Consider the following 219671-nt stretch of genomic DNA (forward strand, 5'->3'; position numbering starts at 1 on the left):
ATCACTGCAACTGTCTTGGTCAGATGGTCGAGGAGCTTATAATAGCACACAAAACAAAATAGTAAGGACAGGTATGGGACAAGGACAGTATTCTCTTGAAATAAGCTCCTGAGTTTGTTTTATTATGGTCTTTGGCCTCAAAACTTCTGAAAGAAACAAGGTTTAAATTGTGTTTTTACCAATTCAAGCAGCAATACCTCATATTTTTATTGTCTTTACTCCCAAAATTAAAAAATGGTTTAATGTTATTTATTTCACTAATTCTCACATTAAGATGGGATAGGAGCTTAAAATTAGAAACTACTCATTAAATTAACACTCTGGAAAATTAAATGTCAAAATTTCCTGAAGTTTCACTTTTAGACAGAGGAGAGAAAATGTGCTTCTTAGCACAATTTTTTTTTTCAGACGGAGTCTTACTCTGTCACTCAGGCTGGAGTGCAGTGGTGTGATCTCGGCTCATTGCAAGCTCCGCCTCCCGGGTTCACGCCATTCTCCTGCCTCAGCCTCCCAAGTAGCTGGGACTACAGGCGCCCACCACCACGCCCAGCTAATTTTTTTGTATTTTTAGTACACGGTGTTTCACGGTGTTAGCCAGGATGGTCTTGATCTCCTGACCTCGTGGTCTGCCCACCTTGGCCTCCCAAAGTGCTGGGATTACAGGTGTGAGCCAACGAGCTCGGGCAATCACTGGTTTTTGACAGTGACAAAAGTACACATGGTCTCCAGAAGCACAGGGTTTATGGTCAAGCAAGGGGTTTCCATTGATCTAAAATTGTAGTTAGCTACTTTATTACTAACATCAGTGGGACACAAGCAATTTGACCATTAACTTATTAAGTTGTGATTTGATGGCAGCAATGGATGACTCTGCTGTCTCATTGCAGGATAGTGTTGCTAACTATCAGTGCTTTAAACAGAAAAAACAATCCCCCACAACTTCCTGTGCCTAGGAAGCCATCTGAGGGTTCATATGTGTTGCAGAGAAACAGAGGACGTGTGCATGAGATAAACCCAGACTTGTTGCCAGGATTGATTGCTGGAGTCAAGGACTTTCACCAGATAGCCTTTGGTTCTGTAAACAAGAATTCCCAGGATGGTAAGATTTTTTTCCCCCTTATTTCTATTTTTTCCTTTTTAGTTGACCTGCCCTTTCATTTTTTACTTTTTATGATGAAAAATTTCAAATATATATACAAAAGTATAAAGAACAATAATGAACACCCAGCTATAATAATTACTAACATTCTATCAATCTCATTTCATTTACATACCAGTATGCATTTCTAACACATGGTCTTTTTTTTTACATAATCATGATGCTTTTATTACAACTATGAAAATTAGTAATAATTCCTTAACTCATATCCAATCCATATTTAAATTGCTCCAATAGTTCCAAATATTCCTTTTATTGGCTGGATTGAGTCAGGATTCAAACAAGATTTATATATTGCATTTTGATTGTCACTTAAATTTATTTTTGTCGGCTGGGCGCAGTGGCTCACACCTGTAATCCCAGCACTTTGGGAGGCCAAGGTGGGTGGATCATCTGAGGTCAGGAGTTTGAGACCAGCCCGGCCAACATGGTGAAACCCCATCTCTACTGAAAATGCAAAACTAGCCAAGTGTGATGGTGCACATCTGTAATCCCAGCTTCTTGGGAGGCTGAGACAGGAAAATCACTTGAACCTGGGAGGTAGAGTTTGCAGTGAGCCGAGATTGTGCCACTGGACTCCAGCCTGGGCAACAGAGGGAGACTCTGTTTCAAAAAAAAAAAAAGTATATATATATATATACATTTTTTTTTCCATAATGGTCTTCCCCCCTTCCTTCCATTTGTTGAAGAAACCCCATCATTTGTCCTACAGAATGTTCCACGTTTTGGGTTTGGTGAATTGCTTTTTTGTGGTGTCTTATAGTCTCTCCTCTCCCATATTTAATGTTAATGCTTGTTCATATGTTATAATTTTTCTAAATTATGTGCTATTAGAATTTAAAAACAAAAATACTCTGGTGACATTAAGAGAATTTAATGTGCAGAAGGCAATGCTAGAAATAGACCAGTTAGGAGGAGGATAAATCAGTCTAGGATACATCTGAGCTAGAGTAACAATTTGAGAGCTACCAACATATAAATGGTAACTGAAATAGGGGAGGGGGGTGAGATCACACCCATGGAAAATGGGGTCCAAGATGGAACCTTGGGGAAGCCTAATATCAAAGATGTGGGCAGAGGAATAGGACGCTGTAAAGGAGACCAAAAAGTAGTCACAGATTTACGAAAGGAAACCCAAGGGTGGAGTCACAGGAGCTGAAGTTCAAGGAGGAGGGGTTGCTCAGTGCATGATCCATTTATAAAATATTAACATTTATCAAATAAGTATTTTTTTTTTTGAGACAGGGTCTCACTCTATCACCCAGGGTGGAGTGCAGTGGCGCGATCTCAGCTCACTGCAGTCTCTGCCTGCGGGGTTCAAACGATTCTCCTGCCTCAGCCACCCGAGTAGCTGGGATTACAGGTGTGCACCACCATGCCCGGCTAATTTTTGTATTTTTAGTAGAGATGGGGTTTTGCCATGTTGTCCAGGCTGGTCTTGAACTCCTGAACTCAAGCTATCCACCCACCCTGGCATCCCAAAGTGCTGGGATTACAGGCAAAGTAGGTAATCTTATATTCAGTAGGATTCATTAAAAATAACTTACACATTTATCCTAAGGAAATATCACAAGCGCACCATGGGAAATAAGGAGTTTGGACGCATTTGGGAGAGCAACAAACAAATGTTGGCAGTGATAAAACTGAATTAAAACTCTGAAGAGTTTCAGTGAAACTGAGCTCTAAAATCTAAGAAGTCCCATTTTTCTGTGAAATCTTTCCAGATAGATTTAAAAAGTCAACCTGTTGGTATTTGTTTTTGAAAGCATCTACCATGTGCTTACCACTGCACCCTGACAAGCAGGATACCACATTAGTGTTAACATCACCTCTGGTTACATCTTTTCTACTCACCAGTCACCATGCTCAGCAGTCCTCCAGCCACTTAGTCTGGTACTTGACCACAGGATGCATTGAGGAGTTGTGATGTAGACGCCATCTCTGTGCCTCAGTTCCTTTCTCTTTAAAGTGATGGTTAGACTAGATCAAGGGTTCTCATCAGAATCACCAGGAGGGCTTGTTGAACACTTGGCTCCACTCCTAGTTTCTGATCCAAAGGGGACCGGAGAACTTGCATTTCTAACAGCTCCAGGAGATGACATGCTGCTGCTCTGGGGACCATGTTCTGAGAACCCTTCTACTTTTTCCACCTCTAAAGTCTATGCTTCCTCAGCAAAACTGCATTACTTACACTCAGTAATAGATTTGACACTATCATTATTTGCCTCTAATCCACTATGCTTTTTTTTCTCTATTGTAAAATATACATAAAATCTGTCATTTTAACCACTTAAGTGTACAGTTCAGTGGCATTAGGTACATTCACATCGTTGGGCAACCATCACCACCACCCACCTCCAGAACTTTGTCATCTTCCCAAACTGAAACTCTGTATGCATAAAACAATAACTTCCCATTTTTCCCTCCCTCATTCCTGGCAGCCACTATTTTACTTTGTATTTCTATGAATTTGACGAATCATGTAAGTGGAATCATACAGTAATTGTCCTTTTGCGACTAGCTTGATTCATTTAGCATGTGTCTTCAAGGCTCATCCTTGTTCTGGCATGTGACCGAATTCCATTCTTGTATGGCTGAATAATAATCGGTTGTGTGCACACACCGTGTTTTGTTTATCCATTCATTTGTTGGCGGACACTCAGGTTACTCCTACCTTTTGGCTATGGTGAATAACGCTGCTACGAACATGTGTGTACACGTCTGTTTGTCCCTACTTTCAATTCTTTTGGACATATGCCCAGAAGTGGAATTGCTGGATCATATGGTAATTGTTTCACTTTCTAAGGAGCCACCATAGGAACCATTTTTCACAGGAGATGAACCATTTTACATTCCCACCAGGAGTACCAAGGGTTGGTTCCAATTTCTCACCACCGTTTTATTTTCTGCTTTTTCTGATAATAGCCATTCTAATGGGTGTGAAGTGGTATTTCATGGTAGTTTTACCTTTCCTAAATTATTAGTGATGTTGAGCATCTTTTCATGTTTATCGGCCATTTATATATCTTCTTGGAGAACTGTCCAACTTCTTTGCCCATTTTTAAATCAGGTTTCCTTTGCTGTTGTTAGGTTCACTATACTTTAAGCTTGTCCTACCCATGGTTCGCAGGCCACATGCAGCCCAACACAAATTCGTAAACTTTCTTAAAACATTGAGGTTTTGTTGTGTTTTATCATCAGCTATCATTAGTGTTGGTGTATTTTATGTGTGGCCCAAGACAATTCTTCTTCTTCCAGTATGGTGCAGGGAAGCCAAAAGATTGGATACTCCTGCTTTAAACTTCAAATTGTAAGCTCCTTAAAGGCAGGAATCATGTTTTCATTTTCCTTAAAAAACCTAACCAAAACAAACACAACCCTGCAATGCTTAACAGAATGTGTGAAGTATGTAGATACCATTTGTTGAATGCAAAAAACGATTTAATATTTTCAACCTTGTAAGAGTTGAAGAAAGAAGAAACACGAGAAGTGGCTCAATAGTCAAAGACAGGTTTATTTTGGAGAATATTCTGGCTGATTTCGATCAGGAGCATCGGGTTTAGCGAGGGAGAGCTTATCGCAGGCTTGGAGTGTTTCTGGGTGGAGGAGAATTTTATTGCAAGGGTGGAGTGTCTGTTCGGAGGGGAGGTTATCTCGGGGCTGGGATGTCTCTGGTCAGAGGGGGCTTTATCTCAGGGTTGGAAAGTTTCTGATCTAAGGTGTCATTTATGGTTTATGGTCATGCTGACATTAGCCATTAGGCTGATGTTTTTTGGGCTGGATTTAGGCGGTTTTTAATTGGGAGAACTTAAAATGGCAGTGCTTGTCCAAGATGGCGATGCTCCTGCTCTGTCAAACCTTACCTTCTTACACCTTACATGGGGGTGAGGGTTGTCTGCATTAGGCTGCTGTAAGCTGCCAGAAGGCAGAACCACAGCTACAGAGGCTCTTTGAATAGCACCTCATATTGCACTCCAGCAACCAGATATTTAATACAAGTTTTTAAATATGCCTGTGGTGATCTTGGCAGCACGTGATATTTCCTGTTTGGCTACCACTGTAAATTTGATACAAACTCTGAAAATAATGAATACTTAATTTTGGTGCATCTTTGAACAATTTTCTTGAGTCCAGGAGCCCAGATCACTGGGCAATCCAGGTGATCTGATACCACCGAGATTTTTCCTGTCAATCAGGAGATGAGGATTCAGGCTCACTGAGACTGCGGTTGTAGAGGTCACTCAACCTGTTGGTGGCTCTGGAAAATTCGGAAAATACTGATTATCTTAGGTTCAGGAAGAATTAGTGAAATGCCTATTTTTGAAATATAGGCTTAAGGAAGCGAGCTTAATTTGATAATGATATTTTTATAAAAATGAATTTTAGAAGTAAAAAACTTCCAACCTAGAATCACAGGAAATGTAGTTTTTCTGGTTTTGTTTTAAAGAATGAGATACTATTGTTCAAAAATTGAATAAGTATTTATTGTTCCAGAAGGTACATTGCTTTTTATACATATTTCATAAATGATACAGGATTTTACACATGTTCAATAGTTTGCTATTTGTTTAAAGAACTTTTCTCCATGTCCTCCCTCCCTTGCTTCCCACACACCCCGAAAAGATTTGCTCATTGCACTCTGCTGTTTCTTCTTAAAAACCCTATGCATAAACAGGATAAATGGTTTAAAAATAATTCACACAACTTAACAAAAATAAATGAGGGAAGGAGCTGACGACTGAGGGTGGTGGAGGGAGAAGGAAGTGGGCGGAGGGTCAGGAAGTGGAGACATGCATCCTTTCATTCCATCATGCCAATGAAAGGGGTGGTGGCAGGAGTAGCAGCAGCAGCAATCCTGGCTGGCCTTCAACCTTTGCAAGGCACCTGGAGTCTGGGTTTGTCATTTAAAGTTTTTCTTTTCATACACAATGATCCCAAAGGAGGAAGAAAAAGAGAAAAAGTCCTTGCCACAATGAGGAAGGATGAATCACGTGAAAGAAAAGGCCAATCAGTGGTGTGGCAGCCCCCATCATCCTTTCCATCCTGCCCCTACAGCAGTTAAAAACAGGATATTAGACACAGATTCCTTTGACTCTTCAAGCGCAGATGTCATCTGGAAATATGGTAGAAAATGTTTTGACAAAGTGTAAGATTAATTCTCTTTCTCTCAATTTAAGATAAGAAAAAATAGGGTGAAGAGAGTGGGCTGAAGGAAGCCCTAGAAATGTATTCCTATATAAAGATAAATTGCACCCTTTGAGATCCACACACTGGATTTACAACTGAAGTTGTGGAGGTGGGAGGGCTCACAAACAGTGTGGAAGTGTGTGTCCTTCGAGATGAACAAAGCCTCCAGACAAGGCAGTGCCATCTGGCTGGCCTGGAATGCTGTCACACAAAGCAGATTAGCAATAAAATTATTCTGGTTGAAATGGCTACAGAGCCATGATTTTTAGCCAATTTGTAAACCTTACATCTTCCTGATTTGGTAGTACAGCTGAACACCCCCCTTCCCTCTGATTTGTGTTGTGGAGGGAGAGGGGATTATCAATAGATAAGTATATAAAGGAGGGCAATTTTTCCTCCTATGAAAGACTAATTAATAAAACAAAACAAAACAAAACCAACAACCTCATGCAGCGTTGCCAATGATTTTTAGACACTGATCCAGAGCACTGGGATATATAGACATTTAAGAAGGTATTAAGAGATAATCTAAAGTATCAATTATTAAACAGTTGTAAGTTGGTTCCAATTATCAAATGGAAAAAATGAGTGTAGCCAAGAGGTACAGGTAGGTGGTCAGTAAAGGGATGCAGGAGGGAGAGATTCCTGGTAACTCTGCAGAGACTGGGTCCAATTTAAAATAAATGCTAATGATATTTTAGCATATCATGAGAATTTGCTTTTCTGGTATATTTATTTACTCCTATGTCAAAAATAGGGACAGTTAAATTAAAAACAAATAGAGTCGAGTGGGGTGCTGGTGTGTTACTCTTTTGCTGACTCTGCAAAGAAGATGCAAGAAACGAACACCCCCAGCATTGTTTTCTCTTTATGAATCTCTCAACTATATAACTGCATCATTTTCATCCAGAAACTGAGATACTTGGTTAAGACAATATTCACTAAGCCCTTTGAGCTTATATTCCACAATGCCTGATCCTCAGTTTTTAACATTCCCTTCTTCCCTCAGATCCTTTCTGTTTTTGTTTTATAATTAAACCCCCCACATGGCTCCCAGCTTCCACCTGCAATGCTTTAATTAAAAAGGCAAACAGGTGTTCCTTCTGCCAGGATTCAGAGGCTTTTTGCAGATCAATCTTTTTCACCAATTTGTCGGAGAGGCAGATGTACTTGTAATGGGTCTCTCAGTCTCTTAAGGTCCATTTCTGCCTAAAATAGAAAGAAAAGGTGAGAAAACTGGCTAGTGAAGCTTTCAATGATATTACTGTCTACCAAGAAAATGAAACTGTTCTCCATTACTATAAGTCAGAGAGATCATCTCAATAACTCTCAAAATAAGAGTGCCTTGAAACACAAAGCATTTTAACTCACGGCATAGGACAACAAAGGGTGAATCCAAAATGTGTGCTGTCCTTGGCAGTTTCAGCCCTCAACAAAGCCTCCAGAAAAAGCAGTGCTATCAACAGGGTAGGACTCAGAGGCTAAGAATGTAAGGAGCATCTGAGACATACATCTTGATGGTGTTTCTCCATTGAGAAGCCCTTTCACAAGGGCTAACAGCCAGAACTTTATGCTACTCAAGATTTTAGTTATTTATCCAGTATCTGTTTAAGTTTTTACTTAGCCAGTGAATTTTAGAACAGTGTGTGTAGTCAACTGTAGTACTTTCAAAACTCACACATGCTTGGACTTCACCCAGGAGGAGTTGGACTAACGAGCAAGCCTAGGGTGAGACTGAAGCATCTGTACTTTCAACAGCTCCAAGCATGATTCTGATGTATTCCTTCCAGTTTAGAATCACCGTACATAGCAAAGGAAGACAGAACTCCACTTAGGCCAAAGCAGGAAGATGGATTAAGCCTATTCAAAGCACAACCCTATCATCAAGAAGAGACAGGAAAGGCAGAGAAGAGCAACTAAACATTAAAGAGGATGGAAAAGCTTCTAGAGATTGCTGAAAAATCTCTAAAGTCACAAAGACTACACAGAAAAGGAATGAGGGTTTATTCACCAAAATCAAAGATAACAGAGTGAGGGAGGCACATAAGAGGTAGCTTTTATGAAAAATAAAATATATCAATCTTTTCCAAGCATCTTCTAGTTTAATAATCTCTAACCTGTCCCTGGCAAAGATCTCTAGCAGTCTTTCCCTCTTACCTGGGTTTTACTTTTCCCCACTGCTACCACACATTTATGTGAAAAATCTTAGATCAATTATTATAGAAATAATCAAAAAACAGAGGGAAAAGTAGAAACAGACAACTACAAAGAAATAAAATGAAAAAAAAAAAAAAGTAAAAGTAGGCCTAAAAATGTCAATGTGCTGGTGTTAACAGGATGGAGCGGACACACCATCTTCTCACTTGCTTTTTATAAAACTTTCTAGAGAAATGTCCATGCCTAAAATAGTTACTGTAATCAACTGAGGAATAATTTATACAGGAAGAAGAGGGTTGGAACATTCTTCCAGTTTACTCATTTGAAGAACCGTGGCTGTGGATAATAATAATAACCATGCAAGATGGGGCTGGGATTTATTTTAATTTTTGTAAAACTTACCTGAGCAATTGCATCCTTGAGTTGATTGTATTTCTCTAGGTCAAAACGTGACTTTTTGGCTCCTTTATGGAAAAATAATAAGTATTGTCTGTCTCTGGCTTCTGGATAAACATACTCCTAAAAAAATGAAGAAATGGAATTATCAGTCCTTAGCATACTATCTTTACAAAATATTTACTAACTGCTGCTTAGATTAATACATATGTATGCGTGTGTGCTGACATGTGCTGTGTTAAGTATTTAATTACCACCTGAACATTTTTACTGTGAAACATACAGAACAGTACACACAAAATGTACATCACAGTGAATCATCACACAATGAACATGCTACTCATCACCAGGTTTTATAAAAATAGAACTCTGCCAACAATCCAGAAACTCCCTCTTGCCCCTTCCCAATTACTCATATCTCTTTTCCCCAAAGTAATCACTCTCTTGACTTTTATGGTAATTGTTTTCTTGCTTTCTTTATAACTTACCTCCTTAAGCATGTATTCCTAAGTTCCACAACTTAGTTTTACCTGTTTTATGAATTTTATGAAGATGGAGTCATACAGTATATATTTATATGGCTACCTTCACTCAATATTAGGTTTGTGAAATTCACCTTTTGTGTGTAGCTATAGTCTATTCATTTCCATTATACTATATTGTATGGCTTCATCATAGTTTATTTAACCATTCTACTATTGATAAGCTTTTGGGTTGTTTCGGTTCTTACTAATAATGCTGCCAAAAACATTTCTGGATTTATCTCTTCTGCTGGAGATATACCTAGGAGTGGAAATCTTAGATCACAGGGTATCCATGTGTTCAAATGTAAGCAGTGATGATAAACAGTTTCCAAAATGGTTGTACCAATTATACGTCTATAAGCAGGATTATGAGGTACCACCATTTCACATCCTTGCCAATACTTGATATTGCCAGTTTAAAAGACGTTAGCCATTCTGCTGTGTATGCAATACTGTCTTATTTAAAAAAAGCTTTATTGAGATATAATTCACATACCATACAATTCACTCAAAGTATAATGCTCAATGGTTTATAATATAGTCACAGAGTTGTACAATCATTACTACAATTTTAGAAAATTTTCATCACCCCAAAAAAGAACTCCATACCTTGTGACAGTCAAGTCTCCTCTCCCCTCAAACCCCCAGTTCTAGGCAGCTACTAATCTTTCTTCTGCCTCTGTAATTTGTCTATTCTGGACATTTCATATAAGTGGAATCATACAATATGTGGCCTTTTGTGTCTGGCTTCTTTCACTTAGCATAACATTTTCAAGGTTCATCCATTTGTGGCAATGTATCAGTATTTCATTTCTTTTTATTGCCAAATAACATTCCATTAATAGTTATCGGGGAACCTGCCCCGATAGTCACGTGGGTTCTTTTCTATTTTTCCTAAGCGTTGGCCGGTTTGAGAAATAAAGGGACAGAGTACAGAAGAGAGAAATTTTAAAGCTGGGTGTCCGGGGGAGACATCACATGTCAGTAGGTTCTGTGATGCCCCACAAGCCGCAAAACCAGCAAGTTTTTACTAGGGACTTTCAAAAGGGGAGGGAGTGTACGAATAGGTTGTGGGTCACACAGATCACGTGCTTCACAAGGTAATAGAATATCACAAGGCAAATGGAGGCAGGGTGAGATCACAGGACCACAGGACCGGGGCGAAATTAAAATTGCTAATGAAGTTTCAGGCACTAATGTCATTGATAACATCTTATCAGGAGACAGGGTTTGAGAGCAACTGGTCTGACCAAAATTTATTAGGTGGGAATTTCCTCTTCCTAATAAGCTTGGGAGTGCTATGGGAGACTGGGGTTTATTTCATCCCTACAGTTTCGACCACAGAAGACGGCCACACCCAAGGGTGCCATTTTAGAGACCCATCCTCAGGGGTGCATTCTCTTTCTCAGGGATGTTCCTTGCTGAGAAAAAGAAATTCAGCGATATTTCTCCCATTTGCTTTTGAAAGAAGAGAAATATGGCTCTGTTCCACCCGGCTCACCGGCGGTCAGAGTTTAAGGTTATCTCTCTTATTCCCTGAACAATTGCTGTTATCCTGTTCTTTTTTCAAGGTGCCCAGATTTCATATTGTTCAAACACACATGCTCTACAATTTGTGCAGTTAATGCAATTATCACAGGGTCCTAAGGTGACATACATCCTCCTCAGCTGACAGGATTAAGAGACTAAAGTAAAGACAGGCAGAGGAAATCACAAGGGTATTGATTGGGGAAGTGATAAGTGTCCATGAAATCTTCACAATTTGTGTTTAGAGACCGCAGTAAAGACAGGCATAAGAAATTATAAAAGTATTAATTTGGGGAAATAATAAATGTCCATGAAATCTTCATAATCCAAGTTCTTCTGCCATGGCTTCAGCCGGTCCCTCCGTTTGGGGTCCCTGACTTCCCACAACAATAGTTATGCCACATTTTATTTATCCATTCCTCAGTTGATAGCATTTGGGTTGTTTCCACGTTGGGGATATTATGTACAATCCTGCTGTGAACACTTGTGTACAAGTTTTTGTGTGGATGTACGTTTTCATTTCTCTTGGAGATCCACAGCATTTTCCTGATCACTAAGAGGCTGAGGCCTTTCCATTTAATCTATTATTGGCCATTTGCATATCTTCTATTAGAAGTGCCTGTTCAGATCTCTTGCCATTTTTTCTAGTGGATTCTGTCACTTTCTTACTGATTTGTAGAATTTGTTTATATATTCTGGATATAGATCCTTTGTAGGGTATACATACTGCAAGTATCTCCTTCCAGCTTATTTACCCTCTTCATGGTGTTCTTTAATAAACAGATATTAATTTAATGTAGTCTAATTTATCATTCTCTTTTGTGAGATGGGATCTTGCTATGCTGGCTGGCCTCAAACTCCTGGGTTCAAGTGATCCTCCCATTTCAGCCTCCCAAGTAGCTGTGATTACAGGCATACACCACAGTGCCTGGCTTACTTTATCACTCTTATCCTGTCTGGTTAGTGCTTTTCATTCCGTGTAAGAAATCATTCTTTATTCTATAGTCATTAAGATATTCTCTTATAGGAGCTTTATTACATTACCTATCACATTTAGATCTACAATCCACCTGGAATTTATTTTTGTTTATACTATAAAATGGGGTTATTTCATTTTTTAATATAGGTATTTAATTGTCCTAGCACCACTTATTGAAAAAGACTCTCCTTTCTTTGTAGGGCCATCTTTTTTGTTTATTTATTTTTGAGTCTCACTCTGCGATCATAGCTCAATGCAGCCTCAAACTCCTGGGCTCAAGCAATCCTCCTACCCTGGCCTCCTGAGTAGCTGGTACCTACAGGTGCATGACACCACACTCAACTAATTAAAAAATTTTTTTTTAGCTATTGGGTCTCACTATGTTGTCCAGGCTGGTCGTGAACTCCTGGCCTCAAGTGATTCTCCCACCTTGGCCTCCCAAAGCGCTGGGATTACAGGCATGACCCATCACGCCTGGCCTGCCATCTTCTTAAAATCAAAAGTTCATTTATACTGGGTCTGTTTCTATACTCTTCTATTCTATAGGTCTGTCCTTGTGCCACTGTTATTGAAGTGTTATAACTAAAGCTGTAGTCTTCATATCTAATAGAGGATTTGCTCTTACCCAGTTTTTCTTCAAGAGTTTATTAGCTTTTCTTAGTCTTTTACATTTTCATATCGTTTTAGAAGCAGTCTATTCAAATCTCTTCCCCAATCCCGAAATCTGCTGGGTTTTTGACTAACTGGGATTGCACTGAATCTAATGGATCAGTTGGGTAGAACTGACATTTTTGGATAGAGTCTTATACATTTTTTATACATATATTTCTAGGGTTTTCCCCCCTGCTTTGCCTTCTACGTGTGGTCTATGTATTTTTAAAAGTAATTTTAAGGTGCAGCTTTAAATATTTTCATTTTCTAACCATTTGTTGCTAGCATATAGATACGCAATTGATTTACATACATTGATCTTGTATCCAATAACCTTATGAAACTCACTTATGGATCCTAACCAATTATCTGTACATTTCTTCTGTATTTTTTCATGTACAAAATCTGTGTCAGTTTTCTTTCTTTCCAATCTTTATATCTTTCATATTCTGTTCTTGCCTTCTGCACTGGCTAGGGCCTCCTCTTCAAAGGTGAATAGGAGCGGTACTTCTACCTTATTCCCAGACAATGAAGGAATATTAGAACATTTTAAGTCTATTTACCTGCTCCAGACATATATGTCATTGTTGTTGCACATTTAATTTTATTTATTTATTTATTTTTGAGACAGAGTCTCACTCTGTCACCCAGGCTGGAGTGCAGTGGCGTGATCTCGGTTCATTGCAACCTCCATCTCCTGGGTTCAAGCGATTCTCATGCCTCAACCTCCCCAGTAGTTGGAATTACAGGTGTGTGCCACCATGCCCAGCTGATTTTTTTGTATTTTTAATAAAGACAGGGTTTTGCCATGTTGGCCAGGCTGGTCTCAAACTCCTGACCTCAAATGATCTGCCCGCCTCAGCCTCCCAAAGTGCTGGGATTACAGGCAGGAACTACTTATGCCCGGCTTGTTATTGCATATTTTAATTCTCTCTATATTTTAAATTTCATAAGAGTTTATTATAATTGTTTATACATTTAATATTAGTTTAGACTCATCACTCACAGGTTTACCATTTTTGTTGCTCTTTATTCCTTTCTGCTTTTCTGACTTTTCATGTGTGATAATCTTTCTTCTGCCCAAAGAACATCTTTCAGTATCTCCTTTAGTGCAGATCTGATGGTGACACATTCTCTGTCTGAAAATGTCTTTATTTTGGAAAGATATCTTTTGCTGAATATAGAAGTCTAAGATGACAGTTATTTTCTTTCTAGAAATTGAAGATACTATCCCATTGTCTTTGGCTTTCATTGCTGCTATTGAGAAGTCAGCATTCAGTCTAACATGGACTCCTTTGAAGGCAAACTTTTTTCTCTCTTTGGCTGCTTTTAAGATTTTTCCACTTGGTTTTGGCTTTTGAAGTTTTACTACCAGTATATCTCAATGGAAATTTCCTTTTTTATTTTTATTTTATTTTTTTGATACAGAGTCTCGCTCTATTACCCAGGCTGGAGTGCAGTGGTGTGATCTCAGTTCACTGCAACCTCCGTCTCTCAGGTTCAAGCGATCCTCATGCCTCAGCCTCCCGAGTAGCTGGGATTACAGATGTGTGCCACCATGCCCAGCTAATTTTTGTATTTTTAGTAGAGAAGAGGTTTCGCCATGTTGGCCAGGCTGGTCTCAAACCCTTGGCTTCAAGTGATCCACCCACCTCGGGCTCCCAAAGTGCTGGGATTACAGGTGTGAGCCACCGTGCCCAGTCAGATTTCCTTTTTTATATTGGCTGGTACTGGTTGGGATTCTTAAATCTGTAAATGGATGTCTTTCATCATTTTGGAAAATTCTCAGCCATTAACTCTTTATTTAAATATTGTTTCTTCCCATCCTCTTTCTCTTCTCCTTCTGAGACTCCAATAAAATTAAATACATATTAGCCCTTTCCACTGTATACTGTGTCTCTTACCCTTTCCTATATTTTACACTTACTGTATCTGCACACTTCATTTTGAATAGTTTCTTGTGCCTTACTCAAGGTCACTATTTCTGTCTTTTGTTATGTCTAATCTGCTATTAAACCCATCCATTATATTTCATTTCTAAAATTTTTCAATGGGTTCTTTAAAAAAAAAAAATCAAGTTATCTGCCAATATTCTCAACCTTGTTGTTTATCTCCCTGAATATAGTAAGTATAATTATTTTAAAGGCTATGTCTGATAATACCAATATCTGGAGTCCTTGTGTCTGTTTGTAATGTCTATTGTTTCTGTAGGTATTGTGTATCTGCTTATTTTTATTGTATGTCTAATTTAATATTTGCAAAACTGGCCAGGCATGGTGGCTCATGCCTGTAATCCAGCACTTTGGGAGGCCGAGGCAGGCAGATTGCTTGAGCCCAGGAGTTTGAGACCAGTCAAGAGTGACATGGAGAAACCACAGCTCTACAAAAAATGCCAAAAAAACCTAGCTGGGCATGGCGGCATGTGCTTGTAGTCCCAGCTACTCAGGAAGCTAAGAGGGAGGGCTGCTTGAGCCTGGGAGTATGAGGCTGCACTGAGCCTTGATTGTGCCACTGTACTCCAACTTGGGCAACAGTGTGGGACTCTGTCTCAAAAAAAAAAAAGCAAAATTATTTGTAGAAATAATTTAAGGTTTAGAATGTTATCTCCTCCCAGGGATGATTTATGTTTGCTTCTGCATGAAACCTGTGAGCATCAGCACTCGGGGATTACCAGTATTCCAGGACTACCTCAATCTAATTTACAGGATTGAGATCAATGAAAGATGAGCTACAGTACCTGAAAGAGCCTATAATAGGTTAATCCTTATTCTACAATGGTAGCCTTTACAGGTTCCAAATCAAAGCAAGATGGTTTCTGTTTCACCTACTTTAGTGATCATTAGACACCAATCTCTAAGGCTTTGGTTCCTCTAGGCTAACAAGTGTGGCTCAGCTTCTTGGCCTCTCCACTATACCCTCCTCAATTAGCATAAATCCCCAGAGGAAAAAGCACACCTAAATACTAGTCTCATCTTCCTGGAACTCCTCTTATTTAGACCCTTACCTAGCAATTTTTGCTATTTTGTTAGTTCTCTAGTATCTTTAAACAGATGTGTATTATGTTTTGTCTAACAATTCTAACTTTTCTTAGTGGAAGGACTGGTTGATTGCCTAGTATGCCACAACTAGAACCAGAGTAAATATTTAGTTATTGATGATGATAGATAATAGATATTGGATGACTGATAGCTAAAGGGTTTGTGGAAGCCTTTTTAAAATGAATAAAACAGAGGTCTGAATCAACTGAAGGGATAATTAGTGGATTAAGAACTTGAGGGAAAGCCCTCTACATTCATTTAACATGCTGCTACTAGGCTATTCACCTATGTTTGCTTAGGATGTAAATATACACACTAAGTTTATTCAAATCTATTCTGTGCTTCCTCTTTTGGGCAACAATCATTTACTGAGCAACTATGTGCTAGACTCTACTCTAAAATTTCTGTGATTTGGGCTAAGTGCAGTGGCTCATGCCTGTAATCCTAGTATTTTGAGAGGCTGAGGCGAAGGATCACTGGAGCTCAGGAGTTTGAGACCAGCCTGGGCAATGTAGGGAAACCCTGTCTACAAAATATTTAAAAAATTAGCTGGGCATGGTGGCACATGCCTATGGTCTCAGGTACTCATGAGGCTGAAGTGGGAGAATTGCTTGGATCTTGGAGGTAGATGCTTCAGTGAGCTGTGATTATGCCACTGCATTCTAGCCTAGGAGACAGAGTAAAACCCTGTCTCAAAAAAAAAAATTATGATTTGATATTAAGTGAGAAAAGATGCAGACAGTTTCGTTAGGAAAGAAAGTCAGAGAGGGAGAGGTTAAAAACACAGGGAACACAAAAAAGAAACTGGAATAAGATACTAGGAGGAAGGAATGGGACTAAGAACATGTGGAGGGGCTAGCCCTAAATAGGAAAATGCCACCTCTTCTTGGAATTTGATGGAAATAGTGTAAAATTCAGTACAGATATAGTTGCATTTACAGTTTTAAGAATTAGAAAGCTTCTAACTGTTAACTTCAATTTTCTAGGAGAAGGTTAAGGGTGGGATGGGGATCTTGATGTGAAGTCTTAGAATAACTACTACGGGAATATGAGGGAAGAAAATATGATTAAAAACACAAGCAGTGGCCCATTCTACACTATGACATGATTTTTCTCTAGTAATATTTAATAGCCTAGATATAGATAGGATAAAGGGCTAGATTAATCCAATATTAGGAGTTTATAGAGTACATACTGTAAAAGACAAAAGGGCAGGGATGGTAGGATACTAAGAAGAGAATGGCAACACGGTTTAAATTGGATAGAAAAGGAAGTGATACAGGAGGAAGGTGATAGTAAAAAGTTAAGGGAAAGATGCCAGTAGCTTAAAGGTCTGGATGAGGTCAAAGGAGTGAGTGAGTGAATAAAAGGTCTAGAAAGAAAATAAATTATCAGAAATTAACATACTAATTTATATTATAAGTGGGACAGTTCTAGGAAAGAAGGCCCTGAACAGCCATTGAAGTGGTTTGCTGGAGTACAATATAAATGACGGTTATTGGAATTGAGGAGGTAAAGGGTATTAAAGGCTAGGTCATTATTTATCAACACTTTTTTCATTATTGCCCCCCTAAGTAGCTTTTTAAGGCATTTTTTCCTGATTACTCCTCCTTCCCACAGGAGGTTTAATATACTGTTTATCTGTTTATGCATTATAATATGTAATACATTTTTACTCCCCAAGAATCAACGCTCACTCCCACGAGGCAACATCATCCCTTTCATTGAAAAGGCATGGGCCAGATGGTGGGATGGCTGGTCCACCTGCACGCTGACACAGCTCCCACAGGCAAGTCTGACTGCCCAGCTCCTTTTCCACATAGTAGAAATCAGTACTCAGGTTCTACTGAAATATTAATCAGCAAAACTCAATATTCCATTTGATTTTATGATTTCAAGGAGCTTGCCATCTTAAAAAGATTCTTTGGAACTTAACATACTATTGGGATATATTTAGACTGTTAACAAGTACAGCAACTCATAGTAACAGCAGTTTAGAAGAGTTTAAATGCCATTGAACAGGCATTTGCTTCAGAGGTATTAAGATGGATATGTTAGTAAAAATATTTAATATGAAAACTATTTACATTTTATTTGGTCACTGTTTTCCTATTCATAAGTGAATAGTGACTAAATTATTTACTACTGCTATTTTGCAACTTGTCACTTGGGGGCAGCAAGACTATTTTGGGAATCACAGAATGGAGCATTTAACTAGTAGGACAGGTAGGGCATTAAAGATTCTACAGCATAATAAGAAGGGAGAAAGTGGTAACACTGTATTCAAGTCTAATACAGAAAACATGTACAAAACAGCTTTTTGTAAGAATTATTTCCCCAATATATTTTTATTTCTATTCTATATCTATTGTAATTATAGTTTTCAAAAGTTACTCCTCATAAATGAAGTCAACAGAAGGCAGCATAATTGAGTGGAAAGTGAGCAGCCTACAGAGCCACACAAATCTGGATTCAATTCCTCGTCCTACAGTGTACTAGATATAATGTTTGGGCAGATTACTTATCCTCTTGGAGACTCAGTTTCCTCATCTATGGAATGGGGATATATTAATACTTATAGGGTTGAGGTTAAACATATGAATAGATGTACTTATGTTACTAGATGTAAAATGCTTGACATATAATTAGGCTTAGCAAAACGTACTTAATAGTAATGACCAAGCAAAAGGTATGGGTATCTCACAGTGGAAAGAATGCTTCACCTCTTCAGTAATCAAGGAAATGCAAAGTCCACAAGGAAATACCACTATTTTGTACCCAATTAATCGGCAAGAGATATATCAAGGGCGATCTTTAGATTCAAGGTATAACTAGAAAAATATTAGTGTTTGGCTGAAAACATGGCTGTTATCCATGCCCAGAGCTGTGATCAGATAAGAATGATGTGACTGTTCAGTTCTGTTCACAGTGACTAGTATGAGCCAGACATGCTATTAGGTGCTAAAAAGTCTGGGCAAGCAATTGTAGGACATAAAACAGTTTACTTTCTTCTCTATTAGACACATTTGGGAGGCCAAGAAAAGTTAAATAACATTCTTGTGCTATCATTTCCCCAAACACAAATAGGCTGTGACCACTAATCTAACAACAGAAAGAAAATGCATATGTTCAATAGCAGCCATATTAAATATGAGATACAACTCTCAGCTTTCTTCTGATAACTAAGAAAACAGAAAAAGTTTTTCCTATGTCTCAGGTATTTCAAATATTTGATATTAAAGGGAGTGCTAGGTTGGATCTACGATGGTGTATTATAATAGTAACTGAAAGTAATGATAAATCTTCATACTTCCTAGAGTGACACTGGAATTCCAAGATATTCAAAACGGCACTGACAATAAAAATTAGTTCTAGATACTGGTATTCAATAAAGGAGCCTCAGTTGATAAAGAATAAATCAATGCTACCCTGAACCACGTACACACTTGATGCATTCCCTATCAAAATACCAATTATACTCTTCACAGAAATAGGAAAAAAATTCTAAAAATTATGCAGAACCAGAAAAAACCTTGAATAGCCAGAGCAATCCTGAGCAAAAAGAACAAAGCTAGAGGCATCATACTGATGTCAAAATTTACTACAAAGCTACAGTAAGCAAAATAGCATGGTACTGGCATAAAAACAGACACATAGACCAATGAAACAGAATAGAGAATCCAGATATCAATCCAAGTTTATAGCCAATCATCTTTGACAAAGGCACCACGAACCCACAATGGGGAAAAAGCAATCTTTTAAATAAATGGTGCTGGGAAAACTAGATAACCATATGCCAAAGAATGAAAGTAGATCCCCCCCTCTCTCCATACAAAAAACCAAATCAAAGTGTATTAAAGACTTCAATCTAAGACCTGAACTATGAAACTACTAGAAGAAAACATTGGGGAAACCTTCCAGACATTGGTCTGGGCAAAGATTTTTTGGTAAGACCTCAAAAAGCACAGGCAACACAAGTCAAAATAGACAGATGGGATCATATCAAACTAAAAAGCTCTTGTACGGCAAAGGAAACGATCAGCAGAGTGAGGAGACAACCTACAGAACTGAGAGAAAACATTTGCAAAAGCTATTCATATGACACAGGATTTATATCAAAATATACAAGGAACTCAAACAACTCAATAGCAAAACAATAAACTATCCAATTAAAATAAGGACAAAAGATCTGAATAGACATTTCTCAAAAGAAGACATACAAATGACTAATAGGTATATGAGGAAATGCTCAGAATCACTAATCATCAGGGAATACAAATCAAAACCACAATGAAGGTGGGGCGCAGTCGTTCACGCCTGTAATCCCAGCACTTTGGGAGGCTGAGGCGGGTGGATCACGAGGTCAGGAGACCATCCTGGCTAACACGGTGACACCCCGTCTCTACTAAAATTACAAAAAATTAGCCAGGCGTGGTGGCGGGCGTCTGTAGTCCCAGCTATTCAGGAGGCTGAGGCAGGAGAATGGTGTGAATCCAGGAGGCGGAGCTTGCAGTGAGCCAAGATCACGCCACTGCACTCCAGCCTGGGCAATAGAGCAAGACGCCATCTCAAAAAAAAAAAAAAACCCCAAAAACAAAAAAACAAAAACAAACAAATAAAAAAACCCACAATGAAATATCATCTCATTCCAGTTAAAATGGCTATAATAAAAAAGAAAAAGAATATCAAATGCTGGTGAGGATGTGGAGAAATGCTGGGAATGTAAATTAGTATAGCCATTATGGAAAACAGTAGGGAGCCTCCTCAAAAAAAGTAAAAATAGAAATATCATACAATCAATCTGGCAATCTCACTAGTGGGCATATATCCAAAGGAAAGGAAATCAGTATGTTAAAGCGATATCTGCACTCCCATGTTTACTGCAGCACTATTCACAATAGCTAAGATACAGAATCAACCTAAGTGCCCATCCAGGGATGAATGGATAAAGAAAATGTGGTATATATACACAATGGAATACTACTTAGCCACAAAATGTATGATATCCTGTCCTTTGCAGCAACATGGATAAGGCTGGAGGACATTATGTTTAATGAAATAGGCCAGGGACAGAAAGACAAGTACCACATGTTCTCACTCATATGTGGGAGCTAAAAAAGCTGATCCCATAGAAGTTGAACCCACAGAAGTAGAGAGGAGAATAATGCTTACCAGAGGCTGGGAAGGGTAGAGGAAAGAAGGGGATAGGGAAAAGTTAGTTAATGGTACAAAATTACAGTTAGATAGGAGGAATAAGCTCTAGTGTTCAATAGTTAACAATAATTTATTGGATATTTCAAAATAGCTAGAAGAAAGGATTTGGAATGTCCCCAATAAAAAAAAAAAATAATACATGTTTGAGGTAGATACGCCATTTACTCTGATTTGCTCATTACACATGTATATGTTGTATACATGCACAGACACCTTCAAAATATGTACAATTATTATGTATCAATAAAAAAAGAATAGACTTGAGTATTAAGTATCTAATTCTCAGCTCTCTTCCATAATGGAAACAACACCACCACCACCTTTCCTTTCAACATACTTAGGAGGATTTCTGAGTTTAGTTTAAGTATTTGATTAGTTATCACCAATTCTCCATTCCAAAAACTCAATAAACATAAAAAGCATGGGACTTTTCCCACAGTAGATAAAAAGCCAAGCAACACAGCTGAACAGGTTATCCTACAGCTGACCACTCTGCTCCTTTGTCCACTTATTCTATACCTTACTGTAGTATATTTTTCTGAATTTAATGGTTTACATGGCTCTCTTAACAGTTTGTGAGCTCCATGAGGGTGGAAGTCATGTCTTATATCTACCTTTCCATCTACAGCACTTGCTTAGAATATTGCCTAATACACAAGTGGCACACGTGTGTGTATGTGTAAAGGATGAGTACTTAAAGAAAACTGGCCTTAGAAGATGAGAAAAAAGAACTCTTTTGACAATCAAAACTTTATTACTATCTCATAAAAAGTTACTTGAAGAGAATTCTTACCTGGCGTGTCATTACAAAATATGCATACATTGCCATGGCACTTCCATAAGTGATGAAGTATGTTACTGGCTCCATGATGTCCCAGGAATATTCCCACCAGGTAAGCCGGGCCAAAATGCCAAACTGTGTGGCCATGTAGGCAAGGCCACCCCATAGCACCAAAGTGGTCCTCTTCTCAGCTTTTCTGCTAATCTCAATTCGTACCTATTGGGCACACATAATCATAAAGCATTTTGAGATAAAACCAATTTAAAAAGGCTTAAACTGTTCTATGTTCACTAAAGAAACAGGGCTCATAATCAAGACACAAGTCTCGATTCTAGTAAATATAGCTTGTCTTCCTAAATATTATCTGCAGTTTTCACTGAATAAAATATCTTAGGCCAGGTGCAGTGGCTCACATCTGTAATCTCAGCATTTTGGTAGGCCAAGGCGGGCAGCTTGCTTGAGCCCAGGAGTTCAAGACCAGCCTAGGCAACATGGTGAAATCCTATCTCTACAAAAAATACAAAAATTAGCAGGGCATGGTGGCACATCCCTGTAGTCCCAGCTATCGGGAGGCTGGGGTGGGTGAATTGCTTGAGCCCAGGAACTGGAGGATGCAGTGAGCAAAGATCACACCACTGCACTCCAGCCTGGGTAACAGAATGAAACCCCCTTGAAAAAAATATATATACATACAACTACTATTCAGGGCATTTGTATTTTATGTTTCACCCTAGAAGTGGGTGAAAATATGGGCATGAATAACTCAGTTTCAAGAGGTCTTCATCCAATCACAAGATTATCTTCTTTGAAACAGGGAAATGCACACCTACCTATATTCTTTCACTGTTGCATACACGATTTAATCTATTCTCAGTTTTAACTCCAGTGGTATACTAGGGGCAGAAAATGGACTCTGGATTTAAAGCAGCTCAATTCAGAGTGTTGATCTGCAAGTCACCATTAACTTCATTAAAGAGTTGTTCCAAAAATTAAATAAGAAAATATAGGTAAAGCCGAGCGCAGTGGCTCACGTCTGTAATCCCAGCACTTTGGGAGGCCGAGGCAGGTGGATCACGAGGTCAGGAGATCTCAACCATCCTGGCTAACATGGTGAAATCCTGTCTCTACTAAAAAAAAAATACAAAAAATTAGCCGGGCGTGGTGGCAGGCGCCTGTAGTCCCAGCCACTCAGGAAGCTGAGGCAGGAGAATGGCGTGAACCCGGGAGGCGGAGCCTGCAGTGAGCCAAGATCGTGCCACTGCACTCCAGCCTGGGCAACAGAGCAAGACTCCGTCTCAAAAAAAAGAAAAGAAAATATAGGTAAAATACTAGCACAATTCATGAAACACAGTAAATATTCTATCTATAAATGATGAAAATTATTTTTCAGGAATCAGAAAATGCAAAATACTAAGAATATTTGTTCCCTTCCTTACTCCTTATAATCTGATTTCTTAAAATTGAAATATCATAGAAAAAAATAAAGGTAACATATGCTCATTGTAAACATTCAGAAAAGTGTAAAGAAAAATCAGTCATAACCCGACTACTGTACTAGCATTTTGGAATGTATTCCTTCTGATTTCTTTCTCTGTGTATGTATATATATAAATGCATATAGGTATATATATAACACATTTAAAAATTGGATCATAGTATGCACACTATTTTATAATTTGGTTTCTATGGCAAATTAAATCTATATAGTCCCTTTAATAGTTGTATAATATTCTATATACAGTTGTCCCTAGGTATCTGTGGTGAATTGGTTCCAGGATACTCCCCAAACCAAGATATCAAAATACATAGATGTTAAAGTCCCTTATATAAAATGGGATAGTATCTCCATATAACCTATGCTCACCCTCCCATATGCTTTAAATCATCTCTAGATTACTTATAATACAATGTAAATGCTATATAGTCATTATATTGATTTTTAAAATTTGTATTTTTTTGTTGTTGTATTGTTATTTTGTTGTTGTTGTTTTTTTGTTTGTTTGTTTTTGAGACAGTCTCGCTCTGTTGTCCAGGCTGGAGTACAGTGGCGCAATTTGGGCTCACTGCAACCTCTGCCCCCCGGGTTCAAGTGATTCTCGTGCCTCAGCCTCCCAAGTAGCTGGGACTATAGGCACATGATACCACAATGCCCGGTTAATTTTTATATTTTTAGGAGAGATGGGGTTTTGCCATGTCGGCCAGGCTGGTCTCAAATTCCTCACCTCAGGTGATCTGCCTGCCTTGGCCTCCCAAAGTGTTGGGATTACAGGCGTGAGCCACCACGCCCAGTCTTGTTATGTTTTATTGTTTTTTTCCCTCCACAAATATCTTCTCTCTGAGGTTGGTTAAATCTGCGAATGTAGAACCTACAGATAACAGAGGGCCAACTGTAATATTCATTCTTTTTTTTTTTTTTTAGGGTTTTTTTTTTTTATTATACTTTAAGTTTTAGGGTACATGTGCACAATGTGCAGGTAAGTTACATATGTATACATGTGCCATGCCGGTGCGCTGCACCCAACAACTCGTCATCTAGCATTAGGTATATCTCCCAATGCTATAACTCCCCGCCTCTCCCAACCCCACAACAGTCCCCAGAGTGTGATATTCCCCTTCCTGTGTCCATGTGTTCTCATTTTTCAATTCCCATCTATGAGTGAGAATATGCGGTGTTTGGTTTTTTGTTCTTGCGATAGTTTACTGAGAATGATGATTTCCAATTTCATCCATGTCCCTACAAAGGACATGAATTCATTATTTTTTATGGCTGCATAGTATTCCATGGTGTATACATGCCACATTTTCTTAATCCAGTCTATCATTGTTGGACATTTGGGTTGGTTCCAAGTCTTTGCTATTGTGAATAACGCCGCAATAAACATACGTGTACATGTGTCTTTATAGCAGCATGATTTATAGTCCTTTGGGTATATACCCAGTAATGGGCTGGCTGGGTCAAATGGTATTTCTAGTTCTAGATCCCTGAGGAATCGCCACACTGACTTCCACAATGGTTGAACTAGTTTACAGTCCCACCAACAGTGTAAAAGTGTTCCTATTTCTCCACATCCTCTCCAGCACCTGTTGTTTCCTGACTGTTTAATGACTGCCATTCTAACTGGTGTGAGATGGTATCTCATTGTGGGTTTGATTTGCATTTCTCTGATGGCCAGTGATGGTGAGCATTTTTTCATGTGTTTTTTGGCTGCATAAATGTCTTCTTTTGAGAAGTGTCTGTTCATGTCCTTCGCCCACTTTTTGATGGGGTTGTTTGTTTTTTTCTTGTAAATTTGTTTGAGTTCATTGTAGATTCTGGATATTAGCCCTTTGTCAGATGAGTAGGTTGCGAAAATTTTCTCCCATTTTGTAGGTTGCCTGTTCACTCTGATGGTAGTTTCTTTTGCTGTGCAGAAGCTCTTGAGTTTAATTAGATCCCATTTGTCAATTTTGGCTTTGGTTGCCATTGCTTTTGGTGTTTTAGACATGAAGTCCTCACCCATGCCTATGTCCTGAATGGTAATGCCTAGGTTTTCTTCTAGGGTTTTTATGGTTTTAGGTCTAACGTTTAAGTCTTTAATCCATCTTGAATTGATTTTTGTATAAGGTGTAAGGAAGGGATCCAGTTTCAGCTTTCTACATATGGCTAGCCAGTTTTCCCAGCACCATTTATTAAATAGGGAATCCTTTCCCCATTGCTTGTTTTTCTCAGGTTTGTCAAAGATCAGAGAGTTGTAGATATGCAGCGTTATTTCTGAGGGCTCTGTTCCGTTCATTGATCTATATCTCTGTTTTGGTAGCAGTACCATGCTGTTTTGGTTACTGTAGCCTTGTAGTATAGTTTGAAGTCAGGTAGCGTGATGCCTCCAGCTTTGTTCTTTTGGCTTAGGATTGACTTGGCTATGCGGGCTCTTTTTTGGTTCCATATGAACTTGAAAGTAGTTTTTTCCAATTCTGTGAAGAAAGTCATTGGTAGCTTGATGGGGATGGCATTGAATCTGTAAATTGCCTTGGGCAGTATGGCCATTTTCACGATATTGATTCTTCCTACCCATGAGCATGGAATATTCTTCCATTTGTTTGTATCCTCTTTTATTTCATTGAGCAGTGGTTTGTAGTTCTCTTGAAGAGGTCCTTCACATCCCTTGTAAGTTGGATTCCTAGGTATTTTATTCTCTTTAATATTCATTCTTAACTTGGCTAAAATCATTATCCACTATACTCAAGAGCCTTTCCTGATCAGCAGTTATTCTGATCTTAATTTTAAAGGTGGTAAATCTGGTTAAGGGCAGTGCATCTAGAACTGAAAGCTCTAAGTCCATCATCAAGGCTCCAAATGATTCCTTTTTAAGCCCGTTTTTAGCTTTGACTTAAACTTTTTTATGGTTCAGTCCCATAAACTAAAGAACTAACTTGATTGATATGACTCAACTGCATAAAACTTACAAGAAAAAACAGAAACATATATGCTCTGGAAAAAATACAGGTAAGGTGAAAAACCTGAGATTTGAAGTTTTACCTTTTCCAGGGGAGCCAGCTGCTCTTTGAGATCCTCTAGTCTTTCAATAAGCTCCCTTTCCTTGTTTAACTGGTGCTGCTCAATGCACAGTGTGGTGTATAGCTGCTGGACCAATGTCTTTACATCATTCAGCGTTGCTGCATTTTCGTGACTTAACAGGTCTGAAACAAAGGAATTACATTTTTTTAAAAATGTATGCCTTAAATGATTGCTATTCCTGGGACTATCAGATGAGGCAGATTCATCCATCATAGGTATCTCACCTTCAGTGTTAAACTGAAGGAAAGTAATAGTTACGTTTTTTTTTTTTTTTTTTTTGAGACAAAGTCTTACTCTATCACCCAGGCTGGAGTGCGGTGGTATGATCTTGGCTCACTGCAGCCCCTACCTCCAGGGCTCAAGTAATCCTCTGACGTTAACTTCCTGAGTAGCTGAGACTACAGGTGTGCACTGGCCACAAGCCTAGCTAATTTTTGTACAGACAGCTAATTTTTGTATTTTTTGTACAGACAAGTTTTCACCGTGTTGCCCAGGCTGGTCTCAAACTCCCAGGCTCAAGTGATCTGCCTGCCTTGGCCTCCCAAAGTGCTGGTATTACAGGCGTTAGCCACCATGCCCAGCCAATAGTTTTTGTTAAAACAAAAAAGTTGTCCACAAATGTAAAAAGTAAATTCATATTTGCGCAACTCAAAAAATTTGAAACAAATATCTACCGTTATATTCTTGGAAGTCTAAATGCTACAAATGAGGACATGATTAACATTAAGAAAAATAATACAAATAATAATGATCTTCATTAGATAAAGACAAAATTAAAGCAAATGTTAAAAACTAGTAGAGAGGTTTAGAATCAATCTGATTATTATGCTTATTAAAATGGTGACTATAATTTATCTGTAGTCCTGCCATTTTAATTCATTTTTTTCCCCTTAGTAAGTGCTAAGGGAAAAATGTACAGTATTTCAAATTTGCAAATATAAAGGCATAAATAAAAATGCCATCATCCTAATAATCTTTTTTTTTTTTTTTTTTTTTTTTTTGAGACAAAGTCTTGCTCTGTTACCCAGGCTGGAGTGCAGTGGCACAATCTCGGCTCACTGCAAGCTCCACCTCCTGGGTTCACGCCATTCTCCTGCCTCAGCCTCCCAAGTAGCTGGGACTACAGGCGCCCGCCACCATGCCCGGCTAATTTGTTTGTATTTTTTAGTAGAGACGGGGTTTCATCGTGTTAGCCAGGATGGTCTTGATCTCCTGACCTCGTGATCCACCTGCCTCGACCTCCTAAAATTCTGGGATTACAGGCGTGAGCCACTGCACCCGGCCCATTCTAATAATCTTAACCCTCATTCTTCTTCTCCCTAGTATACCAACTTTTATTCATTCCTGTTGATGAAAGACAGAGAATAGCTGTATGGGCCTCAGTATCATGGTCTAAAGGGTATGAAGTTATGAGAACGACTGAAAGGGTGAAAGATTAAATTCTTTCATTCAATATCCTCTATTGTGAGTAGAATGTATTTCTAGAAATCTAAAAATTATGTTTTCAGAATCAAATAAAAACTCTGCTGATTAAAGCTGTCAATTTTTTTTAAGCACAATTTTTTTTAGATTATTAACTTTAAATGTTAAGTACTGCATAGGGGTAGCACTCTTCTAAAACAAAACAAGCCACAGTCAGAATTAACCATATATTTCAAACATTCTTTAAGGATGTCCTTTAGTACAGTTATTATAGAAGTTTAATCAATGAAAAAATTCAGATGAGGTAGCAAATTGGATTAGAGAAGAGCTGATATAGTAAAATGGGATACAACACCTAGCTGGGTATCTTGTACGCCTCAGTAAATGTGTGCTGAATTAATGGGAACATAAAAGCAAGAGCACTTTGAGTTCCAAAAGTCATCTATGTCAACAGTGTCTTCTTTGTACCAAAGCTGCTACTCACATTTGCATATAGCTTTAAACTGTCCAAAGTTACCAGAAGAAGAAACTGCACTCTAGGAGGCTGAAGTAACTTGTTCAGAACGTCACAGTAAGGGGTAGAGTCCAGGTCTCCTGATTTCTAGGCCTGGAGCTACATTACAGTGCTTCCACTATACCCATATTAAATCTCTCCTGCAAGCTCAGTCCCCTTTCATGAACTATTTTATTAGATAAAGCAAATTTGTTCCATCTTCCCCATGTATATATAAAACCCTAGTACTGGCCAGGCGCGGCCTGTAATCCCAGCACTTTGGGAGGGAAAGGTGGACGAATCACGAGGTCAGGAGTTCGAGACCAGCCCGGCCAACATGATGAAACCCTATCTCTACTAAAAATACAAAAATTAGCCAGGCATGGTGGCGCATGCCTGTAATCCCAGACTGGGGAGGCTGAGGCTGGAGACTCGCTTGAACCCAGAGGCGGAGGTTGCAGTAAGCCGAGATTGTGCCACTGTACTCCAGCCTCAAAACAAAAACAAAAAACAAACAAAAAAACACACAAAAAAACCTAGTATTATTCCTCTTAAACATCCTGAAGCTAGTGCCTTCTATTTCTTTCCTCCATTTAGCCCTTTCGCTAAAGCGTTGCAACACAGGGCAGAGGAATGGAACATGCTTATTTAATGAATGGCATCCCTCTTAAATACAGAATTTCAAACCACTCTCTTACTGCAGTCAGCTGAAAAAGAGTGGTGGTACCTTGGACGCCAGCAATACCTTCCTCAACCAGGGACAGAAAGACACAAGGTAGAAACAAAATTTGAGCCTATTTTGCATTTTATCAAAAGAAGAAAAAAAGATTTTCTTTACTATGTTTAAAAACCAGGGGAAGCCGGACGTGGTGACTCACACCTGTAATCCCAGCACTTTGGGAGGCCAAGGAGGGTGGATCACGAGGTCAGGAGATCGAGACCATTCTGGCTAACACGGTGAAACCCCGTCTCTACTAAAAATACAAAAAAATTAGCCGGGCATGGTGGCAGGCGCCTGTAGTCCCAGCTACTCGGGAGGCTGAGACAGGAGAATGGCGTGAACCCAGGAGGCAGAGCTTGCAGTGAGCCAACATTGCACCACTGCACTCCAGCTTGGGCAACAGAGCGAGACTCCATCTCAAAAAAAAAAAAAAAACAAAAAAAAAAAACACACACACAGCCTGGGCAACGTAGGGAAACCTCATCTCTACAAAAAATAAAAAATTTGCCAGGCGTGTGGCATGTGCCTATAGTCCTAGCTACTTGGGATGCTGAGGTGGGAGGATCTGCTTGAGCCTAGGAGGTCAAGGCTCCAATGAGCTGTGATCCCACCACTGCACTCCAGCCTGGGTGACAGAGTGAGACCCTGTCTCAAAAAAATAATTAAATTGAAATTCAAGGAAAACAAAGTGTTTATGGATTTAAAATCATATTGAGGTTCTGTGAGAGATGGTATCTGATGGCATAATCTCTCACTAGCAAATAGCAGAACTAAGACAGCTATGATGTGTGCATCTAAACATTAAAAAGGTCTTTTGAAATTCTACACCAATGCTGCTATTGAGTTACTAAAGTTCACACTTCAATTTATGATTATTTCCATGAATTACAGATTTTTGACCCTTGCAAGCTTTATACCCTAATTTACTTCTAGAGAAGCAAGGTAGATGTTCCAGACTTTCTGGATACAGATAAAGCAACGGGTTGTTTTAGGCTGCCAAATCACCAGGGAATCAAATACAATCCCCTGTTTTTTCAATTTCTACCTTTTCTTATTTAATTTGAGAAAAGCTTTATTTAAAAAACTAAACATTCATTTCTGTTTAAAAAATACAGTTATTACAGAAATGGTTGGTATTTATTAATTGATTAAAATACCTTTAGTTTTTGACAACATAATACATGGAAACTCACATCTTAACTTTCCTGATGATTATACTTTATATAGGAATATATTAGTGAACTTTCAGAATGTTACCAATAGAAAATCTAAACAGATGAACTCTCTAAGTAATTTACACAAAAACACACCTCTGTAAAATAGGACCTGTACTTCTGTTACTTTAAAGAGAACGTCTAGACTGAGAATCAGGGAATAAAGAAGAAAAACACATTAGCATAGCTGATAAATGGCTAACTGTCCCTGATCTACATGTTTAATTATTCCAACTTCAAAAAATCTGATTTGATAATGTCTTACTACAGTTGACCCTTGAACAATGTGGTGGGGGGGTTGGGGCACCACCCCCCTACAACTTTTGAAACCTCAAAAACTTAACTACTAATAGCCTACCTGGACTAGAAGCCTTACCAATAACATAATTAACGAATGTTTTGTATATGTATTATATACTGTATTCTTACAGTAAAGTAAGCTAGAGAAAATAAAACATTAAAATCATAAAGAAAGGAAAATAAATTTATAGTGCTGTACTGTATTTATCTACATTGTAAGTTTACATTGTCTGTTTACAAGATAAATCATCTGTCTAAAATGATGGGCAACCGTAGCTGCAGACCTCAGTCTATGGTACATATCAAGCAATCCAACTTTTTCTTGCCATGTCATATCACTTTTCTCTGCTTCTTGGGAGCACTTCCAGCATCACTGGTAGCACTTTGTATGGGTCCCATGGTGTTATTCAAGGTGGACTAAACACAAAAAAATTTCGAGAACTGCAAGAGATCAATTTTTATTGCAATAGACAATTTACTGGAAAGAAGAACTACCCATGAGGAGATAATTAGCACCACACAGCATTTTAAAACTGTGTGGTATGTGATATTAAAAACACTTGAGTTTACCGCAATAGCAACAAGAGGCGGCTATGACTAGAGTAGTACACACTATGTACTAGAGTCAATTTTATGCAGATATTATTTAATACTGCATCTTTACATTTGTTTACACTTCTCTCAACTGCAAATGGCATCATGCATGGTCTGTGTGTACATAAGTTTTGATAATTTTTAACTTTTTATAATAGATATGTATATATTTTATGGTAGTAAACGATAGAAAATAGGAAGGGCATGGTGGTTCATGCCTGTAATCCCAGCACTTTGGGAGGCCGAGGTGGGTGGATCACCTAAGGTCAGGAGTTCAAGACCTGCCTGGCCAACATGGTGAAACCCCATCTCTACCAAAAATACAAAAATTAGCCAGGCATGGTGGCACGTGCCTGTAATCTCAGTTACAGGGAGGCTGAAGGAGGAGAATAATTTGAACCCGGGAGGCAGAGGTTGCAGTGAGCTGAGATTGAACCACTGCACTCCAGCCTGGGGGACAGAGAGAGACTCCGTCTCAAAAATAACATAACATAACATAACATAACATAACATAACATAACATAACATAACATAACATATATAACATAACATAACATATAACATAACATAACATAACATAAGAGACTTGTATCTACATATATTTCATGCATTCATGACATACTTAACTTTTCTTAATTTTTTGGATATTTCTAGGTTATGTGGTTTGTCTGCAAGTTTTTTCAAACCTGCTTTGTTCAACAGTCAACTGTATTTAAAGAATATCTTTCCGTTCTTACTATTTAAGGATACTTTTCTATACTTTCTCCCAGCTAGCTCCCTCTCATTTAGCTTAAAGAAAGTGAATATGGCCTCTGCACAATCAAAATGCTACCCAGCGAACACATTTAATTCACTCAATATAGAAGGAATCAATGGGGAATACAAAATCACAGTGCCTTCCCTCACAGCATCAAAGAAAAGGACGAAGCAAAATTCAGAGAAGAGATTAATCATTTTTGGTTGGTCAGGGGTCAGAGACGGAAAGAGTATGATCATTAAAGGCTTACTGGAAGAGTCAATATTGACAATTTTGACTTGAGAAAACAGGGGTTAGGAAGAAAGGCATCTTAGGCAGAGGAAAATGAGCAAACAGTGAGATGGAAAAGAACGGCGCATAGTTCAGGAAACCATGAAGGAATACACAGTGGAGAAAAAGTAGGCAACATGCAGGAGGGAAAGAAAACATTTTAAAAGGTAGATGTGGACCAGATTATAGAGGAATTCAATAACAGGGTTTCACTCAGAACTTTTCTATGTTAGACCCAATTCTTTCTTTATCTTTTTCTTTTTTTTTAAAAGATGTGTTGCCCAGGCTGGTTGCCACTGTGTTGCCAGGCTGGTCCCAAATTCCTGGTCTTAAGCAATCCTCCTGCCTCGGCTTCCTAAAGTGCTGGGATTACAGGTGTGAGCCACCTTACCAGGCCTAAACCAAATTCTTAAAAGCAGGATTGAAAAGAAGGAATGTCCTACAGCAGCGGTCCCCCACCCCTGGGGTACGAACCAGTACTGGTCAGTGGCCTGTTAGGAACCAGGCTGCACAGGAGCCTGTGCAGTGAGCTCCACTGCACAGTGGAGGTCACTGTGAGTGAGCATTACTGCCTGAGCTCCACCTCCTATCAGATCAGCAGCAGCATTAGATCTCATAGAGCACAAACCCTATTGTAAATTGTGCATGTGAGGGATCTAGGTTGTGCGCTTCTTATGAGAATCTAACTGATGCCTGAGGATCTGAGGTGAAACAGTTTCATTCCAAAACCACTGCCTCTGCCCCCGCCCCCACTGTCAGTGGAAAAATTATCTTTAACAAAACTGGTCCCTGGTGCCAAAAAGGTTGGGAACTGCTGTCCTATGGGGCTGGTGGAAGGAGTGGTGGAAGGGGCATTAACAACAGCAGTGAGTTACAATGAATGTCAAGGGTAAATAGAGAAACAGGACCAAAAAAGACACAACTTGGCCGGGCGCGGTGGCTCACGCCTGTAATCCCAGCACTTTGGGAGGCCAAGGCGGGAGGATCACAAGGTCAGGAGATCGAGACCATCCTGGCTAACATGGTGAAACCCCGTCTCTACTAAAAATACAAAAAATTAGCTGGGCGTGGTGGCGGGCGCCTGTAGTCCCAGCTACTCGGGAGGTTGAGGCAGAAGAATGGCGTGAATCCAGGAGGCGGAGCTTGCAGTGAGCCGAGATTGTGCCACTGCACTCCAGCCTGGGCAACACAGCAAGACTCAGTCTCAAAAAAGAAAGACACAACTTAAAACGCTATTTTAGACTTAGCATTGTACTGTGCAGAGCCATAGTAGAGGCCAGGATGAAAAGAAATATTAGTAACACTGACTCTGTCTTTATTTAAAATTTTGTTCATCATGCATTTTTTGCATTAACTCTGGTTTTTTAAAATAGTACATAAAAATACTATTTATCTTGCTGGGTGCGGTGACTCATGGCTATAATCTCAGCACTTTGGGAGGCTGAGGCAGGTGGATAACTTGAGGTCAGGAGTTCAAGACCATTCTGGCCAACATGGCAAAACCCCATCTCTACTAAAAAAAAAAAAAAAAAAAAAAAAAAAAAAAAAAAATTTAGCCTGGCGGCCGGGCATAGTGGTTCATGCCTGTAATCACAGCACTTTGTGAGGCCAAGGCAGATGGATCACCTGAGGTCAAGAGTTTGAGACCGGCCTGACCAATATGGTGAAACCCGTATCTGGCTTGAACCTGGGAAGTGGAGGCTACAGTAAGCCAGTGTCATGCCACTGTGCTCCAGCCTGGGCGACAGAGTGAGACTCTTAAAAAAAAAACCCAAACAAAAAAAAACAACAATTCTTTATCTTGATTACTGAGTTTTTTGGTGCCCTCTTACAATTTGTATCTGAGGAGAGCACCTTTCCTTTTCCCATAAAAGCATATACAGGCTGGGAACAGTGGTTCATGCCTGTAATCGCAACACTCTGGGAGGACAGAGAGGGAGGAGTGCTTGAGCCCAGAAGTTCAAGACCAGCCTGGGCAACATAGTAAGACTTCATCTCTACAAAAAGAAAAAAAATTATCCAGGCATGGTGGCACATGCCTGTAGTCCAAGCTACTCCAGCTGCTTGAGAGGATGAGGCGGGAGGATAACTTGAGGTCGAGGCTGCAGTGAGCTGTGATTATGTCACTGCACTCCATCCTGGGTGACAGGGTAAGACCTTGTCTCAAAAAAACAAAAAACAACAACAAAAAAAAACCATGCACCATGTCAGAAGTTCCTAAGAACTATTATTATTGTACAATAATTGACTTTCAGATTGCTGACCTTGAGCCATAAAAAAAGCTCAATACTTATTACAATGCTTAAGAGAACAGAGAAGCCTATAGCTTATTTTAAAAAGATATCCCCTGTAATGTTATTAAAGTAGTATGACTTTTGGCCTTTATGAAGGGAAGGGGCTTCAGTTATGTAGGACATTCATTTACGTGAAACAGAGTGACAATGTCAGATAATAAAGCATTCTGGAATCTAGGCAGAATTGAAGTGATTTTTGTCGATGTACTAGCCAAGTGCCAAGTACTCAATGAGCTCTTCAACTGAAATAGTGTCTATCTGTATGTAAAACTTGCAGTGTTCTTTGAATACTGTCTGTTTCTCAAAGTTACCCAAGGAAAAAAAATAAAGTTATTTCCAAAAGCCCTTCCCACATTTCTGTGACCTTACCAAGGTCACTATTTTACCTCTTTTTGGTGGTCGTACGTGGTATGTTAAGTCATTAATGACCAGCTTAAAGTCATCAAGGAGGAGGAGGTCTATTCCTGTTGAAGCAGCAACGCGAACACCATCTGTGAAAATTTCAAATGAAACTTGTCATACATCCACAATTATTCAAGAATAATCAGGAAAATTCAATCTTCAAAATCGTTTTCAAAAATTACCTCTTCCTTTTAAAATTTCAGTTAACTTTTTGCCTCATTTCCTATGCAAACAAAGTTTAGGTTGAAGCTCTGTTTTTAGGACTCAAGTTTGTGAAGATTTAACAACAGCTTTTCCTGTGAACTATATGAGCAAGTGAAATAATTAATGGTCATAGTTCTATAGGTGTACATTGGAAATCTAGGGTCACTGGGAGAGCTGTATGGACTTAACATTGTCTATAATGGAAGCCGGTTGAGTAAAAAAAAAAAATTTTCTGACATATGGTACTTTTCAGTATAGTCACTGATTAGTTGCCAATAATTCAGTAGAGACAGATGCTGGGGTTAGCAAAGTATTATACATCCACCAGCTGGTCTACTAATTATATTGCCAGATGAGTAGAAATGTGGTAATTGTTAACTGGTGAATCCAGGTGAAGGGTAAATGGGCATTTATTGTACTAACCTTTCAAGTTTTCTGTAGGTGTGAAAAATTTTAAAGTAAAAATGGGGAAAACACAATGGGAAAAAAACTTAAAAATGGGAAAAAAACTTAAAAAGATTAAAAAATAAATAAATGAAATACATAAAATGGTAATTTTTAGTGCCTTAGTTTATATTATTTTCAAATCATATACTTCTTTATTTTGGCAAACTTTTCTTTCCAGAGATGAGGGTTTAACTACTGGAAGTATTTATTCTGCACCTAAAGTAATGATAAAAAGTCTCAATAATATAAAATGTGATTGATTGTTCACCCTTGCTCATGGCATTATATGTGAGCTGCTTTTGAATGAGATTCCCTGTGCATACACATTTGCTAAAACCAATCAATTATACTCCGAGTACCACTGGGAGAGAAATCACTTTCTCTCCTGGTAAGTGCTAAGCAAAAGAAAAAAGTTTTCTGAAGTTAACAGTATAGGGTTCTTTTGTAGCTATGTGTGTGGTGTATGTATATGTCTAGAAATGGTGTGGGGTGAAATGAGGGGTAGATGGTAATTAATAATGATGGTGACTATACCTGGTGAATAGATAGCAACTCTGTCAATTCCCCGATCCTCTTCTTGCAGTTGTCGTAAAAATACACCAACAGAGTCAGAGATAGGCTTGAGTGTGAACTGACAGCGTTCACGCCGGGATGGTAGCCTCACAGATATCACAGGTAACCCATTTTGATAAACCACTGTAACATCTGAATGAAAAAGACCCACAAACATATGATAATTGGATTTCAATGTAAGTTAAAGTCACATTATTACTATTCTTGCATGGGGGTCTATTATTAGTGTGATTTAAAATGTTTTCAAAGAAGGTTTAAGAACATGCCCTTTAGCTTTAGTTGAAGGTTATTCTGGGAACTGGCTTATAAAAGATCAAATGGATCACATAGCTCATTTTACAGATATGAAAAAACAGGCAAGGAACTGTCTTCTGAGTGGGTCAAGGAGAGGCTTTCCCAAGGATATCAGGTGAAGTTCTTGATATTGGTGAATACAAGCCCTGGTTCCATTTAGCAAGATTTTATTAAGCAGTCAGAGATTGCTGGGCCAGACTTCATAGCCTGTAGGATGTGCCTCTCGGGATCCAGAGCTTTCAAGAAGTACACTAATAAGTGAGACTCTTACTCCAAAACAGTCAAGTCATGTATATATAGTACAGTATTATATCCAAGCTGATAAGTGAGAAATAAAAGTGAAATCCTAAGCCCCTCAACTGACTGAATGGACTCCCTCTTGGCCAAAGGGACCCAGGGTAAACCTTTAAAGCTAAGTTCTCAGCCATGACAGGATGGGAGGTCAGACACAATTCATTATATCCCTTCCTTGCTAGCCACCATTAGGCATTCTTTCCTAAGGGCTTAAGACAAACTAGCCCTTTCAAAAGATTCCACCACTGATATCAACCAATTAACTGACCAACACTGCCCCTCTTTTTTGCCTGACAAGAGGCCACCGACCGTGGAGTGGTTCTGGCCAGTCTACGGAGAATGAGCAGTGAGGGTTTTCACACCCTCTGCTTCATCTTTTGATGCCAGAGAGCTGAAAACTCCACCCTCAGATCATGCTGACGTAGCCATTTTTTGTACACGGGACCCATGAAGGGGCATGAAGCTCAATTGTGCATACACACGTTTCTCCTTTCATAAATATGCATGGCCTCTCCTATAGCATACTGAGTATGTATATTTGGCCACCCTGCTCAGCATGCATCCTGTTCTTTTTGCCTCTTCCTCAAAGTGTCTGTTTTTGGCTTCTGAATGCAGGCTACACTTCCCAGCCTGTCAGAATGGCCGCCCTGCAGCCTGTAACCTTTATGAGAACTATAGGTCTCCTTTCCAAATTTATGAACCTCGCCATTCTTCAGTTGTCATAAGTTAGCATTCTATCAAAAACAATTCATGTTCTCTTGAACGTCTTCATGAGCTTGGCTAGACAGAACCAAAACTCAGATGTTTAAGATTTTATAACAAAATGTTATGAAGGGAAAATTTATTATGAACTATTAAATTGAAGGGATCTTCTACAAAAGTATAGCATAGAATGCCTATTTCCTTATTTTTTCCCTCAGTATTCTTGATTTGTAGGGTCCCAGTAGAACAACTATCAAAATAACCCTCTTTCAGAATAATTTTCAAATACATTTTATTAAAAATGCATTTTTAAAATAAAAAATTTTTACATAAGCAACTAAGCATTTAAAGATGATGTTAGCCCTGAGGAAAGAAAACAGGCTTTGGAGTCAAATATGGGACTGAATCTTGGCTCTGTAATTTTGGGCATATTATATAACTTCTCTGAGCCTCACTTTTTTCATATATAAAATGGGCTTTGGCCAGGCATGGTGGCTCATGCCTGTAATCCCAGCACTTTGGGAGGCCAAGGTGGGCAGATCATGAGGTCAAGAGATTGAGACCATCTTGGCCAATGTGGTGAAATCCTGTCTCTACTAAAAATAAAAAAATTAGCTGGGTGTGGTGGTGCACGCTTGTAGTCCCAGCTACTCGGGAGGCTGAGGCAGGAGAATAACTTCAACCCAGGAGGTGGAGGCTGCAGTGAGCCAAGATCACGACACTGCACTCCAGCCTGGCAACAGAGTGAGACTCTGTCTGAAAAAAAAAAAGGGGGGGTTTAATCCCTAACTCACAGAGCTGTTGTGAGAAATCAGTGAAATACATAAATAATTTAAAACACTTAGCATATTACACGATACATAAATGATAATGTTTCCTTACTAGCTTCTTTGAAGAATCAAAAGTTGACCAGATGTGGCAACATGTGTCTGTAGTCCCAGCTACTCAGGAGGCTGAGGCAGGAGGACTGCTTGAGCCCAGGAGTTTGAATCTACAGTGAGCTATGATTGTGCCACTGCACTCCAGCCTGAGCAACCGAGTGGGACCCCATGTCTAAACACTTTTTTTTTTTTTTTTTTGAGACATCTTGCTCTATTACCCAGGAGTGCAGCGGCATGATTACACTTCACTGCAGACTCGAGCTCCCAAGCTCAAGCGATTCTCCTGCCTCAGCCTCCCAAGTTGCTGGGACTACAGGCGTGCACCACCATGCCAGGCTATTTTTTCTTTTTTTTTTTGTAGAGACAGGGTTTCACCATGTTGCCCAGGCTGGTCTTGAACTCCTGAGCTTGAGCAGCGACCCGCCTTGGCCACCCAAAGTGCTGGGACTAAAGGCACGAGCCACTATGCCTGGCTTCTAAAAACAATTATTAAAAATAAAATAAGAGTCAAAAATTACATTCTATTATGCTTCTAAGGATTTATATCCCTACTAATTAAAGAGTTTATAGCGAATGTGTGTTAAGATTAATGTTTTGGAAATCCAAAATGCATCAGGCTTTCCATAGTTGTAGTTGTAGACATTTACATCTTATTTCCTTGTCTATTCTAGTAATTTATAAGGCCTACATTACATACAAAATCTTCACATTAAAATCTTTCATGATTTGAATTTTCAAGAAATAACCCTAATTGAGACATAGTTTATAAATAACAAAATACATTCTTACTTAAAATGGAAATCTGATGAGTTTTTACATAAGAATCAAAATAAAGAACATTTCTATGATTCCCCCAAATTCTCTGATCCCCATCCCAGTTAATCCCTGGGTAACCATTGATCTGATTTTTGTCACCACAGATTATATTAGGTTTTTATAGATTTTTTATATAAATAAAATCACGCTATGGACCCTTTTATATTTGGCTTCTTTCTCTTGGCATGATTATGAGATTCACCTATGTTGTTATTAGTAGTTCATTAATTAACTAGTTCATTAGTAGTCATTCATTTGTATTGCTGAGAAGGGTGTCATTGCATAGACACACCACAACTTGTTTATCCTGTTGATGAACATCTGGGTTGTTTCCAGGTTTTGGCTATTATGAATAAAGCTTTTATGATTATTTGCATACAAGTCTTTGTGTGACATGTTTTCATAGTATATCTTTCCCTATCCTTTTACCTTATCCATGTTTTATTTAAAGTGAGTTTCCTGTAGAAAGCTTATAGTTGGGTCTTGCTATTTTATCCAATCTAACTATCTCTGCCTTTTAATTAAAGTATGTATATTATTTGCATTTAATGTAATTTAAGTATGGCTGAGTATAAGTCTACCATCTTACTACTTATTTTCTATTTGACCCTACTGTTCTTTCTTCTACTTTTCCTCTATTCTTGCCATTTTTTAGATTTACTATCTTTTAATCTCTTTAAAAAGGATTTTTTCATTTAATCACTATTTATTATAATTTAATCTTTTTTTTTTCACTTTTATTTTTTAGAGACAGGGTCCTAATCTGTCTTCCAGCCTGCAGTACAGTGGTGTGATCACAGCTCACTGCAGCCTTGATTTCCTGGGCTCAAGTGATCCTCCTACCTCAGCTTCCTGAGTGGCTAGGACTATAGGCATATGTAACTATGCCTGGATAATTTTTTTTTCGGTGGGGGTAGAGACAGGGTCTCACTATGTTGCCCAGGCTGACCTTGAACTCCTGGACTCAAGCAATTCTCACACCTCAGCATCCCAAAGTGCTGGGATTACAGGATTGAGCCACAATGCCCAGGCTAATCTCTGCTATTGACTTATTAAATATACCTTATTTTATTTATTTATTTATTTATTTTTTGAGATAGGGTCTTGCTCTGTTGCCCAGGCTGGAGTGCAGTAGTGTGATCTTGGCTCACTGCAACCTCCACCTCCTGAGTTCAAGCCATTCTCCTGCCTCTACTTCCTGGGTAGCTGGGACTACAGGTACCCATCACCACAACCATACTAATTTTTCTTCAGTAGAGACAGGGTTTCACTATGTTGGCCAGGCTGGTCTCAAACTCCTGACCTCAAATGATCCGCCCGCCTTGGCCTCCCAAAGTGCTGGGATTACAGGCATGAGCCACCACGGCTGGCCCTTATTTTATTTTTTTAAGCATTACTCTAGAGCAAGTATTGCTAAACTTTTTTCTGTAAAGGCTGAGGTATTAAATATTTTAGACTCTGTGGGTCATAAGATCTCTGTTACAACTATAAACTCTGTTACTGTGGTGCAAAAGCAGCCACAGGCAATACGTAAACAAATAGGCACGGCTGTGTTCCAACAAACTTTATTTATAATAAGCAATAGGCTGGCTTTGGCCTGTAGGTCAGGGGGTCGCCAACCCCCAGGCCACAGACTGGTACCATCGGAAAAGTGTCTTACACGAAACTGGTCCCTGGTGCCAAAAAGGTTGAGGAGCACTGCCGAAGGTCACAGTTTGCTGAATTCTGCTCTATGTTATACATCTTTACCATATCACAGTCAGTCTTCAAATAATATAATATCACTTTAGGTATAGTTTAGAGGACCTTACAACAAATACTTCCATTTCCCCTTCTTTGCATTCTTCGTGGTATTATTCTCACACATTTTTTACATATATTATAAACTGCACATTATTTTTGTGTGGTTTACCTTTTGATTATCTTTTAAAGAAATTTTGTTTTGCATAGTATATGATAGGAGTTTGCGTATATTCTTATCTTTGTTCCTCTATGTCTTTTTTCCTCTGTCTGCCTTTTTAAAACTTTTACTTTTTAATAAAGACAGGGTCTCATTCCGTTGCCCAGGCTGGAGTTCAGTGGCACCATCATGGCTCACTCAGTCTCAAACTACCGGGCTCACTGGATACTCCCGCCTCAGCCTCCAAAGTAGCTAGGACTACAGGTATGTGCCACCATGCCCAGCTAATTTATTTTATTTTTGAGACAGAGTCTCGCTCTGTCACCCAGGCTGGAGTGCAGTGGTGTGATCTTGGCTCACTGTAGCCTTCACCACCTTCAAGCGATTCTCCTGCCTCAGCCTCCCCAATAGCTGGGATTACAGGTACACACCACCACACTCAGCAAATTTTTGTATTTTTAGTAGAGATAGGGTTTCACCACGTTGGCCAGGCTGGTCTCGAACTCCTGACCTCAGGGGATCCATCTGCCTCAGCCTCCCAAATTGCTGGGCCAGCTAATTTTTTTAATTTTAATTTTTAATTTTTATTTTTATAGAGACAGGTTCTCACTATGTTGCCCAGCCTGGTCTCAAGCAATCCTCCTGCCTTGGCTTCCCAAAATGCTGGGCTCACAGGTGTAAGCCACCATGCCCAGCCCTCTGCCTCCTTTTCAATATTTTCCTTTTATCACTGGTTTTCAACAATTTGACTGTGATGTGCTTTGCTTTCTTTATGAATGGTTGGGAGTTGTTATTTTTTAGATCTGGCTTTCCTCAAATTTGGAAAACTTTTGACCTTTATTCAACTATTATTTTTTTCTGTCTGCTACCCTTCTGGGATTCCAATTAAACTTATGTTAGGCCATGTGATATTGTCTCACAGGTCACTGAGGCTTTCTTCATACATTTCAGGGGCTTTTTTCCCCCTCTCAGTTTCATTTTGGATAGTTTTAATTGCAATATGCTTCAACATCATGGATTTTTTTCTTCTGCAGTGTCTAATTTACTGGTAATTCCATCTATATGGTGTTTTCATTTCAGACATATTGTTCACCTCTAGAAGTTGCATTTCTTTTTATATTTTCCATTTCTTTTCACATTATACTTACATTTTTCCTTTTCTCTATGAGCATAAGGATCATATTTATAATAGCTATTTTAACATTCTTGGCTGTTTATTCCATTATCTCTGACATTTCCAGGTCTGTTCATTGACTGAATTTTTGGAAGACTTATTTTTTTGCTTCTTCATATGCCTAGTAATTTTTGATTGGTGGTTAGAAATTTTTAATTTTACATTGTTGAGTGCTGGATCTTGTATAGTTAAATTACTTGCATGTTAGTTTGGCCCTTTCAAGACTTCAAAAAATTCTTTTAGGACAGATCTAGAGAATCCTTTATTCTAGGACCAATTTGTCCCTACTTCTAAGATATGGTTCTTCTGAGAATGTCTACCAAATGTTCATGTGTTCAAGTGTATCTCTCTACTGTGGCTAGAGGGAAGCAAAATTATTCATTTTATATTACTGGCAATAGTTATTTTCTAGGAAGTTGTTCTAGCCTGGTCTTATGGTTTAGAATTCAGCCAAAGCCTCACAGGATGCCTATGCAGATTTCCGAAATTCTTCTTTCTCTTCATAGCTCCTTCCTCTGTAAATCTCTGTCTCATAAAGTCTAGCTGCCTTGGGATTTACAAACTCTGATCTCTGTTTCTTCATTTTAACTAGATGGCCAAGCTCTGTTTCCCCTCTCTGTGATGCAGTTTAGAGGCTGCCTCAGGCTGTAAACTCAACCAATGCAGGTTTCAACTCATTTGTTCCTCTTATCTCAGGCATCACAGTCCTGTGTGCCTATTGTCCAGTGTCTGAAAACAGTTGTTTCAGATATTTTGTCTGGTGTTCTAGTTGTTTATAGCAGGACAGTAATTCCCATAGCAGTTAACACTTCATGGATGTATGATTTGAATTTTTACATAAAAACTAAAAGGCAAAAACAGAAATCCTTATTGCCTTTTTCCTTCCAGAGGAATAGTCTGTTTCCTAAGGAAGAAGAGGTCAAAATAGTAATTTGAATTGAATATATAGCATGTACTACCTAAAGTTTGCAATACCTAAAGATATTTTTAAAATTTGTCATATTCCTTCTTGTTCTAAAAGAATCCTTAACAATTAATCTACTGTTTCCTGAAGTCAGACCCACTAACATGAGAATATTTCTATCTTTTCTATAGGCAGTAATGATGATGAAGTCATTAAGATCAGTGATTAAATTATCCAATTATCCCCTTTCTGTATGTGAAAAAGAGTAACCACAGATCAAGAAGCAGAGAGAGTTGAATTTAAATATGAGATAGAATCTGTGAGTCTGAAATATATTTGGAGGACCTTGAAACTGTCTTTGCAAAAATTATAAAAGTGAGAAAATTATGACAGTGAAAGACACCTAATCTAACCAACCCCATATTTCTTTTAACCTCCAAACTGCCCTTGGTCATTCCTGGGCTTGGGCCTAGCTAGCTTTGGGAGAAATTTAGTTTTTAGTTTAAATAATATGCCTTCCCCCAAAATAAACTGCCTTCACAAAACTAACGAAACAGCAACAGGTTAGGAAGATGGGAGGAGGCTGAATTCTGCTAAGATTTAAGTGGAAGGGATTACCAAGCCATTATTCCAGAGGTCACAAGATTTGCAACTTCCCCACACCCACTCATGCAGATAACATCACTGTTGTAGAACCTAAGATTGGCCTTTTGAGATGTCCTTTCAGGCTCCTGTGGCCCCCACCCAGAAGAGGACTCAGCACATGAGGACCATTTTCCACACCCCTATGACTGCATCCACAACCAATCAGCAGCACTCATTCCCTTAGCCCCCTGCCCACCAAACTATCCTTGAAGAATCCTGGCCTCCAATTTGGGGAGACTAATTTGAGTAATAAAACTCCAGTCTCCTGTTCAGACAGCTCTGTGTGAATTAAACTCTTTCTCTATTGCAATTCTCCTCTCTTAACAAATTGGTTCTATCTAGGCAGTGGGCACAGAGAAGCTGTTGGGCAGTTACAAATGCACTAAAACATCAGTTTCACAGGTAAATGCTTAGGGGTGACTGTTTTAAAATAACTGAGACAAAGTCAACAGAGAATATGAAGGTCTTTCATACCCAATTTAACTTCTTCCTTTAAAGAGCATGATGCTTTTTTCAAGGGAATGAAATAAGAAAGCTTTTGAGAAACTCTACAAGGAATAATGCAATTCAGAGCTGACAAGCCTTTATTATACTGCTTTTGAAATCCCAAGGCCTGCTTCTTTCCTACACAGTACATTGTAATGTCAATGTTAGATTTCTTAGTTTGCAACTCAGGAATAACAATTGCCAAGGTTCCTCAAGTTTCACAATATAAACAATAAACAGCTGGCTGTAGTGAAGTCACAATGGGTATTCATAAGCTAATGACAGTTGTCAGCTACTATTATCTAGATAAAAAATATTCTTTTAAAGTATAAATTGCATCAAGTGGCTGTTTGGTTGGATTTTTTTATCTTTTGTTTTGATTTCCATGTGAATAAAATAAGAAATAATATAAGTATGTTCCAGAGCAGTGTGCTTCAAAAAAAGCCTAGAAATTATGGAGCATTCAACATGAATACTTAGAGCTAGAACATGATAACAGATTTAGGCATAAAAACAAAAAGCTGTGGAATTGTGCAGACTAAGAAGAGTAGTGCAGGAACTACAAACAATTGCATTTGAAGAAGGAATACATATTTTAAAAATGCCTTTGAGGCATCAGGAGTTGAAAAAATAGTCATAAAATACAAATGCTTATTATTTTGTAAAATATTTTTTAAATGCTTCTAAAAATATATAGTATGAAGTTTGGCTGGTGTTCAAAATAATGAGCAAAATCTCCACTAAAATATATCACCTGTATATATCTTGAGGGCTTATGATGAAATGGACTTGGTACACAAGGAAGCACATGCTGGGGTTTTTCTGCAAAGCTACTTGGAGTAGAACTATATATGATGGATGATTTCAGGGGCTTATGATCTTAACATTGTCGATTTCCTCCCCATTTTCTGTAATATTCTGCATCATAAGTGTGAGATATAATCATAGAATTTCAGTGTTGGAAGGCCAGAGAGATCATATAAACCAAAATCCTTCTTTTGCAGCTAAGAATAACAGAGTCTAGTAACGTTAGATAATATTCCTGGGCCAGGCGCGGTGGCTGATGCCTGTAATCCTAGCACTTTGGGAGGCTGAGGCGGGTGGATCACCTGAGGTCAGGAGTTCGAGACCAGTCTGGCCAACATGGTGAAACTCCATCTCTACTAAAAATACAAAAAATTAGCTGGGTGTGATGGCAGACACCTGTAATCCTAGCTACTCAGGCACCTGAGGCAGGAGAATTACTTGAACCTGGGAGGCGGAGGTTGCAGTGAGCTGAGATCGTGCCACTGCACTCCAGCCTGGGCAACAAGAGCAAAATTCTGTCTTAAAAAAAAAAAAGAAAAAAAGAAAAAGATAATACTGCTAAGGTCACAGAGTTCAGTCCAGTGCAATTTGGATCTCATCATTTGACTAAGAAATCCTCTTCTAGGTCACACATGACATTAGGTTGCTAAATTCAGTAGAAATTTTAGCTCTTAACTTGCTTGTTTTAGCAGCATCTAATGACGTTAACGACTCCCTCCCTTTGTAAAAAGTTTCCCCACTGGCTTCTATGATGCTTCTAGCTTTTCTTTCTGTCTAGACCTTCTAATTTCCCCTCATAAGCTATTCTTCCTCTATTCATCCCTTAAAAGTTTCTAAGTGCTTTGTCCTAGGCCTCTGTGCTTCTCAATTCACACACTCTCGAGGCAATCTCATGTCCTGCCAAAGTCTCATGTAAATGCTGATGATATCAATTGTCTGCTAGAAATTGGGTCTTCCACAGCCGTAACTGAAACTCAAAAGTCCTAAAAGTGAATCCATCTTCCCTAACCACCCATAATCTCAACCAATAACACCACCATTATTTTATTTTTGACCAAGCCAGAAAATTACCTGGCATCCTTGACTATTCGTAGAGCCAGAATCTGACATTCCTCATATCTTATCAGTCATCATGTGCTTTCATTCGATTTTTTTTTTTTTTTTTTTGGAGTCTTGCTCTATCATCCACGCTGGAGTGCAGTGGTGGAATCTCGGCTCACGGCAACCTCCACCTCCCAGGCTCAAGCGATTCTCCTGCCTCAGCCTCCCGAGTAGCTGGGATTACAGGTGCCTGCCACCATGCCCAGCTAATTTTTTGTATTTTTAGTAGAGATGTGGTTTCACTACATTGGCCAGGCTGGTCTCAAATGCCTGATCTCGTGATCCACCCATCTTGGCCTCCCAAAGTGCTGGGATTACAGGTGTGAGCCACCAACCCCCGGCCCTTTCTATTTTTAAACAGCTCTAAGCCCTCTGATACTCTCTACACTACCACCATTTTAGTCCGGGCCACCACCATCTCTTTCTTCTATCAGCTACATTGTAATTGGAGTCCTTAATTCCAGCCTTGCTCCTGTTCAATTTTCCACACTGAAGCAGGGTGATCTTTTTCCAAATGAAGCCACTATCCTGAAGTTGGTAGTTGGTGTTTACCATTTCCATCCATTTATACACACATACACGCACAGGCAGACACACACACACGCATGCACAAACATATATCTCAATACACAATATTTAGTATTGTGATAGCCAGCCTTCAAGAAGGCTCTCTATAATCCTTGACTGTAAGTATTTGCTATGGTTTGAATGTCTCCTCCAAAACTCACCTTGAAATTTAATTGCCACTGTAACAGTGTTGAGAGGCAGGACCTTTAAGAGGTGATTAGGTCATGAAGGCTCTGCCCCGTAACTGGATTTTTGCCATTATCATAGGAGTGGGTTAGTTACTGGGGGAGTGGATTCCTGATAAAACAAAAAAGGTGAGTTCAAGTCAATTTCCCCTCTCTGTCTCCTGTGCGCACTTCCTCACCATGTGATGCCTTCTGCCATGTTACAATGCAGCAAGAAGACCCTCACTAGATGGACTCCTCGATCTTGGACTTCCCAGAACTGTAAGACAAATCAATCTTTTCTTCATAAATTACTCAGTTTGCAATTGATATAGCAGCAAAGAAATGGACTAAGATAGTATAGATGCCTCTTATGATGAGATTACCTCTGCATAAACCCACTGTAAGTCAAAAAATGCATTTAATACCCCAACAAATCCATCATAAAGTCAAAAAACCATAAGTTGAACCATCAGAAGTCAGGGATTGTCTATATTCATGCCCTGTGTAGTGTCATCCACATCAAATCAGGGCTGGTCTGCAGAACCAATATGATACAGATGAAGTGATGATGTGTAACTTCCAAGACTATGTCATAATAGGCTTTACTTCTGCTTTGGTCTCTTGTATACTTGCTCTAGGGGAAGCCAGTCATCATATCATGAGGACAATCCTGCAGCCTATGGAGAAGCCCACATGGAGAAGTGGTACCTTCTTGACCAAAAGTAAACTTGTCAACCATGTTAGTGAGTCACCTTAGAATCACATCTTCCGGCCTCAGTCAAGCCAGATGATTAAGGCCCTGACTGACATGGGGCTGCACCTTCATAAGACTACACACTGCTCAGCCAAACTATTCCTAAATCCCTAATCCACAGAAACATGAGAGATAATAAAAGATTAGTTTATGCCCCTTTGTTGTAATTTGCTGTACAGTATTAAATAACCAAATATAGTATGACTTTGCATATATTTATATTTTATAGTAATATCCCCTATACATGGAGGATATGTTCTAAGACCCTCAGTGAATACCCAACTGCAGATAGTACAGAACCCTATATATAGTATTTTTTTTCCTATACATACATACCTATGATAAAGTTGAGGAACTACCTATTTCTGGCTTTTGACCGGAGGCTATGCTTCCCAGCCTGTTAGAATGGCCACCCTGAAGGTTGCAACCCTTTATGAGAAATGAAGTTCTCCTTTCCAAATTTATAAACCTTGGAATTCTTCAGTTGACATGACTGGCCTATGAGGATGGGATCTGTGGAGAACCCCAGGTTCCCCCAACATGATCAGAAATCATTATATAGGACAGGTGCAGTGGCTCATGCCTTAAATCCCAGCACTTTGGGAGGCCCAGTCGGGCAGATTACTTGAGGTCAGGAGTTCTAGATCACCCTGGCCAACATGGCAAAACTCTGTCTCTAGTGAAAAAGTGCAAAAAATTAGCTGGGCATGGTAGCATGTGCCTGTAGTCCCAGTTACTTGGAAGGCTGAGGCAGAAGAATCGCTTGAACCCGGCGGAGGTTGCAGTGAGCCGAGTTTGCACCACTGCACTTCAGCCCGGGCGACAGGGCGAGACTTCGTCTCAATAAAAAAGGAAATTGATACACTGACATCTAAAGCTCACCTGTCTCCCTGACCACACTGGGAGGAAGCTTCCCTGGATCTAAGATCTCTTACTTTTAGGTAGAAGATTTTGGAGGCTTTATTCCTCTCCATTTGGATTATTCCTTTCCACTCCTTCCCTTCATTGCTTCCTGGTCCCTTCCCAGTCCCTATCCTGGTTCCCTCCATCTGGACCCTAAAGGGAACAACTTTGTTAGCTCTGGCTTTGAGGGGTGGGAGGAGCCATCCCAGTTCAGTCAAACATTTTCATTTTCAAAAAAGAAGAAAAAAATTTTTTTTAAGTTTAATTTATAAATTAGGCACAATAAGAGATTATCAGAAAGAACTAAGAAAAAAATAGAACAATTAAAACAACATGCCAGCATCACTACTCTTGTACATGGGGGGTTAGTATTAAGTAAAATAAGGGTTACTTGACCACAAGTACTGCAGTACTACAACAGTCAGTCCGGTAACTGAAACAGCTACTAAGTGACTAATGCGCGAGTAGCATATAAAGCATGGATATGCGGAACAAAGGGATGATTCACATCCCAGGTGGGATCGAGCAGGATAGCACAAAATTTCATCACACTACTCAGAACAGCATACAATTTAAAACTTATTAATTGGGCCGCGCGCAGTGGCTCACACCTGTAATCCCAGCACTTTGGGAGGCTGATGCAGGCAGATTACTTGAGGTCAGGAGTTTGAGACCAGCCTGGCCAACATGGTAAAACCCTGTCTCTGCTGAAAATACAAATATTAGCTGGGTGTGGTGGCAGGCACCTGTAATCCCAGCTACTCGGGAGACTGAGGCAGGAGAATTGCTTGAACCTGGGAGGCAGAGGTTGCAGTGAGCTGATGTTGCACCACTGCACTCCAGCCTGTGACAGAGCAAGACTCTGTCTAAAAAAAAAAAAAAATTTGTTTATTTCTGGAATTTTCCATTTAATATTTTCAGACTGCGGTTGCCCGTGGGTAACTGAAACTATGGAAAGTGAAGCCATGGAAAAAGGGGTGGAGGAGAGACTCCTATATATAAAGGATCATGGTGTATACAACCCTCTAAAACTTGCCTTTTATGATAATCATTGCTTTCAGGTTTATCAAAGCTGAATCATATTTCTGGAAATACTTAAACTCCTATATATAAGGAAGTGGTAAATTTTAAAAAAAGAAAAAAAACTCCTATATAGAATTTCATTCTATGAATACATTGCTTAATGACAGGGATACATTCTGAGAAATGCATCATTAGGTGATTCTGTCACTGTGTGAACATCATAGATAATATTTACAAAACTTAGAAGGTATAGCCTACTACACACCTAGTAGGTATATAGGTATTGCTCTTAGGCTACAAACCCTGTATACCATGTTACTGTGCTGAATACTGTCAGCAACTGTAACACAGTGGTAAGTATTTGTATATCTAAACATTCCTGAACACAGAAAAGGTGCAGTAAAAATACAGTATTATACTCTTTTGGGACCAACATCATATATGTGGCTCAATGTTGACTGAAACATTGTTGTTATTCGGTACATGCATGACTGTATACCGTAATTTGTATATTGAAAAACCAGATTTTCCCCCTATTATAAATAAAAATAAGGCTAAGAGAAAGTAGCACTACTCAATGTTTTTAGCTTCTGATGTAAATTTTTACTTCCTTTCAGAGCCTTGTGTTTCACATTTTACTCCTTAATTCATCTGGAACTTATTTTTGTAATGTAGAGAAGTTGATTGTAATAGCACCATTTATTAAATAGTCTACCCTTTCTCCTTGGCTTTACCATGCTAATCAATCACATGTCAGATTTCTATATATGCAAGCTTCCTCTAATCTGATCCAACAATCTTTCCTGTACTAATACTTCATTGTTTTGATTATCATAGTTTTATAAATATGTCTTAATATGTGCTTAGGTACCACATGCCCCCTTGTTTTCCTATTCCAAATTTATCTTAGTTTTTTATATAGCTTTACTCTTTCATGTGAATTTTTAATTAAGTTGATCAGCTCCTACTGGGGTTTTGATTAGCATTGCATTGAGTTTATAAATTCATTCTTCATATCTATTAACATGGTATAACTCTGCATTTATTCCTATCTTAATGTCCTTCAATAAAGTTTATTATTCTCAATAAATGTCTTACATTTTATTTTTACTAGTTTCATGCCTAGATGCCCTCAAGTAATTTAACAATCACTTATATTCCTAAGGATTATTCCAAAAGTCTATATGCTTTTTTGTTAAATTATATGTTAGACAAAATATAAGATTGTCATTTTAATAGACTAAACTAAATATCTATCTACTTTGGTGACAATAAGGAGTTTCCTTATACATTATCACAAAAACATCCTCAGAATATCTATATATATATATTTTTTGAGACAGAGTCGCACTCTTGTCACCCAGGCTGGAGTGCAGTGGCACGATCAGGGCTCACTGCAGCCTTGACCTCCCAGGTTTAAGAGATCCTCCTGCCTCAGCCTCCTGAGTAGCTAGAACTACAGGTGTATGCCTCCATGCACAGCTAATATTTTGTATTTCTATTTTTTTACATTTTTTTTTAGATGGAGTCTTGCTCTGTTGCCCAGGCTGGAGTGCAGTGGCACAATCTTGGCTCACTGCAACCTCTGCCTCCCGGGTTCAAGCGATTCTTCTGCCTCAGTCTCCCGAGTAACTGGAATTACAGGTGCCCACCATCATGCCAAGCTAATTTTTATATTTTTAGTAGAGACGGTGTTTTGCCATGTTGGCCAGGCTGGTCTCGAACTCCTGACCTAAGGTGATCTGCCTGCCTTGGCCCCACAAAGTACTGAGATTGCAGGCATGAGCCACCACACCCAGCCTAATTTTTTGTATTTTTAGTAGAGACGGTTTTACCAAGTTGCCTAGGCTGGTCTCCATCTCCTGAACTCAGGTGATCAACCTGCCTTGGCCTCCCAAAGTGCTAGGATTACAGGCGTGAGCTGCTGCACCTGACAGAATATCTATAATTAATATGTGTAAACAAAATGTGTTTGCTTCACAATAATCTCAGAAAAATCTACTTAAATATGTAAAATAATTAAAATTTTCTTTAAATGTCAAGAGAAGAAAAATGACTGCTTCCACTGAGTTTAACAAGGGGAAAAGACTGTAAGTTAAACATCAAACGCTGGCAAGGATGTGAAGCAAGAGGAACTCTCATTCATTACTGTTCGGAATACAAAATAGTACAACCACTTTGGTAGACGGTTTGGTGTTTTCTTACAAAAATAAACATATTGCTACCAACCACGATTCTCTGTATTTACCCAAAGGAGCTAAAAAATGCCCATATAAAAACTCGCACACAGATGTTTATAGTAGCTTTATTCATAACTGCCAAAACTTGGAAGCTTTATTCATAACTGCCAAAAATCAAGATGTCCTTCAGTAGGCAGGTGGACAAATTGTGGTACACCCAGATAACAGACTATTATTCAGTGCTAAAAAGAAATGAGCTATCAAGCCATAAAAAGACATAGAGAAAACTTAAATGTATCTTACTAAGTGAAAGATGTCAATCAGAAAAGGCTACATGCTGTATGATTCCTACTATAACACATTCTGGAAAAGGCAAAACTATGGAGACAGTAAAAGATTAGTACCTGCCTTCCAGGAGTTAGGGAGAAGGGAGACATGAATAGGTAGAGTACAGAGGATTTTTAGGGCGGTGAAACTCCTCTGTGTGATACTATAATGGTGGATACATGTCATATATACATTTGCCCAAAACCCATAGGATGTAAAACACCAAGTGTGAACCCTAACGAAAATTATGGACTTGGGGTTGTAATGATGCATCAATGCAGGCTCATCAATTATAACAAATGTACCCCTCTCATGGGGAGATATTCATCCTGGGGGAGGCTATGCAAGGATTTGGGGGCAGGGAATATATAGGATATTTCTGTACCCTTCTCTCATTTGGGATGTGAACCTAAAACTGCTCTTAAAAAAGTCTGCTTTTTAGTATTTTTGGTTAATTAACCTCTTTGAGAATCTGATAAAGCTATGGATGAACTTCTTCCTCAACCCTATTTCCTGAAAAAATCCAAACAGTTTATACATAAAAATTTTAGATATAATTTATAAAATAATTTTATTTATAATTTTATAATTATATTTATTATTTATAAAATATTTTATTCCAGTGCAATTATTATTGCACTGGAAACTGATTTTCTTCGTATTGCCGTATTTTAAAAATAAATGTTTACAAAACCTGAAGGATTATTTCCCTCAGTTTTGAACCAAAATTAATGGCCATTTCCTGGTTTTTAAAAAGAAATAAAATATACAAATTAAACAGAAAATAAGTGTTAATTCAAGAGGAAAGAACATGTAAATTACAAGCTGCTATTGTTTAGCTTGACTAAAGAGTCACATACTGCCCTAGTTTTGGAACATGGTAAATTGAATATTATCTTTGATATCCAAAAGGTTGTGTACTTTCTGTTTTGATGAAAAGTGGTACTGAAAATTCTGAGAAAGGTACATGGTAACAAACAGAATCACAGCTCACTTGGCGAAATGATGCTAGGTTAGGCTTGTGCAAGGAAACTAAGAATTGTCTGAGAATTATTTCATATCACTACTCAATACAATATCAAAAGTGAAAAGATTATAAATCCAGGTTTCATTTGTGAGGTTTTCTGTGTGGAGGTAATCTTTAAGATCTCTGCGGTTTTTCTATATGCCTACAGAGAAACTGACAAAACTTTTCATTCATGACTGGCCTACAGAGATGCTTCAAGTAGTAGAAAATTCACATGGTTGTCCATTTCTACAGGACTATAGGACTACAGGTGTGTGCCACCACGCCCAGCTAATTTTTTGTATTTTTAGTAGAGACGGTTTCACCATGTTGCCTAGGCTGGTCTCAAACTCCTGGCTTTACCTTACTCAGAGCAATAGCTTGGCTAAGAGTTTATGATTTTTCTGCCAAATCCGTAACAACAACTATAAGGTCTTGAATTCGATTACTCATTCATAAAGCCCGAAATATCCCCAAGTAAATCAAGCCATGATTAAACTCCTCCTGTACTAATCTTTCTTTTCTCTTAAAAAGCAAAATTCCTGCCAAATTTAATCAAGCAAAGGAGAATTTTAAATTTTTATCCTTTTGTTTGATAAAAACCTGTTCTCATGAAACTGATTACTTCTGTGGTAGCAGGCAAAACTTTTAGGCTTAAGAGTCTTCAAAGCCAGGATGTGCCAGTGGAAGAAAAGCAATGCGTTATTACAATGGGTGGAGCTGCTTTCTCCTCTGAGGCAGTATAAGTATGCACATTGCTAAGTTTGGAAGATGCACCATCTGTGCAGAGTACTAAGATCTTCATTACAGTCAAAAATTTTTTTGGGGTCAGGTGTGGTGGCTCACGCCTGTAATCCCAGAACTTTGGGAGGCCGAGGGGTGGATCACTTGAGGTTAGGAGTTTTGAGAACAGCCTGGCCAGCATGGTGAAACCCCGTCTCTAATAAAAATACAAGAATTAGCCAGGCATGGTGGCGGGTGCCTGTAACCCCGGCTACTTGGGAGTCTGAGGCAGGAGAATCACTTGAACCTGGGAGAAGGAGGTTGCAGTGAGCTGAGTGCCATTGCACTTCAGCCTGGCGACAAGAGCAAAACTCCATCTCAAAAAAAAATTCTTTTTTCTGGTAGTTATTTTGGCAAAGAAATTTAACAGTCTGTCAGAGATGCCGGTAGCCATTAATATTAACAGCCTTTGTAATTTTCACAAGAGACCTGGATATTAGGAATTTTTCTTTAATTGTGTCAACATGCACGTTAACAGACAAAAACTAGGAACTAACTGCTTTGAACAGTATCAGTTATTTTCATCAAGCTGCATTCTGGAGGAAAATGAGTTAGTTTCCAATTCCCTCAAAATTCACTTCAAAATATTGGAAAAAATGATGACAATCCTGAAGTGGATCTGAAATCTGACATAAATTTGCTTCTGCTCCAAGCAAAGTAGTTCACTGTCAGCACATAAAGCTTAAAGGTCTTTCCAATTTAATGTGGCTTCTTTTCTTGGTAATATAAAAGTCAATCTTGAAGAATCCTTCAAGAAAAGAGTTCTGTGATGAAACAAGTTCAACCACATTTTGGTAAAGTTTCAAACTGTAATTACTACTTAAAAAAAAATCTGAACTGTTGGATATATTTTTAAAATAAAAAAAATAAGGTGCTTCTGTTTTCACAACTTCGTATTTAAGTTGGTGAGAACTCTGCCACATTAAAATACTTAGGCTCTGTGTGCCCTATAATTTTTGGTGATTAAGTAGCTTTAATGCTTCATTTCTTTTTTGTTGTCAAGTCTTTTTAAAGTTGGAATGAAAGATATATAGTGGTGGGGTATAGTGGTTGGGTATGTATGTGCCCTCAATACAACAATGACACAGAATTTCCAACTGTGTACAACAGTTACTAACACGACTTGACAAAAAAGTCATTAATAACATTTGTCCCCTTTCCCTCAAAACTATTTTAAAAACTCACAAGAAAAACTCTAGACTATATAAAGAACTCTTACAACTCAATAAGAATAAGATAAATAGTCAAATGTTTTTAAAAGGTCCTTTGAATAGACACTTTACTAAATAAAATATCTGAATGGTTAATAAACACATGAAAAGATGTTCAATATCATTAATTATCAGTGAAATCCAAATTAAAACCACAATGAAGTATTATTACACATCCATTAGAGTGTCTATAATCAAGATTGATTGTACCAAGGTTGGGGAGGATGTAGGGAGACTGTCACACTGATGTACTTGCTGGTGGGAATGTAAAATGGTACAGTCACTTTGGAAAACAGTTTTCGGTTTCTTAAAAAATTAAGCATATACCTACAATATAACCCAACCATTCCATTCATAAGTATCTACCCAAGAAGAATGAAAACATGTCCATACAAAGACTTACAGGCAAATGTCGGCAGCAGCATTTTTTTTTGAGCCGGCGTCTCGCTTTGTCACCCAGGCTGGAGTGCAGTGGCGTGATCTCAGCTCACAGCAAGCTCCGCCTCCTGGGTTCACGCCATTCCCCGGCCTCAGCCTCCCGAGTAGTTGGGACTACAGGCGCCTGCCACCACGCCCGGCTAATTTTTTTTTTTTGTATTTTTAGTAGAGACAGGGTTTTACCATGTTAGACAGGACGGTCTCGATCTCCTGACCTTGTGATCCGCCCGCCTCGGCCTCCCAAAGTGCTGGGATTACAGGTGTGAGCCACCGCGCCCGGCCAGCAGCATTATTTTTAATAGTTCAAAATGGAAAACAATCCTAATGTCCCTCATTTGGTGAATGAATAAACAAAATGTGATATTTCCATATACTGGAATACTACCCAGCAATAAAAATAAAGAACTACAAATACACACTACAACACGGATAAGCCTTGAAAGCATTGTGCTGTGTAAAAGAAGCTAGATGCAAAAGACTACATATTGTATGAGTACATTTATACGACATTTTTGGAAAAGGTTTAACTACAGAGACAGAAAGCAAATTAGTGGTTACCTGGGGTTGAGGGTGTGAGTGAAGATTAGAACCGGGGAACTTAAAAAAAAAATTTGCTATCCTATCAACTGACAAAAAAGCAAGTGGTCCAAAGATGGACTGTTGTGGCCAGCCACGGTGGCTCACCCCTGTAATCCCAGCACTTTGAGAGACTGAGGTGGGTGGATCACCTGAGGTCAGGAGTTCGAGACCAGCCTGGCCAACATGGTGAAACCCCCTCTCTACTAAAAATACAAAAATCAGTCGGGCGTGATGGTGCGCGCTTGTAATCCCAGCTGCTAGGAAGGCTGAGGCACGAGAATAGCTTGAACCCGGGAGGCAGAGGTTGCAGTGAGCCGAGACCGCACCACTGCACTCCAGCCTGGGTGATGGAGCGAGACTCCATCTCAAAAAAAAAAAAATAGATGATTTGTTGTGACAGATGTACAATGATGGGTAAATTTTATGGTATGTGAAATACAGTTCAGTAAAGCTTCTTTAAAAAGTAACAGGACAGAAAACAAACAAAAAAAGCTGGAGCATATATCTGGTTCCCAAAACCACGCACAGACCTTAGATTTAGAATTTATATATTATCTATTACTTGAGTTGACTAAACAGATGATTGTTTATTATTAAACAGGAATTTTCAGATACTTTCATTATTAAAATTATTTGCCTGCAAACAATTTTTGTAGGGAAATCTTGTATCTTTTGTTAAGTACAAGATAAACATAACAACGCTCTAGCAATTCCCTCTCACTCTTTTTTTTTTTTTTTTTTTTTGTGAGACAAGGTCTGACTCTGTCGTTCAGGAGGGAGCAGTGCGGTAGCAGGATCCTAGCTCACTGTCACCTTGACTTCCCACCTCATTGCAGCCTTGACCTCCTGGGCTCAAGCAATCCTCCCATCTCAGCCTCCCAAGTAGCTAGGACAACAGGCACATGCCACCACGCCCAGCTAATTTTTGTATTTTTTAGTAGAGATGAGGTCTATGTTGCCCAGGCTGGTCTTGGAACTCCTGAGCTCAAGAGATCCTCCTGCCTTGGCCTCCCAGAGTGCTGGGATTACAGGCATGAGCCACCATGCCTGGCCCTAGCAATTCTTAATACAAGACAAATTGAGTAGGATTACATTTCTGGATAAAGAAATAAAAGCAGCTAGATAAGGCTATTTTTCTTGCTCTTTCTCTAGTTCACCTTTCACACTTTCCCAATAGCTAGAGTGAAGATAGGTCCTGGTCTACACTATTACAAAGTATCCGGCAGCCAGGCACGGTGGCTCACACCTGTAATCCCAACACTTTGGTAGGCTGAGGCGGGTGGATCACAAGGTCAAGAGATCGAGATCATCCTGGCCAACACGGTGAAATCTCGTCTCTACTAAAAATACAAAAAAAAAAAAAAAAATTAGCCGGGCGTGGTGGTGGGCGCCTGTAGTCCCAGCTACTCGGGAGGCTGAGGCAGGAGAATCACTTGAACCCGGGAGGCGGAAGTTGCAGTGAGCCGAAATTGCGCCACTGCACTCCAGCCTGGCGACAGAGCAAGACTCGGTCTCAAAAAAAAAAAAAAAAAGTATCAGGCATCTCCTTTCACTCTCAAAAGTGTTCTGAGTTGGATAAATTATACAAACTGTCTACAGCAGAATTATCCACATCTTTAACTTCCACTAACATGAAGGGAAACGCCTGGAGGCTTTAAAGACTTCAAGTAGGTATAAACCATATAACCATAAAAATTTTACTATTAGTCATTTTACAGTTGAGGATCTGGGGCACAGAGAAATTAAAATGAGAAGTCTAAGACCACATGTTTTAGATTTGAGGTCTTTAACACTAACACAACCACTCCTTACAGAATAAGAACTGTTTCTACATTTTTCTGCTGGAGGTGTTAACTATTACTATCTACATTTCACAAATGAGGAAACAGGCTTTGACTTATTACTTACCGGGGGTTATAAGGAGGTTAAATGGTAGAACTGGGATACAAACCTAGGTCTGCTTGTCTCCAAAGCTTGTACTCTAAACCTTTAAGCAGATTGCCTCTCATAAAAGTGAACATGGGTGTGAGTATGAGTATGTGTTTGTTCCATGGTTTGGTCTAGGGGAATCTGTATCACTATAAAATCGTATGCAAAATTTCCTATGTTTACATAAATTCTTCTAGAGAAAAGCTCTAGAGCTTTCAATAGATTCTCATAAGTATTTACGATACCAAAAAAAAAAAAAATCTAGAACCTGTTAGATTGCTTTGTTAGAGAGGTAAGCATTTAAGATAATCTACATATTTTATTATCAGCTGTTACCATCATAACCAGATTTGTCAACTAACATAATTAACAAGCAATTACTGAAAAGCAGTATATATAGGTATATTTACTAAGTATATAATACCATAATTATAGGATATGCTATTTTAGACCTTGTACTTCTAAAAACTGAGGGTCAAGCCCTCATTTAATACTGAAGATGACCAACAGTCACAACAAAGAGCAGGGAGTGATGGTAGAAATTTCTGTTACTGGTGACCAAACTCTACTTATTGGAGTAGCTGTGGATTAAGCAGTTTTCTCACATGCTATACTGACCTAAGGTGAAATTAACTTAGAAGTACAAAATTAGAAAGATATATAATAAGGACATCAAGCTACATTAAATCAAATAATTTTGTGCTTTTATTTCTTGATAACTAATATGAATTAGTTTTCTTAAGAAGGATAGTGTTGGTAGGAATTTGGGGAGACACTCTTTTTTTTCTTAAGTTGGTATCCTTTTAGCTTTTGTAAAAATAATATTGCCTTCAAACCCTCATAATGGCAACCTATCAGCATTTATGTCCTCTGATAACATTTGGCCAGATACCTAAGTATAACTGTACCATTGTTAAATTACTGAAATATCTCCATATGGATAGAATATAGGTATATATAACACAGCCTATATACAGATATATATAACAGGATAATAGTAACGGTAATAAGTAGCAAAATTAGTATCAATTCCAATATGAATTCATTAGTTCAAGTTAATTGCCACTAAATATCATAACCACCAATGGGACTTGACCTTCCAGCTGTAGTATAACATGTGACTTGGTTGATATTCTTTATGAATATATATTGATATATGTGGATATTGAATATACGACAATTTCAAACAATATCATAAAGACTAGAAATTTTTGAAAATAGTTCAGCAAAACTGAGTGGATTCAGAAATATAAACTTTTTTTTTTTTAACAGTGAAATTCTTTTTATTCAAACTATCTAATGATGGCACCCTGCAGTGGTAATGGAATAAGTCAGAACCTGGGAGTGGTGCTGGCACAGATGTGGACAGTCACCACTTGGCTATTTAATGGACCAAGCAGTGTCAAGAGGAAGAGAGATACCCACCCACTGCATTGAAGGAGCTTAAGGAGGGAAAGGAATATGTAGCATAGCCAGGTGGCATTATGGTCCTCTGGCTCTTGGCCACGTAGAAAGTACTGTTATCTGGGTACATACTGACCCTTGACTGGGGGCAACACAGCTACCTTTCTGGCCACAACACAGTGCTAAGTGCTGCTTTTTAATTTATACATTAATTGGTACTAATTTTTAGTTTTTTGTCTTTAAGAGACTGGAAACAGAAAGCCAGCTAATATTTTCCTTATTTTGATTTTGGTCTATTTTCCCCTTTTTAACCTTTCCATATTACAAATGAGTAATCACAATGGAGTTTTCTTCCAAATTTAGAAGATCTGGCAAATATGAGCACACTGTCTATAAATTCACGTAACAGCTTTGGAAGGTGATTCTGATAACATTGCAAATATCATACCGACTAAATGTTGGGGATTCTAGTGTTCTCATGATTCATTTTCCGGGCTTCTTTAGTTTTAGGCACCCTTGTAGATTTGCAGGATGCTCTTTCAGTGGTTGTTATGCTTACGAATTAATGTTTCTAAGGTTGAAATCAGAGCTCTATCAAACTAAACTTTACACAGAGGAAACATATCTAACAGTCAACCCCTAAACTAAGCAACCTAAACTGTAAATGCACAATACCGGGTAAGAGAAATGACAATAAGAGTTGTAAACACATCTCCCTCCACTACCATAAAAACAAGAAAGGTTTGGATCCTGTCGCCAGTTTATAGCATCATAGACATTTACAAAGGATTGCATGTGCTCTCCAGGCATCTGTTTATCCCTTCCCACATCAAAGAAGAGTACTGCAGTCCGATGCCTAAGTAGGGAAAAAGATAAGCAAGAGCAGGAGGTCTCAGACTTTGAGTTCCTTCTGTCTAGGCTCTGATACAACAAGAGGCTGGAGTGTTTGATCATTACCCATAATGTGAAGACCCAATGGTTAGAAAACACCAAAGATGGTGCTTCTGTGATCTTCACATTAACTATGTCCCTAGTTTTAACAGACAAATGAGGCTGGGCACAGTGGCTCATGCCTATAATCCCAGCACTTTGGGAGGCCGAGGTGGGTGGATCACGTGGGTTCGAGACTAGTCTGGCCAACATGGTGAAACACTGTCTCTACAAAAAATACAAAAATTAGTTGGGCATGGTGGTGCTCGCCTGGTCCCAGCTGCTTGGGAGGCTGAGGCAGGAGAATTGCTTGAACCCAGGAGGCGGAGGCTGCACTAAGCTGAGATCGCGCCACTGCACTCTACCTGGGCGACAGACCAAGGCTCCATCTCAAAAATAAAAGATAAATGATCACTTAACCTATAAAGTCTTAATGGAACTTAGTGTTTCTTCTTGGTTTCTTCTCTAAACTCACTAGATCCTCATCCAAATTTTATTTTCCTTCTCCTCCTTTCTCTCTCTGACCCCTAAGCCCACCTTAAGTGAAAGAGTATGGTTTATAAATTTTTGTGTCAGAGAATAGGAAACACTGAGCTAAGAAAGAAATAATATTAGACATAAAAGGTGGATTTGCTGAAACTCACCATCAGAGGGCACAACAGTACTGCAATAAACAGCTCCCAAATTCTGCCAGGAAGCGATCCTCTGGTGTACCTAGAAAACACAAAAGATACATCTACTGTCAGAATGGAACAACAAACATATACTTATGTGTGTGTATATAATAAATATATAAATATGATTACTTAAGTAATATGTATGCTTTGTAGAAAACTTTAAAAATACAGATAAAAGAAAACAAAAGTCTTTCAAACTCCTATCATCCTGAAATAATAGTGGTGAACATTTTGGTATGTTTTCAAGATTTATGCAAACACATTTACATATACAAACACAAGTATACATGTTACCTTAAACAAAATTAGAATTATACAAATCATGTTTTATGTACTTTTAAAAACATTTAATATTGATTCTAGGTGCTATCAGGCCTCAAGTAAACTTTCTGGCTTTTTCTTCCTCCGGTTACCTTTCAGATCTGCGTCTCCTTCCTATCTCTTACCAGATGTAAGAGTTATTAAGTAGCTGTATCAAGAATTTACTATTATTGAGTAGGCATCTGGTCTTTATGTTCACTCTCCTTTTTAAAAAACTTGGAGAGGCAACCTCACTACTTGAGTCCTTAATCACGACCGCTTCAGAGTGTTAGAAAAAATCACTCACACTCACATCCACCTCTACTACTTCCTCGAAGAGCAGTCACTGTGGATGTGAATCTGGAACTCAGGTTCTCATAACTAAACCATGTTTCAGAATGAATACTGAATACATTTCTCACTTGCCAAATGCTTAATTTATTCCTTTGTATCTTTTACTTTCCCAACCCCAAAAAGTATCAAAGGAAGAGGAAGGGCTGGCATTAACTGAACAAAATCCAATATACCAGCTTCAGGCCTGACATATTCCATTCTATCAGTACAAAGAAAAATCATTTAGCATCTACTAAGCTGTATTAAGGTGTGCATTGTCACAGAGTCCTAAATGATTTTTCTTTGTGCTGATGGACTTTGTATGACTATCATTAATTTCCATCTCGTTTCAACTTAAAAGAGCATGCAGAAATGTGAGACTGACATTTATAAAAAACTTAAATAAATAATTTAAAAATTACTTGAGACTTGGCTCACAGCTAGTTTAGTTTTAAATCTTTGATTCATTAGGAATTACTTCTAGTTAAAGTTGGTAAGTAGAAATCTAACTAATTTCCCTCTAATAACACATAGCTGTCCCATACAATGAATAATACATCTTTTCCTCTCTTATTTGAAATGCTATCTTTATAATTTTCCAAATAATTACATGAATTTGGATCTATTTCTGAAATTCTATTCTGTTCATGCTCTAGTAGCCACATTGTTTTAACATTCTAGTCTTATTTCAGTATCTGGTAGGGCTAGTTTTCCCTTATTACTTTTCTTTAAGGAATCTCCCAGCTATCCTTGTTTATTTGTTTCTCCATATGAACTTTAGAGTCAGTTTATCTAGACACACACACACACACACACACACACACACAGAGCTATTGGTTTCAAAAAACAGTATCATGTAGTGGTTAAAAGCACAGAATCTGAAATAATCTTGCCTGAGTTCATTTTGTGGTTCAGTAACCTTAACTGCAACTCTTGGGCAAGTTATTACCTTCTTTGTGCCTTGGTTTCTTCACTGAAAAATGGGCAAAAAGTGATACTAACATCACCCATATAAAGTAGTTGTGAGGACTAAATGAGTAATACCTTAAGTCCTTAGAACATGCCTGGCATAGAGTAAATTCTCAATAAATATTAGCTATGTCTTGTTTTGAGATATTAACTTCACGGGTTAAAAAAAAGCATTTTGATTTTTTCCAAAGAATCTTGTTAAGTCTTTCCATTTAAGTCTCTGTATTTCTGAGAAGCACTTTAAAGTTGTTTTCATGCAGATCTTGTAGGCTCTTTTTCCTTGTGTAATGGTTTTTGGACTAAGTTTTGTCCAATATTAGGAATACGATCCCTGCATGTTTGAGTTTGCATATGCCTGTTATATCTTTGTGTGTTCTTTAATTTTGTTATCCTTTCTGAGTTTCTTTGCTTTCATTTTCTTAGTAATCTGATCTGGGAATGTTTTAATAGGAGAATTAGCCTATATACTTTAATTAATATAACATACATATGTAATCTCTTATCAGTTACGAAATTTTATGCTATGCTTTCTAAAGTAAAAATACTTTACTAGTGACTGGGCATGGCAGCTCACGCTGGTAATCACAGCACTTTGGGAGGCTGAGTGAGAGGACTGCTTGAGCCCAGGAGTTAGAAGAGGCTGCAGTGATCTATGATCGTGCCATCGCACTCCAGCCTGGGCAACAGAGTGAGACCTCATCTCTTAAAAAACATTAAAATAAAATTACTCAATGATTTGTGCTTGCTTTGTTTTAGTTATATACATATTCCTTAAGAAAGGTTTACTTTTTTGTTCTAGTAGTTACTTCAGAGTAAAAGTCAAAGTTCTTTTAACGGCCTTTGAAAGTCTAATATTCTCTGATATCCCATTATCTCTGACTTCATCGCTTACCACTCTCCCTCCTATATTACTGTGCTTTACCCCTTTAGACTCTTCCCTGTTTCTTGAACCCAGCTACGTTTTTGCTTCAGGGCCTTTGCAATAGCGATTACCTTTGCTTAGAATACTGTTTCTCTAGATAACTACGTGGCTCCCTCAGTTCCTTCAAATACTTGCTCTACTCATCCACTTCAAAAAAAGAAATCTCATCAATGGGTACTCCTAATCCTTTTATGCTGTATTTTTCCCCCCATATATTTAACACCTCTTAACAAATTATTTACTTATTATTGTTATTTTGTCTCCTCCAATCCACGAAGCAAAAATTTTCATCTGTTTTGGTCACTGACAGTGCTTGACAAATAACAAGTCCTCATCAAATACATGTTAGGCAAAAAAACAAAACAAAACAAAACAAAAAACCAACCCTATATTTTATAGTTTATGTTATAATTTTATATAAAATATACTGTAACATATAAAAACCCTATCTCTATTGTCAGCAATGATTAATACAGCTGTTTCTTTTTTCTTTCCCTCCACCATTAGGTTTCATTTATTAATTATTTCTCTTAGCATTTACCTTTCGCTCTAACCTACGTATCTATGTATCAACTACAGACTCCCCTCCACCCCAATCTTAAGATTTTACTAGATTTATTGATTTCAAATGACATCTTTTGACAGGTTGTTAACATCATTTATTTCCTCATCTTTCCGACTTTCATTACTGCACTGTCAAGGTTTTAACGATTCATATTCTGCTCTGTAAATCTAATTTCCACTTTTGTTTTAGTCTTAATGCTATAGATCAATGGACTCTATGTTCACTGCCAATACTTTAGCTGTAGTTTCTTCTTTCATTTCTTGGTTGGCTGCACTTCTTCCTGTAGAAGTAGGACTCATGAGAGCTAAATTTCCTGCAGCTTGGCATGTTAATTTCTAAATTAATCTTTCCTTGAGGATTTGGAAGGGAAAGTGTCAGTGTTGAATGCTGCTTTGGAGAAGTCTGAGGTCAGCAGCTTCCTTTGGAGAACTGTGCTTGGCTGGCTTTGTTGGGGATCTGCAACCATAGGTGTCATTCCTCAGGGTTTCCCCACACACCTCTGCTTGACCTTCACTGGATCTGGCAACCTTCCTTTACATAATTAGTGTTTTGGAATTGCAGAGATGTCCCTAGTTGTGCTGAAGATGGGGCCTGTATTTTTATCTTATTCTCCTTCCTATTCTAAGATGTGAGAAGAGAAGGGAGAAACTGCTGCCTTTACTGGGCCATTATTTGTTTATGTAGTAACTTTTAAATACTGATATCTTCAGACACATACAGTAGGAAGCACAGTGTGAAGAAATCTCATGAACCCATCATCTGCTTCTATATTTATCAACATTTTATCAAATTCAGTTCATCTATATCCACCCAGATTTTTCCCTTCCGTATCTCTTAAAAGGAAATCCCAACCATCATATCACTTCAATATACATACACTGGGCCGTTTTACAACAGAAATCCTCTGTCCTCTATGATTTCATAAAATATCCTTGACAATAATAAAAGATGTTTTTGTGGGGCAGTGAACCACATCAATACATGGCTGGTTATGAGTAATATTTGTTAGATGATATAGAACATGGGTTGGCAGGCTGGCTGCCTGTTTTTGTAAATAAATTTTATTAGAACATAACAAAGCTCATTCATTTACTTACTCTCTATACCCCACTCAACTACTTTCACATCACAACAGCAAAACTGAGTGGTTGGTATATAGCTGCAAGAGTTGAGTAGCTGCAACAGAGAGCACACGGCCCATAAAGTATCAAATATTTACCATCTGGCCGTTTAAGAAAATGTTTGTTGATCCTTGCTTATAGAACGGTTTCTGTAGTTTTGGGACAACTCACTTTCTCAAAGTCCTTCCTGCCTACTTCTATAATGACACTGGCAATTATAAAATACTACATATTAAGTATTTACAAACACACATGTAAGTCGTTTTATTTCTTTAAACCTTCCAGAAGCTTAGAATCTACTAAAGACAACAAAAACAAAAATTTTGCTCTTGCCTTTTTTCCTTGAAATATGGCAACAACAAACAAAAAACAAACAAAAAAAACCAAGGAAGCAATTATAAGAGCTCAAGATCAAAGAACCATTGCTATTCTAAACTCTTCCATAATTCCCCTAAATTGAAAATATTTCACGGTTTAAATTTTGTATTTTTAACATGTCACAAGAAAATAGTAAGTTTGTAAAAGCTTTTTTCCTTTACTGTTTAGGTTTTTTTTTTTTACCCTTTACTTTCCTTGGAAGCTTTTAATAAATATTTGACTGAGGCTGAAAGTTTGAAAAAATATATCAAGAAGTAAAAAGAAAGTCAGCAAAAACATTCAGACAAATGATATGTAATATTTACATATTTAAATTTCATAGGCAGATACCAAGATTAAAGTTAAGTTAATTAAGTTAAATTTTGGCAGATACAAAGATTAAAGTTAATTATTTAGAGAAATAATTAATTATTTCTCTAAATTATCAGAGAAAATTATCAGAGAAAGGGAAAATCTCTAGGAATTTTTTTTTTTTTTTTTTTGAGACAGTGTCTCTCTCTGTTGCCCAGGCTGGAGTTCAGTAGCACAATCTTGGCTCACTGCAATCTCTGCCTCCTGGGTTCAAGCAATTCTCCTGCCTCAGCCTCCCGAGTAGCTGGGGCTACAGGCGAGCACCAACCATACCCAGCTAATTTTTGTATTTTTTAGTAGAGACAGGGTTTCACAATGTTGGCCAGGCGGGTCTCGAACTCCTGAACTCAAGTGATCTGCACACCCTGGCATCCCAAAGTGCTGGGATCACAAGCATTAGCCAAGGCGCCCGGCCTCCCTAGAAATATTGGTGCCAAATGAATAAGGTGATTTGGTGCCCCCATAGTTCCTTGAAAAGAAACAGCAAGTTTATTCTTTTGGTACCAGTCCATATCTTTAATAAGTAACTTGAGAACTTTAAGGAAAATCGGGGACTTGAAACTAAAAGAAAGTATAACGTCTGCCACAGTATTATAATCATTTACCTTTGATCTTAATCCCTAGTGTTATCAATTTAGAGTCAGGCTACAAAACACTATAACTTTATTTCTTCAAAACACAAGATTTAAGCCAATAAAAATTAAACTTTAGAATGATAAAAAAGATACTTTATGCCCTCAGAAAATTATTAAATTCAAGTCAAAAGTTACTTTTAAATTCCTTACTATGATCATAAATTATTCAACTATACCTAATTCATCTTTCATAGTTCAAAAAAGCAAACTCAACAGTATACTCCTTCCAGAAACTTGGGAGGATAGTCAAATCTAAACAACCTGTCAATAGCCCCAAAATATTCACAGCCAATTAGACATCAGGCTAAAGGAAGGGGAATGGTGAGGGAGAGGAAGGGAGGGAGGGGCAGGGGGAGAGAGAGAGAGAAAGAGAAAGAGAGGGAAAGTTATTTCCTTATTAACCTAGTTCCCTTTAAGAAAATCTTGGGATCTAATTTCATTAAGAAACAAACACCTATTAACTATCTCAAACTAAACTATATTAACTATATCAAACAGCTTTAGATGGAATAACTGTATCTATATATTTGTCCATAGCTAAAATCTTATTATAAATAGCCTCACTCTGCCTTAAGTTTGAATATGACCACTTGTATCTCCCTGTTACATTTCCCTTAGCACAACATGGAATGCTTATAAAAATGAACCCCTTTCAATAATGTTCCAAACATTTCTTTTCTAAGACCAGAGTACCCATGTTTCAGCAACTGTGCCAAATCTGTCTCCAAAATTCAGTGCTTATACGGATACTCCAATTAGCAGTGTAAACTATTTCAGTTGGTCTAATGCAAGACACACCTATAACAGCTTCCACAACTTGGGATCAGTTTTTTTCTATATCCCTGATACAGTAAAGTTGTTGAAGCATCATATCAGCAACATTTACTACTTCTAATCTACCAATATACTAAATAAGGACTGTGGCTTTAAACCCTGGACATTGGATAGTGGGGGAAAACACTGGAGTGGGAAGACTTGGGCCCACTTCCACAACTCACTACCTTGAATTTCTACTTCTAAGTCTCTGTTTCTTCATCTGTTAAATTAAAAATAATGCAACAATGATAACAACAAAACTATTTCACAAGGCTGGTTTCACTTAAGGAAAGTGACAATATAAACATGATAACACTTGAATGACTAACATTCTACAGATATATAAACTCAAACCTTCAATATCCTTAAGAGATTGACTCAACATAAAAAATTTAATTACTATAATACATTTCAAAAACCACAACTATCTCTAAACAGAGATAATATGCAAAATAAACATCTTACGATGTTAAAGGTAGAAATACAAGGTTTTAAAAAAGTATCTCTTCAGAGATTTAAAAACGTAAAAAACATTTGAAGATTTGTTGTTTTACTGCTAAGCTACTCTGATAAATAAAAGTAATTATGATTTCCATTAGCATTTTTTGATACAGAATATAAATTTCTCCATATATATTAAAGGTCTGTTTTATTTTTGACTGATGTCGGTACAAATGCATTCCGTGTTGTATTGAGATGGTCATTGAATGTATTGTTATTACTTTTTAAAAACTAAAAACCCAAATGCAAAGATCTTTACTTAAAGGACTCACTGTCACATAAAACCTAGCATTTGTACCTTTTAACAATCATTTATGCAATTCAGAGCAGCATACAGATTTAGATGTAAGGGAATAAAGTCAGAATGTAAACTCCATGGGAACAGAAACTCTAAGTATTTCCCCGTTATCTGTGAGGGATATGTTCTGAGACTCTCAATGGATGCCTGAAGTCACGGACAGTACCAAACTATGTTTTTCATATAAACACATACCTATGGATAGAGTTTAATTTATAAATTAGGCACAGTAAGAGATTAACAATAATAAAATAGAATAATTACAACAATATATTGTAATAAAAGTTACACAAATGTGGTCTCTTAAAATATCTTATTGTACTGTACGTGGGATGATTTACGTCTTGGGTGGGACAGAGTGGGAGAGTGTAGGATGGTGTGAGATCTCACCATACTACTCAGGACAGTGCACCATTTAAAACTTAATTATTTCTAGAATTTTTCATTTAATATTTTCAGACTGCAGCTGACTGTGGGTAATGAAAACCACAAAAAGTGAAACAGCAGGTGAGGGGGAACCACTGTACTGTATCTGTTAAATGAATAAATGTAGTTGGCTTAAAGAGTTTTATTGAGAGTAAAAATAGAACTTCATTTGGCTGCCCTTTTTGATAGACAGTTCAGTTTGGCAATGGTTCTTTTCATCACCTGAATTCATATTTCTTACACAGTGCCATTAAAGCCTGTGGAATCTCAATGCCTTCGCTGACATAACAATATTGGGGAAAGAGTTGCATCTTTAACAACATATTGAGATAAAACTTCCTTCTTAAAGTGCCATAAAAGTTAGGAAAATACAAAGAACTTTTAAAAATATTTTATTTTGGTTTGGTGATGGATAAACAGGTGTTAGTTACATTTGTGTCTATTCCTTACAGAACTAAAGTAGCTTATATTTTTAAGTGTTTTTTTCTACTTTGATGATGCCTAGGGCCTGAGAAATCTGTGTTTGTTCTAGAAAATGGCTACTCAAAATGTAGTCAGTCCATGGATCTGGGGCATCAGCATCACCTGGGAGCTTGTTAGAATGTCGATTCTCAGGCCCCACCTCTGACCTACTGAATCAGAATCTGCATTTTAACAAGGTCACCAGAAAATTCACATGCACATTAAAGTTTGAGAAGCACTACCACAGTTCATGGAAATAAGTTCAAAGGGATGCATTAGTTAGCTAGCAACAGTATTGTCAGACCCTTCACCATTCTCATTCATCAAGACCCCAGCATAAGCAACCAAGGCTCATAGAGAGGAAACATGACATGGCAGAAACCAATGCATTGAGTTTCAAAGGCTAGATTCTAGTTTCATCTCTAGTTGCATGACCTTGAATCTTAGTTCTCATATATAAAATGCACGGGTTATACAACACATATTGTAAGGCCCTTCCAACTCTGAAAGTCTATTAATTCATGAAAATAAATACAAATACATTATTTCCTGACACACAAGACACATACTACAAAGTAGTTTAGAGAAACAGTTCAACCATATGTGATAGAATAAGAAATTGGGCCTACTTAATGCTATGGGGCCTTGTCTATCGATTACTTTGTATTTATTTGGTTTGAAAAATCAACCTATTTGTTTTCCCATTTGGCTTCTGGAAGATGCAGAGTGGTGAATAACTTAGGAAGTGGGTGGTTGCTATTAATAATTTCTCTCTCTGCTTCCTTTGTTCTTGAATACTGATAAAACACAGGTAATAGGATTCTGGAAAAATTAAAAACAAATTTTGTATTTTGTACAAGAGCAAGAGGATGTTATTGTTCTTAGAAAAAACATGGCTGAAATGTTTAGAGGTGAAAGATTATGATGCCTGACACTGTCAGATCAGGAAACAATAAATAATATGCTTATGTATGCATATACACATGTGTATGTACATAGGTAGAGAGAAATAAAGCAAATGTGGCAAAAGATGAATAACTGGTGAATCTAGGTAATGGGTATAAGACTGTACTTTGTAGTCTTTCTGCAATTTTTCTGTAGTTTGAACTTTTTCAAAATAAAAAATTAAGGGAGAAAAAGAATTATAAATATCTACTGACCCAATTGTGCCCTGTTGTATTCTTCTCTTTTTTAAGGTGAAATATAACAGATTTATTTAATTTTCTGTAACCTTTAAAAGGCATCAGAAAAGCTAGGATAGAATAAAAAACGATCAGTATAGAAAAAATTTCAGTAATGTACACTCCCATGTTGCTACTTTATTTTGACCTTGACTTACAGATTTAACTTTTTTCTCAGGTAAGCCTAAAATAAAAGGGGGGAAAGAAATGCTGGTGAGAAGTCATCCAAAATCTTCTTTGTATTAATGAAGTAAACAATTTCAAATCAAGAAGTATGCTTTGTGTGATTTTCATTTTTGCTCTAGCTTCCGTTAATAATAAAAAGAATGCAGTTACCACTCACAAATATAAATAACTATAGGCCTTTCTTATTCTCCTGCAATGAGAGGGATACAACAGCTGCTATAAAAATCACTCTCTACCCTCCCATGTGTTGTGTGAGTGTGAAACTCATACCATGAAAAGAAAAAAATACAAAAAGAGAAAGCTATAGCAAAGTAGCCGGTTTTGTTTTAGAATTCTTTTTCCATTTACTGTAAGTTATTTTACCTAATTACAAATAAAATAAATATGCTACCTACATTTCTAACATAATTGTCTCACTTAGTTAGAAACCTCAAAATTGGAAAAATAGACATCATAGGCCGGGCGCGGTGCCTCATGCCTGTAATCCCAACACTTTGGGAGGCTGAGGCAGGCGGATTACCTGAGGTCAGGAGTTCGAGACCAGCCTGACCAACATGGTGAAACCCATCTCTACAAAAAAAAAAAAAATACAAAAAATACAAAAAATTAGCCAGGCGTGGTGGCAGGCACCTGTAATCCCAGCTACTCGGGAGGCTGAGGCAAGAGAATCGCTTGAACCTGGGAGGTGGAGGTTGCAGTGAGCTGAGATCAAGCCACTGCACTCCAGCCTGGGCAACAAGAATGAAATTCCACCTCAAAAAAAAAAAAAAAAAGAAATCATATACCAGCTGACTAGTAAGATTCCTTCATTCCTTCCAAATTGTATCCAGTAGGAATACCATAAGAACAACAAATCATATTCCATTAATTGGAGATTTTAAAGCATTCATAAAGCCCTTTTTGGGGGGAGTAGGGGAGGACAGGGTCTCACTCTGCCATCAAGCCTGGAGTGCAGCAGTATGATCCTAGCTCATTGCATCCTTGACCTCCTGGGCTCAAGTGATCCTCCTGCCTCAGCCTCCTGAGTAGCTGGGATAAGCCACCGTGCTCGGCTAAGTTTTCTAATTTTTGTGGAGATGAGGTTTGGCTATGTTGCCAGGGCTGGTCTTGAACTCCTGACCTCAAGCAATCCTCCCAACTCGGCCTCCCAAAGTGCTGGGATTACAGCCGTGAGCCACTGTGCTGGCCCTAAGTCTGACTTGTCTTTAACTCTTTGGCTTCATACAAATGCACCCATTTTGATAGCCTCTATTCTCTTTCTCTACCTTTAGCTAAAGGGATTTATTTTTATTTGCTTGATTTTTGAAAATACCCTTACCAAAGCCATGCCAAGGTGTAACTTCATATAATGAACACATTAAGATTAATACCAAAGAATAATAGTCATTAAAAGTCTTAGTGCAGTATAAAGGGGAAGATCAAATAACAGAGTTAAGATGATTTTCACATATAATTCAAAACTGAAAACACTCAACCCAGAATGGTCCTCAGCCCACTCTGCCTATGACTCCAGCTGACCTCTCCTGTCTGTTTAGGGATCACATGGGGACCAGTCTCTTAGCAAGCAATTCTAAGTCACAACTTTACACAGGTGAGAGACCAGCAGATGCTTATTTGCATATAAAGAAAGAACTCCATTACTAACATCACTATCATCTTCTGTATTTTCTAAGCATGCACAGGGCCCAATTTGCGGTCTTTTTGTGACTGCCTTCTTTCACTTAGCATGATGTTTTCAAGGCTTATCTATGTTGTAGCACATATTGGTACTTAATTCTTTTTATTGCCAAATAATATTCCATTGTATGGATATATGACATTTTGTTTATCCACTCATCAGTCAATGACCATTTGGGTTGTTTCCACTTTTTAGCTATTATGAATAATGCTGCTATAGACATTCATGTACAAGTTTTTGTGTGAACGTATATTTTCCTTCTTCTTGGATAGCTATCTAGGAGTAGAATTGTGGGGTCCCATGGGAACTCTGATAACATTGTGAGGAATCGCCATACGAGTATTTATATAAAGTGGCTGCAATATTTTACCTTACATTTACATTTACAGTGAGGGTTCCAATTTCTCTATATCCTTACCAACACTTGATACTGTCTTTTTTTTTTTTTTTTTTTTTTTTTGAGACAGGGTCTCACTGTGTTGCCCAGGCTGAGTACGGTGGCACAGTGAAGACTCACTGCAGCTTTGACCTCCTGGGCTCCAAGCAATCCTCCGGCCTTGGCCTCTCAAAGTGCTGGGATTATAGGTGGGAGCCACTTCACACAGTCTCATCTGTCCTTTTGATTATACCTATCTTAGTGGATGTTAAATGGTATCTCATTGTGGCTTTGATTTCCATTTCTCTGATAAGTAATGATGTTGAGCATCTTCTCATATGCTTACTGACCACCTTTATGTCTTCATTGGAAAAATGCCTATCAGAACCTTTGCCCATTTTTACATTGGGTTGTCTTTTTATTATCAAGTTTAGTGTTGGTTTTTGGTAAGTCATGTTACTCTACGAATTTGTCCATTTTGTGTGAAATTTTAAATGTGTTGACATAAAGTTGTTTAGAATATCCTCATAACTTTTTAATGGCCATAGAATGTGTAGTGGCATTGCCTTTTTTTGTTGTTCCTGGTATTGGTAAATTATGACTACTTTTTCTTGATCTGTAGTCTTGGTTGTTATTTCCTTATTTATTTATTTAGAGAAGGAGTCTCGTTCTGCTGCCCATGCTGGAGTGCAGTGGTGCGATCTTGGCTCACTGTAACCTCCACCTTCCAGGTTCAAGCAATTCTCCTGCCTCAGCCTCCTAGTAGCTGGGATTGGTGTCTGTCACTACGCCCGGTTAATTTTTGTATTTTTAGTAGACATGGGGTTTCACCATGTTGGCCAGGCTGGTCTTGAACTCCTGACCTCAGGTGATCTGCCCACCTCGGCCTCCCAAAGTGCTGGGATTACAGGCGTGAGCCACCACATCCAGCCGTTATTTCTTCTTTGATGCACATTTCAAATACCAGAAGATTTTCCAGTGAAAATGTAATTTCTATCTTAATTCCACTGTGGTTAGAGAACATACTCTGTATGATTTAAATCCCTTGAAATGTATTAGGACTTGCTTTATGGCCTAACTGTGGTCAGTTGGAAAATGTTCCATGTGCACTTGAAAAAAGCAAGAACCCTATAATACCTTTTGTTGGATTTGATGTTGCCATAGGCTTTTAATACCAGCTGAGTTGAAGTTGACATTTTTGTGTGTGACAAAGGGCTTAACTTTGTTTCTTCACAATCTAGAGAGATATTCTATCCTTGTGAAGTTAAGATTTTCAAGAAACTGTTGTGAGGAACTTTCTAAATATAATATGCTGCCACCCTAAACATTGTGGAGTAAAAGTCAAGCAGAAAAGCATGCTTGTTTGTTTCCTTTTGATGAGGAGATCAATTTCATGTTAAGAACTCAGGCACGCATATCAATCTTATTGAGACTGGAAAGAAAGATTGGAATGGGTCATTTTCATTCTCCAGACTTACATAAACCAATTGGTTTTTAAACCAGTTTTCTAGAAGGAATACACATTATTCAAAAACTTTCTCACAAATAAATCATAATATTTAAACACCAGATGAAATTTAGAATTTGCTGATTACTTAATTACATTTTATATGAAGGGTGCATTTCATTAAGAAAATGTTGATCCTCCTACTTCATGCAGGCCTTGAAGACCAAAAGTTTTGGTTAAAAAAAAAAAAAGTCTTACAAACCTATTTGACTTTTGTCATGGATCTTCGTTCCCGTTCTAGTTTGTTTCCTACAATATAGGAACCCATCACTTCTCTTAAGACAGGAGTAATGATCACAAAGAAGTTACAAAGTTAACAAAAAATGGGACAATGCTTTAGAAATAAAGGAAAAATCAACTTCAGTTAGCAGAATGGGCACTGAATCTAGGAATAGAATTGTATGTACAACATTCAAGTTCTGGTCTCAATACTGAGCTGTTAAAGGGCAGATTATTCTCCGGAGTCTAGTACCATGTCACCACTTGGGGGAAAAAAAAACCCAACAACAGAAAGGGAACATGTATGGAAAGTGGTAGGGAATAACTACTGACCAAAAGTACTGTTAACTTCATTTTGTTATCCCATTAAAAAATACTAACCAGGCCGGGCGTGGTGGCTCACGCCTGTAATTCCAGCACTTTGGGAAGCCGAGGCGGGTGGATAACCTGAGGTCAGGAGTTCGAGACCAGCCTGACCAGCCTGGTGAAACCCCGTTCCTACTAAAAATACAAAAAATTAGCTGGGCGTTGTGGCGGGCACCTGTAATCCCAGCTACTCGAGAGGCTGAGGCAGGAGAATCGCTTTAACTTGGGAGGTGGAGGTTGCAGTGAGCCAAGATCGTACCACTGCACTCCAGCCTGAGCAACAAGCGAGACTCCGTTTCGAAAAAAAAAAAAAAAACTACTAATCAAACTGATGAAGAAGTCCAGAAGGACACCTGTGTTTCTCTTTCAAAGCAAAGTCAGAGCAATTTTGACAAATAATCACCTAAATGTTTACCCTACAGCAACTATGAGCATGAGGTCAAAAGTAAAACAGAAATACCAAAACTATCTATTTCCTTCCAACAATTAAGCTGGGAAGTTCATGAGTATAGCTTGTAGAATAGGAGAATGAGAAAAATTATTAAGAATCAAATCTAATAAATAGTTCCTATGGTACCTGGCACATACTACCTTATTTCTTACTGACAAAACTATCTAGAAATGTTTGCAAACGATAATGACAAAAACACAAGGCATGTAAATATATTCACATACACAGCACAAATGAAATATTCTTTGAGGGAGAAATGTAAACGGATATTTTGTGACACATTCCCATTGATGCAAGATCCTTACTTCTAGCATGATTATTTCTTCCTGCCCTATAACAGACATATACCACTCATGTTCACAGAATAAATCGTACACGCTTTCCCCTCAGACTTTTCTTCAATGGGTAAAATGTATTTTCCATTGAGGCAGGCAGAAAAAAAAAATTTTTCCGTGAGTTAAACACTATCTCACTATATTTTGGAATGGACTATAATTTAACTGTATAATACTATCAACTAAGATAAATTTATTGAGTATAAAAATTGTATTATTATGTAGAAGAATGTCCATAGGAGACACATTATGAACTTTTCATGAATGAAGTGTCGATGATGGCTCAAATGGCTCAGTGCAAAAAAAAAAAAAAAAAAAGACTGGGAAAATGTTAACAACTACTGAATCTAGGTAAAGGTAATTTAGATGTCTACGGCATTATTCTTTTCACTTCTATGTAGATTTGAAAATTTTCAAAATAAAAAATAAGGGTATTTATTAAAAATCCAAAAATGCTAAGGTTGATGAGTTATTACAGCCTAGGAAACTGAAAGTGATAAATACTTAGAATATTGTAAGCTCCTTGAATGTAAAAACTTTCCCCTTGCTTTATATTTAATAAGAATGCGCTATCCAAACTTACTGATAAAAAATAAACAAATAAACAAACTTATGGATGAGTATTTAGCATATTGGGGTAGAGGGAATGGTGGGAAACAGGAGTAGCAACAATTAATGAAAGGGCTAACAAGTTGTGTCTTGATTGTATGTGTGTAGCTGTCTGTTCTCCCCCTTCTTTCTCTTCTACTCTGCCTTCTCACAAAAATGTCAGACTTGCCACAAAAGCTACTTCCTCAAAGTAGCAAACTATGTACGGCCTGCAAGTCATAAGGCTGCCTGGCTCACTTGATTTGTCAAAATAAGGAAAATTGAACTAAATCCCTCTCTGCTACTGATTTTTAGAGATGTTGGTAAATTTCTAGACACCATTCTTCATGGACTTCTCCCTTGAAAATTTCAAATGTCATCTTACAAAATATCTTATCTATTGTTCTGTCTTGCCCATCAGAAGAAAACATAACAGAGATACAACAGAGTAAAAACTGGCATTTGTTTATATACTGAATTAATGTTTCTAAAAAAGGAGGATTAAGAGCATTAAGAGTTAGAAGTAACTTTTATTTCCAATGTGTAACACTAAATGTCAATATGTTTAATATCATTTAACAGCATTGATAAGACAATGTTGAGTCAGTAGTATTTTTTTTTTTTTTTTTAGACAGAGGTTTGCTCTTGTTGCCCAGGCTGCAGTGCAATGGTGCAATCTTGGCTCGCTACAACCTCCGCCTCCCAGGTTCACGCAATTCTCCTGCCTCAGCGTCCCGAGTAGCTGGGATTACATGTGTGCACCACCACACCCGGCTAATTTTTGTATTTTTAGTAGAGGCAGGGTTTTCACCACATTGGCCAGGCTGGCCTCGAACTCCTGACCTCAGGTGATCCACCCACCTCGGCCTCCCAAAGTGTTGGGATTATAGGCATGAACCACCACACCCGGTAGAGTCAGTACGACTTTTATGTCTTGACAACACAAGCTCTTTGATGGCTATCGTCTTCATCTTTATTTCATCTTTAGATTCAATGCTACTAAATAATTCACTAATTGATCTTCAGTAACAATGGCAATAAATAAAAACTGGTCAGTTCTACAATCAGGGTATGGTAAAGGAGTTCAAGTTTCCAAAATAGAAATCATAGAAGTCAAGAAGGCCAAAGAACATCTATGGCTTCTTAGAACAGTACTTCCTGCTTTATTTTCATAATGTGAGTTAGCAAAACACTGTGAAAATTATTAACCACAACAAAGCAATCATGGTTTGCTCACACTTAGCCTCTCTCTTCTCACTAATCCTAGCTTTGAAGCACATGAAAATCTGAAAAGTCACAGGTGACCTAGGTTAGAGAGGAACTTTTCATTTTAAATCAAATTTTTCAATCTAATATAGCCAGAAGAGTTGCTTAATTATCAACTGTTTAAGCCTTTTAAGTTTTATACTCTATGACTTTCCTATCAGCTAATTCTTTTACAAGTGGGAAATTTAACATTGTCAATTTTGCTTATTTTCAAGCAGCTATTTTCCATTTTACAAAATTCTAAAAGAACAGCGCAAGTCAAAATATTTTTCACATTTAGAGGTTAGAGTTAGTACTTGATTGGATTTTGTTAAAGTACTTAGTACATGCAAAGCCACTCAATAAATGTTAATTTCCATTGGGACAAAAATCTTAGCGCTCTCTGGGTCACTGAACTCCGTTAAAGGCTCTAGTATTGTCTACTTATTACTTTACTAATACAAAATTAGACACAGTTTTAATAACATTTAAAATACTTGTTGAATTAAACTGGGTGTGACAGCACACTCCTCTAGTCCCACCTACTCAGGAGGCTGAGGGGAGGAGAATTGCTTGTGCCTAAGAGTTCGAGTCCAGCCTGGGCAACACAGTGAGACTCCATCTCTTAAAAACAACAACAACAATAAAACAAAAACTTGTTGAACTGGACTGTAAGCCCTTTAAAAACAGGAGTAGTGCATTAATTAATGCTCATTTATAGTAACCACTTAATAACTGTCATCTTAAAGACAATAAAATTCTAATGCCCAAGGACAGTGGTCACGGCAAGCAAAGTCTAAAGAACAGATTCACATGTTTATTCAAAATAATATCAGGTTTTCTTATACAGTATAGCAAACTAGCCTACCTCAGGCTACTATTAAGAAGGAGGTAAGGTCAATAAAAGAAAATAAAGTAAAATTGGCACTCTGCAAGGAAATGACATGTGATGAGATGGAACTGATTAAAGGTTCCTATTACCGTATTGTGTCAATGGTGCCAGGTAGAAGGGTAAAAAACAAACATATCTGAGGAGAGTTTAGTCTCTTCTCCAAGGCGGAAGCTTGAAATTACTCTACTTGAAATGTACATAGATATAGGGTATTTGCTTTACAATATAGAGGTCTTATATTTGATGCCACAGAAATTCTGGACCAAGTAACAGAAGGTGGAAGGGAAACTACCAACCAAAAATGATTCTCCTGAATGCTTCTGGATTACACGAATTTTAAGGTGTCAGGGGAGGAATATGCAGGAAACTAGCCCAATACGTAATTATAAATCACTAGTAAAGAAATAGAAATACATTAGTAGTTAAGTTTGCTGTAGAACACTTTTTATTAGTCAATTAAGTTGTTAAATGCAACTATTTAAATAATGACAGTATGTTACCATTCCTCATCACATTTATATGAATTTGTTTGTTTGCCTGGCTGTCCAGAAGATTCTTTTGTAATGAAGGTTGGTAACCTCACCAGGTTATGTACTAGTTTTTGTTTGTTTTGTTCTGAGATAACGTCTCCTGTGTCACTCAGGCTGGAGTGCAGCTCACTTCAGCCTGTGCCTCCTGCACTCAAGCGATCCACCACCTCAGCATCTGAAGTAGCTGGTGGTGCTTGCCACCACCCCAGCTAAATTTTTAATTTTTTAAATAGAAGTTAAGTATTGCTATGTTGTCAATGCTGTTCTCAAATTTCTGAGCTCGAGAGATCCTCCTGCCTCAGTCTCCTGAGTGCTGGGATAATGTGTGAGCCACTGCGCCCTGCTGATGTCTTAGTCTTAATCACTGTTGTTGGCTATTTAAAAGCACACACCAATTGGCTGTAAAGGAATAGCTTTCAATTACTGAAGTTCAGGAAGCCAGAGGAAATTTCCTTTTACTTAAATGATTACTAAAACTTCTACTGTACAACTGAATAAATCTCACCTTTATGTTTTGCCCATTCCTACATATTATTTAAAAAATATTTTAAAGTTTTCACTGAAATAGCTGAAGAAAAAAAATCTGATGTAAAACTAGACTTGTTAATGAGTGTTGAATCATATGGCATACCAGTTCCTAAAAGATCCCTCTAGAGTTTATTATTATTTTTTTGAGATGGAGTCTCACTCTGTCGCCCAGGCTGGAGTGCAGTGGCATGATCTCGGCTCACTGCAACCCCCGCCCCCTGATTTCAAGTGATTCTCATGCCTCACCACCTAAGTAGCTGGGATTACAGGCACCCACCACCATGTATTTTTGTATTTTTAATAGAGATGGGGTTTCACCATGTTGGCCAGGCTGATCTTGAATTTATGGTCTCAAGTGATCCTTCTTGCTATGAAGGAATGACATTTACACCTCCCTTCCCCACCTGATTTGTTATTTTATTTTTATAATATCAAGATTATAAAGTTATAATCTATTCTGAAAGTATAATTTCCACTGAGGCATATTAGCTCTGTAATGAAATGAATTTAATTCTTATCACACTATTTTTTATCAGTTTATTTCTTAATTCTTTGATTAACCTTTAGATTAAGTAGGTTTTTATCATGATGTAATCTGTCTGAAAAAGATCTCATGGGTATTAGATTTGCTGAGCTTTCCCATGCTAGAGCACATCCGTGTATTAATATTTATGCTTAAAGTATTTTGCTGGTTAAAAAATCCTGGGTTAACCTCAAGACGTGGTCAACATTCCTCTACTGTTTTCTAACATTGTTTCTTGCTAAAGAGAAAGCTAAGGTAAGCCCAAGTTCTGTCCCCCATCCCACTACCTACATGTCCACCAAATTCTTTATCCATTTAAGTTCTATATTTTCACCAAAATATGCCTCGATATCAATTGTTCTATACCAATTATTCCTGGGCTACAGGGTAGTCATCTTTGATTCAAGGTTTTAATTATTTCAGAAAAATTTTTCTCCTATTATAGCTCTAAATATTACTTCAGTTCCATTTGTTATTTTTCTCAACAATGAAGTTCAGCAACCAAGATCAGGCAAAATCCAGCCTACTCTCTGTTTCTGTAAATAAAGTTTTACTACAACACAGCCATATATAGTGTGTATGGCTGCTCCTGTACTATAAGAGGCAGAGCTGAATGCCTGTAACAGAAACTATACGGCTGCAAAGCCTAAAGTATTTACTTCTGGCCCTTTACAAGTTTGCTGATGCCATGCATAGATGTCTTTTGTTTCCCCTTATCATCTTCTCTATAATTTTTATATCTGTATTTTCTTAAATTTATATAATTTCCTCAAGCCTCTTAGCCATGTCTCTGATTACATTTACTCTTTGTTGTTATTTCTGATGTGGTTTTCACTTCTCTAATGCTTTTTTCTTTTACACTTCTTTCCTAAGGTTTTCCCACTGGTTTTTCATCTCCTCCTATTGCCTTATTATTTCTTAACACTTGTGTTGGACAGATTCTTATTTTTTGTAACAGATCATATCTATAATTTGAGTCTATAAAAAACTAAATGTCAGAACACTACAATAAAGGTTCACTGGTTAGACCCTTAAAATAATATAACCCTTACTTTTAGAGAAATCAGTACATTGCTTGGAATTCCCAGAAGAGGTTCAGCATCCTCCTATACGTGGTCTAGATTTCATAGTATGTATTTGGCAAGTTATGCTTCATTGTATTCTGGGGCTGAGCTTTGTGCCTAGTTTCACTAATAATGGACTTCTTTTCTATTTTCCTGTCTTCTTGTTTTTAGTGAGTTTCAAAAAAGAAAGGAAGAGTAAAAATTCCTTTATTCTGCTATTTTTAAGTCTCTTCCTCACACATTACATTGTAAGAACAGCTAATCTTTAAAGCAAAAAATTATAGGCTTGATAGGTTTTAATGCACCAGGGAATGAAAGATTAAAAACAAAAAAAAAACAAAACTCCAGCGTCAGCAGTGTGAAAGAATTGCTCAGAAGAAGCCTGTGCCAGGAACAACATTTGTTTGGAGATCCGTTCCAGCAGCCGTGCCAAATCAGTTGTATCACTTGGATTAAAGGCAGTTGCAGAATGCTGTACTATAAAAGACTTCCATGGCATGCTTACAAATTAGGTTTTTATCAGTTTACCAGGATTAGGATTACCAGTTTCACCTGACCATTACTAAAGTCCCTTGTTGCACTCTTCCATTTGATTTGACCCTCATTTGTTGACATGTGTGTAACTGCCTTTACTTTTCCATCCCTTGCCACTTGGATTCAAATATCTCCTCCAATTTCAGAAGGTTAGATTAGGGGATTTTTAAGGTTTAAAATTCTTTGGGTCTAGGTGTTGAAACATCACACTGTCAGTTACAAAACACAGTGTGTAGCAAGAACCTAAATTATGTTTAAAAAATATGTATGTATAGACCTGAAGGACATAGACTAAATAGACCTGTAGGTTATAATTTATGTATAGTTTCCAAATTGTTTACAACAATCGTGTTGTTTCACAGTCAGGAAAAAAAAAAATCACAAAAATATGCTATCCATAGTGCATACATCAAGAGAGATGGTATTTGCTGGGCACAGTGGCTCACGCCTGTAATCCCAGCAATTTGGGAGGCCGAGGCGGGCAGATCACTTGAGGCCAGGAGTTCGAGACCAGCCTGGCCAACATGGTGAAACCCTGTCTCTACTAAAACTACAAAAATTAGCCAGGTATGGTGGTGCATGCCTGTAATCCCAGCTACTCAGGAGGCTGAGGCAGGAGAATCGCTTGATCCCAGGAGGCGGAAGTTGTAGTGAGACAAGATTGTGCCACTGCACTCCAGCTTGGGCAACAGAGCAAGACTCCGTCTCAAAAAAAAAAAGAGAGCTGGTATTTAAATTAACAGATCCTCTGACACTTCTTTCCCAAGTTTTACCTGATTTTTCATTACCTTCTATAATTAAAGGGTTAGGTTTCTGCAGTCTTCAGAGTTGTTTACAGCTCTGGACGTTACATCACATTGTTGGTTGATGCCTTTGCTCATAAAAAGACACTGACTCTAAATGTTAATTTCCAAGTTGGCTGGTCAGTTGTTGCTCACTAGCAGTTCACAGCTAGCTATATATCATTTGAATTTATGTTCCAATGGGTTCTACCTGCCTTGCCAAAAGCTCTCATTTCAGCTTCCTATGGGGAATCTGTTTGAACGAACTCTTGCCATGAGTCATCCTCACAGCATATATAAAAAATCCAGAATGTTGGGCTAGGACACTGGGCTAGGAACTAGACTGTATTCCAAATGCTGGCAGCAAGGAACCCTCATGTTATTTAATGTTTAGTACAGCTTAGAAAAGACAGTGATGAAAGTGATCCAGGAATCAGAGGTGACAGTTAAAGCACATCTTGAAGCACTAAGCCACAGAGATGATTAACTTGTCAAGCTGTGTATTTTTGAATTTACTCAGGGCTGGATACTCCTCTCCACCAACCTCCCACAGGACACTAAAAACCGGACAACATAAAGCCAAAGCATTTGATAAAACATTACATAAAGCAGTAATGGGAAGAAAGCTTACTTCCTCTTTACATTGCTTTGCAACAATTTGCTTCTGTAATGATGGAAAGTTATGTCAGAAAACAGCCCTTCATTCCTGATGCCATTTTAAAGCATATCTCAATAATGAATACTAAAGATTACTCACTAGAGACCATCCCTGAGGTTCCTTTGTCCTTTTGCATCATGTCTTCAACCACTAAATCTCTGCATAGAATTCTGTTCTCTCTGGTCACTTTTCTTCCTTTTGTACTCTCTTGCTCTGCCCACTGTCTCCACCTCATATCAATAATGAAGTATAAGAAATCTTGAGTACGGGCGCAGTGGCTCACACCTGTAATCCCAGCACTTTGGGAAGCCAAGGTGGGCAGATCACCTGAGCTCAGGAGTTCGAGACCAGTCTGGCCAACATGGTGAAACCCCGCCTCTACTAAAAATACAAAAATTAGTTGGGCATGGTGGCAGGTATCTGTAATCCTAGCTACTCGGGAGGCTGAGACAGGAGAATTGCTTGAACCAGGCAGTGGAGGTTGCAGTGAGCTGAGATCGCACCACTGCACTCCAGCCTGGGCAGTAGGGCAACATTCCCTCTCAAAAAGAAAAAACACAAAAAGAAAAGAAACCTTGAAATTACACATTAAAAGCATTTTACTTTCCATGTTAAAAAAAAAAAAAGCACTATAAACATCCAAAATGAATAGGTAAATAATATTATTTCCTAAAATATGTTCAATATAGGAAACTGTTTTCAAGTGTATCTAGTACATAAATGACAAGGAACACAGGGTTGGCTGAATAAAATTTATTTTTTAACTGAACAAGAAGGAAGATACAGGGAAATGTCTCTGATTATATCTGTAATAAAGGAAAAGACAGCATTCAGAATTCTATGTATACGAAAATAAGACTGAAAAAGCCAGTATGGTCTTTTGGTAAAATTCTTTTCAAAACACAGTTATGTTATCTTGAGAAATTATCTTTTATCTTCAAAGATAAGTTAGTTAACATGAAATTTATTTTGCAAAAATTCAAAACATTATCATTACTTAGTCTCTTAATACAGAGATAGAAGAAAATCATTAAATGACAAGCTCAAAGACAACACGCATTTTAATTAAGTGGGCCTTTTCAATCAAACTAAACTGAGTGAAAGATTCCTTTCCTCTTGTTCTGGAACTCTAATGTGGTCATTGAAAGAAAAGCAAAGAGAGATTGTGTAGCTGCTTAGTTGAGAAAAGAAAATCCAATTGTAAGAATAATCTGAAGGGACCCCACAGGTCTTACAAAACAAATATTATTATTCAGATTAGTAGAGGACCAAGTCTAATGGTTATATTGGCCCTCTTCTCATTGAACAACTACAACAGGCACAAAAAAAGTTTGTCATAAAAATGTCAACTCACTTCAACAAAAAACACACATGAACACATTTACAAGTTCGCAACAAATTTTATTTTGGCTTCTTGCGTCTAGAATGTAACTATCTTTTAACATTAATAATCTTTTTCTCAAACAACAGCCACCACAACCAAACTGAAAAGGCAATCTAGACCTAAATCTTAGCAATTATTTTATAGCCTATCTTTCCTACATTAAAAATTATGCATTTTTGCCTTGAGAAACTGGCAGTAAAAGATTCATGTTTATCTTGGTTCGAAGGGTGACCCCAGTTGGTAAACTAATAAAGTATACACTGAATAGCTATTTCTAAAACCATGTGCTGAGCGGGTTGGAGGTTTCTTACTGGATATAACCAAAAGAAGTTACCAAGTCTTTTCAATATTCTCCAGGCCTATTGTCCTTTCTCTACTATCTCCATACTCAGTATAAGCCTTATTTTAAATGTTCTCTGGCATTTTGGCTTCCTTGACCTCCTAGACCTACTGTGCCAATCCCTACTTTATGGTAAATTTATTTCATCAACTCCTGCTGTGGGATAAAGCAAGGCCTATGAGAAAAAGGCAACATAGGCCAGGCGCAGTGGCTCACACCTGTAATCCCAGCACTTTGGGAGGCTGAAGCGGGTAGATCACCTGAGGTCAGGAGTTCAAGACCAGCCTGGCCAACATGGTGAAACCCTGTCTCTACTAAAAATACAAAACAACAACAACAACAACAAACTAGCTGGGCATGGTGGCAGGCGCCTGTAATTCCAGCTACTTGGGAGGCTGAGGCAGGAGAATCACTTGAACCCGGGAGGCAGAGGTTGCAGTGAGCCGAGATTGCACCACTGAACTCCAGCCTGGACAACAAGAGCGAAACTCCTTCAAAAAAAAAAAAAAAAAAAAAAAAGGCAACATAATTGTCTTAACTGATGTCACTACAAAATCATGTTACTCACTAAATGCTTTCACATATGTCAGTGGACTCTCAGACTTCTTCCCTACAGAAGCTGTTCGGAACTGTTTCCTGCCTCTCAGTCAAAGACCTCACCTCCCTATTTTACTGAAACCAGTAAAATAGGAAATTTCTGAAATTCACCCTTACAATTCCTCTCTTCTCCAACACTAAGTTTCTCTCAATTTTCTCTTTTTCTCGTCTTTCACTCTAACACAGGGAAGGAAGTCTCCCCACTCCTTTGCAAGGTGAATACCTTTACTTCTTCAGTTAGTTCTTCTCTCTTGCATCTTTAATGTCTCCAACTTCAATAGCTCCTTTCTCCAACCTTAGACATGTCTAGTTCTACACTATGTCCACCCCCATACACATACGTTCGCACGCATGTACATACACACACACGCACACGCACACACACAAGCCTGCCTTCACTAATCCTACTTCCCACTGATATTTTCTCATTTCTCATACTATTATGCCTTCTTGGAAACATTTGATACTGCTGACTACCTCCTCCCTCCTGAAATTCTTTTCTTTGAATTCTGTGACACTCTAGGAATTCCTGAATTTACTTCTTACTCTACTGTCTTTGACCACTTCTATGTCTCCTTTATTGACTTCTTGCTCTTCCAGCTATCCCCAAAATACTCATCCAGGCTTATTCTTTGCCCTTGTCTTTTCATACTTATTCTGTTTGGAGAGCTCAACCTTTCTTAGAACTTCAAGTTATCATCTCAATGAAAATAATGTCTTGAGTCCTTTCTGTACTGATTTTCAGATTCAAATTTCTAGCTGCTTATTAGAATAGCTCTATCAAATATACCTCTAAGTCCCTGAAGTAAAACATGTTCCCAAACCTGCTCCACTCCAATGTTTCTGATTTCGATTAATTGTAAGTCAAACTTTTTGGTCAGTCTCTCAGGCTTTAAGACCCACAGCCATTTTAGAGTCTTCACTTTGTACTCCCAGCCAATTCCAAGTCTTATCAAGTCTACCATCGCCCTTTTTGCTTCTTTTTGTTCCTTCTTTTTTCTATCAATATTAATATAATTCAGTGGTTAAGAGCACAGGCCCTAAAGTCACAAATGGATTTGAATCCCAGCTCTTCCATTTATTAGCTTTGTGGTTTGGAGCAAGTTCCATTGGCTGCCTCAAGTCTTAGTTTCTGGTTAGATAAATCCAGATGTTGTGAGGTGACAAAGGGCTAATGCATATAAAGCATTAAGCACAGTGAGCACAGTGCCTGGCACTCAAAACAGAATGGTTATTGTTACTACTACTACAATGCCTCCAATCTTTTGTCCTTCTAATATATCCATCAGAATGCACCAGTCGCTCTCCAAAAGAAAGACTGGATGAGATTATCATCTCTTCAGAACACTTTCACTGGCTCCTCATTGCTGAACAGATAAAGACAAAACATCTTATAATTTCCAAGGTGATATGGTTTGGCTCTGTGTCCCCACCCAAATCTCATGTCAAATTCTACTTCCCAATTCTGGTAGGGGGACCTGGTGGGAGGTGACTGAATCATGGAGGTGGATTTCCCCCTTGCTGTTCTCAAGACAGTGAGTGAGTTCTCACGAGATCTGGTTGTCTAAAAGTGTGTAGCACTTCCCCCTTCACACTCTCTCTCTCCTGCTCCACCATGGTAAGATGTGCTTGCTCCCCCTTTGCCTTCCGCCATGATTCTAGGTTTCCTGAGGCCTCCCAGCCATGTTTCCTGTACAGGCTGGAGAAATGTGAGTCAATTAAACCTCTTTTCTTTATAAATTACCCAGTCTCGAGTAGTTCTTTCTAGCTACGTGAGAACGGACTAATGCGTGAGGCTTTCCAGAAAATAAACCAATCCTAACTCTCCCTCAAGGTACTGAAAGGATACTTCCTTCTACAAGATGACCTTAAAAAATGTTACTAGAGTCTTAATTTCTTTCATCTAATGGCTATCTATGCCATGAATATTAAGAATGTACATGAAAACTTAATACAATTTTATGGGAACTTCATTCTTGAGTCAAAATTGTGAAATATTTCTTTGGATTCTGCAATCATTATATGTTTCGTTGAAGCTAGTGTTTCAGATGCCTCTGACTGTTCTTGCCTCACAAACAAATTTCTACAGTAGACTCGTCTAATTTCAGGGCAAACATTTACTTGAATCTGTTCTCATTTGGCTGGTAATGAGATCTGCATCAGAAGCCAAAGACAAGAGAAACTGGCTGAGTTTCAAAGATAGCAGGTGGAAGAAAAGGTAAGCCAACTGCTGAATATAATGACAAAGGAAACCTAATATCCATTAGTGGTGATAATATGGCATTGTAAAATGTGACTATTCTTTAAATTCAGGTTATTCTTCTCCTAAAAAGTGTTCCATAAAGAAATCATCTATTTACCATCAAGTAAAATAAGCTTGTCAATAGACTGCTATAAATTTTCCTATTTCATGTTGCTTATTGACTAGATTGCATTTAAGTGACTGTTTCTATTTGGAAAAGTAATTAGATGTTTGAGTAAGTAAACAGAATCTGGACAGAAATCAATTATTTTCCTTTTCAGTTTTTTCTACTTCCTGCTAATAATTTGCAGGAAATACGTATTAACAGAATGTTATTTTATGAATAATAGATGTTCTTGGGTGAGAAAAAGAAAACGATTCTCAGTGCCCTATCTTCTGTTGGCCATCCCTTAGAACAGCCAGTCATCACTGAAGTAAAAAATTCAGCATCAGGTCTATTTTCTGAGCAAAGCTTATGTGTGTGTGTGAGAAGAGAGGGAGGGTGGGTATTATATGGTGAAATAAGTAAAAGGAGGCAAAATAATCAAAGTATTAGATTCACTGTTCCCATGAACTATTTAGAATTGAGTTACCTGGGAGTTAAACTTTGGAGTTTGATTATACTATGATGACTGGCCTCCTTTTCTAATAAAAATGACAAACAAAAAAAGAACTCATTGAACTTAAGCAAATTTCATTAGTCTTCTTGGCTTAGACCACATTAAAAGTTGCCATTTCCAAGGAGAAGCACTGTCACTTTTTTTTTTTTTTTTTTTTTAAGATTTCAGAAGAAGTGCACTTGGCACAATAGGAAGCCATTAAAATGTTATCTTTAGGCTTAAGTAATATACTCCTCAAAATTCTCATTAAGTTTTAGTTCAGCTGACTGTACTAAATAACTAAATTACTGTCAATGCATCTTCTTTCCCCCTTCATTCTACAGATGTACCACCTTATAAAAGTCTTTGTGGCCATCAGGCTTTTAAGCTCAGCTAAATTTCCACATAATAAATGAAAATGCTACTCCTAAGTGTGAAAAGCAATACAATAAATATTGTTTCTCAGTGACTTAAGGAACCACGTTTACTACCAAAGCAAATGTCACTCCTTAGAGCTGTGTTATTTTGTGACTAATTCTGTAATTGATTTAATAGCTATATGTTAGCTGTATGCCTCTCCCAACCTTATTTTGTCTGACATCCTCACTCCTTATGTCCCAGGCCAATGTCTTCTTGACTGTTACTTCAACTGGCCAAGCTTGCTTCTGGCCTCATGGCTTTGCATAATTTCGTTTCTTTGCCTGAAGTATTCCTTCCATAGATTTTTTTTGCATGATTGGTTCCTTCTCATCATTCAGGTTTCACTAAACAACCCCTCCTCAAAAAGGTCCTCTCTTTCCATTCAATCTAAAGTAGCTCAACAATTGCTTTAAACACAAGACTCTGCTTTATTTTATTCTTGGAACTTCACATTATGTGATTCTTTCTTATTGATTTATTGTTCCCACCCTCTTCCCCCCTGCCTACACCACCACTAGAATGCAAGGTCCATGACTAGTTCTGTATGTTCCTGGCACCAAGAGACGTGCCTGTCACATAAGAGACACATTCCCTCAAATAACCACTGCATATTTGAATGAATTAATGAATCAAAGGCCTCCACATAGCTGTCTTTAAAGCTCTTCATGCCGGGCGCGGTGGCTCACACCTGTAATTCCAGCACTTTGGGAGGCTGAGACGGGCAGATCACCTGAGGTCGAGAGGTCAAGACCAGCCTGACCAACATGGAGAAACCCCGTCTCTACTAAAAATACAAAAAAATTAACCAGGTGTGGTGGTGCATGCCTGTAATCCCAGCTACTTAGGAGGATGAGGCAGGAGAATTGCTTGAATCCAGGAGGTGGAGGTTGCGGTGAGCAGAGATCGTGCCATTGCACTCCAGCCTGGGCAACAAGAGTGAGACTCTGTCTCAAAAAAAAAAAAAAAAAGCTCTTCATGGCCTATTCCCTACCTATGTCTTTGACTTCATCTCACATCAGCCTTCTCACTCTGTGTAGTTCACCACATTGGCTTTTTGAAATTCCCTATATTCTTCCTTCTCCTCTGTGGGCTACAGGCCTTTCCCCATTTTTCTGGTTAGAGAAAGATCCCAGGTCATTCCTTCATCCCGTTAATGCCTACTCATTTTTGCAGACCTCATTCAATTACCGCCTCCTTGATAACTAGAATAGGTCAAATCCCTTATAAAATGCTCTTAAAGTTTTCTTCATATCTCTCTTCTAAGTGCTTATGAAATTAAAATTATATATTTAATCGTGAGATGATTAGTGTTTGTTCATCTACTAGACTGTTGCTCTATGAAAGCAGGAAGTGCCTGTACATAACAGACTCTCAATAAACATTTATTAGATGGGTAAATATCTAGAGAATGACTAGCAAATTCCACAGGGACTTTCTATAGCACAGTTGAATTGGTTTATTCAACAAATAAATGGCAAGGGGAAAAAAAAGGCGGTAAACTGTAAGCAAAGGATTGGGTTCTCATTAACACCTTATCAAAATGGAAGTTCTCTATCATCAGAAAATACTAGGGCAGCTGGGTGAGGTGGCTCACACCTGTAATCCCAGTACTTTGGGAGGCTGAGGTGGGCGGATCACCTGAGGTCGGGAGTTCAACCACCCTGGACAATATGGTGAAATTCTGTTGTCACTAAAATACCAAAAATTAGCTGGGCATGGTGGCAGGCACCTGTAGTCCCAGCTACATGGGAGGCTGAGGCATGAGAATCACTTGAACCCAGGAGGCAGAGGTTGCAGTAAGCCGAGACCACACTGCTGCACTCCAGCCTGGGCAACAGAGTGAGACCCGGTCTCAAAAAAAAAAAAAAAAAGAAAGAGAGAAAGAGAAAGAGAGAGAGAGGGAGGGAGAGAGACAGAGAGGGAGGGAGAGAGACAGAGAGAGAGGGAGAGAGAGAGAGAGAGAGGAAAGAAAGAAAGAAAGAAGAAAGAAAGAGAAACAGAGAGAGAGAAAGAAAGAGAGAGAGAGAGAAAGAAAGAAAGAAACAAACAAACAAACAAACAAACAAACTAGGGCCAGGTGAGGTGACTCATGCCTGTAATCCCACAACTTTGGGAGGCAGAGGCAGGAATATCACTTGAGTCTAGCAGTTTGAGAGCAGCCTGGGCAACCAGCAAATCCTCATCTCTACAAAAAATAAAAAATTAGCCAGGCCTGGTGGCACACACCTGTAGTCCCAGCTACTTGGAAGGCTGAGGTGGCAAGATCGCTTGGGCCTGGGAGATTGAGGCTGCGGTGAGCTATGATTGCACCACTGCACTCAGCCAATCAATCAATCAACCAATAAGTAAGAAGAAATTTATCAGCTAAGACATGGATACAATTACAATGCAACATACTTTGTTTTCATTTTTGTTGGGAATCACACAAAATAGAACTGATACTCTTCTGTGTGCATTAATACTACAATGACTGCGACTGTATGTGAATTTGCCAGTTTTTTTGCATGTGATCTACAACAAAAAAACAAATTTCAATCAACTATGTTAGGAAAAAGGCTGAATTAGGTTTATTCTCTATAAGAAATTATATTAGAAAATCTTTGTCATATGAAGAAGTGATCAAAGAGTATGAAGACAAAGCAGGAACAAAAAGTATTATAGAAGTGCATCAGGTAATTAATTAAAATGTTTTGTTTTTCTTCTGGATTTTGTGGTATTTGAGGCATTTGTTGACTTTAAAAATACGTAAATTGGCCGGGCGCGATGGCTTACTTCTGTAATCCTAGTATTTTGAGAGGCCGAGGCGGGCAGATCACCTGAGGTTGGGAGTTCGTGACCAGCCTGGCCAACATGGTGAAACCCTGTCTCTACTAAAAATACAAAAAAATTTGCCAGATGTGGTGGTGGGCACCTGTAATCCCAGCTACTTGGGAGGCTGAAGCACAAGAATCACTTGAACCCAGGAGGCGGAGGTTGCAGTGAGCCAAGATTGTGCCATTGCACTCCAGCTTGAGTGAGAGACTCTGTCTCAAAAAAAAAAAAAAAAATGTAAATTGTTGGCACTCTTATTATATATTTTTATATATATATTTATTTACTTACATTCCAAAAACAAAGAGAAGGAACCTACAGATTAAGAAAGAATACAATGTCTGGTCCTTGTTTGGATTCCATTTAAAATGAGCTAACTGTAAATTTACAGGACAATCAGAAAAATTTAAACATGACTAGATATTTTATGATATTAAAAATACTGTTAATATTTTTAGATTTGATGATGGTATTGTGGCTACCCTTACATGTCAGAGAAACATACTGAAGTATTTACAGAAAAACAATATAATAAATAATTTCCATAAAACAATCCATTATTGTGTGTGTGCAAAAAAATGAGTGGGGGTAAAAATGAAATAAGATAGGCTATGTGTTGGTAACTGATGAAGTTAGGTACTGGGTACATGGGATTCATTAAACCATTACTCCAACTTTCATAAAGTTTTTCAACTTTCATAATAAAATATTAAGAAGAATATAAAATGGAAGTTTATTATAAAAAAATTGGAGAACAGAAACTGAAAAGCCTAACACAAGCCTTTTCTCAGACTTTACAGCTTGCATAAATAAATTAATAGCAGAGGACACTACTGCAGAACAAATTAAACAGGCCAGATTTATGAGTTTGGAATTTTTTATTTGTGGCAAGCATTTGTCAATTGTTTCTATTTCTGCATTTTTAAATGAAAGTTCTGTAGCTCCTCAGGCTCACTGAGTATCACAATAGGCAAGCAGAAGATAGGGGAAAATGAGAGCCAACTGGATGAAGAAATACAAGAAAAATTCAAGGAGAATTGTTGCTGATTTTGTGAAGAAATTATTTCTTAAAAAAAAAATACAAGCAGGAAAAAGAAGCAACAAACCATCTACTGTATGAGCTATATTCTCCTCCACAGTAATAAAAGCCAAAATGGATTACCCAGATGGAAAAACCCACGTAATTTTGCTCCTGAAAATTATTCTGTTTTAAGCCTATCTTCTCTTACAATAAAATCCACAAAGGAGAACAGGAGAAAAGGAGTATTAGTCTATTTTCGGTGAAATACAGAAACAATGAGTCATGAGTAATACATGAAATAAGATACAATTCTTTTGGTACACGATCTGATAGCTGTACAGGGAATGAAACCACTGTTGGTTAAGCTATAGTGAAATGCTACTCAACATAATTACTCAGGAGTTACAAATATTTCAAAGTAAGTTGGAGTGGTGATGTTTTTGTAAAGGATTTAACAGATTTACCAGATCACCTTTCATATAGAATAAGGGGAAATACATATAAACAAATACTGTTTTAACGTTCAAATAAAGGCATAAAACACAAACCAGAAAGTGAAGCTTTAAGGATTATACAAAGGAATAGTGTTCTATTTGCCTTTTAAAGCAAAGGCTGAATATTTTGTATGTATATAAACACTGAATATATTTCAGCAAGGCAGGCTCTGAGAGCTGTGGCTATCCAATGGTCTACAATGGATAAGTATTTACCTTTACCATAAATTTCCTTTTGCTCAGTTTCTGATGAAATTACAAATTTGTCAGCCTTGTTCTTGTCAGTTTCATTGGAGAATTTTTAAGACATCATTCAGAAGCTCTGGCCAGAGTGGTTAGCTCTGAGTCGCTCATCTTTTTTTTTTTTTTTTAAAAGAAAGCTCAAACAGAGCTCATTTATATTTCAATTAAGTACAATATTATTTTTAAATGAAAACGAGGCTAATAAAATTTGTCTTGTTTATTCTTTATCCCTACTCTACTGTATCAAAAGACTCACTGAAAATGCTAAAAGCTACTGAAGCAATGATAGATGATTGTTTAAAAGGAGGCAGGGAAAATCCTCAGGAATACTACAAACCTGCCCCTCCAGAACCATGTGCCTCCTGAAGAGGTACAAGTTAAACCTAGAAGGACAGCAGGAAATGCCTGTTGTCCTTCAGGACAGAATGGATGAACCTCTCAATAGTGGAAGTTTCCAGTTTTGTGTTGAACACTTGGTATCACAATTCCTCAAAGGCCACATAAGTGGCTTAAAGGAAATGTCACACAAATGTGTAAAAACACAATTAAGAGTTACCTAGGTCTGGGCACAGTGGCTAGCACCTATAATCCTAGCACTTTGGGAGGCCAAGGTGGGTGGATTGCTTGAGCTCAGGAGTTCAAGACAAACCAGGGCAACATGGCGAAACCCCATCTCTACCAAAAATACAAAAAATTAGCCAGGCATAGTGGTGTGTATCTGTGGTCTCAGTTACCTGGGAGGCTGAGGCAAGAGGTTCACTTAAGCCTGGGAGGTAGAGGTTGCAGTGAGCCGAGATCACACCACTGCACTCCAACCTGGGCGACAGAATGAGACCCCGTATTAAAAAAAAAAAAAAAAAAAAGAGTTACCTAGTTACCTTGAACCTAGACTCATCAGGAAACAGGATGTTAGAATGAAGTAGCAATTTTAAAGAAAACAAACTGGCAAAGAATTATCAAAAATAATCTGAGAAGTCTGTGGGTCAGAGTCAGTCCAAGCCTCTCAAGCAGAAGTAGGGTTTATGGGAAGAACATGAAACTAGAGTCAGAAGGGTAAAGTTCTAACCTTAGCTCCAGTACTGGCTGGCACTTAACATTCACTACACTGTACCTATAAAATCAACAGAACCGATTACTAACTTTTTAAAATACTTTCAGCAAAAAAAAAAAAAAAAAAAAGAAAGTATTACGAGTTAATACTATCTAGGAAATTATGTAATCAACGAGAACCTCTCATCACCTCCATTTCTACAGCACTTTAACCAAATACTTACCTTAATAGGTGATAGTGTATAATAACACGAAAAGTACCATAAATTTTCTAGAGAACACTGCCCAAAGTACTATGAATATGGCCTCCACCTATCCCTACCCCCACAAATTAGTGAAAATACACTAAAATTTTTGGTTTCTCACTTCAGTGAAACTTTTTTATTTTAAGAGACAGGGTCTCACTCTATCGTTCAGGCTGGAGTAAAGTGGTACAATCAATCATAGATCATTGTAGCCTCAAACTCCTGGGCTTAAGTGATCCTTCCACCTCAGCCTCTCAAGTACCTAGGACTACAGGTGTGTTCCACCATGCCCAGCTAATTTTTAAATTTTTTTGTAGAGACAGGGTCTTGCTATGTTGCCCAGGCTGGTCTCGAACTTCTGGCCTCACAAACTGTTGAGATTAAAGGTGTGAGCCACCATGCTAAGCCTCAGTGAAACTATTTAAAAAATAATCCAACACCTGAGATTGTGTACTTCGTTGTGTGTAAATTATATCAATTAAAAATGCATGATGGCAAGGTTAAAAAAGATCATCCAAACACAAATGAATTCAAAAATTTCTTTAGGAAGGCACAGCTCTCTCTTGTATTCAGTATTCTGTTAGAGGATGTTTGCTTTTGTTATCAGTGATTCTCAGCTTTTCAAATTGAAAGAACAATTCAGAGGCTGTAATCTATAGACAGGGTTTTTGGAAGATATATGGACTCATTAAGTCATTCAGTAAATAAATCTTGATACATGACCAACGGGCTTTTCCATCTTTTTTGCATTACTGGTTGAGTATTCTCTATCTAAAATCCTTGGGACCAAAAGTGTTTCAGATTTCAAAATTCTTTGGATTTTGAAATATTCTCACATATATAATGAGATACTTTGGGAATCGGACCCAAATCTAAACACAAAATTCATTTATGTTTCATATACACCTTATACACATAGGCTAAAGATAACTTTATACAATATTTTAAATAATTTTGGGCAGGAAACAAAGTCTGTATACATTGAACCATCAGAAAGCAAAGGTTTCAACTATCTCAGCCACCATGTGGACAATTTGTGGTTGTCTGGCATCATCATCATGCTGTGCTTGGAAAAGATACATCGCAACTGGAAGGCACTGGGGGGAGGGTCTTTTTCCCTTGAGATCCCTGAATAAACTGTGTGTTGTGTTCCTGCGTTTTGACTGCAACATGTTACATGAGGTCAGGTGTGAAATGTTCCACTTGGCATGTCATGTCAGCACTCAAGAAGTTTTGGATTTTGGAGCATTTCAGATTTTGGATTTTTGAATTAGAGATGCTGAACTTGTATCTGTCAAGACTGATTATTAATAAATGAAATAATAGGAACTGTAATCATCCAACCAAATGTTATATGTCTAATATGTTTCAAAAGCAATGTATTATTACTTATCAGATATTATTTGTGATCCTTAAGATATGAATAGGTAATTTGTAAAATAAGAAATACAAATGGCTATTGACCTAAAAAAAGTTTAGTCTTAATAATAATGACATTTATTAAAAACAATGACATGAGTTTTGTTTTACCATTTTTTTCTATCAGATGAGAAAAGATTAGAGAGATTTAGCAGTATCTAATATGAACTCTTAGCCCCAAAAATTCTGTTTTCAAAAAACGTTCTGAGTTGGGCATAGTGGCATGTACATGTAATCCCTGCTACTCAGGAGGCTGAGGAGGGAGGATCAGTTGAACCCAGGAATTCAAGTCCAGCCTGAGCAACATAGTGAGACTGCATCTTGTTTAAAAAAAAAAAAAATGTTATATATTGAAATTGTCACAAGTACACAAAGCTAGGAGTGCTTACAGAGAACAGCTTTGTGAAGGCTGGAACTTAAGATTTGTTTACCACAGTTTTCAACACCAAAAATAGCACTTGGCACACAGCAGGTAATCATTAAATACTTATTAAATGAATGAATGTTCACTGTAATACTATTAATTATAGTGAATATTTGGAAATCATCTAATAAATTATGATATATCAATACAATGAAAACTACATAGCTTTTAAAAAGAATGAGGTTGAGGCCGGGCATGATGGCTCACGCCTGTAATCCCAGCACTTTGGGAGGCTGAGGCGGGTGAATCACAAGGTCAGGAGTTCAAGACCAGCCTGGCCATATGGTGAAACCCCGTCTCTACTAAAAATACAAAAATTAGCTGGGCGTAGTGGTGGGCGCCTGTAGTCCCAGCTTCTCGGGAGGCTGAGGCAGGAGAATCGCTTGAACCTGGGAGGCGGAGGTTGCAGTGAGCCGAGATCAGGTCACTGCACTCCAGCCTGAGCGACAGAGCGAGACTCCATCTCAAAAAAATAAAAAACAAAAATATAAGAATCAGGTTGATCCACATATACAACTGTCAAAGTATATTACAGAATCTTAAGTATAAAAATTAAGTTATAAAATTAAATATAGTTTGATTTTATATTCAATATATACAGTATGATCCTATACTTTAGCTTAAATTATATCCACACATTGTATATGCACTGAGAAAAGTCTGAAAGAATGTATATCAAACTGCTAATGAGAAGGCTTTCACTTTGTGCTCTGTAACACTTCTGTATTATTTTGATTTATAAACATCACATACTACTCCAGTAAGAAAAGATTTCTAAAAAATAAAAAATAAAAAAAAAAACAACTAAATGCATCTAGAAAAAAAGTCCTGAGAGGAGCACACAAAATGCACTTTGGGAGGCTGAGGCGGATGGATCACGAGGTCAGGAGGTCGAGACCAGCCTGGCCAGCATGGTGAAACCCTGCCTCTACTAAAAATACAAAAATTAGCTGGGTATGGTGACATGCGCCTGTAATCCCAGCTACCTGGTAGGCTGCAGCAGGAGAATTGCTTGAACTCAGGAGGCAGAGGTTGCAGTGAGCTGAGATTGCGCCACTGCACTCCAGCCTTGGCAACAGAGCGAGACTCCGTCTCAAACAAACAGACAAATAGTGGGTACCTTTGGATGTTGGGATTATGGGTATTTTTTCCCCATTTATGCATTCAGTTTAGTAAAAAGATCCCACTGAGTAATTTTTCTGCCTTTATGTATTATGTATAGTTTTCTTTTCTTTGTATGCATTATAGGCACATTTTTCCTTTATTCATTTATGTATTGTCCAAATTTTATACATCATTGAGTATGTATTACCTCTGTAATAGAGCAGAATAATTAAAAAATTTTTGAACCTCAATATATTGAACTATATATTAGTACTGCTTTTTTGTCAATCTGAAGCTCATGGAAGTTAGATAATGTACAAGGTCTCACAGCTATTAAAGGGGCTATCTAAACTGCCCCCTAAGAGGTATGATTCACAACTAAGATGGAACAATGATGAATATATACGTGCCAAATAGCACAGCTATTACGTTGGTGCAAAAGTAACTGTGGTTTTTGCTACTAAAAGTATATTATGGGCTGGGCACAGTGGCTCATGCCTATAATCCCAGCACTTTGGGAGGCCAAGGTGGGTGGATCACCTGAGGTCAGGAGTTCGAGACCAGCCTGGCCAACACGGTGAAACCCTGTCTCTACTAAAAATCTAAAAACTAGCCAGGTGTGGTGGTGGGCGCCTGTAATCCCAGCTACTTGGGAGGCTGACGCAGGAGAATTGCTTGAACCCAGGAGATGGAGGTTGCAGTGAGCCGACACAGTGCCACTGCATTCCAGTCTTGGCAACAGAGTGAGACTCCATCTCAAAAAAAAAAAAAAAAAAGTATATTATGGCCAGTTGCCGTGGCTCATGCCTGTAATCCCAACACTTTGAGAGGCCGAGATGGGCAGATCATTTAAGGCCAGGAGTTTGAGACCAGTCTGGCCGACATGATGAAACCCTGCCTCTACTAAAACTACAAAAAAATTAGCTGGGCATGGTGGTACACACCTGCAATCCCAGCTACTCAGGAGGCTGAGGCAGGAGAAACGCTTGAACTCGGGAGATGGAGGTTGCAGTGAGCCAAAATCACGCCACTGCACTCCAGCCTGGGTGACAGAGTGAGACCCCGTCTTAAAAAAAAATAAAAGAATAAAATAAAAGTATGTTATAAAGTAGAAACAGCAAGGCAAGCTGAAACATATAGAAATATACTAGTAACAGGAGACTTTTACTTCTTAGGCCATCGCAGTTCGTGTAGACAAAAATAATGAAGCTACTTAACCTAGTCGATAAGCTACAATATTATGGGTGCATTCTGTACCCTGAAAATAAAAAACAAAACTCTTATCAAATGTCCATGCAACATTTATGAAAATTGAACACTAAGTTACAAAGAAAACATCAATAAATTCTAAGAAGTAGCAAAAATTTTTTAAAAATCCTTAATCATATTGCAATAAAACAAAATCAGAAAATAAAGTCATTCCACCTGGAAATTTTGAAACTCTGTTAAATAATTCTTGGTCAAGAAAGAAACAGAATTATTTAAATTTATCTGTTAAATCCCTGTAATCTCAGCACTTTAGGAGGCTAAGGCAGGAAGGTCACTTGAGGCCAGGAATTTGCAACCTGGCTGGGCAACATAGCAAGATCCCATCTCTGCCCAAAAAAAAAAAAAAACAAAAAACTAAAAAGTAGCCAGGCGTGGTGGTACGCACCTGTAGTACTACCTACTCGGCAGGCTGAGGCAGGAGGATCACCTGAACCTAGGAGGATGAGATTGTAGTGCACTATGTTACTCCAACATGAGTAACAAAGCAAGACCTGTATCTTTAAAAATAAAAAAATTACAAAATAAATTTTCCTGTTAAAGCTCTGGCTTTGTATTCGATAGGATATCTCATTAATTGTTGTTTTAAAGGTTTTTTGTTGTTGTTGTTATTGTGGTTTTTTAGAGACAGAGTCTCACTCAGGTACCCAGGCTGAAGTGCAGTGATACAATCATAGCTCACTGCAGCCTCGAATTCCTGGACTCTGCCTCCCATGCAGGTAAGACTACAGGTGCGTGCCACCACACCTGGCCAGTTTTCCTTTTTTTGGAAGAGACAGGGTCTCACTATGTTGGCCAGGCTGGTCTCAAGCTCCTGTCCTCAAGCCATCCTCCCACACTGGCCTCCCAAAGTGCTGTGGTTACAGGCAGGAGTCACCGCAATTGGACTGTTTTAAAGGTTTCTCTTTGAGAAATGTTGAAGTACTGCATGCAGTTTAAGACAATGGTTCTGAGAGTATGGACCTGGGTTTCCTGGTGTTTTTTGAGAAACTCTTGGTGGATCAATGAGCTCTAACAGTTACAGAGTGGCATATTTTTTTTTTCATTGAGATGGAGTCTTGCTCTGTCACGCAGGCTGGAGTGCAGTGGTGCGATCTCAGCTGACTGCAACCTCGGTCTCCCAGGTTCAAGCGATTCTCCTGCCTCAGCCTCCAGAGTACCCGGGATTATAGGCGCCTGCCACCACACTCGGCTAATTTTTGTATTCTTAGTAGAGACAGGGTTTCACCATGTTGTCCAAGCTGGTCTTGAACTCTTGAACTCGTGATTCACCTGCCTCGGCCTCCCAAAGTGCTGGGATTACAGGCGTAAGCCACTGCACCCGGCCCCAGAGTGGCATTTTTAACTACACTGTTCCTTTGTGCCAAGAAACAGACACCACATAATAGATGCCTCATCAGAAGCCACCAACATTTTCAGTCATCAGGAGCCACGATCAAACTGTACCCACACTCCATTTCCCCCACTAATATATTGCTGATGTAAGTCCCAGAAATTATATCATGTTATACACTAATATTTCAATATCTCTAAAAGATAAGATTTTTAAAAATCACCATATCATACATATATACACATTTCAAATTTTTAGCAGTTTTAATGGAAAAATTTCTAAAATTTACTCATTTTTCTTAAAACATACTGAATATGAAACAATTTTAACTTGATAACCCAGAGTCGATATTACTCGAAGTGGGATGATGCCATATCAAAAACCAAAAATGTGTGGCACTGACTGAGATGGGATGGCAGGTGGAGGCAGGGTGGGCCTGAGGAAGGTGATGATGAAAACTTACAGGAAAGTGAGGAAAATTTTATTGGAAGCTAGAGTGGCGAAAAACTTGGCAATATAGTCACCTATGGTAATGTGGAAAATAAGAAATATACCTAATGAGCGCTCAATGAGGAGATTTTAGGACAGAATTTTGAAGGTACTATTTGTCTTCTTCTAGCTGTCTATAGTTAAATAGAAATGGAAGAGAGATGGTATAAATTTTAAAAACTCATTTTCAAGGAAAATTTTAAGAAAATATAAATAACCTAGGATTTTCTGGGTTTGAAAAATAAACATTTTTTTCATTCAATCCAGAAAGCAAGCTAGTCTCAAATGAAGAAATGCATTCTGGGCAAATATAAAATCCAGAATGAACCTTTAAAATATTTTATTAAGACTCAGAGAGATTTACATAGGTACTCTATAGACCCTATCAAATGGGAGGTGGGGGAAGCTATTTAAAGATCTTAAGGGCAGGCCTCACAGATACTCTCCATTAAAGAGAGATTTCTAAGAAGACTAAGGGTCTTGTTCCACAGTAGTCTCAGAGGGAGCTCAAGGTAGAGAGGCTTATCTTTTAGAAATTTGGGGGTATCGGTCTGTCTAATGAAGTGAATTCATAAACTGATTCATAAGAAATTCAGAGATTTAAAAGAAATTGTATCAGCTTGGACTGAAAGGGACAGAAACAGAACAAAATGAAGGGAGGCTTTTGGACTTCCCAAACTTCTTTCTATAGGCAAGAAACAGGCCAAGAAAACTACTCAGCAATAAACACAGACTACTTTTATGCAGAAGCAAGGATGACTCAGTGAATGAAGAGCCCAGAAGGCAGAACCAAGAGCCTTAGGAAACAACCCCATAGGCAGACTGATCCCCAATCAAGGAAATAGCACCATGTGTCTGGTTAGATTCCAGAACTGCTAACATTCAGTAACTCTATGAATCTTGTTTTCCCCGTATTTGAATGGGAGGGTCTGTAGTGGTGATCCTATGTTTTTCCCACCACTGTATGTTGTGTATATGTGGGGCAGATAACTTATCTCTTTAGTAAAAGGTCTTCAAATCAAGAGGAATGACTCCCAAGAAGCTGGATGAAAGGAACTGCGACCAAGGAGCCTCAATCGAACATGTACTTCATTAATTTTTTTAATTAAAAAAAATTTTAACAACACCTGCTAGAATGGGATGGACTTGATTTAGATAATGAGATCCTAGACTTAGAGTTGATACTGTAATAGAATGTAAATTGGGAGCACTGATAGAGGTACTGAATGTAATTTGCATATGTGAGGGATGTGAATGTTTTCTAAAGATGGCCATCACAATACATCCCATCTCACATGCTCAGCCCACAGTACGATCAAGCTGTTATTCCTCCCATCAAGAAGTGGGTCTTGAATCTGAGTAGGCCCATCCATGAATATGGAAGAAGTAATGATATCACTTCTGAAGCTAGGTCATGAAAAGCAACACACTTGGATCTTTTGGGATGTTTACTCTTAGATCCCAGCCACCATGCAGTTAGGAAATCTAAGTTACACAGACCACATGTAGATATATTCGAGCCTACAGCCCCAACCGAGGGCCCAGCTAATATAGTCAGCCTCAGTTAGATCCGTGTGAGGAAGTCCCAGCCGTCATCTGATTGTGACCATATGAGATATTCCAAGCAAGAAAAACCTTGCTGGGCCCAGTCAACCCACAACACTATTAAGAGATAATAATAAAATGATGGTTGTTGTTTTAGATACTAATTCTGATTTGTTACAAAGCAACAGATAACCAGAACCCAGTATATTCCTGCTTTAAAAAATTAAACCCTCATGGCCACAAAGGTATATAGGACTGTTTGCCCATTCAGTAAGTGGTCCTAAACTACTGGGCTTCTATAAAAATATTTTAATAGTTCCTCCATTTTTTCCTTTTGTTGGTTGCTCTCTCTTTTTAAGTGGTTTCAACATCTGGCTTCTCATCTGTGACTTTATTTTGCCTGAGGATCTGAGGCAGGCTCTCCCTCACCTTGGTGACAATGCTTATTTCTAGGTACCTAGCTGTATTGTGGCAGTAAGCCTTAAAAAGCAGTGTAATCAGGCCGGGCGCAGTGGCTCACGCCTGTAATCCCAGCACTTTGGGAGGCCAAGGCAAGCAGATCACCTGAGGTCAGGAGTTTGAGACCACTGGGCAACATGGTGAAACCCTGTGTCTACTAAAAATACAAAAATTAGCCGGGCGTGGTGGCATGTGCCTGTAATCCCAGCTACCCAGGAGGCTGAGGCAGAAGAATCACTTGAACCCAGGAAGTGGAGGTTGCAGTGAGCCAAGATCATGCCACTACGCTCCAGCCTGGGCAACAGAGTGAGACTCCATCTCAATTAAAAAAAAAAAAAAGAAAGGCAGTGTAATCATCATTGCCACTAATGTCCATTGGGCACTAGCCCTATAATGCACTGTACCTTACACACACTTGTGTCATTCAATCTACAACGCAAACTCCTGAGGATATCTTAACATTATTTAAGATGGAGCAAGCAGCCCCTTTTGGGGAGAGTGGGCGGGGGTAGGGGGGAGGAGGGAGGGAGAGTTATTGGGGGTGGGGCAAGCATAGAAATAAATAAAGGAAAACCCTGAGTTCCTTCAAGGGAAATTCCAGGCACCTGGCCCTGAGATGTCTCTGAGTTTTTCAAAAACCCGGAGCCCCACCTAGGACTCCCTGGGAACTGATCCACTGGCAGGTAGACCTCAGATATGGAAGAACTGAAGGCTGAACTCTGACCACCTTTCTTTGTTCTAAATTTCTTCCTGAGAGGCCTGGAGGGAGTCATCCCCAGGAAGCAGTTTAACATTCTTTTCCGCTGATTCCAAATTTTTAAACAAAGCTTCTCTTCCTTAAGCACAAATTGGAAAAATTTTGACTCTACCTATGACCTGTAAGCCCCTGCTTCAAAATATCCTGTCCTTTTAGGCCAAAACCACTGTGTAACCTCCATGCATTGACATATGATTTTGTCTGTCACTTCTGCTTTCCTGAAATTTACCCCTGCCTTTAAAAACCCTTACCTGTAAGCTATCAAGGAGGTAAAGATTTAAGCATTAGCTGCCTGGTCCTCCTTGCTTGGTGCCCTGCAAATAAATGCCTTTCTTTCTGCCACTGCAAAATGTCCGTGTGGATATCTGGTTTTACTGCTCCAGGCGAGTAAACCCCAGTTTGGTTATAAACACTATTTTCATATTCACATGGAGATACTGAAAGACTTTACCCAAAGGTCAAACAGCTAGGAAGTGGAAGAGCTGGGATTCAAACTTGACTTCAAAATCCCCCCTCTTTAAAATTACTACATGTATGGCTACTTTTGATAAGAGGAACTGAGGTAGCAATCTCTTCTGGATAGAATCACTTAAAAATCTTTTTAGGTTTTTTTTGGCATTTAGAAAGAATTTCCTACATAAAAGAAAACATGTTCAGGAGGGAAAAATTAAAAATAAGCTCATGTAATTAATATTCTTACATAAAGATGCAGAGATAATTTTACAACTAGTATACCCGTACTCAGTTACTAATTACTCAGATTAGTTGCACCAGTGATTTGTGCATTTCAGTAACTATGGGAAAGCACACTGGGCTGAAAGGCTTCCTGGGGATAAAAATAAAAATAACTTATCCTATATCTAAACAAGCGATATAACTAAGATAAAACCTCAAAGAAAGAGAAAGAAAAGGCATAGCCTTTTCGGCACTGTTTCTTGAAAAGAGAAACATTATCTAAAGAGAATTCATCCAAGGACTGACATAAAAAACACTGACATTCTTACCCCTGGACTACGGTATAGATAGGGAGGCTGTGAAGAGAGTAAAAATCAAAAAGAAGTGAAATAATGAATACTAATGGATACGGTTTACAGTCTATACATGACATTAAAATTCAGTCCATTTTGCACAACTTTTTAACTATGGTAAGAGAGAGCCAACCAGCAGCTAAGCTTCATACATGTGATTTTAAGACACTATAGTCATTCCTAAATTTAAAGGATCTAAAATGATATAATACTCATCATTAATTTGAAACTGTTGGGAACAAGGCAGGGCAACAAAGGTAAAATGTGCCACTACTTGTTACCTCTTAACAATGAGAAGATGATTTCACTTTAAATCTTAATATATGTTCGCCACCCCTCTCCCCAACTTCTAAGACTATCAAGAATATAGAATATGAACACTATTCCTTCTGGGGAGAATCAATCACTCTGAAGAATATACACTAATTATATACGAATAGAGCAAGGCTTTCAAGATTTTAAAATGCTTCCAAAATACCTGATCTATCTTTGTCGGACCACAATATGTTTCCTTGTTTCTTAGTTCTCTGTAATAAAAATGAAAAGCACTATTATGATGTAAAATAAATACTGGATTTGAGATCCTAGGAGATTACATTTCGACTGAAGTGGTGTTATTCACAAAAGAACTTCTGCAATCAAAGCTTTCTGAGCATAGTGGCATAAACCGTGCCTAGTAGCTTTTATTATGCAGCACCAGCCTTCCCTAGATACAGAGCTATAAATAAATAAGTACCAGGGAATCCCAGGAATATCCAGTTATTTAATCAAGCAATCAGATATTTAATTTAATAAGAGATGTATACTTCAACTCTATACCTTCTATATCATCATCTCCATTCATCCACAAGATAACAGAATTCAAAAATAAAATACGTCAGAATTATGTTGCAGTCTTTTTTTAATACCACAATTTCTAAGAGGAGTGTATATGATTCACCTAAATTTCATTCCATTCAAAATCTTTAGATGTTTGTTTAGGCTTCTTGGAGTTATAAAATACATACAATATTCATGTAGCTTCTCCCCCAGCCCCCAACTGGGGGTGGAAGAAGGAAGAGGGAAGGCACTGGAATTACCTGAGAATTATTTCTCTTCTCTTTCTATAGCAAATTCCAACATTCAGTGGGTACAGATTCAGGGAATGTCTTTTCCCCCATCTTCTTTGGTGAATTTTGCAACATGAAAGACAGATACTAGACCTAGACCAAAATGCTGCTGTTGGGACTTCAATGCTGTAGGGTTAAGAAAGATACACAGAGTTCAGAATTCTAATGTGTACATCTACAGTTTAAATATTCTATGATGTGCATGGCATAGAACAAGTTCCATATAGAGTCTACTGAATCAAACCACTGTCTGAATTAGAACCAAAGCCAGCAAATATATCAGAAGTGTATAACTAGAAATGGCTAGTGGACCATGTAGTGAGAAGAGGAGCAGCCATCCTTTTGAAGGTCTTTGATTATGCCAGGTGGTTTTCACATTCATTTTCCTGTGCTCCATATTGTATGGTGTGATTTAAATGGCTTGAAATCTGAAATGCCTTTAAAAGAGGAAAACTGCTTTCATGCCAGAAAGTAGATTATTAGAAATATGAATCTAATTTCAGAACCCCAGGAAGGTTACAAAGATTAAGATATTGATAGTCTTTTTCCTGGGTGAAAATTTGATGGAGAATAATGAGGGAACAGGGATTAATGGAAACAGAAAGGGCAAGCTAGAAATCCTGGAGGTAAACTTTATCAATCTTACATTTGAGGTGAGCAGAACTAATCCTGTCTGTCAAACATGGTTTGACCTTTTTTATCTGGTTGTAGTATGAAAATGGAGCAGTTTCTCATAAAAGAAAACTGAAAGTTGAAACAAGTTGATTCAAGAGTTGAAAACAAGATGATTAGACTATAAGATGACATAAAGCTAGCACTGTAAATTCTTATAAGCTCCTATACTTGACATGAAGCTAAAGCTAAGGTAGCTAAACATAACACAGAAACTATAGACATTTTGGGAATGTTATATTATAATTAATATGTAATGGCAACCACTCAAATTCAAGTCATTTGACTCTTAGATACTAACTTGTACACATACCACCACCAAGAAAACTTTAATTACATATTATTTATACCTAAAACATCTCACTACCTATTGCGCTAAGATTATATTCTTTAAGTACCTTAGATGTTTCCAAAGTCTCTAGCCATTCAATCTCATTTTCAGAACTGGTCAAGTCACCCAAGGAAAAGGAGTTAGAAGTTACAAGCTGGCCCTCGAATTTTCCTCATCTAATACCCCAAACCTACTCCTTAAAGGCTCAAGGAGTAGACACAATCATTCTAGAAAGCAAAAATGAACAAGTTACAGGACTCTAAGTATAGTCTTATCTTTTTCACTTAGGGAAAAAGATAAGTCTTTAAGTGGCTCCAAGACATCACACTCCACTCTAGACTGTTGTCAAAGGAAGGGATTCAGATATATCCAGCAATTCCTCAGTAAATGTGAGGTTTATTCCAACAAACCACCTGGTTCACTGCAGTATCTTTTAAAATATGGTTTGCTATGGACTAGCAAGCAAGTACTTTATCAAGAGTCAACTATACATAATTGCTACTAGGTGACAATGCAAAATATGAAATGCTTTCTAAAATGACATTCTCCTGTAGCCATCTCTTAGAAATATGGATGTGGTGTAAAATTTCCAAATAGAAAGCACGAGATGAACTTTACTCATCACTAGTTTGTGGTTTTTGTTTTTTCAGACAGGGTCTCACTCTGTGGCCCAGGCTGGAGTGCAGTGGTGCATCACGGCACACTCTGCAGCCTCCAACTCCTGGGCTCCAGTGATTCTCCTGACTCAGGGTTCCGTGTAGCTGGGACTACAGGCACGCACTACCATACCTGGCTATTTTTCTTATTTTTTGTAGAGACAAGGTCTCATTATATAGCCCAGGTTGGCCTTCAACTTCTGGCCTCAAGGGATCCTCTTGCCTTGGCCTCCCAAAGTACTGGGATTACAGGCATGAGCCACTCATCACTAGTTTGTATTTACAACCATTTATGCCAGCCTACTACCTATGTGTTTGTGTTTTCACTATAATCCCATCATTTCAGCACTGCTGAAAAGCAGTCATTGAGTTGTTTAACCAACTGGAGTCATATACTCATAGTCAGCAGCTACTTATTTGGATAAGGACTCTATACCTATTGAATAAATAAGCCAGAACCTCCTGTACAAATTGAATACAGAAAAGAACCTGTTCTTGTTTCTTCACATTGTTACCACTTTCCTCAAGCACCAGGTTTCAACTCATTGCCTATCACGTACACAGCACCACGAGACATCGTGAAGAAAATAACTAATTCTAGGCCGGGTGCAGTGGCTCATGCCTGTAATCCCAGCACTTTGGGAGGCCGAGGCGAGTGGATCACCTGAGGTCAGGAGTTCGAGGCCAGCCTGACCAACATGGTGAAACCCCATCTCTACTAAAAATACAAAAATTAGCTGGGTGTGGTGGTGCGCCTGTAATCCCAGCTACTTAGGATGCTGAGGCAGGAGAATCGCTTGAACCTGAGAGGCAGAGGTTCCAGCAAGCTGAGATCACACCACTGCACTCCAGCCTGGGCAGCAGAGCGAGATTCTGTCTCCAAAAAAAAAAAAAAGAAAAAAGAAAATAACCAATTCTCAGATAAGGTCTATGGCTGCTAAGAGATTACAATCTAATTGGCAAGGCAGGATACAATAATAAAAATAGACATATACTGGTTTATAACAACGCTTAAATGCCAAATGAGAGGTAAACTCAATGAAATTGGCTGGCCACGGTGGCTCACGCCTATAATCCCAGCACTTTGGGAGGCTGAGGTGGGCAGATTACCTGAGGTCAGGAGTTCAAGACCAGCCTGGCCAACATGGTGAAACCCCATCTCTACTAAAAATACAAAAATTAGCTGGGCATGGTGGCACACACCTGTAATCCCAGCTACTCTCGAGGCTGAGGCAGGAGAACTGCTTGAACCCGGGAGGCGGAGGTTGCAGTGAGCTGGGATTGTGCCACTCCACTCCAGCCTGGGCAACAGAGTGAGATTCTGTCTCAAAAAATAAACAAAACAAAAACTCAGTGAAATTTGTATAACCAAAAGAAACTGAATTTTCAATGAGAAAAAATTACTGTGGGCGGGAGTGGCCAGAGGCTTCGTGGAGATAGGACTTCAGCTGGGTTTAGAAGGACATGTTATTTTGTATGATGCAGCAGATTTGTCTTTCAAATTATGTTTTGTTTAGCTTAATATGAAAATAATTTTTATTACATTATTAAATGGATAGAAATTTACCCTTTAAGCGTGAGATTAAAATATGGTCCTTGAAAAACCCCTCTCTCTCCATATATAAATTTTCTTTGCTATTTTGCTATTTGACATTGGGGATGTAAGGATTCATAAGAGAGAGTGGAAAAGCACACATTTAGTGATTTGCGTAAGAACAAGTGCTATGGGAAATAACCTAAATACCTAATATTCTACCAGTAATGGCACGTTTCCAGGAGGATTAAATTTAGTAAGAAAACTGAAAAAGCAATGCTTTTGTGCTTCAAAATACTTTACTTATTTATTTTTACTTATTTATTTATTTTGAGACATTGTCTCGCTCTGTTGCCCAGGCTGGAGTGAAATGGCACAATCTCGGCTCACTGCAACCTCCGCCTGCTGGGTTCAAGCGATTCTCCTGCCTCAATCTCCCGAGTAGCTGGGATTATAGGCGCCTGCCACCACGCCCTGCTAATTTTTGTATTTTTGGTAGAGATGGGGTTTCGCCATGTTGACCAGTCTGGTCTTGAACTCCTGACCTCAGGTGATCTGCCCGCCTCAGCCTCCCAAAGTGCTGGGATTATAGGAAAGAGCCACGGCACCCAGCCTTGCTTCAAAATAATTTAATCCCAACAAATCTGTAAATTAGTAACTTACATTCCAGTTCTTCCAATGAGAAAACTGAGGCACACAGATCTAAGAATGAGCACAGCCAGGATCTGAAATCAAATATATCTGATTCTCAACCCATCTCTTTTTACTATGTGACTCATTTTTAGGTAACAAAAACAGTAACTTCTCACTCTATGTTGATGTGTTCAAGTATAACACAAGAAACAGGATAAAGACATTAAAAAAACAAACTAGCCAGAATTCCACAAACAGCTAGCCAGAACTACATTAACTAAACTGGATGACATCTCTGGACATCAATCTCACATATAATGAAATGATCTCCACAGCAAATCGGTCCATTATGTATTATCCTATTCTTGAAGTTTTATTGCACAGCGTAATACCTTTTTTTTCACACAGTGCTTGTTCAGTCCCTATTCTATGGACAATCTTCATCTCCTCAAATTGGTAAGCAACATCTTGTAGGCAAGGATATGTTATTCTTTAGAATCTCTAAAGTGCGCAATACATTCCATAGTATATATTCAGTAAACACCTATTAAGAGTTGCTGAGCAATACCCCTTTGATTTCTATAAAAATCTCCTTTCCAAAAGGATTTTCTTCATCCATTTCTACTACGACACTGACAATTGACACTAAACTAAAACAAGCAGCTATACGTACATAATAGTGTTTTTCTTGCAAATTAAACCAAGATGAAAATTGCGGCCCTTGTAAGGGTCTTACTACAGATACAAGTTAGAGATGAAGTGAGCCTTTATTTCCATGAAATGAGCCAGCAGGAGAATTTTACATAAACACTAAAAGTGAAAAACTTCCAATTCTGGACTATGTGCCAACACACAAAAGAAGCTCATTTCAATCTGTCAGATAAATGCCTACTCAACAAGCATGACTTCCTGCAATATATTTGGCTATTTTATATTCTGTTTCCTTAATCTGCCACTAACTGTGACAATCTCAGAATGTTTTTGAACTTTAGGATATATTTCTATTATGCACATTTTTGAAAACTCTAAAATGTGTTTTAAAGATGCATGTCTGACTAGTTTCTGCATACCACAGGCAAGTTCATTAACCTAAGTGGTACGGGGCAGCAGGAGTGGGGACAGGGAGACAACAGAAGCAGGGAAAGAGAAAGGAGAAACAAAGTTGTAGCTTTGGTAAACACCACCACTAACCTTGTTGCAGAGACACCAAGGTTATTAGAAAAGTGATGGCAGTAGCACTGCCAGGTTTGGCTGGAGCAGCCACCACTACCATTTGCTTCGCCGACTGTGTAATATATGTGGAAATGTGGGAGATTCTCGTGCTAGATCATGAAACTGCATCTGCATGCTAAATATCTAGAGACAGGAAGAGCCCTGGAAAAGGAAAAGAAGAGCAATCCCTGTACCATGTAGAAGCCTAAAATCCTTGACAACGCAAGATTCTCCTTGAACAGCTCTATCAAGCAAGTAAAAGACACACACACCAGGAATTGGTTGACTGGTGCTTTAAAATCATTATCCATGTGTGTTTTGCTCCTCACTCCAACAAGGGCATTATATAGAGCCGAGAACACATCAGCATTTAGGAATTTCCCAAAATACTCTTGGTAGGAGGGATTCCCCACACCCAAGCCCATGAAAAGGCAAAGCTGCTCTGCAACTTACTTCAGCCAGAGAGGCAGAGTGCACAGCCAGCCCTCACTCACACACCCACGCACACGTACGGACAGGCTTTCCCTAGCTAGCATCCTGCACTGAAAATGAGGAGACTGTTCCCTCGACTCCCAGCACAGTGCCACATTAACATTTTCAGAAGCTACTGGATACACAGAAGGCTTTTCCTGACAAACAAGGCCATCCAGGGATCTAATCCCTGCTGACAACTGCTTTGTGGGACTTTGTGTCCTTTTCAGACATGCCTACTTAAATCTATTCTTTAACCTCTCCTGCAACCAAATGTAGCCAATTAAAAATTGTACTTACCTTCAACAAAATGGGAAAATTACTCACAGCTACAAGGTGGCCTGATTTTAAGTAAATGAATCACATTTATATTAGCTTTAAAAGTCACAATTACTATTTGCATAAGAGACATCCTTCTAAGAGATCTATTAAAACAGAGCAACATTTTCCAAATGTGACAGTATTAATTTGATAGGATCTGAAAAAACAAAGCCTTTGTACTTCCCTTTTAGTCAAATTCAAAGTAATCTCTCTCTGAATTACATACTCTTTATATTGTTCTCAAGAGGGAGCGGAAGAAAATCTTCTTTTGGAAAATGTCATCCCCTGAGAGATCCAGGTAAGTGGGCATTCATCTTTGCAGTCCAACATGAGGGGTTAAGCAAGGAGCTACACCATCCAACGGTGCCCAGCTTTCCCCTGGCTTCACTTGGATCAAGCAGCAGGGTTAATTACGTGGAACAGCCAAAAAGGTACAGTAATTGGATATTGACTTTTGGGGGCTGGTAATTTATACAGTGCCTATGGCTCTCAACTTCCTAATAAGCTTTTCCTTAATCTGCTTTTGAAACTAAAGAGTCAAGAACAAAGTAAAATAATTTTTTAAAAAGAAATAAACAAGCAACATCCTCCCCACTCCCCAACATTTGGAGCTAATCATGGGGAAAATCCCTCCTACAGGCATTTGATTTTAGGGACTTGCCACATTTTCTTTCCCAACTCCACTCCACCCCACTCTATGCATTTTTCTTGGCATGATCTCTCTCCCTTCCTTTGAGAAAATCAACTGCATTTGCTCTATATTAACACTTCAGATACAACAGCTCCCCCCCAACAAAATCCTCTCTTTATCCTGGAAGGTTTAACTTGACATGCTTTTTTCCTCAGAAGAAAACAGGCTAGAAATCTCAACACTGCTCCACTAAGTAAACTCTCCTAGGAAGAGAGGATTCACATGGCATATGCAAAGCCTCCTAGATGCCAAAGAGTTGAATAAGTGGCATGTGGCAGTTCCACACCTCAGTCCAAAACACATCCCTTCAAAGAGCCACCAGTCAGTGTGATGTCCTCAATAATATTCTAAAATGAATAGCATCACACTGTTTTGGACATGAAGGTGATGGTTCTGAAAGGATAGGAAGGAATGTAAAACATAATCTATTTCAAAGTATCTGGAGGCTCTGCATATAATGTAACTAGGTGGTATACCTATGCCAGATGATAAAATCTAATTTGAAAAGTCTACACATTGACATTCTCTAGCCAAGGTGGAGCACGCACAATGCGGTGGTTTCATTCAAACTAGTCAATGAAGTACTTAGGGTGAATATTGATTATGCTTAAAGTGCACTCCACAAATACTTCTAACAAACTGAGTTATTTCCTTTTTCCATGGCCAGAAACTCCCTTCGCACTTTCCTATAGGAAGCTTAAATATAAGCTCTCATGTTTAAGCCTCAACTGATTCTGCAAATTGCTCAGGTTTGCCTTAGGTTCAGTGAAAGATATTACCAGTCACAAATATTTCTAAACTCCTTCTTCTGCAAGATGTTGGCTCACAGTAAGACAGCTGCACTAGAATCAAAATAACTTCTGAAGCTACTGGCTTTGCTGGACAAGATACGAATAATACATAAGCCATATATGCAAGGAACTTAGAAACTAGTGAGAGGAACTAGACACACATCCCTGTAAAGTTAAATAAGCAAACAAAAGTTAAGATGAGTTCCACAGAAGAGGCAGAAATTCAATTTGATTTTTAAGGATTATGGGCCGGGTGCAGTAGCTTATGCCTGTAAATCCCAACACTTTGGGAGGCCAAGGCGGGCTGCCTGAGGTCAGGAGTTTGAGACTAGACTGGCCAACATGGCGAAACCCCGCCTCTACTGAAAATACAAAAATTAGCTGGGTATGGTGGCAGGCGCCTGTAATCCCAGCTGCTCAGGAGGCTGAGGCATGAGAATTGCTTGAACCCAGGAGGCAGAGGTTGCAGTGAGCCCAGACTGCACCACTGCACCCCAGTCCAGGTGACAAGAGCAAAACTCCATCTCCAAAAACAACAACAAAACAGATAACACGATTTTAAGGATTATGTACAAGTTAGAAAAACAGAAAAGAACAAAAGAATATTTGAAAAAGCACAGAGTGAAGAAGTACACATTGCATGAGGGTATGAAGGTACTGGGCACTCTACAAGTAGAAATGGACAAGCTTAAGTATCGCTCTAACTCTACAAGCACTCCACAAAGGAGTTTTGGGACAGACTAACAAGGAATATGGCACAATCTTTTGTACTGCCAATTGCTGTGTTCCTCTCATCTGAATGTGTGGTCATGGTATTTTTTGTGGAATCAGCAATGGTGAAGGAGAGCTCTGGGGCAGAGTATAGAGACTCATGACCTGGGGACTGTGGGGAGGAGTCTGCAGTGTCCTGGTAGCATTCATTGGTTTCTTTCATGAAAGTGACCCCAAACATCTGATGAAGATGAAAAGGAGTTTCCCCTTTTTGCAGCCTATTCATGGCCACAAATCACAGTGTCCTTGTTTTGTCAGAATTGACTATTTGGATCTTCCAGAGAGATCCTGTTACTAAAACTGATTCCAAGATCATTACTCCTTTGGCCAAGTCGCAAAGACCTTAAATATACTGCAGCAACCAAAGGAAGAAGAAAAAAAAAGAAATGACATAAAAGTAGGTTCCTATTTTTCTGAAGTATTATTTGGGAACTAAGCAACCTGTCACTCTCATTCTTCACCTAGGAATTAGCTCAGGCTAAACTCTCATATTTAAGTCTCAACTGATTCTCAGGAAAACAAAACATCCGCTTAAGTTTTGCAGATGCACATGACCATCTATTTCTGAAAACAACCATAAATAGTCAAACTCCCAAAGGCTTGTTTTAACCAAACGTGGAATAAATGAATGATACCTCAAATACTGTATGCTCTGTGTATTTTTGGTTTTGTGGAATCTTTACCAACTATAACCTGACTAGGACTTAAGAGATGACTTTAACTCTACAATGATTCATTTAAAATTAATAAATCTAAGATACTGAATAGGCTGTAGCAGAAAGCAAAGTGTCAGAGGCAAAGTTAAGCCACGGGGAAAAATTCTGAAAGCATGCAGCCCAGGCTAAGAGTATGATGATTAGCTTATACATCTAAACAAAGATGTCCTATTGGCTCCAAGTAGCCTCAGCCTCAACAATTTCTTATCTCCAAACTCTGCCCGACAAATTCAATTCACCAGAATTATCCTGATTACTAATAACAACACACCAGATTCTACATCAAATATTTTCCCACCTAAATTTCCTCCATAGTTCCATCCTCTTTCTCCCCACTCCAGTGTTCCAATTCTTTAAAAAAAAATTTTTTTATTTTTTGAGTGTTCCAATTCTTAAAATTCCATTAAGAAGGCAAATACCCCCAAATATATGAATAAAATATTAATTAAATTATTGTCTCTACATGTCAGTCAGACCAATTAAATGGGTATCACAATGTCACCAAATTAAAACACCATTCAGTGTTTCATTATATTTGTGTTACATTTGCAGAATGATTTTAATTCTTTAAGAGTCCTTTCCCATCTAAAACTTCATTTAACTATCACAGATAAGCCTGTGAGTGTAAGGAAGATATTAACATTGGAGAAAACCAGAGATGCAGTGACATGGTAAGATCCAGACATCACTCTTCCAAGTCTTTCCTTGCTAGATCTTTCCAGATGATGGGAAGTTGGGAGGGGGCAGCAGGAGAGAAGCTCTGAGTGACTTCATCTAAATCAACTAGCCCTGATGTTCCTGCTATGGTAAGAGATTATGGCAAATTTGTTTTAACAAATGATGACAACAGTTATCTCTCTTCCGAATTCACCCAACACACACACACACTCTTAGCCAAAGAATACTTTAGAACATTAAAATAACTGGCAGACTTAATTTTCCATTTCGTCCTTCCACAGCTATTTTTAAAAAAATCCTTTTGAGATATAATTTACATACCATAAAATTCACCCTTTTAAAATGTACAATTAAGTGGTTTTTAGTATACAGTTATGTAACCATCACCACTATCTAATTCCATTATACCATCACCCTAAAAAGAAACCTCATACCCATTAGTAGTCACTCCCCATTATCCTATACCCAGGCCCTGGCAACCACTAATCTACTTTTTCTCTATGGATTTGCCTACTCTGGACATTTCAAACAAATGGAATCAGGTATTATGTGGTCTTTTGTGACTGGCTTCTTATCATTTACCATAATATTTTCAAGGTTCATCTGGGTTATAGTATGTTTCAGTATTTCATTCCTTTCTAGGCTGAATAATATTCCATTGTATGGATATACCACATTCTGTTTATCCATTCATCAGATGACAGATATTAGGGTTATTTCACTTTTTGGCTATTGTGACTAATGCTGCTATGAACATATGTACGTGTTTTTGTGTAGATATGTGCTTTTATTTCTATTGGGTATATACATATTTACAAGTAGAATTGCTAGGTTCTATGGGAAATAACACGTTCAACATTTTGAGAAGCAGACAAACTATTTTCCTAAGTAGCTGTACCATTTTACAATCCCAACAGCAATGAATGAGGGTTCCAATTTCCCCATACCCTCACTAACACTTGTTATTTTCTGTCGCATTATTATAGCCATACAGTGTGTATAAAGTGGTATTTCTTTGTGGTCTTCATTTGCATTTTTATAATGACTAATGATGTTGAGCATCTTCATGTGCTAATTGGCCATTTACACATCTCCTTACAGAAATGTCGTTTCAAATCATCCCGTTTTTATTGGGATTTTTGTTCCTTGTATTATTGGGTTGTGAGAGGTTTTTTAAAAAAAATTCTGGATGCAAGTCCTCTAATAAATAAATGATCTGCAAATATCTTCTCCCATTTGGTGGGTTGTTTTTTTACTTCCTTAATGGTATCATTTTGCACCACAGAAGTTTTCAATTTTGATGAAGTCTATTTTCTCTTTTGTCACTTGTGCCTCTAGTGTTATACCTAAAAGATCATTTGACTAGTCCAAGACCAAGACCATGAAGGTTTATACCTGTTGTCTTCAGAGTTTTATTGTCATAACTCTTACATTTAGGACCTTCCCAAAGTGCTGTGAAAATATACTTCTGAGGCCAGGCGCGGTGGCTCACGCCTGTAATCCCAGCACTTTGGGAAGCCGAGGTGGGGGGATCACGAAGTCAAGAGATTGAGACAATCCTGGCCAATATGGTGAAACCCTATCTCTACTATAAATACAAAAATTAGCTGGGCATGGTGGCACGTGCCTGTAGTCCCAGCTACTCGGGAGGCTGAGGCAGAAGGATCAGTTGAACCCAGGAGGCGGAGGTTGCAGGGAGCCAAGATCGTGCCACAGCACTCCAACCTGGCAACAGAGTGAGACTCCATCTCCAAAAAAAAAAAAAAAAAGAAAAAAAAAAGAAAAAGAAAAAGAAAATACACTTCCCGATTCTATTCCATGGTCCATCCTTATGCAGGCTCCACGCTGTTTTCATTACTGTTGCTTTGCAGTAAGTTTTTTTCCCCCACTGAATTTTTTTTTTTTTTTCGGTTTTCCAGTATTTATCATATACTGAAAAATCCTTTGTTGCTTAGTACATTATTTCAATGTGCACTTGGTAAGGATAGTGATTTTTTATATTAACAGTCAAAATCTAGTTTGACCAGTTAGTCAAATACTCCATCGTTTTCATTATTTCCATGCATGATTTTTTTAATGCCTGTGGGACATTTTAATTATGACTATTGGTTTATTACAAAACAAGGACAGTGTTCTTGCTAGCATGAATCAATTATCAACATGATTGTGCTTCCACTTTATGTTCTTTTGTCCTCTACCTGTGCCTTCCAAACCCCACCCCCCCAATCATTCCCAGCCTCTGTAACTACCATTCTACACTCAATCTTCATGAGATCCACTTTTTAAGCTCCCACATATGAATGAGAACATGTGATATTTCTATCCGGGCTTGGTTTATTTCACTTAACATTATGGGCTCCAGTTCCATCCATGTTGCTGCAAATGACAGGATTTCATTCCTTTTTAAGGCTGAGTAATATCCCATTGTGTATATATACCACATTTTCTTTATCCTTTCATCTATTGATGGGCACTTAGGTTGATTCCATATCTTGGTTATTATGAATATTGCTGCATTAAACATAGGAGTGCAGATAACCCTTAAAAATATTGATTTTCCTTCTTTTGGCTATATACCCAGTAGTGAAATTGCTGGATCATATGGTAGCTCTATTTTTAGTTTTTGAGGAAACTCCATATTGTTCTCCATAGTCGCTGTAGAAATTTACATTCCCAAGAACAGTTTATGAAGGTCCCCTTTTCTAGACATACTCATCAATATTTGTTACTGTCATTTTTAATACAAAACATTTTAACTGGGATGAAATGATATCTCATTGTGGTTTTGATTTGCATATCTCTAATTATTAGTGATGCTGAGCATTTTTCACACACCTGTTTGGCCATTTGTATGCCTTCTTTTAAGAAATGTGTTTGAATCTTTTGCCCACTGTATAGATTACTTGTTATTCTGCTATTGGGTTGTTTGAGCTCTTATATATTCTGGTTACTAATCCCTTGTCAGATGCACATATTTTCTCCCATTCTCTATGTTGTCTCCTTACTAGGTTGACTGTTTCCTTTGCTGTGCAAAAGCTTTTTAACTTGATGTAATTCCATACCTATTTTTGCTTTTGGTTGCCTGTGCTTTTGAGGTCTAACCCAAAAATTCTTTGCCTAGACCAGTGTCCTGGAGGGTTTCCCCAATATTTTATTTTGGTAGTTTCACAGTTCCAGGTCTTAGATTTAAAGCTTTAATACATTTTGATGTGAATTTTGTGAATGGAGAGATAGGGGTCTAGTTTCATTCTTCTGCATATGGTTATCTAGTTTTCATAGTACCATTTACTGGAAAGACTGTCCTTTCCCCATTGTATGTTCTGGTGCCTTTGTCAAAGATCAATTGGCTGTAAATGCATGGATTGATATCTGGATTCTCTACTCTGTTCCATTGGTCTATGTGTCTCCTTTTACGCCAGTATCACGCTATTTTGCTTACTGTAGCTTTGGAGTAAATTTTGATGTCAGGTAGTGTCTCCAGCTTTGCTCTTTTTGCTCAGGATTGCTTTGACTATTCAAGGTCTTTTGTAATTCCATATAAACTTTAGAATTTTTTTCCCTATTTCTGTGAAGGATATCTTGGTATTTTGATAGGGATTGCACTGAATCTGTAAACTACATCAAGTAGTACTGTCACTTGAAAAATATTAATTCTTCCAATCATTAGCATGGAATATCTTTCTGCTTTTTTGTGTCCTCTTCAGTTTCTTTCATCAGAGTTTTATAGTTTTCCTTGATCTTTTACTCATTTAGTTAGATTAACTCCTAGGTATTTTGTTGCTATTATAAGTAGGATTGCTTTCTTGATTTCTTTTTCAGATTGTTTGCTGTTGACATATATAAATGCTACTGATTTTTGTATGTTGATTTTGTATCCTCCAATTGTACTAAACTCATTTATCAGTGTTAACAATTTTTTTGTGGAGTCTTTAGGTTTCTCTAGGTATGAGTTCATGTCATCTGTGAACAAGGCTAATTTGACTTCTTTCTTTCCAATTTGGATGCCCTTTCTTTCTTTTTTTTTATTTTTTATTATTATTATACTTTAAGTTTTAGGGTACATGTGAACAATGTGCAGGTTAGTTACATATGTATACATGTGCCATGCTGGTGTGCTGCACCCATTAACTCGTCATTAAGCATTAGGTATATCTCCTAAAGCTATCCCTCCCCCCTCCCCTCACCCCACAACAGTCCCCAGAGTGTGATGTTCCCCTTCCTGTGTCCATGTGTTCTCATTGTTCAATTCCCACCTATGAGTGAGAATACGCAGTGTTTGGTTTTTTGTTCTTGTGATAGTTTACTGAGAATGATGATTTCCAATTTCATCCATGTCCCTACAAAGGACATAAACTCATCCTTTTTTATGGCTGCATAGTATTCCATGGTGTATACGTGCCACATTTTCTTAATCCAGTCTATCATTGTTGGACATTTGGGTTGGTTCCAAGTCTTTGCTATTGTGAATAGTGCCGCAATAAACATACGTGTGCATGTCTTTACAGCAGCATGATTTATAGTCCTTTGAGTATATACCCAGTAATGGGATGGCTGGGTCCAATGGTATTTCTAGTTCTACATCCCTGAGGAATCGCCACACTGACTTCCACAATGGTTGAACTAGTTTACAGTCCCACCAACAGTGTAAAAGTGTTCCTATTTCTCCACATCCTCTCCAGCACCTGTTGTTTCCTGACTGTTTAGTGACTGCCATTCTAACTGGTGTGAGATGGTATCTCATTGCGGTTTTGATTTACATTTCTCTGATGGCCAGTGATGGTGAGCATTTTTTCATGTGTTTTTTGGCTGCATAAATGTCTTCTTTTGAGAAGTGTCTGTTCATATCCTTCGCCCACTTTTTGATGGGGTTGTTTTTTTCTTGTAAATTTGTTTGAGTTCATTGTAGATTCTGGATATTAGCCCTTTGTCAGATGAGGAGGTTGCAAAAATGTTCTCCCATTTTGTAAGCTGCCTGTTCACTCTGATGGTAGTTTCTTTTGCTGTGCAGAAGCTCTTGAGTTTAATTAGATCCCATTTGTCAATTGTGGCTTTTGTTGCCATTGCTTTTGGTGTTTTAGACATGAAGTCCTTGCCCATGCCTATGTCCTGAATGGTATTGCCTAGGTTTTCTTCTAGGGTTTTTATGGTTTTAGATCTAACATTTAAGTCTTTAATCCATCTTGAATTAATTTTTGTATAAGGTGTAAGGAAGGGATCCAGCTTCAGCTTTCTACATATGGCTAGCCAGTTTTCCCAGCACCATTTATTAAATAGGGAATCCTTTCCCCATTTCTTGTTTTTGTCAGGTTTGTCAAAGATCAGAGAGTTGTAGATATGTGGCATTATTTCTGAGGGCTCTGTTCCGTTCCATTGATCTACATCTCTGTTTTGGTACCAGTACCATGCTGCTTTGGTTACTGTAGCCTTGTAGTATAGTTTGAAGTCAGGTAGTGTGATGCCTCCAGCTTTGTTCTTTTGGCTTAGGATTGACTTGGTGATGCAGGCTCTTTTTTGGTTCCATATGAACTTTAAAGTAGTTTTTTCCAATTCTGTGAAGAAAGTCATTGGTAGCTTGATGGGGATGGCATTGAATCTATAAATTACCTTGGGCAGTATGGCCATTTTCACGATATTGATTCTTCCTACCCATGAGCATGGAATGTTCTTCCATTTGTTTGTATCCTCTTTTATTTCACTGAGCAGTGGTTTGTAGTTCTCCTTGAAGAGGTCCTTCACATCCCTTGTAAGTTGGATTCCTAGGTATTTTATTCTCTTTGAAGCAATTGTGAATGGGAGTTCACTCATGATTTGGCTCTCTGTTTGTCTGTTATTGGTGCATAAGAATGCTTCTGATTTTTGTACGTTGATTTTGTATCCTGAGACTTCGCTGAAGTTGCTTATCAGCTTGAGGAGATTTTGGGCTGAGACAATGGGGTTTTCTAGATATACAATCGTGTCATCTGCAAACAGGGACAGTTTGACTTCCTCTTTTCCTAATTGAATACCCTTTATTTCCTTCTCCTGCCTGATTGCCCTGGCCAGAACTTCCAACACTATGTTGAATAGGAGTGGTGAGAGAGGGCATCCCTGTCTTGTGCCCATTTTCAAAGGGAATGCTTCCAGTTTTTGCCCATTCAGTATGATATTGGCTGTGGGTTTGTCATAGATGGCTCTTATTATTTTGAGATATGTCCCATCAATACCTAATTTATTGAGAGTTTTTAGCATGAAGGTTGTTGAATTTTGTCAAAGGCCTTTTCTGCATCTATTGAGATAATCATGTGGTTTTTGTCTTTGGTTCTGTTTATATGTTGGATTACATTTATTGATTTGTGTATGTTGAACCAGCCTTGCATCCCAGGGATGAAGCCCACTTGATCATGGTGGATAAGCTTTTTGATGTGCTGCTGGATTTGGTTTGCCAGTATTTTATTGAGGATTTTTGCATCAATGTTCATCAAGGATATTGGTCTAAAATTCTCTTTTTTGGTTGTGTCTCTGCCCGGCTTTGGTATCAGGATGATGCTGGCCTCATAAAATGAGTTAGGGAGGATTCCCTCTTTTTCTATTGATTGGAATAGTTTCAGAAGGAATGGTACCAGTTCCTCCTTGTACCTCCTGTAGAATTCGGCTGTGAATCCATCTGGTCCTGGATTCTTTTTGGTTGGTAAGCTATTGATTATTGCCACAATTTCAGAGCCTGTTATTGGTCTATTCAGAGATTCAACTTCTTCCTGGTTTAGTCTTGGGAGGGTGTATGTGTCGAGGAATTTATCCATTTCTTCTAGATTTTCTAGTTTATTTGCGTAGAGGTGTTTGTAGTATTCTCTGATGGTAGTTTGTATTTCTGTGGGATCGGTGGTGATATCCCCTTTATCATTTTTTATTGCGTCTATTTGATTCTTCTCTTTTCTTCTTTATTAGTCTTGCTAGCGGTCCATCAATTTTGTTGATCATTTCAAAAAACAAGCTCCTGGATTCATTAATTTTTTGAAGAGTTTTTTGTGTCTCTATTTCCTTCAGTTCTGCTCTGATCTTAGTTATTTCTTGCCTTCTGCTAGCTTTTGAACGTGTTTGCTCTTGCTTTTCTAGTTCTTTTAATTGTGATGTTAGGGTGTCAATTTTGGATCTTTCCTGCTTTCTCTTGTGGGCATTTAGTGCTATAAATTTCCCTCTACACACTGCTTTGAATGTGTCCCAGAGATTCTGGTATGTTGTGTCTTTGTTCTCATTGGTTTCAAAGAACATCTTTATTTCTGCCTTCATTTTGTTATGTACCCAGTAGTCATTCAGGAGCAGGTTGTTCAGTTTCCATGTAGTTGAGTGGTTTTGAGTGAGTTTCTTAATCCTGAGTTCTAGTTTGATTGCACAGTGGTCTGAGAGACAGTTTGTTATAATTTCTGATCTTTTACATTTGCTGAGGAGAGCTTTACTTCCAACTATGTGGTCAATTTTGGAATAGGTGTGGTGTGGTGTGGTGCTGAAAAAAATGTATAGTCTGTTGATTTGGGGTGGAGAGTTCTGTAGATGTCTATTAGGTCCGCTTGGTGCAGAGCTGAGTTCAATTCCTGGGTATCCTTGTTAACTTTCTGTCTCGTTGATCTGTCTAACGTTGACAGTGGGGTGTTAAAGTCTCCCATTATTGTGTGGGAGTCTAAGTCTCTTTGTAGGTCACTCAGGACTTGTTTTATGAATCTGGGTGCTCCTGTATTGGGTGCATATATATTTAGGATAGTTAGCTCTTCTTGTTGAATTGATCCCTTTACCATTATGTAATGGCCTTCTTTGTCTCTTTTGATCTTTGTTGGTTTAAAGTCTGTTTTATCTGAGACTAGGATTGCAACCCCTGCCTTTTTTTGTTTTCCATTTGCTTGGTAGATCTTCCTCCATCCCTTTATTTTGAGCCTATGTGTGTCTCTGCACGTGAGATGGGTTTCCTGAATACAGCACACTGATGGGTCTTGACTCTTTATCCAATTTGCCAGTCTGTGTCTTTTAATTGGAGCATTTAGTCCATTTACATATAAAGTTAATATTGTTATGTGTGAATTTGACCCTGTCATTATGATGTTAGCTGGTTATTTTGCTCGTTAGTTGATGCAGTTTCTTCCTAGCCTCGATGGTCTTTACAATTTGGCATGACTTTGCAACGGCTGGTACCGGTTGTGCCTTTCCATGTTTAGTGCTTCCTTCAGGAGCTCTTTTAGGGCAGGCCTGGTGGTGACAAAATCTCTCAGCATTTGCTTGTCTGTAAAGTATTTTATTTCTCCTTCACTTATGAAGCTTATTTTGGCTGGATATAAAATTCTGGGTTGAAAATTCTTTTCTTTAAGAATGTTGAACATTGGCCCCCACTCTCTTCTGGCTTGTAGAGTTTCTGCCAAGAGACCTGCTGTTAGTCTGATGGGCTTCCCTTTGTGGGTAACCCAACCTTTCTCTCTGGCTGCCCTTAACATTTTTTCCTTCATTTCAACTTTGGTGAATCTGACAATTATGTGTCTTGGAGTTGCTCTTCTCGAGGAGTATCTTTGTGGCGTTCTCTGTATTTCCTGAATCTGAATGTCGGCCTGGCTTGCTAGATTGGGGAAGTTCTCCTGGATAATATCCTGCAGAGTGTTTTCCAACTTGGTTCCATTCTCCCCATCACTTTCAGGTACACCAATCAGACGTAGATTTGGTCTTTTCAAATAGTCCCATATTTCTTGGAGGCTTTGTTCCTTTCTTTTTATTCTTTTTTCTCTAAACTTCCCTTCTCGCTTCATTTCATTCATTTCATCTTCCATCACTGATACCCTTTCTTCCAGTTGATCGCATCGGCTCCTGAGTCTTCTGCATTCTTCACGTAGTTCTCGAGCCTTGGCTTTCAGCTCCATCAGCTCCTTTAAGCACTTCTCTGTATTGGTTATTCTCGCCATACATTCGTCTAAATTTTTTTCAACATTTTCAACTTTTTGCCTTTGGTTTGAATTTCCTCCTGTAGCTCGGAGTAGTTTGATCATCTGAAGCCTTCTTCTCTCAACTCGTCAAAGTCATTCTCCGTCCAGCTTTGTTCTGTTGCTGGTGAGGAGCTGCATTCCTTTGGAGGAGGAGAGGTGCTCTGCTTTTTAGAGTTTCCAGTTTTTCTGCTCTGTTTTTTCACCATCTTTGTGGTTTTATCTACTTTTGGTCTTTGATGATGGTGATGTACAGATGGGTTTTTGGTGTGGATGTCCTTTCTGTTTGTTAGTTTTCCTTCTAACAGACAGGACCCTCAGCTGCAGGTCTGCTGGTGTTTACTAGAGGTCCACTCCAGACCCTGTTTGCCTGGGTATCAGCAGTGGTGGCTGCAGAACAGCGGATTTTCATGAACTGCGAATGCTGCTGTCTGATCGTTCCTCTGGAAGTTTTGTCTCAGAGGAGTACCCGGCCATCTGAGGTGTCAGTCTGCCCCTACCGGCGGGTGCCTCCCAGTTAGGCTGCTCAGGGGTCAGGGGTCAGGGGTCAGGGACCCACTTGAGGAGGCAGTCTGCCCATTCTCAGATCTCCAGCTGCGTGCTGGGAGAACCACTGCTCTCTTCAAAGCTGTCAGACGGGGACATTTAAGTCTGCAGAGGTTACAGGTGTCTTTTTGTTTGTCTGTGCCCTGCCCCCAGAGGTGGAGCCTACAGAGGCAGGCAGGCCTCCTTGAGCTGTGGTGGCCTCCACCCAGTTCGAGCTTTCCGGCTGCTTTGTTTACCTAAGCAAGCCTGGGCAATGGTGGGAGCCCCTCCCCCAGCCTTGCTGCCACCTTGCAGTTTGATCTCAGACTGCTGTGCTAGCAATCAGTGAGACTCCGTGGGCGTAGGACTCTCTGAGCCAGGTGCGGAATATAATCTCCTGGTGCGCCATTTTTTAAGCCCGTCAGAAAAGCGCAGTATTAGGGTGGGAGTGACCCGATTTTCCAGGTGCCATCTGTCACCCCTTTCTTTGACTAGGAAAGGGAACTCCCTGATCCGCTGCGCTTCCCGAGTGAGGCAATGCCTCGCCCTGCTTCGGCCCGCGCAGGGTGCGCTGCACCCACTGTCCTGTGCCCACTGTCTGGCACTCCCTAGTGAGATGAACCCAGTACCTCAGATGGAAATGCAGAAATCACCCATCTTCTGCGTGGCTCACGCTGGGAGCTGTAGACGGGAGCTGTTCCTATTTGGCCATCTTGGCTCCCGCCTCCGCCCTTTATTTCTTTATCTTGCTTAATTGCTCTGGCCAGGACTTCTAGTATTATGCTGAATAACAGTGGTAAAAGTAGCCATTCTTGTCTTCTTCCAGTTCTAAGAGAAAAGGCTGTCAATTTCTCCCCATACAGTATGATGTTAGCTATGAGTTTGTCATTCATGGCCTTTATTATTTTGAGGTATGCTCCTTCTATACCCATTTTGATGAGGGCTTTTATCATAAAGGGGTGCTGAATTTTATCAAATGATTTTTCAGCATCTGTTGAAAGAATGATGTGGTTTTTGTTAACTTTATTAATGTGATATATCATGTTTATTGATTTGCATGTGTTGAATCATCCTCCTATATCACTGGAATGAATTTCACTTGATTATGGTGAATGATCTTTTTAATGTGTTGTTGAACTTGGTTTCCTGGTATTTTGTTGAGGATTTCTGTATCTATGTTCACCAATAATATTGGCATGTACTTTTCCTCTTTTCTTGGGTCCTTCTCTTGTTTTGGTATCAGGGTAATCCTGGCCTCATAGAATAATGTTGAAAGTATTATCTCCTTTTCAATTTTTTTTTTTTTTTTAAGAGATAGGGTCCACTCATGTTGCCCAGGTTGTAGTGCAGTAGTGCAATGATAGCTCACTGCAGCTTCAAACTCCTGGGCTCAAGCGATCCTCCCACCTTAGCCTCCCACATAACTGGGGCTACAAGCACATGCCACCAAACCCAACTATTTTTCAAAACTGTTTTTGTAGAGACAGGGTCTCACTATGTTGCCCAGGCTGGTCTCAAATTCCGAGTCTCAGGGGATCCTCTCACCTCAGCCTCCCAAAGTGCTGGGATTACAGGTATGAGTCACTGCACCTGGCCCAATTTTATTACAGCTTCTATTTAATTACTCATGATTGGTTTGCTGAGGTTTTACATTTCTTCATGGTTCAATCTTGGTAGGTTGTACGGTATCCAGGATTATCCATTTCTTCTAGATTTTCCATTTTGGTGGTGTATAGTTCTTCAAAATAGTCTCTAACCATTCTTTGTATGTCTGAGGTTTCAGTTATTCCTCCTTTTTCATTTTTTATTTTATTTGGGTCTTCTCTCCTTTGTAGACTAGGTAAAGATTTGTTGATATTGGTTATCTTTTCAAAAAAACAACTTCTTGTTTCATTGTTCTTCTGTGGAGTTTTTTTGGTCTCGATTTCATTTATTTCGACTTTGATCTTTATTTCTTTCCTACTACTAATTTTGGGTTTGGTTTGGTCTTCCATTTCTAGTTCTTTGAGGTGTGTTGTTTACTTAAATTCTAATTTTCTTTTTTGATAGAAGTGTTTATCATCATAAACTTCCCTCTTAGTAATGCTTTTACTGTATCCCATAGATTTTGGTATATTTTCCATTTTCATTTGTTTCAGGAAATTTTTAAATTTTCCTCTTAATTTTTTCATTGGCCCACTGGTCATTCAGGAGCATGCTGTTTAATTTCCATGTGTTTGTGTATTTTCCAGGGTCCTTCTGTTATTGATTTCTAGTTTTATTCCAGTGTGGTCAGAAAAGATACTTGATATTATTTCTGTTTTTTTAAAATTTCTTCAGACTTGTTTTGTGGCCTAATGGACACTCTATTCTAGAAAACGTTTGATGTGCTAATGAAAAGAATGTGTATTCTGAAGCAATTGGGTGAAATGTTCTGTAAATATCAAGTCTATTAGATCTAGTGTGTAGTTTAATTCAGATGTTTCTTGATTTTTCTGTCTGGATGATCTGTGGTGTTACTGAGACTGTGGTGTTAAAGTGCCCTACTATAGTTGTATTCCTTTAGATCTACTAACATTGGCTTTATACACTTAAGTGCTCCAGTATTGGGTGCATAGATATTTATAATATAATTGGTATATCTTCTTGCTGAATTGATCTATTTATCTTATATGGTGCCCTTCTTTGTTTCTTTTTACAGTCTTAGATTGGTAGCCTATATTATTCAATATAAGTACAGCTATTCCTACTCTTTTTTGGTTTCCAGTTGCATGGAATGCCTTGTTCCACCCTTCACTTTCAGCTTATGTGTGTCTTTATTAGTGAGGTGGGTTTCTTGAAGGCTGCATATAGTTGGGTTTTGTTTCTTTATCCATTGAGCCACTCTATGCCTTTTAATTGGAGAACTGACAATACTACCTTCAGTGTTGTTATTAATAAGTAAGGACTCACGACTGCCATTTTGTGGCTTATTTTCTGATTGTTTTGAACCACTTTTCTTCCTTTCTGTCTTCCTTTGTGGTTAAGTGACTTTCCCTAGTAATTTGTTTTTAATTTGTTGCATTTTTAGTGAGTCTATTACAGGTTTTTGTACTCTGGTTACCATGAGGCTTACAAAAAACATCTTACAGATATAACAAGCTATTTTAAAGAGATGAGAACTTAGATCAAAAATACACAAACAAAGGTAAAAAAAAAAAAACCAAAAAAAAATTCTATGCTTTAACTCCATCTCCTCCACATTTTGACTCAATTTACATTTTTAATATTACCTACAATACCTATCTCTTAACAGGTTGCTGTAGCTATTATTGTTTTTGATAGATGTTATTTGGGGCTTCATATTATAGTTATAAGTGTACCGCACACCACAATTACAGTAATAGAATATTCTGTATTTGGCTGTGTACTTAATTCTACCAGTGGATTTTATACATTGAAAAGTTTTCTTTTAGCACGTTAGTGGTTTGTTGGTTTGTTTGTTTTCTTTCAGATTGAAGAATTCCCTTTAGCATTTCTTGTAAGATGGGTCTGGCGGTGGTGAATTCTCTCAGCTTTTGTTTGTCTGGGAAATGCTTTGTTGCACCTTAATTTTTGAAGGATAATTTTGCAAAATATTCTTGGGTGGCAGTTTTTTCCTTGAGAATTCTGAAAATGTCATTATACTCCCTCTTGGCCTATATGGTTTCCACTGAGAAGTTAATTGGAGTTCCTTTATATGTTATCTGCTTCTTTTCTTTGCTGCTTTTAGGATCCTCTTTCTGTTTTTAACTTTTCAGAGTTTATTATATGCCTTGAGGTAGTTTTATCTGGGTTTAACCTGTTTGGCACAGACTTTCCTGTGCCTGGATATTTCTATCTTTTTCAAGTTTTAAAAAGTTACCTGTTATTATTTCTTTGAATAAGCTTTCTATCTTTCCTCTTGCTCAGCTCCCTCTTGAACACCAGTAAGTCTTAAATTTTGCCTTTTGAGGTAATTTTCTATATCTTATATACAGTCTTTGTTCCTTTTCATTCTTTGTTCTGCACTGACTATATATTTTCAAACAGCCCATCTTCAAGTTCACTAATTATTTTCTCTGCTTGGTCCATTCTGCCATTGAGAGCCTCCACAGAGTTTTTTCAGTTAAGCAAATGTGTTTTTCATTTCCAAGATTTCTTTAATTATTTCACTCTCTTTGTTAAATTTCTCTGATAAATTTCTGAACTGCTTTTCTTTGTTATTTTGGAGATCACTCACAGTTTCCTTAAAACTGCTATTTTGTGCCAGGTATGGTGGCTCACGCCTGTAATCCCAGCACTTTGAAAGGCTAAGGTAGGAGGAACACTTTAGCCCGGGAATTCAAGACCAGCCTGGCCAACATGGTGGGACCATCTCTACAAAATATTCAAAAATTAGCTAGGTGTTGTGGCATGTTCCTGTAGTCCCACTTACTAAGGAAGCTGAGGTGAGAGGATTGCCTGAGCCTGGGAGGTTGAGGCTACAGTGAGCCACGGTTGTGCCACTGCACTCCAGCCTAGGTGACAAGGCAAGACCGTGTCTCAAAACAAACAAACAAACGAAACCTGCTATTTTAAATTCTTAGTCAGAAAGCTCACAAACTGCCATCTTGTTAGGGTCAGTCACTGGATTTTTGCTTTGTCCTTTTGGGAAGGTCATGATTTCCTGTTGTTTCTTATGGGTATACCTTCTATGTCTTTGCATTGAAGGATTTGTTATTTTGGTTTTCTCTATCTGGCTTCTTTTGATTTTGTTTTGTTTTGAGACACAGTCTCACTCTGTCACCCAGGCTGAAGTGCAGTGGCACGATCTCAGCTCATTGCAACCTCCGCCTCCCAGGTTCAAGCAATTCTCGTGCCTCAGGCTCCTGAGTAGCTGGGATTACAGGTGTGCACAACCACGCCCAGCTAATTTCTGTGTTTTTAGTAAAGACGGGGTTTTGCCATGCTGGCCAGGCTGGTCTTGAACTGCCGGCCTCAAGCAATCTGCCCACCTCAACCCCCCAAAGTGCTGGGATTGCAGGCATGAGCCACTGCACCCGGCCTTGTTTTGATTTTTATTAGATGTATCTGCTTAGTGAATCAATATTGCTAAGTCACTGCCTCCTTTTCACTCTAGGAAATGATCAAACCACTGCCTAACCTGAATAGGGGAGGTCCCAAAGGGATTATCCCAGCAGTGTGTCAAGGCTGGCTAGGAGTTCATGCCCATGGGACTTGTGGAACATACCTCCTACAGCATGGTGCTGCTGAACAGCCACTATGATTTGGCATTTCCTTTGACTGAGTAACAGAGCAGTTTTCAGGGCTGAGGATGGTAGTCCCACCTCCCCACTTTGTCTCTGCCAGTCCTCAGGCATTTTCTCCCTTCAGGCAGTCACTGTGCTTCCCACAGGTTAAGGCAAGGACAAGTCTCCTGACAGGGAACCGAAGATGGTGGGGAAGTTCGCTGACTACCTCAGCCTCACCGTTTCCAGTGTAGAAGCCATGAGTTGGAAGGAGATTTTACAAACTATTTGTCCTGGGTAGAATGGGGTGGTGGGGCAGTGAAGATGTGGAAGTCTGATTCTCCTACTGTCTGCTTAAAATTTTTCACTTCTCTGTGGCCCTACTGGGGCCAGTAGTGGGGAGGAGGGCAAGGGGAGGGAGAGCATTAGGACAAATAGCTAATGCATGCAAGGTTTAAAACCTAGATGATAGGCAGATAGGTGCAGCAAACCACCACGGCACACGTATGCTTATGTAACAAACCTGCACGTTCTGCACTCATATCCCAGAACTTAAAGTAAAATTTTAAAACATAAAAATAAAAAATAAAAAATGAAGCTTCCAAGGCACTGGGATGACATTCTAAGTGTTGAAACAACAAAAAAAGGTGTCCACCAAAAATCTTATATTCAGCAAAGTGGACTTTAAAAATGAAGGCAGATTATAAATCATTCTACTATAAAGACACATGCACATGTATGTTTATTTCAGCACTATTCACAATAGCAAAGACTTGGAATGAACCCAAATGCCCATCAATGATGGACTGGTTAAAGAAAATGTGCACATATACACCATGGAATACTATGCAGTCATAAAAAAAGATGAGTTCATGTCCTTTGCAGGGACATGGATAGAGCTGGAAACCATCATTCTCAGCAAACTAACACAGGAATAGAAAACCAAACACCACACGTTCTCACTCATAAGTGGGTGTTGAACAATATGGACACAGGGAGGGGAACATCACACACTGGGGCCTGTCAGGGATTAGGGGGCTAGGGAGGGATAGCATTAGGAGAAATATTTAATGTAAAATGACGGGTTGATGGGTGCAGCAAGCCACCATGGCACATGTATACCTACGTAACAAACCTGCACGTTCTGCACATGTATCCCAGAACTTAAAGTATAATAATAATTTTTTTAAAACCATGAAGGCAGATAAGACATCCCAAGATAAAAACTGAAAGAATTTCTTGCTAGCAGATCTGCATTACAAGAAATAGTAAAGAAAGCTATTCAGGCTGAAAACACATGACTCCGAAAAGTAATTCAAATACAAAGGAAAAAAAACGAAGAGTTCCAGTAAAGGCAATTATAGTTATAAAAGACAGTACAAATGCATATTTCTATATTAACTATTTAAAAAGCAATTATATAGGATAATATATATATAATTGTACTACTGGGTCTATAACATTTAGGAATGTAATATATTTGACGCTATCAGAACAAAGAAAGTAAGTAGAGGCAAACATGAATTGAAGTAAGGAAACACCACCAAAAGGTAACTTGAAAGCACAGAAACAAATGAAGACAACCAGAAATGGTAAATAAGAAGGTGAATATTAACAAACTCTATAAAAAATCCTTGCTCTCCATATTTCTCTTGGTTTCTTTAAAAGGTGTAAAATTATGCAAAGTACCATTTATAGCATTGTTAGGTTTGTAACATATATACCTATAATATTTAATAATAATAGCACTGAGAAAATGTAATAGCACAAAAGAGAAAGAGGAAATAGAGACAAATTGGAGCAACTTTTTGATATTTCACATGAATTGAGTTAGTACAAATCTGAAGTGGATTTTGGTAAATTAAGATGTATATGATAAACCCTAGAGCCCAGTAAGAAAATATCTTTAAAAATAGTGGAAAAAAAATCATTAGAGGAATTTAAATGTTACATTAGAAAATATTCACATAATGCAAAAGAAAGCAGTGAGGGAAAAGAGAGGTATAAAAATATAAGACATCACATGCTAGGCCATAAAACAAGCCTCAATAAATTTAAAAGGATTGAAATAATAAAGTATGCTCTCTGATCACAATGAAATAAAATTAGAAATCAGTAACAGAAGTAAATTTGGTATATTCATAAATATATGGAAATTAAACAACACACTACCAAAACCAATGTAAGAAAGAAAAAAAAACACAAAGGAAAAATAGAAAACATTTTGAGATGAATGAAAATGAAGACACAATATAACAAAACTTACGGGATGCAGCTAAAGTGGTGCTCAGATGGAAATTTATAGTTGTAAATACCTATATTTTAAAAGATCTCAAATCAATAACCAAAACACCGACCTAACACCACACAAGGTATGATTCCATTACAGAAATGTCCACAGTAGGTAAATCCACAGAAACGAAAAGTAGATTACTGGTTGCCTAGGGCTGGGAGGATTGTGGGGAAATGAGAAATGACTGCTAACGGGTATGGGGTTTCCTTCTGGGGTGATGAAAATGTTCTAAACTTTATTGTGGTAAAGGCTGTACAACTGTGATTATACTAAAAACCATTGAAATGGGTTACATTTTAAATGGGTGAATTGTATGGTTTGTAACTGTATTTTATAAGGCTGTTAAAATCAACACACTTCTACAGCCAGGCACAGTGGTGCATGTCTGCAATCCCAGCGACTCAGGAGGCTGAGGCAAGAGTATCACTGGAGCCCAGGAGTTCAAGACTGGCCTCAGCAACATGGAGATCTTGTCTCAAAAAACAAACAAAAATGAAAAATAAATAAAATAGTATGTTTCATCAATATTAAAACCTTTCCTCCCCATGTTTTAACATGGATGAAACCAAGATGCATCTACCTGCAGTGGAATCTCTGACAGCAAAGCAGCAGTTGTAATACAGTTGTCATTGTGTGAGCAAGAACTCGGTTTTATTCTTCATGGCATAACTGGTTACCTAAAACCCTTTGACAATAAACCACTTAAGGTTCATTTTAGGAAGAAATAAAAGTCCTGTTGCTCAGACATTCCACTGACATTAAGATCCAGAAAGTTCCAGGACCAAAAACTATAAAACGGCTGGGCATGATGGCTCACACCTGTAATGCCAGTGCTTTGAGGAGGGAGGATCACTTGAGCCCAGGAGGTAGATACCAGCCTGGGCAACATACCAAGACTATATCTCTTAAAAGAAAAAAAAAAAATTATCTGGGCATGGTGGTGCATGCCTGTAGTCCTAGCTACTCAGGAGGCTGAGGCAGGAGGACCACCTGAACCCAGGAATTCAAAGTTACAGTGAGCTATGATTGCACCACTGCACTCCAGCCTGGGCAACAAAGCAAGAAGACCCTGTTTCAAAAAAAAACCCATGCATAACATGGGTCAGCGGCTTGGAAGAGAACTCCTGAGACGATTTAAATGTCTAAAAGTTATATCTAATTTTTTTTAAAAAACTAAGTTTTTCAATAAGCATAAAATAAGAAATTGCATGACAAAGCATTGTCAACTGTAATTCTTCTTACTGCTAATAAATAACAGTGTCTTACAACTGATGGCATCTTAGAGGCAATGAAATATGGTACAATATGTTAGTAATGGCTATCAAGGTGAATGGACTAACCTCACCATTTAAGAGGCTGAAACTATCATCATGCTAACTTAGTTCTATGCAACCTTCTGAGCCTATTTTGCAACCACTGTATAGATGCACAATATTACAAAAGAGGTTTGATAACTTCACTACTTAGCATAGTGTTCAAGACTGATTTGCCTAATTCTAATTTACTGGAATTCTAACATGAATATTAAATCCTAAATTGACTGAGATTATATAAATGTTTTTAAAAACAAGAAATAAATTTCCAGAAGCCTTTGTGTAGTTCTTCAGAATCTTATTGACTACAAACCATATGTCTATCTCAAAACCTAGGCAAGATGAATTAATATAATACCAAAATGACTTCATAGTCAGTAGTTCCACCTAAAATTCCAAGGACTGCAGGAACAGAATTTAAGAAAGATTCTATGACAATTTTATTTTATGCAAAAATTAATGCAACTTCTTTTTTTAAAAAAGTCTTTTTGTTTGTTTGTTTGTTTGTTTTTGTTTTCCTCTCTAGTTCAAAGATAACTGCTCTTTGTTTCATGATCCTTTTTTATTCTCCTTGGAAACTCTTCATCTTAATAGATAGTACAAGTCATTTTAAGAATTTTGACATTTTCTATGTTCCCTCAGATACTGTTTTTCCAAGTTGATTTGATCATCTAACATCTGCCTAAATTAAAAGAGCCTAACAAGATGAAGATGAAACAACCAGTAAAATTTATCCCAAAATTAAACTCCTGTCTATTCATACATTCTCTTTTCATTCCTATAAGACTGTGAATTATTATTTCATTTTACAGATCAGAAAACTAAACTTCAGAAATCTTAAGTGACCAAACCTTTTGACCAAAGTCATCCCCCGCAAAAAGGGAAAGACTCAGCACTCAAACACAAATTTTAAATCCTTAATTTCTGTCCCTTATAAATTCATCAGAACCTAATATGCAAAGACAAGAGAGCTGAAATGGGTTGGGCGCAAAGAATTCTGCCTGTAATCCCAGCACTTTGGGAGGCTGAGGCCGAAGGATCACTTGAGCCCAGGGGTTCAAGACCAACCCAAGCAACATAGTGAGACCTCATCTCTACAAAAAAAATTAAAACACAATTAAATTAAATTAAATTAAATTAAATTCAATACAAAAGACCTGAAATGAACCTATTTGATATTACAAACCATAGTCAAATCAAAATATTTTCATTCTCCTCACAAGACTTCCAACTGAGTCCTTTTTCAACAAGCAAGAACTCACATAGTCCTATGTAATCTCTGAGCCTCTATAATACCTGTGTCTCAGTTTTCTTAACTATGAATTGCAGTTAAGGTCTTTCCTAGGCAACTTCAGAAATGAGAAGATCATGAGAGACAGCAGAAGGGAAATTATTTTAATTTGGAAACTCCTGAAGTCTTAAACCAAAGTAAGCCATTAAAATTAAAAAAAGACATAAAATCATCCTTTTCACAAAATAATGAAAAGACAAATAAATCATACTTCTTATATACAGACTCTAAAACTAATTTTTAATGACAGAAGACAGGTAACTTTGCAAAGCAGCACAAGGGAACTTATAGAATGATAAAAATGTTCTATATTGTGGTAGAAGTCACATACAATTGTCAAACTTATTACTTGTACACTTAAAATAGGTTTAAATTCGTTAAAGTTGATTTTAAAAAGATTGAAGGATACAAAATCAAAGCTAGATCCTGTAGAAGCAGTTCTCCCCACAAGAACCATCTCTTCTGAGTATTATTTTTCATACCTACTCATCTTTGGGAAATGAAATTTATTTAAATCAGAAGGAATAAACAGTTTAATAAATAGAAGTTCATTTGAAGACTGACAGAGCATTAAACAACCTGGATTTCAATCATAATTGATTGATAAGTATCAGAAATAGAGGATCAGAAGGCTATGAAGTACCAATTTTACATAGAGAGAAATGCAAGTACCAAGAAATGGGCTATGACCTTGAATGGTCAGTTTTAATACCCTCACCACAAGATTCTGCAATCTCCTAAAGTACAGATGAAAAAGGAATTTTTCTTAGTTAAAGGTAAAATTGAAAAATATTCAAGGGTTCTAGTAGTCCAAGCAGCTCTAAGGTACAGATTTCTAATTCATGACTTCAATGATCTATGTGTAATGAATAAACATAGGTTATCTTTTTCTTGCATATTTTGTTCTTAGCAATATATAAAGGCCATTAAAAGAAAAGCTGATATCTGAACTGCAGAGACTGTGGCAAACCTTGACTTTTGCCATAAATTACTAATGCTAATTAAGACGGGTTGGGTTTAATCTGAGATTCAAGAAAATCTAGTCTTGTCATACTTATACTATAAAAAGACAAGAAAAAAGAGCCACACAAAAGGTACTTGAAATTTGCAACTTTCTCTTAACTTTATTCCAATTGATATGAATGTCAAGAAATGAAAAACAGTCAGTCATGGTGGCTCACGCCTACAATCCCAGCACTGTGGAAGGCCATGGTGAGACGACTGCTTGAGGCCAGGTGTTCAAGACTAGCCCACAACATAGTGAGACCCCCACATCTCTACAAAAAATTTAATAATTAGCTGGGTGTGGTGGCACACGCCTGTAGTCCCAGCTACTCAAGAGGCTGAGGCAAGAAGATCAGTGGAGCCTGGGAGGTCAAGGCTGCAGTGAGTCATGATCTCGCCATTGCACTCCATGTCTTCCAGCCTGGGAGCAAGATTCTGACTCAAAAAAAAAAAAAAAAAAAAAAAGAAGGAGAAAGAAAATAAAATAGTCATCTGAATTGTTTTTATTCTGTCGAGTTTCTTTTTTTTTTTTTTGAGACAGGGTCTGGCTTTGTCACCCAGGCTACAGTGTAGATCATAACTCACTGCAGCCTCAACATCTTGGGCTTAAGCAATCCTCCTGCCTCAGCCTCTGGAGTAGCTGGCACCGTAGATACGTGCCACCATGCCTGGTTATATTTCTTACTTTTTGTATAGATGGAATCTTGCTATGTTATCCAGGCTAGTCTTGAACTCCTGGGCACAAGCAATATTCCTGCCTTTGCCTTCCAAAATGCTGGGAATACAAGTGTGAGTCACCATGCCCAGACTGATTCCTTATTCTTCCTGGAGGTATTTGCCTTAATAATATCTATAATAGAAAGCCCTACAGATTATTAAAATAATAATCTTTGAAATACAAAACATGACCTAGGAAATAACAACTTTACAGGAGGAGGTAGCATAAAGAACAAAAGGCTAATAAAACCTTTCCCTTCTACTCATTACCCTCTTCTATCATCTCCTCTTTTATAGTACTTCTTATGAAACCATTTATAGATTTTGCAACATTTTATGGGCAAAACTATTTTAATTAATACATTTCTAAACAATCAAATAGTTGTAAATTAACTGCACTATGCTATCAACAACTGAATTTATAGACCGAGGTTAAGGGCCAAAACACAAAAATCTTTTCATTAAAACTCTTGTTCTATATGCCCTCTCTCTTTTTTTTTTTTTAAGAGATGGGGTTCACCATGTTGCCCAAGATGTTCTTGAACTCCTGGGCTCAAGCGATCTGCCCACCTCGGCCTCCCAAAGTGCTGGGATTACAGGCACGAGCCATTACTCCCGGCCCTCTAATATTTAATTCTTTATAAGGGCAAAAATCACATCAATATAAGTCATATGTTTTCCTGTTCTATAAATATGTGGTCATTAATGAATCTATTTAGTGGCTTTCTCAAAGTATTTACAGTTAACTTGTGCTATAGAAATTCAGACCATTCCCTGATAAACCCTGTTCTCTTAATACAGCCAAAAGTCATAAACATCTACTCAGAACTTCATGGCAATTACATTTCTTAGTTACTCTGAGTAGACTGCAGCCCATATCTCAATCAGAAATATTAAAATTATAACCCCAAATCTGTTTAGGGGAATGCAATATTTTAAATTCAAATTATAATTCTTCCCTACTGCATAGTCTTCCCAATGAAAAAATATAATCACCATTTAAACATTTTATAGTTTTAGCAGTGTAATGTAAGAACTCCTAATTCAGCTGGTAAACAGAACATATTTGGGCACATGTGCTCAAATGTTATGTTACCTTTTAGCTACCGGACCAACCACAGAATCGTCTTTCAAAATAGCTAGAATTCCTAGGTATTCAATACATTAGAATGCTGCAAAACCACAAGGTTTTTTTAATACCAGGTCTATACACAAATTCCACTCCCAACCAGTAACTATGTCCCTGGAATTTTTTTGATATCTTCAAATAACAAGTTCCTTCTGCAGACAAGATTATACTGTCCATTAAATTGAATAATGGGCTATTTGGCAAGCCAGAAACTGGCTCAATCAACACAGCAAAATGAAGAAGAAAGTAAACTGGAACGGACTTGTACAATGCCTTAATTTCTTAAATCATTTAGTGGAACTGAAAGCCACAGGACAAGGAAAGACAAAATATGCGTCCAGTCAACATTATGTAAATGTGAAGGGGATGCTAAAGGGAACAAAGTCAGCTCCTAAGAAGGCAAAATATAACAGTTCAACCTAAACTGTTCTGCTTATTTACTGATGGTAAATGGCTACTTTTAGAGAAAAAAAATAGGAATTTAGGTTGACTCTAATCAAGGTTCATTCTTTGGTTGAGCACGTGCGTGTGTGTGTGGGAGGGGAGTGTGAAGGGGAGAATATTAATATTACCTTACATCTCTCATACCTTTCTTTCTGTATTTTCCTATCTCTGATGGTATGACTCAGTCACCTAAGCCAAAACTTAATCAGCTGAATTATATATAAAGATACCTGAACTATAGTAAGAGCCTTTCCAGTCTCTTTACCGCCAGGCTATTCCCCCTCCAGACAGCTGAAAGTGATCTACCTAAAGTGAAATCTAATCCAGTCACTCGCCAGTTTCAAATCCTTCAATGTCATGCCACTGTCTACAGGATAAACTGAAGCTGTGAAGCACAGTATGCAAAGTCCCACCATAATCAAACCTTTCTCTCCATCCCTACCCATCCCCAAGCTACCATTTCATACTACATTTTTACTAATTTATGATTCTTTAAAAAATAAACATTAATGTTAAAACCCATTCTTTTTCACACCTCTATATATACTCATGTAGCTCCCCTTAGCTCAAATGCCTTTCCCTCACTCATTTGACACCCAGCCAGCAGCCACTCATACTCCCTCTTCACCCACTTTGAGACCCAGCTGATCTGCTCCTCAAGGCTTTTCCTGGGCTCCTAAACTGGGTTAGGTGCCAGACTCTTTAATATTTCCTTAGTATGGTAGGCGAAATAAGGACCCCAAAATGTGTCCATGCACTAATCCTCAAAATTAGTGAATATGTTACCTTACATGGCAAAAGGAACTTTACAGACGTGGCTAAGGACTTTGATGTAAAAATGTAAGTTTGCACCCAGGATTATCCAGGTGGACGCAATCTAATCACAGTTATTTAATCAATTAAAATCAGAAAACCTGTTCCAGCTGCAGAGAACCAGAGAGCTGGCAGCCTGAAAGGAACTGAAAACACTAGCTTTGAAGATGGAGAAAAAAATCATGAACCAAGGAAATGTGGGTAGTCTCTAGAAACCAGAAAAGGCAAGGAAACAGATTCTGCTCTCACAGGTCCAGAAAGGAACACATCCCTGAAGACACCTTGATTTTAGCCCAGTGGGACGTCTGTCAGATTTCTGACCTACAGAAATGCAAGATAATAAATTTATTATTTTAATTTATTACTGCAGGAAAAAAAAAACACCTAATACACTGGGGAACAGTTTTATGACATTATACTATCACTATCTGTGCCTGCTTCCTGACTAAACCTTAACAATATCGAAGGCAGAACATCTATCTTACTTAAAACTGCATTCCCAGTACCTAGCATAGTTCCTGTACATAGAGATGCTCAATAGTATTTTAGAACTGACACATGTTCATGATTCCAAAGATTCTATTACTATAATTAAAACATTTTTCTTCAATCCAGAATCTTAATTGGCAATATGAGTTCCTTTCACATTTCCTCACCAGTCCCTCCAGTTTACTACTTCTCACATGCCTTTTTATTAACAAGACAAGGATTCACTGTGACCCAGTCTTTCCATGGAACTTGCATGTACGTAGTTTAAAAAAAAAAAAAATCCCTGTTCCTCTATTATATCAAATACCATGTATTTTTTAAAATCATAGTATGTATTGTCATTAGGAATGATTTAGGGAGGATTCCCTCTTTTTCAGTCTTTTGGAATAGTTTCACTAGGATTGATTGGTCCAATTCTTCTTTGAATGTCTGGTAGATTTCAGCTGTGAATCCATCTGGCCCTGGGCTTTTTTTGTTTTTGTTGGCAGTTTTAAAATTACTGATTCAATCTCACTGCTTGCTATTGGTCCGTTCAGGGTTTCTTTTCTTCCTGATTTAATCTAGCAGGTTTGTATGTTTTGATTTTAGAGGGTTATAAAATGGTACTTTCATACTTTCTGAAGATTTCCAAATCCTTGATTTAAGCGCTGAACTTCCAGTACTAATATATTTTGTAAGATATTCAGGGGGCCTAAGGAGCCTAAGGACAAAGCACTTTGGATAAATAAAATAGTTCTTAACAGATCTTGGAACTGATAGAACTAAAAATATGTTCCTAAATATTCTCACTTACAAGTGGGAGCTAAGCTCTGAGTACACAAAGGCAGAGTGATATAATGGACTTTGGAGACTCAGAGGAGGGAGTGTGGAATAAAAAAACTACATATTGGGTACAATGTACACTACTCAGGTAATGGGTACACTAAAATCTCAGCATTCACCACTATATACTTCATCTATACAACCAAAAAACTATGTAACCATCTATGTTACAGGTGGTTGTAACCAAGCCACCTGTAGCCCAAAAGCTATTGAAATTAAACAATACTTTTTAAAAAAGAAATTAAATTTCTTACATCAACATATGTATCATTCTTTCCACTAATCAAATCTGGAATTTGGGCAAAGTCAGTCATCACAGTTGAGAAAGAACTTGGAAAAAGACAGGTCCCCAAGAAGGCATGGCAGTGCCGATCATAAAATACCAAAAAGTACCATCACGTGACAAGGTGAGAAAAGGTATTCTGGCCATAAGGTAACTTCATTTTCTTTGTACCTCAGAATAAATTTTCCAAGATGAAAATAGGTCTATAAAGTATATGACAGCTCTATCTTTCTTATCAACCGTTACTTCATTCTTTGGGAGACACAAAGTAGAAAGATAACAAATGTAGGCTCATTTGGTGGCTTAAGATTGGTTCCATATACAACTCAAACCTTTTGTTTAACATTTTCTGACGCTTCTCATTACTAATGGTTAGCATTTACACAGGCTTAAAAATGGACTGCAAAACATTAGCAATATTGATCTTCACACTTCACTAATTAGCTCTAATCTTCAGTCACTTCATTAACTCTCTGGACCTTAGTTTTCTCATACATAAAATGAGAAAGTTAGATTAGATGAAGTCTACAATTTTTTTCCAACTTATAACATTCTATGGTGGCATTAACCTTTGTATCCTGCCTGGCATTCGACCGAGTCCAGTACAACTAGAAGAAACAGAAGGAATCAGGACATCATTTGAAAGCTTCTGAGAGACTATGTTTGAATTTCAGCCCTATCATTTACTAATTGTAAGATCTTGGGTTTTAGTTGCCTTGTCTATTGAATAGGAATGAAAATATCTATGGGCCTGGCACAGTGGCTCATGCCTGTAATCGCAGCACTTTGAGAGGCTTGCTTGAGCCAGCCTCAAGACCAGCCTGGGCAACATAGTGAGACCCTGTCTCTGCAAAAAAAAAAAAAAAAGAAAAAAAAAATTTAAGTAACCAGACATGCTGGCACACACCTGTAGTACTAGCTATTCAGGATGCTGAGAAAGAAGGATTGCTTGAGCCCAGGAGTTTGAGGCTGCAGTGAGCCAAGATCATGCCACCACACTTCAGCCTGGGTGACGGGGTGAGACCCTCTCTAAAAACAAAAGAAAACCAAAACATCTATGATGTAGGGTTTTTTGAGGACCAAATTATAAAATATATTTTTAAATGAATCTAAAACAAGCCCTGGTGTTAAGTGCTCACTAAATATTCCTTTCTCTTAAAGTGTGACTTTTGAGCATTATAACCTGGTTTTTCAGGGAACCATTTCTTGAATAAAGATTTCAAAATTTTGGCTGGGTGAGGTGGCTCACACCTGTAATCCCCATACTTTGGGAGGCTGAGATGGGAGGATCACTTGAGCCTAGGAGTTCAAGAGCAGCCTGAGCAATATAGTGAGACATTGTCTCCACCAAAAATAAAATAAAATAAATTAGCCCGGCATCATGGTATATGCCTGTGGTCCTAGCTACTAAGGAGGCTGAGGTAGGAAGATCACTTGAATACAAAAGGTCGAGGCTACAGTGAGCTGTGATCACGCCACTACACTCTAGCCCGGGCAACAAAGCTAGACTCTGTCTCAAAAAAAAAAAAAAAAAAATTTAAAGTTTTATAGAATTTAAAAATAATGTAGCATTAGGAGTGTCTCAGTCTGCTCAGGCTGTCAAAACAAAATATCAAAGAGTAGATGGCTTCAACAACAGAAATTTATTTTCTCACAGTTCTAGAGGCTAGAAGCTCCAAATCAAGGATTGGTTTCTGGTGAGGGCTCTCTTCTTGGCTTGCAGGCAGCTACCTTCACACTGTGTTCTCACATGGTGGAGAGAAAGAGCTCTGGCATGTCTTCTTCAACAGGCACCAGCCCTATTGGATTAGGGGCCCACTCTTATGACTTCATTTAACCTCTGTCACCTCCTCCCAGGCCACTATCTCCAAATAGTCACGTTGAGGATTAGTCTTCAACCCTATAATATGTAAATTTGTAGTATCAATTTGGGGGGAAGAAACATTCAGTCTGTAACAAAGAGTATTTATTTTTGTACAGAGTCTTTAATTTTAAAACAAATTTCATAGACTTAATTAAACTTCATGCTAAGTTTGTAAGATTAAGGGAGGGGACCACCCCTCATATTGTCTTATGCCCAATTTCTGCCTCCAAAGAAAGAAAAAGTAAAAACTAAAAGGCAGAAATGAAATCCACAAGCAGACAGCCTGGCGCCACACCCTGGGCCTGGTAGTTAAAGACTGACCCCCGACCAAATCGGTTATGTTATCTATATAGATTACAGACATTGTATAGAAAAGCACTGTGAAAATCCCTATCCTGTTTTGTTCCGATCTAATTACCAGTGCATGCAGCCCCCAGTCATGTACCCCCTGCTTGCTCAATCGATCACGACCCTCTCATGTGCACCCCCTTAGAGTTGTGAGCCCTTAAAAGGGACAGGAATGGCTCACTCGAGGGCTCAACTCTTGCGACAGGAGTCTTGCCCATAAACCCGGCCGAATAAACCCCTTACTTCTTTAACTCGGTGTTTGAGGAGTTTTGTCTGCGGCTCGTCCTGCTACAGATGAACAGAAGTACTATTACCCTACATGCAGACTTGCAGAACAGACATAAAGAGGTTCAGCAACATAACCTTAATAATACAACTAAATAGGTACAGAGCTACAAACAGAACTAGAGCCTTTTTATCTTGAAGCTCATTCCATTAAATAATACTACATTTTTCAAACCTTATTCTAAGTGTATTGTCATTGTCTTATTCCACACTACTTATTAATTCTGTCTTAAAATTGTGTTTCCAATAGAAAACTTAAGTAATATTATGGAAAAGAGAGATTTTTTAAAAGGCTCAAACACTAAATTTCTCAAAGCCAAGAAAATAGATTACACAGTCATGAAAACCATGGTTTAATTAGCTTTATGATTCTGTGATTTCTGCTTTTAGGGAAAGCCAAAAAAATTGGCACATTCAGCAAAAGCATTGGTTTATTTCTTGACCAATACTCATCAATTAATCTAATCCACCCACAAGCAGCCTGAAGTAAATTAATTCTAGTAACTGAAAGTTGCATATTCATACTTTCAGAAAAAAGAAATAGACTGCTTTAGTAACTATTTCCCTTTCTCTGGGCGGCAATTTCTCTGAGGTTTCATACATACACCATCAATTCTCTGAGATTTTACACACCATCTCTCTGTTTACCAATACACAACTGTATCTGTGGACATGATATATAGCACAGACGGCTGTAAAGGAAGCCAGAATATGTCACCCCGAAATATTCCTCTTTGACACAAATATTTTAAACTGAAGAAGCAGGTGCAATGGCATGTGCCTGTAGTCCCAGCTACTCGGGAGACTGAGATGAGAGATCACTCAAGCTCAGGTGTTTGAGGCCAACCTGGACAACATAGTTAGACTCTCTTAACCAAATCTGTGAAGAGGGAGTTGAGAAAAAATAATGAATAAAGGAAGAGCTCTTTCTATCCTCCTCTCCTGCTTTTCCACCTAAAGATATAAATTCTCCTTTACTGGAGACAACTTATCAACTCAGATATGGCACCAGAGGGATCACAAATCTTACTCCACTAGTTTACTGCCATATATTTACTTTTCCTTCCCATAGTTTCCCACCTTTGGAAGTGTTAACCTGCTTTTCTTTGTCTTGTCACTTCTGGAAAATTCATTGCTCTTTGTTGAAGATGCTACATAGGCAAGTGTTCTAAGCCACTGCTTTGAAATACTGCTCACTGAGGTTTCTCCTGCATCATGTGCACTGCACAAGTGAATATACACCTGCTTGTTTTTCGCTTGTTAATCTGTCATTTGTCACAAAGGCCTGTCCCCAATTATGAACTTATGAGGGTTAAGGAAAAATTATATTTCTTCTCTGACAATTGCTTCAAAGAACATTCTCATGGGGGAGGAGGACAGAATTATTTAGTTGGGGAAAAACACTGGCTTGTATTATCAAATAACTCTTCAAATTATCTCTTCAGACCACTTCAGCTAGCTAGGCATAAATTCTTTCCCTCTTTAGAGATTAAAAAAAAATTGTTAAGAACTAGGTGATGTTACTCCAATTTTTATGGCCTTTTAAAAAACTACTTTTATATTTTAGCACTGACACACAGGCTCGCACCTCTTAGAAAAAGTAAAAAGCTTCCATTCAAAAAACAGCAATTTTTACAGATCTTTCTATATGTTCTTTGGGTGGGGGGTGGGGAAGTAGGAGGAAGAAGGAGATGAAGCACACTGTACTTGTCCCAAATTATATTTTCCTTTTTCATGTTTTTCCCTGAAACAATAACGTTTGTACTCCTTATACAATAATGTCACATCTCCCTTGTTTCTTCAGCTGGAGGAGGTGGTAGTGGTGACTTCCTGTTGCTAATCTCTACATTACCTCACCATCTCCTATTTGGCTCTCAGCTCTTTCACTACCTGTGTTATAATGTTCTCTCATCGAATTCCTTCTGTTGTAAATGCCTGAAATGGTTTCTGTTTTCCTTGTGAGACCCTGACTGATAAAACCACTCACTTGACAATGTGCCATTTACTGCTTTTTGAAATGTTAAGTAGCTTTTTCATATACTTATGTACTTTCATATGGTTCTTTTCTTTTTTTTTTTCCTTTTTCGAGATGGAGGTCTCATTACGTTATCCAGGCTGGACCCATACTCCTGAGTTCAAATAATCCTCCTGCCTCAGCCTCCCAAGTACCTGGGACTACAGGTGTATGCCACTGAGCCCAGCTTCACATGGTTCTTTTACAAATAAAAAGCAAAAGCTTGAGTTCATGGACTCTGAGATCAAAACTAACTTTTCAGTGCTAAAGATGGCAGCAGGGGGCGGGGATTGGGAGGAGGGGAGCTGGACACGGCGGGAAGGACATAAAACGTCAACAGGGAATGTCAGGGAACAAAATGGATGGCAAACGCTAACTTAAGGTAATATGCTAGCTATGCCAAAGTAAGGTCAAATCAAGGAGTCTCCTCAGTTTGAGCTCTTCTTTGAATATGGCAAAACTACTACTAAAAACAAATCAGAAGGGGTACTGACCATGAATACAGCAAGCAATGATTATGCTATCACAGCCTCCAAGAGCAATGAACTTGCATTCACCCAGTGAATTATGCAGTTTCTCCTGAGAGGCTCCCCAAATTGGCTAATGACTTAAAAGAAAATTTTTATGTATAAGTAATTGTTAGTGGCTATAACCTAGAGCAATCTACTGAAAAATGTAGTTCTTAAATGCTAACAATCCAAACAGATTGATACCGCAACATGGTACAAATAGTATTGTTTCCAAAAAAGAAAGAGAATACCATACGGCCACGTAAACCTCTTTTAAAAACTGATTTTGGCCGGGCTCACACCTGTTATCCAGTACTTTTGGAGGCTGAGGCAGGATGATTGCTTGAGCTCATGAGTTCAAGACCAGCCTGGGCAACACGGCAAAACCCTGTATCTAATAAAAACACAAAAAATTAGCCAGGTGTGGTGGTTCACACCTGTAATCCCAGCACTTTGGAAGGCTGAGGTGGGTGGATCCACTTGAGACCAGGAGTTCGAGACCCACTTGGGCAACAAAGCAAGACCTTGTCTCTACAAAATATGTAAAAGAAAACAATTAGCTGGGTATGGTGGTGCACACCGGTAGTCCTAGCTACTCAGGAGGCGGAGGTGGGAGGACTGCTTGACCCTGGGAGATTGAGGCTGCCGTGAGCTATGATCACATCACTGCACTCTAAGCCTGGGTAACAGAGAGAGACTCTGTCTCAATGAAAAAAAAAAAAATGGTTTCAATTGGGCTAATATCCCTAAAGCAAGTACTTCGGCACAACCTTTGAAAACTCTTATCTGGCAAAAACAACAACAAAGGTTGAAGAGATGCCATATTTAGATGATCGTTTATCTATTTATGCTTCTGCCGTTCAAATTGCTTTGAATTACAGGCTACAAGTGCAAACTCATAGTGATCTAATATTAATAACAATAACAACAACAGTTAGCACTTAAATAGTACTTAATGTATTTACTGTATTTATGTGCAAGGCACTATTCTAAATGCTTCATGTATTTAACTCATATAGTACTCACAACTCATTGGATAGGTATAATTGTTCTCCACTCTACCATCAACATTACACACCAGGCTTAAAGACATAAAGTAAATTGCCCAAGCTGGCCAGGTGGGGTGGCTCATGCCTGTAATCCCAGCACTTTGGGAGGCCAAGGCGGTGGATCATCTGAGGTCAGGACTTCAAGACCATCCTGATCGACATGCTGAAACCCCGTCTCTACTAAAAATACAAAACTAGCTGGGCATGGTGCACGCCTGTAATCCCAGCTCCTTGGGTGGCTGAGGCAGGAGAATTGCTCGAACCTGGGAGGTAGAGGTTGCAGTGATTGAGATCACACCATTGCACTCTAGCCCAGGCAACAAGAGCAAATCTCTGCCTCAAGAAAAAAAAAAAAAAAAAGCCCAAGTTCACATATCTAGTAAGAAATAGCTAGAATTTGACCCCAGGTAGTCTGAGTCTTTTAACCACTATACTTATTATATTCCCTTCCTAACTTGATCAAGGTCACACAGCTAACTAGGTGGTGAGACCAGGAATTCAATACAAATCTTGAGCCACATAAAAACACAGTTCGTTATGAAATACGTGAGGTTATAACTCTGTAGTTCTACCCTTTAAGTGCTAAGAAATCTTTAACATCATCTGCAAAAAATGTCTGCAAACTGGGCAGTATGAGACTTGAGCGTCATTTATTGGGCTTTTTGTTGCTGTTGTTTTTGAGGCAGTGTCTAGCTAAGCCCAGGCTGAAGTGCAGTGATGTGCTCATGGCTCACTGCCACCTCAACCTCCTGGGCTGCTCATGCCTGTAATCCCAGCAGTTTGGGAGGCCAAAGCAGGTGGATGACCTGAGGTCAGGACTTCAAGACCATCCTAATCAACATGGTGAAACCCTGTCTCAGCCTCCCAAAGTGCTGGGACCACAGGTGTGTGCCAACATGCCTGGCTAATTTTTTAATTCTTTGTAAAGACAGGGTCTATGTTGCCCAGGTTCATCTCAAACTCCTGGGCTCAAGTAATCCCCCTGCCTTAGCCTCCCAAAGTGCTGAGATTACAGGTGTGAGTCAGCATGCCCAGCCTCCAGTGTCATCTGTAATTCAACCAACCTGCATGATACATAATAGAAAGAGGAAAATACTGATGATCAGAAAATCTGGCTGAAGTCTTAACTTTGCCATTAATTGGCAGCATGCTATTAAACAGAATATAAGCTCTGGACTCAAATAGACCTGGATTGAAATCTGGGCTTTAAGACCTCTGGGTAAGGGTGGCTCAGTTTGTGCACAGTACAAAGGCATCAAGGAAGCAAAATAAGGCTGAAATTCTGCCCATGTTCAGCTCACAGATGCTGAAATAAGTGGCATCTAAGCACAGGTCTCCAAGTTACTGCTTCGGGTGGTGTGCCAGGCCAGAGGTAGTTTGGCTTCCTCATTGGTTCACCACAGGGGGTAACTTTCCTAATTCAAACAGAAGTCTCTCATAGCTAGTGGTGGCTCTGCCTACTCTGCTGCTTACCATATAATAATTGCTACTTGCAATATAATCTAGGGTAAGTTACTTAATCACTCTAAACCTCAGTTTCCTCATTTGGGAAATATGGCTGAAAACAGTACTTGCTTCATAGTGTGGGTTTGTGTGTGTGTGTGTGTGTGTGTGTGTGTTTTTGTTTTTTTTGGACAGAGTCTTCTTGCTCTGTCACCCAGGCTAGAGTGCAGCGGCACAATCACAGATCACTGCAGTCTCAATCTCCCAGGCTCCGGTGATCCTCCCACGTCATCCTCCCAAGTAGCTGGGTCCAGAAGCGCATGCCACCACCACAACCAGCTAATTTTTTGTATTTTTTGTAGAGACAGGATTTTGCCATGTTGCCCAGGTTGGTCTCAAACTCCTGGGCTCAAGCGATCTACCAAGCCTCAGCCTCTCAAAGTTCTGGGACTACAGGCATAAGCCATTATGCCCGGCCCATTATGCGGTTTTCGGTATTACATGAAATGATGCAAGTTAAGGTGCCAGGTACTTAATAGGTTCTCAATAAACTGTAACCATTAACATCATAATCTCTCTCAGCCTCAGATTCCTAATACGCTAAAAATGAATACCACCTACTGCACAAGACATTTCTGGGAATGTTGAATGAAATTTGATAAATGAACAAGCAGTTTATAAACTATATTGTACAATGTAACAACGAGTAAATATAAAGGGTTCTTGGTAACTAGAACTTAATGTATTAATATGATGGAATGTCAAGTAATATTTTTGCTGCTGGTATTAACTCATTTAAACTTTTTACATCATATATTCTTATTTTGGGTGTTACTTATTTTAGGGAAGATAATCATGCTCACAGATCACTTTAAACTGCGAGAAAAAAATTATTTCATTAGCGAAATACGTAAACAATACAAATCTAAGAGGTCTAAAGTTAACTGGTATCCTCCAAGAAAGAAAAATTCTTCACTCTATAAGGTTTGAAGCAACTTTTTAAAAAGTCACCACAACCACTGAACTTTCTTGCTTTAAATCAGGGCCTCTCAATAGAAAAGATGGTGTTTTATATCCACATGTCATGCAGAAACCAGCAGACTGTTATGATGTTATCATGGCATAACTGCATCTTCTCTGAACTTGGAAATGGCATTCTTCAGAGACTGCCTGTTGATTCATTTCAACTTCAAAATGAATATTTGACCTTGCTTCTTTAAGAAGGGCTCCTTCCACCTTTACTGTAATGTTTGGGATGTTTAAAGTTTCTATTACCATAAATTCCAAACTTACAGTCACACAGCAGCCATTACTCTGCTATAAGAAACACACACCACAGGCCTACAAATGAGAGGATTTTAATAGGCCTCCAGTTCTGTAACTAAATGTTTCCTGTGATCCATGCAGCAGGCAAAACCCAAAACAAAACTAACACCAAATCCTATATTGTCCTTCATATCTCTTTGCCTTCCAAATGTGCCCTCAGTTTTGTTGTTGCTTTGTTGCTATTCATGTTTATTACTATCACGAAAAAGCTAGCCACACATTTATCAATACAGTACTAAGAAAAGAATGTTTTCGACTTCATTAATGCCTGTATGTTCTTAGCATTTAGACATAAAGCACATTCTATATTTACTGTGGATTATTCTGCCCATTCAAAAAAACATTTGGAGGGTGGACGTGGTGGCTCATGCCTGTAATCCCAGCACACTGGGAGGCCAAGGCAGGCAGATCACTTGAGGCCAGGAGTTCAAGACCAGCCTGACCAACATGGTGAAACCCTGTCTCTAGTATTAAAAAAAAAAAAAAAAAAATTCTGGACCTGTCACTCATGTCCTCAGCAGACTGATCTGCTCTGAGATAATGCGTGAAAAGTATTATCTCCTAAGGGTTGACTTCAAATAGACAAATGAATTAAAGATATAAATGTGCGGCCGGGCATGGTGGCTCACGCCTGTAATCCCAGCACTTTGGGAGGCCAAGGGGGGTGGATCACGAGGTCAGGAGATCGAGACCATCCTGGCTAACATGGTGAAACCCCATCTCTACTAAAAATACAAAAAATTAGCTGGGCGTGGTGGCGGATGCCCGTAGTCCTAGCTACTCAGGATGCTGAGGCAGGAGAATCAGTTTAACCCAGGAGGTGGAGGTTGCAGTGAGCTGAGATGGGCAACTGCACTCCAGCCTGGGTGACAGAGCAAGACTCCGTCTCAGGAAAAAAAGAAAAAAGAAAGTCTGCCACATGTACCCAAGCAGGCCTGCACAAGAATGTTCATAGTGGCATCTTTATTACAGAAAATAATTGGAAATTAGCTGCATGACTATCAGCAGGGAACAGATAACGAGTGGTCAAAAATTTTTTGCTGAATGAATGACACTGAGGGATTAATAACAATGTCTCAAAGGAAGCCAGACCCTCATGAACCTGTGCAACAACAACATCATTAAGAGAAAGAGGCGGAGTGCAGCGGCTCGCACCCATAATCCCAGCAATTGGGAGGCCGAGGTGGGTGGATCACTTGAGGCCAGGAGTTTGAGACCAGCCTGGCCAACATAGTGACACCCCATCTCTACTAAAAAATACAAAAATTAGCCAGGCACTGTGGTGCATGCCTGTAGTCCCAGCTACTCAGGAGGCTGAGGCATGAAAATCACTTGAACCCAGGAGGCAGAGGTTGCAGTGAGCCAAGATTGCGCCACTGCATTCTAGCCCGGGGAAACAGAATGAGACTCTGTCTCAAAAAAAAAAAAAAGAAGAAGAATATGTTAGAGAAAAAAACCATTTGAGGCTGGGTGCAGTGGCTCATACCTATAATCCCAGGACTTTAGGAGTCCGAGGCAGGCGGATCACTTGAGATCAGGAGTTCGAGGCCAGCCTGGCCAACATGGTGAAAACCCATCTCTCCCAAAAATATAAAAAATTAGCCAGGTATGGTGGTGTGTGCCTGTAATCCCAGCTACTCAGGAGGCTGAGGCAGGAAAACCGCTTGAACCCAGGAGATGGAGATTGCAGTGAGCCGAGATCATGCCACTGCATTCCAGCCTGGGCAACAGAGCAAAACTGTCTCCAAAAAAATAAAATAAAAAATAAAAATGAATTAAAATATCAAACTATTGAAACATGCAACAACATGGATGAACCTCAAAGGCATTGTGCTGAGTGAAATAAGCTAATCTAAGCTAAATAAGCTAACATAAATGTTATAAACTATTTGATTTCATTTATATGACAATCTGCAAAAGGCAAAAGTATAGAAACAGAACAAATGAAAGGTTGTCAGGGGTTAGGGATGAGAGGAAGAACGGAACTCAAATGGGCAGCACAAGAGAAATTTAGGGGCAATGAAACTGTTCTGCATTCTGATTGTGAAGGTGGTTACACAAATCTATGTAAATTCATAGACACGTACATCAAAAAAAGGTCAATTTTATTAAATATAGACTTTAAAAGTCTGAAAAAAATCAGTATCTCCTCCAAATGATGCGTATCTGTGTCACATACCTACTTCTTGAAAATGTAAAAGCCTACTGGATCATGCAGTTAGACGCCCATCCACATAAATGCTAGGATATCTCCCTCAAAGATGGTTAACAAAAAGCCTAAATAAGCGTACTGAACAAGGCTCTTAAAAATCAAATTTGTAATCAATGCCTTGCAACAAAGTTTTCTCAGAGCTCAGTTTTGTACCTATTTTATTATCTTAATCTAGAATTTAAAAACAATAATATTACACAATTAAAAGGAAACATCCTTCTGTCACATTGGTTTTCATGCACATAAAACCTTCTTGCAGGGATGGAAGAAATTGATCGTCTGTTAAAATTATTTACCTTTTCCCTCTTACTCAACCTCTCCAGTTCAGTGTTCCCTGAATAAAAAGTGTTCTAAGCTCTGAGATGAAGGAGACCTCACTCACAGATCAGGAACTTTACACTGATGAATTCTGTGACTTCACTTTCTACAGCCTACCAGGATTCTCCAAAAAGAAGGTAGCAAAGGCTGGGGGCATGGTGGCTCACACCCATAATCCCAGCACTTTGGGAGACCAAGTCAAGGCAGGTGGATCACCTTAAGTCAGGAGTTCAAGACCAGCCCAGTCAACATGGTGAAACCCCGTCTCTACTGAAAAAAAAAAAAAAAAAAAAAAAGTACAAAAATTAGCTGGACATGGTAGCACATGCCTGTAGTCCCAGCTACTTGGGAGGCTGAGGCAGAAGAATCACTTGAACCTGGGAGGCGGAGGTTGCAATGAGCCGAGATCACGCCATTGCACTCCAGCCTGGGCAACAGAGCAAGACTCTGTCTCATTAAAAAAAAAAAAAAAAAAAAAGAAGGTAGCAAAGCTACAATAGCACCCTTTAACTAGGGTGACCATATGTCCCAATTTGCCTGGGATAGTACAGCTTAACACCTGCTCCTGTAACATATTTATTGTCAGCACTCTCTTTCACTCAAAAGGCACTGAAATTTAGAGGTGACTTATATGGCCATCTTAACCCCCTTTAAGAACCTAACTTTTAATCCTTATCTATCACCAAGACATAGAAAGCAGTCCTTACAAACAGAAGTCCCTATACTAGGCCAAAAAAGGCAGAACATTTAATTTGATCAACCTAATGTATTTATTTTGTAATTACAAGCTAATAAAATTAGATTCTTTGCATTATATAATTGCATATAAATAGCTTCACACTCTAGTAAATACCTTATACCTTAGAAGAAAAGCTCCTATCAGTCAGGTTGGAGAAAAATAAATCACTCATTTAAAATCTCTACCCCTGTCACAATTCTCAAGTTGGTTTTGATTTTAGAGGCAAGGTTTCACTCAGTCGTCCAGGATGAAGTGCTGTGGCATGATTACAGCTCACTGTAGCCTTAACCTCCGGGGCTCAAGCAATCCTCCCACCCCAGTCTCCCAAGTAGCTGAGACCACATACATGTGCCACCATAACCAGCAAAAAAAAAAAAAATTTTTTTTTTCAATTATTGGGAGAGATGAGATTTCACAATGTTGCTGTTGCACAGACTGGTCTTGAACTCCTGGGCTCAAACAATCCTCCCACCTTGGCCTCCCAAAGTGTTTGGATTATAGGCGTGAGCCATCATAATCCAACATTCTCAAGTTTTACAGCTATTTGATAGTGTGGAATAGTAAGTGCTTTTCATCCCAATTTAGGATGCTGTGTGGCAAATTCTAGAGAAGCTAAATGACCCTAACATCTTAATCCTCAGATGGAAAGTTTACCTGTTTCCTTAAAGTAATACCATTGTCAAGGAAAGAACAGGTTTCAAATTATAATTATTTTCTTGAGACTGTAACAAACATGGACCAGGATGTCCTTCCCTTAGAGTTTATCTTTTTTTTTTTAAACAACGAAGTATTTCTTCAGAGAATGAATTAACCAGACTCCTTATATCTCCTTTTTAAAATTTATTATTTGTAGAGACAGGGTCTTGCTATGTTGCCTAGGCTGGTCTCAAACTCCTGGGTTCAAATGATTCTCCCAGCTAGGCTTCTCAAAGCACCAGGATTACAGGCATGAGCCACCTCGCCCAGCCATTATATCTCCTTGACATTTGGATAGTTCACTAGACAGGACAAAAGTTATTACTTATCACTCCTTATTAATGGATCTGATGGGGAAAAGATAATAAAATGCAGACCTACACTGTTCAATATGACAGTTACACACTCTATTGAGCACTTAAAATGTGTCTCATCTAACGATAATTAAGATGGTTGGCCGGCGCAGTGGCTCACACCTGTAATCCCAGCACTTCGGGAGGCCAAGGTGGGCGGATCACCTGAAGTCAGGAGTTCGAGAACAGACTGGCCAACCTGGTGAAACCGCATCTCTACTAAAAATACAAAAATTAGCTGGGCGTGGTGGTGGGCGCCTGTAGTCCCAGCTACTCAGGTGGCTGAGGCAGGAGAATCACTTGAACCTGGGAGGCAGAGGTTGCAGTGAGCTGAGATCGTGCCATCGCACTCCAGCCTGGGCGACAGAGCGAGACTCCGTCTCAAAAAAAAAAAAAAAAAAGACTCTTGAAGATTAAGTATGGAAAAAAAGGATGTAACTCATTAATCTTTATATTGAATAGTGAAATATTTTTATATTATGTTAAACAAAATACATTATTCAAATTAATTTTACTTGTTTCTTTCCACTTTTGAAAATACGGCTACTAAAATATTTTAAATTAAGTATTTGGCCATATTACACTTCCATGGTTTGGTTTGGTTTTGTTTTTTTCTGAGACAGGATCTCGTTCTGTCAAGCCAGTGGCATGATCATGGCTCACTGCAGCTGCGACCTCCCAGGCTCAAGTGATCCTCCCACTCTGCCTCCAGAATAGCTGGGACCACAGGCGTGCGTCACCACATCTAGCTTTTTTATTTTTTTCCTTTCTTTTTTTGGTAGAGACGAGGTCTCTCTGTGTTACCCTGACTGGGCTCAAGGGCTCAAGCGATCCTCCTGCCTCAGCTTCCCAAAGTGTTGGGATTACAGGCATGAGCCACCGTGCCTGACCTATTTCTATGTTTTAATGTGTTTCCAAAATAATTTTCGTATTACCAATAGCAGGCATAACAGCGACTGCAGCAAAGTGCAAAAGCAACAAAATTATCTGTAACAAGAACGGTCCTTATTACCTTATCGTAACAAGCACTATACATTCTTTAACAGATTTTTTAAAAGAACAAAAAGAAAAGAAAACCAACAAAAACTCATCGAGTTTTTAAAAATGCACTACTCCTTACTTTTCTGGTTCAGAATATATTCTTAATCCTCTAAGAATGCATTAAGTATCTATAACATTCGTATAGACATTGTGTGACCCCTGAAATATCTGAAAACAACGCAACAGTGGATTCTGGAAGACCGTAATGCCAGCTTGGGAAACCCATGGCAACAGAGAAGGAGTGCAATGGGGAATGAGGAAGCAAAACACGGGCACTGAACATGGACTAAAAGCAGCAAGTGGAAGCAACCAGAGTTAAAAATCAGCACCTCTGCCCTACACACATAGTCCCTAACCTTTTCCTTATATTTTTAGTTTATATTTTTGGCTGGTTTTGGTCACATTTCCAGGGTTAGGCTGAAAAGGCCCAGACAGTTTCATTGTTAGGTTCAGAATTACATTTGTATTTCCAAATTTCAAAGAGACTAAATTCATGCCTAGCAACCTACCACTAAGTGTTTACCAAACTTCTAGATAGAGATCATAAATTAGTCACCTCCCCAATTCAGTACATAATAACTACATGTCTTCATATCTCAGAGTCGGCAGGGATTAGAAGTCCAAATAAGTTATTTTTTTTCTGAACCCTGCGTTACCTTCCATGGAAGCAATTATAAGAAATTTGGCATTAAGTTTACATTTCAGATGGCTACTAAACATTACAATTATGCAATTAGCACAGAATCCCCAAACACATAAGGGCTAGTGTAATCTCTGCTTGGAGACAACTTCAGACATTTCAAACACTGAAGTCTTATTACGTACCCTAGAACCAGAAGAAGGCCTGAAAATAACAGACTCGGGCTTGCTGCTTAGGATACTGTTCTAATAGATACAATTCAAACATTCAACTTAATCAGAGCATTTAAGTCAGATTTATCCAACTAAAAAGGGAGGTAGTATTTACATAGACACAGATGACATTTATGCCTCTACTTAAAGTTAAAACGCCTGCACAAAAAATTTTTGTTTTTTACAACCACAAAAAAACTTCTAATTCTCCAGATATGTGATGTGACTTGGAGCTTCTCCTCAAATATTTTTTCATTTTAAGTCTGACTATAATTCAAATATTTTATGGAGGCCTTTTCTTTTTGGTTTTTGAAAAATTACTGCAACGCCAGTGTGGCTGGTATCAGACAGTCTTATATTCGAATACTATAACTATAGTTTTCCACTAGGTTTCATGCTATACTGTGCACACAAAAGATGCTCAACAAATATTTGTTGAGTGAATAAATGAGAAGAGGAGAAGTATGTCCACTACCACCAAACAGCAAAGAAAATCTGGATGCAAGGAAACAAAACACAGGCAGGAACAGCTGGGATGCCCTTCCACCTAGAAACATTAAAAATAGCTACTCAGTACAGAATAATGAAGATGTTCTGGAGGTGGATAGTGGTGATGGTTCACAACTACATAAAGGTACTTAATGTCAATGAACTATACACTTCAAAATTATTAAAATTGCATATTTTATGTTATGTATACTTTACCACAATAAAAAAAATTGTTTAATAGCCAAATGTGACATGTGACTATACTTTCACAGGAAGACACTGAGGCTCTGGTGACAAAGTCTGGCCATGCAATGATATATGGTATACTACCACATAATGGTAATATGCCATTTTATGGTAATGATATATGGTAATATACCATATTATGATATATGGTAATATACCATATTATGATATATGGTAAAGGAAAAAACAAACAAGAAAAAAGGCTCTCAGTGAAAACATTGTACTATGAGAAAATTCTATGTGTTTGCCATATCCCTGTGATGAAAGTAGCATGCTATAGTAGCTATTTATGTATAAAATACCAAATAGTGGCCGGGCACGGTGGCTCACGCCTGTAATCCCAGCACTTTGGGAGGCTGAGGCAGGTGGATCACCTGAGGCCAGGAGTTCCAGACCAGCCTGGCTAACATGGTGAAACGCTGTTTCTACTAAAAACAGAAAAAACTAGCCAGTGTGGTAGTGTGCGCCTGTAATGCCAGCTACTCAGGAGGCTGAGCCACGATAATAGCTTGAACCTGGGAGGCAGAGGTTGCAGTGAGCCATTGCACTCCAGCTTGGGCAACAAGAGTGAAACTCCACCTCAAAGAAAAAAAATTCTGAATAGTATTCCCCTGGAAGAAAAACTAACTTTAGGTAAATGTAAAATCTGAACCTTTAGAAATAAACCAGCTTGCTTTAAGAAAACTGAATTAAATTATTTTGATCTAAATTGTCCATAAGCCTTGAGAGTTTATAAATAGGTTTTTTTAATGCATGTAGACTAACCCAAAAACAATTTTATAATATTAATATGAAACACTTATCTGTGGGCCTTATTATACAAATTCAAAAGAAAAGCTGAGGGGCAGATCATGTTAAGGGGAAAAAACAAAACCAAAAAAGCAAAAACAAAAACCTCTATCTTACACTAAACATCCAAAGGTTTAAAAAACAAAAAAATTAAATCTCAACTGGTGACCCAGGGATTATCTGCTGACCCCAGAGGTCTATCTAACCATTCCTTTAATGATCTCCAACTCAGAAACAGGTCTGGCAGTAAGAAGTCTGCATGGTAGCTCAAAGAGAGCTGGTAGAGATGTTTTTAAGAAAGGAGAGCAGACCTACCCTTTTGAATAACTACCAGCTGTGCTGTTTTATATTCTGTCCCAAAGCTGTGACCAGTTGGCATTTTCTCCTCCCTAAACTCCTGAATTTTGAGACGGAGTCTCACCCTGTCACCCAGGCTGGAGTGCAGTGGCGCCATCTCGGCTCACTGCAACCTCCGCCTCCTGGGTTCAAGCGATTTTCCTGCCCCAGCCTCCCGAGTAGCTGGGACTACAGGTGTGCGCCAATTTAAGGAACTAGTTAACAAAATGAAGTTAGTCTACCCTTGCTGTTTTGTGTTCTGCTCCAAAGCTATGGCCAGTGAGCCAAAAATTCTAGCACTTTCTCCTCCCCACCAAATTCTTCTTCATTTAAGAAGCTAGTTGGCAAAATGAAGTCAATCTACGGATCAAGCCTGCATTCAGTCTGTCACTAAGTAGGAATAGCACATTACCGCTAAAGTTCTCCAAAATATTACGCACCCAAAAATCTTTAAAAAAAAAAAAAAAAAAAGCATCTTTGGATACCTGAAAAATGAAGCCAAAAGATCAACTATATAGTTATACATAGTTATTCCATAATATAGAGAATTTGTAAACTATATAGAAAATACCTCCTATATTGAGTGGGATAAAAGGAAGATGCATGTATATTTTATATATTTATGTATATAAATAACATATATATGTTATACATACATATAAATACACACACATATATATATATAAACTACTAAGGGAGAGACATGAAAATGATGAGCTACAGCATAACCTACAAAACACAAATGGCTGGATTTCTGGAAAGAGGGGCAGAGTTTAGTTATGCTACAGAACAGTATCCTCCTCAGCTTTTTAGACTCAGCTGCCGCCAGGCACCAAGAGAATTTCATATAGAAATATACTATGCAGAACTAAGGTTATTTTCAAGTCTAATTAGTTGGTCTCAAATTCCATCATACATATATAAATCTTTCATGACTTCCTCATAGCCACTCTTCCAATGAAAGCATCCACCCCTCTAGGTGATAATGCAAAATTAATCTGTATTTGTTGAAGTTTTTTTCATTTGCCTCTAAGTTCATAATACACTAATCTGCATAACTCACAAGCTTCTAGAAGTAGAAACATGACTTGCATAGCACCTTAAATGTACAAGCACAGAAAAAAATGCTTCTAATAATTAGAACAGTGCCTCGTATACAGTAGGTATTCAGTAAATATCTGCTGAATGAATAAAAGAATTAATTCTAGTGAATATTACTATCTCCTCCCCATAAAGATACATTAAAGGGGCTCCAAAAACCCTCTTTTTTTTGAGATGGAGTATCACTCTGTCACGCAGGCTGGAGTGCAGTGGCGCAATATCGGCTCACTGCAGCCTCTGCCTCCCAAGTTCAAGTGATTCTCCTGCCTCAGCCTCCCGAGTAGCCAGGATTACAAGCACCCACCACCATGCCTGGCATTTATTTATTTTTATTTTTTTTATTTTTACTGGAGATGGGGTTTCACCATATTGACCAGGCTGGTCTCAAACTCCTGACCTCAGGTAATCCACCTGCCTCGGCCTCCCAAAGTGCCAGGATTACAGGTGTGAGCTACCATGCCCGGCCCAAAAACCCTCACTTTTCTCTAGACAGCTAATGACGGGGCAATGCCATAAATACAACATGATGATCAAGTCTCTTCCTCTCTCTCTCTCTCTCTCCCCCTCACCCTCTCTCTCATACTCTCTCACTGCACTCTCTCACACCCTCTCACATGTCCATTCGATACCAAAACTTGTTAACCCCCTTTCCCTGACTTCCTACCTTGAGTAAAACCCCTAGCAGCATTTATAGCATTGCACCCCCTAGAAATCACCTCAGGAGTTGCCCAAAGAGCAAGCTGCCATTCTAATTACATCTTCAGGAGAAAGACTTTTCCTAACTTGGGTTCCCTGGTGTTTTCTGTCTCCCCTAATGGGTATAATCAATCCCTGCAATTTATCTATAGTCCAGCCCCTGCCCATGGGCCACATACTCTTAAAATTAATGGCTCTTTATTATTAGGCACACTTATATGTGTGAAAGTTTGGGGGCAAGACATGTTTGACTTATCTTCCACTTTGTCCTAATTAAATCCTACTGATAGGATTCTCACACAATCACTCTCCCCAGTAAATATGCAAGCATCCAAAGAACACAAGAAAACCATATAAGAATCATATTCATTTCTGAGCATTATTTACTTAAGTCTAAAAAAACAGCTGAATGATATATAAAAATGCAGAGAACCTCTAGGGGGAAATGGCAACACAACAGAGTATTAATAAAATAGAATTGCAAGTCTGAAAAAACCCTATGATGACAAAGATGGACAGAGTGCAGTCCTGTGTTCCTTCACAATGGGGATATACTCTGAGAAATGCATTCTTATGCAATTTCATCATTATGCAGGCATCACACAGTGTACTTACACAAACTGAGATGGTACAGCCTACTACACATCTAGGATATATGGTATGTCCTATTGCTCCGAGGCTACACACCTGTACAACATGTTCCTGTAACAAACAGTATAGGCAACTGTAAAACAATGGTAAATATTTGTATATCTAAACATAGAAAAGGTACCATATACGATATTATAATCTTATGGGACCATCCATATATGCAGGTTATGGTTGACTGCAATGTCATTTTTTTTTTTTTTTTTTTTGAGACAGAGTCTTGCTTTGTTGCCCAGGCTGGAGTACAGTGATCTCGGCTCACTACAAGCTCTGCCTCCCGGGTTCACGCCATTCTCCTGCCTCAGCCTCCCGAGTAGCTGGGACTACAGGCGCCCGCCACCATGCCCGGCTAATTTTTGGTATTTTTAGTAGAGATAGGGTTTCACCGTGTTAGCCAGGATGGTCTCGATCTCCTGACATCGTGATCCACCCACCTCGGCCTCCCAAAGTGCTGGGATTACCAGCGTGAGCCACCACACCCGGCCTCCAATGTCGTTTTGCAGTGCATGACTATACACAGAAAAGGATAAGAAGACTAATCAGATAGAAGTTTTAGATACACATCACCTACAAGCCATCATCAACTTGGCAGCATAACACAGGAAATGTCAACACTGGTGGCCACTGAAGAAAGGGAACATGGACACTCTTCTCACTGTTAAGATGCCTCTCACTTTACCTGGCATGTAAATATCTTCTACTGTCAAAAAAAGACTGTCTCTCTATGTTTATCCTTTTCAGTAAATGCCAGTAAACTGGACATATTTTTGACATAATTTGCTTATGCTTATTGAAATCTGTATTTAGTTATGGTCAAGAAAATGCTACTCTCGCCAGGCACGGTGGCTCACGCCTTTAATCCCAGCACTTTGGAAGGCCAAGGTGGGCGGATCACCTGAGGTCAGGAGTTTGAGCCCAGCCTGGCCAACATGGTGAAACCTCATCTCTATTAAAAATACAAAAAATTAGCCGGGTGTGGTGGTGGACGCCTGTAATCCTAGCTACTTGGGAGGCTGAGGCAGGAGAATCACTTGAACCCAGGAGGCAGAGGCTGCAGTAGGCCGAGATCGTGCCACTGCACTCCAGGCTGGAGGACAGAGTGAGACTCCGTCACAAAAAAAAAAAAAAGAAAAAGAAAAAGAAAATGCTATTCTCTCAAGAACTCAATTATAAACTCATTAACTATTGTATCTGAGAAAAAAAGATTGTTAATTGTGTTTACAATTAAATATATAAGTAAATGCATGACTAAGTAAATATTAATATATTGTGAATAACTATTAAAATACAATGGAAAAGCCTATATTACGTTAAACACAGATAGAATCCTTTTATGTATCCAAGAAGTCTTTGCCTATGAGATTGGAAACTTTTTCTCTCAGAACCATGCTCTCATCTCCCCTCTGTCACAATTGGATTAAATGGATCTTTCCTGAGAGCTCACTGAGACACAGCCACACTTAACAGCAGCACACTGGCTGCCCCAGCAAAGGAGCAAATGACTCATAGCATCTGCTGGTTTGAACTCAACCCTTGTACTACATTAGCTCTTATGACCTCACTGGAATCAAAATCAGAAATCAGGAAAACAAACAACATGCAAAATATAAATAGGAATACGAGTGAGAAGTCAGAAAGAAATATAGAAATAAAAATCACAATTCTGAAGCTTCATTGTTCAAGACATTCCAACAAAACTGATAAATAAGTTTGATTTTGGAAAACCATTTCTAATAGTATATTCTAGTCATTTCACTATTAACAAATTATGGAGCTTCCTATCTTGAGATAATGGAAGAGTCAGGTTCACACTACAAGTGAGAAAATCATGAAGATGACACTCTTTTTTTTTTTTTTTTTTGGAGACGGAGTCTCACTCTGTTGTCAGGCTGGAGTGCAGTGGTGCGATCTTGGCTCACTGCAATCTCCACCTCCCAGGTTCAAGCAATTCCCCTGCCTCAGCCTCCTGGGACTACAGGCGCACACCACCACGCCCGGCTAATTTTTTATATTTTAGCAGAGACGAGGTTTTACCATGTTGGCCAGATGGTCTCCATCTCCTGACCTTGTGATCCGCCCACCTCAGCCTCCCAAAGTGCTGGTGGCGTGAGCCACCGTGCCCGGCGATGGCACTCTTTTTACAGTTGGCCACAGAACAGTAAGCAAGAGAGCTATTAACCAACACACAGTAAGGAGAAAAGACAATGATTGATGGGATCATAAGAGAAGAGAATAAAAATCTTAATTTTCGGCTGGGCACAGTGGCTCACGCCTGTAATCCCAGCACTTTGGGAGGCCGAGGCAGGCAGATCACTTGAGGTCAGGAGTTCAACAGCAGCTGGCAAACAGGGTGAAACCCTGTCTCTACTAAAAATACAAAAATTAGCCAGGCATGGTGGTGTGCACCTGTAATCCCAGCTACTCGGGAGGCTGAGGCAAGAGAATCGCTGGAACTCAGGAGGCAGAGGTTGCAGTGAGCCGAGATCGCACCACTGAATGCCAGCCTGGTCTCAAAAAAAAAAAAAAAATCTTAATGTTCTTCATTGGCTAACTTCATATACCAAGCCTACTTTTAGAGGAAAGAGGCTGAATAATCTCATACCCCTAAAGCGGTACCCATGGAAAAAGTCAGACTTTGGGAACATAAGAAGTTGGCTTTCTTTAAAATGGAAAATGTTTCTGTTTCATAAACAAAAAAGGCCTGAAAGACTACTCCAAGGAAGACTATTAAAATGCTGAATTCACCTAGAACTAAAGTTAACATTTTAAAGCTGGAATTCAAAGGAAAAAAGCACATATATAGTCTGACTTTTATCGCTTTTCCAATTCCCAATACAGGATTTTTAAAATCCTATTTGATGCAATACAATTTAACGAGATTCCAGTTGTGCTAAAAGTAATTCCAAATGTTATTTTTAAAGTGCATTGAAAGGAATGGTCTACCACAAATTCGAATATATGAACTTCACAGTAATGTAAACTGGTCATTCCAGCCTTTTCTTTTTTGAAGATTAGTCACTAGTAGTCAAAAAAATTTTAAGGTACATTACACCTAGACTCTCCCAATTCATAGTTTCTACTTCAGTAAATTATAATTTACTATACATCTATAATATAAGCACATCACTGTGGCATGACATTTAAACCATACTGTTCACACTGTATAAGTGCACATAGTTATGTGTCTTCCCATACATACAATATGTTTTTGGCTCTAGTTGAATGTAATAATGAGAAGAGTGTCCTAATAATAGTAAAAACAAAAGAGTTGGAGCCTTAAAAAAAACCGAGCATTTTGACCAGTAGAAAAGGAACAGGAGGATATCCCACACAAAAAGATGTGAACAAAGTCAGAGAACCATAAGGCACATCACAGGAATCTAGCACAGCAAAAGGCTCCGCTGTAAAAAGGAAAGGAGAAAAAAATAGCCTGGAAGGCTAGACTGAGTTCAACCATCAAGGGCTTTCAATACCAAAGTTCACAGATGTTAAGCTTCATTCTCCAGGCAACAAGCAACACAGGATTTTAAGCAGAGGAGTGACCATTATAAACTGGGTGCCAAATATAGCATTTCCACAGATAAGAAACTGTAAGTTTTACATAATATTTCCTTTTGCTTTGTTATTTATAAACCTTAACTATTAAAATACTGGCTGAGATGTCAACATCATGGCTATCAGCACTCAACATTTCTTTTCTCAAGACAATTAAAAATCCACATTTCCTTGTTTAGCATAAACTTTCTAGAAAGGCTCTTTGTCTTTCTGCCCCATTTTATCTAAAACAAATAGCACAAATCAGAGGAAAAGACTCTTTTCTAACATTTGTTCAATCTAAAAGCTAAATCCAGCATGTAGGATATACTTACTTTATTGCTATACCATGATTGGCTCTCTTCTTCACTCCAGGAGGCTATTTTTGATTTGTTGGACATATAAGTAAGGAGGAAAGAGTGGGAGCAATTTCTCAGAGCCCCCAGAATACTTATTAAGTTTACTCCAACTTCCCCTTCACCTTCCCCAAATAAATTCTTCTTAATTACTATAATTATTAGTTTTGTTATATTAACAGAATTTGAAAGCTTTTTCCAGTGGTTTTTACTTAGACTGTAACTCTGTTCCCAGTGTCCAGTCTAGGTTTTCTCATTCGTTTAAAATATTTATCCAGCTGCATTAACTCCCAAAAGCCTGTAAGTCCTAAAGACTACTAAAGCCGCAATTGTACCTGAAGATAACCGCAACAATACCACTGCTCATCCCTGCTCCCATGCCAACTTAAAAGCAGAAAGAATACGGAGTTCCTAGGAATATAATAAACAGCTTGTTGCCCTGGTGCCTACACAGCTCACTCTTGAACTTCAAGTCAAAGGTAAGAAACAGAAAAAGGGGAAATAGGCCGGGCATGGTGGCTCATGCCTGAAATCCCAGCACTTTGGGAGTTGGAGCGGGGAGGATCACTTAAGGCCAGGATTCAAGACCAGCCTGACCAACATGGTGAAAACCCATCTCTACTAAAAACACAAAAATTAGCCAGGCATAGTGGTGCGCACCTGCAGTCCCAGCTACTCGGGAGGCTGAGGCACAAGAATCGCTTGAACCCAGGAGGTGGAAGTTGCAGTGAGCTGAGATCGCACCACATCAATCCAGCCCAGGCAATAGAGCGAGATACCATCTCCAAAAAAAAAAAGAAAGAAAAGAAAAGAAAAGGAAAGAAAAATGGGAAATAATGTGCCAACTTTCCTTCTAAGGAATTCATATATGGCTGCTTCCCTTACCCCCTCCCTTTACATTTCAAATTATCGACCCATTACAACTAGACTATATGCTCTTTAAAGTCTGGGGCCCAGGCCTAGCAATGGGCATTTTACACAGAAGGTACAGAATAATAATTTTTTGAAACAAGTATTTCTTGAATTGAGGTTTCTGCTCATCTATTATTACCACTTTTATTCCTATAATGTTAAAGTTTCTGCTATTAACATTAGTGACTTCTGTTCTTTCTTCCTGACCTCAAAGACACTACCACATCCAAGAATGAAAACTCATGACCGGAGAATTTGAACTACACAACTACTATGGTACCAACAACCGCTATAGTATCAAACTGAAGTTTAGAGAAAGCAAGAGTCATATTCAAGAAAAATGTTTGTGGCCATTTAGAGTTTAAACCACAATTCATATACCCCACACGCTTCACTAACAAGACTAGAAAGCTTTTGGGAACACTGTAGTGAAGTATAAACAGTCTTACATAAACTTTTTTTAAACATTGAAAGCGACCAGCCTGTGAAAGCTCTTTTAGCAAATGCTAACACATTTTTCCTAGCACTACCATCTCAAACACCAAACAGCTTTATGTTGACAGCACGCAACAATGTCCAAGATTGTCCACCATTTAGACTGCTAAATGCCTGGCCTAAAAAATCATCAAAAGGGCACTACTGAGCTAAGGCAAAGGAAGCACATTAATAAATTTCTTTACTGACAAAATGTTACAGATTTTTTAAGTACATGAGAGAACTACAGCATTTAAACAATTAAAATCCTAAGCAAACATTTACTAAGATAATAATGGCAGGAGGAGGTGGGGCTCAGTTTCTGTTTACGATCTATTTACTAAAGCAGCTTAGCAACATTTATCCTAAACATACCCAGGAGGCAAGTGTTGGTCATAATCCTTCTTTCCTAATAAGCATAAAGGACCAACCCTTGGTCTCTGGGGGATATAATAGAACCATCTGGGGAAAAACAAAAGATGTCTGGGTTAGAAGGAAATATTTTCCTAAGAATGCAACAATTTTTTCCACTCTCACTTCCTTTTAGGACTAAACCTTTAGACAGGGGTACTAGGCAGCAGCAGTCAGGGCCTTACTGTTTAGTTATCTGATAATCCAAACCTTGGAGATGAAGGTAAATCTGAGCATGCAGAATGATCTGTAACAGCCCAGCTAACTTTCACTGTCACCAGCCAGATCAACTACAGAAAAGAATAAAGGCTCATGAAGCAAATCAGTCTTTCAATGGCAAAAAAAAATCCATATATCCAACGTCCATGAATACACAAATCTGTCAATACAGAGGGTTTTAAATACTTAAATTGTTTATAGTAATTTACTAAGTTACTTTTGAAAAATTTTAAAGTATTAATTTGTGTTGATTTGCAAAACGAGTATTTTTGCATCAATGTCACTAGCCAAGAAACAAATGTTTACAACTGTTTTAATAGAGCAATATATACTCATTGTAGAAATTAAAATTAAATACAGAAGTACGTAACATGGGAAATGACGTCTCCTATCCCATCCCCTAGAGACAACCACTATTAACACTTTAAACCCCAGTATTCTGCAATGTTCTATGATTACCAAATATTAATATCAAGGTTGAAGATCCACAAAGATATTCTATATAATTAGGCACCTTCTCCACTCCTGTACCCAACTAGTGAAATTAAAATAGTCTACAATGTCCCTGCCAAGTGTTCATCCAGCTTCTGCTTGAACAAATCCTGTGACATAGATCTGATTACCTCCCAAGGCAGTCCACTCTACCTTACAACAGCTTTACTCTAATACTGAGTGGCTAGTTACCTTCCCATTAGATCATTCTGGTTTCTCTCTTGAATATGCCTTTGTTTTTAAATGTTTACCATTAAAATAAGGTACCTAGACATGAACACAATACTTTGGGACCATCATAGTCCTCACTGTGGACACCATGCTTCTATTAATAGAGCCCAGATAATACTGTGGACTCATGATGGACATGCTGTCAAGTGAAACCCTCCAGGTATTTTTCATATTACCTGCTATTAAACCACATCACATCCATCTACAACAACACTAACTTTTTAGATCATATATGGGATTTTGCACTTATCAATGTTTAACACGTTTTAATCAATTCAGTCAATTCTTTCAGTCTGATAACTATTTTCAATCTCTAGTCTGAAAAAAAACCCAACACACTTTAATAATACAACTTATTTTCATTGCCAGTTCCAGGTCATATATGGATTTGCAAAGCAAGTCATTAGTATTCTATCCATGTCATTAATAAAAATGCTGAACACTGAAATACTACTCAGCTATCAAAAAAAAAACTCTGATACATGATACAATACAGACGAATTTTTTTTTTTTTTTGAGACAATCTCACTCTGTCACCCAGCCTGCACTGCGGTGGCCCAATCACAGCTCACTGAAGCCTCAATCTCCTGAGCTCAGGCAATTCAGCCTCAGCCTCCCTAGTAGCTGGGACTACAGGTGTGCACAACCACACCCAGCTAATTTTTTAAAAATTATTTGTAGAGACGGGGTCACGCCTGTAATGCCAATACTTTGGGAGGCCGAGGTGGGAGAATAGCTCGAGCCAGGAGTTCAAGACTAGCCTGGGCAACATAGTTAGACCTGTCTCGACAAAAAAAAAATTTTTTTAATTAGCTAGGCATGGTGTCACATGCCTAGCTACTTGGGAGGCAGAGGTGGGAGGATTGCTTGAGCCTGGGAGGTCAAGGCTGCAGTGAGCCATGATCAGACCACCAAGCTCCAGCCTGGGTGACAGAGTGATCCTGTCTCAAAAAAACAGTTATTATTTATAAGGAAATTATTAAAACCTTGGTTCAATATCCAATATCTTAACTTTAAATTTTCAAATACTTCAAAATTAGTATTACTATGCCTAAAGCACAGTGCAATCCAACAGAATATGTGAGCCACATATACAATTTTAACTAGGCCAGTAGTCACATTAATAAGAAAAAGATAAAATTAATTTTAATAACATTTTACTTAACACAGTATATAGGAAATATTATTTCAACACATAAATAATCCAGTGTATATTTTATATTTGCAGTACATAGCAGTTTGGACTACACACACCTCAAGTCACTTGTGGCCAGTGACTAAATGCCCATTTTAGATCTGAGTAAAGCAAGGAATTTCTTTCTTTCTTTTTTAGAAACAGGATCTTGCTCCATCACCCAGGCAGGAGTGCAGTGGCTCGATCATGGCTCACTGCAGCCTCGAACTCCTGGCCTCAAGGGATCCTCCTGCCTCAGCCTCCCAAAGTGCTAGAATTATAGGTGTGAGCAACCACACCCAATCAGGAATTTCTTTTGTAGTATTCATCAGTTTTTATAGATTCTGCCTCTAGTTCTTACTTGTAATTTCCAATTAACATAATTATTATTTACTTCTGAGGAATTTTTCTTCCCTTCTTGGACCACATTCCCTTTAAAGCTTCTGTTAACAGACTCCTACTATAATTTTCTGAATTCTAAAAAATATTACTTTTAAAATAATTTTTCCAAATTTTCTCCAATAAGTATATTGTACCATCATAATAAAAAGTTAATTCTTTAAAACAAACAAACAAAAAAAGCAGGCCCAGGTTTACTTTATCTACCTTCTGTGAAATTAAATTACCAGAAAGGCTTGTCAAGACTGAGTAGATGCTGCAAGTTAAGCTATATAAGATTATCTAAATTTTCTTAAAAAAAAAAATTTATATATATATATATGAAACATATATATCAGGTACCACCAACAGAGTACTCCTTATGTGCCAAGCACTGCCATAAATGTTTTTGACACATTGGTTCATTTTATATTCACAACAACCTTACAAGATTTCCCTTTTTTTAGACATGGGGGTCTGGCTGTGTTGCCCAGGCTGGACTCGAATTCCTGGGCTTAAGCAACCCTCCTGCCTCAGTACAAGATAAGTTTGTTGTTGTTGTTGTTGTTTTTGAGACAGAGTCTCACCCTGTCGCCCAGGCTGAAGGGCAATGGCACGATCTCAGCTCACTGCAACCTCTGCCTCCCGGGTTCAAGTGACTCTGCTGCCTCAGCCTCCCAAGTAACTGAGATTACAGGCACGTGCCACCACACCCAGCTAATTTTTGTATCTTTAGTAGAGATGGGGTTTCACCATGTTGGCCAGGCTGGTCTTGAACTCCTGACCCCATGATCCACCCGCCTCAGCCTCCCAAAGTGCTGGGATTACAGGCGTGAGCCACTGCACCCAGCCTCAAGATAGATTTAATCCATCCCATTTTATAGATGAAGACTGAAGTTTAGAGAGATTAATTCCCTAGTCCGAGGTCACAGAGGAAATGGAGAGTTAAAATTTGATCTGAAATTCAGTCTGGCACCAAAACCTGTGCTTTTTCCAACCCTCTCTACATTTCTTTCAGCACTATTATTTTCTTCCATTTAATATTAATCTGGCATAAATGCTCTTACTGAAAGATTAGGTTAACCTCACTAAATGTAGAAAAAGCACTCAAAAGGGCCATTTTCATCTCATGGATGCTCTCGCCTATCATTTAATCAAGGTAAGAATATATTCAATAGCTTTCATTTGCTCCTACAAAAGTTGGTACACCATAGCTACATGATCTAGTTAAACCAATTATGAATTCTTTAAACCCAAATTCCTGGTGAGGAAAGGTAAAACAAATACATAATCAAAATGTTATGTACAAAATCTTGCAAAACTAAGCACAGGCGTTTCTTATATTCCTGATAAGGAAGTGTGCTTAAGGAGCATACCAGAAACCAAGGGCAGTTGTTTGACACACTCAGAAGTTGTAGATTACCTGCTCAATCAGATTCCCACAGGAATTCTAGAGCTTTAATTCGGTTCACCAGATCCTATCATGTTTGATCTATATTAGCAGTGCTTTATAATTTCTTTCACATATGTCTTTTCACATCAACAGTCTCCATCTCATTTTTTAAAGAACTATAGTTTAATCTCTTGCTGATCAGCATTTAAAATAACTGAAGGACACTGAAAAGGGCACAAAACTGCCTTCTTTGAAAAAAATATTCTATGAGTTATCAAATAGATGAACTAAATGAATAGATGCCAGATTCATAATGAATTAAAAAGGAACTTAAAAAAGGCATCCTTACTCTTACAACAACAGAAAGACAACACAATTTGAAAATGAGCTAAAGTGCTGAATAGGTATTTCTCCAAACATACGCTGAACATCATTTGTCATTACGGAAAGCAAAGCAAAACCACAATGAGATGCCACTTCACATCCACTAGGACGGCTAAAATAAAAAAGACATGAACAAGTGCTGATGAGGATACAGGGCAATTGGAACCCTCATACACTGTTAGTGGGATTAAAGGTAGAGCCACTTTGGGAAATGTTTGTTAACAGTTCAGCAGTTCCTCAACAAGTTAACCATAGGATTACCCTATGTCTCAGCAATTCTACTGAAAGGTATATACCCAAGAGAAATAAAAATATTTGTCCAACCTGTACACAAATGTTCATAACAGCATTATTAATAGCAAAAAAACCCTCAAATGTCTATAAACTGATGAATGGATAAATATTTATATCCATCATTATTGTTTAGCAATAACAGGAATAAAATGTCAAAACACCCTACAACATGAATGAACCCCAAAAACATTACGTTAACTGAAAGAAATCAGTCACAAAAGGCCATATATTATATGAGTCCATTCAAATGAAATGTCCAGAAGAGGAAAATCTATAGAAATGAGAAAGATTAGTGATGGCCACAGGCTGGGTGTAGAGGGGAATAGACAGTGATTGCTAAACATGGGTTGTTGTTTTTTTTTTTCCTGCAGTGATAGAAACATTCTGGAATCAGATATTGGTGATGGTTACAGTTGCAGAATTCTGTGACTACCTTAAAAACCACTGAATTGTATACTTTAAAAGGGTGAATGTTATGTTATGCGAACTGGACCTCAATAAAGCCACTGCTTAAAAAAAGGAAATTCCTACTCTTTGACACTGAAGTTAAGGACAGCTATAGCTTTCCAATATCCATTCCTTGGGCACTCAGTGACAAGAATATCTACAATAAAAGTATCTAAACCTAAACAAGTGGAGTTAATTTCTGTTTTCTCACAGGCTTGATCTCTACACATCCTTTTTTTTTTTTCTGGCCACTTAAAAAGAATAAGGCAGACAGGTGTGGTGGCTCACACCTATAATGCAGTGCTTTGGGAGGCTGAGGATCACTTGAGGACAATTCAAAACCAGCCTGGGCAATATAGTGAGACCACATCCCTACTAAGAAGAATTAAAAACATATATATTAACTGGGGCCAGGTATGATGGCTCACGCCTGTAATCCCAACACTTTGGGAGGCCAAGGCAGGTCTATCCCTTGAGCCTAGGAGTTTGAGACTAACCTGGACAACATGGCAAAACTCCATCTCTCTAAAAATAATAATAATTTTTAAAAAACCGACTGGCTTAGGCTGATCAGAACTCACAACTGAGACTAGGGTCACCTTCAGAAACCATACTGCTGCTGCACAATAGAGAAAAAGCAAAACAGTTGTTGCAGAATCAATCACTGCATGGCTCACAGTGCACTATTGCATACATAATCTTATCTGATGTTACAAAAGAAGTAATAGAAAAATCCAAATGATATACACATGGGAAAAGGGATTTTGTCTTCTCATTTTTAAACTATGTTAAAGCTTTCTGCATATTTAGGACAAAGAGGTCATATTCAGAGACCGTTCACATGTATGCATTCTCAGCAAAACATCTACAGGGTGTGGTCATCAGATATTATTTAAAAAGACCAATAGGCCAGGCGTGGTGGCTCACGACTGTAATCCCAGGACGTTGGGAGGCCGAGGTGGGCGGATCACCTGAGGTCAGGAGTTCGAGACCAGCCTGGGCAACATGGTGAAACCCCTTCTCTACTAAAAATATAAAAATTAGCTGGGCATGGTGGCATGTGCCTGTAACCCCAGCTACCCAGGAGGCTGAGGCAGTAGAATCACTTGAACCCGGGAGGCGGATTGGTGCTGCTCTCTAGCCTAGGTGACAGAGTGAGACGCCGTCTCAAAAAAAAAAAAGAAAGGACCAATAGGAGAACAAAGTTTAAAAGAATGCTGAAGGCTGGGTATGGTGGCTCATGCCTGTAATCCCAGCACTTTGGGAGGTTAAGGCAAGCGGATTACTTTAGGTCAGGAGTTAGATACCAGCCTGGCCAACGTGGTAAAACCCCATCTCTACTCAAAATACAAAAAATTAGCCAGGTGTGGTGGTGAACACCTGTAGTCCCAGCTACTAGGGAGGCTGAGGCAGGAAAATTGCTTGAACTCTGGAGGCAGAGGTTAACAGTGAGCCAAGATCACACCACTGCACTCCAGCCTGGATGACACAGCCAGACACTGTCTCAAAAAAAAAAAAAAAAAAAAAAAAAGAATGCTGAAGAGAGTGAAGAGAGACACAGCAATGGTTCTCAAGCACAGGTGACATTTGGCAAAGTCTAAAGACATTTTTGGCTATCAGCTAGGGAGGGAAGTGCTACCCGCACCTAGTGGGTAGAGGGGCCAGGGATGCTGCTAAACATCTTACAATGCACAAGAGAGCCTCCCAACCACAAAGAATTATCTGAAACAAAGTATCAGTCATGCCAAGGTTGAGTAACTGAGTATTACCACCTACAGTCCGGTTAGTGCATCTATAAGTCCAAATACCACTCCACAGTATGAAAGTATTAATCTATCTGTTCTAGTATGAGGAGCTGAGTTTCACAAATGAGAAAGAGTGAGCAAGAAGCAGAAACCACTTTAATCAGAGTGGTTACTGTTCTAACATTCCAAAAGCGAATTTATCTCACGTGTGTGTGGGACTGATTTCTTTTTTAAAAGGAATATAAAAAGCAGTTTTCTTTTTTTCTTTTTTGAGGCAGAGTCTTGCTTTGTCACCTAGGCTGGAGTGCAGTGACGCAATCTCAGCTCACGGCAGCCTCTGTCTCTTGGGTTCAAGTAATTCTCCTGCCTCAGCCTCCTGAGTAGCTGGGATTACAGGCGCATGCCACCATACCCGGCTAATTTTTTTTTTTTTTTTGTATTTTTAGTGGAGATGGCATTTCTCCACGTTGGTCAGGCTGGTCTCGAACTCCTGACCTCAGGTGATCCACCCGCCTTGGCTTCCCAAAGTGCTGGGCTTACAGGCATGAACCACCGCGGCAGGCCTAAAATACAGTTTTCTATCACTTCACTATATAATGCTATTCTTCAATAGGAAAGATCAGTGTACATTTGGGTTTAGAACCTTTTGGTATTTTGAAGCAGTCCTGAAAGCTAGCACAATACAAGTAACTGCAACCATAATACACTGTTCCTGGATACCAAGGTTAAGAAGAATGAAGAAGCAATTCTTTTCAAGGCCCACCAGATTTGGACACTAGAATAAAAACAGAAGGCTTCATCCCTCTACTCACTGGAAACATAGTCTTTCTAGTATTTATCTTTGCTGGATCCCTCATGCTATTCTCCTCCTAAACAAATATACAAATAATTTTAATCCCTCCATGGTATCCAATAGTTCATGGGGTTTAACAACACAGGAATGCCTTTCTTATCCATATTCATATAATTTCATCCCTACTCTCAACAAGCCATTCTCAGAGTAGGAAAGGAAATAAGCTGAGTGTCCTCAAACTATGTTAAAATAGAACCTTCTCCCCAGTGTTATCTCATACTATACTCCCCCTCACTCCGACACTCCCACCACATTAGCCATCCTGCTTCTTTCCTGTTTTAAGTATAAGACCATACAATATCCATGCCCTAAAACCCCACCCCCATCTCAAACCAGGGGCTTTTCACTTGTTCCCTCTACTCAAATACTCTTCACCCTTATCTTTACATGGATTTCTCCTTGTCATATATGTCTCAGCTTAAGTATCATGAACTTAGAGAAATCTTCTCTGACTACTCAAATCTAAATTAATCCTCTAATCACGCCACTGTATCAAATTTCCCATAGTTTATTAATAATCAACTAGTTAACTATTCAATACCTTTAAACAGCCTTTCTTGTTTGGCGAATTTCTCATCCCATAAATCCTGCCTCCTCAAAATAAAAGTCAGAAATTCAGTTACCCAGTCTCTCTTGCAAACCGGAAGCAGGTAATTGACCTATATTATGCCAATAAAACACATTCACATGATATTTATTAGAAGGCAAGTGATATAATGGAGACACCATGTGAAATCTATTCTAAAGAACATTTCAGAGTTATATCAGCTTACTTTCAGAAGCAGAAATAGCAGAGGTCCTAGCAGTGGCATCTCATACTCAGCACAGACAGTTACAAGTTCTAATACCTATTCCCAGTGGCAAAAGCAGTAGTCTCCAATGATTTGGTCCAGTGGTATAATTTGGGCATTTTTCCTGGCTAAGTAGATGCCAAGACTGATTCTCTGGCATCCCTGAAGATTCTGTGAGCTATCTAATAACCTTAAAAAAAAAAAAAATTCTGCTTAAATTAACTACTGGGCTTTGCCATTTCAACTAAGAGATCTGATTCATTCTTCATACATTTTTTCATCAGATTCTTACTGATATTTTCTTGTTAATTATTTATTAGCTGTCTCTCCCCACAAGAATATAAAACTTCTTAAGGACAGGGACATTATCTATCATGTTTATTCCTATAAACCCAATATGTGGCATAGTGCTTCCCATACAAGAGGCACTCAAAAAAAACTTCCCATTGCTACACAAATACATACTCGAGAACCAATACGAAGAATTCAAAGTATCAGCACTCTAGGAGTTAAGAGCTAAAAAGGATCAATGTGGTCTACAGAAAGCAAAGAGGCTTTATGAAGGGCGATGACACTTGAGTGGAGTACTGAAAAGACAGATTGTAATCAGGGATGTAGAAGGGCAGAGATGTATCTTCCAAAGGATAAAACAAATGTCTGGCACTGGGAATGAATGTAGCAGGCAGAGAGTAAAGTAGGATTAGGGAAAAGTATGTTGGGCTCGATAGGAGATATTATCAGACATGCAAGATGAGCAAGATTATGAATGGCTCTCAATGCCAGGCTTGGGGAATGTTCCATCTGATGATGTTTCAAGAACACTAATCCTCAATGAGTATTTTCATCTGTTCTTTATTCTAGATGTTATCTGCTGTGTAAAACTACAGCAGCTACCCACACATTCTCTACAGCATTCCCTCTCTGAGCACTGGTGCTCTATATTTATCTGTTCAAGCTGAGAGACTACAAGAGGAAGAGATTCCTATAATTAATCCTCTTGCAACCAAGTGGATACCCACTTTAAAGACAAAAATCTATTGCCAAAACGGCCTTTATTTCCCAACCGCCATCCCCAAAGCCATACATTAAAATTTGTCTCAACTCAATTTACCTTCTAGTCTATTAGAATATTTTCCAGGTACTAGATCTTTGATGAAAGACTTTTGTTTTATTTTGTACTAAGGTAACACAGTCATTCAGAAGATGATCAATTTTATAAAGAGTACTCTTAAAGTCTTTTTAAGAATCCAGAAAAATCCTATAACTAACAACTATAAGAAGACTATATAATTATATTTTATGGCCTTACATGAACCAAAAGGGACCTTGGAAAGACTTAAGTTGGTTAAGAAAAGCAATCTGGCAGTAATTATTAAATACAGCTTGAGTATTCCTCATTGGAAATGCTTTGGACCAGAAGTGTTTCAAATATTGAATTTTGATTTTTTTTCAGATTAGGAATACTCAACCTATATCATTAAATATGCATATATCATATCTACATATACTTTGAACAAGAAATCCCACCACTTATAAACGTACCTGTATGTAAGGATATGTACAAGATGCTTATTACAATGTTCACAGTGACAAAAAAAAAACAGGAAACAAAGTGAATGTCCACTAGTAAAATATCAGCTGAATAAACAAAAGTACAGCTGCATCAAGGAATAATCCCATATATGATGGCATATTATACAGCCATTGAATTAATGACTTAGAGCTATATCAGTTGACTTAAGAGGGAGCTCTACTATTTATTACTATGTAAGAAAAACAAAACACAGGAAAGAATGCAAATATGATCCAATTTTATAAAACAAACTACACACACACACACACACACACACACACACGTGTGTGTGTGTGTGCCTGAAGTATGTGTGTGCTGATAGACAAAAAACAAATAGGGTGGAGCCAGGTGCCACGGCCAATGCCTATGATTCTATCTACTCCAGAGGCTGAGGTGGGAGGATCCTTTGAGCCCAGCAGTTCAAGACCAGCCTGGCAATAAAGCAGGATCCTATCTTAAAATATATAAATAAATAAAAACAGATAGGATAATCATTCAAGTATGAAGAAAAATATGGAAGGATATATATACGACATGGTTATCTTGGAGCAAAATAGGAGAGAGAACCAGGCAAGAAAGGAGGAAAGAAATATGATTTTAGTTATATGAAAGGCAATATGTATAAACACATAGATTAATTTTTTTTCTTTTTTTGAGACAGTTTCGCTCTTGTTGCCTAGGCTGGAGTGCAATGGCACAATCTTGGCTCATCACAACCTCTGCCTCCTGGGTTCAAGCAATTCTTCTGCCTCAATCTCCCAAGTAGTTGAGATTACAGGTGCCCACCACCACGCCCAGCTAATTTTTGTATTTTAGTAGAGATGGGATTTCACCATGTTGGTCAGGCTGGTCTCGAACTCCTGACCTCAAGTGATCCACCCACCTCAGCCTCCCAAAGTGTTGGGATTACAGGCATGAGCCACCGCGCCCAGCCTACATTAATATTTTTTAAATGAAAACAGTACAAGCCAGGCACAATGGCTCACACCTATAATCCCAACACTTTCAGAGGCCCAGGTGGGAGGATCATTTAAGGTCAGGAGTTAGAGACCAGCTTAGGCAACATAGTGGGACTCCATCTCTATAAAAAAATTTTAAATTAGCCAAGTGTGGGCCAGGCGCAGTGGCTCACGCCTGTAATCCCAGCACTTTGGGAGGCTGAGGCAAGCGGATCACAAGGTCAGGAGATCGAGACTATCCTGGCTAACACAGTGAAACCCCGTCTCTACTAAAAAATACAAAAAATTAGCCGGGTGTGGTGGCGGGCACCTGTAGTCCCAGCTTCTCGGGAGGCTGAGGCAGGAGAATGACGTGAACCCAGGAGGTGGAGCTTGCAGTGAGCCAAGATCGCACCATTGCACTCCAGCCTGGGCAACAGAGCGAGACTCTGCCTCAAAAAAAAAAAAAAAAAAAATTAGCCAGATGTGGTAGCGTGTGTATGTAGACCCAGCTACTTAAAGAGGCTGAGGTGGGAGGATCCCCTGAACCCAGGAAGTTGAGGCTCAGGAGAGTAAGCTATGCTTGCGCCACTGCACTATAGCCTGGATGACAACATGAGACCTTGTTTCAAAAAAATAAAAAATAAACACAGTATGAAAGTTATTAAAAAACCAGCTAATCCAACCATCCAGCTGCCCCAAAGATTCATTTATTCAACAGTAAGTGTTTATTCTGTGCAATGAACTGGGGAAACGGCTGGCATCTCCTTTCCAATAACAAATCTAGTAACAAAGAATCCATCTATTCCAAAGGATTTCCATTCCATTTTGAAGCTGATCTAATAAGAGAAAATTCTTCCATATGCTGAGCTGTAATTTGCTTCTCCATAAAGAGAAAGAATGAATCTAACCTAACCTTCATCCACATAGCTGTCTTCAAATATGTTCAGGACTAATACTGTATTTACTTGGCAACATTTACAGGTAGTTCCCTACTTTCATATATAATACAGCCCTTTAAATGTGCCTAAGAGTTGAATGTCCAGATTCAGACTTAAGGGACTTAAAATGTTAAAAAGTGACAAACTTGCGGGGGGGTGATGGTAGAAATGCAGTTAAAATCACAAAGGATTAGTTTCCCTAATATACAAAGAACTCCCACAAATTACAAAGAAAAAGACCAACATCTCTATGAGAGTTAAGAACATGAGTTTTAGTTCACAGCAAAGGGAAAGACGGTACTTTTAAAAGAACCTCAACTTCGCTTATACAAGAAAAACATATTGAAACTTCATTGAGATACCATTTTTTCACCAGTCAGAAAGTTTAGTACCACATTGTGTTGGCACAGATGTAAGCAGAGAGTAATTCTGATACCTTCTACTTTAAGGAATACATTCTATAAACTCATAAACAAGCAATGATGAATGCACCAGGTTATTCACCATAGCAATGCAAATAACTGCAAAAGACTGGAAACAACATACATGTGTAATAGGGAATTGATTTTTTAAAAATATACTATATCTACATAACTATATTAAAGAATCACAAGCTATTTCTTAATATTCTTGATGAGCAAATCTAGAGACAAAAGGATGGGCTTTCCAATGACCTTAGAAGAATCTGACAGTTTGTGTTAAAAGTTCTCGAAGATACCATCTGAAACAGATGGACTTTTAAAGATGTTCTGAATAACATTATTAAAATTTGTGGCTGTTACTTGTGAGTGTAAAAGAACATGGTCAGGGCGGTAACCTATTCTATTTGCAGAGCAACAAACTACAAAAGTCATCAGGTGAAAACGAGGAAAGAATGTTTACCTTTAAAATCCTCAAATGTGCTACCAAAAAATATATATATTTTGAAAAGCGTGTTGCAAGCACAAATACTGATACAGCCACTCTGGAATATTATGCTGCCATTAAATGTGTATGACAAGTTTGTTAAATATTTGGTATAATGCTGAGCAAAAAAAGCAAAATATAGTTACATGGGTTTTTTTCTTCCTTGAGTCATCTTCAGTGGTAAGTTATATGGTTTTATGTTGTATACAAAGATGACCTATTCTTTTATCAAAGCAAGATGAATTCCATTAAAAAATGTCTAGAAGGAAATACATAAAAATGTTAACAATGGTTGACTCTGAGTAGCACTTTTTCTTTCTTCCATTTTTCTGTACATCTCAATTTCTATGATAAAAGATTCAGTACTTTTATCGTAGAAAGAAATTTTTTTAAAATGAATGATTCTGAATGTTAGAAAAAATAAGAATCATAGCATCATATATATGAACAGAAAACTAAGTTTATTAATTTAATCTTTGTTCTCTCTGACAAATTTGCTAATTTTTAAAAACTTAGCTGCAAAAAAAGACTAGAAAATAAACATTTTCTTTTTTCTTTTTTTTTAAGATGGAATCTCGCTCTGTCGCCCAGGCTGCAGTGCAGTGGCCCGATCTTGGCTCCCTACAAGCTCCGCCTCCCGGGTTCACGCCATTCTCCTGCCTCAGCCTCCCGAGTTGCTGGGACTACAGGCACCTGCCACCACACCCAGCTAATTTTTTGTATCTTTAGTAGAGATGGGGTTTCACCATGTTAGCCAGGATGGTCTTGATCTCCTGACCTCGTGATCCACCCGCCTCAGCCTCCCAAAGTGCTGGGATTACAGGCGTGAGCCACCGCACCCAGCCTAAAAATAAACATTTTCTAAAGATAATAGTAATAGAATAAAGGAAATTAAGCTTTGATAAGGAAAAGGGACTTTTTCTCCCATGTCCAGTAGTCTTGAGAAAAGAAATAATGCAAATTTTAGTTAAAATGTCACCCAAGAAAGTAACAAAAGGCCTCATAAAAAAAGAAACAGACTTTGTCTCTATTTCTTCATCATCTAATGGGAAGAAGTAGCAACTTTCAGTGCAGGCTACTCTCTTCTTTGACTTATAAATCAAACTCCCCCGAAAAATGCTTATCAAAGTTACCCCTGAAAAATTAATTTTTAAAAAGTAACTATAGCTATCATGTTTTCAACTCTGGTTACACTAGAATTTTGCTTGTAAAAATAGTTACATGTTAAAAAAAAAGAAAGAAAGAAAAAAGTGGCAATAACTACAACTCAATCTTGTTACCTCACTGTAATATTGGCTATGCCTAGACTAAGTCAAACGGAAGGTTAAAGTTCCTTAATAAAACAGAAAAGAACACAAAAAGAAACAGCTGAGGTTAAGGGGAAAAGGTGGCATCTAGTTCATAAGAAGTCACATACCGTTTTTTTTTTTTTTTTTTTTTTTGAGACGGAGTTTTGCTCTTGTTGCCCAGGCTGGAGTGCAAAGGTGCAATCTCTGCTCACTGCAAACTCCGCCTCCCAGGTTCAAGGGATTCTCCTGCCTCAGCCTCCCAAGTTGCTGGGATTCAGGTGCCCACAGCTTTTTTTAATTATAATAAACAGTATGTTATACTAATCTATACATGTTAATATTTATACCAAGAATTCCTTATAAACCCAATTTATCTTCAAATAAAGTGTATAAATTCCATTGTTTCATAACTCAGCACAGATCTTCAAACCCACAATGATGTTACTGTGAGAACAATATACTATCAAATGTACACTTAACCATAAATATTGTTGCATTCCCCATAAGGAGCTTAAGTGGATAGTAATTCAAGTTGCAATTACCAATAAGAGGCCCAAACTGATTTGTTTATATGTATCACAGATATTTTCGTTTCAAACAAAATGAAATGCTTCTTTTTAAGTCTCAACAGCAAATATGACCATTATCCCCACCCACAGATGACATTGCCTAGAAATAGCAGTAATGCATCACTATAGCAAGGCACTAGACGACCACAAAAACACTGTAGTGTATATTAAAATCATCTCAGAACAACCAATAAAATAAAAATTTCATGCAGGGAGATCATGGAAGACCTTACTGAGAATATAATATTTCAGCAGAGACTTGAGAGGGAAAAGAAATAAGAAAACCTGTACATACTCAGGAGAAAAGCATTCTAATGATAGAAAACTGCAGTGCAAAAATCCTATGAGGTAGGTGCATGTTCAGCATGTTTGAGGAATAGCAAGGAGGTCAGTATCACAAAATGGAGTGGGCAAGAGGGAAAGTGGCAGCAGATGGGAGTCAGACGGGGAGCCAAATGTTCAACAGTGATGTGCTGAAGCCGATATTGACTGGGGAGCAGATTGCTGTACATTCTAGAACTCTGAATCAGCCAGAGTGGGAGTAATTATACCAGTAAAACAGGCAAATGCTACAAATCAGAACCTTTTCCCCCTCCAGAGAGCCAGTTTATCGTCACTACCTGTAGGCCCCTTGAAGAACTTTGTCTTTTACTGAGTGGATCTCACTCAGTTACTGAATAAGTCTCCTTCTGCCTGATGTCATCATTCCCACTGCTGAATTATGACCAGAGGCAAGAAAGAACAAAAGCAGGGAGACTAATTAGAAAGCTGTTAATATAATCTAGGTGAGATACATTATTAGCCTGAACCAAAGAGCCAGTGGTGAAACAGTGAGAAGTAATCAACTCACTGTCTCACCACTGGCTCTTTCGTTCAGGCTCTGGATACAAAGAACTATTCTGATTTGGATCAGTATGTAGCAACAATTACTAAGCTTCCTGTCTAGAAATCAGTATCTAACTCACACCTAAACATGTCATTCCTGGTTCTGAATTAAGACTGTTAGTTGGATGTATAAAGTACTTCAAGAAGCTCAAATAACCAGGAGTCTTAGATGCACGTTACATATCTTCAGCTATTAAGGGTTCTATTATCATTTCAATTGATCAACATATACATTTGTTGAACATCTATTATAAGACACCGCAGAGAACACAAGTACAATCTGTAATCCAAGCCCTTTCCTCAAGGAGATTACAATCTGAAGTTTAAACTAAAGTAGCCGTATATAAACAGATAGATTCAACACAATGAAAGTATAAAATGTGTGGCAGGACTGACGAGTATTCTATAAATTGGAAAGGAGGAGGAAGAAGTCACTGAACAGATGGGACTTGAGCTGTGCCTTGAAGGATGGATACAGTGAGATGATGAGAAAGGAACAAATGGAACAAGTCAGGGTCTAATAGTCAGTGGATCTGCAAAGTGAAAGGGCTAAGACAAAGGTGGGAATGCACTTGGTGATTAAGGAGTAATCTATTCATGGCATTCAGGAGCATGGGGAGACAGAGGTTACAACTGGGAAGTATGCAGACATATACCTGAATTCCTAATTTCATCACTTACTAGCTTGAGCAACTTACATAGAACCTTCCTGTCTTTATTTCTTCAGCAGTAGAAATTATAGTACCTACTTTATAGGACTGGTGCACAGAATAAATGAAATAAAATCATGTATGTATGGCATGTCACACAACCTGAAAGTTAGTAAGCAGTCACTGGTTATCAGAAACATTATTGGCCAGGCACAGTGACTCATGCCTGCAATCTCAGGCCAAAGTGGAAGGACTGCTTGAGGCTAGGAGTGCAAGACCAGCTGGGCAACCTAGTGAGAGACCTCATCTCTCTAAAAAAAAAAATTAATTAGGTGGGCATAGTATTTTGCACCTCTAATCAGTCCCAGTTACTCAGGAGGCTGAAGTGGGAGGGTCACTTGAGGCCAGGAGCTCAAGACCAGCCTGTGCCACACAGCAAGACTCCCATCTCAATCAATCAACTAATCAATCAATAAAAATGATTGGGAAGTGGCAATGGTTAATGGGTACAAAATAATTAAAAGAATGAATAAGACCTAGAATTTGATAGCACAACAGGGTGACTATAGTCAATAATAATTTAATTGTACACTTAAAAATAACTAAAAGAATATAATTGTATGTTTGTAATATAAAGGATAAATGCCTGAGGTGATTTATCCCCAAGTCACTGGAAAAACCAAAAGTGACAATAAGAAAAATCACAAAAAGAGCTCTGTTTGGGAAGAAAATTCTATATTCCAGTTATGTTAAGTGATACCTTAAAAGCCAAAAGAACATGTAAAATACATACACAACCAAGACTACAGCTCACTTGCTGAGGTAACAATCAGTGGGAAGGAACACATACCAGCACTCGTAAACACACAAATATTCCAAACGCACAACTATTTGACTGATCATTCTTTACTGTAGTAAAAGAATACCTGAATGTTTTGACTTGGTGAATCAAAACAGACCAAAAAGAAAAGATGTCCTCCTTTGGGGCATCTCAAAAACCTGGTTACAATAAAAAAGAGATAATTAACATCAGCTACTTTATTCTTCTTATAATACAAATAAGACTAAGACTGTAACAGCTCCAGTAATAATTCTGACAGCATATATTCTAAGATAAAAGGTTCATTTGCTCAACTGGTTCTCTACATATCCTTTAAATGTTAACAGTGAAATGTTGTGTGTTTTCCAGAATTGCTAATACTTTTAATACTTTTTGTATATACTTTCTGAATAACATGCAAATGAAAAAGTATAAACTTGATAATTTTTCACAAAATGAACCCACTCATGTAACCAAAGCCTAAACCAAGAGACAGAACATTACTAGCACCCCAGGAGCCCCCTTCATATCCTCTGTCAAACACCTTCCCCAAACCCCCAACAAAGGTGATCAGTGTCCTGACTTCTGACACTATTGATTAGTTTTACCTGCTTTTGAACTCACATAAATGGAATCATACACTGTTAGTGTCTGGCTTCTTTTGTTCATCATATTATTTGTGAGAACTATGCATTTTTATATGCAGTTGTAACCTGTTCATTCTGATCACTGTTCAATACTCATTATGCGGTTATGTAACAAATTATATACTTATTCTACTGTGATGGGCACTTGGAAAATTCCAGTTTGGACTATTAGTCCTGCCATGAACATTTTTGTCCATGTCTTTTGGTGAATATAGACACATAATTCTGTTTTGTATAAACCTAGAAATGGAACTGCTGAGTCATAGGGCATGCATGTGTTCAACTTTTGTAAATAACTAATGAACTTTTAAGGAAAAAATATTTTTAAATCTTCATAGGGAAATATGAATGATTAATAGATTCATCAGAAGGTATGGACTCCAAAACTACTTTCAGCGGGAAAAAACTTATTGACGTAGGATAGCTGATCTACATCATTCCCAAAGGAGGCAATTTACTTTAGAATATTTTCACCAGCAATTTAGCATATGATACTTAACAACAGAAGTAACCAAATCCATCTTGTCCTTTCTGAAATTGATGATGCTAAAATTTAGAGACAATTGAAGAGCCATTACTATCAATAAGATAAGTAACAATTTTTTTCCCAACATGTAACAGGAGAATATAAACATTACAAGTCCAAACTTTGCCTGTTGTACTCATTTAAATAGACTCTTGGAAACTGAAAGGGACTTCAGAACTAGCCTAACCTTCAGGTGATTATATAAATGCCTCCTATTTCAACGAACATGCTAATAAAAATTCCTTTAATCCAAGAACAGAAAAAGAACACTAGGCAAAAACTAAGGGAATCTGAATACAGTATGGACTTTAGTTAATAATAATGTATCAAGATTGGTTTGTTAATTGTAACAAATGTACCAAAGTAATGTAAAATGTTAATAACAGAAGAAGGTGAGGGATATATGGGAATTCTGTGTATGATATTTGCCATTTTTTTGTAAATCTAAAACTGTTCAAAAATAAAATTTATTTTTAAAAGTCCAATTAAAACTCTGCAACATAATCTGCAGATTGTAACACACCTGCTAAACTCCTTTCAAAATGCAATCCAGATGCACTTTTAAAGCTGTTAGACACACATACCCACACACACATACACAAATATACTTTCTATCTATGGTCTTAGATACATAGATATATGAGGAAAGCATTCTATCTATGCCAATTTTAGTTTTGCTCCTAGCTTCAAAATTATGAACAAGGCTCTAACTTCTTTTTTTATTCCATCTAAGCCAACCTTTCTGAGTATATACTATAAGCACTTAGTGACTCATTAAGAAGCAATCCCGGCCAGGCACAGTGGCTCACGCCTGTAATCCCAGCACTTTGGGAGGCTGAAGCGGATGGATCACCTGAGGTCAGGAGTTTGAGACCAGCCTGTCCAACATGGTGAAACCCCATCTCTACTAAAAGTACAAAAATTAAGCGGGCGTGGTGGCGAGCGCCTATAATCCCAGCTACTCAGGAGGCTGAGGTAGGAGAATTGCTTGAACTCGGGAGGTAGAGGTTGCAGTGAGCCAAGATCGTGCCACTGCACTCCAGCCTGGGCGACAGAGCGAGACTGTGTCTCAGAAAAAAAAAAAAAAAAAAAAAAGAAGCAATCCCCTAGTTATCGTCAAACAATAAAAGCATCCAAACTCCAGGTAAGACTGATACTCTTAACAACTGTATCTTTGTGGTTTAAATCATTGAGTCTTTGCTTTTACTTCAGGGGCAAAAAAAAAGAGAGAGAGAGAGAAAGAAAATAGACTGTGCACCTTTCAACTAGTAGGGAAAAAAGCATCCCCTAATATGTTGTGAGACCTAGCAAAAGGAACCCTAGGAAAGGAGGCAGGAGACCTACCCTCTGGTTTCAGTAGTAGAACACTGATTTGCTCTGTGATCCCTGAATAACTTTAGTCCTCAATTTCCATTACCCTGACTGGTATTTTAACTATAATAATTCTTCCATGAATCTGGAAGTCCTTTCTTTCTTTAAGAAACAGGGTCTTGCTCTGTCATCCAGGCTGGAGTACAATGGCGTGATCACAGCTCACTGCAGCCTCAAATTTCCTGGGCTCAAGCGATCCTTTCACCTCAGCCTCCCAAGTAGCCATAACTACAGGGGCATGCCCAACTATTTTTTTTTTTTTCAAATGGGGCCTCACTATATTGCCCAAGCTGGTCAGGCACTCCTGGCCTCCAGCGATCCTCACACCTCGGCCTCCCAAAGTGTTCAGATTACATGTGTAAGCTACCATGCTCAGCCTATAAAACCTTTAGAGAATCCAATAACATCCTGCCACTGAATGAATGCCTACACCCAGTGAGAAAGCAAAAGAGAAAGAGAAATGAGAGTCAGTGTGAAAGAGAGAGAATAAATGAATGAAAGAAAAGAAAAGATAAAGAAGCTGGACTGCCATTACAGCTTTCCATTTCAATAACCTTGTATTAGTAATCAATCATACCGCTATGCATACTGCAAATATTTACTTGCTAGTCAGCATTATGACACAGGTCTTGGCTTTCCTGGTTTTCTCTTTAGAACCTATTTGAAAACAACTGTGGTTCTGGCAAGTTTATTTCTAAATACAATTTGAAGTTTGGTTTGCCTATAGTAGGAGTTGGCAAACTTTTTCTTAAACGGCCAAATAATAAATATTTTAGGCTTTATGGACCATATAGTCTCTGTTGTAACAACTAAACTCTGTCCTTATAGTGCCAGGGCAACAACAGACAATCTGTAAACAAATGGATATGTCTGTATTGTAGTAAAACTTTGTTTACAAAATCAAGCAACCATTTATGCTACAGTTTGTCAATGCCTGTTCTACAGTAACAGGGGGCAGAAAAATCAACTGGCAACATAGATTTCATAAAACCACATGAGTTCACACCAAAATAAACTGTTTTGCTTGCAGGGAGAAAATGCTTATGAATCATGATCTTCACATACCTGCGAATGTTCAAGTTTCCCCTGCGTGAACAGGTCACATCACCAATACCTAAGACAGAGCAGGAAAACACTCTCCCTTACATGGTTGTTATGACATACAGGGGATGTGTTAATTTATATAGGCAAAATTTACAAGATGACCTGCAAAAGTAAGATACCAGGTTTTAGCAACTTTAATGATAAACATAGAAACCCATACCTGATTAACCTCAACCATTACTTCTTCCATACATTAAGCCAAATTAATTAAGATAAATGCCAAGATAATTGGCTTTCCTAGGAGAGCTGCCCTGTTTCCATGCAATCCAGTTGGTTTACACCAGCAGACCCTTGGTCATCCATACCCTATCAAATTTCCAGGAGACCAGAGTAACTGTGTGAGGTAGCATAGTTCTGATTTATTGGGGTTGTTTACCAATATGGTCTAATCAGGCTAAGATCAGATATATTATCCCTTAGGGTGTACCATAGTAAAAATATTCTATTGTGCAACAGTCACCTCACTAAACTCAGCCCCATGTTAGCTACCAAGTGTTCAATAGCAGGCTGGAGCAAAGAGCCAGCCCACAAGAATCAAGCAAGTGCCTTTTTAAAAACTAATCTTAAGAAGCTCCTCTACATGGCTTTGCAAAGTAAGCAAAAACCATGCCAAATAGTAAAAAAGGCACTTACTTGACTCCCACAGGCCAGCTCCACACTCTAGCAGCTAAGATGTCACTGGCATGGTACATGGAGAGTGAGGTAGAAACGATATCTTGCCAATCACTGTAGGAATGGTAGTGAAAGACCTAAAAGAATAGAAAAAAGTAAAGTAAATGTCAAAGGTAAAGGCCCTCTTGAGCCTGCTAATGTGGGTACCTCAGCATATAATGCCAAAGAAGAAAGAAAGTCTGAAAAGACCTTGTTTAAGTCATTCTTAGCCACTAGTTATCACGGTGACCCTTAGGACAAGACAGCACTTTTAAAAAAAATTAGTTGTAACCTAGAATAAATCCAGATTGACTGTAAGAAACTCTAAAATACTTTTTTCAGAAATAAAGTATTAAATATTTGGGCAGGGCGCAGTAGCTCACGCCTGTAATCCCAGCTCTTTGGGAGGCCAAGGTGGGGGCAGATCACCTGAGGCTGGGAGTTCAAGACCAGCCTGACCAACATGGAGACACCCCGTCTCTACTAAAAATACAAAATTTGCCCAGCGTGGTGGTGCATGCCTGTAATCCCAGCTTCTTGGGAGGCTCAGGCAGGAGAATTGCTTGAACCCGGGAGGCAGAGTTTGCATTGAGCCGAGATCATGCCATTGCACTCTAGCCTGGGCAACAGGAGCGAAACTCTGTCTCAAAAAAATAGTAATAATATATATTTGATAATTACATGATAAGCTCAACAGATATAAAAATTGGGAGTTAGCTGGGTGTGGTGGTGTGTGCCTATAGTCCCAACTATTCAAAAGGCCAAGGCAGGAGGACTGCTTGAGCCCAGGAATTCAAGGCCAGCCTGGGCCTGGGCAACAAGCAAGACCCCATCTCTTTAAAAAAAAAAAAAGACCCAGGCGGGGGGAACTGAAGTAACAGCTCATAAACCAATTTTTTTAGAAATATTTTTAGATTAAAGAAGAAAAAAATTGGCCAGGCATGGTAGCTCATGCCTGTAATCCCAGCACTCTGGGAGGCTGCGGTGGGCAGATCATGAGGTCAGGAGTTCAAGACCAGCCTGGCCAAAGAGACCAGCCTGGCCAACATGGTGAAACCCCATTGCTACTAAAAATACAAAAATTAGCCAGGTGTGGTGGAGCACACCTGTAATCCCAGCTACTCGAAAGGCTGAGGTAGGAGAACTGCTTGAACCCAGGAGGCGGAGGTTGCAGTGAGCCAAGATCGTGCCATTGCACTCCAGCCTGGATGACAGAGCGAGACTCCAACACACACACACACACACACACACACACACACACAAATGAAGAAAGAGGAAAACAAATTCACCCCATCTCTGTGTGTCCGGAATATAAAAAACTGATAGAACCCTAACAAACAATGAAGAAATAAGAAACATTTTTTAAATTAAAAAAGTCTTAGGCCATCCACTAGTTTCTGGCTTTCACTAGTTTCAGAAACAAGTTTACAAAATTTAGAAACCTTGAAGCACTAAATTAAAAAAATTCTGGTTCATTTGCCAAGCCACACAACTCTTTGGTTTAGAGGTTCTGTTTGAAAATGATTGGAAATCATTCCAAAACAAGAAAAAATACAAAAGGCCCTTTCACATACCACTATCTCCTCTCCCCATACCTATACTTTTCACGGTAAAATAATTTGTGAAAATTACTACAGAAGTATAATTTGTGTAGTTAGCAAGAAAACCAGCACTAGTGAGGTGCACAGATCACCTGAGGTCAGGAGTTCAAGACCAGCCTGGCTAACATGGTGAAGTCCCATCTCTACTAAAAATACTAAAATTAGCCAGGCCTGGTGGCAGGCACCTGTAATCCCAGCTACTCAGGAGGCTGAGGCAGGAGAATCACTTGAACCTGGGAGGCGGATGTTGCAGTGAGCCAAGATCACGCCACTGCACTCCAGCCTAGAGGACAAGAGTGAGACTTCGTCTCAAAAAAAGAAAAAAAAAAAAAACTCCCATTACTGGAGGTTCATTCCTGAGGCACTGGAATCTATCAAATAAAAAAGGCAAAAGTATTTTTTCATTCTAATTAAGTTTTAGCCAAAAGACTATTATACCACCCCTAATTAAAATATGCTTAAAATTGGTCACCATTTGTAACAATCTTCAAATTGTACAGATCTCAAATAATTTAATGAGAATGGAAGATTCACTGTTAATGGCATATCTGGCCAGACTTATATCTTGGGTGCCTAACTAACATTTTAATTTTGGCTTGTGTTTGCTTGCCTTAGTGACAGTTCCTGGAAACCATCCAATTTATTAGTGTTTCCCTTGCTGCCTCAGCATTTCTGGTTAATGCACTACAGCAAATCATTGAGGGACAACCTGAATGAAGCTCTGCCCTGTGTACTCTGCAAAAATGTTCAAACCATTATCAAGAGTGTTGGAAATGAAAGACAACAGCATGAAATTGAGAAGATAAAATTTTATCAGAGATTGTCTTTTTAAAACAATGACTTCAAAGTAACAATATACATTGACTAATATGTACAGAATTATTATTAAAACAAATATTTATTTCACACCAACTACCTGTCTCAGAAAGTATGTCCCCTCATTTCTAGACCTTACTTTTCTTTTGCTTGCCCCATAAAACCATGACACAATTCAAGAACAGCCTTTTTACCATAAAAGGCACATCTCCTTTTACAAAATAAAGCAGATAGTACCCAAATTGCAGATAATTCGAAACACAGAGAAAAGAAACAATGAATTAATGCCAACAAATTTCCACCCACAGCTTGTCTGCACTTGAAATATCTGAGAATTTTAGTAACCCAGGCTTTTGTTGCAGCAGCTCAGTCCCCCATGAGCTCACTGTATTGTGGCAGATGCTGCTCTGCATTTCGTACAAGACATGTTCATCTGTGTAATAAAACATTCTTCCTCTCTGCCTTCTCTCAGGATGTAAAAAGGATTTTCCCAGGAATATGATAAACGAGGACATTCCACACCAAAAAAGGAAAACTGGTTTTGAAAGTCAAAACAGCATTCCTAGTCTAACTTTAAAAATGACATAATAAATTCCTTTTTCCTGTCCCCCAGAACATTCAGCAAAAAGTCTGTCAGTCAACAGAGGTTTAAATATATGGAATAGAGACAGAAACACCAAAGTAGTTAAAAATGAATGAACCAGAACCACATGTATCAACTAAATAAGTTTTTTTTGTTTTTTGTTTTTTGTTTTTAAGAAACACAGTCTTGGGCCGGGCGTGGTGGCTCACGCCTGTAATCCCAGCACTTTGGGAGGCCGAGGCAGGCAGATCACAAGGTCAGGAGATCGAGACCATCCTGGCTAACATGGTGAAACCTTGTCCCTACTAAAAAATACAGAAAATTAGCTGGGAGTGGTGGTGGGCACCTGTAGTCCCAGCTACTCGGGAGGCAGAGGCAGGAGAATGACATGAACCCAGGAGGTGGAGCTTGCAGTGAACGGAGATTGCGCCACTGCACTCCAGCCTGGGGGACACAGCGAGACTCCGTCTCAAAAAAAAAAAAAAAAAAAGAAACACAGTCTTGCTCTATCCTCGGGCTGGAGTGCAATGGCCCAATTATAGCTCACCGTAACCTCAAACTACTGGCCTCAAGCAATCCTCCTACCTCAGCCTCCCAAAGTGCTGGTATTATAAGTATGAGCCACTGTGCTGGCCTAATTTTTTTTTTTTTTAAGTATTAAGAGGAAAAAAAAAAAAAGGCCAGGCGTGGTGGCTCATGCCTGTAATTGCAGCACTTCGGAAGGCCAAGGCAGGCAGATCACTTGAGGTCAGGAGTTCAAGACTAGCCTGGCCAACATGGCAATACCTCGTGTCTACTGAAAATACAAAAATTAGCTGGGTGTGGTGGCACACGCCTATGGTCCCAGCTACTCAGGAGGCTAAGGCAGGAGAATCACTTGAACCCAGGAAGCGGAGATCGCAGCGAGCCAAGATCGCACCACTGCACTGCAGCCTGGGCGACAGAGGGAGACTCCATTCCAAAAAAAAAAAAAAAAAGATTTGCAGAAGGATACATACAGTGTAATACTTTTTTTTTTTGAGACAGAGTTTCGCTCTTGTTGCCTGGTAGAGTGCAATGGCATGATCTCGGCTAACTGCAACCTCTGCCTCCTAGGTTCAAGCAATTATCCTGCCTCAGCCTCCCGAGTAGCTGGGATTACAGGCGCCCACCACCATGCCCAACTAATTTTTGTATTTTTAGTAGAAACGGGGGTTTCATGATGTTGGCCAGGCTGGTCTTGAACTCCTCATCTCAGGTGATCTACCTGCCTCCGCCTCCCAAAGCGCTGGGATTACAGGCATGAGCCACTGCGCCTGGCCAGTGTAATACCTTTTAAATAAGGTTTTAAAACATTCTTACAAAACTATATAAGATAGGTGTAGATAAAGGATAAACACACTCATGGGATGGTAAACACCAAATTTAAGAGAATGTTACTTTTGGGAGAGAGGTCTAAGGAAGGGTACATGGGGGCAGCAATTATAATCATAATGCTCAATTTCTCAAGCTAAAGGTTGTATATTATTCTACTTCTTTTTATAGACATGACATACTTCACAATTTAAAAATAAAAGATTTTTGTCCTTGTATGTCTGATTGAACATAATGTAATTTCCTTATAAAGGACCACCCCACCTCCACCAAAAAAAAAAAAAAAAAAAACCTTAGGTGATGGAATGGCCTTTCCAAGTGAGCTCCTTTGACAGCATTCCCATCAGTAGTTTACCTTCTGCCTTTTCTTCCACTAGTGCTATGACTTTCTAATGCTGGCTGTGATGTGACCTTCGGATCTGTAACTCAGGGTCTCAGCTTGTCTCTACTTTTCATCTTACAAAGAATACCCATTTTAGGCAAGAAATCTATTATAGTTTCCTTTCATTTTCTACTTTTTCATGTTAAAAGCTCTAGAATCATTAAAAAGAAAGCCATTAACCAGGCGCTATAGCTCACACCTGTAATCTCAGCACTTTGGGAGGCTGAGGGGGGCAGATCACGAGGTCAGGAGATCAAGACCATCCTGGCCAACATGGTGAAACCCCATCTCTACTAAAAATTACAAAAAATTAGCCAGGCATGGTGGCACGTGCCTGTAGTCCCAGCTATTCGGGAGGCTGAGGCAGGAGAATTGCTTGAACCGGGGAGGCAGAGGTTGCAGTGACCTGAGAACGCACCACTGCACTCCAGCCTGGGCGACAGATCAAGACTTCGTCTCAAAAACAAAACAAAACAGAAAGCCATTATATATTTAAAGTTCACCCAACTTTGTGGCAGTTGGCCACACTAAGAACTTGAATTCATTCTGAATCGAACATCAATGCAGGTTGAGATATTAAACTTAAAGAAAGCACTGACTGGAGTTCAGCTCTCCATTAAGCAAATGAATATTCCAAAATTCTGTAATATGTTACACTAAAATCCTGTTTTACTATCTCAACTGTGCTTAGGCAGCATTTTAACGTTTAAGTCACAGCTGAAAATAAAAAGAAAACAAGATTTCATTTTCTTTGGGGTTAAAACAAGAAAATAAAGAAACAAAACCAAACTATTGACATCTATATCTATATCTAGTCAGATACTCACACAAAGTATACCCTAGGGGTCCCCTCAAAAAAGAAAAAAAAAACACAGAAAATCCATTTTTCCTGTCTATTCAGCAGTGTCTAGCATCAGCATTCATAGATCAGGAAAAAGGGAGAAAGAGAGAGAAACTAACAGATCAAGACAGATATAACCTGGTATTCTTCTGTTTACAAAAAACGTAATTCCATCAAAAGCGAATGAAAAACCTTCAATCTTCTCATTAGATTTTTACTATTTCTTCCATTCTACTCAATCTATCTTTAAATACTTCTTTAAAGTATTCTGACATCTGTATTCCGTTTTAAAATGAAAAATAGGTTTTTATCACACTTGGCCACTTGCCACAGCCCTGCTTCATGGCAGCTATCAGAATTCTGGCAGTGCAAAATACAGGATACAGTGGGGACAGAATGGAAATACACAAGATTAGTTCCAAAATAAACACTTCCAAAAATCTGCCTTCTTTGGAAATATATATATACAGAAAGAATCTACAGTTGGCAGCACCTCTTTGAAATAGTTCCTTTCTTTCTTCTGCAGTGTCCAGCATGGCCCATACCCCCACCAATCATGCCAGGTAGATGCCACTGTATCAATTTCTTAAATTATTTTTTTTTTTAGAGATAGGGCATTTCACTATATCACCCAGGCTGGAGTACAGTGGTGCAATCAAAGCTTACCGCAGCCTAGGCTCAAGTGATCCTCCTGCCTCAGCCTCCCAAAGTGCTGGGATTACAAATGTGAGCCACTGAGCCTGGCCTCAAATTACTTTTAACATAATAGCTTTACAATCTTTTTTCATTACTATTTTTACTTAGCATTTTATTTAGTCCTGCTTGTTTCAGCACAATCAGAACTGTTTTAAGAGTATTAGCTGCTTCATGAATCAAAAAGAAGTCATTCCTTCTTGACACTGCCATAATTCCCATCACTGTAGTATCTGGGCACAGAGAACAAGATGATCTACAGCTGTGTTACCCACAGGGTTGAAGGATTTAGACAATAGTTTCCAGGACTATTTGACTCTCATTCACCCAACATGGACTGAATGTCTATGTTACTGACACTATACTAGGCTTAGTTCACAGAGCTGGAAGAATTTAAGGGCTACTATGCCTATTGACTCCTGCAGGCAACTAATCACTTAAGGTTTTCACACCTAGGATTCCTATAGTGTTACTACAAAATAAAACACTTTCTGCTTCAGGCTGGCAAGGTACAACTCAGAATTAATAAATTACTAGTACAGTCCCATCTTACTTCAATACTCTGACCTTAACTGCTTTCTTCCTTCTCTCAACTCTCCAACTCTCTGGGCTTTCCACATCGTCACCTCTTCCTCCACCCCCTTCGGCAATTTGGATTAGAGAAAAGAAAACAAAGGTGAAAGATGAGACTAAAGGCATAATGAACTGTTTAAGGGGAATACAAGGTAAATTGTTCATGAAGATGTCAGAAATAATTATGAAAACTGTCCTAAAGAGGAACTTGAAGGCTGTTTTTCTTCATTTCAAGCTCTTGGCCCTTGTGAGAATAAGCAAATACATGATACCTGAGTTTATGATTTTACACAAGCCATCTAATGAAATAACATAATTACTTGTAAAGTACTGTATAAAAATACAACATGTTTTATAATTTTAAAAGTTTTTTTTTGAACTGAACGTGGTGGTACGTGCCTGTAGTCACAGCGCTGAGGCAGGAGGATCACTTTAGCCCAGGAGTTCAAGACCAGTCTGGACAACATAGTGAGACCCCCCCACCTCAGAAAAATAAATAAAATTAAAATTAAAAGCCCTTTAGGTTCACCTAATCAAGCATCCTTATTTAACTGACAAAAATATTAAGACCAAAGGAGTTAAGTCACTTGTCCAAGATCAAACAGTAAGTTAATGGAACAAAGAGGAACAGATCCAGTTCCTATTATAACACTTGGCACCAAATTCTCTTCAATTACTTTTGTTTTGGTGGGAAATACACACATACACACACACACACACACACATACCCCACTCACCACAACCACCTCTTCATTTATTTAACTATCTCAGAAAACTAACAATAAAAATATTCTGTGATGGTACAGCAATCCTTGGCTCCCATAACATTTCAAAAGGCGAGTTGGGTGCGGTGGCTCATGCCTGCAATCCCAGACTTTGGGAGGCCGAGGCGGGTGAATCACTTGAGGTCAGGAGTGCAAAAGCAGCCTGGCCAAAAAGGTGAAACCCCGACTCTATTAAAAATGCAAAAATTAGCCAGGCATGGTGATGCGCACCTATAATACCAGCTACTCGGGAGGCTGAGGCAGGAGAATTGCTAGAAATCGGGAGGCAGAGGTTGCAGTGAGCCAAGATCGCACCACTGACCTCCAGCATGGGTGACACAGCTAGACTCTGTCTCAAACAAACAAAAAAAAAAGATTTCAAAATGCTCACCAAAAGCGTTACAAATATAATCTCTCTTCTGGTAGAGAAGATGTTGTAGTCTGCCCAGGTGCGGTGGCTCACACCTGTAATCCCAGCACTTTGGGAGGCCGAAGCAGATGGATCACGTAAGGTCAGGAGTTCAAGACCAGCCTGGCCAACATGGTGAAACCCCATCTCTACTAAAAATACAAAAATAAGCCGGGCTTGGTGGCACGTGCCTGTAGTCCCAGCTACTTGGGAGGCTGAGGCGGGAGAATCGCCTGAACCCAGGAGGCGGAGGTTTCAGTGAGCTGAGACTGTGTCACTGCACTCCAGCCTGGGCGACAGAGTGAGACTGTCTCAAAGAAAAAAAAAAAAAAAAGGCTGGACACAGTAGCTCACGTCTATAATCTCACCACTTTGAGAGGCCAAGGCGGGTAAATCACGAGGTCAACAGATTGAGACCATTCTGGATAACATGGTGAAACCCCGTCTCTACTAAAAGTACAAAAATTAGCTGAATGTGGTGGTGCACACCTGTAGTCCCAGCTACTCAGGAGGCTGAGGAGGAGAATCGCTTGAACCCAGGAGGTAGAGGTTGCAGTAAGCTGAGATCGCACCACTGCACTCCAGCCTGGCAACAGAGCGAGACTCCGTCTCAAAAAAAAAAAGAGAGAGAAGATACTGTAATGTCTCTAAAAAATTTCATAGTTATCAAAGAAATAAATACCGACACTTTTGTACTGTAATAACTGGAAAACCAAAGAATGTGTGTTGTCTAAAGCAATCTAGTAAGATACCTAGTCAATTAAAATGCTATAATCACTCCAAATAATTTGTTTTCAATTATATATTGTTATACCTTCTGAGTCACTAGAGCAGCAGAAGCAGTAGGAATCTCATATATCTATATTTCTAATGCACAGGGGAAGGCTGCTACAATTTTACTATGAAAAGGTTTCATGCTCAGTAATGGCTACTTGAAAAAAAAAAAAAAAAAAGATAAGACCATCATACAATGCTCAATAGTCCCTAAAGGAGATCAAAACAAGTTAAGGCCATTAGAAAGCTCTTTATCAACTTATATATTATAAAAATGAAAAATTAAAGAGAATAAAGTCAAAGAAAATTACTCAAAAGTATTCTTTTAATTAACAAACAAAATTCAGTTATAGCACAAAGCTTCAGAGAAGTATAATAAACAGAATATACCCTTTTTTTTTTTTTTTTTTTGAGAGAGTCTTGCTCTGTTGCCCAGGCTGGAGTGCTATGGCTCAATCTCAGCTCACTGCAACCTCCGCCTCCCAGGTTCAAGCGAGATACTCCTGCCTCAGCCTCCCAAGTAGCTGGAATTACAGGTGTGTGCACCCACACCCAACTAATTCTTTTTTTTTTTTGAGACGGGGTTTTGCTCTTATAGACCAGGCTGGAGTGCAATGGCTCAATCTCAGTTCACTGCAACCTTCACCTCTGGGTTCAAATGATTCTCCTGCCTCAGCTCCCCAAGTAGCTGGGATTACAGGCATGTGCCACCACACCCAGCTAATTTTTGTATTTTTAGTAGAGATGGGGTTTCCCCATGTTGGTCAGGCTGGTCTCGAACTCCTGACTTTAGGTGATCTGCCCGCCTCAGCCTCCCAAAGTGCTGGGATTACAGGCATAAGCCACTGAGCCCAGTCTTTTTTTTTGTATTTTTAGTAGAGACAGGGTTTTACCATGTTTTCCAGGCTGGTCTCGAACTCCTGACCTCAAGTGATCCACCCACCTCAGCTTCCCAAAGTGTTGGGATTACAGGCGTGAGCCATAGCACCCAACCCAGAATATATCCTTTCAACAAATATTTTCATAATGCTATGCAAATCGTTCAAATTCTATGGAACAGAGTAGGGGAAGCAGGCACAAGAAAATAAGGTAGCCATCTGATTTTTGATATATGAATTTTAAAATAAAAAAATTTTTTTGCATGGCACATGTACACCTATGTAACAAACCTGCACATTCTGCACACATATCCCACAACTTAAAGTAAAATTTTTTTAAAAAAATTTGTTTTGGCCAGGCACAGTGCTTCACATCTGTAATCCCAGCACTTTGGGAGGCCAAGGCAGGAGGATCACTAGAAGCCGGGAGTTTGAGACCAGCCTGGGCAACACAGCAAGACCCTCACCTCTACAAAAAATTTTAAAATTATGCAGGTGGCTGGGTGCGGTGGCTCATGCTTGTAATCCCAGCACTTTGGGAGGCTGAGGCGGGCGGATTACAAGGTTAGGAGTTCAAGATCAGCCTGGCCAACATGGTGAAGCCCTATCTCTACTAAAAACACAAAAATTAGCTGGGCATGGTGGCACGTCCATGTAATCCCAGCTACTTGGGAGGCTGAGGCAGGAGAACTGCTTGACCAGAACCCAGGAGGTGGAGGTTGCAGTGAGTTGAGATAGCGCCACTGCACTCCAGCCTGGACTACAGAGCGAGACTTCGTTTCAAAAAAAAAAAAAAAATTATCCAGGCATGGCAGTGCATGCCTGTAGTCCCAGTTACTCGGGCGGCTGAGGCAGGAGGATCCCTTCAGCTCAGGAGTTCGAGGCTATAGTGATTTATAATGGTGCCATGAACTCTGGCCTGGGTGACAGAGGAAGACCTTGTCTCTAGGAAAGTTTTAATTTAATTTAAAAAATAAAAAATAAAATCACAAATTTTAAATCAGGTTAAAATTTAAAATTTTAGCAGGTCAGCACAGTTTTAAATACAAAATTAGAGGCATAGAAAAAAAGCATATTTAACATGATTGTAAAAAGGCACACTCAGCGAAGGTCAAGAAATAGTTTCAGTGCCTGAGTAATAAAGTCAGACAGACTGTGAATTGAATGGCCTTTCTACTGGTAGTAAGTGATAGTCTACATTCAATCACCAAGTTCTATCAGTTCTACTTCCTAAATCTCTCTTCTCTCTTCCCTTTTCTCTATCTACAATGCTACTGTCCTAGTTCAGGCATCTTTTCCTTGGTCCAGTGAGATGCTCCTTATCGGTCCTTCTACCTCTCTGGTCCCATCCTTTCCACCTGGCCTTCATTCTGCTGCCAGCGTTACCTACCTGATCATCTGATTCTCCCACTTGAAATTCTTCAGAGGTTCATCTATGGACAAGCAGTATTTTTTCAAACTATGGCTTAAGATGTAAAATCAATTTAGGTCTCAACTAGTATTTCTTTAACAAAACGGAACAGAAACTATATAAAATACATAGTAAAAAATATTATTTCATGAAACTTTTCTTAAGTTCTGTTTTTTTTTTTGAGACAGAGTCTTGCTGTCGCCCAGAATGGAATGCAGTGATCTCTGCTCACTGCAGCCTCTGCCTCCTGGGTTCAAGCAATTCTCACGTCTCAGCCTCTGGAGTAGCTGGGATTACAGGTGTATGCCACCATGCTAGGCTAATTTTTGTATTAGGTTGGTTTCACCATGTTGCCCAAGCTGGTCTCAAACTCCTGGCCTCAAGTGATCTGCCTGCCTCCACCTCCCAAAGTGCTGGGATTACAGGCGTGAGCCACCATGCCCAGCCACGTTTCTTTAGTTTTATGTGTGTACAATGCACACACATAACTGGGTTACAGTGTAAAATGTACATCTACTGTGGGCTGAGTTAAAAACAAAACATAAAAACGCTGACCTACAGAACAAAATTTCAATTTCTTCAGAAGTCCCTTCATAGTCTGATCCCTCACCATAGAAACAGTGGTTAAGAGACAGGATCTCACTGTTTGGGGGTTTATATGCTAGGGTGTGACATCTGCTAACTGTGCGATCGTGGGTAAGTCACTTACTGTGTGTCACTTTGTTAAGTGACACAGTAATGATTTGCTGTGACTCTGGGCAAATCATTTAACTCAGTGGGTAACTTAGTTTCACTATCTATAAAATGAGGATAAGAACAGTAGCTGGGTCATAGTGTATCACAAGAATTAAATGAGATAATCTATGTAAAATTCTTGGCACATGATATACTTGAAAAATATTATCATTGGTATGACTACTATTGTCCAGCCTAATCTCCAGCTATTCTTGCCCATACTCCAGTTGTAACAAACCAGTGGCTGCTTCTCAAATACATCTTACTCCCTCATGAGGTCATGTCAGATTGGTTCTGCCCCGAATGCTGACCATGCTTTTCCAGTCACATTATATTTCCAAATGTTTGCTTTTTTTTTTTTCTTTTTTTGAGACACAGTTTCATTCTTGTTGTCCAGGCTGGAGTGCAATGGCGCCATATCAGCTCACTGCAACCTCTGCCTCTGGGTTCAAGTGATTCTCCTGCCTCAGCCTCCTGAGTAGCTGGGACTACAGGCGCACACCACCACACCCAGCTAATTTTTGTATTTTTTTAGTAGGGATGGGGTTTCACCATGTTGGCCAGGCTGGTCTTGAGCTCCTGACCTCAGGTGATCCACTCGCCTCAGCCTCCCAAAGCTTTGGGATTACAGGCGTAGCCACTGCGCCTGGCCCCAAATGTTTCCTCTTAAGCAAGACCTCTTCTGTGAAGCCTTCCTCAGCTCTCACAGGTAGGTCCTAAGTGCTCCCACTGAACATTCTTTAGAAAAAAAAGCAGCACAGCCACTTATAGTCTGTTTGTACAATGTCTCCTGGCCAGACTGTGAAGTCTTTTAGGACCACCACAAAGGCATCTCTCTCTCCAATGCCCAGGGCAGTGCCTCACAAAATGCAGGAGTTCCACAGATATTTTCTGAATGTCTCCAGGTTACCAAACCCTTCTAAGTCTTCATTTTCCATCTATACAATGGGAATAGTATTTTGCCAGAAGGACTGTTGTAGAGTAACTAGAGAATGTTATAAAAGCATCTGGTATAGAAGCAACTCAATAATTACCAGGTTTACTGGGTGTGACTTATTATTTTCTTTTTCTTCTTCTTCCTTTTTTTTTTTTTTTTGAGACAGAGTCTTGCTCTGTCGCCCAGGCTGGAGTGCAGTGGTGCGATCTCGGGTCACTGCAACCTCTGCCTCCCGGGTTCCAGCAATTCTCCTGCCTCAGCCTCCCAAGTGGCTGGAATTATGGCGCTCCCCACCATGACTGGCTAATTTTTTTGTATTTTTAATAGAGATGGGGTTTCACTATGTTGGCCAGGCTGGTCTTGAACTCCTGACCTCAGGTGATTCCCCCATCTCGGTATCCCAAAAGGCTGGGATTACAGGCATGAACCACAGCGCCCGGCTGGGTGGGACATTTTAGAAATCCAAACTAAATTAGGAATATCTCCAAGAAGCACATATCTTAGACCTCTAACAGCTAACACCTGGAGGAGAGGGTGAGGAAAGAAATTTAAGAAATGTAGTCAGTGGGGGGCAGGCACGGTGGCTCACGCCTGTAATCCCAGCACTTTGGGAGGCCGAGGTGGGCAGATCACGAGATCAGGAGATCGAGACCATCCTGGCTAACATGGTGAAACCCCGTCTCTACTAAAAAGAAAATACAAAAAATTAGCTGGGTGTGGTGGCAGGTACCTGTAGTCTCAGCTACTTGGGAGGCTGAGGCAGGAGAATGACGTGAACCTGGGAGGCGGAGCTTGCAGTGAGCCAAGATAGCGCCACTGCACTCCAGCCTGGGCGACAGAGCGAGACTCCATCTCAAAACAAAAAGAAATGTAGTCAGTAGGAAGGATGTCGAGATCTCTTGAAGGAAAACAGCAGTAGATGCTTGAGGAAGAACATGCTACAGGAGCAGAAAGGAAAAGGAAGGATGACCCACACTGACACCCAGAACAGTACAGTTTTCACTCTAGCCAGACTTAGGCTTAAATCCAAAACATGTGTCCTGCCTTTCAGTGCATCCCTAGCACTAAACCAGTTTATGACTTAAAACTATACAACTGGGATAATACCTCTCATAGGGTTATGGTAAAAATTAAATGAAGTAACAATGTCCTCAGGTCTTAGATGGTTTCTTCTATATCTATTCCTCTATCTATAGAAACCAGGTGGTTCAAGCTAACCTATATGCTCTCTTATTATCTGACAATTTATCAGTCATACTAACTTTCTCTGAACTGAAGTTTAAAGCAGATATTAATACAGTGCTCTTAAACATCCTCTAACATTACTTATCATGGAAAAGAGGTACAAAGTAGGTGTGTCTCAGCAGGCAAAAAAGAAGTTTAAATGATATTGATACCTACAAGGCAGTACAGTTCAGGACTGTCGTCTACACAGTTTCAACTGTCGTCTACACAGTCTCAAACACCTAATGGACTCCTCAGTAATTTTCTGATGATTATTACAAACATTCCTCAAACAATAAAGTGGAAAATAAATAGCAAGAAAAAATACATAAAAACTGAAAACTTTAGGAACAAAGCATAAAAATTAATACCCACTCTTCTGGATTAATAAATAGTATTAACATCATTAAAGAACCTTTGGAAAAGGCTCATATCTTTGAGATGTCAAAATGCAATGTCATATCATCAAATTATTCCAGAACTGCATTAGAAAAAGTTCCACCTTTAGCATGCTTTAGACCCAATTGGTGAAAAAATTTATGAAGTTATATTTTTATCAATATAAAAGATTCAAGTGTGTACATAGTTTTTGGACCAATAATTCACTAAACTTATTAAAATTAATTTGCTTGAAGCCAACTTTCATTTTTACACAGGCTAACTGCAAGCATTTAACAAAGTGCAGTGAAATAAATGCATTGTTTTCCTTTTGAGTTCAACCTACAGAGGAAAGGTTTTTTTAACAGTTATTATCAAGCTTAATCTAAATTAGAGAGTAATTATTCGAGACTGACTTTGAAGTTAGGTACTTTAAGAATTTGGCCGGGCACAGTAGCTCACGCCTTGTAATCCCAACATTTTCCAAGGCTGAAGTGGGGGGATCACCTGAGGCCAGGAGTTCAAGACCAGCCTGGCCAACGTGGCAAAATCTTGTCTCCAATAAAAATACAAAAAATTAGCCCAGCGTGGTGGCAGGCGCCTGTAATCCCCGCTACTCAGGAGGCTGAGACAGGAGAATCGCTTGAACTCTGGAGGCAGAGGCTGCGGTGAGCCGAGATCACACCATTGCACTCCAGCCTGGGCAACAAGAGCGAAACTCCATCTCAAAAAAAAAAAAAAAAAAAAGAATTTGACCACAATCCACTTTTTAGAACCACTCTCAGCTTAAGTGTTTTAAATGAAACAAAGAATTGTGTAATTTAGTAGGAAAAGAATTGAATAGGAAAATGAGAAGATGCGTGACCCATTTCCAGTTCTGTATTAACATGCTGAGCTACTAAGAAAAAAACCATTTCGGCCGGGCACAGTGGCTCACGCCTGTAATCCCAGCACTTTGGGAGGCCAAGATATGCAGATCACCTGAGGTCAGTAGTTCAAGACCAGCCTAACCAACATGGCAAAACTCCATCTCTACTAAAAATACAAAAATCGGCAGGGGGCGGTGGCGCGCACCTGTAGTCCCAGCCACTCAGGAGGCTGGGGCAGCAGAATCACTTGAACCCAGGAGACGGAGACTGCAGACAGCAGAGATAGCGCCACTGCACTCCAGCATGGACGACAGCGTGACTCCATCTTAATAAAAAAAAAAAAAAAGCCATTTCACCACTCATACTCTTGTTTCCTCAATATAAGGTCTTAGTGAACTCTAATCACTAAGGTTCTTTTTTTTTCCTTTTTCTGGGACGGAGTCTTACTCTGTCACCCAGGCTGGAGTGCAGTGGCATGATCTCGGCTCACTGCAACCTCCGTCTCCCGGGTTCACGCAATTCTCCTGCCTCAGCCTCCCGAGTAGTTGGGATTACAGGCGCGCACCCACCACACCCAGCTAATTTTTTTGTATTTTTAATAGAGATGGGGTTTCACCATGTTGGTCAGGCTGGTCTCGAACTCCTGACCTCACGATCCGCCTGCCTCAGCCTCCCAAAGTGCTGGGATTACAGGCATGAGCTACTACGCCCGGCAAACGCTTAAGATTCTTTAAAGTGCACAACTTTCACGGTAACATCTTAGTTTTCCTAACATGTTATCCTAGTAACTCTAATATATCCATGAGCCATGGTATGGCATTAATCAAAGAATAAAGAGTCTGGGCACGGTGGCTCACCCTATAATCCCAGTACTTTGGGAGGCCAAGGCAGGAGGACTGCTTGAGTCGAGGAGTTCAAGACCAACATGGGCAACATAGTGAGACTTCATCTCTACAAAAAATTTAAAAATTAGCCCAGTGTGGTGGATTGTGCCTGTAGTCCTAGCTATTCAAAAGGCTGAGGTCGGAGGATCACTTAAGCCCAGGAGTTCAAGGCTGCGGTGAGCTGTGATCACACTACTATACTCCGGCCTAGGCAACAGAGTAAGACCTCGTCTCAAAAAAAAAAAGAATAAAGGGCTGAGCATGGTGGCTCACGCCTGTAATACCAGCACTTTGGGAGGCCGAGGCAGGCCGATCACCTGAGGTCAGGAGCTCAAGACCAGCTTGTCCAACACGGTGAGACCCCATCACTACTAACAATACAAAAATTAGCTGGGCGTGGTGGCGCATGCCTTTAGCCCCATCTACTCGGGAGGCTAAGGCAGAAGAATCGCTTGAACCCGAGAGGTGGAGGTTGCAGTGAGCCAAGATTATGCCACTGCACTCCAGCCTGGGCGACAGAGTTAGACTCTGTCTCAAAAAAACAATAAAAGATTCAAAGGCTATCAGCCTTTGAATCCTCTATTCTAACAGCTGTCCTGAGATATTAAAAGGTAATCTTGACCTTAATCACAGGAAAACAAACAGTAATTTTTAAGAAAATCTATAGGGATGCAAAGCTAAAACATAAGAAGAAATAAAAACATCCTAGCAGTTGATAGCAAATTTTTTTTTTGTTTTAGGGCTACCTCACATTTGAAGTTGAAATAAAATGGCATTTCATTGATAACATCATCTGAATGATTTCCTACCAATGTATTGCCTTTGACTTAAACCACTCTTGATGCTGTATTTTCTATTTAGATTTCATGTTAAAAAAAAAAGAGTTACATAAAGCATAAAGAAAAGCCACTTGGGACTTAGAAAAGTTCAAATAATCAGAATTTTAAGATATCTAAGTTCATTTATTCAGATATTTTATGAGTTTTAAAGTAAGCAAGATTTTGTGCTGGATGTGGTAGCTCATGCCTGTAATCCCAGCACTCTGGGAGGCTAAAGTGAGAGGATCTATTGAAGCCAGGAGTTAAGAAACCAGCTTGGGCAACATAGCAAGACTGTTTCTACAAAAAAAAAAAAAATTCTTTTTATGAGCTAGGCACGGTGACACGTGCCTATATACCTAGCTACTCAAGAGGCTGAAGTGGGAGGACTGCTTAAGCCCAGGAGTTGAGGGCTCCAGCAAGCTATGACCACACCACTGCACCGTAGCCTGGTTAAGAGAACAAGACTATCTCTAAAAAAAATAAAAAATAAAAAGAATGGTTGCTTCCTTAAAAATAAAAGAAGTCAGCCAGGCGCGGTGGCTCATACCTGTAATCCCAGCACTTTGGGAGGCCAACGTGGGTGGATCACAAGGTCAGGAGTTCAAGACTAGCCTGACCAACATGGTGAAACCCCGTTTCTACTAAAAATACAAAAAAATTAGCCAGGCATGGTGGTGCACACTTGTAATCCCAGCTACTTGGGAGGCTGAGGCAGGAGAATCACTTGAACCCGGGAGGCGGAGGTTGCAGTGAACCGAGATCACGCCACTGCACTCCAGCCTGGGCAACAGAGCAAGACTCTGTCTCAAAACAAAAAAAAAAAAAAAGAAGAAGAAGTCTGGCCTGGGGGTAGTGGCTCATGCCTGTAATCTCAGCATTTTGGGAGGCCAAGGCAGGTGGGTTACCCAAGGCCAGGAGTTCGAGACCAGCTTGGCCAACATGGCGAAACCCAGTCTCTACTACAAATACAAAAATTAGCCGGGCATGGTGGCACGTGCCTATAAGCCCAGCTACTTGGGAGGCTGAGACAGGAAAATCACTTGAACCCAGGAGGTGGAGCCCAGCCTGGGCAACAGAGCAACACTCCATCTAAAATAAATACATAAATAAATAGAAGAAGTCTGTTCTTAAACATATTTATCCAGAACTCTCAAAATCTTAATATAGAATAAACCAACAAATGTGGAATCTGATTCAAACATATACTTGTAATAATCTGGGTAATTACTATACTTTTGCTGGCTACTGTCAGAAAGCTAATGACCACCGCTGAGCTAATCCAATGGTACCAACTCTTTCCATCAATCCACCATAAAGAAGTGTAATATACAACCAAAGACAGCACTGGCAATACTAAGCTTAAAGCAATTCTCCAAATTTGGCTACCTAAGGAAGGCTATTAAGCAAGCCAAACTGAGGGTAGGGGGATAGGGAGAGGAGATAAAGGGCATATCTTTTCCCTAGCAAGCAGAAAAAGGGGTGCATAGCTAATTAATGCTTGTCTGAGTGTCACCTATGTACCCAGCATTGTGCTAGAGTCTATAAGCCACAAAGGTAATAAGATACACATCATTGCTTTATCTCCCCAGTAAGATTAGATGCCCACAAATAAAACATTTAGAAATCATGTCAGTGTCAATCTGTGTCCTAAAGATAATAAATCCCATCAGAATTCAGAGACGACAGAATAAAACAATACAAAAGGGTTAAGAGCCAGGAATTACACAAATCAAGATTCAAACTAGGAATTGTTTTTTTCTCTACACATTTAGAGAAACTTTTCTAGTAACGAACTATAGAAATTATCCCTGAAAGTATCATCTTCACACTAGGAATTATTGAATCCGTCTCCATTTAAAGGAATTTTAGGCCAGATCTTCACACTAGGAATTCTTGAATCCATCTCCATTTAAAGGAATTTTTGGCCAGATGTAGTGGCTTACATATATAATACTAGCTCTTTGGGAGGATGAGTCCAGGAGTTCGAGACCAGCCTGGTAGAAATACCCTGTCTCTACCAAAAAAAAAAAAAATTTTTTTTTTTTGAGTCAGAGTTTCACTCTTTCGCCCAGGCTGGAGTGCAGTGGCGTGATCTTGGCTCACTACAACCTCTGCCTTCTAGTTTCAAGTGATTCTCCTGCCTCAGCCTCCCGAGTAGCTGGGACTACAGGCGCCTGCCACCATGCCCGGCTAATTTTTGTATTTTTAGTAGAGACGAGGTTTCACCATGTTGGCCAGGCTGGTCTCCAACTCCTGACCTCCTGATCTGCCTGCCTCAGCCTCCCTAGTTGCTGGGATTACAGGTGTGAGCCACCGCACCCAGCCAAAAAAAATTTTTTTAATTAGCTGGGCATGGTGGTGCACATTACTTGGAGAGGCCGAGGTGGGAGGACAGCTTGAGCCCAGGAGTTCAAGATTGCAGTGAGCTGTGACAGTGTCAATGAACTCCAGCCTGGGTGACAAAGCAAGACCTTGTATCAAAAAAAAAAAAAAAAAGTAAAGGAATTTTAATCCTTGGTCTGTTCATAACCACGAACATAACAAGTGACTTTCCTCAGTTTATTAGGTTTCCTCATGTGTAAAGTGAGAATGTTAGATTCAAAAGGAATTGTACATCACAGTCTGTAACCTGAAATGAACCTTAAAGGCTAGAGGAGTGATTAGGGGTGATAAAGGCTGAAATTCAGCTACAAAAAAATCCATAAAGGTTTAGTATGTATGTAAGGGACAGCGCAGAGACTAGCTTAAGTACAACAGAGTATTTGTGCTGGGATGAATCTGGCATAATAAGATTGGGCCAGACTATGAGGAACTCAATTAAAGAATTAGGACCTGCCTCTGTGTCAGGCAGTGTAACCTGTTAAAACTTTCAGGTTAAGCTGAAACAATGTCATTGCCAAAAGAACTGTGATGTGTAAAGTAGAGCTAGTCAGCCACAAACTGTAACAGGACAATGACAGACTTAAGTAAAAGATGTAGTAATTCAGCATAGCCGTTAACTGCTAGAAAATGCCAACAGTGGGGCTGTCATAATCAGAGATGAAACAGTTTGTTTTAGCAATGGAATTACAAAGCTCACAATGAAAGGCAGTTCCTCTTCGAAGAATCATACTTAAAAATAGCAGCCACCTTCACTAACCAAGCAGAAAAGCAGGCAACAAACATTTTACATCAGTTTTGGTTACAGTCACAAGCCGGAGAGAAGGAAAAAAATTACACTAGATGGTGCTAAAAATATTGAATAAGCCCCTGTACCTTTACTCTTATTTACTCAGTTGAATGACATACTAATGGAGAAGGGGAAGGAGACAAACTAAGTTTATAACTTCATAATTGCACTTACCAACTAGCTGAGCTACTGTATTGCTTTGGACTCATTCTCGAAACTTGGAAAAGATGAATTTCTCACTCAAAAAATTAGGCAGTGCCGTAACTGGTTATGCCCCCCTGGTTGTAATTTACCATACCATACAGCAGAACAAAAGTGGCACAAACTAGACTTGTGATCCAGTCCAATGCAGACTGCCATCTGCTGCACATACACAGGATGTCTCCCAAGCAAGATTCAACCTTAGTGTCTCTCAGGGACCTTTACCAGAACATCTATTCTTTCTGGTAAGCTGTTTGCTCCCATATTCACCTAATATATGTACTCAAATCAACACCTACTTACAGGAGAATTCCTATTCATGGGGTTTTGAAATAGCAATACTTTCCTAATGGATGATAGTAAATTTTATAAGGGAGGAGAGAGATGTAAAGGAGCATGTGCACTTTACAATAAAAAGAACACAATAAGGGGTGAGAATATCTCAGATGAGTGGGAGTCCTAAAACTTACGTATTAGCTAACGTAACCTTGGCCAAGTCTCTCTCTTTTCAGGGCCTCAATATCTTTTAAATGGAATTTATTGTAAGGAATCACAGACTATCCTATGGAAATAGCTGTATACATGATGGCTTCAGAAGAATTGTAGAAAAATAAAATGTTTATATATTTTAAATAATCAGGTGCAATTTTTTTCAAAATCTTACAATTCTAAATTCATGTACAAGTCACCATTCCCATAACATTCCTGCCCTTTAGAAATAACACTTCGTTTTAATTGTGCTTTCAGTTACAAATTCAACACTTCATTTTTACCCACCCTAGAATAGCACAGAGAACACCTTCATGAAGTATCCCCACAAGGGAGACACTCACAGCCTGACAAATCTGCACAGTGGAAAATATACAAGGCACAAATTTTTAAAAATGCTAAATGAATATCACAACCAAACAGTCTTAAAAACTGTGCAAAGTCAGAAGACGTCTTATCAAAATATGGACTTAAGGACAACTTGGGAAGCCTTTAAGTAGTTTGACGGAAAGGGGAATGCAATCAAAATTTGGGGTGGCCTTATGTTTTTAAGAGAACAAAACACGTAACTAGAGGCTATGAAACATGCAAATTAAACTGAACTGTGGAAAAGCTCTTGGCTGTCACCCAAAAGCTTCGGCAAAGCAATATGCCAGTATGCCAAATAAAAAGAGGTACAATCTTCTCACAAGAATGAGGCTACGGTCCATACCTATGACTAATAATAACAATACAACCTTGCTTTTGCAGAGCATTAGGTCTTTTCATAGCTCTTTCAGGCACTCGATTTTGATGTTGTCATTGGCCTTAGGAGTATCCTCTCTGAAGAGCTCCAGTTCAGCTTCCTCTTAAGAGCTATGATCAGAACAAGGCAGGTGATGTGTTTATTGAGGGTTGAAGGTACTATTGTAGTTTCTCCTATCAAGCTGTTTGCAGTGATCCTCTAATAATCACACTACACAACTCAGCCCCAGGAAATAAAACCTACATTCTTTCCCTCAGAGCTGGCCAGAGACCAACACATATAGGTCTAGGAAGTCCAAGGGAAGGAAACCTCCTGACTTGTTAGGTTAAGAACTCCATGCCAAATTCATCTCTTGCAATTGAAAAAAGAAATTCTCTCACACTCTGTCTCTCTCTCTCTCACACACACACTCACCCAAGAGTGTTCAAACAGAAATCCTCTTTTTCTGCCAGCCAATGAAACCCAGCAACAACTGGTTAACACAACCACCAAATCTCTGCCTCTGTCAACAACTTGTCATATTCGCTTCTCCTGTGCCTGCTGCCCACCCTTCCCGCTTCAAGCACGCGTGAACACGCTTATACAGTAGCCCTCGAAAGGACCCCCAAAAGCACCTTTAAGGACCCAAGAGGATGAAGCTTGCCTCCTGAAGCAATGCAGCATCCATCTCGAGGGAGCCCGTTCCCCATGCACACACACACAGGAAGTCACAGAGGGGGATAAAGTTTGATTTTCCTTCTTGCCCGACCCCTCCGGGACGAGAGAGGACGAGGGGCGGCCCCGCCGGGGTCCTGGGCTGCTCTCCGGGGCAGCTCCCAGCAGCATGGCACTGCCACTCTCCTGGCACACACAAGGCGGCCGCGGCAACTCAGAACTCCCCAACCCGCCCGGAGGAGGAGGGAAAGGGGACAACTTCCATCGGGCTCCGTTCGGGAGCCTTGGGGCAGGGCTGTTAAGAACGAAGAAGGGAGGGACCGCGATTGGGGGCGGGTCGGGGAGAGGTTCAAGTCCCGTGCCTTCCCCGCCCTGGTGTCCCCAGTCCTGCGGGAACATCCCCGCCGTCGCCCCTCCTCCTCCTCTCGGCTTCCTCCCGCCCGCCCTCCCTTCCTGGTCGCCGCCGCAGGCGCCTGAAGGGCACGGCGGCTCCTCGGTGACCGGCAACCTCCGGAGCGGCCGGGAGTTGAGGTAACTCGCCTGCTGCCCCGGCGGCCTGCCCGCCGGCGGCTCCCACACGCCAGCGCCGCCCCGCCCTCCCCGGAGCCTCCGGGCGCGCTCGCTCACCGTCCGGTGGTGCTGCTGCTGCCGGTGGCAGCTGACGCCCAGCCCAGGGAAGCAGCCGGCAGTCAGCGCCCCGCAGCCGCCGGCGCCCCCGCCGCCGCCGCCCCGAGAGGAGAGGAGCAGCATGAGCGATCTACCTGCGGCGGCCGCCATCTCTCAACTGGAAACGGCGCCGACCCAGGCAGCGCAGCGGACGGCCGGGGCGGAGCTAAGACCCGCCACTCACCGACGCCGGGCCAACTAAAGCCCTTGACTGAGTTGATGAGGCGGGGCTTCCTGCAAGGTCCAATCGACAGGCGGGAGAACCACATTGGAAGCTGCCAGTCACTTCCAGAGTTACCTATAGTGGGACATAGTCAATTACGGGCAAATTCTAGGGAACCGGTAATTGGCACCCAAACCCGTGAAAATAACAGCAATAGAGATGGCATGTTCAGTTCGGCTATCTTCACCAACAATAGAGCTACGATAAGAGTAACGGGGGATATAGATATTTGTGAAAAGCTTTGTTCGAAGTTGAGTTCTAAGTGAGTGTTCTAAGTTGGCAAAATAGGCACCAAATTAATAACCATTAACTGTGTATGCTGTAACTCTCAACTACACGCCTAGAGTTATCATTCATAACTGATAATATTTAGATATGCTGAAATTAACTCTGCATCACGGAGTGATCTAATGACTGTGATGTGTAGCATAATATAGGAGGGGTAGAACGATTACAATATCAAAGTCCCAAAATGAGTACATGCCATCAGAGTGAATTAACTGACGTGTATACATCTCAAATACCCAATTCATTTTTACAGCACCTTTGTACTGATATTCTTAAACTCTCCAGAAACAGCACTATTTTACCATATTTGACTTTGTGTGCATTTACAGAAACAGAACACATTAATAACGTAATAAAAAATCATGTAAGGCCGGGCGCGGTGGCTCACGCCTGTAATCCCAGCACTTTGGGAGTCAGAGGCGGGCGGATCACGAGGTCAGGAGATCGAGACCATCCTGGCTAACACGGTGAAACTCCGTCTGTACTAAAAATACAAAAAATTAGCAAGGCATGGTGGCGGGCGCTTATAGTCCCAGCTATTCCGGAGGCTGAGGCAGGAGAATGGTGTGAACCCAGGAGGCGGAGCTTGCAGTGAACCGAGATCGGGCCACTGCACTCCAGCCTGGGCGACACAGCGAGACTCTGTCTCAAAAAAAAAAAAAAAAAAAAAAAATTCATGTAAAAGGCTATTTTAATGATGTTTCATAATTTTGCCAAAATAGTTATCAGAATACGCTTTGGAATAACAAACACTTTCTTTTGAAAAAACTTCTTTCCGCTTAAACTCACAATGAGGGCTCCTTGAATACTTCCTAAGAAAGATTTTGGGTCCTGAATTTCCTTAAAAGAGTATTTCCTTGCTATCTGTTTATTATTATGAGCTGATTAAATTCTCACACCTCTTTTTAAAATCTGGAGCAGGAAAATAGTTTGGGAAGCAAATACAAGCATTATTTTAAATTTTGGAAAACATCTTTGTAGTGTAGCCTTAGATGATAAATTTAAAACAAAAACAAAACACACACATAAATACGAAGAAAATGTTATCACTTGTTCTAAGAATATTCTTTAAAGTTTGACTGAAATGGTACCTTCTTGGCCAAGAATAGCTAAAAAATGACGTGGAAGTTTTTTGTTTGTTTAATCCTTATGCCCCACCTACCCCAAAACAGTGAGATGATTGGCTTCTCCAGGAGAGATATCATGTCACTCACTCAAAAGGCTTTATTGCCCAACAGGTGGAACTTGAGACCTTAAGAATGAGCCCCCATTCAACAGCTGCACACAGTAATCCCCCTAGTTGGAAATCCATGACATTCCTGGAACAATTTCCCTTACAATTATTTTCCACCCATCTATATTTATCCCAACTGCATTTGATGTATTTACCCATGCTGTGCCATTTTCTCTCTCACCCCTTCACACCTTCTTACAGAGATCACCATGGATTTTAGTTTTGTTTTTATTTTCTGTGCCTTCACCAGATCTAGCTATGAATCAGGATTGCTCCATTTCCACTTTCCACTTTAAGAAATTTTACGAGAACTGCCTTTACTCTATTTTTCCAAGCATGAAAATTAGATGTGCATCCTGCAGTGAGATTTACTCATATGCATTAGCAAAAGAACTAAGTAAATAATACTTTTAAGTGCACAAACATGAAATTGGCAGTATTAGCAAAAGTTTTCTTCCTACCTATTTACCAAAATGTGTCATCTTTTATCTACTAAGATGAAATCACTGATGCACCAGAGAGAGATAGGCTGTATAAATCTGAAGATTCACTGACTATACTCAGTTCTGGGTGTTGATAATCCAAGGCCAGCAATTAATTTAAACAAATATCAATTATCTCCTCACAGAGAAAAACTTCTTCGTAGCTGCAAAGGACATATCTCATATGAGCTGGTTGGCCAACCCTGATAAGGAGAAAGTGTAGATAGCTCAACAGAAAGTCATTCTCAAACCTGAAAAAAATTATGTGTGTGTATGTATAAATATATGTGTGTGTGTGTGACTGTATATACACACACATTATATAGAGAGAGAAGGAAAGGGAATCAACATACCTGCTATGTGCCAAAGATTGTGCTGATCACTCCAGAGATACTACATTTAAAAAGGACGGCAAGACAACCACAGAAAACTTTTAAAAATTGTGACTTTCATGAGAAAGAAGTTGAAGAAAACCTCAATGTCTTCCAATGGGGAAATGGTTAAATACATTAGACACTAACTTTGTAACAGAAAATTATTCAACCATTAAAAAATTGAGGGCCAAGCACAGTGGCTCATACGTGTAATCCCAGCTCTTTGAGAGACTGAGGCAGGAAGATCACTTGAGACCACACATTTGAGACTTGCCTGGGCAACACAGCAAGACCCTATCTCTAAAAATATATATTTTTTAATTAGCTGGGTGTGGTGGTGCACGGCTGTAGTCCCAGCTACTCAGGAGGCTGAGGCAGAAGGCTTGCTTGGGCCCAGGACATTTGAGGTTATGGTGAGCTATGATCATGGCACTGCACTCTAGCCTGGGTGAGAGAACGAGACCCTCTCTCTTAAAAAAAAAAATTATTGTATCTATACTTTTTTATTAGATATATATTTTTATTTATATATGTATATATATATTTTTTTGAGACGAAGTCTCACTCTATCGCCCAGGCTGGAGGGCAGTGGCACGATCTTGGCTCACTGCAACCTTTGTCTCCTGGGTTCAGAGGCGATCCTCTCGCCTCAGCCTCCTGAGTAGCTGGGAATACAGGTGTTGCACCACCACGCCCAGCTAATTTTTGTATTTTTGGTAAAGAAGGGGGTTTCACCACATTGGCCAGGCTGGTCTTGAACTCCTGACCTCAAGTGATTCTCCCACCTCAGCCTCCCAAAATGCTGGGATTACAGGTGCTATCTATACATTTAAATAATATAGATAACACAGTATAGATGACCCTTTTTATAGTAATTTATATATATGTATAACTTAGATAGATAGATGGTAATTTCCAGAAGAAAACATGTTACCTCTGGGAAGTTTTAAGGGGTAGCTATTCTTCTGAATGGTTTAAAGTATTCGCGTCTGCTTGAATTTAAGATGTATATGTATACACATCTTACAATTTATATATATATGAAAAGTAAATTGTTCTCACCTGCATATTACTTTGTAATTATAAAAACATGGTCACTAAAACCAACATGGCTGCAGAATTGTTTTCTGTGCCAACTCTTAAGCACAGGTTGATCTTTTTTTTTTTTTTTAAGCTAAAACTGATCAGAACAGGCTTCCTGGAGCAAGAAACCTTAACTAGGTTCTCTACTATTTTTTTTTTAAGCTAAAACTAATCAGAACAGGCTTCCTGGAGCATGAAACCTTAACTAGGTTCTCTACTAAAATGTACACTGACGTCAGCTCTCAAGTATGACTCAACTCAGTGGAGTATTTGCCTAAGCATTCCAGAATAGCTAGGGTAGGTGAGGCACATGGTTCATTGACATGATCAAGAAAGCATAAAAGGAATCTGCCCAGAGATCTAGGGGCTGCATTTCGTTGTTTACTGATAATATGAATTATTATTCAAGTGAAATCAGCAGTATTTAACAGGAAAAGGTATACGAAGAGGAAAGCCAAAAGGAAAGGGTTTCGCCTTCCAATATTTATCAAGAACCACAGCCTGGACCTGTTTGCTGGCTATGCTTTAGTGTTTTTCCAGATGTTTTTATTCCCATTTCTCCTCATATATCCACCTGCAGTCATCTCTTCATCACTACCACGCCTGTTCCCATGACTTCCTAGTTTCTGTGATGATTTCTGTCTTTTTTCTGTCAGCTCCTCTGGATCATAAATATTTCTAGTCAGTGTAGTTGAGAAGGGTTCTACTCTTAAATTGCAGGACATATATTTTCCTGTCTATATCTATATCTATTCTCACTTCACACGCACACACACAAACACACACACACACACACACACACACACAATTTTTCCTTCCTCATTTTTCTCTTTTTTCTTCCTCCAACACTCCCATTTCCCTTACTCTAATATAGATTTCAACCCTACTCTAAATCAGAGATACCAGCCTGGGCAACATGGCAAGACCCTAGCTCTACAAAAAAATTAGCCAGGTGTGGTGATGCGTGTCAGTACTCTCAGCTACTGAGGAGGCTGAGGTGAGAGGATCCCTTAAACCCAGGAGTTGGAGGCTTCAGTAAGCTATGATAGGGCTACTGCACTCCAGCCTGGATGACAGAGTAAGATTATGTCTCAAAAAAATGAATAAATAAAAATAGTAAGTCAGAGATAGATTTATATATTCCCTGTAAAATGTTTTGTGTGGAAGGAGGCTCATGTCCTGGTCTCCAAAGGATGACAGACTCCACATTCATTTTATAACTTAGCGGCCTTATAATCTAACATTGTTTTAGGTCAGGAACATCCAATCTGCAAGTTTTTCTGTCGAGAGCCGAACTCCAGGAAAACATTGAGTTGAGAAGGGCAGGGCTTGTTCAAATAGGATTATCTTTGTTCATGTTTCTCAGAATCTGAGAGGTTGGCAGCATACTTTAAAGCTGTCCTTTTTGTGTTCCGTTGACGTGTGGTCTCCTGTAATCTTCTGCTTACTAGACTTCTTGATATAGGAAGTCTTTTGTCTCTATCAGAAGTGATTCAAGGGGTGGGACACTAATTTTACACTTAAATAAACCACACCTCCTAAGTGAATAAGAATTCGGCTCACATTCTTATGAAACCCAACACCATCCATTCCAGAGCATTTAAAAGTGCCAAAAGATCACAACTTTCTCTAATACGGTTGAACTACAAAAAAATCCCAAATTGGTAAAGTGGCTCCTCTCTCAGCAATCCCCTGCCCAGATGTCTTTTTTTTTTTTTTTTTTTTTTTTGAGATGGAGTCTCACTCTGCTGTGGTCCAGGCTGGAGTGCAGTGGCGCGATCTCGGCTCATTGCAACCTCTGCCTCCCGGGTTCAAGTGATTCTCCTGCCTCAGCCTCCCGAGTAGCTGAGATTACAGGCATGTGCCACCACACCCGGCTAATTTTGTATTTTTAGTAGAGACAAGGTTTCTCCATGTGATTCACCCGCCTCAGCCTCCCAAAGTGTTAGGATTACAGGCATGAGCCACTGCGCCCGGCCTCCTGCCCAGATATCTACTCTCCGTACCCCGAACATGCCCTGACACTTCCAACCTCCACTCTTTGCTCCTACTCTCCCTGTAGCCACCTGTCCTACTGTTCTTTTGAATACCAGCTTGGTCTCATCTGAGGGTAAATGTCCCAGTAAAATTAAACTCTCCCTCTTGCATCTTCTCATAATTTGTTGTTTGACTTTCTATCTCAGTATCTTGGTCCTGGATCTGAGCTGATCTGACTGATAGGTCTGTCATAGGTCTTGATTATCACATCTATTTAATTAGGCTATTTTGACTGGCTGGGCCACAGTTCCCTTCTTTCACCATTCTATGTATATTTCATATCAAAATTGTTTATATTACTATCTTTCTCCTACAGAGCTCTTCCAGGTTAGAGGTGCCAATCTGGCAAATTAATTGAAGCTAACTTTAGATGATGTCAGTTACTCCTTAGATTGTCTCTTTTATACAACACTTATATTTATAGGAGCTTCCAGTGCTGATATCTAAAATAATTTCACAAAGTATGGCAAGTCTAAAAAAATTATTTTGGTCCCTTAAAAGTCTTCAAAAATTCATCAAATACTGAGCCATATTAGTCTGCCTTCTTCAAGGTCCCATACATCTTTATATCATGCTGGGTTTTGTCCAAATTTCAGCTCCTCTTAAACTAAACTAATATATTGTCAAAATGCTATTTTTGGGGCTGGATGCAGTGGCTCACACCTGTAATCCCAGCATGTTGGGAGGCCAAGCTGGGAGGATCATTTGAGACCAGGAGTTTGAGACCAGCCTGGGAGCAACATAGTGAGACCCTATCTCTACAAAAAAATTTTAAAATTAGGCTGGTGTGGTGGCACATGTCTGTAGTCCCAGCTGCTTGGGAGGCTGAAGTGGGAGAATCACTTGAGCCCAGGAGGCTGAGGCTGCAGTGAGCCATGATCATACCACTGCATTCCAGCCTGGGTGACATAGGAAGACTCCATCCCTAAAAAAAAAAAAAGAAAAGAAAAGAAAAAAAAAAGCTATATTCGTTCTCAATTTTGATATAATGTATATAATCTTCATCAGTACTTATTTACACATGAACACATAGAATCTGGGCTATGGGTTGTACTTGGTGGCAGGCAGGGCATGGAGGAAATTGTAGGCGTGAGATTGGTCATTGCCGGTTAACGACAGGTGCAAACGCTGCTCTTTAAATTTAGCCATTGCATTTGGCGTCCTGTCTCTCAGTCGTCACTTACAGCAACTGTTACTGATTTGGAAAGGATCAAGGAAAGGATGACAGAAAGGGTCACATTTATTAAAAGGCAGAGAGAAAAAGTTTTGTTCTCTTTTATTTAATAAAAACTAACCTAAGGAATGAAAAATAGTAAAAGACTTGGAGAGTATAAAGACAGCTTAAAAAATAGAAGAGGGAGGCCAGGCATGGTGGTTCATGCCTGTAATCCCAGCACTTTTGGTGGCCGAGGTAGGCGGATCACCTGAGGTCAGGACTTCAAGACCAGCCTGGCTAACATGGTGAAACACCATTTCTACTAAAAATACAAAAAATAAGTGGGCATGGTGGTGCATGCCTATAATCCCAGGTACTCTGGAGGCTGAGGCAGGAGAATAGCTTGAACCTGGGAGGTGGAGGTTGCAGTGAGCCAAGATCACACCATTGCACTCCAGCTTGAGCAACAACAGCAAAACTCTGTCTCAAAAAAAAAAAAAAAAAAAGGAATAGAAGGGGGAAGGAAATTATTCAGAGATAATTATTAACAAACTGTTCTTAATTAGGCACTTTAAAAGCCATTCCAGCTGCCAAAACTTGGGAGCAAAAGCATCTAAAATCATTGGTTGAAGCTCAGAAAATAATGATTATTAATTCAGAGTTGGGATAAGAATAGGGGACAAGACCTGGATTGATATAATTTACTAATTCATTCATTGTCAGTCAGTCAAGAAAAATATATTGAATAGTAGGTGCCAGGCAACATATGTGAGGAGAAATTTTCCAAAATTTGCATTCCCTATATTGTGTATTTCTTTTTCTGAAATATTTATCTAACTACCATAACCCTGACCTTGAAATGGAATAAATCCTTCCCATAACTTTGTAGCCCAACATTTACATATCACTCCAAAGAATGAAAGATCCCTTGAGTAATCTCAGAGCATTAACATAACATGAATTTAAAACATACCACCAATGTAATAATCACCCCACTCAATGACTTTATTAAGAAAACATGAAGAGGCCGGACATAGTGGCTCACATCTGTAATGCCAGCACTTTGGAAGGCCAAGGCGGGTGAATCACCTGAGGTCAGGGGTTTGAGACCAGCCTGACCAATATGGCAAAACCCTGCCTCTACTAAAAATACAAAAATTAGCCAGGTGTGATGGCATGCGCCTGTAGTCCCAGCTACTCAGGAGGCTGAGACAGGAGAACTGTTTGAACCGAGGAGGCAGAGGTTGCAGTGAGCCGAGTTCGCGCCACTGCACTCCAGCCTAGGTGACAGAGCGAGACTCCGGAAAAAAAAAAAGAAGACATGAGGAATAGCCAGGTACAGTGGCACACCTATAATCCCAGCCACTGGGAAAGCTGAGGCAGAGGCAGGAGGATCACTGGAGCCCAGAAGTTCAAGACTAGCCTGGGCATCATAGTGAGGCCCTGCCTCCATTAAAAAAAAAAGACACAAAGAAATTGTAATTTTTTTCCTGTCAATGCGTAGTAGAGTACAATTCTTTTTTTTTCTTCTTCTTTTTTTTTTCTTTTATTATTATTATTATTATTATTATTATTATACTTTAGGCTTTATGGTACATGTGCGCAACGTGCAGGTAAGTTACATATGTATACATGTGCCATGCTGGTGCGCTGCACCCACCAATTTGTCATCTAGCATTAGGTATATCTCCCAATGCTATCCCTCCCCCCTCCCCCCACGGACATGGATGAAATTGGAAATCATCATTCTCAGTAGAGTACAATTCTATTTAAATAGTTTTAAGCTACTTCATTGCCTAGGGTATAAACTAAATTTCCGTCTCAGAGAATTATAAGATGACATTGTGTTACTTTCCTCATGCCTTGCTTTGCTAAGATATATATATATTAGGTTGAAATAGGGCCCTTTGGGTTACTCACTATCGGAGAAATAACTAAACTAATAAGCTTGTTAAAATTTAAGCTGGCCGGGCTCAGTGGCTCACGCCTGTAATCCCAGCACTTTGGGAGGCCGAAGTGGGCAGATCACCAGGTCAGGAGATCGAGACCATCCTGGCTAACAAGGTGAAACCCCATCTCTACTAAAAATACAAAAAATTAGCCGGGCGTGGTGGCAGGTGCCTGTAGTCCCAGCTACTGGGGAGGCTGAGGCAGGAGAATGGCATGAACCTGGGAGGCGGAGCTTGCAGTGAGCCGAGATCCCACCACTGCACTCCAGCCTGGGCGACAGAGCGAGACTCTGTCTCAAAAAAAATAAAAAATAAAAAATTTAAGCTGAGTTTTCAGCATCTATAAATTCTACTACTTTAAGGCCCTGAAGCAATTATGCCTATTATCTATTTGATAAAAATATTTCGTTTATTGCCAAGAAGAGAAAATTTTCACATAATACCACTAGATGATTAACCCAAGACAACATGTGAAAGGTCCTTACTCAGAATGCTGAGTTAATTTGAAAATATCTTTATTATTACCTCCCACAATATAGATTTGATATCAAAGAGGATTTGATAAAGATTGTAAAGATGTAACGGTTCTTTTAAAATCAGCCTTTGCTGCTTTGCTGCTTTCTTACCAATTTTGTCTTTTGGAAGGTGAAAAAATATGAAGAGACAAATAACTTCTTGTTTGCCAACCAGGTCCCCTTCCCAGAAATAGTCCTGGGACAGGCTGGGTGCGGTGGCTCATGCCTGTAATCCCAGTACTTCGGGAGGCTGAGGTGGGAAGACTGCTTGAGCTCAGGAATTTGAGCCCACCCTGGACAACACAATGAGATTTTGTCTCTACAAAAAATAAGCAAAATTAGCCAGGCGTGGTGGCACATGCTTGTGGTCCCAGCTACTCAGTAGGCTGAGGTGATAAGATCGCTTGAGCCAGGAAGGATGAGGCTGCAGTGGGCTGAGCTCACATGCCTGCACTCCAGCCTTGGCAACAGAGCAAGACCCCGTCTCTTAAAAAAAAAAAAAAAAAAAAAAAAAAGTCCTTGCCGGGTGTGGTGACTCCCCATCTCTACTAAAAAATACAAAAAATTAGCCAGGCATAGTGGCACGTGCTTGTAGTCCCAGCTACTCGGGAGGCTGAGGCAGGAGAATCACTTGAACCTGGGAGGTGGAGGTTGCAGTGAGCTGAGATTGCGCCACTGCACTCCAGACTGGGCAACAGAGCGAGACACTGTCTCGAAAAAAAAAAAGTCCTGGGACATAAATGAATCTTTTTGAATTAAATTTTACATATAAGCTAATACTAAGCAGGCCAATTTCGAAAAGTAAAACCCTAATCGTTTCTGGAATGCATCCTTTAGGATGGAATTCTCAATTTTTGTTTCATCTTGACAGATACACTTTTAATACATGCTGGTCACAAAGAATAGTTCCTAAAAGCATCTGAATAAATAAAATGAACTTTGGTTTTATACTCTTCCAAATGTGTTAGCTGTAACTACACCGCGTCCAGACATCTCCTAGCTAAAAGGATCTGAAATACTTCTTAAATTTAATTAAAAAATTCTGTAACTGCAGTAATGGCTATCCTTGAGGTCCAAGAAATTAACTCTTTATTTCAACAAATAATATGACTTGGTTAAGTTACCATAGCTAACAAAATGAAGGCTCTGGCCTAACAAAGCTTACCATATAATAAAAACAAGGGAAGCAGGGGAGGATTGTAGGAGGTCATTCACCCAGATTTGAGGATCTGAGAGGGCACTTCTGGGGAAGCAATACTGGGTGAGGTCTGAAAGATTAGTAAGAATAAATGCCAGGGGGAGAGTAGCAACATTTGATATCAGAGAGGCAATAGGAGCAGGTGACAAAGTATCTCATAAAACAGATTAAGGAATTTGTGTTAAGAATTTGTATTGCCGGGCCTGGTGCCTCACCCTGTAATCCCAGCACTTTGAGAGGCCGAGGCGGGCAGATCATGAGGTCAGGAGCTCAAGACCAGCCTGGCCAATATGGTGAAATCCTGTCTCTACTAAAACTACAAAAATTAGCTGGGCGCAGTGGCAGGCGCCTATAATCCCAGCGACTTGGGAGGCTGAAGCCCTGGGTGG

At 39.0% G+C, this 219671-nt stretch overlaps 1 protein-coding gene and 1 pseudogene across 2 annotated transcripts; both read right to left on the minus strand.

The window, feature by feature from the left end:
• Nucleotides 1-5621: 5621 nt before the first annotated feature.
• Nucleotides 5622-209290, minus strand: MCU (mitochondrial calcium uniporter). Of its 2 annotated transcripts, none has more exons than XM_002820831.5 (8): nt 208705-209290; nt 60709-60778; nt 35821-35991; nt 34620-34724; nt 26130-26290; nt 21626-21829; nt 8906-9022; nt 5622-7555 (listed from the first exon to the last, which is right to left on the minus strand). In XM_002820831.5, the coding sequence occupies exons 1-8, from the start codon at nt 208852-208854 to the stop codon at nt 7478-7480; spliced, it is 1056 nt and encodes a 351-aa protein (XP_002820877.1). In that variant the 5' UTR covers nt 208855-209290; the 3' UTR covers nt 5622-7477. The 2 variants fall into 2 exon arrangements, with proteins under 2 accessions (XP_002820877.1, XP_063583677.1); XM_063727607.1 differs by lacking the exon at nt 208705-209290 and adding an exon at nt 185204-185229.
• LOC112135376 (small nucleolar RNA U3) lies at nt 204481-204643 on the minus strand (annotated as a pseudogene).
• Nucleotides 209291-219671: the final 10381 nt, after the last annotated feature.

This window comes from Pongo abelii, chromosome 8 (assembly GCF_028885655.2).
Source record: "Pongo abelii isolate AG06213 chromosome 8, NHGRI_mPonAbe1-v2.0_pri, whole genome shotgun sequence".
Taxonomy (NCBI): Eukaryota; Metazoa; Chordata; class Mammalia; order Primates; family Hominidae; genus Pongo; species Pongo abelii.

Coding starts and splice junctions, on each gene's coding strand:
- MCU (XM_002820831.5), bottom strand. CDS start 208,854: ATGGCGGCCGCCGCAGGTAGATCGCTCATGCTGCTCCTCTCCTCTCGG. Junction 60,779..208,704: donor AGCAGCAGCACCACCGGACG/GTGAGCGAGCGC, acceptor TGTGTTTTCTAG/GTACACCAGAGGATCGCTTC. Junction 35,992..60,708: donor TACTGTTGTGCCCTCTGATG/GTGAGTTTCAGC, acceptor TTTTTCATTCAG/ATGTTACAGTGGTTTATCAA.